Source organism: Pelophylax lessonae, assembly GCF_965119305.1.
Source record: "Pelophylax lessonae genome assembly, chromosome: 8".
Taxonomy (NCBI): domain Eukaryota; kingdom Metazoa; phylum Chordata; class Amphibia; order Anura; family Ranidae; genus Pelophylax; species Pelophylax lessonae.
In genome coordinates, this window is record NC_138775.1 from 60,783,820 (window position 1) to 60,986,932 (window position 203,113).

The 203,113-nt window shown below is 42.8% G+C and overlaps 6 protein-coding genes across 11 annotated transcripts in view; 2 read left to right on the forward strand and 4 right to left on the reverse strand.

Annotated features, from left to right (window-relative positions):
- Positions 1-9,105, reverse strand: part of PXK (PX domain containing serine/threonine kinase like) — a 174,724-nt gene extending 165,619 nt beyond the window's left edge. For both annotated transcript variants that reach the window (XM_082265566.1, XM_082265567.1), the window contains exon 1: positions 8,953-9,105. In XM_082265566.1, coding sequence (XP_082121692.1) covers positions 8,953-9,054 — 102 coding nt within the window. In that variant the 5' untranslated portion in view covers positions 9,055-9,105. The remainder of the gene's footprint in view (positions 1-8,952) is intronic.
- Positions 9,106-17,278: 8,173 nt separating this feature from the next.
- LOC309561954 (ribonuclease P protein subunit p14-like) lies at positions 17,279-28,254 on the reverse strand. 3 transcript variants are annotated; one of them, XM_082266044.1, is made up of 6 exons: positions 28,172-28,254; positions 25,425-25,537; positions 25,016-25,100; positions 23,174-23,250; positions 19,178-19,256; positions 17,901-18,099 (listed from the first exon to the last, which is right to left on the reverse strand). In XM_082266044.1, exons 2-6 carry the CDS (start codon positions 25,514-25,516, stop codon positions 18,043-18,045), a joined length of 390 nt encoding a protein of 129 aa, XP_082122170.1. In that variant the 5' UTR covers positions 25,517-25,537; positions 28,172-28,254; the 3' UTR covers positions 17,901-18,042. The 3 variants fall into 3 exon arrangements, with proteins under 3 accessions (XP_082122168.1, XP_082122170.1, XP_082122169.1); XM_082266043.1 differs by having other exon boundaries at positions 28,042-28,182; XM_082266042.1 differs by lacking the exons at positions 23,174-23,250; positions 25,016-25,100; positions 25,425-25,537; positions 28,172-28,254 and having other exon boundaries at positions 17,279-18,099; positions 19,178-19,255.
- A 10,572-nt stretch (positions 28,255-38,826) lies between these two features.
- On the reverse strand, positions 38,827-48,287 carry LOC309562268 (ribonuclease P protein subunit p14-like). Of its 2 annotated transcripts, XM_082266388.1 has the most exons (6): positions 48,147-48,287; positions 45,323-45,435; positions 44,931-45,015; positions 43,405-43,481; positions 41,746-41,824; positions 40,059-40,256 (listed from the first exon to the last, which is right to left on the reverse strand). In XM_082266388.1, exons 2-6 carry the CDS (start codon positions 45,412-45,414, stop codon positions 40,200-40,202), a joined length of 390 nt encoding a protein of 129 aa, XP_082122514.1. In that variant the 5' UTR covers positions 45,415-45,435; positions 48,147-48,287; the 3' UTR covers positions 40,059-40,199. The 2 variants fall into 2 exon arrangements, with proteins under 2 accessions (XP_082122513.1, XP_082122514.1); XM_082266387.1 differs by lacking the exons at positions 43,405-43,481; positions 44,931-45,015; positions 45,323-45,435; positions 48,147-48,287 and having other exon boundaries at positions 38,827-40,256.
- A 26,817-nt stretch (positions 48,288-75,104) lies between these two features.
- Positions 75,105-144,949, reverse strand: ABHD6 (abhydrolase domain containing 6, acylglycerol lipase). 2 transcript variants are annotated; one of them, XM_082265569.1, is made up of 9 exons: positions 144,822-144,949; positions 117,776-117,905; positions 114,705-114,861; positions 110,174-110,287; positions 101,564-101,696; positions 98,080-98,240; positions 83,009-83,063; positions 78,064-78,164; positions 75,105-76,126 (listed from the first exon to the last, which is right to left on the reverse strand). In XM_082265569.1, the coding sequence occupies exons 2-9, from the start codon at positions 117,892-117,894 to the stop codon at positions 75,950-75,952; spliced, it is 1,017 nt and encodes a 338-aa protein (XP_082121695.1). In that variant the 5' UTR covers positions 117,895-117,905; positions 144,822-144,949; the 3' UTR covers positions 75,105-75,949. The 2 variants fall into 2 exon arrangements, with proteins under 2 accessions (XP_082121695.1, XP_082121696.1); XM_082265570.1 differs by lacking the exon at positions 144,822-144,949 and adding an exon at positions 128,563-128,686.
- A 15,464-nt stretch (positions 144,950-160,413) lies between these two features.
- On the forward strand, positions 160,414-189,599 carry DNASE1L3 (deoxyribonuclease 1L3). Its single transcript, XM_082266046.1, has 8 exons — positions 160,414-160,691; positions 165,984-166,072; positions 177,923-178,009; positions 181,476-181,588; positions 185,059-185,171; positions 186,783-186,940; positions 189,120-189,216; positions 189,314-189,599. The coding sequence occupies exons 1-8, from the start codon at positions 160,560-160,562 to the stop codon at positions 189,410-189,412; spliced, it is 888 nt and encodes a 295-aa protein (XP_082122172.1). The 5' UTR covers positions 160,414-160,559; the 3' UTR covers positions 189,413-189,599.
- An 8,855-nt stretch (positions 189,600-198,454) lies between these two features.
- On the forward strand, positions 198,455-201,719 carry LOC309562018 (protein SPMIP1). The gene is made up of 2 exons (XM_082266116.1): positions 198,455-199,030; positions 201,465-201,719. The coding sequence occupies exons 1-2, from the start codon at positions 198,607-198,609 to the stop codon at positions 201,581-201,583; spliced, it is 543 nt and encodes a 180-aa protein (XP_082122242.1). The 5' UTR covers positions 198,455-198,606; the 3' UTR covers positions 201,584-201,719.
- Positions 201,720-203,113: the final 1,394 nt, after the last annotated feature.

Below are 203,113 nucleotides of genomic sequence, written 5' to 3' on the forward strand. Positions count from 1 at the left end.
GCTGCCTGGTTGTTGTGCTGACAATTTTTCAAATAAGTACTTCTTCTGACCTTTCAGACCTACCAGGAAACCACTTTTATTTATTTATTTTTTCATCAAGGAAATTAAAATTCAAAAAGGAAAAACAAGCAAAGAAATTCAGCTCAGCTACCACAGAACAAATGTACAATACGATGTGCTGTGATACAAATTGTACATCATAATCTCATATGGAAGGGATGGTAACCAACAGGACCCAGAAGAGAGGTGTGAGCGGGCCTAGGCAGAAATCACAACTACAGAGATATCATTCTGTATACCCATAGCTACAGCACCATTATCCTCTATACCTCACACAACCCTCACAGATACAGTACTATTATCCCATATACCTCACACAACCCTAACAGATATACCTCACACAACCCTCACAGATACAGCTCCATTATCCTCTATACCTCACACAACCCTCACAGATACAGTACTATTATCCTGTATACCTCACACAACCCCCCATAGCTACAATATTACTATCCCATATACCTCACACAACCCTCACAGATATACCTCACACAACCCTCACAGATACAATACTATTATCCCACATACCTCACACAACCCTCATAGCTACAATATTACTACCCCACATACCTCATACAACCCTCATAGCTAAAGCACTATAATACCATATACCTCACATAACCCTAACAGATACAGTACCATTATCCTGTATACCTCACAGATACAATACTAGTATCCCATATACCTCACACAACCCCAACAGATACAATACTATATTATCCCATATACCTCACAGATACAATACTAGTATCCCATATACCTCACACAACCCTCACAGCTACAATAATAGTATCCCATTATTCCCATATACCTCACACAACCCTCACAGATACAGTACTATTATCCCATATACCTCACACAACCCTCACAGATACAATACTAGTATCCCATATACCTCACACAACCCTCACAGCTACAATACTAGTATCCCATATACCTCACAGCTACAATACTAGTATCCCATATACCTCACAGCTACAATACTATTATCCCATATACCTCACACAACCCTCACAGCTACAATACTATTATCCCATATACCTCACAGATACAATACTAGTATCCCATATACCTCACACAACCCCCACAGATACAATACTATTATCCCATATACCTCACACAACCCTCACAGATACAATACTATTATCCCATATACCTCACACAACCCCCACAGATACAATACTATTATCCCATATACCTCACAGCTACAATACTAGTATCCCATATACCTCACACAACCCTCACAGCTACAATACTATTATCCCATATACCTCACACAACCCTCACAGCTACAATAACATTATCCCATATACCTCACATAATTATCCTTTACATGTCACGCAACCTTCATAACTATAGCACTGCATTGTATCCTATATACTTTGTAAACCCTCATAGTTACACTACTATTGTTCTGTATACCTCACAGCTCCAGCACCATCATGCTGTACACATCACACAACTCTCACTTTATTTAATGTACTTTCAGTTTCCATTCTGACAAATCCTATGTGGATATCAGCTTTACATGGCCCAGTATACAATATATAAATCTGGACTCTGCGTTCCTATACCCCTCCTGAAAATATGGGCCTATCTACATCACTGCGCTGTGATATACTGCACAATACAGAAGTGCACAGAATGCATGTTATACGTTTTGCTGCGCTGCATCTTAAATCTTAAACACATGTTAAAAATGCATGTGTGCTTCATGCACCACAGCACGCAGTATTTGCTCCCGTTGGAAGCATTTTGTAATATATGTTCAATGAGAACAAAAAATGCTTGTTGGTCCTGCCAGAAATTCAGAGCTGTCCTGTGCACATCTATGTGAAGGAACCTAAATAGCCCTCCTTGCTCTTATCTTAGGGCGACAAAACAATTTTCTGATGTGAAGAACAAAATAGAGGTTTGAGTAGTTCCACAAAAGACAGCTGGGCAGGGCTGACACCGGACAGGCTGTGAGTTTTCACCCCACAACAGGATTGAGAAGGGGGGGTACATTTCTGGCAGATCAACAGGTATTCTTCTGTACTTGAGGGGTCTTTAGAGGGATAAAATACAGGAAATGTGCTGTATATCTCTGCAATGTATGCAAATGTCTTCATTCTGCCCTGAAATATACAAACTAGAACCACCGCTGGACCATGAAATAACGGATGTACTAAGTGTTAGATTAAAGATATACACATTAGTAAACCCTGTGATTATATCTGTGAGATAAGACAAACTGTACTGTAATTATCTATCCCATACAGACAGACATTCTATGTGCTCCCCATGTATACATCTTATATACCTATATATTATCAGAAACTCTCAACTTCTTTATCATTTCTTACCATTACCACCAGATGTATTTCAAACACCCCCTGGTATATACAGTACATGTATGTGTACAGTACAGAGAGATTACATAAACAATTTATAAGAGATCATAATAAACCGCATTCTATGAATATCCTATAGAGACACACGGTGACAGATTTATTACTAGCAACATCATTACCATATATTGTATAATGTACTGTACATTTGTATATATAGTATACTGTATGTCATTTGTATGCAATATATTATGTACTCTACATTTCATAACTACACAACATATAAAGTACTGTGTGCCATACGTATATAATAAATGTACTGTACATCATATGTATATACTATATAGTATACTGTATGTATTATATACTGTACATCATATGTATATACTATATAGTATACTGTATGTATTATATACTGTACATCATACAAGCTCACATACTGTATAATACGATGTGCAAAACATGTATGTACTATAGAGACATACCCTGAGACAGATATGTTATGGGGAGCATTATATATATATATATATATATATATATATATATACACACACACCCCATAGAAACATTATCCCTAATTAATTTATTGTGAGGAAGATTAGATAAATATTTCATGCAGACAGGACTATAGTTCTGCTTCTGAATATCATGTGTCAGTGATGTATAGTGTACACCCTCCATGTGTCAGTGATGTATAGTGTACACCCTCCATGTGTCAGTGATGTATAGTATACACCCTCCATGTGTCAGTGATGTATAGTGTACACCCTCCATGTGTCAGTGATGTATAGTGTACACCCTCCATGTGTCAGTGATCTATAGTGTACACCCTCCATGTGTCAGTGATCTATAGTGTACACCCTCCATGTGTCAGTGATGTATAGTGTACACCCTCCATGTGTCAGTGATGTATAGTGTACACCCTCCATGTGTCAGTGATGTATAGTGTACACCCTCCATGTGTCAGTGATCTATAGTGTACACCCTCCATGTGTCAGTGATCTATAGTGTACACCCTCCATGTGTCAGTGATCTATAGTGTACACCCTCCATGTGTCAGTGATCTATAGTGTACACCCTCCATGTGTCAGTGATCTATAGTGTACACCCTCCATGTGTCAGTGATCTATAGTGTACACCCTCCATGTGTCAGTGATGTATAGTGTACACCCTCCATGTGTCAGTGATGTATAGTGTACACCCTCCATGTGTCAGTGATGTATAGTGTACACCCTCCATGTGTCAGTGATGTATAGTGTACACCCTCCATGTGTCAGTGATGTATAGTGTACACCCTCCATGTGTCAGTGATCTATAGTGTACACCCTCCATGTGTCAGTGATCTATAGTGTACACCCTCCATGTGTCAGTGATCTATAGTGTACACCCTCCATGTGTCAGTGATCTATAGTGTACACCCTCCATGTGTCAGTGATGTATAGTGTACACCCTCCATGTGTCAGTGATGTATAGTGTACACCCTCCATGTGTCAGTGATGTATAGTGTACACCCTCCATGTGTCAGTGATCTATAGTGTACACCCTCCATGTGTCAGTGATCTATAGTGTACACCCTCCATGTGTCAGTGATGTATAGTATACACCCTCCATGTGTCAGTGATCTATAGTGTACACCCTCCATGTGTCAGTGATGTATAGTGTACACCCTTCATGTGTCAGTGATGTATAGTGTACACCCTCCATGTGTCAGTGATGTATAGTGTACACCCTCCATGTGTCAGTGATCTATAGTGTACACCCTCCATGTGTCAGTGATCTATAGTGTACACCCTCCATGTGTCAGTGATCTATAGTGTACATACACCCTCCATGTGTCAGTGATGTATAGTGTACACCCTTCATGTGTCAGTGATGTATAGTGTACACCCTCCATGTGTCAGTGATGTATAGTGTACACCCTCCATGTGTCAGTGATCTATAGTGTACACCCTCCATGTGTCAGTGATCTATAGTGTACACCCTCCATGTGTCAGTGATGTATAGTGTACACCCTCCATGTGTCAGTGATGTATAGTATACACCCTCCATGTGTCAGTGATCTATAGTGTACACCCTCCATGTGTCAGTGATCTATAGTGTACACCCTCCATGTGTCAGTGATCTATAGTGTACACCCTCCATGTGTCAGTGATCTATAGTGTACACCCTCCATGTGTCAGTGATGTATAGTATACACCCTCCATGTGTCAGTGATGTATAGTGTACACCCTCCATGTGTCAGTGATGTATAGTGTACACCCTCCATGTGTCAGTGATGTATAGTGTACACCCTCCATGTGTCAGTGATCTATAGTATACACCCTCCATGTGTCAGTGATCTATAGTATACACCCTCCATGTGTCAGTGATCTATAGTATACACCCTCCATGTGTCAGTGATGTATAGTGTACACCCTCCATGTGTCAGTGATCTATAGTGTACACCCTCCATGTGTCAGTGATCTATAGTGTACACCCTCCATGTGTCAGTGATGTATAGTATACACCCTCCATGTGTCAGTGATGTATAGTATACACCCTCCATGTGTCAGTGATGTATAGTGTACACCCTCCATGTGTCGGTGATGTATAGTGTACATCCTCCATGTGTCAGTGATGCATAGTATACATCCTCCATGTGTCAGTGATGCATAGTATACACCCTCCATGTGTCAGTGATGTATAGTATACACCCTCCATGTGTCAGTGATGTATAGTATACACCCTCCATGTGTCAGTGATGTATAGTGTACACCCTCCATGTGTCAGTGATGTATAGTGTACACCCTCCATGTGTCAGTGATGTATAGTATACACCCTCCATGTGTCAGTGATGTATAGTGTACACCCTCCATGTGTCAGTGATCTATAGTGTACACCCTCCATGTGTCAGTGATGTATAGTGTACACCCTCCATGTGTCAGTGATGTATAGTATACACCCTCCATGTGTCAGTGATGTATAGTATACACCCTCCATGTGTCAGTGATGTATAGTATACACCCTCCATGTGTCAGTGATGTATAGTATACACCCTCCATGTGTCAGTGATGTATAGTGTACATCCTCCATGTGTCAGTGATGTATAGTGTACACCCTCCATGTGTCGGTGATGTATAGTGTACATCCTCCATGTGTCAGTGATCTATAGTGTACACCCTCCATGTGTCAGTGATCTATAGTGTACATACACCCTCCATGTGTCAGTGATCTATAGTGTACACCCTCCATGTGTCAGTGATGCATAGTATACACCCTCCATGTGTCAGTGATGTATAGTGTACACCCTCCATGTGTCAGTGATCTATAGTATACACCCTCCATGTGTCAGTGATGCATAGTATACACCCTCCATGTGTCAGTGATGTATAGTGTACACCCTCCATGTGTCAGTGATGTATAGTGTACACCCTCCATGTGTCAGTGATGTATAGTATACACCCTCCATGTGTCAGTGATCTATAGTGTACACCCTCCATGTGTCAGTGATCTATAGTATACACCCTCCATGTGTCAGTGATCTATAGTATACACCCTCCATGTGTCAGTGATGTATAGTGTACATCCTCCATGTGTCAGTGATGTATAGTGTACACCCTCCATGTGTCGGTGATGTATAGTGTACACCCTCCATGTGTCAGTGATGTATAGTGTACACCCTCCATGTGTCAGTGATCTATAGTATACACCCTCCATGTGTCAGTGATGTATAGTGTACACCCTCCATGTGTCAGTGATGTATAGTATACACCCTCCATGTGTCAGTGATGTATAGTATACACCCTCCATGTGTCAGTGATGTATAGTATACACCCTCCATGTGTCAGTGATGTATAGTGTACATCCTCCATGTGTCAGTGATGTATAGTGTACACCCTCCATGTGTCGGTGATGTATAGTGTACATCCTCCATGTGTCAGTGATGTATAGTATACACCCTCCATGTGTCAGTGATGTATAGTGTACACCCTCCATGTGTCGGTGATGTATAGTGTACACCCTCCATGTGTCGGTGATGTATAGTGTACACCCTCCATGTGTCAGTGATCTATAGTGTACACCCTCCATGTGTCAGTGATGCATAGTATACACCCTCCATGTGTCAGTGATGTATAGTGTACACCCTCCATGTGTCAGTGATCTATAGTATACACCCTCCATGTGTCAGTGATGCATAGTATACACCCTCCATGTGTCAGTGATGTATAGTGTACACCCTCCATGTGTCAGTGATGTATAGTGTACACCCTCCATGTGTCAGTGATGTATAGTATACACCCTCCATGTGTCAGTGATCTATAGTGTACACCCTCCATGTGTCAGTGATCTATAGTGTACACCCTCCATGTGTCAGTGATGTATAGTATACACCCTCCATGTGTCAGTGATCTATAGTATACACCCTCCATGTGTCAGTGATGTATAGTGTACATCCTCCATGTGTCAGTGATGTATAGTGTACACCCTCCATGTGTCGGTGATGTATAGTGTACACCCTCCATGTGTCAGTGATGTATAGTGTACACCCTCCATGTGTCAGTGATCTATAGTATACACCCTCCATGTGTCAGTGATGTATAGTGTACACCCTCCATGTGTCAGTGATGTATAGTATACACCCTCCATGTGTCAGTGATGTATAGTGTACACCCTCCATGTGTCAGTGATGTATAGTATACACCCTCCATGTGTCAGTGATGTATAGTGTACATCCTCCATGTGTCAGTGATGTATAGTGTACACCCTCCATGTGTCGGTGATGTATAGTGTACATCCTCCATGTGTCAGTGATGTATAGTATACACCCTCCATGTGTCAGTGATGTATAGTGTACACCCTCCATGTGTCGGTGATGTATAGTGTACACCCTCCATGTGTCGGTGATGTATAGTGTACACCCTCCATGTGTCAGTGATCTATAGTGTACACCCTCCATGTGTCAGTGATCTATAGTATACACCCTCCATGTGTCAGTGATGCATAGTATACACCCTCCATGTGTCAGTGATGTATAGTGTACACCCTCCATGTGTCAGTGATGTATAGTGTACACCCTCCATGTGTCAGTGATGTATAGTATACACCCTCCATGTGTCAGTGATCTATAGTGTACACCCTCCATGTGTCAGTGATCTATAGTGTACACCCTCCATGTGTCAGTGATGTATAGTATACACCCTCCATGTGTCAGTGATGTATAGTGTACATCCTCCATGTGTCAGTGATGTATAGTGTACACCCTCCATGTGTCGGTGATGTATAGTGTACACCCTCCATGTGTCAGTGATGTATAGTGTACACCCTCCATGTGTCAGTGATCTATAGTATACACCCTCCATGTGTCAGTGATGTATAGTGTACACCCTCCATGTGTCAGTGATGTATAGTATACACCCTCCATGTGTCAGTGATGTATAGTGTACACCCTCCATGTGTCAGTGATGTATAGTATACACCCTCCATGTGTCAGTGATCTATAGTATACACCCTCCATGTGTCAGTGATGTATAGTGTACACCCTCCATGTGTCAGTGATGTATAGTATACACCCTCCATGTGTCAGTGATGTATAGTGTACACCCTCCATGTGTCGGTGATGTATAGTGTACACCCTCCATGTGTCAGTGATGTATAGTGTACACCCTCCATGTGTCAGTGATGTATAGTATACACCCTCCATGTGTCAGTGATCTATAGTATACACCCTCCATGTGTCAGTGATGTATAGTGTACATCCTCCATGTGTCAGTGATGTATAGTGTACACCCTCCATGTGTCGGTGATGTATAGTGTACACCCTCCATGTGTCAGTGATGTATAGTGTACACCCTCCATGTGTCAGTGATCTATAGTATACACCCTCCATGTGTCAGTGATGTATAGTGTACACCCTCCATGTGTCAGTGATGTATAGTATACACCCTCCATGTGTCAGTGATGTATAGTGTACACCCTCCATGTGTCAGTGATGTATAGTATACACCCTCCATGTGTCAGTGATGTATAGTGTACATCCTCCATGTGTCAGTGATGTATAGTGTACACCCTCCATGTGTCGGTGATGTATAGTGTACATCCTCCATGTGTCAGTGATGTATAGTATACACCCTCCATGTGTCAGTGATGTATAGTGTACACCCTCCATGTGTCGGTGATGTATAGTGTACACCCTCCATGTGTCGGTGATGTATAGTGTACACCCTCCATGTGTCAGTGATCTATAGTGTACACCCTCCATGTGTCAGTGATCTATAGTATACACCCTCCATGTGTCAGTGATGCATAGTATACACCCTCCATGTGTCAGTGATGTATAGTGTACACCCTCCATGTGTCAGTGATGTATAGTGTACACCCTCCATGTGTCAGTGATGTATAGTATACACCCTCCATGTGTCAGTGATCTATAGTATACACCCTCCATGTGTCAGTGATCTATAGTATACACCCTCCATGTGTCAGTGATGTATAGTGTACACCCTCCATGTATAATGTAGAGGACAGGGTGCAGATCACACACACAGGGAGTACACTCCATACACAGATATACATACACACTCACAGTGTGGGACTGCAGGCTCTGGCTGGCCTCTATGACAGCGGTGAGCGGTACGGTGTCATCCAGAGACAGCTTATTGGACGGCGGCTTCTCCATGAACGCCATCCCGGCAACCCCGAGACAACCTACTGAGCGCAGGCCCGGCCACTAAGGGGGGCGTGCCCAGGGGCTGTGGGTGGGGCTGATGTGACATGATGGGCGTTCCAGGACACAGTGTCACGAGGAAGAGGGGTGTGACTTTGCAATTGGGGCGTGAACGGGAGGGAGGAGCTGACACCACACCTCTGGGTCCTAGAGAGAGTCACCAATACACAGAGCTGTCTATGGTCTGAGCTATGTACAAGGCTCTGTATGTAACATCTTCCCTGTGTACAAGGATTTCTATGTACTATCCTACCTCCCTGTGTACAAGGATTTCTATGTACTATCCTCCCTCCCTGTGTACAAGGATTTCTATGTTGAATCTTCCCTCCCTGTGTACAAGGATTTCTATGTTGAATCTTCCCTCCCTGTGTACAAGGATTTCTATGTACAAGGCTCTGTATGTAACATCTTCCCTGTGTACAAGGATTTCTATGTACTATCCTCCCTCCCTGTGTACAATGCTCTATATGTAGAATCCTCCCTCCCTGTGTACAAGGATCTCTATGTACAAGGCTCTATATGTACAATCTTCCCTCCCTGTGTACATGGATTTCTATGTACAAAGCTCTGTGTAGAAGGGTTTCTATGCACTATCCTCCCTCCCTGTGTACAAGGATTTCTATATACAAAGCCAAACTTAACATTAAAGTTGACCTCCAGGCATATATTAAAAAAAAACACATTTACATCATTAACCCCTTGCTGTCCAGGGCAATTTTGCCTTTTTTTTTTGTACACATGTAAAAAATGTACTTTTTTTTTTTTGCTAGAAAGTTATTAGAACCTCCAAACAGAAGACCTGGAGAATAAAATGGTGGTCGATGCAAATTTTTATGTAACGTGATATTTGCGCAACAGGTTATTAAATGCAAATTTTAAGAAAATAAAACGCACAATAATTAATTTTAGTGCCGAAAACACAATACTCAATTTTTTTTTGTACAACAAAAAAAAAAAAATGATCTTGCGCCGAGTAAATAGCTACCAAACATGTCAAAATTTAAGATTGTGCGAAAAACTAAGAAATCTAAAACTGTCTCTTGGTGGTGCTTTAAAAACTTTTACCCTGGGTTCAATTATGTGCATTTCTGTGGGCTGTGTTTGCATGGGCACTACAGCCTATTCATTTTTAATGGGCTGCAGTAGCTGCATTTCCGGCAGAAAAAGGTGCATGCCCCTTTCTTAAAACGCATTCTGCAGGGAAATCACATCATCATTGTGACCATGCAATTTCCCTGCAGTTCCCGCACCATGACTTTACATTGCATGGAGGTGCCATTCAGAAAGAATAGCAGCCCTGCGCGTTTTCACAGAGCAGCGCGTTTTTACTGCGGGTGGTTGCCGGTATGACTGCGATTCCTGCACCCACAGCCACACACAGAGGTGTGAAGGTAGCTTTATAGGTTTACCAGTGTAGAGTTTAAAGTGAGCCCTGGAACTAGAATTATCGCTCTCAGTCTGGCTTTCATGGTGATACCACACATGTGGTGTGATCACGTTTTACATATAATGTGCCAGACCCAAGTGCGCATTTGTATGAGCACATGAGCGAGCATAGGGGGTTGCTTGAAATTTTTTTTTTTTTTTATTTAGATTTATTTTTTTACACTTTTTAATTTATTTTTTCATTCAACTTTATTATTGTCACAAGGGGTGAACAAGACCCTTTGCGATAACAGTGACAGGTACTCTTTATGGAGACATCAGAGGTCTATTATATCTTCCCACCCCTGCAAAGCAGCTGAACGGATGTTTCTCCATCCACTCTGTGGGCAGCTGACCCAACCACTTACAGTGATACAGGAGAAATGTAAAGCCGCTTGGGTCACTTTTTCAGGAAAGTTGACTGCTGGCACTAAAAAACAATAGCAGGACCGCTGCTGCAGGTGTAGCCCTGATCCCAGTATGACCGCATCCTTTGCAGGACATTTATATACATGTGCTGGACAGGAAATTGGTTAAAGGAGTCCTCTGACCACAGCACACACTTTGACTTTTTAAGATCAGCATTGTAGGACTAATGACACATGGGTGATTTTGTCCCCCCATTTTGGTACAATCTGTCACTAAGAAAATCCTAATGATTTTCTAGGGGACCACTAACAGGCACATTTGTCATTCTAACACTCAGCGATTTAGTTTTATCAGTGTTTTGCCTCAGTGGCTAGCAACAAACGCTCTTATTGCTTTTCTAGCAATATTATATATGTTTAACCACAGCCCAATGCCATAGCAAATCCCCAGTGACCCGAGCAATGCCATAGCAAATCCCCAGTGACCCGAGCAATTAAATTGTTAACTACAAATTGATGTTAATCCATGGCCTTAGCAATCTGTAGAAGTGATTAAAGGAGTTGTAAAGTCAGAAAGTTTTTTTTTTATCTTATTACAATCTATGCATTACGATGACAAGCCTTGTGTGTGTAGCAGCTGCCCCAGCACTCCCTAATACTTACTTGTGCCCCCGACTCTATCCAGCGATGTCCACGAGTCCCTCAGCCATCCGGGACTCTCCCTCCTGATTGGCTGAGACACAGCAGTGGCACCATTGGCTCCCGCTGTGGCCAATCAAGAGAGGGGGTGGGGCCAAACAGCAGCCCTGCCTCTGAGTGGACACACGGAGCTGCAGCAAGCTGCTTGCTGTGGGGGGCACTCAACAGGAGGGAGGGGCCAGGAGCAGCAAAGAGGGACCCTAGAAGAGGAGGATTCAGGCTTCCCTGTGCAAAACCAACTGCACAGAGGAGGCAAGTATAACATGTTTGTTATTTGCAAAAAAAAACAGGAGATTTTACAATAACTCTATGAAAAAGAAAAAAAAAATTGTGTGTTATCCGCCGAATAGCAAAACAAAAATGATTTAACAATCCAATATAAGTTTACTTGAAAAATCTCCTTTCCTGCTGCCTGTCTGCTGGCCAGTTCTTTTCACAACTTTCTGGATTCCCTGCATGCTTTGCCTCAATCTCAAAGGACTACATATCCCATGGTACACTGCTGCCTGCAAACAGTGAATCCTGTATTAACTTCCCCTTCTGAAACTCTTCTCAGCACCTCTGTAGTTCAGAAGGCAGGCTCTGTGAAATGTGGGACACAGCAGTGCCTAATCACAGGGCATAGTGAAAACGTGTCCCAATTCAATGAAGGACATGCCTGGGGATCTTCACAAAGTAAGTTAAACTTCAAGATTGTTCAGATTAATACAGTAGGTAAAGAAAATAATCAACCCCCCCTTTAAAATAATCACATCTTGTTGTGAAGACGGACAGCGTTTTTGTTTTATCCAGCTGTATTTACAACTCATAGCATCCAAGTGAAAAGATAGAACACCAACAAGTCAGAAAATCACTGAGTTGGAAAAAGGATTACTCTCTTGCATCAGATTTATTAAATATTTATTAAACCACCTTTACGTCCATTAGTCTGTTGGGATTCGTCTCTATTACCTTCTCACATCCAGACTTTGCAATATTTGCCCACTCTTCTTTGCAGAACTGCTCAAGTTCAGTTAAATTTGATGGTGACAGTTTGTGGACTGCAGTCTTCAAGTCATTCCACAGATTTTCAATGGGGTTTAAGTCTTGGCTCTGACTAGTCCATGCAAGGACATTCACCTTTTTCTCCTTCAACCACTGTGTGGTCATTTTTGCTGTATACTTTGGGTCATTGTCACGTTGGAAGGTAAACCTTCTTCCCAATGACAACTTTCTAGCAGAGGGCAGCAGTTTTCCTTAAGAATGACAGTATTTTGCCCCATCCATTTTTCCTTCTATCCTGACAAGTGTTCCAGTCCCTGCTGCAGAGAAACACCCCCCCCCCCCCATAATCAGGATATTATTACCTTCTTGCTTTACTGTCGAGAATGGTGTTATTTGGATGGTGAGCTGTATTGATTTCCGCCAGACATATGGTTTGGTGTTGAGGCCAAACAATTAAATTTTGGTCTCATCTGACCATAACACCTTTTTCCATGTGGCCTCAGAATCTTCAATGTGCATTGTGGTAAAGGTCAGTCGTGAATGCATGTGGCTTTTCTTGAGGAGTGACATTTTTTCTTGCAACCCTCCCATACAAGCCACATTTGAGGAGAATTTGTGATATTGTTGTCACATGCACACAATGACCATTCTTTATCATAAATTCCTGCAACTGCTTCAGAGTTGCTGTAGGCCTCTTGGTAGACTCTCTGACCAGTTTCCTCCTGGCTAGTTTGGAGCAACGTCCTGATCCAGGGAGGGTCTGTCATGCCAAATACCTTCCGCTTTTTAATAATAGATTTCACTGTGCTTCTAGGCATTGATAAAGCCTTTGAAATTGTTTTCTATCCCATCTCCTGGCTTGTTCCTGTCCACAACTTTATCCTTGAGATATTTTGACAGTGCCTTACCAAACATAGTGGTTTGTTTGCTTCAAAAGGAGAAACACAGGCGCCACTCTAAGTGCAATAACTTGAGATTTATTCGGTAAGATCAATGGTAAAGGGGATACTCACAAAGGTAATAAAACATAAGGCTCATAGCAAACACTCCGGTGAGGATCAGGATGGCTGGAGAGGTAACGGTAGGCAGGCTGTGAATGGTGACTGGCCGCACTTCCTGGTCCGAGGGCACTCAGATGACGATCCGTCGTCACTTCCGGGAGCGTGCTTACGTCATGGCGCCGGCGACGCGTTCTCAGAGCATGCGCTCCTTCCTCAGGCCGATCATTTTGGTTGTTGGTTTTTTGTCCAGTGACACAGGTTCTAGTCCCAGGTGATACTAATCTTCCCCTTTGTGTGCCAGCGGTTTATTATTTTTGTTTGTTTCAGTTGCACTACCAGGGACTGGAATGCTCCAAGACAGCCCTTTTCATGCTGAGCTAATCACAATGACCACAGCTGATCACAATTGAAAGACAAAAGGCTTTGTGTGCCATTGAGAAGGTGATAAGCTACACCTGATTTGAGTTTACAAGTCATTTTTAGAAAGGGGGGGCGGGGGGGGGGTGATCCTTTTTCCAACTCAGTGATTCTGTTTTTTTAATTTTTATTTCCTGACACGTTGGTGTTATATCTTTCACTTGGAAGTTATAAGTTACATTGAGTAAATACAGCTGGATAAAACAAAAACTGTGTGGTTCTTCATTTCAGGCTGCAAAGCAACGTTTTAAATTTTTTTTAAGGGGGGTGATGGTTTTCTATATCCACTGTAGGAGAAGGCTAGAAATAATTGATGTACACGTTTAACCAGCACACTGCCCAACCCTCGAGCTTTGGAAGAGTGATTTTTTTTAAAGTTATTGTAATATGTAAGATGTGTGTTTCCTGCCTTTCAAGTTTTTACTGTAATCAAATTGTATGCAAAGGCAAATGCCATTTAGCCGTAGGTAGAACACTTAGATGCGTATCAATTGTGGTGACCAAATCAGGATCTGATCTGTATGCCGTCCCACATGTATGTTCTACGTTACACGTATAGTTGCAGGCTTCATTATTTTGTACAAATCAACAACCTTCCCTCCTTGAAATGATGATTAAGGTACTCATTTGTTTTAGTGACCACCTATAGGTAAAAAATGATGATGAAATTCTTCCTCCTTACTAAAAACTCCTTCCCCAGTCCGTGATCAGACATTAAGGAGAAGCAGCAAACTGATGAAGACACCTTTGCTCCCTCCTCTCTTCCCACTCAAAATGCTGCTCTGCAGATTACAGGAGACAGGTATCAATACAGATTACAGTGTTAGTTCACCTGTCCAGAAAAAATAAAAGTGAACACTCTACAACCTCCCTACCTCAGCCCCTGCTGCACTTAACTCAGGCGATGCGGAACTGTCAGAACAATTCTGATTGGTCAACACTTGAACAGTGAACTGCTCTGGTCCACTCCAAAAGTGCTGCACATAGAAGAGAGAGCAGAGCTGGGATTTAAAATTAATGGACCACTGGACCAGCTGTGTGAGATCTGATAGCGCAGCATCCCGGGAGGCAAATACAAAGGGGACCGGGTGGTGGGGTCCCCATTTTAGGTTTTCTGTAAAAGGTGAACACTTTAAGGCAGTGGTCCTCAACTCCGGTCCTCAGGGCCCACTAACAGGCCAGATTTTAAGTATTACCTTGGGGAGATGCAGACTAGAGTACTGCAATCACTGAGCAGCAAATGATATCACCTGGGATGTATTTCAGTTATCTTGCAAACCTGGCCTGTTAGTGGGCCCTGTAGGCCAGGGTTGAGGACCACTGCCTTAAGGTACTTCAACCAAAACAAACTTTCTAAATGGGGTCACTTGTGGTGACAACTGTGCAAGATTTGTAACTTTGCTGAAATCGCCCCAATGAGGCACTAACCCATCCTTACGCTACTTAAAAAGAAAAAGTATTGTCCATACATACGCTTTAAAGTCTACTGACACTTATACTGTCCACATGCTATATATTTCAACAAATTTCAGGCAGCTTTTAACTGTATACAGGGCCATACTGATCAATGCAGTCCACCGCCAACATTTTCTATTGACTCCGGGTTGTGCTGGTGGTAGGTTGCTAAGATTTATTTTGGTTGCTTCGGCATTCAAAAGCTGATTAAAAATATTTGGGATTGCTTTCAAATTGTCACATGTGGCAAGCATTATTATTAGAATAGTACTGACCCAAAAAACAGGGAAAGTTTAACTTGAACTGCAATGTAATTCTTTATTATATGTATATAAAAAAAATGAAATATTGTGCACAAAGGAAAAAAAAAAAAAAATTGCAAAGAGAATCACATGTTTTTATCTCTGATAAACACAATTTACAGAATTGGCCATCTGTCTACAGTTTTAATTAACAATAAAAGATTTTGAACATATGCCATTATTCAGCATGGATTTCCAAAGAAAACTCAGACTGCGCTAACTGACCGCCATGTACAAAGACCCGAAGGCGGCACCACTTCTACATGAGCATTGTCCCATTCCTGCCTGCAAGGCATGGAGGACTGCCAGACCACATACACAGATCCCTGTAATGCAACTCTGTATATAGTCAGCCAGTCCTCCTCACCTTGTAAACTGATGCTTGAAATGCACCTGTGTTAGCACAGAGCATTACTGTGCATTATGGTGAAATGCATTGGTGTTGCCCACTACTGTAAATAATGTGTGTGGCAATGCATGGTAAATGAATAGCATCAAGACACACGTTTGTTTATCACCCCGCATTATGTTTTACTGTTTATTACCGCAACACTCAGGGAAGATTTACAAAAACTGGAGCACACAGAATCTGGTGCAGCTGTGCATAGTAGCCAATCAGCTTCTAACTTCAGCTTGTTCAATTAAGCTTTGACAATAAGCCTAGGTTCACATTGAATGTGGGTTTCAAATAGTGAGAGTTCAGCTGAACAAACCTGCATTTCAGTCTGATTTCAGGTGCAATTTCACAGACACTTGTGTGGGTTCCTGCACAGATGTCTATTAAAATCGCCCCCGAAGTCGCCAAAAGTAGTACAGAAACTACTTTTGGGAATCGGTGCGAAGCCGCAAAGTTCAGACGTGCAATTGCCTCTGATTTGACATCTCAAATCACATGTCAAATGGGACCAATGTGAATGTGAGCGGAAACCTAGAAGTTGATTGTTTACTTTGCACAGCTGCACCAGATTCTGTTTGCACCAGTTTTTGTAAATCAACCCCACAGTGTGAACAAGGCCTCAAAGTATATGTAAATCCTAAATTAATTATATTTCCTCCTAAAAGCACTGTGTACCACAAGCCACTGCCATTCAAAAAACGAAACAAGAAAAAAAAAATCCTTGTTGCATCTCAGTGCTGTGTTTTCTACATTCATATACTCCAACCATGACTGTATGGCATTTCTCAGGGCAGGTTTCCTGACTGTCAACAGCAGAACATGTCTGCATCATGGGTGTTGAAATCATCCCTTGTATTTTCCATCGGAAACCTGTGTGATAAGAGTGACAACACAGGTACACAACTGTGAGACAAGAACATAGTGTTGTCACCATATAACAGGAAATGCCGGCAAAGGTCTTTCATGGCAGAATCATCATTTCAAGTAATATTAATACGAGATAACAGAGCAGTAGAAAAAAAAAATAATAAAGTATTATTTCCCCAGCAGCTGGATACAATGTGCTTCCCCTTGCAGAGAGAAATAAGAATTAGGATCACAACCAGTGCCCATGGGACTAATATTCTCTTATGAGTGCTGTGGATTTTAAAATATTGAAAAAGCCTTTGTAAATCACATTAACATGTTAAAGCTTATATAGGTGATTGGATTTACATATACTTTAATTCTAGATGGTCACATCACGCTGATTTCACTATTTAGGACAACAGATAAAGTCTGCTATCACAACTCTCTATGTTAGAAGACAGGCAAGGTATGGATTTGACCAGAAGCAATGGACAAATTTCAGCTTTGTCCTTGTTTTTCTGTTGAACTGCAGAACAGCCTCAGAATCAATCTCCAGGAACGAGAACTTTTACGGTCCCCTCCATTACAGTCCGTCTGCTTTGCACTGCAACACAAGATACACTAATGAAAGCCAGGGATTTCTTTAAAGATGTAATCTGGGCTCTCGCTACAACCTCCTCCCCAGCATGTAATGGAGCCGGAAAGCGAATGTTCTGGGAGAGAAGCACACAGCCTTCCCCAGGTAGTTTAGTGCCCAGGACTGCAGACACTAGGCCATTGAGGAGAACACCATGAACAACAGGTTTCCCAAATCTTGTGTTCTTAGCAAACTCCTCATCCAGGTGCAGTGGGTTTGTATCTCCAGTAAGTTCAGAGAACAGGGTGACATCCTTCTGAGTGAAGGTCCTGAAGAGCTCAGCGCTATTCCCAACCTGCAGGTGCAATGGCCGCCACAATGCTAAGTTGTTGTACCACTTGGATGATAATGGACTGCTGGAAATCCCAAGTATTGTTCCTCTGGTGACCAAGCTACAGAACATTTTTCAGAATAGCTAGTCAAGAACCAGTTCTCTACTGTTACCAGCCAGGGCCAACAAGAAGGGAGAGACCTATGTAAAGAAAAAAATATTAGTTTTCCTTGATCAAAAAAAATTATTAATATATTTGTTTATTTTATGAACACTGTAGTTTTATATGTAACTTTGCATTTGAGTCCAGACATGCCAGGATGCAATATATGCATACTGCAGGGGAGGACAAATGTATATGAATTCCAGTCTGTCTAACCCAGGAGCCAGATACACTGACAACAACTAGAGAAGAACTCAAAGGTTATTAGCCAGCTGTCATTTTAAGGAAAGCATTGGCTACCTGGCTCCTGGGATTTGTTTAGCCCTGGCATTCTATGGTGAATGCAAGATGTGTAAAGCAGAACCCTAGCAACCTCTAAGAAACTGAAATAATGTTTTTGATGGACTGATCTCTGATTCACCTTTTGTAACATGGGCCAGCCCCCGCACCCCCGCACCCCCCCCCCGATCCTTGGGGGGGGGGGGGATTTTTTACCCCCGCTTGCTGTCACAATTTTTAAAAAAAAGGCATCCGCATAGGCTCTGCCTGCCGCACAGCCGCATCATTCCTTCGAGTTCTGTGGATGTAAAAACTACAAGTACCAACAGCCTTTGCAGCTGTCAGCTTGAAGTTCCCAATGAACTACCAGGGCGCAGTTTTGCGCTCTAGGTAGTTCATTGAGTTCTCCTGGCAGTGTGTAACTGCCTGTTTGTACGAGGAGACACCTTACACAGAATGTTTGCAAGAGCCCTGCTGATTCCAGGCTCATAGAAAAAAAAAAAAAACATTTTAACTGCAAAAAGATGTGCATTTATTTTTTTTTACAAAGGTGAACTTATCTTATAATACCCATGTGTAGCTTCATAGCTGCACATACATACTAGGTACTCTTTATCTGCTTTCTTGCAAAAATGAACTTGAGCTGTAACAATACAGCAATTCTGTGGTGTGTTTTAGAAGTTTTTGTTTCCATTCCAGAAGTACGGAAGGATCACAGAACAGGTCTGTCCAGTCTTCACAGTTAGAAAGTTCACTGGCAGGAGCTCCTGATCTCAGACGTGAATGAAAGCCCAGTGTTATTGCTCCATGCAGTGTCAGCTTAGAATATAGGTTTACCTGTAAAACACGGATAGAGCACTCCTGGTTCTGATACTGTCCCAGAAGAGTCAGAGAAGTCCCCAGCTTCACAAATCCACTGTGAGAAAAGAATAGCATCAACTTAATCAGACATGCATGCAACCATAGACATTGCATATGGGGTTGTGTGTGTGCTGCTAGCAAGTATAGAACTTCAAACAAATCCCACAGTCCTCCTTAGATCAGATCTCATGCTTAGTGTAGCATGTAAGGACTTGTTTTCAACGAAAGATGAGACCCCCTTGGATTATGTGATTTAATGTTGGGAGAATGCTTTAATTCAAAGAGGTCGGATTAGAATCGGATTCTTATCTGCAATTAGAGGTTACATATTTTTGTTTACATATGCATTTCATTTTGCAAATGGAATAGCATAAGACCTTTGAATAAAGATATTAAAAACACATGATCCCATGTGATTGCTTTAACAAAGATCCATCATTAGAATTTTTATTTTACAGTTCTATCCCCTATGGCAGGGATTCTCAACTGTATTGTGACCAGGGCCCATTAAATTCTTTAAAATCCTTCCATGCCCAAACAATCCTAAAAAAAGTTTAAACTCACACAATAAAAGTATGAAAATGCAAAATATGTATTAAAATGCGGGAAGGCTCTGGATTGGGATATCACTGTGGGGAGAAAGGGGGTTCTAGAGGGGGCAAGATGATTCTACATCAGACCTGCATAGGAGATCTGCAGATTGTTGCAGACTTGAGAAGAGGGAGTTGATGACCAGGCCATGGCTCAGTGGTTGGAAAAAACTGCCCTATAGGAAAAAAGTACATAACATAGGACATAAGGACATAAATACAAGTAGTACTATATCCCATGTTTCCAAGTGCTTTCCAACCCTAGTTACGAGTAGTGACCTGCCGCCCTCCCCGCAGCTGATCCAACAACAGCTTTGAAGGAGACACTAGATTCATAGCTGCAGCTTGCCTCTGTTGTCATCACTTTCCCAAAACAATCACGTTTCTGGAGGAAGCAGGGATCTCCCCAGGAAGCTGGGGGCATTTCAGAGGCACTGTGGGAGGCTGGAGGGCACTGCAGGTGCTAGCAGGCAATGTGGGGCACTATTGGAGTTTTGGGCACTATGGAGGGCCTGGGGTACTGCCAGCAATTATGAAAGGTTGGGGGTACAATGGCAGCTGGGAGGCACTCTGGAAGTTTAGAAGATCTGCAGATATTTGCAGACTTGAGAAGAGGGAGTCCCAAAGCCCAGCACTAGGCCATGACCCAGTGGTTGGAAACTACTGCCCTACAGGACAAAGTACATAACATAGGACATAAGGGCACAAATACATGCTTTCTAATCTTAGTTACGAGTAGTGACCTGCCCCCTTCTCTGCAGCCGGATAGAACAACAGTAGAATCATAGCTGCAGCTTGCCTCGGTTGTCATCACTTTCCCGAGACAATCAATGGCAAGAGGAATGCAGACGGAGGGGGGACATGTCAGGCTCTGCATTACTTTTGCTATTTGCTTGTCAATGGAAAATGCTCACAGTTGAGACAAGCTGTAGATATTAAGACCCTAACGGGAGGATCCCTTAGCAAGAATCCAGCTGCGTACCTCTTGAATGACACTCCATTATCCATGAAGAAATCTAAAAATCTCTTACTCATACGTTTGCTCACAGCAGCTAAGGCCTGTATTCTGGCGTTACGGAAAAGTAAAAGCCCCCCAACCTCAAAGGCAAGCGTGGATTGAAGGTAAAAAAGGTAAAAAAAACCTTCAACCTTTACAGCCACTGTAACCCAATAAAACGCTCTTGTGTTAGCATCAGGACTGAAGCCAACTGGTCCCTGATCCCAAATGAAGCAAACCAAGTTCTCTGCGTGGAAAGTAAACAATTCATGTGAGACAACTAAGGCCTTTGCTTTTCATACTGTATATATGTATATACATTCATACTGCTTCACATATAAAGAAAAAAGAGAGGGGTATCTGTAAGTGTAATGGAGGCAGAGGGCTTCCAAAACCTATTCACAGACCCAAAAGTTGATCAAATATAGATCCCAATAATGGCACTAAAATTGCTGAGTAAAGTGGAAATTATAAAATATATATTTTATTGAAGCACTTATGCCTGGTGGATGAACAAAAAACACATATGGACACAATACATGATAAAACAATAAAACCAAGTACATACAGTGGATAGCATCACAAACAGACCATAATGACAATTGAATATGAATGCTGTCGGAAAAAATCAATCAAAAATATAGAGCCACATCCATGTGGTAGAAAAACCAGTGCCTACAATGTTCCTAAATAGGAATACCATAAATATGGGTATAGCTGTGACTTGATTAGGCACAATGAGCAGCAAACCCCCTACAATTGGATATGAACAGCAATTGAAGGCTGCAGAGAGAAAAAGAAAATCTCCTGAAATGAATGTGAGTCCAAAAATTGGGATGAAAGTGATATTCAAATTGCTGCTAAGGTAGGAAAAAGGTGCTGGCTGAGCGATGAGGACTCCAAATAATGATGATGTCCGTCAGGATATGAACAGACCCAAATAAAGGTTGTAGCAATCTTCTCCAATTAAGAATGAACATACACAAGACAATTCCCAAACGACCGTTTCAGTGATGAGGTTGCCTGTCTCGCATGTATGAGGGGGACAGGTGGGAGAGTCTTTAAGTGCTGGCAGATAGGAGAGATAGTAAACCTTGAGGTCGTGCAATAGATATGTAAGGTTTTTACCTCCGTGTGTGAATCGGCGGTGACTGGCAAGGCTGACGCGTTTCACCGATGAGCTCCGATGAAACCGACATAGTCGGTGAAACGCGTCAGCCTTGCCAGTGTGACTGCATCACTAAGACCAACCTCCTGGACGTGTGTCGGTGACCCCTCCAACTTTGTGTCGGCTACGGCTTCCCCGGATCAGCTGCTCGCCGCTACCGGATGTGACGCGAGACCGGCCGTCACGGACCTGTCCGTCACTGTCCAGAGACTCGGATGGAGCAAGCGCCGAATGGGACTACGCCGCTGTGAGATTGCAAAAGCCGCTGGGTCACCGCCGATTCACACACGGAGGTAAAAACCTTACATATCTATTGCACGACCTCAAGGTTTACTATCTCTCCTATCTGCCAGCACTTAAAGACTCTCCCACCTGTCCCCCTCATACATGCGAGACAGGCAACCTCATCACTGAAACGGTCGTTTGGGAATTGTCTTGTGTATGTTCATTCTTAATTGGAGAAGATTGCTACAACCTTTATTTGGGTCTGTTCATATCCTGACGGACATCATCATTATTTGGAGTCCTCATCGCTCAGCCAGCACCTTTTTCCTACCTTAGCAGCAATTTGAATATCACTTTCATCCCAATTTTTGGACTCACATTCATTTCAGGAGATTTTCTTTTTCTCTCTGCAGCCTTCAATTGCTGTTCATATCCAATTGTAGGGGGTTTGCTGCTCATTGTGCCTAATCAAGTCACAGCTATACCCATATTTATGGTATTCCTATTTAGGAACATTGTAGGCACTGGTTTTTCTACCACATGGATGTGGCTCTATATTTTTGATTGATTTTTTCCGACAGCATTCATATTCAATTGTCATTATGGTCTGTTTGTGATGCTATCCACTGTATGTACTTGGTTTTATTGTTTTATCATGTATTGTGTCCATATGTGTTTTTTGTTCATCCACCAGGCATAAGTGCTTCAATAAAATATATATTTTATAATTTCCACTTTACTCAGCAATTTTAGTGCCATTATTGGGATCTATATTTGATCAACTTTTGGGTCTGTGAATAGGTTTTGGAAGCCCTCTGCCTCCATTACACTTACAGATACCCCTCTCTTTTTTCTTTATATGCCTACCATTGATCAATAGGTACCTAACTAGACACGTTTTAGCTGTGTGGCCAATCCCTCCTCTCTAAATTGGATTCAGAGGCCTTCACATGAACCATTTTTGCTTTTTCTATTCATACTGCTTCACATACCTGCTGTTGATTCTCAATATCGCAGACAATGTCTTATCATCATATTTTAAAAGGTCCAAAGGACAAGAGGCTCCCACCTAGAAACCAAACGCAAAAAAAAGTGATTCAGTGGACTGAATAGCAGAAGGTTTTTCTTATGAAATTGTCATGAACTAAAGTGTAAATAAAGGCATTTTTGTAGTTTAACTAGTGTAGAGAAGAATTAGAACCTTTGCCATGTTTTTATTGAACTCCCTGACCCTGCTGGGAAGATTCACCCCTCTGTCACAGAAAATAAGGAGGAAACCAAAAATGTAAGAGTTGTCTCCAGTGAAAAAGGTGAGAAAAAGTCTTCCAATGGACACATCTGTTCCAGTGATAGCATTCTAGAATGGAAATTCTGTTCTTTGGGAGAGACTTTCTGTTGCTTTCTAAAAAAACAGGAAGTGAAGGAAAATCTCCCCATCAGGACAAAGGCAGCAAAAAATAACTGGATAGGAGTTTTAGCTTTCCTATTCTTTCCAATACAAAAAATGAGTTTTGGCCTTACATACACTATTATAGTATGGCCAGAGATGCAGGTTTAACATGTTAGTGTCTCTTCATTAGTTTCTCCTTACAATAGTTAACAACTGGACAAGCAATTATATCCAATTGCAAAAAAGAAGATAAAATCCCAGGAAACAATGGAAGTATTCTGCATGTCACAACTGGTTTAAAGGGAAACTGCAATGCACCCTCAGCCAGGTCTCAGTTTCAACTATTAATCTAAGGTCCATCGGAGGAATGAGTTCACATATTTTCATGTGTTGTGCCTTCTGTGCCACATTTGTATTATTTTATTTTACATACAGATGAGGTAACCCCTAGTAGTTTTCTGATTAGAATTCATAAGGAAAATTAGCCACAAACAAGTTCCATTGCTGTGAATCAATCTGAAATGTGATAGTCTTGCACAGAGTGGAACAGTAAGGCTAGGTTCACATTTGTGCAATTTAGGAATGAAAGCAAAACCGTATGCGTTCCTACAAAGTACAAAAAAAACAAAAAAAAAAAAAAAAACGCACCTCCTTTTAGAAGGTGCACAGCAGTGCCATTAATTAATGGCATCCCAACACACCTTGCTAAAGTGTGTGCAAATTTGCGCACCAAAATACATGGTTAGGTACCATGCACTTTCTTGTGGTGCATTTGAAAAAAGGTGCTTGCATTTATTTTGTGCGATTTTGCATGTTGAATTGAATGCTCTGCCCTAAATGTGAGGCACCAAAACACAAGCAGACAGTCGCTCCTGCATAGGTGTGAATGGAGCTTCACACACAGTCACAGTATTGACACTAACATTCTGAGAAGGAACTGAATAACATCCACAAATACCAAAATAATTATCCAATTGCTATGTATTGTCCTATTCTGTATTACTGTATATTTACTCATATCCATGGAAATGTGGCTGTTACATTGTATTCTGTATTCCAGACTAGCAGATTTCTGCAGAGATATCACAGGTGTCCCAATCAGAGGTGGAAGGACAGGAGGCCTATATCAACCAATAACCGGAGGACAATGTCCACAGCTGTCTGCATGTAATTGCACATGGAGCGGTTACCTGCTGTTAGGAATGGATGTGCGTCCAGCAGCGTATTTCCATCTCTGTAGGCATGTAACCCTCTATATATGATTACTTCCCAAATATAAGCCAAATCGGCTGTGTGCTTTTTTCACTGAAGAGCATAGATGTTCTGGTGATGGGGATGTAACAATTTTATCACGTAGGGATTAGAAGAATCTCCGCATTCTGTACTGGTATTGGAAGCCATAAAAGTGGACAGTCCATGAAGATCAGACACAACGGGTACTTACCTCTCCATGTAATTCCTTTACAGCAGACACAATCAGTGATTTGTACTGAGCTGCAGTCAACTTGACACCTTCACGCTGAAATACTCTGCAGACCAAACACAAGTATATCAGTAAGTACACAGAGCTCTTATAATTAGGGATGAGCTCGGGCGTGTTCGGATCCTCATCCAGACCCAGGTGAGTGAGCCCCCAGGAAGCTGTCATCTGTACTGGGCCAATCATCTGTGACCAAGGCATTCCCTGCCCCACAGCTGTGTGCATACACGCCCCTTGTGACAGTGCAGAATGCCTCTGACCAGTACAGGTGACAGCTTCCTGGCAGACCCACTTACCTGGGTCCGGACTAGGATGTGAAAATGTCCGAACTCATCCCTACTTCTAATTAGTGTGATGTGCCTGAGGAACTCACAGCTGAACCTTCAAGTAATGATGCTCGGAGGGGTTCTTCAGCACAATCCTTTCATAAGAAATTGGTTCCGATGGAACGGCTCGTCCTTTCATGTTTCCACAATCCTCTTACTTCTAGGAAAATAAAGCATAGGAAAATAGAAGGCTTTCATCCAGATGCATCGGCTCTCTAATAAAACAAACAGAAGTGAAATCCGTTCTAAAGGCAAAACTTTTTTTATTTTAAAGTGATTGAAAACACAATTTTGTTTATTTATTTTTTTTTATAACAAGCATGTTATACTTACCTGCTCTGTGCAGTGGGTTTGCACGAAGTAGCCCCGATCCTCCCCTTCTAGAGTTCCCCACTGATGTTCCTGGCTCCTCCCCCCAGCCAAGGCGCTTGCTATGGGGCCACTAGTGTGGGCTCACTTCTGAGCCGGCTCTTTATATCCATAGACACACAAAGTGCAGCTCAGGCTTATCCCTGCTCCTTCCTCACTGGCTGTGATTGACAGAAGTGGGATGGCTCTTGTTGCTGTCTCTGAGCCTATGAGAAGGGAGAGAACCAAGAGAGCCACTGATCCTGTGCACGTCGCTGGATCGTGATTGGCTCAGATAAGTATGGGGGGGGGGGGGGGCTGGGTTGAACTGCACACAGAAGGTTTTTAGTATTATTGTAGAGAATGCATTCAGGTAAAAAAAACCTTCATGTGTCTGAGCCTCTCCCCCAATCACCTACCTGACACCACTCTCTATCCAGCGCTGTCCCCATTAGCAGACCCACTCGGCTCTCTTCCTGCATTCTCGGACAGAGAGAGCCATTGGTCAGTCAAAGCCTGTGAGGAGGGAGTAGTGGGTGGGGCCGAGCCACATTGTATGTGTCTATGGATGCACACACCTGGCTCAGGATCGAGCCCGCAGGAGTGCCCTTAAAGTACAGCAGCTTGCTATAGGGGCACCCAGAGAAAAGGAGGAGCCAAAATCATCGCCAGGGGACCCAGAAGAGGAGGTCTGGGCTGCTCTGTGCAATACTACTGCATGGAGCAGGTAAGTATAGCATGTTTATTATTTATTAGAGAGCTCCCACCCTATGTGAAGGATCACAGGAGGCACATTTGGATAGCAGCATTGTCAGTCTGTTTGTAGGGGAATGTTAGATGGACTAGCAGATTTAGATACACTAAAATAATGGAAGCCAACTTCCAGCTCACACTTTTAGTTTGTTCTGTTGAAAAATAACAGTCCCTGGCCGGATCACCAAATGAAAATAAAAGAAAGAAAGCCTTAAAGAATAGGTAAACCCAGCATTTCATATTCCTGATATGTGGCTGCTGTACCATGTACTTGTATGAGAAGGTATCCTGTTCTCTTTTTATTGCTTCCTTTATATGAAATCCCTGCTGTTCCTGCCAATCCCTCTGCTCTCCTAACAAAATCTGACCTCACTAAGCAGGAGAGCACAGCATGGTCAGTTCTGTAGCTATGCTGGAAACTCAGTGTACACTCCTCCATTGATCAGACTTGTCCTAATGACACCCCCTCCCCCCAGGCCTCTCACTGGGAAGATCAGTGTGATGCTGTTTCTCTCCCCTAGATTTTATGCAGGTGAAAACAGAGGGAATGTAATCACTAAAAAAAAAAAAGTATATATAATATTTTTAATATCTCTACACAAATGTTCTGCCTTTCATTTCTATTTTAAATGGAATGAGTTCTTTTACAAGGTGGGGGTTTAAATATACTTTAAAAAGAAAACGAATGCAGCCATCCCATCTAAGAATGAGTAAACTGCGATATAATAAATGTTTGCATTTGGGTTTATTACCACTTTTTAATTAAAATATGGCTTTTGTAGTATTTCTATAACTTTTTTTGCTATATTATTTATTTTTTCCCACGAAAGTGGAGTTACCAGCTTTTGCTGCAATATTTATCTATTCAGTCCCCAGAGACTCTCAGTTCTGTCGTCCTCCGGGCGAAGATCTTCCAGGCTGACAGACAGCTGGCATTAATCACCCCACTTCCTGTGAGCCCAGGTTGTCATGGACACACCCCCCTTGGGGTGCATTATAATTGGCGGGCATATGCTCACTGTACACAGAATGGCACTCACATTATATTTATTTATTTCAGGTGCTTATATAGCGCTGTCAATTTACACAGCGCTTTACATATACATTGTACGTTCACATCAGTCCCTGCCCTCAAGGAGCTTACAATCTAAGATTCCCGGACTCACATTCTTACACAAACATAGTAGGGCCAATTTTAGACTGGAGCCAATTAACCTGCCAGCATGTCTTTGGAATGTGGGAGGAAACCCAGCGCAGAGAGAAGATGCAAACTCCAGTCTCCTCCAGGGACCTGGAATGGTTCTTCCACTAATCTGACCCACCTATGTAGAAGAGCGGAGCGCAGCATGATATCCTCATCCTCAGATCAGTGGAAGGGACTGAAGACAGACAGAGCCAGGGGATTAGTATTGTAGGAGGTCAGCAATGGCAGCACCTGGCTTCCCTCTATTCTATGTATACCAGCATGTATTTGTAGCTCCATAATACAGACAACCTGCTCTGTTATGACAATCACCTCTCACCACCATAACCCTCTATACACCCCGGAGCCACCACACTCACCATCCCTCCACCTGGACACTACAAGACAAATCTTCACATGTCTTCTCAAACATGTCTGCACTGCCGGAGCACAGAGTCCTCCAGGATCCCAGGCGACCGCCATGTTTCTGAAGATCAAAGAACCTCTCACATTGCCTGCAATGTCCTCCGCAAAATGGCTCCGCAATGGGGACAAAATAAAACTACACGCTACCTCTATGGAATGCATCCTGCAGGCGCAACTTTGTAAGCTGCCCCCTTAGAAACATGGCTGGATCAGCCTAGTTCCTACAGCAAATATATATTCACTGCAGTTCAATAATTGGTGTGTTACTGCCATCTAGTGGAGAAGTCAATATTTACAATAACGATATCATACATAAATTGGTTTAATAATGGTGTGCTACTGCCACCTGGGGCATAAATAGGAATAAACAATAAGGACATAATACATAAATTGGTTCAATTATGGTGTGCTCCTGCTACCTAGTGGAAAAATAAGAATTTACACAAAGGACATAATGTATAAATTGGTTCAATTATTGTGTGTTACTGCCACCTAGTGGAAAAATAAGAATTTACACTAAGGACATAATACATAAATTTGTTCAATTATGTTGTGCTACTTCCACCTAGTGGAAAAATAGGAATTTACACTAAGGACATAATACATAAATTGGTTCAATTATGGTGTGCTACTGCCACCTAGTGGAAAGATAGGAATTTACACGAAGGACATAATCCATAAATTGGTTCAATTATGGCGTGCTACTGCCACCTAGTAGAAAAATAGGAATTTACACTAAGGACATAATATATAGATTGATTGAATAATTGTGTGCTACTGCCACCTGGCGGAAAAAAGGAATTTACATTAAGGTTATAATATATAGTAAATTGGTTCGATAACCAATGTGTTACTGCCACTTCGTGGAGAAATAGGAATTTACACTAATACATACTATATAAATTGGTTCAATGATGGTGTGCTACTGCCACCTGGTGGAAGAATTTGAATTTACAATAAATTATAATACATAAATTGGTTAAATTACAGATGTGTTACTGCCACCTCGTGGAAAATGAGGGATTTACACTAAAGGAATGATCTATCACAATCATATTATGTATTTTCACTCCTTACATTTTAAGAGTTTCTCAACTAGGGTTCCTCCAGAGGTTGCTAGGGGTTCCTTGAGCAATGAGCAATTTCTGCCTCTCAAATAAGGTCCTACTGACACCTCTGATTTTTTTTAACTATGCGTACAGCAGCAATTCTTCCTAATGATGACAAATGTAAGGACTCGGAGCTTCTTCTCACTGACCATCACAGTAATGTATCATGAGTTGTAGATATAATCATTTTTTTGCATGGATTCCCTGACACAATAAAGTTATTTAAAGCGGAGTTCCACCCTAAAATACATTTTTTTAACTAAAAATACCCCTAGGACAGTCAGGGCTAGTGCATTTAGGCAACGATAGTCTCTGAACTGTCCCCTGTTTAGCTTACCTGTAAGAAGAAAAACTAACCTTGATAATTTCTTCTCCAGCGCTGCCATCTCAGGTGTGGGCAGCTGAAGCCGTAGCGTCCCTCTTCGTGTCCTCTTCTGTGATGTCTGAGACCCAGAATGCCCTGCTCGTCACTTCTGGGGCAAGCGCGTCATCCCGCAGCTGGTTCTGTGCATGCCCAGAAGCTGTTCTAATCCATCGGCAGGGAATGACGCGCCTGCACCGGAAGTGACAAGTGACACTGGTGCAGGCGCATTGACTCCTGGGGTTGATGACGCTCATCTCCCAGGAGTCAATGCAAAGGAGTAAATTACGTCAGGGGCTGCAGCCGCAAAGGGAGGAAGTGGAAGGAAGTTAAGTTCATTTTCAGAAAAAATAAGGTAAGTGAAACAAAAAAAAAATAACTATCCAATTCTTTTTCAGGTTGTTTTAAGCTAACAGAAACTGCAAAGTCATAATATAGGGTGGAACTCCGCTTTAAAGGGTTCTCTGCGCTAAAAAGATTTCAATAATTTAAATAAACTGGTTCAATAACTGGTGTGTTACTGCCACCTAGTGGCAAAATAGGAATTTACACTAAGATTATAATACATATATTGGTACAATAACCAATGTGTTACTGCCACCCAGTGGAGAAAAATGTATTTTCACAAAGGTTACAATATATCACAATCAGAAAAAAGAAAAAGGGTGCCCTTGGGGTGGGACTTTAAATTAGGTATATACATTTAGTGACCATAGTACAAAGATGGTAAGAAAATATGACAAATTTTAATGATGTAGTTGCATATGAATGATAACAACAATAAAATAACAACACAATGGGCATGCGGCATAATAGCATCAACAATACACATGAATAACAATATCGATAAAAATATGGGTTGCACTCATATATTGTAGTAACTCGACACGTTTCGTGAGTCTTCAGTAAGCTCACTCATCAGGAGTATATATGAGATAAATTGTCTAAAAATGAATGAGACAGTAAACAACATGTTACTATATATGACTGAGGAGTGTGATATTGTAACATCTGTACATGAACAGAAATGAAAAAGATCACACTCACACATGGCCCAAAGATAGATGGTGGATGCGTGCTCTCACGATGCGGGGGCTGCCATGGTCTAACCCGGGAGCTGACAGGACATGAACCAATGGCGAACACGTTGGGGAGACAGGTGAGGAATCAAGATTGTGGAGAATGAAGCTTCTGCTTGATGGCAAAGTATGGGCTGAAAATAAATGAATATGTATAATTACATTGTTTGTATCACTAAGTGATATCCAAGGGATCAGGATGAGTATAATTGTATAATAAAATAGTATAATAAACTGCATAATGAGTCAGTCCAAGCAAATATTGTATGAAGCAGGGACCAGTTGCCTCTAGAAATATAGAAGGATCAAGATAAGTATAATTGTATAATAAACTGCATAATGAGTCAGTCCAAGCAAATATTGTATGAAGCAGGGACCAGTTGCCTCTAGAAATATAGATTGTATTGTATGCAGTTCAAAATTAGATTTGAAGGGTAAGATACTATATCCACTTGGTGATACAAAAAAAGTGAATGGGGTGTGGTGAAAGAAGGGGGACCAGGGTGGAAAAAATAAAAGTGAGAAACCCAAAATAAATAGTGATGAGTGATGATTAAAACATATTTGGGCCATGTGTCAGTGTGATCTTTTTCATTTCTGTTCATGTACAGATGTTACAATATCACACTCCTCAATCATATATAGTAACATGTTGTTTACTGTCTCATTCATTTTTAGACAATTTATCTCATATATACTCCTGATGAGTGAGCTTACTGAAGACTCACGAAACGCGTCGAGTTACTACAATATATGAGTGCAACCCATATTTTTATCGATATTGTTATTCATGTGTATTGTTGATGCTATTATGCCGCATGCCCATTGTGTTGTTATTTTATTGTTGTTATCAATCATATGCAACTACATCATTAAAATTTGTCATATTTTCTATATTTCTAGAGGCAACTGGTCCCTGCTTCATACAATATTTGCTTGGACTGACTCATTATGCAGTTTATTATACTATTTTATTATACAATTATACTCATCCTGATCCCTTGGATATCACTTAGTGATACAAACAATGTAATTATATACTCCATTGAGATACATATTCATTTATTTTCAGCCCATACTTTGCCATCAAGCAGAAGCTTCATTCTCCACAATCTTGATTCCTCACCTGTCTCCCCAACGTGTTCGCCATTGGTTCATGTCCTGTCAGCTCCCGGGTTAGACCATGGCATCCCCCGCATCGTGAGAGCACGCATCCACCATCTATCTTTGGGCCATGTGTGAGTGTGATCTTTTTCATTTCTGTTCATGTACAGATGTTACAATATCACACTCCTCAATCATATATAGTAACATGTTGTTTACTGTCTCATTCATTTTTAGACAATTTATCTCATATATACTCCTGATGAGTGAGCTTACTAAAGACTCACGAAACGCGTCGAGTTACTACAATATATGAGTGCAACCCATATTTTTATCGATATTGTTATTCATGTGTTTTGTTGATGCTATTATGCCGTATGCCCATTGTGTTGTTATTTTATTGTTGTTATCATTCATATGCAACTACATCATTAAAATTTGTCATATTTTCTTACCATCTTTGTACTATGGTCACTAAATGTATATACCTCATTTAAAGTCCCACCCCAAGGGCACCCTTTTTCTTTTTTCAGTATGAACCAGGATGGAGGTATTTACATGGAACCATGTGAGACCATCTCTTTTGCTTACTTTCAATATATCACAATCATACGATTTTCACTCATTAAATTTTAAATCAGAGTTTCTCAGATATGTTCCTACTGACACATTTGATCTTTTTAGCTATCTGTAAGGCTGTATTTCTTCCCAATGACCACAAGTGTAAGAAACGTTTTTCTCACTGACCATCATACTAATGTATCATGAGTTGTAGATATAAGAATTTACACTAGAGTTACAATACATCACAATCATACGATTTTCACTCATTACATTTTAAATCAGAGTTTCTCAACCAGGGTTCCTCCAGAGGTTGCTAGGGGTTCTTTGAGAAATGAACAATTTCTGCCTGTCGGATTAGTTCCTGCTGACACCTTTGATCTTTTTAGCTATATGTTTAAGGAGCATTTTTCTCACAGACCACCATACTAACTGGTGTGTTCCTGCCACCTAGTGGAAAAATAGGAATTTACACTAAGGATATAATACATCACAATCATAATTTTTCACTGTTTTTATTATATTTATATTTATTAAATTCTAGGAGAAGATTCAAATAAATACAGCCATACACCAAATAAGATTATTATTTTTTTTTTTAGACTGGCATGGTACATAAAAAGGTATTTAGGACAGTCTAAGTTGAATAAACATTTGTATGAAATATTTGTAATACATAGAACCTTGTTTTCCCATTCCATTAGTACACCCTTTTCTGAAGTCATCAAACAACAGAGTATTCTTCTGGAACCGAATAGGGCTTAGGTAAGAAAAAAAAAAGGGGGGGGGGGTCTTGAGGGAGCTGCAGCACAGAAGATTTTTCCCTCTAAGGCTTTACAACCACTCTAATGCTTTTCTATCAAATGTCGCAGCAATGTTGCAGCAATCTCTATTTTTAGCTACAAAACGGAGAGCCCATACCAATGCCATAGCAAATTGCCAGTGACCCTAGCAAATAAATTATTAGCTACAAATTGATGTTAATCGCTGGTATTAGCATTCTGTAAAAGTAACTCAGCTCTTTGAAAAAGAAAATAAAATTGCGCGTCATCCGCCTAGTAGACAAAAAAATATTCGACAAACCAATAGAGGTTAACATGAAAAATATCCTTTTGTCTCATGAGGGCTGCCTGTCTGCTGGACAATTCTTTCCATAACTTTCTGGATTTCTTGCATGCTTTTCATCTGCTCCTCATTTTCTAAGGACTACATATCCCATGGTACCCTGCTGGCTGTAAGCAGTGAATCCTGCAATTGACTCTGCCCCCATGAAACCCTTACTCTAAGCACCTCTGTAGTTCAGAAGGCAGGCTCTGTGAAATGTGTTGACCAAACTCTCACAGTTGAAGTAAATGTGTGGGGATCTTCACAAAGTAAATTAACAAACTTCAAGACTGTTCAGATTAATACAGTGGATATAGAAAAAAAATCATCCCCTCCTCTTTAAAATAATCACATTTTTTGAAGACAGACATAGTTTTTGTTTTATCCAGCTGTATTTACTCAGTGAACTTTATAACATCCAAGTGAAAGATAGAACACAAAATGTCAGAAAAAAAAGAAATAGAAAAAACAGAATCACTAAGTTGGAAAAAGGATCACCCCCTTGTGTCAGTGTTTTGTTGGACCACCTTTTGCTTTTATTACAGCCTTTAGTCTGTTGGAATGTCTCTACTAACTTTGCAATATTTGCCCACTCTTCTTTGCAGAACTGCTCAAATTCAGTTAAAATTGGATAATTTACCATTTGTAGAGTGCAGTCTTCAAGTGATTCCACAGATTTTCAATGGGGTTTAAGTCTGAGCTCTGACTAGGCCATGAAAGGACATTCACCTTTTTCTTCTTCAACCACTGTGTGGTCATTTTTGTTGTGTGCTTTGGGTCATTGTCATGTTGGAAGGTAAACCTTCCTCCCATTGACAACTTTCTGGAAGAGGGCAGCAGATTTTCCTAAAGAATTTGATATTTTGCCCCATCCATTTTTCCTTCTATCCTGACAAGTGCTCCAGTCCCTGCTGCAGACAAACACCCCATAACTGGATATTATCACCTCCATGCTGTACTGTAGGAATGGTGTTTTTTTGGATAGTGAGCTGTATTGGATTTCCGCCAGACATATTGTTTGGTGTTGAAGCCAAATCCTTCAATTTTAGTCTAATCTGACCGTAACACCTTTTCCATGTGGCCTCAGAATCTTCAAGGTGCGTTTTGGCAAAGCTCAGCTGTGACTGCATGTGGCTTTTCTTGAGGAGTGGCTTTTTTTCATGCAACCCTCCCATATAAGACACATTTGAGTTGAATTTGTGATATTGTTGTCACATGCACACAATGACCACTCTTCGTCATAAATTCCTGCAACTGCTTCAGAGTTGCTGTAGACCTCTTGGTAGCCTCTCTGACCAGTTTCCTCCTGGCTCTTTCATCCAGTTTGGAGCGACGTTCTGATCCAGGGAGGGTCTGTGTTGTAGCAAACACCTTCCATTTCTTCATAATAGACTTCACTGTGCTTTAGTGATAAAGCCTTTGAATTATCTTGTATCCTTCTCCTGACTTGTGCCTGTCTACAACTTTACCCAGGAAATCTTTTGACAGTGCCTGACAGTACCGTAGTTGATTGTTTGCACTGCACTTAGAAGAGGGAACAGAGCTGGGATTTCAAATCCCTGGACCACTGGACCAGCTGTGCAAGATCTGCTTGCGCAGCATCCCTGGAGGCAAATACAGCAGGGACTGGTGGTGGTGGTGGGGGGGGGGGGGGGGTCCCCATTTCATGTTTTCTGTAAAAGGTGAACACTTTAAGGTACTTACACTACTTCAACCAAAACAAACTTTCTAAACGGCGACACTTGTGGCAACAACTGTATAAGATTTGTAACATTGGGGAAATCGCTTCAAAGAGGCACTGAGAAGGGGTTTAACCCTTCCCTGCGCTACCCAAAAAGAAAAAGTATTGTCTATATATACAGTAAAACACAGAATATATTCCAGATCTCCCCAGGAAAGAGAAAGGAGGGGGGGGGGGGAGAGAGAGGGAGGGGAGACACTCCATAAAAAATGTATCGGGTTGTACAAAGTTTCAGATCGACGCATTTCGCCAAAAGTGCAGGCTTCTTCAGAATCCGATTTCCAATATGCATAAACCTAATAGTAGATAAACAACATAAGCTAAGTATCAGTTTCCAATGTGTACAAACGTATATAACATATACAAATATTATTTTAAATACACCAAAGATAAGGAAAAGGAAAAGAGACAGGTAATTAAAAAAAAGGGGGGGGAGATTGAAAGGGGAGAAAGAGGAAGGAGAACCATCCTGAGTCAACATATTGGGGGGGAAAAAAAGCTAAAGGGAAAATAGGAGAATCAGGTGTCTAATCATAGAACTTACCTTTATAGCATCACCCACAAAAAGTGTGTACAAAAGTTTTTTTTAATAAAAAGCTTTTATTTATGCCCCTGCTCTGGTGATCATATGTATGATTGGACCGATGCATCTGTTTCGGATTGTTTTTGTGGTTGTATTTGGCTCGATCTTCTGCTTGTAGACTATTTTGGGCTGTTGAGTTATAATGTCTGTCTTCCGGTTTCCGACAGTCTCTGGAACTTGACATTACTTCTGGTTTGCACCGGAAGTGCGTCATAGTTTCCTGCAGCTCTTCAGGCGGGAGGCACTGGGGAGGGACCACTAATAAGCCAGTATATATAGAGGCTCATTTGTGCCCCCAGCTTGCAGCATTGCCCTTACTAAATCTGGGACAGGGGGATACCCTTTGTACTTTTGGAATATGATTAGTAAGTGGAGCTACTTCCATGAATATAGCGGACTTTCCTTTACTTTTTTTGATACAATTGCATACTCACTGGTCTATCCCTACCTTTTATTTAGATGTAGATCACTACGGAAAAAGATCTCTGACTTATATGTTTGACTCTGGATGTTCCCGTTTGGGCCGATTGTCAGATTTCATTCACCCCATTTTTATGGTGTACACACTTTTCTAATCTTGGTAAGTTTAGCCACTTAAGCCCCGGAAGATTTTACCCCCTTCCTGACCAGGGCCTATTTTGCAATTCGGCACTGCGTGAGTTTAACGGACAATTGCGAGGTCGTGCGACGCTGTACCTAAACAAATTTGACGTCCTTTTTTTCCCACAAACAGAGCTTTCTTTTGGTGGTATTTGATCACCTGTGCGATTTTTTTTGATCATGAGCTATAATTTTTGCAAAAACAACAATATTTTTCACATTTTTTTATATGAAATTCCCCCCAAAAAAATGTGAAAATCAAGATTTTTTAACATTTTTGGCCAATTTGTTTTCTGCTACATATGCTTGGTAAAAAAAAAATCACAATAAGCGTATTTTGATTGGTTTGCACAAAAGTTATTGCATTTACTAACTAAGGGAAAGATTTATGTCATTTTTGTTGTTTTTTTTTTTTAACGAGTAATGGCGGCGATCTGCAATTTTTTTTGCGGGGCTGCGACATTGCGGCGGACAGATCGGACCCTTGACTGACATTTTTGACACTTTTGGGGGTACCAGTGACATTACTACAGTAATCAGTGCTATAAATATGCACTGTTACTAAAAAAATGACACTGGCAGGGAAGGGATTAACTTTATTGGGGAAGGAGGGGTTAAGTATGTCCCTAGGGGCGTGTTTCTAACTGTGATTGGACATGGCTACTGGTGTAAGAACAGAGATCAACGGTCCTACATAGTAGAACCGTGTGATCTCCATTTTTACACAGGGGAGAATGACAGGCGGCTTTGTTTACATTAGCCGCCTGCCTTTCTCCCTTCACGGCGAACGATCGCGAGTGACCGGCGGACATCGGGTCCGCCGGTCACACGCACTGACTTGTTAGGGAACGAGCCGGGGCGGGCGCGCGCTCGCCCGCTATTGGCTCACAAGCTAGTGACAGGCTAGTGACGTACCGGTACGTCACTTTGCCTGGCCGGGGCTGACCGCTGCAGTATATGTACTTGCGGCGGTCGGCACCGGTTAATGTGATTAAAGGGTTGTTTAATTTGTTTTTGGATATATGGTTGTTTTTAGGTTTTATATCTTTTTTTGGCACATTTTTTTTGTGGATGCATTCATACACACTCACGTGTTCATTGGCATCTTGTGGCAGCAAATCTATAGTTGTATATTGTGGCTTCCACTTGCAATATTTACTTCACTTTTTAATTTTGGTCTATTTCTTACGTTTACTAGATACTCACTTTATTTATGGCGATCTTACCTATACTCTCAATACTCGGATACAACATTATAGACTAATGTCTGATCCCTTATCCTTTTAGGATAGATATTGACATTACATCCTTTTGTACACACTTTTTGTGGATGATGCTTTAAAGGTAAGTTCTATGATTGGACAGATAGTTCCTTCTATTTCCCTTTAGGTTTTTGTCCCCCCCCCAATATGCTGACTCAGGATAATCCCTCACATCCTCCCCCCCCCCCCCCCGCCAGAATTTAACATACGGGTATTCCCTCCCACCCAATACTCTTATTGTCTATTTATACACTTTAAAGTCTACTAATTGACACTTATACTGTCCACATTCTGTATATTTTATGGAATTTTAGCCAGCTTATAACTGTACACAGGGCCCTACCAATCAATGCAGCCCACCGCCAACATTTTCTATTGATTCTGGGTTGTGCTGGTGGTAGGTTGCTTAGATTTATTCGGTAGCTTTGGCATTCAAGAGCGGATTCAAAGTGTTTGGGATTGCAGACACTATTAATATTAGAATTACATTGACCTAAAAAAAAAACTGAAAGAGTTTAAATTGAACTGCAATGTAATTATTTATATGTATATAAAATAATGATATTGTGTACAAAGGCAAACAAACAATCCCAAAAATAATTACATGTTTTTATCTATGATAAACATAATTTACAGAATTGGCCATCTGTCTGCAGTTCTCATTACCAATAAAATATTTTGAAGATATGCAATTATTTAGCATGGATTTCCAAAAAAACTCAGACTGTGCTAACTGCCCGCCATGTACAAAGTGGCACCACTTCTATATGATTGTTGTCCCATTCCTGTTTGCAAGGTATGGAGGACTGCTCAACCATGTACACAGATCCCTGTAATGCAACTCTGTATATGATCAGGCAGTCCTCCTCACCTTGTAAACAGATGCTTGAAATGTACCGGAGTTAGCATAGAGCATTGCTGTGCATTGTGATGTAATGCATTGGTGTTGCCCACTACTGTAACAGTGTGTGTATATGTGTGTCAATGCATGGTAAATGAATAGCATCAAGATGCACCATGGTTTGTTCATAATCCCGCATTATGTTTTACTGTGTATTACAGTAACACTCCTGGAAGATTTACTAAAACTGGAGCATCCAAAATCTGGTGCAGCACTGTATAGTAACCAATCAGCTTCTAACTTCAGCTTTTTCAAATAAGCTTTGCCAATAAAACCTAGAAGCTGATTGGTTACTATGCACAGCTGCACCATATTCTGTTTGCAACAGTTTTAGTAAATCAAACCCTCGGTGTGAACAAGGCCTAAAAGTATATGAAAAGTCTAACTGAATTATATTTCCTCCAAAAAGCACTGTGTACCACAAGCCACTGCCATTCAAAAAACAACAAAAATAAAATATTTGTTGCATCTCAGTGCTGTTCTTCTTCTAAAGTCACTTTCTAGCTCCACACATATACTCCAGGCATGACTGTATGTCATTTCTCAGGGCAGTTTTTCTGACTGTGAACAGTGGAAAATGTGTGCATCATGGGTGCTGAAATGGCCCCTTGTAGTCTCCATTGGAAACCTGTGTGACAAGAGTGACAACACAGGTACACAACTGTGAGACAAGAACATAGTGTTGTCACCATATAACAGGAAATGCCTGCAAAGGTCTTTCATGGCAGAATCATCATTTCAATGAATATTAATATGAGATATCAGCACACTAGAAACAAAAAAAAACCCAAAACAAAGTTTTATTATCCGAGCAGCTGGATACAATCTGCTTCCCCTTGCACAGAAAAATAAGAATTAAGATCACAACCAGTGCTCATGGGACTAATATTCTCTTATGAGTGCTGGTTGTGGTCCTAATTATTATTTTAATGAGGAGTGCAGATTTTAAAATATTGAAAAAGCCTTTGTAAATCACAATAACATGTTAAAGCTTATATAGGTGATTGGATTTACATATATTTTAATTCTAGATGGTCACATCACGCTGTCTGATTTCACTATTTAGGACATCAGGTAAAGTCTGCTATCACAACTCTCTAGGTTTAGAAGACAAGGCAAGGTGTGGTTTTGACCAGAAACAATGGACAAATTTCAGCTTTTTTTCTTGTTTTGCTGTTGAACTGCAGAACAGCCTCAGCATCAATCTCCAGGAACGAGAACTTTTACGGTCCCCTCCATTACAGTCCGTCTGCTTTGCACTGCAACACAAGATACATTAATGAAAGCCAGGGATTTCTTTAAAGATGTAATCTGGGCTCTCGCTACAACCTCCTCCCCAGCATGTAATGGAGCTGGAAAGCGAATGTTCTGGGAGAGAAGCACACAGCCTTCCCCGGGTAGTTTAGTGCCCAGGACTGCAGACACTAGGCCATTGAGGAGAACACCATGAACAACAGGTTTCCCAAATCTTGTGTTCTTAGCAAACTCCTCATCCAGGTGCAGTGGGTTTGTATCTCCAGTAAGTTCAGAGAACAGGGCGACATCCTTCTGAGTGAAAGTCCTAAGAATCTCAGCGCTATCCCCAACCTGCAGGTGCAATGGCCGCCACAATGCTAAGATGTTGTACCACTTGGATGATAATGGACTAATGGAAATCCCAAGTATTGTTCCTCTGGTGACCAAGCTACAGAACATTTTTCAGAATAGCTAGTCAAGAACCAGTTCTCTACTGTTACCAGCCAGGGCCAACAAGAAGGGAGAGACCTATGTAAAAAGAAAAAAATAATAATTTTACTTGAACAAAAAAAAAAAAATCATGCCTATGTTTGTATATTTTAAGAATACTGTAGTTGTATATGTAACTTTGCATTTGAGTCCAGACATGCCAGGATGCAATATATGCATACTGCAGGGGAGGAAAAATGTATATGAATTCCAGTCTGTCTAACCAAGGAGCCAGATACACTGACAACTAGAGAAGAACTCAAAGGTTATTAGCCAGCTGTCATTTTAAGGAAAGCATTGGCTACCTGGCTCCTGGGATTTGTTTAGCCCTGGCATTCTATGGTGAATGCAAGTTGTGTAAAGCAGAAGCCTAGAAACCTGTAAGAGACTGAAATAATGTTTTTGATGGACTGATGCCTTAAAGAAGTAGTCCTCAACCCTGGCCTACAGGGCACACTAACAGGCCAGATTTGCAAGATAACTGAAATACATCCCAGGTGATATCATTTGCTGCTCAGTGATTGCAGTACTATAGTCTGCATCTCCCCAAGGTAATACTTAAAATCTGGCCTGTTAGTGGGCCCTGAGGACCGGAGTTGAGGACCACTGCCTTAAAGCACATGTGTCAAACACAAGAATCTGGCCCTCTGGGCCATTTCGTGTGGCCCTCGCACCTCTCCTGCAGCAGCAGTAGAGCTCCAGCCCTCCTCCAGACCCTGTGCTTTCTGCTTTCCAGCACTGCCTCTAGCTTCTTAACAGCAGCAGCACAAGGTAAGGATAGTGCACTGTAATTTAAGGGAGGGTGGGGGACTCAACTTCTGATGGTGGAGAGGCTCCTGACGTCTTTTGTAAGGCTGGGGAATGCTCTGGACATCTAGTCTTACATATACAACCGACCCTTTTGAAGGCAATCATATTGCTGCCACGGCCCTCGATTAAATTGAGTTTGACACCCGTGCCTTAAAGGATAAGTTCACCTTTTGTAATATGGGCCAGCCCCCGCACCCCCACATCCCCCCCTCTGATCCTCTGTTATGACAGTGAGTGGGGGATTTTCTACCCCCGCTTGCTGTCACAATTTTTAAAAAAAGGCATCCGCTCTGCCTGCCCCACAGCCGCATCATTCCTTCGAGTTCTGTGGATGTAAAAACTACAAGTACCAACAGCCTTTGCAGCTGTCAGCTTGTAGTTCCCAATGAACTACCAGGGCGCAGTTTCCCGCTCTAGGTAGTTCATTGAGTCTTCCTGGCAGTGTTTAACTGCCTGTTTGTACAAGGAGACAGCTTACACAGAATGTCTGCAAGAGCCCTGCTGATTCCAGGCTCATAGAAAAAAAATAAAAAATGTAACTGCAAAAAAATGTGCATTTATTTTTTTTATACAAAGGTGAACTTATCCTTTAATAACCATGTGTAGTTGTCTAGTCTTCACAGTCAGAAAGTTCACTGTCAGGAGCTCCTGATCTCAGACGTGAATGAAAGCCCAGTGTTATTGCTCCATGCAGTGACAGCTTAGAATATAGGTTTACCTGTAAAACACGGATAGAGCACTCCTGGTTCTGATACTGTCCCAGAAGAGTCAGAGAAGTCCACAGCTTCACAAATCCACTGTGAGGAAAGAATATCATCAACTTAATCAGACATGCATGCAACCATAGACATTGCATATGGGGTTGTGTGTGTGCTGCTAGCAAGTATAGAACTTCAAAAAAATCCCACAGTCCCCCTTAGATCAGATCTCATGCTTAGTGTAGCATGTAAGGATTTATTTTCAATGAAAGATGAGACCCCCTTGGATTATGTGATTTAATTTTGGGAGAATGCTTTAATTCAAAGAGGTCGGATTAGAATCGGATTCTTATCTGCAATTAGAGGTTTGTTTACATATGCATTTCGTTTTGCAAATGGAATAGCATAAGACCTTTGAATAACGATATTAAAAGCATATGATCCCATGTGATTGCTTTAACAAAGATCCATCATTAGAATTTTTACTTTACAGTTCTATCCCCTATGGCAGGGATTCTCAACTGTATTGTGACCAGGGCCCATTAAATTCTTTAAAATCCTTCCATGCCCAAACAGTATAAAAAAAAAATTTTATACTCACACAATAAAAGTATGAAAATGCTAAATATGTATTAAAATGCTGGAAGGCTCTGGATAGGAATGTCACTGTGGGAAGAAAGGGGGTTCTAGAGCGGGAAAGATGACTCTACAATCAGACCTGGCAGCCCTGCAGGGGATGAAGTTTCTAGAGGAAGCAGGGATCTCTCCAGAAAGCTGGGGGCTTTGCAGAGGCACTGTGGGAGGCTGGAGGGCACTGCAGATGCTAGCAGGCAATGTGGGTCACTATGGAGGGCCTGGGGTACTGCCGGCAATTATGGAAGGTTGGGGCACAATGGGAGCCGGGAGGCACTCTGGAAGCTTAGAAAATCTGCAGATAGTTGCAGACTTGAGAAGAGGGAGTCTGAGGCCCAGCACCAGGCCATCACCCAGTGGTGGTTGGAAACTACTGCCCTATAGGACAAAGTACATAACATAGGACATAAATACATGCTTTCTAACCTTAGTCACGAGTAGTGACCTGCTCACCTCTCGGCAGCCAAACAACAGTAGAATCATAGCTTCAGCTTGCCTCGGTTGTCATCACATTCCCGAGACAATCAATGGCAAGAGGAATGCAGACGGAGGGGGGGACATGTCAGGCTCTGGTTTACTCTTGCCATTTGCTTGTCTATGGAAAGAACTCACAGTTGAGACAAGCTGTAGCTATTAAGACCCTAACGGGAGTATCCCTTAGCAAGAATCCAGCTGTGTACCTCTTGAATGACACTCCATTATCCATGAAGAAATCTAAAAATCTCTTACTCATACGTTTGCTCGCAGCAGCTAAGGCCTGTATTCCGACGTTATGGAAAAGTAAAAGTCCCCAAACCACAGCTCAATGGCAAGCGTGGGTTGCTTGAAGAATGTAAGAAGGTAAAAAAAACCTTCAACCTTTACAACCACTTTAACCCAATAAAACGCTCTTGTGTTAGCATCAGGACTGAAGCCAACTGGTCCCTGATCCCAAAAGAAGCGGCACCAAGTTCTCTGCGTGGAAAGTAAACAATTCATGTGAGATAACTAAGGCCTTTGCTTTTCATACTGTATATATGTATATACATTCATACTGCTTCACATACCTGCTGTTGATTCTCAATATCGCAGACAATGTCTTATCATCATATTTTAAAAGGTCCAAAGGACAAGAGGCTCCCACCTAGAAACCAAACACAAAGAAAAGGTAATTCAGTGGACTGAATAGCAGAAGGGTTTTCTTATGAAATTGTCATGAACTAAAGTGTAAATAAAGGCATTTTTTTAGTTTAACTAGTGAAGAGAAGAATTAGAACCTTTGCCATGTTTTTATTGAAGTCCCTGACCCTGCTGGGAAGATTCATCCCTCTGTCACTGAGACAAAAAATAAGGAGGAAACCAAAAATGTAAGAGCTGTCTCCAGAGAAAAAGGGGGGCACGCAGAGCGTATTATCCTGCCGCAGTCATAGGACGTCCGGTCAGGATAAAACAACCACCTTCCCGCCGTCATTTGCCTATAGGGTGGGCGGGAAGTGGTCAATCTAAGGTCCATCGGAGGAATGAGTTCATATATTTACATGCGTTGTGCCTTCTGACCACATTTTTTATTATTTTATTTTACATACAGATGAGTTAACCCCTAGTAGTTTTCTGATTAGAATTCACGTTGAAGCACCAAAGCGATAAGTAAAATTAGCCACAAACAAGTTCCATTGCTGTGAATCAATCTGAAATGTGATAGTCTTGCACAGAGTGGAACAGTAAGGCTAGGTTCACATTTGTGCAATTTAGGAATGAAAGCAAAACCGTATGCGTTCCTATAAAGTACAAAAAAAAAAACACACCTCCTTTTAGAAGGTGCACAGCAGTGCCATTAATTATTGGCATCCCAACACACCTTGTTAAAGTGTGTGGAAATTTGCGCACCAAAAAACATGGTACCATGCACTTTTTTGTGGTGCATTTGAAAAAAAGGTGCTTGCATTTCTTGTGTGTGATTTTGCGTGTTGAATTAAATGCTCTGCCCTAAATGTGACACACCAAAACACACGCAGACAGTCGCTCCTGCATAGGTGTGAATGGAGCTTCACACACAGTCACAGCATTGACACTAACATTCTGAGAAGGAACTGAAAAACATCCATAAATACCAAAATAATTATCCAATTGCTATGTATTGTCCTATTCTCTATTACTGTATATTTACTCATATCCATGGAAATGTGGCTGTTACATTGTATTCTGTATTCCAGACCAGCAGAGATATCACAGGTGCTCCAATCAGAGGTGGAAGGACAGGAGGCCTATATCAACCAATAACCGGAGGACAATGTCCACAGCTGTCTGCATGTAATTGCACATGGAGCGGTTACCTGCTGTTAGGAATGGATGTGCGTCCAGCAGCGTTTTTTTTTCATCCCTGTAGGCATGTAACCCCTCTATATATGATTACATCCCAATAACATAAGCCGAGTCGGCTGTGTGCTTTTTTCACTGAAGAGCATAGATGTTCTGGTGATGGGGATGTAACAATTTTATCACGTAGGGATTAGAAGAATCTCCGTATTCTGTACTGGTATTGGAAGCCATAAAAGTGGACAGTCCATGAAGATCAGACACAACGGGTACTTACCTCTCCATGCAATTCCTTTACAGCAGACACAATCAGTGATTTGTACTGAGCTGCAGTCAACTTGACACCTTCACGCTGAAATACTCTGCAGACCAAACACAAGTATATCAGTAAGTACACAGAGCTCTTATAATTAGGGATGAGCTCGGGCGTGGTCGGATCCTCATCCAAACCCAGGTGAGTGAGCCCCCAGGAAGCTGTCACCTGTACTGGGCCAATCATCTGTGACCACAGCTGTGTGTATACACACCCCTTGTGACAGCGCAGAATGCCTCTGACCAGTACAGGTGACAGTTTCCTGGCAGGCCCACTTACCTGGGTCCGGACTAGGATGTGAAAATGTCCGAACTCATCCCTACTTCTAATTAGTGTGATGTGCTTGAGGAACTCACAGCTGAACCTTCAAGTAATGATGCTCGGAGGGGTTCTTCAGCACAATCCTTTCATAAGAAATTGGTTCCGATGGAACGGCTCGTCCTTTCATGTTTCCACAATCCTCTTACTTCTAGGAAAATAAAGCATAGGGAAATAGAAGGCTTTCATCCAGATGCATCGGCTCTCTAATAAAACAAACAGAAGTTAAATCCATTCTAAAGGCAAAACTTTTTATTTTATTTTAAAGTGATTGAAAACACAATTTTTACAATTTTTTTTTTTTTAATACCAAACATGTTATACTTACCTGCTCTGTGCAGTGGATTTTCACAAAGTAGCCCCGATCCTCCCTTTCTAGAGTTCCCCACCAATGTTCCTGGCTCCTCCCCCTCACTAATTGCTCACCATGGCAAGCCGCTTGCTATGGGGGCACTAGTGCGGGCTCACTTTGGATGGCAATGGCTCCTGCTGCTGTTTCTGAGCCGATGAGAAGAGAGAGAGCCAAGAGAGCCGCTGCTCTCCTGTGCACACCTCTGGATCGAGGTGGGGCTCAGATAGGGAGCTGGGGGAGGGAGCTGTACACAGAAGGTTTTTAGTATTAATGCAGAGAAAGCATTCAGGTAAAAAAAACCTTCATGTGTCTGAGCCTCTCCCCCAATCACCTACCTGACACCACTCTCAATCCAGCGCTGTCCCCATTAGCAGACCCACTTGGCTCTCTTTCTGCATTCTCAGACAGAGAGAGCCATTGGTCAGCCAAAGCCTGTGAGGAAGGAGTAGTGGGTGGAGCTGAGCCATATTGTGTGTGTCTATGGATGCACACACCTGGCTCAGGATGGAGCCCGCAGGAGTGCCCTCATAGTACAGCAGCTTGCTATGGGGGCACCGAGAGAAAAGGAGACAAGATCATCGTTAGGAGACACAGAAGAGGAGGTCTGGGCTGCTCTGTGCAATACAACTGCATGGAGCAGGTTATGTATAATGTGTTTATTATTTTAATTTAAAACATCTGAAGCTTTACAACCACTATAAAGACATATTAAATCCAAAAATATAATATACTGCAGCTTACCAATCGTTACACGTGGTGACTGCATTCATTTTCTTTTCCCCCTTTTTTCACCTGGTGATCTGGCCAGTAACACATCTCCTGTATAAGAGTGCCCCTACCCTGGATGAAGGAGCACAGGGGGCACATTGGGTCAGTCTGTTGGTAGGGGAATGTTATATGTACTAGCAGATTTAGATATATGAACAAATGAAAGCCAAACTCCAGCTCACATATTTTAATCAGTTACAGCAAACAGTTTTATTCTTTTTGGAATAAAGTTTTTACATAAATAAAAGCTAATCATCGTACGCACCCCTGTCAGTGGTAAATGGTTTGTCTCCACCCTCTAACTGCTACATCTGTAGGAGAGTTTGTTCTGTTAAAAATAACAGAGTTACTGGCCGGATCACCAGATGAAGATGAAAGAAAGAAAGCCTTAAAGAATATGTAAACCCAACATTTCATATTCCTGATATGCGTCTGCTGTACCATGTACTTGTATGAGAAAGTCTCCTGTTCTCTTCTTATTTCTTCCTTTCTGTAAACTCCCTGCTGTTCCTGCCAGTTCCTCTGCTTTCCTAACAAAAACTGACCTCACTAAGCAGGAGAACACAGCGTGGTCAGTTCTCTAGCTGTGCTGGAAACTTAATGTGCTCTCCTCCAATGATCAGACTTGTCCTGCCCCATCCCCCCCTTTTGCACACAGCCTTTCACTGGGAGGATCAGTGTGATGCTGTTTCTCCTCCTCTAGTTCTTATGCAGCTGAGAACAGAGGGAATGTAATCTCTAAAAAAAGGTATACATAATATAATTGTAATATATATATATATATATATATATATATATATATATATATATATATATATATTTTACAATGTTTTGCCTTTCATTTGTACTTTAATCTGAATGGGTTGTTTTACAAGGTGGGGGTTTAAATATACTGTAAAAAGAAAACAAATGCAGCCATCCCGTCTAAGAATGAGCAAGCTGCAATATAATAAATATTTGCATTTGGGTTTAATACTACTTTACATTAAAGTATGGCTTGTGTACTATTTCTATATGCTATTGTTTTTTTGCTATATTTTTCTCCCTGTTTACTGTGCATCATTTGAGAAAAAATACAGCTTTTGCTGCAATGTTCATCTATTCAGTCCCCAGACTCTCAGTTCTGTCCTTCTCCAGCCAAGGATCTTCCAGGCAGACAGACGGCATCAATCACCCCACTTCCTGTGAGCCCAGGTTGTCATGGACACACTACCCTTGGGGTGCATTATAATTTGCAGGCCTGGGCTCACTGTACACAGGATGGCACTCACATATATATATCCCATCCAGGGACCTGGAATCGTTCTTCCACTAACCTGACCCACTAGGGTTTCCACCTCATCCCTTTAAACCAGGACACGTAATAATTACACAGGTTCTGAGGCTGATATAATGCACAGAAGGCGCTGAGTGAGTTTAATTACCACCTTAATCAGCCACAGAAGCTGTGTAATTAATAATGTGTCCTGGTTTAAAGGGATGAAGTGGCAACCCCATGACCCACCTATGTAGAAGAGCGGAGCGCACTCTGATATCCTCATCCTCAGATCAGAAGGGACAGAAGACAGACAGAGCCAGGGGATTAGTATTGTAGGAGGTCAGCAATGTCAGCCCCTGGCTTCCCTCTATTCTATGTATTCCAGCATGTCTTTGTAGCTCCATAATACAGACAACCTGCTCTGCTATGACAATCACCTCTCACCACCATAACCCTCTATACACCCCGGAGCCACCACACTCACCATCCCTCCACCTGGACACTACAAGACAAATCTTCACATGTCTTCTCAAACATGTCTGCACTGCCGGAGCACAGAGTCCTCCAGGATCCCAGGCGACCGCCATGTTTATGAAGATCAAATAACCTCTAACATTGCCTGAAATGTCCTCCGCAAAATGGCTCCGTAATGGGGACAAAATAAAACTACACGCTACCTCTATGGACTACATCCTGCAGGCGCAACTTTGTAAACTACCCCCCTAGAAACATGGCTGGATCAGCCTAGTTCCTACAGCAAAAATATATTCACCACAGTTCAATAATTGGTGTGTTACTGCCATCTAGTGGAGAAATAAAAATTTACATTAACGACATCATATATAAATTGGTGGAATTTACCTTAAAGTGGATTTCCACCCTAAAATACAACTTTTTGCCATCTTCTTCCTCTCTGTCACCTGAAAAATAAATGGATAATCAAACATTTTTTTTTCTTTACTTACCTTGTTTTATAAGAAAATATACTCACCTTACTTCCTCTTCCTCTCTCTTCGGCCGTGGCCCGCGCCGTCACTTCCTGCTTGCATTGATTCCTGGGAGATGAGCGTCATCGCTCCCAAGAATCAATGCGCCTGTGTTCCGTGAGAATTACCTACCCGTGAGAAAAACCTACCCTCGTCACTTCCGGTTCACGGCAGTGTGTGTAACGTGACCAATTACATTAAAACAGCTGTGCTGCAATATGAGTCATCTCCACTCCTATCCCTGTCACTTCCCTGATCTCGGCTAGTAAATATAAAAGCGGCGGCGGGTGTATGAAAAGATAAATCACGGAGCCGAGAGCCACTTTTATATTTACTAGCCAAGATCAGGGTAGTGACAGGGACAGTAGCGGAGATGACTCATATTGTAGCACAGCTGTTTTAATGTAACCGCCGCGTGGGTAGGTTTTTTTCACGGACACCGTGATCATTTCATACTAGTGCGCATGCGCACTAGTCAGCTCCTCAACTCTTCCATTGCGTATCCGGGGCTGTGAGCATGCGCACTGCTGCGCTGCTCAGCTGTTCCTGGCAGGAAGTGACGAGGGTAGGTTTTTCTCACGGGGTAGGTAATTCTCACGTTACACCTGCACCAGCCCTGCACGTCACTTCCGGTGCGGGCCCGTCATTCACTGCTAAACAGCTTCTGGGCATGCCCAGAAGCTGTGGAGGAATGACGTGCCTGCACCGGACATGAAGAGCGGGGTCGGTGCAGTGCATTCTGGGACGAAGAGGACACCGAAGAGGATGCTTCGGCTTCAGCTGCCCACACCAGAGATGGCAGCGCTGGACAAGACATCTTCAAGGTAAGTATTTCTTCTTAAAGGTAAGTGCGACCCGGGACAGTTCAGAGGCTATCCATTGTGGAATGCACTAGCCCTGACTGTCCCGGGGGTATTTTTATTAAAAAAACTTTCGGAGGGTGGAACTCCGCTTTAAGGTTATAATATAATATATTGTAAATTGGTTCAATAACCGATGTGTTACTGCCACCTTGTGGAGAAATAGGAATTTACAGTAAGTTTATAATATATATTGTAAATTGGTTCAATAATGGTGTGCTACTGCCGCCATGTGGAGAAATAAGAATTTACATTAAAGTTTTAATATATATTGTAAATTGGTTTAATAACCGATGTGTTACTGCCACCTAGTGGAGAAATAGGAATTTACATTAAAGTTATATTATATTTTGTAAATTGGGTCAATAACCGATGTGTTACTGCCACCTAATGGAGAAATAGGAATTTACACTAAGGACATAATACATAAACTGGTTTAATAATGGTGTTCTACTGCCACCTAGTGGAGAAATAGGAATTGACAAAATCGGTTCACTAATCGATGTGTTACTGCCAGCTAGTGTAGAAATAAGAATTTGCACTAAGGTTACAATAATAACAACCATATACTTTATTTTTTACTCCTTACATTTTAGATCAAAAGTCTCTAAACTTTCTAAAAAAAAAAGAGCCAGTTTACAATTTTTCAGACTTGGGAAAGGGGGGGGGAGGGTCTATCACTGGAAGTAGAAAATTCCCTCGTGTCAATGGGGATAAACACTGCCCCATCATTAGTGTTAGTGAGAGGAGTAGTGCCCCATCATTGGTATCAGGGGAAGTTATTGTGCCCCATTGTTGGTGTCAGTAAGTGGAGTAATGCCCAGTCGGGGAGAGGAGTAGTGCCCCATTGTTGTTGTCAGTGGGAGGAATAGTGCCCCATCACTGGTGTCAGAAGGGGAAGCAGTACTCCATCATAGAATTCAGGAGAAATAATAATGCCCCATCATTGGTGTCAGTGGGAGGAATAATTATGGTATCAATCTGAGGAATAGTGCCCCATCATTGGTGTCAGTAGAAGAAATAGTGCCCTATCTTTGGTGTCAGTAAAAGGAATAGTTCCCTATCTTTGGTGTCAGTGGGAGGAATAGTGCTCCATCATTGGTGTTGGTGGGAGGAATAGTGCCCTTTTGTTGTTGTCAGTAGGAAGAATAGTGCCCCATCGCTCTTATCATGGGAAGTAATAATGCCCCATTATTGGCGTCAGTAGGAGGAATTGTGTCCCCTTGTTAGTGTAACTGGGAGTAATAGTGTCCCAGGGGCCAGATATAGGCAAAGGGCCACATCCAGTCCCCAGGCCGCAGTTTGGAGACCACTGTTTTAGATCACCGAAATACACTGGTTCAATAACTGGTGTGTTGCTGCCACCTAGTGGAAAAATGGGAACTCCCACTGAGGTTATAACCCATCACAAGCATAAATATTTCATTTTTTACATTTTAGGAAAACATTGAAATAAACACAGCCATACACCCAATAAAAATCTTATTTTATTTATTTATTTCTTTAGAATTGCATAGCACATAAAAATGTAAATTCAGGACAGTCTAAGTTGATTAGACATTTGTATGTATATTTGTAATACGTTAAATCTTGTTTTCCCATTCCATTCGTACATCCTTGTCTTAAGTGTTCAAATAATAAAGTACTCTCCTAGGTTCCATCAGTATCTGCAATGTAATGTGAAATTAAACATTTTTAATATTTTTATTATAATTATTTCTATATCATAAACAATTGCCATTAAATATATATTAAATAAAGTGCAATTTTCACCCTTTTGGCATTTTTTGTTGCATCTCAGTGTTGCTGATTCCCTGCTTCTTCTTTGCAGCCACTACCTGTCTACATGCACTCAAGCAATGCCTGTATGGCATTTCTCAGGATGAGCTTGCTGATGGTAACAGCATTGTACCATGCCTGTGCAATGTGCATTTGAACAGCCGCTTTAGTTTCAGTTGGAAGGGCAGGATGACAACGCAAGAGCCTGGAGACAGGGACAGGATATTGTCACCTTGTAACAGGAAGTGACTAAACAAGGACCACAATGGCAGAATCCCCAGATAATATTTTAATGGAAGCTGCAGATTTAAAATGTTTTTTTTTTTTAAATATTTTTTTTAGGCTGCTTTAACATGTTAAATTACATTTTAGTGATTGGTTACATACACCATAACAACAGGAATGTTTGTAAAAAAATTGGCATAATGCGTGAAACCGTCTAAAGAAAAAAGTATTGTTTTTGCATGTGAAAATTCCTAATTTTATTATCCTAGAATACACCTAAAAGGAGGATTTGATTGGTTACTTTCAAGAAAACAAAAAACTCCTTAGATGGTATGAAATGCCAGATGTTGTGAACATCCCAATGTTAAAGTAATACTCTAGCCAAAATGTTTATTTTATTTTTAGTTATGGAAAGAATGAGGGAGGGTTATGCTGTCTTTCTTTTTTGTTGTTGTCTCTGAACATTTTTGATTTTCCCTTTGTTGTGTCACTGAGACAGGAAATTCTTTTCAGTGGGGACAAAGAAATCAGATAAAATGTATGTAAACCCTAATGAACTTCTCTTATTTGCTAATTTTTGGTCTGTTAAGTATACCATTGAATTCATTTTGTTATACAGTGCATCCGGAAAGTATTCACAGCGCTTCACTTTTTCCACATTTTGTTAGGTTACAGTCTTTTTCCAAAATTTATTAAATTAGTTATTTTCCTCAACATTTTACAAAAAATACTCCATAATGACAATGTGAAAGAAGTTTGTTTGAAATCTTTGCAAATGTATTAAAAATGAAAAAATTGAAAAAATCCCATATTCATAAGTATTCACAGCTTTTGCTCAATACTTTGTTGTAGCACCTTTGGCACCAATTACAGCCTCAAGTCTTTTTGAGTATTATGCTACAAGCTTGGAACACCTTTTTTTGAGCAGTTTCTCCCATTCCTCATTTGCAGGACCTTTCAAGCTCCATCAGGTTGGATGGGGAGCGTCAGTGCACAGCCATTTCCAGATATTAACAGAGATGTTCAATGGGGTTCAAATCTAGGCTCTGACTGGGCCACTCAAGGACATTCAAAGAGTTATCCCGTAGCCACTCCTTTGTTATCTTGGCTGTGTGCTTAGGTTCGTTGTACTGTTGCAAGATTAACCTTTGTCCCAGTCTGAAGTCCAGAGAGCTCTGGAGCAGGTTTTCATCAAGGATGTCTCTGTACATTGCTGCATTCATCTTTCCCTCAATCCTGACTAGTTTCCCAGTTCCCGCTGCTGAAAAATATAACCACAGCATACTGCTGCCCCCACCATGCTTCACTGTAGGGATAGTATTGGCCAGGTGATGAGCAGTGCCTGGTTTCTCCAGACATGAGGCTTGCCATTCAGGCCAAAGAGTTCAATCTTTGTTTTATCAGACCACAGAATTTTGTTTCTCATGGTCTGAGAGTCCTTCAGGTGCCTTTTGGCAAACTCCAGGCAGGCTGTTATGTGCCTTTTACGGAGGAGTGGCTTCTGTCTGGCCACTCTACTATACAGGCCTGATTGGTGGAGTGCTGCAGAGATGGTTGTTCTTCTGGAAGGTTCTCATTTACGGATGATGAAGGCTACTGTGCTCATTGGGAACTTCAATGCAGAGATTCGTGCCTCGATACAATCTTGTCTCAGTCTACAGACAATTCCTTGGACTTCATGGCTTGGTTTGTGCTCTGACATGCACTGTTAACTGTCGGACCATATATTGACAGGTGTGTGTGTCTTTCCAAATCAAGTCCAATCAACTGAATTTACCACAGATGGACTCCAATAAAGTTGTAGAAAGATCTCAAGGATGATCAGTGGAAACAGGATGCACCTGAGCTCAATTTTGAGTGTCATGGCAAAGGCTGTGAATACTTATGTGCATGGGATTTTTTTTATTTTTAATACATTTTAGATTTCAAACAAACGTCTTTAACATTGTCATTATAGAGTATTGTTTGCAAAACCTTGAGGAAAATAATGAATTTAATCCATTTTGAAAAAAGGCTGTAACAAAATGTTGAAAAAGTGAAGCGCTGGGAATACATTCCCGGTGAACTGTAAAGAGGATAATTCTCCCTAATGGGGACACAGCAATAAAAACCAGACAGTGATTCCAATTCTTATCCACTTTATCCGAAACTAAAGAAACAAAGTTTTGCTTTTAGTTATACTTTGATCTAAATGCTTTTTCTCACCTTTGGACCTTTAGGCAGCATATGTAAAATACAAAATGGAAAGAATAATTAGAAAACTTAGATAAACGAAACTCTCCCCACCCTCAACTCTCACATGGTGCTCAGTGGCTCCATACATTCTACCTACCTATTCTCGCCTTCCTCCATGTTGTCGACTCCAGATTCTCCCGTTACTTGCGTAATCTGCGTTGGTGGTCTGTATTGGATTTAAGAGATTTGGAATAAAATGCATGTTTTTTCATATATTTTATTAATCTTTTCAGATGTACATTTGTCAGCTGACATTGTGCTGCCTGTAATTGCCTTAGGGTGGTCATACACACTACAGTCAGAAAGTACAGTGCAGGGATCCTCAGACTACGGCCCTGCAGCTGTTGCAGAACTACACATCCCATGAGGCATTGTAAAACTCTGACATTCACAGACATGACTAGGCATGATGGGATTTGTAGTTCCTGAACAACTGGAGGGCCATAGTTTGAAGACCCCTGGTATAGTGTATGACCAGCTCTGTCATGGGCCGGGGAAGTTGGGGGAGGGGGATGATGGCAATTTTCACAAGACACAATTACATTAAACTGATAATAAAGGCAGATTTTTAAATAACAAACATGTTATACTTACCTGCTCTGTGCAGTTGATTTTTGCACAGAGCAACCTCGATCCTTCTCTTCTCAGGTCCCCCCGCTGGCGTTCCTTGTCCCTCTTTCCTGCTGAGTGCCCCCTATAACAAGCAGCTTGCAATGGGGGCACCCAAGCAGGCTCACTCCCGAGCCTCATTGGCTTTCTGGCTGTCTGTCTGTCTTCAGGTGAAATTGCACAATTTAAAAGCTACGTTCAATTTAATGGGGACTAAATCAGCTAAATGTGTTTCAGGTGCATCAAAATAAAAGGTCTTTAAAATCTTACAGTTGATTTTCTTTAGAGGAAGCCACAGCTTGAGTAGAAAAGCCTGTCCATTGCCAGCATACTGTGGAAGAAGCACCGTTCTTCTCTCTGTGGAATCAGTGGTCTCTCTGCAGTGCAGAGGTCTAACACATCCTTGCTGGGTCAAACTTAGAGCTCTCAAATTATAAAATCTCATGTTCCCTGCTTACTGTAGAGATCTAGGTCTGACTAGACCACTACTTCTACACAGGGGGACATACTTTTCTACTAAGGCCATTGCTGCTTTGTAAAGAAAATGAACTGTAGGACTTTGCACACCATTTTTCTACACCTCCTGGACTGCATTAGCTGATTTAAAGTAAATGTGAACCCTCACCTTGTAAAAAAAACTTATTGAGTTTAAAATAGAAATGAAAGGCAAAACATTTGTGTATACATATAAAAAGCTATAAATACCTCTTTTACCCTTTTTTTTTTTAAGTAATCACATTCCCTATGTACTCAGCTGCATAGAGCTAGGGGAGGAGAAACCTCAGCACACTAATCTTCCCAGTAAATGGCTGTACAGGGGAGGGGGGCTTGTCAGCACAAGTCTGATCATCGGATTAGCTTCCAGCACAACCAGAAAACTGGACCACGCTGTGCTTTTCTGCCTAGTGCGGTCAGTTTTTTTCAGGAAAGCAGGGGGACTGGCGGGAACACCAGGGATTCGGGGATTTCACACAAAGGGAGCAATACAAAGTGGACAGGATATGCTTTAATGCAAGTATATGGTACAGCAGGTACAAATTGGGAATATGAGGTATATGAAATGTTGGGTTTACATAATCTTTTTTTTTTTCTCTTTTTTAATCAAAAGGAGTTTTATTGAAAGAATAAAACACATTACAAAGAAACAACACAAATAAAGTAACGCCAAGACAGTTCTACAGAGATGATAGGCAGTCATAGAAAGTTCAGTACATAACCATGAAAAAACACAGTGCTGAGAAGAGCGGTCTATCATGTCTGCATATATAACTAAACCATTACCACCTTAATCTGACTATACTGAGACACATCCTCCACCTTCATTTTCCAGTGGGAAGTTTATGCTTGTGTTCACCGGTTAAAGGAATTAGGCTCAACCTATGAGCAGTCTGTCCATCACTAATTCCAGTGGACTCAAGCCAGGGGTGTCCAACCAGGGACCCCATAAGGCATCAAATTTACGAGGACGACCCCTGTGTTGGTAGATATACAGTATTTCTGTACTCTGAGGGTTTCTCCGATACATTGTAAACATTCCTTGTAAGTGGGAGACTTGGTAGACTTCCAATTGCGAAATAGCACCCTCCAAGCTGGAAATAGGGCTCTAGCCACCGCCTCTCAAGTAGGGGCCGACAAATGTAGGTCATCTAATATCCCTAAGAGGCAGGGTTTTGGTTCCAGCGATACAGAGGTCTGAAACACCTTGTTAATGTTATTTAGCATTGCCACCCAATAGAGGTGTAGTTTGCGGCATCTCCAGGGTAAATGGATCAAGTCTCCATGGCCCGTTGAACACTTGCCACAGATGGGGGAGTCTAGAATGCCCATGGCGTGTAGTCTGACTGGGGTGAAATGCACCCTTAGAAGTAGATACAGCTGCATAAGTCTCTGTTTCTCATTCAGTGAACATTGGGGCACTGCCTGTAGTGCTTCTTCCCATTGTTCATCTATAAAGGGACCCAAGTCTCCTTTCCACCTTTTGCCTACCCTTAAGGGGAATGCAGTTAAAAAGTCAGTAAGCAACATGGCTTAACCACTTGCCGACCGCCGCACGACTATTTACTGCGGCGGTCAGCCCCTCACAGACAAAGCGACGTAGTACTACGTCGCTAGCCTGTGAGACTTCTAAGGAGCAGGCGCGCGGTCATGGACCCCCCCCCCGCGCGTGTGCCCGGCGGACCCAATGTCCGGCGGGCACTCGCGATCGTCCGTTACACCGGAAGAAAGGCAGGCGGCTGATGTAAACAAAGCCGCCTGTCATTCTTCCCTGTGTAAGAATGGAGATCAGATGGTTCTACTATGTAGGACCGTTGATCTCTGTTCTTACACCAGTAACCATGTCCAATCACAGTTAGAAGCACGCCCCTAGGACACACTTAACCCCTCCCTCTCCAATACAGTTCTCCTTCCCTGCCAGTGTCATTTTTACAGTAACAGTGCATATGTATAGCACTGATTACTGCAGTAATGTCACTGGTAACCCCAAAAGTGTCAAAATGTCAGTCAAGGGTCCGATCTGTCCGCCGCAATGTCGCAGTCCCGCAAAAAAAAAATCGCAGGTCGCCGCCATTACTCGTTAAAAAAAAAAACAACAAAAATGACAAAAATCTTTCCCTTTGTTAGTAAACGCGATAACTTTTGCGCAAACCGATCAAAATACGCTTTTTGCAATTTTTTTTACCAAACATATGTAGCATAAAACAAGTTGGCCGAAAATGTTAAAAAATTTAGATTTTTACATTTTTTTTTGCAAAATTGACACAATTTTTTTGTTTATAGCACATGATCAAAAAATCGCACAGGTGATCAAATACCACCAAAAGAAAGCTCTGTTTGTGGGAAAAAAAGGACGTCAATTTTGTTTAGGTACAGCGTCGCACGACCGCGCAATTGTCCATTAAAGTCACGCAGTGCCGAAACGCAAAATAGGCCCTGGTCAGGAAGGGGGTAAAATCTTCCGGGGCTTAAGTGGTTAACATCTAGATATGTATCCCTTTGTGGAGACAGTTTCAGCCATCATATTGAACACCGGTGTAGGAGACTGCAGCCATTCTACACTGGAACCTTGCCCCTCTACAGCATGCTTGAGCTGAACATAATAAAATAGCATGGAGCTAGGTAAGCAGAAATTCGTACTTAATACCTCAAATGAGCATAGGGCTCCATTCTTAAAAATATGATGGAGATGTGTTATACCCAATTTCTGCCATCGAGGGGCTTGTTGCATCTTGTCCAGCTGAGGAAATTGACTATTATGCCATTAAGGACTGTAGAGGGTGAAACCAGTGACCTGTTGGAGTTGTTTAGCCTTGTTCCACACTTTCTGTATGAGGGTATAAGTGGGCATAGGGCGGTTAGATATAGCGAAGGCCCCAGCCTCCAATCCAGTAGGTATATCATCTGCTTTAGTCATGTGCAACAAAATAAAGATGGAGGAATCTGAATCTAGCTGATGTTCCCTAGAAGTGGTGGGCATCAGATCACTGCACAGGTGCTGTAACTGCGCAGTCAAGTACTATAGCCAGGGATTGGGCATGGCCAGACCTCCTGCCTCCTTAGATTTTTGCAGATGTTCTAGTTTCACTGTAGGAGCCTTATTGTGCCACAATAGTTGTCTATAAAAATGGAATTCACCTCATGGAAGATACTAAGTGGAATCACTACAGGTGTATTGTGTAAAAAGTATAGGAACTGGCGCATAAAAATAATTTTCACTAGGTTCATCTTGCCTGCTAGTGACAACCAAAGTCTGTTCCAAACTTTAATTTTGTCTCTAAAGTGGCTACATAAAGGGGCTACATTTAGGCGGCAGAAATCACCTAGTTTTGGGGTGATCTGTATACCCAGGTATTTGAAGGAAGAAGTTATAGAGACCTGACAGGAGGGAGTGATAGATTGTAAAGGGTTATCATCTAAAAGTATTAAAGCTGATTTGTCCCAGTTAATAAGTAGACCTAAATAAATGCCAAACTGATAAATAGTGCCCATTGCTACTTCCAGAGAGTGAAGGGTATCACTCAATAGTAACATAGTATCATCCGCATATAGCATGACCTTTTCTTGTACCTCACCAAATTGAAAGCCCACTAAATCTGGGTTTTGTCGATTGGACGCAGCCAGTGGTTAAATCGCTATTGTGAAAAATAATGGCAACAATGGGCATCCCTGGCGGGTGCCCCTGCCGGGTGGAGCCTCAAGTGAAATCCGGCCCACCTCCCTAATGACTGCCAACGGGTGGCTGTGTAGCAGCCAAATCCAAGAAATAAAGATGGGGCCAAAGCCAAATCTAGCAAGGACAGCCCAAAGAGGGGGCCATTCCACACTGTCAAAGGCCTTGGCCATGTCAAGAGATAACAGTGCCCTGTTGCCCATGTCATCCGCTGTGGCCTGCATAATAAGGAACAACCTATGGAGATTGACTGCCATGGATCTTTAGGGCATAAAACCGGATTGATCCTGGTGTACAATGGTGGAAATGGCTTTATTAAGGCGCATCGCCAGTACCTTTGCCAGTAATTTAATGTCACTTTGCAGTAGGGATATTGGCCTATAAGAGCCAGGGTCCGTGGGATCTTTACCCTGTTTCAGCAACAGAATTATATTAGACATAGAATATGGAAATGTACCCCCCTTTATAGCAGCAATGAGCACTTTCAGCAAATATGGCAATATACTCTCCCCTTATACTCTGTAAACCTCAATCGGCAGGCCGTCATCACCTTGCATAGTCTTTAAACCTAAATTTCAATTGAGCATTAAAAATGGTGAACTGTTCCATTCAAACTTACTTTATTTAACAGAAAAGTTTCGAACTTGGACATGCTAATAGAAATACACAAAATACAAGTATCACCAAATCTTACCTGCCCTCGCTGTCATTCCTAGTAGTATTGAAGAAACAAAGAAAACATAAAAAAATAAATGAACAAGTGAAAAAAAGGATCCTGATCTCTATTCTCATCCTTCTTCTATAGAACATTCTAGCAAAATAAAGGAGTGACCATGAACACAGATATTGTACATGAAAAATACTATTGAGTCCAAGTCACGCAGTTTTAACACATTTTTTTTATGACATTTAATACAGATAATTCAAGGAAAACTCAATTCTGGTTAAAAAAAAAACTAATTGCAACATAAGTTTACATACATTAATGATAATCCCTTCATCCGATAAGCCCTCACCTGGGGGATAAGACCAACCAATGGTCTATATGCACTTTTGTTCCTCTCTGTTTTATGCTGTTTCACTCCTTTGGTGACAATCTTGAGTTTATAATCCTCCTTCTCTTAAACTTATCTCCATACGCCCAAATTATAAAGAGAGAAAGCTTGACATAGTGCTTTATCTTTTAAAAAAACTGCTTTGTTAGACACTTAATATAAAAACACTCACATTTTCCTGGTGCTTAGAGTGCACCAAACAGTAAAAAGCATTCAGTCCTCACAGTGCGGATAAAACAATCAGACACTAATACCGTGGTATGCTCACAATGCGCGCCTCAGTGTGACGACAGGGTCACGTGGCTTCCTCAGGGAGACAGGGGGATATCCCCCTGAGGAAGCCACAAGACCCTGTGGCGTAACATGTAGGGGAGGGGCCAATCTGTCATCACACTGAGGTGCACATTGTGAGCATATCATGGTAATACTGTCTGATTGCCTTCTACCCGCACCCAAGATTGCCACCAAAGGAGTGAAACAGCATAAAACAGATCCTCAGAGAGGGACAAAAGTGCATATTGACCAAGAGCACATCGGATGAAGAGATTATCCTTAATGTATGTGGATGATTCGAGAACATAGTGGTGAACACTAATTAAGGAAGCATTCATTTGGATATGTGAACACAAGCCTGTTTTTTATGAAAGATTAAGCATAAGCAAATTCATGCCAAAGAATACTTTGTGGACTGATGCATTGTTGGTTTTGTTTTGTTTTGGTAAAGTTATATAGGGTTTGATATGTAATGCTGATTCTGAAAATTACTATACAAACAGATTTAAAGGGATACTGGCACAATAGCATTTGGGAGCGCCGGACAACTTTTGAATGCAATTTTGCACGTTGATTCATGTTTAGAGAGTATGTAAAGGTGTGAGCAATTCGCTTTGTAAGTTTTGTAGTCAAATAGCACTTAATAGCACAACATAGCAGCGCGCTAGTACACCCATTTTTAATTTTCAGAAATTTATTTAGGGGGAAATAAAAGCTTAAAACAATAGTAGCCTAAGGACTTTCCACTGTAGTCATACCTCCCAACTTTCTGAGATTGGAACGAGCGACATCTATAAGCAAAACTATATAGGTATAGGACACACCCCTTGCCACACCCCTTAAAGGAAAATTATCCAAAAAAAAAAAAATGATTAGTTAAACCTACAAGTAACTTTTTTTTACCACTACCTGTTAGGATTGAGTTCCCCTGCTGGTGACACTGTGTTGCCCTGGGCTGAATGCTGCACTTCCATTGTCCACCAGCAGGTGTCTCCCAGAAGCCAGCAGGCTTCTGGGAGACACCTGCTGGTGGACAATGGAAGTGCAGCATTCAGCCCAGGGCAACACAGTGTAACCAGCAGGGGAACTCAATCCTAACGCTACCATTTCTTTTTACTGGCTTCTGAAATTTACAAATGCAGCAATTTAAAAATTGGATTAAAGATTTAGCACTCTGAAACACTTTTTGAAAGATAAAAAGTGCATTTTATATACAACTACTGTATATAGAACAGACCAAATTATGGACAAATGAGGAGGAAAGAGGGACAGAGGGACTTTGTTCCAAATCAGGGACAGTCCCTCGAAATCAAGGACAGTTGGGAGCTATGGTTTAAGTACATTTAACCAGAAGAAAAAAAATACCCTTTGACCATAGCCTAAGAAAATTCAACCAGAAGAGAAATTGCCTTAAGAACATTTGATAATGTCCCATTCACACAACAGCCATAGCTTTATACATTGCCGAGACAAGGTCATCTAGAGCCCAGGGCAAACGTGTCAACCCCCCCCCCCCAGGTGTATGAGCATAAAATGTCAACAAAAATTCCCAAAAAGAACACTGAGAACCAATCTGCATGCTCACCCCATAAGCATCAATTCCCCCTCCTCCCAGCACAAATCTGCCCACCTGCTGAAATACCCTCTCTCAGCACAAATCTTTGCCCCCCCCCCCATCCCCCATGACTCACAGTGCCCAGGGCAGCCGACCCTCCTGTCCACCCCTTGTCCCTGCCCTGGCTTTATACATTGTATAAAACTAGCCAATGCTGGTTTATTCATATATAACTAATATACATGTAGTTTCACTGCACCAATAGGTAATTCTTTTCATACACCCCTTCTATGTGATGTCTCATACCATAAAACCTGAGTATAATATAAAATAAAATTGCCTTACCAGTCTCCACACTCTCGTGCAGCTAAGGGAGAGAAGGAGTTGTCACATACGTTACAAGACGGCATGCAGAATAAAACAAACATTTTTTTACAGCTCATTTTCAGTACTGCCTGTGTCCCCGTTGGTGAAATTTTCCCTCACTTCCTGGCTATACCCAGCCCAATATTATAGTTTGCAGAAGCTTTCGTAAGAATTCAAACCTTAGGAAGCTCAAACTAGGCTAGAACAAAAAAAAAATAATACATTTGTAATTGTAATGATTGAAAGTCTACATTACCAGCATCCACGGAGGGCCCACAGCCCATGGCTGCAGAGAATAATGGCTACTCCTTGAGTCACCTCCCAGCCGTTGCTATTTTATTTCCAAGATTGGAAGATTATTTTCACAGAAGAATTAATCTTCAGGGATTAGGAATGGTTGGTATGATAAGAAGGCAGAGGCTGAAGGTTTCATTCTTAGGTCAGTCTGTCCAGAACTGATATTTCAGTTTAGTGTAGATGCCCCATACAAGATGTTTATACAAGGTGGAGCGACAACCAATTTGATCTTGGAAGCTTCTTATCCCCTCTGTATCACCAGGTATGATACGATTAGATTGCCCTGTGAAAGGCTATGCTGAAAACACTGCAAAAGTGTTCATTGGAGAAAGTCACTTCATCCAGATTCCAGAGAGACCCTCATATGTAGGGTGGGTGGGTCTGCTGGGTGAATCAATGCTGTGTAACTTCATGGCTCTCTACTCAATGACTGGTCTACAAAAAGAACTGAGAATTTTTGCACAACAAAATGAGTGAACATTCTCTTAAAAGATCCTGTTGTGTGAAAAGCAGATCCCTGTTCACCTACTGCACATCATTGGACCAGCTTTTCTCAACTTTTTTTCTGTCGGGGCACCCCTTAAAAGCATGCAAAATGTCGGAGCACCCAGTCCAAAATATACAAAAGTAATGTTACCAATCAATGGGTAACCTGAGCCTGGGAAGATGCACATAACCCCCTTGATGAAATTAACTTCACATCAGAAGCCCCATCCTCATATCAGATGTCCTCCCATTACATCAGAGGCCCCCCCATCAAATCAGAGGAACCCAATCACATTAGAGGCCCCCCATCAAATCAAGGGAACCCCATCAGATCAGATGCCCCCCATCAAATCAGAGAAACCCTTATCACCATAGAGGCCCCCCATCAAATCAGAGGGCCCTCATCACATCAGAGGAACCCCCATCACATCAGAGGTCCCACCATTACATCAGAGGCCCCCCCGTCACATCAGAGGGACCTCCATTACATCAGAGGTCCCACCATCACATCAGAGGTCCCCCGTCACATCAGAGGGACCTCCCTTACATCAGAGGTCCCACCATCATATCAGAGGCCCCCATCACATCAGAGGAACCCCTATTACATCAGAGGTCCTGCCATCACATCAGAGGCCCCCCATCACATAAGAGGAAACCAAATCACATGAGAGGTCCCACTATCACATCAGAGGAACCCCCATCACATCAGAGGAACCACTCATCACATCAGAGGAACCCTCATCACATCAGAGGCCCCCCCGTCACATCAGAGGGACCTCCATTACATCAGAGGTTCCACCATCATATCAGAGGCCCCCATCACATCAGAGGAACCCCTATTACATCAGAGGTCCCGCCATCACATCAGAGGCCCCCCATCACATTAGAGGAAACCAAATCACATCAGAGGTCCCACTATCACATCAGAGGAACCCCCATCACATCAGAGGGACCCCCCATCACATCAGAAGGACCCCAATCACATCAGAGGCCCCCCATCACATTAGAGGAAACCAAATCACATCAGAGGTCCCACTATGTCTTCAGAGGAACCCCCATCACATCAGAGGGACCCCCATCACATCAGAAGGACCCCAATCACATCAGAGGAACCCCATCACATTAGAGGAACCTGAATTCCATCAGAGGTTCCACAATCTTATCAGAGGAACCCCCATCACATCAGAGAGACCCCCATCACATCATAGGCCCCCCATCACATTAGAGGGCCCTCATCACATCAGAGGAACCCCCATCACATCAGAGGTCTCACCATAACATCAGAGGCCTTCCATCACATCAGAGGAACCCCCATCAAATCAGAATAAACCCATAAAATCAGTCCCACCATCACATTAGAGCCCATACTTATCATCAGAGGTCCTCCCATCATGTCAGAGTACCCCCATAACCTCAGAGGTCCCACCATTACATCAGAGTCCACAGTTATTATCAGAAGTCTTCCCATCATGTCACAGGTCCCCCCATCGCATGAGAATAGTAACCCCATAATGTCAGAGTCCTCTCATCTTATAAGAGTCTCCCCTAAACATCAGAATCCCCCCATCACACGGGAATCCTCCCATATAATCAGAGTTCTCCCTATGTATCAAAGTCACCCCATCACATGAGAGTACCCCTATAATGTTAAAATGATTACTGTGTGTTTTGTCTTTTATCAGATAAGTGAGTAAAAGGTTTCCCTAGATATGAAATATTTTTATTGCAACACAGAAAAACAGAATGCTAACGTAACCTTTAACCCACCAACAATTTGTGTGTAATAAACACTTGTCTTGGCTGCACACTCTGTAATGTCGGTAAAAGTGTCCCACAAAGCATTTGTTATAGTTATTGCAGCATTAGATCCCAATCTTCCGTAAGGGAATGTACAAAAATAAGAACAAACTCAATGGAGGTCTTCTCTGCTTCCTGGGATTCTGGCTGGAAGACCTCAACCCTGCAGTATGAAAAGTAGCGAAGGTGTGGAATACATGAGATATATGATACTGGACCTTGAGGTCAGCTTTGTTAAATTAACGATAACCGATAAGATAGCAGCACAGAGAACAGGGCACAGTGATGTAGACTATAGGTCAGGAATGTAGCCAGATTATAATAATCTCTCTACACTGGGATAAAGGTTATGAGATGTTTGCAGTCCTCCCAGTCTTGCTGGAAGAGAGCTCTAACTGGAATATACACCGATCAGCCATAACATTGCGACTAGAGATGGGCTCGGGTTCCCATGTGCCTGATCCCGCCAGGAAGCCGACACTCCACTCCGTTAATCTCAGGCACTGAGACATTTCCCGATCCACAGCTGCACAGATGGGGAAATGTCTCAGTGCATGTGATTAGCGGATCGCAGTGTCGGCTTCCTGGTGGAATCGGGCACTAGGGAACTCGAACACACCCGAGCCCATCTCTAAATATGACCACCAACCTAATATTGGTCAGTTCCCCACTTTTGACATCAAAAAAGCCCCAGCCTATCAAGGCATGGAGGCCACTAGACTTCCGAAGGTATGCTGTGGAATCTGTTCCAGTTCTGATGCTCACGTGCCCATTATAGATGTTTTTGGTTGTGGACATGGGTCAGCATGGGCAAACTGACTGGTCTGCGACTATGCAGCCCGAACAAACTGCGATGTGCTGTGTATTCTGACCAGGGCCGGCCCTAACATGGGTCCCACTGGGTCTATTGGACCCAGGCAGAACTTGGAGAGGGGCAGCAGATTGACTCCCAAGAATTTTTTTTTACAGCAGTTTTATGTGTCATCAGTTTGCGGTGTCTTACGGGTGGCATTTCCCTATCTCATACTGCTGGCCGTAGTGCAAACTGATGAGTATGTGGAGGCGGAGCGCCTCCTCCGGGGGAACGTCCCTCACGTGATCGTGGTGTGCGCAATGACCTCAGACATCAGCACACTCCATCTCACGCAGGGCAGGCTGGATCTTCTAGGGCGGTGGGAACTGCAAGACACTGGAGTGACAGGAGGACTGAGGACAGACAGTGGGTGTTTGGTGGACCGGTCCGGTGGTAAGTTATGGAAGAAGATAACAGTATGCATAATATTTTCTAAAGGTTAAATTTACATAAAATAATGGATGTGGGGGCCTTTTATTGGGCGTGATTTTTTTTTTTTGGGGGGGGGGGGGGCAGCATTTCATTCTTCGACCAAGGCAGCACGATGTCTTGGGCCAGCCCTGAGTCTGACACCTTTCTATCACAATCAGCATTCACTTTTTCAGCAATTCAAGCTACAGTAGCTCTTCTATTGGATCGGACTACACAGTCCAGCCTTTGCTCCCCACATGCATCAATGAGCCTTGGCCGTCCATGACCCTGTTACCGGTTCACCTATTTTCCTTCTTTGGACCACTTTTGGTCGGTCCTGACCATTGCAGCCCAGGAACATAGAACAAGAGCTTCAGTTCTGGAGATGCTCTGACCCAGTCATCTAGCCATTACAATTTGGCCCTTGTCAAATCTCTCAAATCCTTGTTTGCCATTTTTTTTTTTGCTGTCAACACATCAACTTCAGGCGCTGCCTAATATATCCCACTCGCTTTCAGGTGCCATTGTAACGGGATACTCAATTCTATTCACTTTACCTGTCAGTGGTCATAATGTTATAGCTGATCCGTGTTTTTCAAACTGCCTTTTCATCCAAAAAAAAAAAACTTCACGTGTCCTTGTATAAATAAATGCGGCATATGTGAAATATGAGAGTGTCATAAGCCAACACATTTAGGGGGCTTAAAATTCCCCCTTCATCTGCAAATAAGATCTTATTTCCTGGTCCTGATGAAGGGAGAGTTTTGAGCCCCAGAAACGCGTTGACTTGCTATTTTTTTATGTTGTGCCAAATACAATTTTCATCATCAAACGTTTTTGATGCTCCCATCTTTCACCTGCTCCACCGACTTCTCCAGAGAATCTTTGTTGGCTGCACATCCAATAATCCTTTTATTGAGGCTTCATATGACAGATGGAGGCGGGGACAAAGAGGTAGATGCATTTTGGATAGGAGGTCCTGAAGAAGCGGTGACCCCGTGAAACGCGTCAACCTCATTTTTCCTGTCTCGACTACACCACCATGGTTCATATCCAATCGGTGGATAATAACAGAGTATCAATGTACAAATATATGCAAGAAATATGTTTTATTGGATAAAATAAGGATTTGTATATTTTTAAAATAATGAATGTAATTTGCGCTCACCAGAGGGTATCTAATATCCTACTATACACACTACTATTTATTGAGTTCCGGCCTCAAATACCTTTTTTAACTAAAAATACCCCTATAATACTAATCCATCGCCCTTTACAGAACCGCTATTCTCATACTTACAAGGTGTACAGTATTGGATTTTAGTCAAAATCTTACTTTTAAAAACGCTGTCTGGGCGCGGCCATCTTGGATGTGGGCATCTGAAGCCGCAGTGTAATCTGCTGTGTCCTTCTTCCTGATTCCAGGGAGTGTTCTGGGAGTTCTTCCTGATTTCAGCCTCCTGGTAGTGATGACAAACAGCTCCCAGGATGCAATGCAAAGGCGGAAGTGATGTCGGTGGCTGCGGCCACAGAGGGGGGAGAAGGAGGAAGTACAATTAAAAATGGCCTGAAAATAAGGTAAGGGACCCCTGAAAAAAATTGAAAATGCCTAATTGTTGATCAGCATAGTGAGCACTCCAGGAATCACTAAAGTTGCAAAATAGGCCGGAACTCCACTTTAAGGGTGAGAACCCCCCCCACTGGCACGTCCATCTAGCAACAACAACCCCCCCCCCACCCCCCCCACACACACACACTTTATTTTGCTATAACAGAAAAGTGACAGTAGTCCATGCATTGAGGTATTTTGGCTTTTTATTATCTGCATATTATACTGTGCATATTTCCCGATGGAGCTCAATGCTGACAAATGAGCTGCATTCCCATTTCTCACATTAGGAGTGTGAAATATATTTCTTACATTGGCTTACATCACTAAAAAGGTTTCTATCTAATATTCCAGTCTGGGATAGATGCTGGGAGGTCCAATCATCCATCAGGGTATTGTATTGGCCAGTTACCTTCATCGGATCTCCCAGCTTAAACCTTCTAGTGCTACTAATAAATGAGAAGGGGAGGGGGGGGGGGGTGGTAAATGCTTGCTGCTAGATCTTAATTACTGAGAATACAGCGAGTGGACTGAGACTCTGCCATTGCAACCCCTTCCAGCAGATGATTTGACTCACCAGCAACCCTCCCATTATACAGATAGCCAATGAGGATTGCCTTAAAAGAGGACCTGTCCCTTCTGTAATATCTTTTATCAATCAGTTTGCTGGAAACTGTAATATTTTATTTGACCAAAAGGTTTTCTTTAATGATATAGAGCAGGGGTGTCAAACTAAATTTCATCGCGGGCCGAATCAGCATTATGGTTACCCTAAAAGGGACGGTTATATCTGTAATGCCTCGTACACACGCAACGATTGTTGGCCGTGAATTTTCGGCCAACGTCCAATTGGCCGATTATCGGCTTGTTAGTCTGATGCTTCCGACAACCGACTCCGACTTTTCGGCCAAATAAAATCTGGTGTGCATGCTATAAAATTTTTGTTGGCTGTCACCACAACGGCCGATTTTTCGTCAGTCAGTACAGATTTCGGCAGACAAAAATCTAATGAGCAAGACTGGGCATGCTCAGAGAAGAAAAAACACACTGAAAGTAAACCAACACATGACATCACTTCAGAATTCGTGTGCAGTCTAGAGCACATTTCAACCAACAAAACAGCACTGGACAAGAGTCGGCCGATAATCGTTGCGTGTGTACGAGGCATAAGAATAGATGTCCAGAGCATCCCACGCCCCCCTTGCACGAGATGTCAAGAGCCCCTCACCATCATAAGTCAAGAGTCACCCACCCTTCCTTACATCACAATGCACCTCTTACCTTCTGCTACTGTCAGGAAGAAGAGAGTGCAAGGTCTGGAGGAGGACCAGAGGAGGGCTGGAGTCAGCTTACAGAGTCTGCAGAATACTGAGACCATGAAATGGCCTGGGGGGGCCGCATTCGGCCCACGGGCCTTGTGTTTGACACCTGTTATATAGACTGTTCAGTCCTACTTCTAAGCTCTCTCATCAGTACTAGCAACACTATGTCTTCAAGCTTAAAGTGTATTTCCACTTTTGCAGCTAAATTAGGATAACACCCACTTTAGATCTGCTATATGTTCCCATTCACATACATTTAAAAAAAAAAAAGAAATGCTACTTAACATTTTAGATGCTTTTGTCTGTTAACTCCAGCACTGAAAAATCCTACATAGTTCTCTTTTTTATGAGGGGGCTGGGGAGCTGTACACACTGTGCTGGCAGATCTCACTATCAGTTGTAAGCTAGATTTGAACACTGTCTGGACAACAAAAAAGTGAAAGATTTAGAAGCTGTCCTGCTGCATTGTATGTTAATGAGAAGAAAATGAAAGCCCAGTTCCAGGCAAAGTCTTTTTCCTGCATGGGTAAACTGTTCGTTTTTTCTAGGGGTGAGCATAAAGTTCCTACTCACCCAATACACTGGAAAACTGTGCTTCTCCACAGTCCAGCAGTGGACTGTTCCTGTCTATGGAGCATGCTGACGTCAGGAACAGTGCATTTAAAGGCCACTGGAGCATGGGGGTGCCTGACCAGTCTTTTGGGGGGATCAGCAGGACAGGTAAGTAGATCTCCACTGTTCTTTCCCCTAGAGCAGTGATGGTGAACCTTGGCATTCCAGATGTTTTGGAACTACATTTGCCATGATGCTCCACTCAACACTGCAGAGTGCATGAGCATCATGGGAAATGTAGTTCCAAAACATCTGGGGAGCCAAGGTGCGCCATCACTGCTCTAGAGCAAAACAAGTATTTACCTGTGCAGTGCACTGCATTGGGCAAAAATAAATTTTACTTAGAGTTTGTTGGATGAGTGTCACACATTCTGTTGTAGATTTATTCATATTATCATCAGCTCCATGCAGTAGCCAACATGCTGTATAGTTTTCTGAAACCCCTTAGTGAGAAACAATGCTACATTTTGGCCACTAGGTGGAGATGACGATCATAGGAATCAATCTATTTAAGAAATTACAATCAAAATTCATGCTGCCTGCACAAAATGTGAGGACATTTGTCCAACAAATGTTTTATAAATAGACCCTTTGGGGCAGAATCACTCTGAAATTGTTCATAAATGCTTGCAGTCTACAATGAGTCTTCTCCCGAGGAACATCTAAGGCCCCTTTCACACGGGCGCACCGCCCGACAGAGTCCATTTTGCTCAGCCGATCCCCGCTGAGCAGGCGGATGACAGCTCCATCTCCGCTCTATGTGCAGAGACGGAGCTGTCAGATCCCCGCTGTCCTCTATGGGGAGATCGAATGAGAACGGACCGCCTGTGTGTTCTCATCCGATCCGATCCTCCAGACGGATGGAAAATAGGGTTTCCATGCGTCCGGATTTCATGGATAGGATCGGAATCGGATAACAGCGGGTGTCAGCGGAGATGTCTCCATGTGCCCCATAGGGATGCATGGAGCATCCGATCAGATCCGCCTGAAAAACTTACAGGTGGATCAGATCACATCGCCCATTTGAAAGGGGCCTAAAGCAGCCTTTCCCAACCTATTTGCCTGAAGAGGAACCCGTGAAATAATTGTCATGTCTCAAGGAACCCCTGCTAAGGTTAGTCCATTGGGGGTCATTCTAAAAACGCCTCTAATATTGGTGGTTCCTTACAGTGGTGGTTAGAAACCCACCCTTGCAGACAGCTTTAAAGATCATTGGGGTCATTCTACCTGGCTCTGTCAAGTGGTGATGGACCTGAATCTATGAAGGCACCATCAGATCGGACAAGGAACAAAAGGAGGGTGCAAACCCCTAGTGCATTACCTTCAACACCAATGAAATTTATTAAACACTGCCAAAGTAATACTCACAAACATGAGATGATAACAAAACTCCAGTGACAGCGATATTCCAACTCCACGGTTGGAAATCTGACGTGTTTCGGGAGACACGCTCCCTTCCTCAGACCATTAGATGGGAGGCCATCTAGCCATAACTCAGGGAACCCCTAACAATCTCTGGAGGAACCCTGGTTGAGAAAGGCTGATGTAAAGGGTAAAAATATATAATTTTTAGGTATGCTGTGTGAATGGGAACACATAACAAACCTACAATAGGGTTTTCTCAAATTCAACTGCAAAATGGAGAACTTCAAGTATCTCCCTTGATACTAAAAACAATCATTTCAGACAGAAGAGGACTTGAGGACGCTGCTTTGTTAGGAGGGATAAGAAAAGCTAGAAGGAAGATTGGAAGAAATTACTTGCCATATAAAATGCATTCCAAAAATGTATTTTCGATGTCAGTGCTAATTACTATGGCATGATTGATGTATTTATATCTTACTGTTCAATTTCTGATAGGAAGTGCCTTGTTACTAAGCAACCTCCTGTTTAACAAATTTGGGCAGACGTTGTAAGAGAGATCATAATCTCATATGGAGCGTCAATTGTGAGAAAACACACACAGTGCCAGGTCAAACATACCAGACAATTGGTTGGGTCTTGTATTCAGTCCCAACCATTCTAATAGGAATTACACTGTTCATAAATAAGATTGACAGGTAGCATTGTTCTGCTTTTCAGTGCAAAAGTTAGTTTATTGTTCCAGGATACATTCATTCATGTAGGGTTGCGGTCACCAGAAATTGTGACGCACTCATAAGTTATGCTGTTGTGCGGCTGGTAATAACTTGTTAGTGACTGTTAATGTATTGCAGTCCAAAGATGACTTCAAATTTTAAATATCAAAAGAATCTAACCCTGCTACCGAACAAGTAAAGCTCTCCTTCACCTACAGCCAGTGTTTTACTGCATTCAAATTGTCTTTATTTTCATCAAACTGATGGATGAATAACATATTAGAGAGTGGCAGGTCATCTTTATTGCTAGAGGCAGTAATATATACAGCCCCAACCTACATCATTGCCAACATTCCAAGTGATAAACCAGGTGGTTACAGCTCACATCAGAGGACCTGGGAATCGACCGTCGCCACTGGCTCTGATCTATCAAGTAGTTAAAGTGGAACTCTGGGTGACATAATACATGACATACAGTATATGATGAACATGTCACTAGCAACTAGGAGCAGTTTTTTTTATTCACGGTCCCCCCTGTAACAATTTTATTACTGGTTTATCCCGGCAGTAGATCTGTTATTTTTTCACTTCCTGTAATGGGACAACACTGTTTGAACTTCAGTTAAAGCGGAGTTCCGGTCACAGAATCGTTTTTATTTTGGAAATACCTCCCAAACAGTGACCCACCGACCTTTATATATCAGCTAATCCTGTTTTATACAGTTAAATAACAGTTAGGCAATCATAAAATCTTACTTTATATAATCTTTGCAGAGCGCCGCCATCTTTGTCTGGGTTACCCGAGTCCACAGTGTGGAAATATCTGCCCTGCTTCCTGCTTCTAGAGGGAGGAGGCCAGTGAATCCAGCGCGAAATCTCGCGCATGCCCAGTACTATGCGATCGGCATAATATAGGGATGCCTATCATCGAGTTATTTCCTGTTTGCAAATAACGCGATGAGAGGAGCGGCCGGCCGCCTACGTCGCTGCCCATTGCATCCTGGGAGCGACGAGTAAGAGCTCCCAGGACGCATTGCGGGACAGGAAGTGACGGCTCGGGCCGCGGCCGAGGAAGGAGGAAGTAAAGGTGAGTATATTATCTTCTGAAATAAGGTAAGAAAAAAAAAAAAAAAGCCGGGAATATCCAATTCTTTTACAGGTGACAATAAGGAAGCGGATGCCATAAAATCTAAAGTAAAGATTTTGTGGCCGGAACTCCGCTTTAAATCAAATACAGTGTTGTCAGCCTGCGGAGGGGGTAGTCTGAAACCATGAAATACTAAATTGACTTTAATGCAGAACCCCGATGAAAAAAACAAATGATCCCTCTAAGTGTGGTCGTGGCCACACTGCAGGGGTTACTTGCTTGTTTATGTCTAGGAGAATGAAAGAAAATATACCTACCCGATCTTCCGCTCCTTTCCGCAGCTGGACCGGTCATTGCAGCTTCTGCACCCCTGCGTTCTAGCGTCATAATGTTATGAAGAGCAGAGCAGGGTCCATAGCGCTGCTCTGGACGTGAGGACACTCCACCATGTCTGCCAGAGGATCAGAGGATCCACTAAGTAAAACTGTTTCTCCTTTCCCATAGACAAAATGAGCTATTTCCCTTTAAAGTGGTTCTAAAGGCAGAATCTTAAAAAAAACCTTCTGTGTGCAGCAGCCCGCCTCATACTTACTGGAGCCCCATGTTGATCCAGCGACGTTGCAGAAGAGTCTCGGCTGTCCGGGACTGTCCCTTCTACTTGGCTAAGACAGCGGCGAGCGCCATTGGCTCCTGATGCTGTCAATCAAAGTCAGTGAGCCAATAAAGAGAGAGGTGCGGGCCGCGACTCCATGTCTGAATAGAAACACAGAGTAGCAGCTTGGCTCGGGTGCCCCCATAGCAAGCCGTTTGCTTTGGTGGGCACTTGGCAGGAGGGAGGAGCCAGGAACGCCGGCAAGGGACCGGAGAAGAGGAGGATCTGGGCTGCTCTGCACAAAATCACTGCACATAGCAGGTAAGTATAACAGGTTTGTCATTTTTAAATTTAAAAAAACAAGACTAATATTATTTTAAGCGGTTACAACAGTTTTTTTTTCTTTTGGAAAAATGGTTTAGGCTGGGTTCATACTCTTGCACTGTGATAACACGTGTGTTAATGTGCATTACCGCAACATGCAATTGGTGTGCATTTTCTGCACTGTAGTGCTATTTATTCTTAATGGCACCTTGAAAACGAACATGCATTGCAGCGTGCCACAATAGAAGGTAACACATCGCTGTGCAGTGTGGTGCATTGTATGACAAAAAAATAGTACAAGCAACCTTTTTGGTGTTGTATGCAGGCTATTCAAATGAATAGGCTATCTCCACAGAACGCACGTAACATACAGGATCACACTAAAAAACTAAAATAAAAATGAAAGGCGCACGCACCTAGTGCATTACCATAAAGCCATATAATCAATAATGTAAACAATAAAAAATGGGTACTCACAAAAAGTGAAAGAGTCAAGACCTAAAACAAACATGGCTGGACAATGGGACACGCATGTGCTGCATGCACATAGCAGAGTAAATAGCTGACGCTTTTCGGGGGCGCGCCCCCTTCCTCAGAGCTGGGCTAACAAAATGCATCAGCTGCTTACTCTGCTATGTGAATGCGACCCATGCATGTCCCATTGTCCAGTGTAGTGTTTGTTGTATGGGTTGACTCTTTCACCTTTTATAAATACCCATTTTTTATTGTTCACATTATTTATTAAATGGTTTTATGGTAATGAACTAGGTGCGTGCGCCTTCCATTTTTATTTAGTTTTTTAGTACCATTCGGACCATGCCGTCTGAGGAGGGCAGCATCCACTTAGGTGGTTCAAGTTACCATTATCCCTGTTGTCTTGTATTACGGAGGACCTCTTAGCACTGGAAGCAACTGTTTACGTTTGTACATTATACAGGGTCATACCCATTAACGTACCTGCACTATGTCTAACAGTATGAACCCCTTCCTTAATCAAATGAATAAGCACCCCTGTCCTTTTTATATGGTTTGTTCAAACCTCTATAAGAGCTGAGCTGCGCTCAGGCCGCCTATAAAAGTGGATGTCGCAGCTGCATGGACACAGTCGCATTTCAAAATTTGACACGTGCGCATGCACGGATCTGCATTCAGACATTGTGCATTTGGAATCCGTGCACCGCCTCCTGCCTACATGTCAAAGGTGAATGCACATGCAGCAAAAAGTAGCAGTATGTAGGACAGATCTCAGCGTCTGTCTAAATTAGCCCTAATGGATACTTTTGCTGGTTAGCCTGGCATGTAAAAAAGTGAAAAAATACTGAGCTATTGGTAGGATAAACAGGTAATAAAACGATGTTACCGGGGGAGGGGAACTAAGAAAGACATAAAACTGCTGTGTTAATGCTAGTGACATACTACATCATAAATTAATATTTTTCATTTTGCCCATAGTTCTAAAAGACGTGCTAAAATCACCTTTCAGACACGTCATGGTATAACTTGAGAGGCCACTTTAGCTTCTTTTATGAGCCACTGCAGCTTGATGAATCAGACCTGATAGAGTGGGTTAACTAAAGGCCAAAAAACGGTTCACTTTGCAAGGTAAGCTGCACTCTGCAAGGGAATTTGTCTCAGAGCCTAGGGAATGAGATGAGGCTCTGCTGACTTCCATCATCCAATCATGTGCAAGAAAAATACTGTTTTTTTTTTTTTTTTTTCCTTGTACATGATTGGGTATTATTTGCAATGTGAAACATCCCTTGCAAAGTGAACAGCCTATTTGCCTTCAGTAAATCAACCCCAATATTCTTATCCTACATCATGGTAGAACATCTGATTTTAATAATTAATCTACATAAATAACATCCATATTATGAGACATCAACATGATCTCCAGTATTAGTTGCAAATAATAAAATACAACTCTGAAAAACTGTTCAGTCCTTTCGTGGCTGGTGTGAACATGAAAATTTGCATATCAGTTAAGAACGTTCATTTGTATTCCTCTGAGTGTGATATTTCATGGAAGCATATGTGTGGTACTAATCCTCTGATCATTTACATCATGCAGGCCTTAGATCACAGTGAGCATAGTGTCAAAGCTGATTGGTGCATTGTGCTGTCTGCACAATGCTGCTTTGAAGGCACAGTACCAAAATATTCATATAGTATATTGCACACATCCCAAGCAGTGTGCTCATACTTGTATACCTCAGCAGCTTGAAGGACTGGTACTTCCATTGCACAACGACTCACCAGCATCACAGTAAGGGAAATCGTCTACCCTTTAGGCCCTATCAACAAATATTTGTGCAACAGCAGTACATTGCATATAATAAACAGGTTTAAAAGATCATCTTGCATCTATAGTGGTTTTAAAGTGTTGGGTCAAGACCTTCCGTGCATCAGAATTGAGACTGGTTCCCGATTGAAGGCTTTACATTTTATAAGATCTTGTCGACTTTGGAAACCACCATCAGCATACCAAAGAGACCTTAATCATCCATATCCATCACATGCATTATCGCAAGCCACTGACACACTGAAACTGATCTGCATGTGGACTTTACACGCAGATATTGAAGTCCTGGTCTTGTGTTCACAAGGAACTAAACTACTTTCCTAAGAGTTCTACAAGATCCCCTGAGAAACTCAGAGTGGTATGGTATACAGAGAGGACCAGAGTTGTCCCAGGCCTTTCCTGATTGCTAATCATGTTTTTTATTGTTCTCTGTGGTTTTCAGGGAAGATAAAAAGTCCACTATGAGCTTGGCTGTTTTTCTTGGTCTCTCCATCACTACTGAATGGCCACAGTTCTCCAGGATCTCCACCTGGCTTCCAGGTATGGCACTGGACAAGACTTCTGCTCCAGAAACATCCAAGACCTGACAGAGAAATCAAAAGGTAAAAAGGTAGTGTTATATACATATGAGCTGAGAATAATGTATAAGGACTAACATGATGCAGAGAAATCCATAGATTGGAAACAGTGATTAGCTTATGCACCAGTTATAGAAATTAGACCAAGTCAGGGGTGCTTTAGAGCAGTGGTCCTCAACCCTGGCCTACAGGGCCCACTAACAGGCCAGGTTTGCAAGATAACTGAAATACATCACATGTGATAACATTTGCTGCTCAGTGATTGCAGTATTCTAGTCTGCATCTCCCCAAGGTAATACTTAAAACCTGGCCTGTTAGTGGGCCCTGTAGGCCAGGGTTGAGGACCACTGCTTTAGAGCAATGGTCTCCAAAATGTGGCTTGGGGCCAGATGTGACCCTTTGCTTGCCTTTATCCAGCCCTTGAAGCACTATTCCTGCCACTGATACAATGCATTATTCCCCCACTCACAATGCCCACAGTCCGGTCCCCTCAAAGCCTGAAGGACAGTAAACTGGCCCTTTGTTTGGAAAGTTTGGAGATCCCTGCTTTAGGGCCCATTCATACCTAAGGCAGTGGGATGCAGTTGGCTGCATTTTTCACTGCACTCCAACTGCATAGATAGTCCAAAATCAAGGTAATCCTATGGGCATACAGTAGCTTACACTATTTCAGTGCAGTGCAAAAAAAGTAGCACGTGCTGCATTTTTCTGCACCGCAAACGTGCAAAAATGCACGCAAACGCACTGCAATGCATCTCAGTGCACATAGAAGCCCAGGGAAAGAAAGAAGAAGGAAGTGACGTCACAGGACAAACGCAGGCAGAAAACCGCGCGACAACTGCGCATAAAACTGCACATCAAATCCATGCATATATAATGAACAAGAATAAATTGCGCTAGGACATAAATATATTAGGAATATTAAAGGAAATAAAAGAAGAGTCCATGAAGGGCAAATGAGCAGCAGACACAATGTCCTCTTGGTGAAGGATAATCAGGAATTCAAAATAAGTTAGCCGCGCTCAGAGGAGATACAAAGTTTCAAAACGATCCCCCAGTGAAGATAAAAACAAACACGTGCTGTCGATATATACACCACCAGGAAGGTATAAACATGCAGCCTCTTACCAGATGGACTAAAGGAAACAGCGTTCAATCAGGATAAACCAAATGAAGCGGGCATCTGTCACAGACCAACAGGCGAATCCAGCCAGGTAGCATAGATATATATCATACAAAAGTGTATGTCCAGGGGAATGGACCCAACATATAAAGTAATTCCTCGTGATAAAAATGAAATGACAATATCATTGCGCAGACATCCTTAAAAAGGCTTTATTAAACATATGATGAAACTCTGCACACAGGGTACTCACATTATATCCAAAGATAGAAAGCATATAGTAAAAACAGCGTGTGTCTGTTTCTCATCCAAAAACATGGCCAACCTCCAACAGCATACCAGCATCATGTGGTTAGGCTCCTCCCAACATGTTTCGTCACACTTGACATCATCAGGGGGCGTGATCAAGTGTGACGAAACATGTTGGGAGGGGCCTATCCTAATTGAACGCTGTTTCCTTTAGTCCATCTGGTAAGAGGCTGTATGTTTATACCTTCCTGGTGGTGGATATACCGACAGCACGTGTTTGTTTTTATCTTCACTGGGGGATCGTTTTGGAACTTTGTATCTCCTCTGAGCGCGGATAACTTATTTTGAAATCCATGCATATGTGCAAGGAAAAAAGCACAGTAGATGTGCAGTTTCTAGACATTCTAAAATTACAGCAAGTTTGGGACACTTTAAGTCATTGTTGGACATTCTACATATCAAATTTTAAATTGCATAAAGAACTAACAGGTTGCACACCAAGGAATGAAACAAAACTTACTGTGCTTAACTATGTTCCTACTATATACAAGTCATATAAAAAACACCCACCTGGTCCTGTCGGCCCCAGATAATCTGGGTGGGAGCTGTAATTTTGTTCATGTTTTCTTGAAGAATGTAACGTGATTTCTCAGCAACCAAATCTAAAAACACTGAACAGAATATTGCTTGTTAGATGTTACCATTATCAACCCAGCCACACTATGCTCACATTTAAAGCATATCTAAACCCAAAAACAAAAATGTAATATATTGCAGCTTACCACCAGGCCTTTACCAGAACCCAGATGTGGTGGCTGCATTTGTTTTTTTTTTTTTTTTAACGTATGCAGCCATACGTGGACTGCAATATATCACATTTTTGTTCTTGGGTTTAGCCATGACTGAACAGGGCGTAGAGTAAAGCTGGAAATACACTTTTAAAAAAAAGCTAACAGAGTCTTTAATAAACTCTGTACAGTGTGGGTGGAGATGTCTTCATCCTCTGATTTGATGCAGCTTCTGTTTTGCTGACAATGATCTGCCCAGGCCCTTCAATTTTTCAATTAGTATGTTATGCCCAACTGGGCCACTCACTGAGCGAATTTTAGGGAACAAGACAAATTATGTACAATACATGGCCAGCTTAAGAGTTTCCTAACCCTATCATAACCTGAGGTCAATGAAACCTAGAACATTAACAGATGATGATCTAGATGATAGATGATCTAAACATTTAGTACTGAGAAAGTCACACGCCCATCAGCACCTGACGATACGCGTCTAGGGGGCGGAGACACCACGGGCGAGATCCAGCTACAGGACACAACTTCTCCTGCGTCTCCTAAACCGATTCAATGCCTACCGAGCCCGCACAGCTTATGTGCCTACAAATGTGAGTTTTAATATTTGGATTATTTAATAAATACCTTATATACAGAGAGCACTAGATTTGTTTTCCATTTATTCCCATTTTATGACAGAGACTGGGGAAATACAGTGAGGACAGAGCCACCCTAATTATCTGTGCAGCAACCAGGGAGCATTCAGGACCTAATGAGAGGATCGAGTCTACCCATTTGTCTGGGGATACTATAAAGCTATTTTTGACCTAGTGGTGAAACACTGGTCAAATTATAAGGTGAGAGGCCATCCATCACTGCTGGTGGTGGGATCGTGAGCACCTGAATGATCCATTGCAGCAGCTGCACTTATTTTGGCACTTTAGAGACTGTTTATTCACTTGAAATCACTTTAATGGACTAGCACCTTGCACTTTTGATTTATCTTTTCAATTGATGTGATTAAGCGGATTTTGACTTGTTATTTTAGTGTTCATGCTAAGGAGTCATATGGACACATATGTTTTATGTTGATTGATTTGTTGATATATTCAGTAATTTCTTTAACCCTTTTAATTATTGCACCTTTGCACAGCAACTTTTGTTATTTGCACTGCACTGCAAGTTAATGCTTATAGAGAGGGCTGCATATTTTACCCCACCCATGTGTAAACGGGGTATTAAATTCCCATTCAACCCCATACTGAGCTGATATTCCCTACTCGAAAAGTATGCTATAATTTTAGGTGGTCTCTTAAGAAACCTCAGAATCTCTTCAAGTAATGTATTAATTACTTGTTAGTAAAAATAAATAAATAAATAATAAAAAAATATAAAACCAATAAAAATTGTGAATTAAATAAATTAAAATAAAGCTGACTCATGACCATTATAGCTTTCCTTTTAAAAATGCACCGCATGTTGATTGGAATGACATGGCACATAGAATTCTTACATAAAGCATGTCTACAGTATCTGACATGAATGGTCATTTATTGTTGAGTTGTGTAATTTTATTAAACTTCTGTGTTAAAAAAAATGCGTTCAGATAATAAATAATAAACCTTTACTCAGGACTCCTAAAGTGCAGGTGTTTGTATGTCTTCTAATATCTTTGATACTGAATTGAGCCACAATTAAAGTGCATGTAAACCAAAACCTTTTTTCTGTTTCTGATCGAGCAGGGAAAGGTTACGACCTGTCAAATTTTTTTTCCTGTTCTGTCAGGGAGATTTTCCCTTAAAGCACCAAAAAAAAAAAAGTTTAAAACAAGTAAATATGATATACTTTCCTATCCATTCACTAATGCTAGCAGCATAAGTATTAAAAATAATAAAAGTTGATTCAGAGAGTGAAGTTCCACTTAAACTTCCTGGCCCAGAGACACAGCAGAAAAAAAAAAAAGGAGATCTCTGGAAAGTATGGCGATATTCCCTATAAGACAGCTGTCATCAGAACGGGTTTACCCAGAGGAAGTTTTACCATTAACTCCTATTCATGGATTTGCCATCAGTTTCCTTCTTGGTGACAACAATAATATGAACCAATGACAGGGTAAAATCCCCCATTGGGGACACATTCAGCATTAAAAAAACAGACAGATGTTCTAGCACTTCTGAATTATATTGCAAACCAAAATCCGAAACTAAAATATATTAATTTCACTGCAGTTTCTTAACCCACACTTTATAAACACGCAAATTAAATCAGATGCTAACTCAATTCGTTGTCAAACTCTGTTATCAATTATTCATCACACTTCAGAATGTAATAAAATATTCATTAATTCTTACTGTAGTAATAAAAAATATTGGTTTAGATGGGTCAGAAGAGATGAGAAAGATGCGATAAAGATTTAACTCTTTAGGGCCTATTTATTAAAGCATATGCATAACCAAAACATTAATTTTCTTTCTAGTTTTATATAGAGTAGGGATGGATCAAACTCCTGTCAGTTTATTTTCTGCTCTCTGCCTTGTTATGTTCTCTTTTAAAGCCAGCAATGTCCTTAGGCCTTCTTCAAACAGGCAGTTAATATGGGCATTTCTGATGCATTTTTATGCTACCCTCAAACTAATAAGGCAGCCAGAGGGGATTGTATACACTATTTAACTCGGCTTGTCTAGTTAATAGGTGGCACGCCTGTTAAAGTCAATAGGTTTGCTTCTCGGAAAGGCCTGATATCGCATGTGAACTCTGTACTATTATCTTTCATGTAAGATAATGCTTCACTGAAGTGCAGGTCTCATTGGGTCACGGATATTGGAGATATTGATGGTGACCAATGGGATATGACCCTAGAACCGATTCCTACGTATCTATATCAGCCTCCCACAAGCTCTCACAACTCTTTATCCTAAATAAAGCTTATTGGACACCTGATAGACTGTACACATGGTGCCGGAGAGATTCCCCCCAATGCCCGAAGTGTAAGGGTCCATTCACACTAGCGCGACTTGTCAGGCAACTTGGTCGCCTGACAAGTCGCGGTCGGTCGCTCGCCATTGAATAGTACAGGACCCGTTCTAATAGCAACGACACAAGTCGCTCCGACTTAGAAAAAAGGTCCTGTACTACTTTGGGGCGACCTGGAGGCGACTTGCATTGACTTCAATTATATGAAGTCCCTGCAAGTCGCGCCGAGGTCGCGGTGCACGACTTCACAGGTCGCCCCAGCAAGTCGTGTTGCGGCAGTGTGAATGGACTCTAAAATGCATCAGAGTGATTTTAAACACATGATATGGTGCTGCCCAAAACGTAAACATTACTGGCCGAAGTTTTGCAACTTATTTCTGATCTAGCTGAAGTACCTATACCTTCAACTCCACTGGTGTGCCTGCTAGGTGCGATTGATGTTGAAATGTATTCAAAGAGTATCTATATTATGATAAGTAAGCTATTGCACTTAGCCGGAAAGCTCAATGCCCGACACTAGATAGCATCCACCGTGCCCATCAAAAAACAATGGATCGCTTAGGTCAACTCCCTCCTACTCAGGGAACAACTGGCTTATCGCCACAGAAATTCTACGCCAAAGTTTACCTCATTTGGCAGAATTGGTTAGACAATCCTAGTCTTGCCCCACCGCAGTAAGTGATAGATAGGATTCTACGACTCCAATCCAGCAAGAGTCACAGGGTTTTGTTCTGTGCTCGTTTTCCTTGCATTCAATAGTAAAAAATGTATATATAATTTTCCTGGCATAAAATGTTTTACAACGAACGCTGGTTACACTATTTCCATGTTATATATTTCTGTTTACGAACAAAAACGTAATTTTCTTTATATCTGTTATGTATGATGTGACTGTCTACTATCTGACTCTTGTGTACGATATGTGCTTTGTATCTTTTTATGCTGGCCATACACTAGCTGAAATATCAGGCAAACGAATTTTCTAAAAATGAAAAATCGGCCGTGAGAGCAGACGATCGTGACATAATGACCGAATTTCGAACGATAAATCAATCAATGGACATAAATGAATCAGTTTTTCGTTCAGTTTATCACATATGCCTAGTGCAAACAGGTTGCCCGAGAAACACATTGACCTTTCAATTTATCATTTGGCCGGCAGATTTTGAAAACTGTTCTTTCGATTTTTCGCCTCCGAAAAGTTAAAAATGATTTTCTATTTGTGCCAATTCACTAGATGAAAAATGAAAGATCGGACCAGCTGGCCATACATTACACAATTTTCTTACAATTTTCTGTACAATTTTCTTTAGATTTACCTTCAACTATGTAGTACAAAAGCCTGCCTAATTGGATACAATTAAAAGTGTTGTTTAGTGTTGACCTCATATTATATGGTTTATGGTAAATCTAACAGAAAACTGTACAAGAAAATTGAACATGTATGGCCAGCCTTAAATGCGTTTTTGGATGTACAGACACTTTGTGAAATTAATAAAAAGTTTGGATCAAAAAAAAAACAAAAAAACAGGAGTCAAATGCTTGGCTCCCTGGTGCACCGTGTTAGTTCCATGCAGAATTGCCGTTTGGAAAAAAAAAACAGACAATCAGGAGGCTGCAGTATTGCCTCCTGAATGCCTGGAAGCCACTTTTTTACTGCCCTCTGAAACACGATCCAATGTCCAGAGACTGCTGCCAACTGTGAACTTAGTGAATCTAGAAATGTTCTAATCATTTACAGCAGACAGACTGTCACTTACATGTTCTGTAAAATTCATTATGAGGAATGCGAACATCGACAAGTCCCTGCAGCACCTAGGAATAAAAATGTTTAAAATGGATTAAATATTAAAGACATGTTACTATTTAAATATAGAAATAATTAAGTACAGACTGGTTTCATAGCTTTTCTCTGCAGTGTCTTCTCATTCAACACTGGGGCTATAAATATATCAGACAGACACCCCCATAGCACGTCCTTGTGGTTGAGCTATGGCCTCCCATTAAAATATGCACAACAGCACAGTATGTGTATCTGCACTTACAGTTTTCTCTCAGTCCCCTGGAAGGACCCACAAATACCTGTTGTGACTACCCGTGAAGTCACCAAATGCAGCTTTCTGTGACAGTGTGGCAACAATGCTGCACTCCTCCTGAAATCAGAGCAGAGTTGCCACTCTCATGTTGGCTATGCTGGCTTGGACTACAGAGGGATGAAATATTTTTTGTAGGGGCATGAATATAGTTTTCCATAGCATTTTTTACTACTGAATCATGAGTCTGCAGCTTGTCAATCAGCATCTTCCAGCACCTAGTCCTGCTTATTACTTTGTGATTTGACAGTGCTGCCTAGGTAGCTGAACCCTCCCACTGTGAGCTGCAGTGTCTGGGAGGGGAAGCATGTGAGACACAAATGAATGAGGATTTGGCTTAGTTAGGAAAGGTAAAGGAAGCTTTATGTTTAAGTGGAAGCTTGCGAATCACATAGTTACTGGATTTGGTGTTTCCTGAATCCTACAGGAGCCTTAAATTGTACTTTAAAGTGATTGTAAAGGAAAAAACTGTATTAAAAAAAAAAAAAAAAAACATGTTATAGTTACCTGCTCTGTGCAAAACCACAGCCCCGACCCTCCTCTTCTTGAGTCCCCTACCTTCCCTCTGTCTTATTATTCTAAATAGGAAACCTTCATTTGGTTTGCAAATATTAAAGATTCTAACTAGCAGCAAGAATAAGTCCTTACATTTACTTCCATTTAAAGAGCACCTGTCATTTCAGATCAATCATGGCAGCGCCTGTTAGCAGGCATGCACTCACCTGCTGCCGCCACGTCCCTCACCTTGTTGTGTCACTCCTGCATCACCAGCTGTCCAATTAAAGGGAATGGGACTGTCAGTGACGCGAGTCAACAGAGGGTCAGAGGAGTAGCTGCTGCGGAACAGAGATGACAGTTGCCCTTTAAAGATTATGATTTATATTGAGTTGATTTAAATCAAGCCCTTTTACTAGTGATCTCATGATTTAAATAGACTTGATAAAAATGAAACCCTCCCTGCCTTCATGCATAGAATGCATAAAGGTAAAAAATCTTCAGCCTTTACAATCACTTTAAGTATGTGGAATTTCCTGTTTCCAGTCTTCAAAGCAAAAATAGGCAACAATCTGTAATGAAGTTCACTAAATCATTGCAATAATTACAGTAGATTTATTTATTGTTTCTCAAAAGGGTTTCACTTTAAAGTGGGTCTGCAGTCAAAAATGTAAGATTTGCAATTTTATAGCAAAAGCACAGAAATCTGAAATCTCTACCTTTTCCTTTAATCCCTACTGCAAAATAATGCTCTGCCTAGGCACTGCTAGATGTACAGCCTCATTGTTGTAGATACTGTATGTGAGAGTATATAAAGAATATCCTAACACTAACATTTACAACAAAATGTTGTTTTTGATGTGGAGGTTGTTTTGGGCAGCGCAACACTAACATTTACAATTCACCTGCCTCTAATGACTGATCTTGTAATGATACTTGAATTCCGATTGGTGATGTCACTACTGCTCCCTCATTGTTTATTTGATGGCCTGCTGGAGAGGAAGCTGTACCTGAGGATCTGCAGAGCAAGGATCTCCCGGCTTCCTTTATTCTGCTGATCTGTGCTTTCTCCACCTTTCCTGCTGTTTCTTGATCATTCCCCTATCCCTACCAGTCATCAGATCAAAGTCATCAAGACAGCAGGAAACAAAGCCCTGTTCCACTGCCAACGGCCACCTCCACAAGAAACAAAGAAAGGTAAGTCAGCCCTAGGAAAAAGATGATCTTTTTCATGCATACTTTCCACAGTATAAACCCTCTCACAGATTAGGATTTGTGGCAAAATTGGATTAAGGATTAGGTAAAGGTTTAAAACTTTGACAATAAGTGAGGCTAGGTTGATGATTGGAGATTATAGGTCACAATGCAGTTTGGGGTGAAATCACTTGCACCATAAGCATCAGTTCTATATATATATATATATATATATATATATATATATATATATATATATATATTTGTGCAAAGATTTAACATGACTGAAATGTTTGTGTGGATTGCCAATGCTTCCCTGCCAAAACAACCGTATCTATAATCAAAGTACCACATACGATAACTACCAACCCCTTCATTAATTTATTTTCGATGTACTTCCCATGTACTGTCTAACCCAGTGATTCTAAACCACCAGGCCATAGGGGTGCCCCACTGCTGAGCCAAGACCTTCTTTCTCTCAGGCCTCCAGCCAGCTTCAGATCCCTTAACCTCCCACAGTGCTTCTAAGCTTCCATAGTGTCCCCTAACCTCCCATAGTTGCCCACAGTGCCCCCAGGCCCACTGAGAGCCCTCCGCCTTCACAGTGCCCACCCAACCTCCCACAGTGCCACCCAGTCTCCCACAGTGCTCCCCAGCCTGCTGTAGAGCCTCCAGCCCTCCATAGTGCCCCAAAGCTCTAACAGTTTCCCACAGTGCTCCCCAGCTTCCTCTAAAAACCTCATACCCATCAGGTCACCATATCTGCAGAAGAGTCCCCTAACCCACTCCAGGACCCCCATCCCCTCCACAGTAACTCCCAGCTTCAACCCAAGCCTTCTAGAATTTCAACATGTTTATTATTCTGGTACATTTTTGTGTGAGTATAAACTTCATTTTTTACTGTTGGGCTTTGGACAGTATGTGATGAATTTACTGGGTCCTGGACCCAAAAAGGTTAAAGTGGCATTTCAGTCAAACTCTAAATATCTACCCTGTAATTGGAAAGATGTCTATGCTTACCTATTCTGAAGCCGCCCTGGTCCAGTCACATGACTGGCTTACAGCGCCAACTTCAGTGTAGAGGCAGCAACAATGGCTGCAGAGCCTGGAACATGACGTCATCTATAGGGTTTCTACGGGGCAGCTGTTTCGGGTGTCCCTCCTCTACACTAAAGCCAGAAGCAGGTCATGCAACCGGACCGGAGCATATTCAGAATAAGTAAGCATCTCTTTTTTTTTTTTTTTTTTTTTTTTTTTTTTTACAGGGTATATAAAATAATCTTTGAATGGGAGTGGGAGTAGATTTAGGCTCAGTTAGTGTATGATTGGAATTCCACTTTAGGACCACTGGTCTAATCTAACTGGTTTAACCTTCTATAATGAAACTCCTGGCGTCTGTTGCAGGGGATGTAGTTTATAACATTTTATGTTTGCCAGGAAGGTCTTCTTTAGGGGTGAAATACCTAAGTGGTGTTATCTGAAAGTCTGTCTCTTCTAAATATTTGATACAAGGCATTTCATAGGTAGCGTTGGAGTAAAAACAGTGAAATAACTCTGTAATTGCTGGAACGCTAGTCTTCAAACAAAATCCTTCCCCTTTATTTCACTCTCTGTACATCTGATATCATCTTCCTATAATTGGTGGATAGATCTAACACACTTGGCACAGCAATACATCTTATTATCCTGTGATCTTTACAATTTCTCAGCTGGATTTATTTAATGGAAATATTCTTTTTATCTCACAACAATTAAGGTTATTTTCTGAGGGCTACAGATAATGTAATTGGGGTTTCATGCTTTAAAAAATGTACATATTTGGTACTAAATGCCAATTAGGACCAGGTTCTATTGCTAATTAAAAGGGAACTTTTTTTTTTGCTATTGGTATAAAATCTTTATTTTGCAAACACTAACTATGGTATCAAGACCAAGCAGATAATTCACAGAGCATAATGGGGCTTCTAAAGTGAGAGCACAGCCTGCAAACAGCTTCTCTGATGGAAACTCCATAAGGCCCCATTTAAGCAGAGCAGGAGGGAGGGAGCTGTAGAAGGGGTTTGTGTGTATAAATTGGAAGCTGAGCAATTCAGCTCTGTAACAGGCTTTTTGCAGCAGAGCAGCTAAGAACAGACAGATAGATGTGAAAATAAAGTGATGAGTGATGTAACATCATATGAATATACAGTATATACATATTTATATGCAATCATTTTATACTTACTTGAATAAAAAAAGATATATACACACGTTAATTTTAATATAATGACAGGAGTATCCGTTTGTGTTCATTAACCACCTCCTTCCCAAGCCTACGTATGCTGACACTTCCCTCCTACATGTAAAAACCTACTTTTTTTTTTGCTAGAAAATTACTTAGATCCCCCAAACATTATATATATATTTTTAGCAGATATATATATATTAGTAATATAAATGGAATTAAAAAAAGTAAATACATAAATGTATATATATATATATATATATATATATATATATATATATATATATATAGTTTATTTATTTAATTCCATTTATATTACTAATATACAGTGCCTTGCGAAAGTATTCGGCCCCCTTGAACTTTGCGACGTTTTGCCACATTTCAGGCTTCAAACATAAAGATATAAAACTGTAATTTTTTGTGAAGAATCAACAACAAGTGGGACACAATCATGAAGTGGAACGAAATTTATTGGATATTTCAAACTTTTTTAACAAATAAAAAACTGAAAAATTGGGCGTGCAAAATTATTCAGCCCCTTTACTTTCAGTGCAGCAAACTCTCTCCAGAAGTTCAGTGAGGATCTCTGAATGATCCAATGTTGACCTAAATGACTAATGATGATAAATAGAATCCACCTGTGTGTAATCAAGTCTCCGTATAAATGCACCTGCACTGTGATAGTCTCAGAGGTCCGTTTAAAGTGCAGAAAGCATCATGAAGAACAAGGAACACGCCAGGCAGGTCCGAGATACTGTTGTGGAGAAGTTTAAAGCCGGATTTGGATACAAAAAGATATCCCAAGCTTTAAACATCCCAAGGAGCACTGTGCAAGCGATAATATTGAAATGAAAGGAGTATCAGACCACTGCAAATCTACGAAGACCTGGCCGTCCCTCTAAACTTTCAGCTCATACAAGGAGAAGACTGATCAGAGATGCAGCCAAGAGTCCCATGATCACTCTGGATGAACTGCAGAGATCTACAGCTGAGGTGGGAGACTCTGTCCATAGGACAACAATCAGTCGTATACTGCACAAATCTGGCCTTTATTTTAATATTTTATTTTAATATTTATTATTATTTATTATTATATTATTTATTATTTATTTATTTATTTTATTTTAATATTTTATTTTAATTTTAATCTATATTTTAAATACAAACCCTGACCAAAGATCTTCAAACTCTTTATAAAAATTACAATACACTGCATGACATGAACACCAGAACCTGTATTGATCAAAAAAGGAAAGAACTGAATGACATACTCTCTGAAAATGCCGAGAAATCCCTTAAATACACTAGATCCAAATTCCTTTTGTATGGAAATTCTTCTTCCACAATGCTTGCCAGAAAATTAAATCAATCTGTCAGACCACCACATGTATATAAGCTAAACACGTCTTCAGGCTTGACTACCTCCCATCCCAAGGAAGTCATGGATATTTTTGAAAAGTTTTATTCAAACCTTTTATCCCCTCCATCTTCATTAGCCCCACTAGACTCCCAGAAATGGCTAGATGAAATTCCAATACCCTCTATATCGGAATCGGACTATGAACGATTAAATGCCCCGATCACGGACACTGAAGTTGAACTGGTCATTAAATCTCTCCGCAATTCCTCAGCCCCGGGACCAGATGGATTTTCTGCCATCTACTTTAAAACTTTCTCTCAAACTCTTGCCCCTAAACTTTCTCAGTTATTCAATCACATATTAAAAGGCCACGAGTTCCCTGAAGAGATGTCTTTTGCTAATATGGTATTACTTCCAAAACCCAATAAAGATCTTTCCAGTCCCCAGAATTTCAGGCCAATCTCAATTATTAACAACGATCTAAAACTATTTAGTAAAATTCTTGCAGCCAGACTATCAACTATAATCCACAAGCTCATCTCCACCTTCCAATCAGGCTTTATTCCAAATCGCCAAATTACGGATAATATTAGATTGGCCTGTAACGTCATACAAGATGCTAACCTACACAAAAAACAATTATTACTATTGGGTCTTGACATTCACAAGGCCTTTGACAGTGTTTCCTGGGATTACCTTAAACATCTCCTCCCCAGATTTGGACTCACAGGCGAGTTTCTAAATGGTTTCATGGCCCTTTATAAAAACCCCAAAACCAGGATTAGAATGACAGGTTGTAATTCCAACTTCTTCCCGCTAGGCAGGGGCACTAGACAGGGATGTCCCCTATCCCCCCTGCTATTTGCCCTGGCCATTGAACCTCTCTCTATAGCTATCAGAAGACATGATGGGGTGAGGGGATATGAGAAGGGCGGAGAATCATATAAATTAAGCCTTTATGCAGACGATGCTATACTTTTTATTCCGGATCCTTTGCGCTCGCTACCAAATTTGTTGACAATTTTGGAGAAGTTCGCAGGAGTATCGGGTCTAACTATTAATATGTCAAAATCTATTGCGTTACCAATTAACTTTCCTCCACAAGACATCCTAAACCTAAAAGATGTATTTCCCTTTGTGTGGGCTTCCGAATCCATCCCCTATCTTGGGATACAGTTATGCAAAGAATATAAATCATTATTCCAATCCAACTTCCCTCCCTTAATGACCAAGATTCGTAGTCTACTACAAATATGGTCCTCTTATCATCTGTCCTTTTTGGGGAAGATAACAGCAGTTAAGATGACCATCCTTCCTAAAATGTTATATCTTTTTCGAGCTCTACCTATAAGTCTCACCAAACGGTTCATCTCCAAACTTCAATCACTTGTCAATAAATTTATTTGGGGTAACAAAAAATCCAGATATGCCGCTAACATTCTTTATCGACACCAACGATCGGGGGGTTTGGGTCTCCCTCAGATTTGGCCATATTACATAAGTTGTAGGCTCTCCCAGCTTGGATACTGGCACACTCAACCTACGATCTCTCCATGGGTTTCGTTTGAGGCACAATCTATTGCTCCATTTCATCTAGCCGGTCTGCTATGGGACCCAACAATCCCTATACGTGGAATTTCTACCCGTAATTCCGTGGTTTCAGACTCCCTTAAAGTTTGGAGATCTGCAAATAAGCATAGTTCTTTAACATCCACTCCTCAATTGGGTGCTTCATTCTTGGGGGACCCCAGATTCAAGGAAGCATTTCATTCTCCTCACCAATTTACGTGGTGGTCTAAAAACAAACTGACCACGTTATTTGACCTTTTTGATGGAGGAATCATGTACTCATTTGAGCATTTGACAGAACACAAGAATGTTCCTTCATCTGAAAAATTAAACTACGATTTAATCAAGAGTTACTTCACCTCCTATCATGCTCAGCCATCTGGAACTCCCCTCAGTTCCTTTGAGCGAATATGCCTGGAAAACCCCCTGGGGGGAGGCCACATCTCTACCTTATACTCCACCCTAAATCCGCATGATACTGAGACTAAACTGAAATACATGACGGATTGGGAATTGGAGTTGTGGGAAACCATTACGGCTAGGGATTGGCAAAACATGTGGTCGAACCTACGCGGCTCGACAAGATCACTGGGAGTTAGGGAGACAGCCGTGAAACTCTTTACTAGATGGTATTATACACCTGAAAAACTGAATAGAATTTATCCAGAGATCTCCTCGAACTGTTTTAGAGGATGCAATGATACAGGTTCGTTTAAACACATATTCTGGGACTGTCCTAAAATACAAGACACATGGTCGGAAATATTCCACGCATGCGCGAAAATTACAGGTAAAAACCTTACACTCACTCCATCACAATGTCTATTGTTTCAGGGCATCCCAGACGTATCCAAACCATTAACCCGTCTGATACATACGCTATGTGTCGCAATGTTATGGTCTATAACTAAACAATGGAAAGAACCCAATGTACCATATGCTCTGGTTAATCACAGAATAGAAGATATTAAATCTATGGAAGCATACCATCATTCTATTACAAATTCCAAAAACACATGGGATCAAAAATGGAACCCCTGGTTCATTTATAAATGCTCCATACTCATTTAATATGGGATACGCTCCTGGCTTCCCTATGTGCTGGAAGGATGGTCTCTTTTGCCACACTAATGGTTGACCGGACAGGGCGTCCCCTCTTGAGGCAGACGGGAGGCCCACCATAAGTCCTACTGATCCTGTATATATCTACACTATCCCAGATATAAAGTCGTTTTCTGTTACTTTTTTTAGAAGTATTAGCTCTATCACACATGTTTTCACATGGCTTAACAGGTAAAATCCTACCTTATCTCTACCTGTCAGACTTGAAATGCCTTCTTTATGATGATGTTAACATATTCTTAACTTTACACTCTTAAGTTGGTTACTGTTTATATCTCTCATTATTATAGACATGAGATGTTCATACGGCTCTTGTAATACTGATATTTTATCATTGACAATGCATATATATTTTTGTATTCATTTACATTCAATAAACGTTTATAATCAAAAAAATCTGGCCTTTATGGAAGAGTGGCAAGAAGAAAGCCATTTCTTAAAGATATCCATAAAAAGTGTCCTTTAAAGTTTGCCACAAGCCACCTGGGAGACACACCAAACATGTGGAAGAAGGTGCTCTGGTCAGATGAAACCAAAATCAAACTTTTTGGCAACAATGCAAAACGTTATGTTTGGCGTAAAAGCAACACAGCTCATTACCCTGAACACACCATCCCCACTGTCAAACATGGTGGTGGCAGCATCATGGTTTGGGCCTGCTTTTATTCAGCAGGGACAGGGAAGATGGTTAAAATTGATGGGAAGATGGATGGAGCCAAATACAGGACCATTCTGGAAGAAAACCTGATGGAGTCTGCAAAAGACCTGAGACTGGGACGGAGATTTGTCTTCCAACAAGACAATGATCCAAAACATAAAGCAAAATCTACAATGGAATGGTTCACAAATAAACATATCCAGGTGTTAGAATGGCCAAGTCAAAGTCCAGACCTGAATCCAATCGAGAATATGTGGAAAGAACTGAAAACTGCTGTTCACAAACGCTCTCCATCCAACCTCACTGAGCTCGAGCTGTTTTGCAAGGAGGAATGGGCAAATATTTCAGTCTCTCGATGTGCAAAACTGATAGAGACATACCCCAAGCGACTTAAAGCTGTAATCGCAGCAAAAGGTGGTGCTACAAAGTATTAACTTAAGGGGGCTTTTTATTTGTTAAAAAAGTGTGACATATCCAATAAATTTCGTTCCACTTCATGATTGTGTCATACTTGTTGTTGATTCTTCACAAAAAATGACAGTTTTATATCTTTATGTTTGAAGCCTGAAATGTGGCAAAAGGTAAAAAAGTTCAAGGGGGCCGAATACTTTCGCAAGGCACTGTATGTATATATATATATATATATATATATATAGTTCTCCTGATTATATATTTATATATATATATATATATATATATATTTGTCAATTCCCAGGAGATTTCAGGCTTGGATGTCAAAGGCAGTCCAACACCATATTAGATAATAATTTCATTCTTTTACCTGGTTTTTCCATATTTTTGTCCAACATTGTACTTTGGGGACAGGGGGTAAGGAGGGTGTACGGTGATAGTTCACCTCATTTTTTTTTTCCATAAGGGTGAACTAACACTTTAAATAAGGCATTATGGCAGAGAGGTTTCACTGACATATTAGAAAAGCGTGGCAAAAAAAATATCACTTTTCAGTGGAATGGTCCTTTATATGTACAGGTGTATTGTCTATCTTTCCTATAGGATTTTGCATACAAGAAAGTTCCAAATAAGGAAATGACCAGATTTCCTAGTTACAGTGGGCCTCCTTTCTATTTAGATAGACCAAAGGTCGTTATTACGGCTGAGGCACTAGCTGAAACCCCCCAGCCGTACACATGGTTTTCACTGTCAGTCCCCGCTACCCACCGCCATCTGTGCAGACAAGGCTGAAAATAGCTCAGATTATGCTGTATTATGAAATGCACATTAGCTTGGGATACCCATAATAAGAGAGAGATTTTATCAGCAGCAGATCTGAGATAAATGTCATGTGGACAAATCTACCAAACAACAGAGTTTCCTGGGCTGCCAGGATAAAAAGAATTATGCTTAAAAAACTCTATCCACAGGGCGTCCTGATGGGTCTCATTTATCAAAGTGCCTGTAATGTTTGCAGAGCAACTAATCAGATTCAAACCAGGAAAAGGGCATTTGTAGAGTGAATGGTTCAATCCAATTACTGTCTCTGGGGCAATAGATAAAGTTCTTGTTGCAGAATCTATAGGGGGGAATTCAAAAAGAGAGACATCCTTTTGAATTCTGATGTGCTTCCACTCAACAAATGTTGGAGCAGACGACAAATTGATGTACTTGTTGTAAACAACTTTTCCTGTCCAGGGGCAGACTGACAACTCATGGGGCCCCCAGGTTTAAACATGGCCGCCACGCGAAAGCCATCTTTATGATGCAACTTTAATGTGGCAGGGCTGCGTGGTGGGGCACCAAGCTTAGTGACATGCAAAGTGGCAGGAGACTTAAAGCTTTTGAGCCAATAAAATGTACCAGGAGCCTCTCATGGGAAGTACCCCCTAACAGCATCAGGGGCCCTGGGCAACGTAATGCACTGGGGCCCCTACCAAGGAGATGCTGGCCTACGGTGTGCACAGCGCGCTGCGGCACACAGTGGGTGTGAGTAAATTATGCTGCCTATTGAGTGTGGCTTTTTAATCTAATTAGCAATGTTAGTTTAATTTTTTTAAAACCTTTTTTTAAATGTATTTTTTCTTTTAATGTTCAATTAGTTTTATTATAATATTATTTTACATTATTTTCACAATGTTGTTTTTTTTTTTGGGGGGTGGGGGTCGGGGCTTTGGTGAGGTATCAGGGGTCAAATTAGGCCCCTGAAGTCTAATTTTTGATACATCCCCAGTACCTTTCTCTGTCGCCTTAGCTGCACTGCAGATGAATGCATAGGAGACAGAGGCTCCTGCCCATTCATTAACTGAAGCATAGTAAACACAAATATACCTGCAGCTGCTGCTGGCGGTAGAGGAAAGGAAGGAGTACTCTGGAGGTTATTACCTACAGAATCCTCCTTACATCCTCCAGAGTGCCCTTAGTGATTCCAGAGTGCCCCCTTACATCCTCCAAGGTGTCCCCTTAGTAATACTAAGGGGGGTACTCTGGAGTAAATAAGGGGGCACTCTAGAAGCACTAAGGGGCACTCTGGAAGTACTAAGTTAGTACCTCTAGCGTGTCCCCTTACAGCCTCCTGTAGAGTACCCCTTTGTTTTCATAGTTTGTTAGAACATTTTGCAAGCAGGTAATTTTTCTCCTTCACTGATGTGCGGGAATGAAGCTGCACTGATGGGCACTGGTAGGTGGCATGGATTAGCAGCACTAGTGGACACTGTTGGGACTGATTATCAGTGTAGATGTCTCTTTTACTTAAGCCGGTTATCAACTCTCCTCTCCTCTTCTGATGCTGTCAGTGTGAGGAAAGAAATTCCAATAACTGCCTTCTGATTACATCGTGATTGGACACAGCTGATCACGTTGTAATGAGCCGCTGATTACTAGCCGGCTCTTTACCTCAATCTGTGATCAGCAATGTCTGGAGGACACTGAGGTCACAGAGCGTGGCGGGCGCGATCATGGGAGAATGTCATATGACACCCTCCCAGAACTGTCCTTTTGTGCTGTAGCTGTCATTCGGCTATAGTGCGGTCAGCAAGTGGTTAAATACCTCCCGGTCTGGTCACAACTCATTTGTGGCTGGTCATAAAACACTTAAGAATAAAAATCTTTGTCTGTGATTCTAAACTGTGCATGCGCAGTCTGGAGCCAGCCAATCAGTGGACTGCCAAGCTTGGTCTCTACTTGTGTGGTGGGGGTGTGTGAATTGAAGCCACATCCCACTGTCTGATCTGAGGCTGAGCCCAGCAGTTCTCCAATCAGCTGGCTTCAGACTGCGCATGCACAGTTCAGAATCACAGAGTATTTTTTTTTTTCCAAAGTGTTTTTACCGCTAGCCATTTGTGAGTTGTGGTCAACCAGGCCGGTAAGGGAGCTGCTCGCTTCCCCTTTGTCTTGCCCACAGAAATCGCAGTTGCAGCAGGGCCAGAAATTGTGATGACAGGACAGGCTACTACTGAGCAAGACAGGTGCTCCTAATGTACCCCCTCTTCTATTGTGGTGTTTGAGGGAGCTCAGGGAGATTCACAGCACCAGGCACAGAACGCAGGGACAGGAGGTGTGCTGCCTGTAAGGCTAAAAAGCAGCCAGTGCAGTGACCTCTGTTATCAAGACCGAGAAGAGGAGGGGGAGAGCACGGGAAGGGGAAGAGGAGGGGGAGAGCACGGGAAGGGGAAGAGGAGGGGGAGAGCACATGAAGGGAAAGAGGAGGGGGAGAGCACGGGAAGGGGAAGAGGAGGGGGGAGAGCACGGGAAGGGGAAGAGGAGGGGGGAGAGCACAGGAAGGGAAAGAGGAGGGGGAGAGCACGGGAAGGGGAAGAGGAGGGGGAGAGCACGGAAGGGGAAGAGGAGGGGGAGAGCACGGGAAGGGGAAAGGGAGGGGGAGAGCACGGGAAGGGGAAAGGGAGGGGGAGAGCACGGGAAGGGGAAAGGGAGGGGGAGAGCACGGGAAGGGGAAAGGGAGGGGGAGAGCACGGGAAGGGGAAGAGGAGGGGGAGAGCACGGGAAGGGGAAGAGGAGGGGGAGAGCACGGGAAGGATCAGAGGTGCACCGTGCAGTGGCTGAAAGACCAGCAGAGAAGGTAGCTGTCTAGAGCGGACTTCACCTCCATCATCAATCACATGGAGAGGAGGGGGAGAGCGGGAAGGGTCACAGAGGCATCTGTGCTGTGGCTGCAGGGCTAGAAGAGACAGTGACAAGCTGGATCAGTGTCGGAGCTGTGTGTGTACTCGCAGCTCTCCAACTTGTGGTCCCAAAACAGTGCGGGACGGAGAGCAGAGTCAGCAGTGTGCAGCTGCCTGGGAAACCTGCAGATCAGGCAAGCAGAGCTCTTTCTCCAAGTGTGCGAACCAGATGTTTGGCAACACCGTCAGGGGCGGGCCCCCTACTGGACCTGGGCCCTTGAACAGCGCCCGATATGCTCCTGTCCTAAAATTACATACCCATTTCACTGCACACTGCGAGCTTCTGACATGTGCACTAGAAGGTAAAGCAAGTCAGATAAAGACCGCTTCATTTCCTGGCTGGAGGACATCCAGCATCATCTAGCCTTTTCTCCTCCAGCCTGCCTGTCATTGGCCCACCCCTTACATTCGTTGAATTTCAAGTTTTTCAATCAAGTAGAATCAGTATTACATGTGGGCATGAGCACAGCTTTCTGTTTTCAGGAAGCTATGTCTGCATCCTGCCAGCCACTCCCACTAGCCATGATCTGCCTGCATTGCACAGAGATACACAGAGACCATAATGGGTTTAAAATGATGTAATGAAAATATAAATGTTTTTATTTAGCATGTTGATTGGGGAAAAAGAGGTTTATAAAAAGGAAAAAACAATCAGATTAAACTTCAGCTTTAAATATTTTATTTAATAGCCACAAAATATAAATGCACTCTGTGTGCCCCAAATGCTTTTGAAAACCCAGGTATTACCTTTTAAAGTAGTAGTGTCATCACCACTGTACTGTACATGTGCAGAGAGAAGAACTGTGAAAGGGACCCAGTAGGTTAGATCATTTGTATTTAGACAATATTTGCTTATCAGAGTTGGGACTGTTTAGAGTGAAAATCTGTCTCGTCTACAATAACTATGAATTTGCAAATCTGTCTCAGATGGTTTCCTTGGGGGGGGGGGTCTGCAAATACACAATAAAATTATTGCACAGATTTTGCTAAACGAGAGGCAGCCTGATCTGTATCTAAAGCTGGATACACACTATACAATTTTCATTACATTTTTTCCTTAGATTAAAGCCCCGTACACACGATAAGAAATTTGGCTGGGAAAATTCGTCCGACGACCGATCTGCCGATTTTCGGATTGTTAGTATGGTGCTTTCGACAGCCGACTCTGACAAAATCCTGGTGTGCAGGCATTGAAATTTTTGTCCTCCATCAAAACAACGTCCGATTTTCGTCTCATTAGTACAGATTTCGATGGGGAAAAATCTTATGAGCAAGACTAGGCATGCTCAGAGAGAAAGAACACATACAAAGCAATCCAACACATGACATCACTTCTGAAGTAGAATTCTGTCGTACGGGAAAATTAGTGTGCAGTCTAGAGCACATTCCAACCAACAGACACCACTCTGGAAAAAAGACGGACGACCGGTCGGCGGAAATTCATTGCGTGTGTACAAGGCTTTAGGCTTGGCTGCGTGTGGCTGCAGGTGCGGGAATTGCTGTGATTCCTGCACCCGCAACCATCCGCAGTGAAAACACACTGCTCTGAGAAAATGCGAGGGGCTGCCATTCATGCACTCCCACACATGTGAAATCGCAGTGCGTGTCCAGGAACCACAGGGAAATCTAAGGGTCAAAGGGACCATGCGATTTCCCTGCAGGCCGCGTTTTCAAAAAGGTGCATGCATCTTTTTCAGCTGGAAATGCAGACATAGCAGCCCGTTTAAAAATGAATGGGCTGTCGTGCCCGCAGAAATGCACAGATGTGTACTTAGGGTTAATGTGTCGCTAATGACTAAACGCTAACATCTGCGCGAAATCCTTCTACCTCTTTGTTCCTTGCTCTATCTGTCAACCACTTGTCATATGAGGCTTCAATAAAAGGATTTTTGGAAGTGCAGCCGTCAGTAATCATTTCCTTATGTTAAGGTTTCACTAATTTGCTCAATAAATGTCCCCCAGTTCTGTGTAGTCACCACTTACCTGCTGTGGAATCTTAAAGCGGACATACGAGCAGAGTTTCATCATCTGCTCCATTTCTTCTGCAGTGGATGGAACAAGGGGGATTCTTGGATTTTCTTCTCCAGATTCTTTTATGTCATGTAGCTGTTTCACAAATATGCTGTCAGTCGGATACTGTAAACCTAAACGTTGAGGAGGAAAAGACAAATAAAAGAAGGCTTGTGAATGGAAAAAAAAAAAAAAAAAGACAACGGTGAATACGTTTTTCTAACGTTCACAGTTAATGTTTCAAGACATGTTTATAAAGTTGACAATACACATTACAATCTAATGCCAGCTTAAGCTGGCTAAACAGGGATCAAGATTGGGCTGGTTCAGCAGGAACCAAATAAATTTTGATACATGTATGGCAGTTCTCGTTCATGAGAATTTGTTCTATTAATCGATTTTTCATGAAAAATCTCAGATAAAGGGCTGCAGCACTAATCAGTGTATTCAAAGGCACAGTGGGGAGAATTATTCCATCCACCTTGAGTGTGTGGATGGAGAAATCAGGTCAGCTTTTTTAGTTCAGCAAGCTGGCTGAACAAAATAAAACTGATTTTTGTTTGGCCAGCTTAAGATAGCCATCTATTTCATCAGGTTTGATCAGCACCAACTCCCAGAGATTTAGTACAAAAGAAAAGTATATACAATGATAGAAAAATAGCCTAGGCTATATACAGTGCTTGCCGCAAAAAAACAATTATCTTAATGTATGTGAACAATGTTGAAAACGTATCTTTACAGTATAAGGGAAAATACAAATCAATTGAACATATGAAAATTAATAAAAAGTTCCAAGAAATTGATAAATAGATAAATAAGTCTTTTCCGGTGGTGAACAATATATGTGAATAAAATAAATGTAAAATTCAATAAATAAAGTCTTATCAAGTGGTGATCCGGTGCAAAGTGCTTTGTGCTCTATAAATAAAAGTTTGTGACTTTCGTGACGTGGATTCCTCTTTTCCTGTGGCTTGTGGTAGAAATAAATGACTTACCAGAATTATTGGGTCCTATGTGCTATATAGCACTAGGACCTACAGCGCTTGGAGGCCGTTCAGGCCAGATTGGGGATCCCCTTTGTGGATGATCCTGGTGGGATGCAGGTTAGGCTCCTCCTTACCCGATCTCGATCCTCAGAATATGGGGTTAAAAGAAAGGCTCCAGATAATGTATTATCATTTTAAAAGTTTATTCATCAAATATTTATAAAAATCGGACCGAAGAAAGACTCAAACTCCAAGTTTGCAGGCAAAGAAACCACTTACAAACACCTCCTAGCAGAGTGGCGAGTGGAGTGTTCCGGTTTGTGTTCCACGTGGTGCGTAGTGTGCTGACGTGCGTTCCATAACCTTGACGCGTTTCGTCACTTCCTGTGATGTTTTCAAAAGGTAGCATAGTAGCTTTCTACATGAGTCTTTCTTCGCTCCGATTTTTATGAATATTTGATGAATAAACTTTTAAAACGATAATACATTTATTTTATTCACATATATTGATCACCACCGGAAAATACTTATTTATCCATTTATCAATTTCTTGGAACTTTTTATTAATTTTCATATGTTCAATTGATTTGTATTTTCACTTATACTGCAAAGATAATTTTTCAACATTGTTCACATACATTAAGATAATTGTTTTTTTGCGGCAAGCGCTGTATATAACCTAGGCTATTTTTCTATCATCCATTTTAAATCTACAGCTGCTGCCACACAATATATAGTTTATATTTATATCTCACTAATTACACACATATTTTTATACTTTTATCTTATATTTAATCAAAACCTTTTCCGAGGCGCGAGGAGATACACTAGTATAGTGTTATCTTTTTTTCTATATTCAAAGTATATACAATACTGAATTTTTTTTTGTTAAAAGTGCATTATTATGACTAATATTGGCTCAGTTGGGGGTTAAGGAAGAAGTAGGGCCAAAGCTCTTCTGGCCAAATTTTTTTTCTAGGTTACAGGAGTGCACTTTGTTCTGCACTCTGGTGACCTGTATTTAGCCGACAGGTGGCTAAAGTTTTCTGTTGGCTGATATCATCAGCCAATCCAGACTCTGGAGAGATCCCGACTTTAATGTTGGGATCCACCCAGATGCCCGAATCGGCAGCTGGCTCAGTTGCCCAGCGAGACGCTGCGAGTCCGAGCCAGCCGCTTCCGCTCCCTCCACAGCTCAGCTCTCCAGTGAGCGCTGGAGGGGCAGAGCAGAGAGCCGGTGACTGACTGTCATCGGCTCTCTGCTCATTAAAGACCGAGACCCGAGCAATCAGTCCTTGATTGCTTGGTTCTCAGTCTTAGAGGCGGTGGGAAACAGATGCAGCATCAGACCGATACATGCTTCCACCTGAGTATGTATGTTTATTTTTTTAATACCCATACTTCTCTTATAAGACGATAAGAGACAGAGTCACTTAAAGAGTCACTTAAAGTACAGAATTACATACCTACTTTAAGAAATCACTGTACTTTGGGATGGCCCCTTTTGTTTAAACTTAGCCTCTATGGTATTCACTGCCACTGCAGGTATTCGACATTGGGTTGAATACCTGTTTCTCCGCAAGCTGTGATTCTTCCTGCCAACTCCTATATCCAGTAGTGACATATAAACCAGCAGAAAATCCACATCATGTAGTTGGGGAGCAGGTCTTTCACACACCTGGAACAGGCAGCGTTTTAACAAATGGGCCACCAGAAAGGTAGGTATTGTGACCCTTGTTTTAGCAGGTATATAATTCTATACAAGTAGTCCTGTGCTGAAGAGTCACTTTAAAGCCTTTAATCATTTATTATCTTTAAACCAAATTTACAGGTAGATATAAAATCAAATTTTGCATTCATTAAAAAATTGCTAAAGCTGAACTTAAGCCAGCTTACAAAAACTCAATATTTCCTCTTCTCAGTCCACCCCTCACGCTCATAAGCATTCTGTAGCTCATTTTTAAATATAAAGGTTCTAACACACATCAAGGTCTTGTTCACATGGGCGTATTTAAGCATACACCCATGTGAGGGTCATGTTTGCCCACACGGGATGCACAGGTGTCCTGTGCAACTGTGTGCAGGCATTCCTATTAACGTCTATTGGTACACAGCATGTGCACGGACAAGGCTACTGCTACCAATTTGACATCAGTGCCGGTGCGTGTCCCTGAAATCACACTGTCTGCATTCGGGGACATGCACCTGTACCCACATGGATGTCGATTTGGGAGCAGCAATGTCTGTGCAGCCTCTTACACCGAGTAAACTTTTTCTGTTATTGTTGTTAACATGTGCCTATAAAAGCATAGGGAGACTACCACTGAGACAATAGCCTCTAGGTCATAAATCTAAAATTCCAACTGATACCTTACATAATGAAAACATGATTAAGGGTAACACTAACACATCAATGAAAAGAAAAATTGCTTCAACCCAGAGGAGGTAAAGATGTAATTATTGTAACTTACCTGCAGGACAAATTAGAGTCAAACTGCAGATGTCTTTTGGATACTGAGCAGCGTATACCCCGGCCACAGACCCACCCATCGATGTACCAACAAGATGGAAAGGCCTCTTGTTCAGGTTTATGCTCTCAACAAACTGTCAAGGAAAAAAAATGCGTTCTCTTAAATCTGGCACATTAGCTATATGCAAAGCAGCTTTGCTGGAAGCTTTCTGGGGGAGACTCCTACACCACAAAGCAACGTAATTGTAAGTAGCAGCAGTTGAACAACATGGATGATGCTCTGCTTATTATAAAAGCCAGACAAGTGGTAGGGATAAAAACAGGGAGAAGCCAACCACAGAACAGAGCGGGAAGAGATAGAAGGTAAAATAAGAACTGATCACTAGCCAGGAGGAAGAAACAAGAGCTTATTATAGACTGAAGGCTAAAGAGAGGAGGCAGAACAGAAGCGGACATTGGCCTAGGAGGAAAAGAGAGTCTGAGTGGGAGCTTATTGTGGATCCAAGGAAAGAGAGAGAAGGTAGAGTGGGAGCTTGGCATGGACTGGGTAAAAGAGAGAAGAGGCAAAGTATTAATATTATACAGGAGTTGTATAGTGCCAACAGTTTGCGCAGCACTTTACAACATGAGGGCAGACAGTGCAGTTACAATACAATTTAATACAGGGGGAAATCAGAGGGCCCTGCTCATTAGAGCTTACAATCTAGGAGTAGGAGCTTATTATAGACTGAGAGAGAGGAGGTAGAGAAGGAACCTATCATGGATTAGGTAAAAACAGAGGAGGCGGAGTGAGAGCTAAGCATGGATTGCAAGGAAAGAGAGGAGGCAGCAAGGGGGTTACCCATAGATCAACGAAGAGAGAAGGTAGAGCAATAGTTGATAATGGACTGGGATTTAAAAGAAGAGGAAGAACTGCAGTTGATCTCTGAGCTAGGAAAAAGATGGAATACAGAGTGGGAGCTGATCATAGACCAGGAAAGGGGGGCAGGAGGTAAAGTGGGAGCTGAGAAAGGACTAGGGGGAAAAAGAGAGAGGTTGTAAAGTGGAAGCTGATAATGAATTTTCTGATAAAATCAGAGTTGTGGCTGATCGGGGCTTAAGGGAGGAAGGAGGTGGAAGAACTGGAGCCAAACTTGGACTGGGGAAAACAAAGGAGGCAGACTGGGAGCTGATCATGGACTGGCAGGAACAGAAAGAAGGCAAAGTGAAAGCTGATCATGAATTTTCTGAGAAAATCAGAGGAATCAGAGTTGCGGCTGATCATGGCTTTAGGGAGGAAGAAGGAGGAGGTGGAAGAACTGGAGTCAAACTTGGACTGGAGGAAAACAAAGGAGACGGACTGCAAGCTGATCATGGACTGGCAGGAACAGAAAGAAGGCAAAGTGGGAGCTGATCATGAATTTTCTGAGAAAATCAGTGGAATCAGAGTTGCGCCTGATCATGGCTTTAGGGAGGAAGAAGGAGGAGGTGCAAGAACTGGAGCCAAACTTGGACTGGGGGAAAACAAAGGAGGCAAACTTTGAGCTGATCATTGACTGGCAGAAAGAAGGCAAAGTGGGAGCTGATCAATGAATCAATGAAAGGAAAATAGACAGAATGGGAGCTGATCATGGACCAAGGGGAAGAGAGACAGAGAAGGCAGATTGGGAGTTGAATATGGATCAGAGAAGAGAGAAGATAGAGTAGCAACTGATCATTATTCAGGGGAAAGAGAGAGGAAGCAGTGTAGGAGTTCATAATGAACAAAGGAGGAAGGCAGAATGGCTACTGATCATGGACCAGGGGATGAGAGAGAAGGCAGAGTGTTTGTTTGTCATTGATTAGGAGATAAAGAGAGAAGGCAGAGCAGGAGCTGATCAAAGCTCTTAAATGTATGTTATGTACACATAAAAGGTGCATTAAAAACAATCCGGCAAAGCGGAATAACCCATGAAGATTTTGGAAGCATTCCCAGGGGTACACATCCTATCGACCAACAAAAACTAATTTAAAGTGCACCTGTCAGCTTTACCAAAGTTGACCATAGCCATTATAGTGTGGTCAGCTGTATGAGCACCACCTAAAAGCCAAAGTTTTTATTTTATTTTTGAAAATCAAGGTGCATGACATTCATCCTTAAAATCTTTTTCTACGAACTACAGAGGGTGGTGCTCCGAACCAGAAAACGATTGGCCTGCTGTTCTGAGTGATCAGATTATGGGTTTTTAACAAAATATGAATCCTGGAAATTAAATGGATTTCGTAAGCATGGTAACCAGATGGGCAAAATGATTGCCAAAAAATAAAATTAAAAAATAATAGATTCATGAGGATGTGTTTTGGTAAACTCGTCACAACTTTGCCTGAGCTTTTTGATTCCTTCTATTAAGTGAAAGATGAAGCAGATGGAATGTAATCATCTTAGACGCAGCATGACAGGGAAGATTTTAATCTGGAAAGAATTAGGGAACAGTGGCAGATCTGTAGAAGAGAATGTGACATGTGTTTATCAGCAAGAGCAATTTATCAGAGTGCTGTTAATGTGATTTTGCTGTGCGTCCTCACATCAGATTTATGGAACAGTTACGTAGTTGTGTTGAAGCAGGCTTCAAGGTTGAGCAGAGCTTAGGGGCTCGCTGGTCCTCATTTTTTAAATATTATCTCAGATGCTAATATTTTAGAAAACCACAAACTAATTCAAGGCTGTGAGCAATTCTATCTCTAAAGGGGAGAATTCTGGCCTATAAATAAGAGCCAAGCAATGGGCGTGATGATCTTCACATGAATCCTTCATAGTGAATCTTACATAAACTGAAGTATATTTTTGGGTATGTTGCACATTTTAAGCCTAAATTTGCATGTCTTAAAGAGGAGCCCATGCCTTACATTTTAGTTTTGGACAGACTGGAAAAGGACTACAATCTTTGCCAGGCTTTTACCGCTATCACTGTCTTCTTTCAAGTTAAAGTGGTTGTAAACCCCTACATATGAGGTGTGTCTAAGAAGTTCGGTGAATGGTCCGATATCTCAATTGCAACATGGGCCAGGGCATCCGAATGCACATGGCTATCCAAAAACATGTCGAGAAGAGCCACCCAGTGTGGAATACACGTGGCCATCAGGGTAAAGCCGCTGCGGGTAGTCGAACATAGTCAGTGTGAGAGGTAGGGTCACAGTGCAATGGAACAGCAAGTTCTGCTACAAATTTGGGAAAACGGCGATGGAGACTCATGAAATATTGGTGCAAGTGTACAGGGTGAGCAGAAAATGTGTTTAGGACTGGTTTAAATGCTTCAAGACGAGAAGGAAATGACAGAGGACGAGCTACATTTAGGTTGGCCGTCAACAAGCAGAACCCCAGACACGATCGAGCGAGTGTGACAAATGCTGGCACGAGATCAGTGACTGACTTTTGATTGATGACGGAGGAATTGGGGGTTAGCAAGGACACAGTGTGCACCATCGTCCACGAAGATTTGGGTAAGTGGAAGATCTATTCTCGAATTGTGCCACACAAGCTGACAGACGAACAGAAAGCAAAATGGACGGAAACCTCTGGAGATTTCATTATCATATGTGACCAGGATCCAGACTATCGCCACAGGGGTTGAGATCTGCTGCTAACAGTTCGATCCGGAATCCAAGTGGCAATCAATGGAATGGCGTTCATTGTCTTCCCCGCAACCCTCCTAAATTCTATGTTTTCCCACCTGAAGAGCATCATGAAAGGCGCACGTTTTGTGGATGTGGCAGCAATCCAAGAATGTGTAACAGTGGTTCTTTGATCAATTCCTAAAGAGATCTTTGCTGACATAGAAACATAGAAACATAGAATGTGTCGGCAGATAAGAACCATTTGGCCCATCTAGTCTGCCCAATATATCTGAATCCTATGAATAGTCCCTGGCCCTATCTTATATGAAGGATAGCCTTATGCCTATCCCATGCATGCTTAAACTCCTTCACTGTATTTGCAGCTACCACTTCTGCAGGAAGGTTATTCCATGCATCCACTACTCTCTCAGTAAAGTAATACTTCCTCATATTACTTTTAAACCTTTGCCCCTCTAATTTAAAACTGTGTCCTCTTGTGGTAGTTTTTCTTCTTTTAAATATGCTCTCCTCCTTTACCGAGTTGATTCCCTTTATGTATTTAAAAGTTTCTATCATATCCCCTCTGTCTCTTCTTTCTTCCAAGCTATACATGTTAAGGTCCTTTAACCTTTCCTGGTAAGTTTTTTCCTGCAATCCATGTACTAGTTTAGTAGCTCTTCTCTGAACTCTCTCTAGAGTATCTATATCCTTCTGGAGATATGGCCTCCAGTACTGCGCACAATACTCCAAGTGAGGTCTCACCAGTGTTCTGTACAGCGGCATAAGCACTTCTCTCTTTCTACTGCTTATACCTCTCCCTATACATCCAAGCATTCTGCTGGCATTTCGTGCTGCTCTATTACATTGTCTTCCCACCTTTAAGTCTTCTGAAATAATTACTCCTAAATCCCTTTCCTCAGATACTGAGGTCAGGACTGTGACAAATATTCTATATTCTGCCCTTGGGTTTTTACGCCCCAGGTGCATTATCTTGCACTTATCCACATTAAATTTCAGTTGCTAGAGTTCTGACCATTCTTCTAGTTTTCCTAAATCCTTTTCCATTTGGCGTTTCCCTCCAGGAACATCAACCCTGTTACATATCTTTGTGTCATCAGCAAAAAGACAAACCTTACCATCGAGGCCTTTTGCAATATCACTTATGAAGATATTAAACAAAATTGGTCCCAGTACAGATCCCTGAGGTACCCCACTGGTAACATGACCTTGTTCTGAATGTTCTCCATTGAATACAACCCTCTGTTGTCTGTCACTCAGCCACTGCCTAATCCACTCAACAATATGGGAGTCCATGCTCAATGACTGCAGTTTATTGATAAGTCTTCTATGTGGGACAGTGTCAAAAGCCTTACTAAAATCTAGATATGCAATGTCTACTGCACCTCCACCGTCTATTATTTTAGTCACCCAGTCAAAAAAATCTATAAAATTTGTTTGACATGATCTCCCTGAAGTAAACCCATGTTGTTTTTCATCTTGCAATCCATGGGATTTAAGATGTTCCACAATCCTATCCTTTAATAGGGTTTCCATTAATTTGCCTACTATTGATGTCAGACTCACTGGTCTATAGTTGCTCGATTCCTCCCTACTACCTTTCTTGTGAATGGGCACGACATTTGCCAATTTCCAATCTTCCGGGACGACTCCTGTTACTAATGATTGGTTAAATAAATCTGTTAATGGTTTTGCCAGCTCACCACTAAGCTCTTTTAATAATTTTGGGTGTATCTCATCAGGACCCTGTGACTTATTTGTCTTCACTTTAGACAGCAATCTTAGAACGTCTTCCTCTGTAAAGACACATGCATCAAACGATTCATTAGTCATCCTTTCAAGTGGAGGTCCTTCTCCTTTTTCTTCTGTAAAAACTGAACAGAAGTATTCATTAAGGCAGTCGGCTAGCCCTTTATTCTCTTCTACATACCTTCTGTCCTTAATAATTTTTAATTTAGTTATTCCTTGTTTTAATTTCCTTTTTTCATTTATATATCTGAAGAATGTCTTATCCCCCTTTTTCATAGACTGAGCTGACAGTTTCCAGGAGCTTTATGAATGCTGCCAAAAGTGTAATGTGAAGGATGGCGATTATTTTTAAGGCCAATAAATGTAATTTGTTTGTATCTTCTGTTTTGTTTAATTTTCTGATACCATTCACCAAACTTTTTAGACACATCTCGTATACCCAGTGAAGAGACTAGCCTCAGATAAAACACAAAATCCTTGTGTTATTGTACCTTGTTCGTGTATAGCCTTCTAAAGCACACATTTACACAGCATATATTAGGAATAGACACAAGCCCCTATACACATATGGAAACATGCACAGCTGAGGCTGTCAATCACGGGCTGTGTGCTGGAGCTTCTCTCCTGTCTCCCTGAATCCCCTGGAGTCTACATTACCTTTCAAAAGTTCCTCATGCAGATAGCAGAGGAAGGAGAGAGGAGACAGAAAGTACACTAAGTGCTTTGGATTGAAGCAACTACACACTATAAAAGGATATGATTTTTAATTATTATTATTTTTTTTTTATTTCAGCAGTGTACAACCACTTGAAGAAGATTTCTCATCATTCCTTGTCCCTGGGATGGGGGTGATTTGAGCAGGAGGACAAGTCTTCAATAAAGAAACACAAAAACCTAAAAGAGGTATTAACCCTTCCCATTCTATCCTAGCCTAGGCATTTAGTCACATGATTATTTTTGAAGGAGAAAATCACCTCATTTAAATGTTATACTTTTAGCAGAAATCACATTACTAAACAATTAGGTAATTGGCCCCAGAGTTGACAGAAGATGAAACCCAGAGCAGCATTTTGTCTAGGCAAAAACCTTATGTCAGCCCATCCGCTTAAAGGAGAAGTATGGCCAAAGCTGACCAACCACAGTGAGCATGTGAACAGTAGTAAATAATGCTGTCATTGTTTACTACTGTGTGAGCTCTGTGATTGGTCACTGGTATCAGAGCCAATCACAGCATGTATAAAAAAGAGATTCTGATCACCCCCTCCCCAAAAATAGTACAGTGTCATGAATAGACTGTAGACCATAACTTTCACAAACACGAAATAATATACAGTGATTTGGGTTATTTTTTTTACCAAAGAAATGTAGCAGAATACATTTTGGCCTAAATTTATGAAGATTTATTTGTATTATATTTTTGGCATTTTTCATTTATATAGCAAAAAATAAAAAACCCAGTTGTGATTAAATACCACTAAAAGAAAGCTCTAGCTGTCTCAAAAAATATAAAAAAAATGTATTTGGGTACAGTGGTGAACAATTGTCATTTAAAATGTGACAGCTATGAGAGCTGAAAATTGGTCTAGACTGGCAGGGGGGGGGGGGGGGTGAATGTGTACTGACTTGAAGTGGTTAACATCTATAAAAGGAGTAACATATTAACAGAATGCATAGATATTTCACATTTATGTCGCTTTTTTGTGCAGTCTGCTGTCTTGTGGAAGCTGCATTTGGAGTCAAAGGCAAAAAAAAAGAGGCAAAGGCAAGAAAAGGGCAAACAACTTACAGACGTTCGCTTTCTTTTATCACTAAAAAGGAAGTGAGATGCACATTGGGTAGCACTAGGGTTGATTTACTAAAACTGTAAAGTTTAAAATCTGGGGCAGCTGTGCATGGTAGCCAATCAGCTTCTAACCCGGAAGCTGATTTTTTTTTATGAAGAGCTGCAACAGATTTTGCACTCTCCAAATCAACCCCATTGTTCCTCACTTTGGCACCCTGGTTCTATTATGACAATTTCCTCCAACTTTTACATGTTCATACATAAATGTTTTTAAAGGGTAAGTCTATTTTTGTGGGGGAAAAAATAGTGCATAAAAAAATTACTAGAGCATATACAATTGCTAGACAAGTCATATTGTATTTGAATGTTATTTAAAATTACCTTTCCTTTTCAATCTGCAGCGCAGTAATTTTTTTCTAAAATGCAATGCAATATGGCAACCTGGAGGCATTCTGTACACAGATGGTGTACAAAACGCACCCCCAGAAATGTAATTTCCTGCTTGTGTGATTGGCTCCCTGATTTTCCCAGAATTCTGCACTTAAGCCCCGTACACACGTACTGATCGTCGGCCGAACGATCGGCCGTCTTTTGTCCAGGGCTGTCGTGTCTGTTGAAAACTGCAAAAGACTGCACACGAATTTTGTCGGCCAACAACAGCCGACTGCAGAAGTGATGTCATGTGATGGTTAACTTTCCTTGTCTTTTTTCTTTTCGGAGCATGCCCAGTCTTGCTAATCTGCTGTCTGTCTGTCGGCCGAAATCTGTACTGACTGGCGAACACTCGGCCGTTCTGGTGTTGGCCAACAAAAATTTTAATGCCTGCACAACAGATTCTGTTCGGCCGAAAATGCGCTGTCGGCTGTCGGAAGCATCATACTAACAAGCCTACAATCGGCCGATCGGTCGTCGGCCGAATATTTACGGCTGACAATCGCTACGTGTGTACGGGGCTTAAGATCTAAATCAGATTTTGGACATCATCGCATCCTCTGCAACAAACATTTTAGATTTGATGAGATACTCCCAAAGGGTTAATTCACATCTAAAGGGATTCAGATCCTGACACTTTCCTCATTAGAACTCTGCAAGTACAGCAGCTGATCACTAATAAAAAAATCAATCCAATTCATTACGCACATGACCACAGACAAACAAACAGCCATTTCATCAGAATAACAAAAGGTAGGAATCTGCAACAAAGTTTGTAAAGGTTCTTGCAAAGTACATAGATCTGCCAGAGGGGATTTCTTTTGCAGAGTTTTGCTTTAAATATTCAATATAAGACAATTAGAAGTATGTATTTTGGGTACAATGGACTTTTCATTTTCAAGGCGGACAGCAGACAGTAAAATATAATCTCTGAGTTTTAGATTTTCTTAGGAACAATCTTATACTTGAAATAACATGAAACATCCCCGCCATAGGAGACTTTGTTAATTATTCACCCCATTACATTCACAGATATAACATAGTATAAGCAAGTACCTGGTGTATCCGTTTCACCTGTCCACTGATTGAGTAGTCATCTAAAGGTGAGCGTGTGGTTCCCTCATGACCCGGTAGATCCACGCAGATCAGATGTAAGTTCTTAGGAAGGAACTGTAAATCAACAACAGTTATAAACTGACAGCAGCATTATATAAACTGGCAGGAGCAATATACAGTATATTTATATATATATATATATATATGCCACTGTATGAAGTAATATATATAATAATACTAATCATAATAATATATATATATATATATATATATATATATATATATATATATATATATATATATATATATATATATATATATATATATATATATACACACACACACTATATTACCAAAAGTATTGGGATCGCCTGCCTTTACACGCACATGAACTTTAATGGCATCCCAGTCTTAGTCTGTAGGGTTCAATATTGAGTTGGCCCACCCTTTGCAGCTATAACAGTTTCAACTCTTCCAGGAAGGCTGTCCACAAGGTTTAGGAGTGTGTCTATGGGGATGTTTGACCATTCTTTCAGATGCGCATTTGTGAGGTCAGGCACTCATGTTGGACAAGAAGGCATGCTTCACAGTCTGTTCTATAGGGTTGATGTCATGTCTCTGTGCAGGTCAGTCAAGTTGCTCCACCCCAAACTCGCTCATCTATGTCTTTATGGACCTATCTTTGTGCACTGGTCCAAATCATTTGGTGGAGGGGGGATTATGGTGTGGGGTTGTTTTTTATGGGTTGGGCTTGGCCCCTTAGTTCCAGTGAAGGGAACTCTAAAGGCGTCAGCATACCAAGACATTTTTAACAATTTAATGCTCCCAACCTTGTGGGAACAGTTTTGGGATGGCCCCATCCTGTTCCAACATGACTGTACACCAGTGCACAAACAAGGTCCATAAAGAAATTGATGAGCGAGTTTGGGGTGGAGGAACTTGATTGGCCTGCACCTGTCCTGACCTCAATACGATAGACCACCTTTGGGATAAATTTGAGCAGCGACTGAGAACTTTTGGTAATATACACAGTTTAAAAAGATTAAAGGAACACTTTGAAAACACATGAGATCTCTATGGGTAAAAATATCATGCTGGATATCTATATTGATATTAGTTGGGTAATGTGTTAGGAACGAAAGGATTCCACATTGTTTGATGGAAATGGAAATTATCAACCTACATGGGGCTGAATTCAAAGACACAGAAGGCTTGTGCATTTTGCCGAAATTTCACTGCAGCAACTCAAAATGTTACTTAGTAGTTTGTATAACCCCCACTTGCTTGTATGCATGTCTGACAATGTTGGGGCATGCTCCTAATAAGACAGCAGATGTGTTCTGGGGTATTTCCTCGCAGATCTGGACCAGGGCATCACTGAACTCCTGAACAGACTGAAGTGCAACCTGGTAGAGTTGGATGGACCAAAACATAATGTCCCAGAGGTGTTCTATTGGATTTAGGTCAGGCGGGCGTGGGGGCCATTCAATGGTATCAATTTCTTCATCCTCCAGAAACTTGCTGCATACTCTCGCCACATGAGGCCGAGCATTGTTGTGCACCAGGAGGAACCCAGGACCAGCTGCACCAGTGAAGGGTCTGACAATGGGTCGAAGGATTTCATCATGATACCCAATGGCAGTCAGGGTGCCATTGTCTAGCCTGTAGAGGTCTGTGCGTCCCTCCATGGATATGCCTCCCCAAGCCATCACTGACCCACCACCACACTGGCCATGCTAAACGATGTTACAGGCAGTATGACATTCTTCCCAGCTTCTCCAGACCCTTTCATGTCTGTCACATGTGCTCAGGGTAAACCTGCTGTTATCTGTGAAAAGCATAGGGCGCCAGTGGCGGACCTGCCAATTCTGATGTTCAATGGCAAATGCCAATCAAGCTCCACAGTGCCGGGGAGTGAGCACTAGAGGACGCCAGGCCCTCAGGCCATCCTCATGAAGTCTGTTTCTGAATTTTTGGTCAGAGACATTCACACCAGTGGCCTGCTGGAGGTCATTTTGTAGGGCTCTGGCAGTGCTCATCCTGTTCCTCCTTGCACAGAGGAGCAGATACCCATCCTGCTGATGGGTTAGGGACCTTCTACGGCCCTGTCCATCACTCCTAGAGTAACTGCCTGTCTCCTAGAATCTCCTCCATGCTCTTGAGACTATGCTGGGAGATACAGCAAACCTTCTGGCAATGGCATGTATTGATATGCCATCCTGGAGAAGTTGGACTGCCTGTGCAACCACTATAGGGTCCAGGTATCGCCTCATGCTACCAGTAGTGACACTGACCCTAGCCAAATGCAAAACTAGTGAAAGACAGTCAGTAAAGATGAGTAGGGAAAACAAATTTATTTGGCATCCAACTGTAAAACCATTCCTGTTTTGGGGGTCATCGAATTGTTGCCCATCTAGTGCACCTGGTAATTTCATGAACAACCCCCACTGCTACTTAACTGACCAATCAATATCCCAGGAGTTTAATTGACTTGATGTTATACTCTGACTAAAAAGTGTTCCTTAATTTTTTTTTAGAAAAGTGTCATTTCTTCAGTGTGGTCACATGAAAAGATATATTTACAAAAATGTGAGGAGTGTACTCACTTTTGTGAGATAGTATCTCACAAAAGTGAGTACCCCCCCCTCACATTTTTGTAAATATTTATTATATCTTTTCATGTGACAACACTGAAGAAATTACACTTTGCTACAATGTAAAGTACAGTGTACAGCTTGTATAACAGTGTAAAATTGCTGTCCCCTCAAAATAACTCAACGGAGCCATTAATGTCTAAACCGCTGGCAACAAAAGGGAGTACAGCCCTAAGTGAAAATGTCCAAATTGGGGTGAGATTTTGAGATACTTAAATATATATATATATATATATATATATATATAATGTTGTTTCTTTTTTACTTGTATTTTAACCACTTGCCGACCGCCGCACGACTATCTACGTGGGCGGTCAGCCCCTCACAGGCAAAGTGACGTAGGTCTACGTCGCTCGCCTGTGAGGGTTTAGGGAGCGAGCGCGCGCCGCCGGAGGCGCGCTCCCGCTCCCGCGTGGTCACGGACCCCCCCGCGCGCGTGACCGGCGGACCCGATCGCCGCCGGCCACTCTGCGATCGGCGGGGGAGAGGGAGATAGTCAGGCAGCTTGTGTAAACAAGCTGCCTGTCATTCTCCTCTCTGTATGAGAGCTGATCACATGGATCTACTATGTAGATCCATTGATCACTCCTCATACAGTTGAAGCCACAGCCAATCACAGTTAGAATCACGCCCCTAGGGACACACACAGCCCCTCCCTCTCAAATAAAGTTAACCCCTTCACTACCAGTGCATTTTTACAGTAACAGTGCATATGTATAGCACTGATTACTGTAGAAATGTCACTGGTAACCCCAAAAGTGTCAAAAATGTCAGTCAAGGGTCCGATCTGTCCGCCGCAATGTCGCAGTACCGCAAAAAAAATCGCAGATCGCCGCCATTACGCGTTAAAAAAAAAAACAACAAAAATGACAAAAATCTTTCCCTTTGTTAGTAAACGCAATAACTTTTGCGCAAACCAATCAAAATACGCTTTTTGCGATTTTTTTTACCAAACATAGGTAGCATAAAACAAATTGGCCGAAAATATTAAAAAATTTTGATTTTTACATTTTTTTTTGGGGGAATTTCATATAAAAAAAAGGGAAAAATATTGCTATTTTTGCAAAATTTACGCTCTTTTTTTGTTTATAGCGCGTGATCAAAAAATCGCACAGGTGATCAAATACCACCAAAAGAAAGCTCTGTTTGTGGGAAAAAAAGGACGCCAAATTCGTTTCGGTACAGCGTCGCACGACCGCGCAATTGTCCGTTAAAGTCACGCAGTGCCGAATCGCAAAATGCCCTCTGGTCGTTTAGCAGCCAAATCCTCCGGGGCTTAAGTGGTTAAAGAAGTCACATGTCACATACTAAGGTGCAAAGAAACTCTAGAGGTACTGGAGTATACCGGATGCAGCTTTCATTTACCCATCTACACCTGAACCAGTACCTTCTAAATGGGAAGACCTACAACACCTCTAGGTAGTGTCAGAGTTTGGACCCTCCCTCATACAACCCCCTTACACCCAATCCTATTGGCCTGCCACTATAGTTAACTGCCTCACTAGTCAATAGAAATGTGGTAGAGGGAGGAATGCGCTGGCAATCTCCTTCACTATTAAGTAGTGATGGAGCTTTGCACAGTCACCAGAATTTTACAATTGCTAGGCATCAAACAGTAGAAGGAAAAATGTTTCCTGAACCATAATGATCCTTAGGACTCCTCTCCCAGCTTTGAGAATTGCTGTTGCATCCCTTACCATGCTGTTCTAGGCACTAGCCTGCAGGTACTATTATGGTGAATACAGCCCTGGCCATAAAAAACAGGTCCACCTGTGCTCCATGTATTTTATACCAGTTTGGGTAAATCATCTCACTTCTAATATATAGCAATCGGCTAAAATATTCCAATGAACAAGCCTAATGTTGTCCTCTCTCACCTTGGCTATAGCCAGCCACATGTCCTTATGGGCGGAGAATCCATGTAACATAAGGATGGAAGGTTTGGGCCCCGGTCTACCTCGATATGTGTAGCAGAATCTGTAGTTTCCATAGTTGACAAATTTTACCTGCATCCCCAAGGCCCTGCGCCAGTACCTGAAACACAGACCCTATGTCAGTGCTGGAAATCAAAATGACACAAATTAAGGCAATCAAATCATTTTAAGGCTGCGCTATAATGATGCCTATGACTTTATACTGGACTTGTCAAACCACCTGTTAAAATAAACACTAGTTTTTAGGTTAAGACTTCATTCACATGGGGTATATGAATCTGTGGCAAATAATAATAAAGCCCTGGGGATGGGTGTGATCCTCAGACACAGCGAAGTCAATGGGTCTGATTGTAAGTTCAAACCTAATCGGTTAATGTAACCGGGAACCACAGGCAACCGAAGATAAGTATCTGTGCAAAAGGGATGGAAGGTGAGAGAGTAGAGACCCTCTCTGAATGGTTGAAAAGGCCAGGCTCACAAGGTTAACGGTGCATCAAGAAACATTTTATTAGGTGCTGGAGAAAAACATGTACATAGATAGTAGACAAAAATTAGGATGAGATTGCTGGTAAGCCCAGCATGGGTCATCCAAGTAAAAACAAAAATATATGAAAATATATATGAATCTGTGCCCTGTGTAAGAGTCATGTTTACCTGCACGGGGATACACAGATGTTCCGTGCATCCCCATGTAGGCAGTCTCATTGCTGTCAATTGGGATGCAGAAACTGCACGGACACAGCTGCTGCTCCCAATGTGACATCCATGGAGGTGTGTGTGCGCGAGGGGGCCTTCGGGGCTGTGCGCCCACCCAGATCTAACATTTGGAGCAGCGACTGTGTCCGTGCAGCCACTGCCCTCACTGGGATGCACGGAACACCTGTGCATCCCCATGTGGGTATATATGGCTCTTCACTGGGTTTGCGTATGTACGCCCCATGTGAACAAGACCCAAATATGGGGGAGATTCTTGTTGGCCCTTGGAGGTTTGTCCCAGAGCAATAGGCTTAAAAATGCTCAAGGATTCACAGACAGAAATAAGAACAGTAAACAGAGCCATCAGTGTTTGGAGGTGCTATTTGGCCACAGGTGCTTCTTCATGCATGGCTGCTAAGCTTGGGGTTATCATAAGTATCGAGGTGATACTTTAGGTAAAATAAACATTTTCTAGATTAACCTTGCCTTAAAGTGGACCATTAAGTGAAGATCTGCTATATTATAAAACATTTAGACGTGTTAATTGTACCTAAGCAGTATAATCTTTTATCTTTGATTGCTCTTGAAAAATAACTGTGCATTTCCTAGTATGTGAGGGTGCCTAGGCACTCCTGTGTCTACAACCTGATAGCTGTTTGTCTACAACCCGATAGCTGTTTATCTACAGTGTGAGATCTAAGGCTGTACTGTCGAGATTTGGTGTTAGATTTGGTAATGTCAGTTCTTTGCTGCTCATATGCATGTAGAAAGAAAATGGCACTTCCAGTCTCAGGAAAGTAGAAACTTGAGTTTTATTTCTTCAAATCAAAAAGTCCAACATCGACATGTGCAAGACAAACAGGATAGCAGCAAACACGTTTCACACCATGTGCAGTTCTTTGCTGCTCACTGTTCTCCATACTGGACGCAAAAGTGTTAGGTGTCACCCTGACACCTAACACTTTCCCTACAGAAACTAGATTATTGAATCTAACTATAGTGGTATATAGTACCCTAACTACAGTGCATATCCCTTTCCTCACACTAATAATTGCTAAATTACACTTTTGCAGCAGGAGTAACAGAACTGTTTCCACTCGCTTCCACAGCCCCTGTATTACAGTGCTAGAGATTTGGCAGGGCTATGTTATATACTGGGGGGCGTATTCACTACTGATTGGCCTCTGGACCCCCTAGTCACTCCAATCACATTCCTAGCATCCTCCTGCTGCCTCTACCACAATGGCTATTTCCGCACAGAGACACAGTGCAGTTGAAAGCATGATGAATCAGGAACAGGGAGACCATATGCTAAGGTGGTCATCAGTACTTTGCCCTCTGCCTGCCTTTTTTTGGGCACAGCTTCCAGAATTCAACTTTTTTTAAAGTATACTGTATTTGTTAGGAGTTTCTACATCATTACACATATACAAAACAACTTGGTTCATAAATCATTATTAGTATCACAAATTTTTACAACATTTTTTGGTACAAAAAAACATTACAGTCATACAGTACATAGTAGACATTACATTTCAAGAGTGTACGGGCTATGGGTGACCTGGGAGTAGTTGGGAGAAGGAAAGAAGGGGGTGAGAAGGAGGAGGATAAGGGGGGAAGGGGGACAAGAAGGAGGAGGAGGCAGGGAATGGGAGCCACAAAGTCCTAGATAAAGGCAAGGTGAGGCAAAAGGTGAATACCCAAATAATATATCTAAAAAACATATCCTGAGACATCTGTCACAGGAGACCAATACTAATGTTCAAAGGTATATGGTAATTCCCTGTGCATCAATCTGATTTGCCCAACTTTTGGGGGACAGTTTGTATAGCAGTAAGACTCTGTTAATCGCTGCTCTCCACATTTCTGTTGTAGGTGGGGTAGATAATTTCCATTTTTGGAGGATCTCACATCTGGCATTGAAGGCAGTGTAAACAGTTTTAGGTAGCGATTAAGCTAATTTTCGGTTATTACAAGTAGCTAAATATCCCCGAGGTCATCCCTTCAATCATGTTTATCCCAGAGACTTTTCCTTAGAATGCAGGGAAGAAGAGGCTGTGGTGACCAGTCTAAAATACAGGAGCAGAGGATTTGGAAAGTCCCCTAGACCTAAACAAGCAGGTAACCCATGCAGTGCACTCGCAGCTCCATTGTAAGGGACAATTTAGGGGTTTCTGAAGTTCTGCTTTTAAAAGAACCAGTCACCAATGGGCATTTGTAACAATCCAAAGCACTACTCTTGGATACCAGGCACCATAAACTATGTCCTGTATTACAGTGTGTACATTTCCATGTCACATTTAAAAACGCAGCCTTACCAATAGTAAATCTTGATGAGAGCAGCGGGCCACAGAAAGAAGGAAGTCACAAAAGCCAAAATCGGAATCAGCAAAGTACCCCCAGCTATTAGAAACATATTCAGTACATCCAGGTCCATGGTCCTTAGACCTTGTGAGAAAAGATAGGAAACAGAGTTTAGTGTGAAGCACAACAGGAACAGTACAGTACTTCTTCCCACATTCAACATCTGTATGTAAAGCTTCACCACAAGTATTCATAATCCTGTAATGCCACAGACATGGTATAAATGGCTAGACATATGGTGTATATGGCAGAAGAATCAGCTAATTTCTCAGAGCAATCATCCAGCGTTAAAAAACTACAATTACTATTAATCCACAGTAGAAGATATTTTTATGTGGTTTACTTTGACAGATTCATTTTCAATCGTTATGTATTTTTTTATTACACAACATTAAATTGTGAATCATTATCGTTTCTAAATAGGATTTACAGAAATTTCTGCTGGTAAATTTACCAAATATCAGTGATTCCAACAATTTAAATTAAGTTCTATATAAATTTTTTGGACTTAAAACATGAGCATTGGCCATACAAATCTGAGCTGGCAAAGCCAACAGTTCTAAGCAATTAGGAAACGACATATTCCAAAGTCATCTTCATGCTGAGCCTTCTTTTCTTAGCCACTGTAAAATCTGTACATGGTCAGCTCCTCTTTAGCACAGCCTAATGCCACTACCAGGCCACCCAAAAGTGATAATGAAGCTAAAGATGGAGCTTGTTGTATTCAGGAGATTCTCCAACATGCACTGGTTAGTAAAAAGATATGACGAAGATCATCGTATACATTTCCGTTTGTCTCAAGCCTCTAATTGCTACTTTGTCTGGACAGCTTAGTCTGTTAAAGTTTTAGTAAACCGCGGCTGTTGTAAAAAAAATAAATAAAAAAAAAAACACCTGCAAGGCAATGGCATAAGGTGCTAGTATGCATTGCATACTAGCACATTATGAAACATTAACCTTGGAACTAAGCCCTCCAGCACTGTGCAGAGGCAGCTGACATCTTCCCCTGGTCTTTATTCCAGGTTCGCACACTCCAGCTATGTGATTGGCCGGAGCCGTGATCATGTCGCTCCCGTGCATGTGCGTGGGAGCGCTCCATTCCGCCATGAAGCTCTGGAGGTCCGGCATACCTTGTGCCGGTGACGTAACTGGCTGCATCCAGACTAAATATTTCCTAAACGGTGTACGTGTATTAAGTTGGGCTTACATGTTGGTAAAAAATGACCAGGCAGGGTTTACTACCACTTTAAAGGAAGTTGAGGAATACCAGACTTACTGGTCGTATCACCAGATGAAAATAAAGTGAAAAAGCCTAAATTCTACTACCTAGTTTGTGTATCAAAGTATAGATATTATCTGATGTAGTCTTACTGGATTAGCTTTAAGCCCCGTACACACGTAGCGATTGTCGGCCGTAAATATTCGGCCGCCGAACAATCGGCCAATTGTCGGCTTGTTAGTATGATGCTTCCGACAACCGACTGCGACTTTTCGGCCGAACAGAATCGGGTGTGCAGGCTATAAAATTTTTGTTGGCCGTCACCAGAACGGCCGATTGTTCGCCAGTCAGTACAGAATTCGGCCGACTAACAGCAGATGAGCAAGACTGGGCAGGCTCAGAGAAGAAAAAACACACGGAAAGTTAACCATCACATGACATCACTTCTGCAGTCGGCTGTTGTTGGCCGACGAAATTTGTGTGCAGTCTTTAGCACTCTTCAACCGACAGGACAGCACCGGACAAAAGACGGCCGATCGTTCGGTACGTGTGTACGGGGCTTTAGAGCTCATGTAGCCTTGTGTTTAACCTGCACACTGAACTGTTTTTGTCTTATATGATGTCCAATGTCTAGTATTTGTTATCTTTCCTTCCTTGTTTTGAAAATAAAAATAAAAATTTTCAATTATAAAAAAAAAAAGCCTAAAGAAGAAAAGGAATACAGCAACCACAACTAAGAACTGGTATGCTGCAATATCATACATTTTTTGTTTTTGGCTTTTCTACCATTTTACTTCACCATGACAATCACCTGGGAGTTTTGGTATTGTTGCCCACTTTTGTTTCCCAGCTCCTCCTACTGTATTCTCCATAATATGAAATCCAACAGAATAGGAACCCCTCATAATGGTCAAGGCCCATGAACTCAGAAATCTTACCAAGAGAGTCCATAAAAGATATGCAAAAGCTGGCAGGTGGTTTAATTCCCCAACTTTCCTAATCACTATATTTTAAATTAAGAGCAAACCTAGTGCAGCTGAAGTAAGATTACATGTGATAGAGCGCATACGTCAAACACAAGGCCCGCGGGCCGAATCCGGCCCTCCAGGCCTTGTCATGTGGCCCTCGCACAGTTTTACAGATGGAATGTGGCAGAACTCCATTCCACCACCTCCAGCTCTCACCCTCAGCTCCTGCTCCCTGCAAGGTGAGGAAGAGCCACTTACATAGGGAGGTACTAGAGTTAAAGAGGTTGTAAACCGAGAAAAAAATTTTTTTTCTTTACATCCTGAAAGAGAAAGACATAATGAGCTAGTATGCATCGTATACTAGCTCATTATGAAATACTTACCTTAGAACGAGCCCCCGCCGCGCCGCTCGCTTACCTCTATGACGGGCAACATGTCCAGTCGCCCGTCTTCCGGGATCGCGGCATCCGCCCATCTGATTGGCCGGAGCCGCGGTGACGTCACTCCCGTGCACGCGCGCTGGAGCCTGACGGTCACGGCACGGGCTCTGAAGCAACAGCACGATAGGCCGTTCCTTCAGAACGCATGCGCCAGTGACGTCACTGGCTGCATGAAAGGTAAATATCTCCTAAACCGTACATGTTTAGAAGATATTTACAGTACCTATAGGTAAGCCTTATCGTAGGCTTACCTATAGGTGGAAGTGTCAGAGGAGGGTTTACTTCCTCTTTAAGCAAGGTAGGAGAGAGAGGTGCGAGGAAGCATCAGGGAGGAGGGTTGGGGTTGCACACTGTGCATAGCTCCCCTAAACCCTGCATTCTGTACACAGCACACCCCTGAACTCTGTGCAAAGCGCACTCCTGAGCCTTGCACTCTGTACATAGCATAACCATGAGCTCTGCACTCTGTACATAATGCACTCCTGAACCCAGTAGTACTCTTTACGTAGCGCACACCAGATACAACCAGCCCTTTGAGGGCAACCTAACTGCTGATGCAGCCCACAATTAAATTGAGTTTGACACCCCTGTGATAGAGCAAACTGAAACAATGCAGAAATAGCCTTTGTTAACTCATACTGCTGCTACTGTAGAGTAATCACCTGAAGAAAATTCACCAATTTCTGTGTTTTCTATTTAAACCTCCAAAAACCTCAACAGAGAGCTGTACAGAACTTCTGACACTGCTATGCAACTCTTTAAAAGATATGAATAGTAAAGTATAGTATTGCAGGTATAGTATTATGCTGTATCATTATTCCATGCACTGAGAGACTTGGAACAAGCATTGCCTGATGAAATCGCTGAACCACTGCATGTTGTATTGCTCTTGATGACATTCCCGTGTCGTGGGTAAACTACAGGGTAGGACTTTAATCCCTTGACCCTGAGAGATGTAACCATTTGTTGGCAGTCAACTTCTTAGGTCAGAGCTACTTAGAAGATCTTTTGTAGCTCAGTCTAGATACTAAAATCTTTAGCAATCAATCACTGGGCGTAGCAACACATTGCTAAGCAAGTGGAACAGATGGCTCCCTATGGAGTAGGTTACACAGATATCATAACAAAGGGATCAGTTTCACTTGATCACACCACCGTCATCTTGTGTATATTGATCATTACAAGATGCATGGATGAGCTGTCAAATACACCTAATAATAGTGGAACCAGAAGCTGGCTGTCTCCTAGAGGGATCTTCACAAATGACAGAGAGACAGACTGATGAATAGGAGCTGTAGCTAAGGCAGCCCATAGATGATGTGAATTTCTTTTCTTCTGCCACGGGAGGAATAAAAGAAAATTGCTTCATTCCACCATCAACACAGTCAGTGTTAATGGGGGAATCTCTACCACAGTGCTATTGTATTCTGCTGGCGGGAGGCACAGGAGCCAGCCAAACACAATGATTACTGCTAGCGGCTATAGCCCTGGCAGTGATCACAAAAATCTGACAGGCTGGTTGTACCCAAGTCGATCGATGGGTCGACTTGGGTACAGTCAGGCTGCCCACACATGGATCGAAATTCCGAATTTCGATCCATGTGTGGCTGGCTTAAGAGAAACTCGACAGCTCAAAAAATACATCCAAAGGAGGGAAACTTTGTAAGGATAAATAGGAGCATGGCAGAGAAATAGTAGAACAATGTCCTGATGAAGGAGAAAAGAGGAAACAACTTCACTTGTGTAGTACAAGGAATTTTTCCCTACAGGTTAAAGCATCCAACTTGGAAACCCGCCTCACAGAAGTGATGGTGAAGAATAAGGCAACCATGTGAGTAAGGCTAGACAGAAGGATTTCTCTGGTAGGTTCAAAGGATAACCTTTATAAAAATTGTAAGAACCAGCTTAAGATCTCAGAAAATGATAGCAGTACATGCGGGGGGTACAGTACAACACCCTGTGCAAAGGGCTTCTCTAGAAAGTAAGAGAGGAGTGATCTCTGAAAGAAAATGCCAAGGCTGAGATCTGACCCTTGTTGGTACTCAAAGCCAAATGTTGCAACACACCAGACTAAAAAAAGACTGGATATGTCCCACAGAGTACTTTCTGAGCTGGAAATGTACTGCCTTGCACCAAGAGAAATACACTTTCCAAATGAAATTGCAGACTTTGAGAAAAGTCGATTTCCCTAGCTTTCAAGAGCATAGGGATGACTCAATCTAAGAAGCACCTGTCTCTCAGAACTTGGGCTTTAACAGCCAAGGTGTTAAAAACAGTGACCATGAAGCAGGGTGGCAAACTGGCCCTTGGGACAGAAGATCCAGACCAACTGTGAGAGCCCATGGACTGCCAGGAGCCTAACAAGTTTTGTGTACCATGTTCTCCTGGGCAGTACGCTGCAATGAGAATTGTCGTGACGCCCTCCATTTTCATCCTGTGGGGTATGGAAGGAAGAAGCTTGAGAGGGGGAAAAGCATAGAGCAGGTAGAACTGATCACAGTGTCATCAGAGCATGTACTGGGAAGGCAAGAGTATGCGTAAATGTGGATAAAAACCTGCTTGGTTTGTTGCTGAACCGGGACGCCAGGATGTCCATGCATTCCCACCAACAGATGTCAAGTAACACCTTTGGATGGAAACCATTTGACTCCAAGCAGTCACTTCAGACATTGACAGCCAGGGAGGTCCGCCTGTCAATTTTCTCACCCAGGACAGCTATCAGGGCAATACTGACAATACTGGACTAAACTAAATAAGGGTTAACCCTCTAAGGGGTTAATGGGGACTCTGAAGAGTGATGCGACTCAGTCAGGGGACAGTGGTCCACACTATCTATGTCAGGGCCCTTGGGGGTCATGCTGGTAGCCCCCCCCCCCCCGAACTGCTAGCCAGTCCCCTGCCCTTGGGCCCGTGATCCACTATGTGCATATTTGAGTAAACCCCACTAGATTTATTCATTGACCAGCCTGATGTGGAAGGAAGGATAACGGTCAAATGTGATTGTCACTGGAGGCAACAGAGAGCCCAAGTCCAGATAGTGGTAGTAGTGTGGAGAAGTGGTTAGGAGCAAGCGACCCAGTTCTTTGCTTGCTCGAGAAAGGCATGAACGGTAGACTCAACTAAATGAAAGATTTACAGGTTCTGTGTGGCGCCTGGGCCAGGAGCCTGACGAAGGGAGCCAAATTTAAAAAAATGGTTTATACCACTGGAGAGTTACAAAAACAGTTGCAGCTGGTGCTACTGAGGCGACTTCTCGTAAATTCAGGCTCGCATAAGGGCCCAAGGCCCTGACTAAGGTTGATGTCTTCTCCTGCGACTCCCAATAGGCAGAAGGGTGGGGAGGAAAAGACACACCCCCCTCTCAGGATCCTAGCCCTCCCCTAAAGGGTCTTCAGGGACATCTTCCTCATGGTGGGGCCTGGGTACAGTTTCCAAGCAGTGTTAATTTTGATGTCAAATTTCGATTTAGTTTTAGTCATGGTCTCTTGAATAAAATGCCATTTTAGTTTTAGTCATCTGAATTGTTTTCATTTTAGTCGTATTTCAGTCAACTAAAATCTAATGGGTTTAGTTAAATTGTAATGCACTATTTAAGCATTTCTCTAGAATTTACAATTTATTATATGCTCCTGGAGTAAAAATCTAATACCATGGTATTGTTTATGGTATTAACGTTTGAACATGCTCTACAAGCACAGATTTAGCCATTGTGATATATAACCGGGTTGCATTTTCACATCAAATTACAATTTAGCTTTAGTCATAGTCATTTTAGTTTTACACGTGTTTTAGTAGACTAAAATAGTGTTAATTTTGTCAAAGAAAATATTTTGAAATTAACACTGCCTCCAAGGCTAAGCTCCATTCAACCCTATAGGGGAGCAGGTGTCAGCGGAGACATGTCCACTGAAACCCGCAGCTATCCGATCCGATCCTGTCTGTGAAATCCAGATGGACGGTAACCCTATTTTTCATCCGTCTGGAGGATCGGATACGATCAGATGATCGGAGCTCTCACAGGTCCGTCTCAGCACAGAGAGCGGAGACGGACCTATCATCCGCCTGCTCAGCGGGGATCAGCGGATTGATCCCCAGCTGATCAAAGCGTCCACCGGGAAAGCCCACCGGTGAAAGGACCTGAACCTCCCAGGGACTCTGCATCTAGTACTGAGAAAATAATCTTGATAAAAAGAAAAGTATATAATTTCTCTCAAAACAGAGAGAAGAAGACATCCTCTCTTTCCTAGGACACTAGCAAAAAAAAAAAAAAAAAACATTAGGCATATTGGGCTGTCCATACAGCTTTCTATGCCAGTATCCAATCTCCTGAAGATAGCAACAGAACCCATAGGTTCCACAATAATGTGTTCTGTAAGCTACAATTAAGACCCCGTTCTCACCTGAGCGATTTTCAGCTTGTAAAACGCTCAGCTCTAAAGCTCTAAAATGCCCAACAAGCAAACTTCCATTCATTTTAATGGCCTCTGTTTACATCTGAGTGGTCTGTCACCTGAAGAAAAACGCCTCGAGCTCAAAAAAGTACATGAGCTTCTTTTTGGCATATTACAAGCATTTTTGGTCCCACAGACTTCAATAGAAAGGCCTGACTTGAGCAGAAAAACGTAAAACGCTCGAATAGGAAGCTCTCCCCCCTAATTTCCTCTCCCTCACCTCCCCATAGTGTTTTCTATTGGCTAAACAAAAATGCCTGTAGCTGTAAAACACCTGTAATACACTTCTAAAATGCTTTGAAAAAAGCTTGCAAAAAGCTGCAAAAAAGCTAAAAAAAAACACCCGAAAAAGTCAGTAAATCGATACGCTCAGATGTGAAGGGAAATCTCCCCAATGGGGATACAGATAAATAAAAGCTGACACTGGTGCTAACCCCTTCAAAACTAACAAGAAATAATATAGGTTTTAGGTATACTTTAAAATTAGCCATATGTCTTAGTGCCTAATAGGAGACATTTTCTTTAATTTTAAGTGACTATAAATATTTAGGCCTCATGCACACGGGGTGTTTGAAAAAATGAGCGGCAAAACCAGTTCTGACGCCAGGAAAAAGCAGCTTTAAAAACGTGCTTTTAAAAGCGTTTTTTTTTTTCTTGGCATTATTGCACATTTTAGCCACATTTAGTATCGTTAGCGTTTGTCAGCCTTTCTCTGCCCTCTTCTATTTTCCAACCTCAAATCCAACTACTACAGCTTAAAAACGTCTGACGTGGTCTAATACTGTATGCGGCCTTTAGCAGTGCAGGCGTTTTTACAGCTTAATGCTGCTGCTGCAGAACGCACAGGCCCTGGGTTTTTTTTTTTTTACAGCTATGCCATTTACAGCTTCTAAAAGCCTGTGTGTGCAAGAGGCCATAGAATAACATGGAGGGGCGTTTTTCTAACCACTTCCCAACCACCTGCTGCCTTTTTACTGCGGCAGGGTGGCTCTCTTGCACAAACCAATGTAGATCGGTCGCGCGTGGGAAGCTAGGGGGTGGCGCGCTCCCACCCCCACTCAGCAGCAGGGAAGCCAATGCACGGGTCAGGCGGCTCCGATTGCCGCCTGACACCCGCGATCGCTCCCCGCAGAGAGAGAAGGATGATCGGCTGTAGTAAACACAGCCGACTGTCCTTCTTCCTGGGAAACTACCACAAGAGGACACAGTTTTAAATTAGAGGGGCAAAGGTTTAAAAGTAATATGAGGAAGTATTACTTTACTGAGAGAGTAGTGGATGCATGGAATAACCTTCCTGCAGAAGTGGTAGCTGCAAATACAGTGAAGGAGTTTAAGCATGCATGGGATAGGCATAAGGCTATCCTTCATACAAGATAGGGCCAGGGACTATTCATAGGATTCAGATATATTGGGCAGACTAGATGGGCCAAATGGTTCTTATCTGCCGACACATTCTATGTTTCTATGTTTCTATGTTTCTATGATCATAGAGATCATGTGATCCTGCTATATAGGATCACATGTCTCTGTGGTCATCTAAGAAGCCATGCCCCCCCCCCCCCCCACAGTTAGACTCACTCCCCTAGGGCAGTGATGGCGAACCTTGGCACCCCAGATGTTTCAGAACTACATTTCCCATGATGCTCAACTACACTGCAGAGTGTATGAGCATCATGGGAAATGTAGTTCCAAAACATCTGGGGTGCCAAGGTTTCGCCATCACTGCCCTAGGGTCACATTTAACCCCTTGATCACCTATAATGTTAACACCTTCCCTGCTAGTGTCATTAATACAGTAACAGTGCATATTTTTAGCACTGATTACTGTAGTAATGTCACTGGTCCCCCCAAAAGTGTCAAAAATGTCAGTAAGGGGTCCAATCTGTCCACTGCAGTCCCGCAAAAAAAAAAAAAAAAACGCAGATCGCCGCCATTACCAGTAAAAAAAAAGAATAAACATGACATACATCTTTCCCGTAGTTAGTAGATGCGATATAACTTTTTCGCAAACCAATCAAAATACGCTTATTGCGATTCTTTTTTTTTTTTTACCAAAAATATGTAGCAGAAAACAAATTGGCCTAAAATGTTAAAAAAATTTAGATTTTATAATTTTTTTTTTTTTAGAATGTCATATAGCAGAATGTGAAAAATATAGTTTTTCTTTCAAAATTGTCGCTCTTTTTTCTGTTTAAAGGGCAAAAAATAAAAACCACACAGGTGATCAAATACCACCAAAAGAAAGTTCTATTTGTGGGAAAAAAAGGATGTCAATTTTATTTGGGTACAGCGTCGCACGACCGCGCAATTGTCCGTTAAAGTAACGCAGTGCCGAATCGCAAAAAATGGCCTGGTCGTTAAGGGGGAAAATCTTCCGGTCCAGAAGTGGTTAAGCTGCAAAAAAAAAACAAAAACACCTGCCGCTCCTAAAAGCAGCTGTAAAATGGCCCTGTGTGCATAAGGCTGCATTCACGTGTCAGCGTATAATCACGGGCAGAACCGCCGCGGTTCCGCCCGCGATTCGGAGAATTATTGCAAATCGCGGGACGCCTAGCGTTGCCCGTTGATTTGCAATAGCCCCCCAACGCCGAGCGATGTTGCCGCGATTTACGCCCGCCGAATCGCGGCAACATCACGCAAACAAAATCGCGGGACGCAATACGCTCCAAAAAAGTACAAGAGCTTCTTTGGAGCGTATTGCGTCCCGCGATTTTGTTTGCGCGATGTTGCCGCGATTCGGCGGACATAAATCGCGGCAACATCGCTCGGCGTTTGGGGGGCTATTGCAAATCAACGGGCAACGCTAGGCGTCCCGCGATTTGCAATAAATCTCCGAATCGCGGGCGGAACCGCGGCGGTTCTGCCCGCGATTATACGCTGACATGTGAATGCAGCCTAAAAAGTAAGAGATTTCTACATTGTTTCAAAGTACTCTGTCATTTGTACCGAAAGAGAATCGCTACAACAGTGTTTCTCAACTCCGTTCCTCAGGGCACACTAACAGGCCAGATTTTAAGTATTACCTTGGGAAGATGCATACTTGAATACTGCAATCACTGAGCAGCAAATGATATCAGCTGTGACGTATTTCAGTTTTCTTGCAAACCTGGCCTGTTAGTGTGCCCTAAAGGACTGGAATTGAGAAACACTGCCCTACAACAGTGGTCCTCAACTCTGGTCCTCAGGGCCCACTAACAGGCCAGATTTTCAGTATTACCTTGGGAAGATGCATACTTGAATACTGCAATCCCTGAGCAGCAAATTATATCACCTGTGATGTATTTCAGTCATCTTGCATACCTGGCCTGTAGTGTGCCCTGAGGACCGGAGTTGAGGACCACTGCCCTACAACATACCCATATACATACACAAACTGCTATACAGGTGAAAACGATATTCCATAATGCCCCAAGTATTCAACACTGCACCAAAAACAATATTCGATTAATGCTATAGTGAATAATTAATAAGCCATGAGAATTTAACAAGGCTAATTAGTAAGTAACAAGGTAACTGTCTAGCCAATAACATTGTATATGACCCCTCTGCTATAGCTGTACTGTGTGCATAGAGCTTGCCGCAGTCAGTCCCATTCTGTCAGCAGTTTTCTCCTTATAATCAGCAATATCCATGTTAGCAGAGCTGCAGATCTCACAGGCTTACAATGTAACTCAAGCAAACAGCAATCGTCTGCTCTTCCAGGATATACCCTCCAGGTTTCCGTATCCCTCCACACTGGGAGCGCTCATAGGAGGACAATGCAGTGCTGGAGAATGCAGGGACAACCACACCGTGACACCCAGCTCAGTCTATAAAACCTGCCCTGTCACACACTGATCCACCTTTGCTCACTGAATAACTGATAATGAATAATGCGATCAAGATAAACTTATAATGGCCGCAGAGTTTGCTGTAACACTGTTAAGTCTGGTTTCACCATTACTTGCCACTCATGTATTTAAAGTAGGGATCGACCGATTATCGGAAAAGCCGATATATCGAGGGCCGATCTGCACTTTCCCCGATATATCTGAATTGGCCCCGGGGGTTGCGATATTTCGGGAAAGTGCTTGTACCGGAGTGATACCTGCAGCTAGAGGCATCACCCCAGTACCGGCGTCCATAGCTGACGGTCGGCTGTCTAGTGATGACAACCGATGCGGCTGAGAAGCCGCTCAGCTGTCATTACAAGGAGCGGGAGGGGACATCCCCCCCTTCCCGCCGCCTTCCGCGGCTCACCAGGGTCTCCCTTCCCACTGGGCCACCAGCCTGCACGGCCGCCGAAGACCCGATCAAAGCCGCATTTGGCTCTGATTGGGTCTCCATGCAATCACTTCCGGGTTCTGGCGCCAGGTTCAAAAAAATGACAGCATTCAAAACAGCCAAACTTGGCGTTTTGAATGCTTTTAAGTGCAGAGGAGCGGTTTGGGGTCTTTTAGACCCCCAGATCCCTCCACAAGAGTACCTGTCAAGTAAAAAAAATTAAAAAAACATTTTTTTTAAATGTACGAAAATATCGGCCCATACCGATACGCGATGACCAAAATCTCGGTATCGGCAATGAAAAAACAATATTGGTCGATCACTAATTTAAAGTACACCTGTCATGAGGGAAATGGTGACTTCTTCTAAGGCTGAGCTCACACCTTTGTGTTTTGTTTGCTGCATTTTCCTTTGAAGTCAACAAAAATGCATCTCTACACAAGCGTTGAGATGCGTGTCACTGCGCTTTAAAGACTCACTTCGATGTGTCATTGCACACATAAGTGCATCAAGAATAAGAGCATATGTCACCAGAACACCATCCGGATGTTTATTGAAGCAATTACAGTGTCAGTGTGACATTTCAAAGCCACGTAGGACCCCTTCATCAAGCATACAATCTTCACATCCCTGATGAAGGGGTTCTGCATGAACTTGAAATGTTGCGCTGACACTGGGGTTGATTCACTAAAACTGGAGTGAAAATCCAGTGCAGCTTTGCATAGATACTAATTAGATTCCAGTTTTTTTGTCAAAGCTTAAAGCAGAGTTCCACCCAAAGGTGGAACTTCCGCTTATATGCTTCCTTCCCCCTCTGATGCCACATTTGGCACTTTTCAGGGGGGAGGGGGTACCTGTTTTTGACAGGTACCCTTCCCCACTTCCAGGAGACAGAACCGCGGCGCTGTCCCTCGGAAGTTCGGTCCCCTCCTTCTTCCTCCGCCGCCGGGCTAATTCGAAATCACAGCATGCTTCGCGCATATGCAGTAGAAAACCAGCTGTGAAGCCAAAAGGCTCCACTGGCGGGTTCTCGTACCCTGAATGGCGGCGGCAGCACCCGAGAGCCGATATGAAAATCGGCTATGGGTGCCGACATTGCGGGAACCCTGGACAGGTAAGTTCTAATATTTAAAAGTCAGCAGCTACAAATACTGTAGCTGCTGACTTTTAATTTTTTTCCTGGGGGGGCGGAACTCCTCTTTAACTGAACAAGCTGAAGTTAGGAGCTGATTGGCTACCAGGCACACCAGATTTTGCACTTTTTAGTAAATCAGCCCTACTGTTTGTGATGTGATCACTGCAATAAACATCTGGACAATATTCTAGGGATCCATGGTGTGCTAGCAACATATGTTCTTGTCTATGCTCATAACAGTTAACCAGATGGCAGTGGCTACAGCACCTCCTTACCCCAGGGCTCTTCCAAGGAACATGTGCAATGGGAATAAGTTGCGTAAATGCATCATGGTGCACATCCACGTACATTAAAGAGCATTATGATGTGTGATGACATTCAATACAATGTGACATTAAAGTTACATGGTGCAAAAGGTGCATAATAGTTCAACCATAAAAATTAAGCAAACCAAAAAGCGTTGCAATGTGCAAAAATTAACATCAAAAGGTGAATAGAATACCATGAACAGTAAACCAATGGTAAAAAATAATATAATATTTTCTGGAAAAATGTGTGACAACACACGTCAACGCACATTGTCTTGCATTTTGATGCATTCCCATTGACTCAGTAGGAAAAATTCATGTGAAGTGGACCTTTCAGTTACTATGCATATCTGCATAAATAATTTCCTGACATTTCACCTTATATATTGTATGATTAAAAAGTCCAGTCCAGGGACCTTGCCTAGGCTGAGATGTCATCAGCATACATAGGGCTTATGCACATTGCAGCTCAAAAAAAGCTGCTTTTACAGGGATTTGAGCTTTTATTTCAGCTTGAAGAAGCTTGTGCTTTTTTGTGCTCTTGTGCACGTTTTTATTGAGCTTCTTCAAGCTCCTTTGAGCTTTTTTGAGCATAAGCGTTTTTTTTATTCACAAACCCTCCTAGATAGTATTTTCTTAACCACCGTGTAAACAAATCAAAAAGCTGGAACAAATGTATTTGTGCATTTTCGAACTTGTTTGAGCTTTTTTAAGCTCTTTTGAGTTCTTTGGGGCACTAGCTCCTCTCGAAAAAAACATTTCTGCCTGTAGGAGGATATGCCTGAAAAAGCCATACAGTGCATGGACACATTGGCTAACATGGAGGGGAGTTTTCAGGCCGAAAAAATATGAGCTCAAAAGAGTTTAAAAGCCTATAGGAGTCGCTTCTTTGAGCTGCAGTGTGCATGAGCCCTAAGTCCCGGTTCACACATATGCAATGTCAGACATCGCATGTGATTCGCAGCGTACTGCTCTGAAAATCACATGCCATATCTGTGCGTTGCAAATTCAGTCATACAGATTGCATGGCTGAATTCACATCGCATTCGGACCAAAGTCGCACAGGACCCTTTTTTTGGTCTGCACCAGAATCGGATCGTATGGGTGTTCACACCTATGCGATCCGATTCATGTCCTAACTGAAAATTCGCATTGCAATATGCGAACTGATCTGGGGTGTCGTTAACTTTGTATTGCACCCCTAGCGATTTGCATATGGCAGTGTGAACTCCAGTGGGAACCCGCAGTGGATTCGCAGGGTTCCCGCATCGCATATGTGTGAACTGGCCCTAAAGGCAAGAGAAGCATTTCCTCCGTTTCCTCCCCTCCGGTGATCGGACTGCAATGTTGTAATTTTGCCACAAGTCACAAGGTGAGGAGGCCGCAGTAGGGGGCTGATCTGTGTTAGATAATTGAGAACAGCCAAGAACATCACAGGATTCAAAATTTACAAGACTGTCATCTCTGGGTTACCATCTCAGTATGGTGAATGGATGGAGCCTGGGTTACCATCTCAGTATGGTGAATGGATGGAGCCTGGGTTACCATCTCAGTATGGTGAATGGATGGAGCCTGGATTACCATCTCAGTATGGTGAATGGATGGAGCCTGGGTTACCATCTCAGTATGGTGAATGGATGGATCCTGGGTTACCATCTCAGTATGGTGAATGGATGGAGCCTGGGTTACCATCTCAGTATGGTGAATGGATGGATCCTGGGTTACCATCTCAGTATGGTGAATGGATGGAGCCTGGGTTACCATCTCAATATAGTGAATGGATGGAGCCTGGGTTACCATCTCAGTATGGTGAATGGATGGAGCCTGGGTTACCATCTCAGTATGGTGAATGGATGGAGCCTGGGTTACCATCTCAGTATGGTGAATGGATGGATCCTGGGTTACCATCTCAGTATGGTGAATGGATGGAGCCTGGGTTACCATCTCAATATAGTGAATGGATGGAGCCTGGGTTACCATCTCAGTATGGTGAATGGATGGAACCTGGGTTACCATCTCAGTATAGTGAATGGATGGAGCCTGGGTTACCATCTCAGTATAGTGAATGGATGGAGCCTGGGTTACCATCTCAGTATGGTGAATGGATGGATCCTGGGTTACCATCTCAGTATGGTGAATGGATGGAGCCCAAGGATGATGCCTGACCAAAGATGGTGCCAGTCTTCTAGAGAACGTAGATGAAGGCATTGTCAGGGGGTTTACTGTAACCCCTGTAAGGTAATAAAGACCTGTCAGTGTTGCAATTTCTGTGCCCTTAAAGTGGAATTTTACCCAAAAGGGAAAGATTTTCTTTTCTGCCTCCACCCCCCTAACTTTTTGCACATAATATTTTATTGAGGGGGGGCAGGTAAATGGTTTTGACAGATACCCGCTCCCACATCCACACAGATCACCCAGGCAATCAGAGAGGAAGTTTCCCCCACCTTCCTCCCTGCCCACAGCCTCCTGGGACACTTAACAGGTCCTAGAAAGCTGCTAGACCATGAAGCCGCAAGGAGTCGCAGCCGGCTTCCCACACTAAAGATGACCGAAGACTGGTGAAGAACTGGGTGAGACATCTCTAGATTCCTGGACAGGAAAGTGTCCGTTTATTAAAAGTTAGCAGCTACAGTATGTGTAGCTGCCGCCTTTTAATTTTTTTGTGGTTATCCTCTTTAACCGCTCGGTCGGCTCTGTCCCGCAAAACAACGTACATCGACGTCGCTTCGCGGGACAGCTAACGCACCCATTGGCCACAGGGGGAGCCAATCAGTGGGTCCAGTTGGCCGCAATTGCCACCGGGCACCTGCGATCGCTCCCCATGGAGACAGAACGGTGGTCTGTTGTTGTAAACACAGCAGACCGTTGTTCTGTCAGCAATCAACACAGGGCTCCTGTGTTCCAACTATTTAGGAACACAGGTCGCTGTGTTCATTCCATATGTCCATCCCCCACACAGTTAGAAAGCACTCCCTAAGGACACATTTAACCCTTTGATCGCCCCTGGTGTTAACCCCTTCCCTACCAGTGTCATTAGTACGGTAACAGTGCATATTTTAGCACTGATTACTGTAGTAATGTCACTGGTACCCCCAAAAGTGTCAAAAATGTCAGTCAGGGGTCCGATCTGTCCGCTAAAAATCACTGATCGCCACCATTACTAGTAAAAAAATAAATAAAGTCGACATAAACCTTTGCCCTAGTTTGTAGACGCGATAACTTTGACGCAAACCAATCAAAATACGCTTATTCCGGGAGTTTTTTTTACCAAAAATATGTAACAGAATACATATTGGCCTAAAATGATGAAAATTTTAGATTTTTACATTTTTTTTTATTGGGAATGTTATATAGCAGAAAGTAAAATATATATATATCTATATATATAGATATATATATATATATATTTTTTTAAGAATTGTTATTCTTTTTTTGTTTGTAGCGCAAAAAATAAAAAACGCAGAGGTGATCAAATACCACCAAAAGAAAAAAAAAGGACATCAATATTGTTTGGGTACAGCATCGCACGACCGCGCAATTGTCAGTTAAAGTAACGCAGTGCCGTATCGCAAAAAAATGGCCTGGTCATTAATGCGGTAAATCCTTCCAGTCCAGAAGTGGTTAAAGACCTTCATTATCTCTATCCCTATTCACTGTCCCTAATATTACTTTTCACCCCCTCCTGTGACAGCATTTCATTTTTTTCCCATCCCTGTCCTTACTGTTTTCTCCCGTAGGTGAGGAGATGACCCTCGGGTGACACCAGCCCCATGAGATACTCCTGTCACACATCCCATGAGGCTTAGCGGCAATCTACAACATAATCAAGGGGCCGGTTACAATCAAGAAAAGACAGCCGATTCCTGATTAAGAAAGGAAGAGCGGGGTGAAGCAATGGAGCTGCGGACTACTACAAAACATTTCAGGACTTGCTGGGTGCGTTAGTGTGTTTATTTATGGAGGATAACCTAACCAATAAGGTAAGGGGGAATTGAAAAAAAAAAAAAAAATTCAAAGGGTAAAGTTCCTCTTTAACATAAAAACATATATTAACCACTTAAGGACCAAGCCAATTTCTGACACGTGTTGCTTTTAAGTTCAAATCAGTATTTTTTGCTAGAAAATTACATAGAACCCCCAAACATTAGATATTTTGTAGCACAGACTCTGGAGAATAAAATGGTGGTCTTTCAAATGCAATTTTTTTGGAAAAAAATACACTTCACTGAATTAAAAAAAAACGAAATATTAAAGTTAGCCCACTTTTTTTGTATATTGTAAAGGATGATGTTACGTCGGGTAAATAGATACCTAATAGGGATCAACCGATTATCGGCAAAGCCGCTATATCGAGGGATGATATGCACTTTCCCCGATATATCGGAAACAGCCACCAAGGTGTCCGATATTACCGATATTTCGGAAAGTGCATGTACCGGAGTGATGCCTGCAGCTAGAGGCATCACCCCGGTACCGGCGTCCATAGCCGACGGTTGGCTGTCTTGTAATGACAACCGACGCGGCTGAGAAGCTGCTCGGCTGTCATTACAAGGAGTGGGAGGGGACGTCCCCCCCTCCCAGCCCCTTTCGCGGCCTGTCCATGTCTCCCGTCCCACCGGGAGACCTGGGCAACCAGCCTGCATGGCCGCTGAAGACCCGATCAAAGCTGCATTCAGCTCTGATCGGGTCTCCATGCAAGAACCCGGAAGTGATGTCATGACATCACTTCAAGGTACTGGCGCCAGATTCAAAAGAATGACAGCATTCAAAACAGCCAAATTTGGCATTTTGAATACTTTAAAGTGCAGAGGAGGGGTATGGGGTCTTTTAGACCCCCAGATCCCTCCACAATAGTACCTGTCAAGTAAAAAAAAAAAAATTTTTTTTTCAAATGTACGAAAATATCGGCCAATACCGATACGCGATGACCAAAATATCGGTATTGGTAATGAAAAAATGATATCGGTTGATCCCTAATACCTAACATGTTATGGTTTAAAATTGCGCACACTCATGAAATGGTGACAAACTATGGTACTTAAAAATCTTTAAAAAATGTTAACAGTTACCAGTTTAGAGTTACAGAAAAGGTCTTTTGCTAGAATTATTGCTCTTGCTCTGACGATTGCGGCAATACCTCCCATGTGTGATTTGAACACTGTTTACATTTGCATGCGTGACTTTATTTTTCTTATTTATTTTATTTTTTACACTGCCCCTTTTAGAAAAAATAAAAATAAAAAAAATCTGATCATTTTTATTGCTGTCAAAAGCAATGTAAACATCCCTTGTGACAGTAATAAGCAGTGACAGGTACTTTTTATTCAGGGATCTGGGTTCTAAAAGAACCCAAACCCCACCTCTGCACTTCAAAGTACTAAAACGCCAAAATCTGCGTTTTTGAATACTTTGGATTTTTCAAAATCGGCGCCGTTGGCAGCTGTGTAAACAGGAAGTGACGTTGTGACGTCGCTTCTAGGTTACTACATCGGAGACCCGATCTAAGGCGATTCCGGCTTTGTTCAGGACACCGACCAGCCAGGGGACGTTCCGGTTGGTCGCTTGGGTCTCCCAGTGGGACAGAAGACCCAGGCGGAGCAACGGAAGGTGGCGGGGGGGGGGGGGCATCCTTTCCCGCTCCTTGTGATAATGGCCGAGCGGCTTCTTAGTCGCATCGGTTGTTATCACCTGAAAGCCGACTGTCCGCTCTAAAAAAACTGTACTGGGGTAAAGCCTGCAGCTGTAGGCATCACCCCGTTACAACAACTTCAACAAAGTGACGTACAGGTATGTCCTTTTACAGGAAGTGGTTAATATGCATTTACAGTGCCTTGAAAAAGTATTCATACCCATTGAAATTTTCCACATTTTGTCATGTTACAAAAAACGTAAATGTATTTTATTGGAATTTTATGTGATAGACCAACACAAAGATGGCACATAACTGAGAAGTGGAAGGAAAATGATAAATTGTTTTACCGATATCTGAAAAGTGTGGCATGCGTTTGTATTCAGCACCCTTTACTCTGATACCCTCAACTAAAATCTAGTGGAACCAACTTCCTTCAGAAGTCACCTAATTAGTAAATAGAGTCCACCTGTGTGTAATGTAATCTCAGTATAAATACAGCTGTTCTGTGAAGCCCTCAGGGGTTTGTTAGAGAACCTTAGGGTCCTTTCACACGAGCGGTGCGCCCGGCAGACTCCATTTTTCTCAGCAGGCATTGATCCCCGCTAAGCAGGCGGATGACAGGTCCATCTCCGCTTACTTTGCAGAGATGAAGCTGTCAGATCCCCGCTCTCCTCTATGGGAGATCGGATAAAAACAGACCGCCTGTCCATTTTCATCTGGTCCTCCAGACTGATGGAAAATAGGGTTTCCATCTGTCTGGATTTCAGGATCGGATCGGATAGCAGCGGGTGTCAGCGGAGGTGTCACCGCTGACATCCGCTGCTCCATAGAGGTGCATGGAGAATCCGATCAGGTCCACCTGAAAAACTGAGAGGCGGACCTGATCAGAAAGCCCTTGTGAAAGAGGCATTGGTGAAAAAAAAACGCATTGTGAAAGCCAAGGAACACCCCAGACAGGTCAGGAATAAAGTTGTGGAGAAGTTTAAAGCAGGGTTAGGTTATAAAAAAAGATCCCATGCTTTGAACATCTCAAGGAGTTCAATCCATCATCCAAAAATGGATAGTATGGCACAACTGCAAACCTACCAAGACATGGCTGTCCACCTAAACTGTCAGGCCGGGCAAGGAGAGCATTAAAAAGAAAGTAAACCATTGTTATTGTTTTTGTTCTGACCTGCAAAGTAAAGGCATAATTTGCTAGTATGCCTCGCATACTAGCATGTTATGTGAAACTTACCTGCAAACTAAGCCCTCCATCAAAGCGTTGTCAGCGCTGGAGGACGCATCCATTTTCTCCCGTCTTCTCTCCGGGTCTGCAGACTCTGGCTGTTTAAATGGCCAAAGCCATGTGACGTCGCTCCCGCGCATGCGCACGAGAGCTGCCGGTCAAGGCACAGGGCTCTGAAGAAATGGCACAGGTGGCCGTTACTTCAGAGCGTGTGCGCCGTGGCCTAATCGGCTGCATATACACTAAATATCTCCTAAACGGTACAAGTTCAGGAGATATTTAGAGTACCTCAGGACAACTGTTTGTGGTGCACTCCACAAATCTGGTCTTTATGAAAGAGTGGCAAGAAGAAAGCCATTGTTGAAAGAAAGCCATAAGAAGTCCTGTTTGTAGTTTGTGAGAAGCCATGTGTAGGACACAGCAAACATGTGGAAGAAGGTGCTCTGATCAGATGAGACCAAAATGTAACTTTTTGGCCTAAAAGCAAAACGCCAAGAGTGGGGGGGGAAACTAACACTGTACTTTACCCTGAACACACCATCCCCACCGTGAAACATGGTGGTGGCAGCATCATGTTGTGGGGATGCTTTTCTTCAGCAGATACAGGGAAGCTGGTCAGAGTTGATGGAAAGAAGGATGGAGCCAAATACAGGAAAATGTAGAAAACCTGTTAGGGTCCTTTCACACGAGCGCTCTGATAAGATTCGCCTGTCAGTTTTTTAGGCGGATCTGATCGGATGCTCCATGCATCCTTATGGGGCAGCGGATGTCAGCGGTGACATGTCCGCTAACACCCGCTGCCATCCGCATCCGATCCTGTCCATGAAATCCGGACGGATGGAAACCCTATTTTCCATCCTTCCAGGGGATCGGATGGGATGGGATCGGATGAGAGCGGACAGGCGGTCCGCTCTCATCCGATTCCCCCATAGAGATGCATGGGGCTCCGACACCTCCCTCTCCGCACACAGAGTGGAGAAGGAGATGTCACCTTCCTGCTCAGCGGAGATCTGGGTTTACGATCCCCTGAGGGCAGCACGGATCCGCCTACGGAGTCAGACCATGTGAAAGAGCCCTTCGAGTCTGCAAAAGGTGGAGGTTCACCTTCCAGCAGGACAACGACCCTAAACATACTGCCACCTATAATGGAAAGGTTTAGATCAAAGCATATTCATGTGTTAGAATCAAAGTTCAAACCTAAATCCAAATAAGAATCTGTGGCAAGCCTTGAAAATTGCTGTTCACAGACGCTCTCCATCCAATCTGACAGAGCTTGAGATATTTTGCAAAGAAGAATGGGAAAAAATGTCACTCTCTAGATTTGCAAAGCTGGTAGAGACATCCCCAAAAAGACTTGCAGCTGTAATTGCAGGGAAAGGTGGTTCTACAAACTATTGACTCAGGGGGGTGAATACTAATGCATTCCACACTTTTCACATATTTATTTGTAAAAAATTTGGAAAACCATTTAGCATTTCCCTTCCACTTCACAATTATGTGCCACTTTGTGTTGGTCTATCACATAAAATCCCAATAAAATGCATTTACATTTTTGGTTGAAACATGACAAAATGTGGAAAATTTCAAGGGGTATGAATACATTTTCAACTCCACCAACAACCAATGTAAGGGGGTCCTTCTCTACTAACCACCAATGTAAGGGGGTCCTTCTCTACTAACCACCAATGTAAGGGGGTCCTTCTCTACTAACCACCAATGTAAGGGGGTCCTTCTCTACTAACCACCAATGTAAGGGGGTCCTTCTCTACTAACCACCAATGTAAGGGGGTCCTTCTCTACTAACCACCAATGTAAGGGGGCCCTTCTCTACTAACCACCAATGTAAGGGGGTCCTTCTCTACTAACCACCAATGTAAGGGGGTCCTTCTCTACTAACCACCAATGTAAGGGGGTTCTTCTCTACTAACCACCAATGTAAAGGGGCCCTTCTCTACTAACCACCAATGTAAGGGGGCCCTTTTATACTAACCACCAATGTAAGGGGGTCCTTCTCTACTAACCACCAATGTAAGGGGGTCCTTCTCTACTAACCACCAATGTAAGGGGGCCCTTCTCTACTAACCACCAATGTAAAGGGGCCCTTCTCTACTAACCACCAATGTAAGGGGGCCCTTTTATACTAACCACCAATGTAAGGGGGTCCTTCTCTACTAACCACCAATGTAAGGGGGCCCTTCTCTACTAACCACCAATGTAAGGGGGCCCTTCTCTACTAACCACCAATGTAAGGGGGCCCTTCTCTACTAACCACCAATGTAAGGGGGCCCTTCTCTACTAACCACCAATGTAAGGGGGCCCTTCTCTACTAACCACCAATGTAAGGGGGCCCTTCTCTACTAACCACCAATGTAAGGGGGCCCTTCTCTACTAACCACCAATGTAAGGGGTCCTTCTCAACTAACCACCAATGTACGGGGGTCCTTCTCTACAAACCACCAATGTAAGGGGGTCCTTCTCTACTAACCACCAATGTAAAGGGGTCCTTCTCTACTAACCACCAATGTAAGGAGGTCCTTCTCTACTAACCACCAATGTAAAGGGGCCCTTCTCTACTAACCACCAATGTAAGGAGGCCCTTCTCTACTAACCACCAATGTAAGGGGGTCCTTCTCTACTAACCACCAATGTAAGGGGGCCCTTCTCTACTAACCACCAATGTAAGGAGGCCCTTCTCTACTAACCACCAATGTAAGGGGGCCCTTCTCTACTAACCACCAATGTAAGGGGGTCCTTCTCTACTAACCACCAATGTAAGGGGGTCCTTCTCTACTAATCACCAATGTAAGGGGGCCCTTCTCTACTAACCACCAATGTAAGGAGGTCCTTCTCTACTAATCACCAATGTAAGGGGGCCCTTCTCTACTAACCACCAATGTAAGGAGGCCCTTCTCTACTAACCACCAATGTAAGGGGGCCCTTCTCTACTAACCACCAATGTAAGGGGGCCCTTCTCTACTAACCACCAATGTAAGGAGGCCCTTCTCTACTAACCACCAATGTAAGGGGGTCCTTCTCTACTAACCACCAAAGTAAGGAGGTCCTTCTCTACTAACCACCAAAGTAAGGAGGTCCTTCTCTACTAACCACCAATGTAAGGAGGTCCTTCTCTACTAACCACCAATGTAAGAGGCCCTTCTTCACTGACCATCAATGTGAGGAACATTTCTTTACTAACCATCAATGTAAGAGGCCCTTCTTTATTGACCATCAATGTAGGGGACATTTCTTCATTGACCTTCAGTGTAAGAGGGTCTTCTTCACTGTGCTGTATGGACTGCCAGTAATGTTAATTTCCAAAGCAAAAAGCTCACCACACACAATGCAGTCTGACTTTACAATCTCATTGAGATCTGCCAACAAATATGTAACACAAGGGCCTGCCTGAGTGGATTCATGTTAAATGGGTAGATCCTTAATTTACATAGTTTTGGTAGATCTAAAATTGATTGTACAGTCAGATTGTAATGTGTATGGTGAGCCATAAGGTATTTAGTTGGTGGTAGATCACAAAGTAGCCAAACACGATACAATTTATGACAGTACAATCTCCTTTAAATTTACCAAAACAATGTAATATGAGGACAAATCTAAATGAACCAATCTATAGTATTTATCCAATAGTGCAAGGCCGTACATTACATAGTTGTTGATAGATTTGAAGATGATTGTACGAATCAATTGTACAGTCATCTAAACTAAACTCATCTAAATCAATCTGTATACAACCAGATAGGCCCCCATACTACTGTTCTTGGTAGATCTAAAGGAGATTGTACAATCAGATTGCGTAGCACATTATTGGTAGATCTAAAAGGAGATTATAGCGTGTTTTGGTGAGTTTTAGCTGGCCACATGCTACACAATCTGACTGTACAATCTCTTTTAAATTGAGTAAACACTATACAATCTAATAGTCAATCTTCTTCAGATCTAACAACAATCAGGTAGTGCAAGGGCTTGTCTGATAGGAGAGTGTAGGAAGGCCCTCAGTTTGGGTAAATCTTGATTGTACAGTCAGATTGTAATGTGTATGGTGATCCTTAAGCCTTGTACACCTTTTTATTTTTTTTCTGTTCAACCCCGCGGGCTGAAAAAAAAAAAAAACTGTCAAATCAGGTCGGAGCCGCTGTACTAACTATGCAAAGTTAGTATAGTGATCTCCCCCACTGAAGTGTTGTGTTCTGACAGGGGGGTGCCCCCCCCCCTCGCCTGAACACGTTGATCAACACTATCTGCCATTGGCTGAGAGCACTGATCGGGAGTCGGTTGGCTGCTGGTTTTTCAGCATTCAAGTCTGACAGAAGCCGGCCGAACAACCGGCTTCTGTTGGACAGACCGACATACACACAGGCCGAACGTCGCCCATTTTTTTTTTTTGAACCAGCAAATGTCTCCTGACATTCGTCCTGTGTGTACCCGACTTTAATCTACCAGCTTTTCCTTGCTGAAGCAAGAGCAAGGAGAACATGCAAACTCCGCACAAAGGGTGTCCTAGCCAGGATTTGAACCAGGGATTGGGTACAAGGCAGAAGTGCTAACTACGAAGTCGTTGTGCAACCCTATTATTTTTACAGAACTGTCCTATTCTTCTTATTGACTGTGAGTGCCGGATCACGTGTATGCTATATCAGACATTGCATGTGATTCAGAGTATGCGATGTCTGTGCGTTGCGAATTCAGTCATACAGATTGTATGGCTGAATTTGCATTGCATTTGGACCAAAGTCACACAGGACCCTTTTTTTCGTCCGCACCAGAATCGGATCGCATGGGTGTTCACACCTATGCAATCTGATTCATGTCCAAATTAACTGATCTGGGGGTGTCATCAGCTCTGCTGTTAGAAATCACAGGGCCCCATACAGCCTACCTGATAGGGCCCCCCCGGCTGGAAGTGACTAATAACATAGATCAGATATGCAGCCTTAGATGCATAGATGAATGAATTGAAGTCTGCTTGCTCATTCACAAACTGAAGCAAAGTTTACTATGCTTCAGTGATGAATGGACACAGGAGTGATTGTTACCAATCACTCATTGTGTTCATTCATGAAAGAAAGGGGACAATAAATTATATATTTACTGGCCCCTTCCCCCTGCTCTCCATCCTGAAACATTTCCCTGTGTGCCCGCAACAGCTGTCAGCAGGAGAGGGGAGGGGGGAAGCCGGCAGTGCTGCGGGGGAAAGGGGCACACAGGGGGGCCCAGACAGCAGATGGAAGGGGTGCATATGCTAGAACCAATCCTCCTGCAGTAAAGTTAGAGGGAGAAGGAGGAGGAGAGTCCCCCAGTGCTACAGGGGTGGCAGAAGAGGATTGGTGTCTGCAATAAGACAGTACAGCCGGCCCTCCTGCTCAGTAGGTGCCTGGGCCCCCCATTTGAACTGATGGGGCCTGGGCTCAGTACAGGAAGGCTGGCTGTACTGCCTTATCAGCGGCCCTGAGTGTCATTAACTTTGCATTGACACTCCCAGCGATTCCCATATGGCAGTGTGAGCTGCCTGTGAGTTTAGTGCGATGCGGGAACTCGCAGTAGATTCGCAAGGTTCCCACATTGCACATAGGTGAACCGGTGTCCTGTCGAATAATGCCTTGCATCGAAAAAAGCATCCGATGCACTGTGCATGCGCAGTACGTGACGTCACTGCAGGTGATTTTTCGATCAGCTGTGGTTGACGTAATCAGTGCGCATGTGCAGTCTGTCGGATGCATTTTTCGACAGGAGACCTTAATGTCAGATTCTGCCTCGCTCTCTGCGCTCTGCACATGCGCGCAACGTCATAGCCAGGAATGAATTGCTATTGGGCGGATTGTGGCTCAATCTTTTTGGCGCAAATTCTGGCTGAGAACGGTGGACGGTTTTTGTATTGCAGAACGGTGGCAGTTGCAGGAATATTTGTGTGAGGTCCTCGGCCAAAGTTCGCCCCATAAAGATCGAACCACAATCCACGGTTTCGTCCTCTGCCAAAATTTGCGCCAAAAAGATCGAGCCACAATCCACCGTCCACTGTTTTCCGTCCTCGGCCAAAATTTGCGCCAAAAAGTTTGAGCCACAAACCACTGTTTCGTCTTCTGCCAAAATTTGCGCCAAAAAGATCAATCCACAATCAACCGTCCACTGTTCTCCGTCCTCGGCCAAAATTTGTGCCAAAAAGTTTGAGCCACAATCCGCCCAATAGCAATTAATTCCTGGCTATGACGTTGCGCGCATGCGCAGAGAGCGAGGCAGAATCTGACATCAAGACTCTACACGCTTTGTCTCCCGTCGAAAAATGCATCCTACGGACTGCGCATGTGCACTGATTACGTCATCCCCAGCTGATCGAAAAATCAGCTGGAGTGACGTCACGTACTGCGCATGCGCAGTGTGTCAGATGCATTTTTGGACGGGAGGCATTATTCTACAGGACACCGACACTGAGCTCCGGTTCACACTTGTGCGGCGTTCGCATGTAATGTCGGAGCGCACTGCTCCTTCATTACATGCGATCGGCTGTGCAGTGCGAGTTTAGCCATACACTTTGTATGGCTAAATTCGCACCCGCACCCGCAGCAAACTCGCACAGGACCCTTTTTGGCAGCCGCATCAGGATCGGATCGCACAGCGGTTCACACTTGTGCGATCCGATCCTGTGCGAACTGCACGATCGCACTGCGATATGCGATCAAACTGGGGGTGTCGTTAAGATTACATTGACACCCCCAGCGTATCGCATATGGCAGTGTGAACGATGCGGGAACAGGCTGCGGACTCGCAGACTTCCCGCATCGCATAAGTGTGAACCGGACCTGAATGAAATCCAACAATAAATCTCAGCTATCCGAACATAAGCAACAATTCAGACAACTGGAAGTCAATGTAACATTATTATCATTATATTATACAGTATTTATTATTACTATTATTATCATCATAGTAATAATGACTCTGCCTCTGGGTATACTATTGTGTTGGAATAATAAATGTGTGGACTGATCGTGGTCACGTTGTCACCCTGTGTGTAGGGTCAGGTGACAGATCACACTGTACTGGTGACACTGATGATGGGGGGACAATGATGATCTATGGGGGGAGGAGGACAGTGACACCATCCTGTACAATGTGACACCAATCATCACAATGACATTTAGGAAGAAGACACAAGTGAGTCCCCAGCTCCTCCATCTGATGACAGGGACACGATGACACAACACGCTGACTGTCATACAAAGTGACACAACAATGATGAGGATACAATGTAACCGATGGAGTCAGTGATGGAGGGGATCCGGCTGCAGCAGCCGGCGCTGATCTCACATCCACACGGGGGGGAGAAGAAGAGTGAGGAGAGCTCACCTATCCCGGCCCCTGGCTCCGGGGGGATCCTCCGCTCGGTCCCGGGATCTCACTGCGGGATCTCACCCGGAACTGCCGCACTCTCCTTTAAAGGCAATGGAGAAAAGTGCAGCAGTGTGCCGACGGAAATTACCGCACGTCGCCGCTAGATGGCAGTGACGAGGCGGCAACAGCTAAGCAGGCAGAGTCTGCGTGTGGCGCTGTGTAGGCAGTCACGGTGTACGATATATACAGTCTGAGCCTGACTGGGTCTGAATAATTCACTGGGGGTTATTCTAAACATAATTCAGGGATGACTTTAAAAAAAGAGAAAAAATGTGTGTTTATTTATATATATATATATATATATATATATACCCAATATGTACAGTATATAGTATATATATATTTATACAATATGTACAGTCTATAGTATATATATTTATACAATATGTACAGTATATAATATATATATTTATACAATATGTACAGTATATAATATATATATTTATAATATATAAGAAAATATCAAATAAATATGAAAAATGGTTTGTGGTGATCTATGACAAAAGAAACCACACAGCAATGAAGGGTTAACACTAGATTTTTTTTTTTTTTATTGTTGTCTATGTCCCCAATTCCTCAGTTCTGTATTGGTGACACCCTTATGAATGTCACATGGACAGGAAATGGGGGTGAATTCCCTCATACATATATGGTTCACATGTGTGAATGCGCATTTGCTTGCGCATGTCAAAGGTAGAGCAGACCATTTATTTCAATGAGCTGCACTATCAGCAAGAAATACGGTGAAAAAATGCCCCTTTTTTTTATTATAGCACCCAATTAACCACTTCTGGACCAGAAGGTTTTGCCCCCTTAATGGCCAGGCCATATTTTGCGATTCGGCACTGCGTTATTTTAACGGACAATTGCACGGTCATGCAACGCTGTACCTGAATAAAATTGATGTCCTTTTTTTTCCTCACAAATAGAACTTTCTTTTGGTGGTAATTGATCACCTGTGCGATTTTTATTTTTTACACTATAAACAAAAAAGAGAGCGACAATTCTGAAAAAAAAACAATATTTTTCACATTCTGCTATATAACATTCCCCAAAAAAATGTAAAAATCTAACTTTTTTAACATTTTAGGCCAATTTGTTTTCTGCTACATATTTTTGGTAAAATAAAAGTGCAATAAGCGTATTTTGATTGGTTTGCGCAGATTAATGTAATTTTTTTTTTTTTTTTTTTACTAGTAATGGCGGCGATCTGCTATATTTTTTTTTTTTTTGCGGGACTGCGACATTGCGGCTGACACATCGGACCCCTAACTGACATTTTTGACACTTTTGGGGGGCCAGTGACATTACTACAGTAATCAATGCTAAAAATATCCACTGTTACTGTAATAATGACACTGGCAGAGAAGGGGTTAACACTGTGGGTGATCAAGGGGTTAAATGTGTACCTAGGGGCGTGTTTCTAACTGGGGGGGGGGCATGGCTTGTGAAATCACCATAGAGACCTGTGATCCTATATAGAAGGATCACATGGGCTCTATGATCATCCCAGGGAGAAGAACGGTCAGCTGTGTTTACAACAGCTGACCGCCCTTCTCTCTCAGCGGGAAACGATCGCGGGTGTCAGGCGGCAATCGAAGCTGCCTGCCCGCTGCATCGGCTTCCCTGCACACTAGCGGTGGCGGGAGCGCGCCGCTGGCGGCGCAATCGCTCCTTAGCTGCCTGCGCGCGACCGACGTATAGCTACGTTGGTTTGCCCGGGAGTGGCTGGCTGCTGCAGTATAACCGCAGCGGGTGGTCGTAAAGTGGTTAATGACCAGGCCATTTTTTACGAATCGGCATTGCGTTATTTTACCGGACAATTGTGCGGTTGTGCAACGCTGTACCCAATTAAGATTGATGGCCTTTTTTCCCCACAAATAAAGCTTTTTTTGGTGGCATTTGATCACCTCTGCGTTTTTTTTATTTTTGCGTTATAAACAAAAAAATGGCGACAATTCGTAAAAAATAATATTTTTCACATTCTGCTATATAACATTCCCAATAAAAAAAAAAAAAAATGTAAAAATCTAATTTTTTCATCATTTTAGGCCCAATTTGTATTCTGCTACATATTTTTGGTAAAAAAAATTCCAATAAGTGTATTTTGATTTGTTTGCGCAAAAGTTATAACATTTACAAACTATGGGAAAGATTTATGTCATTTTTATTTATTTGTTTTTTTTTTACTAGTAATGGCGGCGATCTGCGATTTTTAGCTGGGCTGTGACATTGCGGCAGACAGACCAGACCCCTAACTGACATTTTTGGGGGGACCAGTGACATTATTAAAGTCATCAGTGCTAAAAATATGAAAAATATGCACTGTTACTGTAATAATGACACTGGCAGGGAAGGGGTTAACTCGGACAAAAAAAAAGGGGGGTTAAGTGTGAGCCTAGGGGGTGCTTTCTAACTGTGTGTTTGGGGGGGGTGGGGGGTCGGGTTGGGCTTGTAGAATCAACACAGAGACCTGTGATCCTAAATAGGAGGATCACAGGTGTTCTGTGCTGATTCCTGAGAGTACAATGGTCTGCTGTTTTTACAACAGCAGACCGCTGTTCTCTCTCCACGGGGAGTGATTGTGGGTGCCCGGCGACAATCGCTGCCCCATGATTTAGCTCCCTTGTTGGCTAATGGGGGCGTGTCCCCAGGATCGCTTCCGCGGATCACCGTACCAGTATGGCGATTCGCCGAGCCAGCCTGCCGCTGCAGTATATCTGCGGCGGGCAGTCGGCAAGTGGTTAATGGCAAGCCTGCCAAAGCTGTCCATACATTGTACAATTTTGTTTGTATTCACCTTCAACTATGTAGTGCAAGGGCCTGCCTAGTTGCATACTAGGGATCGACCGATTATCAGCAAAGCCGATATATCGAGGACCGATCTGCACTTTCCCCGATATATCGGAATCGGCCCCCGGAGGTTACCGATATTTCGGGAAAGTGCTTGTACCGGAGTGATGCCTGCAGCTAGATGCATCACCCCGGTACCGGCGTCCATAGTCAACGGTCGGTTGTCTTGTAATGACAACCGATGCGGCTGAGAAGCCGCTCGGCTGTCATTACAAGGAGCGGGAGGGGACGTTTACACCCCCCCCCCTTCTGCCGCCTTCCGTGGCTCGCCCGGGCCTCCCGTCCCACCGGGAGGCCCGGGCAACCAGCCTGCACAGCTGCCGAAGACCTGATCAAAGCTGCATTCGGCTCTGATCAGTTCTCCATGTAACAACCCGGAAGTGATGTCATGACATCACTTCTGGGTACTCGGTGCCAGATTCAAAAAATGACATCATTCAAAACAGCCAAACTTGGCGTTTTGAATGCTTTGAAGTGCAGAGGAGCAGTTTGGGGTCTTTTAGACCCCAGATCCCTCCACAAGAGTACCTGTCAAGAAAAAAATAATTTAAATGTACGAAAATATAAGCCGATACCGATACGCAATGACCAAAATATCAGTATCTGTATCAGCAATGAAAAAACTATATCGGTCGATCACTATTGCATACATGGAAGTGTTTAGGTTTGACCTCCTATTATATGGTTTTGGGAATCTAAAGAAAAATTGTACAAGAAAATTGTATAATGTATGGCCAATTTTAAGCACAGCACATTTCTTTGCAGGTTGGGAACGTGTGCAAAACCGAATGCGTTCGTCAGTCGCAGAGATATGAACTTAGACTAAGGGCATGTTCACACCATTTGCGGTGTGGAAACGCACTTGAGATCATGCATTTTCCCGCACTGCACAAAAAATGTGCTGCCTCCTGTAGACGTACATGGGTGATATTAATTTAATAGTGCCACCCCCATGCATCTGGTAAACACGTGTGCATTTGCAGCTGCCAAAACACATGGTACTGCAGTACTATGCAGGTTGGTGCGGCGTGAAAATTAAAAATTGCACCTTTTTGTACATTTCCTGCGCAATTGGCAGTCTACTGAAATGAATGGAAAAACCTAAACAGGCCACTCACTAACATGTGGGTAGGCATAAAAGATTCATGCGCGCAGACTCACCTTTGAATGCGCCCTATGTGTGAGAAACGTGATAAAGAAGTCCCTGACACTTTTCCAAAATGTCACTGCACTGTGCTGTGGCACCATGCATTTTGCTGCGTGTGAAAACATTCACTATATTGTCAAAAGTATTGGGACGCCGGCCTTTACACACACATGAATGTTAATGGCATCGCAGTCTTAGTCCGTAGGGTTCAATATTGAGTTGGCCCACCCTTTGCAGCTTTAACAACTTCAACTCTTCTGGGTAGGCTGTTCACAAGGTTTAGGAGTGTCTATGGGAATGTTTGACCATTCTTCCAGAAGCACATTTGTGAGGTCAGGCACTGATGTTGGAGAGAAGGCCTGGCTTGCAGTCACCATTCTAATTCATCCCAAAGGTGTTCTATCGGGTTGAGGTCAGGACTCTGTGCAGGCCAGTCAAGTTCCTCCACCCCAAACTCACTCATCCATGTCTTTATGGACCTTGCAGTTCCAGGACAAAGCCTTCTAGTGCCCAGGGCGAAGATGCCACACAGCACCCCCCTCAAAATGTATACGTTTTATGGGTCAGCAAAAATCCCCTCCAAAACAATTAGAGCACTAATCTTCACACTTACCCCCTAGGCATCAATTTATTTTGCAAGCCAAAATTCTCCACAAAAAAAAAAATCTCCCTCCTCCTGTACAAATCTCCTCCCCAGCTCAAATACTCTCCCTCCCCCAAATCCCCTCTCCTAGAACTAATCGCCCCCCCCCCCCCCCCATTTTCTCTATTCCTAACACATATCCTCCAATCATCCCTACTAGCACAAATCTGCCCCCGCCCATTTCCTCCTCCTAACACAAATCACCCAATCCACCTTCCTAGTACAAATCCCCCTCTCCAAATTACCCCTTCTAGCAAAATCCTCCAAAATCTCCACTGTGCCCAGGGCAGCTGTCCCTCCTGCCCACCCCTTGTCCCGGCCCTGTGCACAAGTGTGAGCCTAGCCTGAGTGTTCCTGTGCACCATCCCAATGTGTGTCTCCCGAAATTGACGTAACCATAGAGATTATGCCAGAGATATAATTAAGTCTTAGGTGAAATGCATTAGGAGGGTGGAGTCCTGGCTAGGGGCATGTTGCACACCTGAATGCAAAGCGTATCTGTGCTCGAGATGTCTCAGCGTGCGGCCCCTTTTTTTCTATATAAAGGGCTCATTTACACCATATACAGTCAAATCACGTGTTTAAAGCAGTTGTATACTCATTCTGATCACTTTTCTCTAAATTAATAATAGCAGGCTATGTTATTTATTGTAAATTTTTATTCTCCTCTTACCGGCTTCCTTTCTGAGTAATCGTTGTTTTTCTTTTAAATTTCGTCACCCACGCATGCGCCGTTAGCCCTAATTTTCCGGCAAGCTCCTGCAAAAAAACTGGGTCTATGCCGGCGCTGCATCATTTCCTACTGTCGTCGTCAGCCCCGAGATCTCGCGAGACATGTACGGCGCTCGCTCTCGTTCTTTCCCCTAGTTTGTAGACATGATAACTTTTGCGCAAACAAATCAAAATACACTTATTGGGATTTTTTTTACCAAAAATATGTAGCAGAATACAAATTGGGCCAAAAATGATGAAAAAATTCGATTTTTACATTTTTTTTATTGAGAATGTTATATAGCAGAACGTGAAAAATATTGTTTTTTTTTTCTGAATTGCCGCCTGACACCCCCGATCGCTCCCCGCTAAGAGAGAAGAAGAGTCAGCTGTTGTAAACACAGCTGACTGTTCTTCTCCCTGGAATGATCACAGAGCGCCTGTGATCCTTCTATATAGGAACACAGGTCTTTATGGTCATTTCAGAAGCCACGCCCCCCCCACAGTTGGAATCACTCCCCTAGGCTCACATTTAACCCCTTGATCACCCATAATGTTAACCCTTTCTCTGCCAGTGTCATTATTACAGTAACAGTCCACCCAAAAGTGTCAAAAATGTCAGTCAGAGGTCCGATCCGTCCAACGCAATGTCGCAGTCACACAAAAAATCGCAGTGCCGCCATTACTAGCAAAAAAAAACAATAAAAACTACATAAATCTCTCCCGTAGTTAGTAGACGCGATAACCTTTGTGCAAACCAATCAAAACACGCTTATTGCGATTTTTTTTTTTTTTTTTTTTTTTTTTTTACCAAAAATATGTAGCAGAAAACAAATCGGCCTAAAATGTTAAAAAATTTTGATTTTTAATTTTTTTTTTGAGAATTTCATATAGCAGAATGTGAAAAATATTATTATTTTTTTTTTTCAAAATTGTCGCTCTTTTTTTTGTTTATAGCGCAAAAATTAAAATCGCACAGGTGATCAAATACAATTTTATTTGGGTACAGCATCGCACAACCGTGCAATAAAAGTAACGCAGTGCCGAATCGCAAAATAGGGCCTGGTCAGGAAGGGGGCAAATCCTTCCGGTCTTAAAGTGGTTAAATGTGGTATCAATGTCAGAGTTTACTACCGCTTTAAATTCAGTATGGAGGCATATGCAAGAAAGATTGATGTATTTCAATGAGCCTAGTTTACACTATTTCTGTGCTTTCGTGTGCGTTTAAAAAAAAAGTACAGCGTGCTGCATTTCTTTTTTCCAAGGAAAAGTATGTAAATGCAACACAGATGCTTGTAAATGCAACACAAACGCATATAAATCAGTAACAATCATACACCACAAACATACTGCAAATGCAACAAAAACGCACCACAAATGCTCCGCAAAAGCACGACAAATACATGTAAATGCACATGCAGAACTATACAATATTTCCTGTCCAAGTTATACCCTGACGCAAAGGACATCACTGGTCAGGAAGAACAGGCAAACCTCCAGAATAATGACAAGACAACAATGGAATTAAAAACAGGTTTAAATCCCTCCGCTACCCTGTGACAAAAAGGTGTTTTTACTGATTTTTAGGTCTCCACTAGAGACATAAATTATGTGAAGTATCAACCAAATGATCAGATAAACAGCAGCAATGTGCAACTACTGAGTGGATGCTGGTCAGTACTGAACAGAGAATAACAATTAAAAGAAAAAAAAAACAGTATGCCAACTGGGATACTAGGAGTAACTTTCACAACTGACCACTAGGTGGCAGCACAGTATAACACATTCCTAGAGAACAGGGATTAGTGATGGCTAACCTTGGAACCCTCAGATGTTTTGGAACTACATTTCCCATAATGCTCACATACACTGCAGGGTGCATGAGCATAGTCACTAAGTAAAGTTCCCTTGCAAAATTAACAGTGCAATAATATACTGAAACATAAGTGCAGTTACTTGCAGTTCCCTGAGAAGGGAGGCTGGCTGGAGCCAGTTAGTTCAGGTAGCTCGTTGCAGGGATACTCAAACAGAATCTGGGAAGGGATGGAGGAGTCTGTTCTATAACCACAAAAATAGTGTAACGCAACAATATTAACCACTTCGGGACCGGAAGATTTCCCCCCCTAATGACCAGGCCACTTTTTGCGATTCGGCACTGCGTTACTTTAACTGACAATTGTAACACTGTACCCAAAAAATATTGATGTCCTATTTTTCCCCACAAATAGAGCTTTCTTTTGGTGGTATTTGATCACCTGTGCGATTTTGTTTTTTGTTTTTTTGCGTTATAAACAAAAAAGAGCGACATTCTAAAATAAAAACAACAATATTTTTCACATTCTGCTATATAACTTTCCCAATAAAAAAAATGAAAAATCCAATTTTTCATAATTTTAGGCCAATTTGTATTCTGCTACATTTGTTATGGTAAAAAAAAAAAAAAAAAAAATCCCAATAAGTGTATTTTTAATTGGTTCGCGGCAAATGTCACGTCTACAAACTAGAGCAAAGATTTATGTCATTTTTTTTTTAATTTATTTTTTTACTAGTAATGGCGGCAATCAGCAAATTTTAGCGGTACTGCGACATTGCGGTGGACAGATTGGACACCTAACTGACATTTTTGACACTTTTGGGTGGACCAGTGACATTACTACAATAATCAGTGCTAAAAATATGCACTGTTACTGTAATAATGAAACCTGCAGAGAAGGGGTTAACACTAGGGGCGATCAAAGGGTTAAATGTATGCCTAGTGGGTGTTTTCTAACTGTGGGGAGGATGGGCTTATGGAATCAACACAAGGACCTGTGTTCCTAAATAGGGGGATCACAGAAGCCCTGTGTTGATTGCTGACAGAACAGCGGTCTGTGTTTACAACAGCAGACCACTGTTCTGTCTCCACAGGGAGCGATCGTGGCAGCCCGGCGGCAATCGTGGCTGCCGGCTCCGCAGATCAGCTTCCCCCACTAGCGATTGGGCGGGTACGTTGTTTCGCAGGAACCTGCCGACCTGCCGCAGTATATCTGCAGCGGCTGGTCGGCAAGTGGTTAACATATACAGTGGGTATAGAAAAGAATCACTACCTCCTTTACAATAATCACATTTTGTTTCTTTGCAGCCTGAAATGAAGACATGCACAGTTTTTGGTTTACCCAGTTGTAATTACTGTGCAACTTATAACATCCAAGTGAAAGATATTACACCAGCATTTTAGAAAATTCAAAAACAGAATCACCAATGTTGGTAAAAGGATCAACCCCTCCCCCTTCCCCTTCCCTTAAAAATGACTTCAAAATTCAATCAGGTGTAGCTAATCACCTTCTCAATTACACACAAAGCCATTTGACTTTCAACTGTGGTCATTTTGATTAGCTCAGCATGAAAAGAGCTTTCCTGGGGCATTCCAGTTCCTGGTAGTGCAACTGAAGCAAACAATCAACTATGGGTGGCAAGACACTTCCAAAAGATCTCCTGGATAAAGTTGTTGACAGGCACAAGTCAGGAGATGGATACAAAAATAAATTCAAAGGCTTTATTAATGCCTATAAGCACAGTAAAGTCTATTATTAAGAAGTTACAACACAGACCCTCCCTGGATCAGGACGTCTCTCCAAACTGGAAGAAAAAGCCAAGAGGAAACTGGTCAGAGAGGCTACCAAGAGGCCTACAGCAACTCTGAAGCAGTTGCAGGAATTTATGACAGAGTGGTCATTGTGTGCATGTGACAACAATATCACAGATTCTCCACAAATGTGTCTTGTATGAGAGGGTTGTATGAAATAAGTCACTCCTAAAGAAAAGCCACATGCAGTCACGACTGAGCTTTGCCAGAACACACCTTGAAGATTCTGAGGCCACATGGAAAAAAGGTGTTCTGGTCAGATTAGACTAACATTTAAATATATGGCCTCAACACCAAACTATATATCTGGTGGAAATCCAATACAGCTCACCATCCAAATAACACCATTCCTACAGTACAGCATGGAGGTGGTAATATCCTGTTATGGGGGTGTTTCTCTGCAGCAGGGACTGGAGCACTTGTCAGGATTGAAGGAAAAATGGATCTGGCAAAATACCATCAAATTCTTGAGGATAATCTGCTGCCCTCCTCCAGAAAGTAGTCAATGAGAAGAAGGTTTACCTTCCAACATGACAATGACCCAAAGCACACAGCAAAAATGGCGGTCGATGGTGAAAAAAGTGAATGTCCTTGTATGGCCTAGTCAGAGCCAAGCCCAAGACCAAGAAACCCCATTGAAAACCTGTGCAATGACTTGAGGACTGCAGTACACAGATAGTAACTGTCAAATTTTTTTTTTAGTAAAAAGTAAAATTTTTTACTATTACTATTTACTATTACTATTTTAGTAAAATAGTAAAGCATCAAATTTAACTGAACTTGAGCAGTTCTGCAAAGAAGAGTGGGCAAATACTGCAAAGTCTAGATGTGCAAAGTTAACAGAGACATATCCCAACAGACTAAAGACTGTAATTAAAGCAAAAGGTGGTTCAACAAAATACGGACACAAAATACTGACATAAGGGGGTAATCCTTTTTCCAACTCAGTGATTCGGTTTCTGAATTTTTTTTTTTTTTTACAGCTCTGCAAAGAAACCAATAAGTTTTTTGAGAAAGCTTGAATGAACAAGCTGAAGTTAGAAGCTGATTGTCTACCATGCACATCTGCACCAGAGGTGCTTAGTGCAGGAAAAGGTTCCTGGTGAGTAGAGCTACTGTAGGAGACAGTGGGGTTGATTTACTCCATAGGAAGCAACTCTGATTGACAACAGCAGGAGCCAATGGCTACCTCCATGGCCAGTGAGGAGAGAGAGTGGAAAGAGCCGCTACTCTCAGGCAGAGCACTGGATCAAAATCAGGCTCAGGTAAGTATAAAGGGGGGGGGATCCTGCACACAAAAGGTTTTTTACGTTAATTCAGAGAATGCATTAAGGCAAAAAAATTAAGGCTTTAGAGTCACTTCAACCTGCATACTGGTGTGTTTTTTTTTTTTCCAGTGGCCCACCAGAGTTGTATAAAGTACTCGAAACCCATACTTGAGTAAAAGTACAAGTGCTCGATCAAAAAGTGACTTGAGTAGAAGTGAAAGTGCTCGATCAAAAAGTGACTTGAGTAGAAGTACTAAAGTATTCAACATTTTTTGTACTTAAGTATTGCAAGTAGTTTTTTAAAAAATTTTGCTACTCAAGTACTGAAAGTAAAAGTACAAGTACTGTGTTATGTAGTTATTAAAGAAAGAAGTCAAAAGTTTGAACATCATATTGTTTTTTATTATTTCAAATGCAGCTTTTATTTATATATACAGTAGCTTTTATTTTCGTATGCGCTGATAATACACATGTTTTGAGCTTCATGAAACCTGCCATCTACTGTTCTGGCAGTGGTAATTTTTATAATAGTAACTAGTAACTATGCAGCACAAAAAAAAAATATCGGAGTAGAAGTATTGAAATCATTGAACAAATGTAGTGAAGTAAAAGTGGAAGTAGGAGAAAAAAATTCTACTCTAGGAAAGTACAGATACCGCCTTTCGGTACTTAAGTACCGTAGTGAAGTAGTTCTACTTAGTTACTATACATCTCTGTGGCCCACACAAAGCAATTAAAAGATTTGGTCACTGCCACTGCAGTCCCATCTGTCAGTGCTTCTCTGAGCACTGAATGGGGGGAGAAGATGGAATTGATATCTCTAAGGTTGCCCAGGTTATAGTGGGAGCCTAGGGGGATTGCGTAGAATGAAGTTATATGGGTCCACGCCTGTCACTTAGGAGGTGAGTAAAGGGGCACTCTGCTTCATTATTATATACAAAGCCAGGTAAGGACCAGTAACATAGGAAAAAACATTCCATGTAGAAGAGATGACCATAGCAGAGAGGTGTCACCTGTGGCTGACTTGGTCTCCGTTGTTGCAAGCATTAAAAATAATGTTCCTGCATATTGAGTAAATATTCACCCAGGTTAATACTTTGTTGTATTGTTGGGACTGGGACTGTACTTTCTAAATTCTGCAGAGTTATCAGAGTTGTTCTTGAACATACAAACCTCAAAGATCTCTAATATGCAAAGTTCACATTTTGTTGCGGCAGTCAAGGGCTAGCATGTTCTTTACTGGGCTGTACAGGGTTTACAGGTCCATGGTCCCCAACTGTGGCAGAGTTGAAAATGGGCAGCCACCAGGTTCAGCAGTATCCCCTTGTGAGCTAACTTTTGCAGCTTAAGGGGGGGGGATATTGTTTGAGAAAGCTGGTAAAATTACAGTTCAGCCATGTATTTACTGCCCCTAACCAAACAAGTGTAAACAAGGCCTACCAGTCCTAAAATGTGGTGGTTGCATTATTTTTTTTCTTTTCTGTTTTTTATCTCCTGTATCTTTGCCTGGTGAAACAGCCAGTAACACACACCGTGTCATAGAGTGATAAAGGTCGCTCACCCTATTGCCCTTTTACCTGATCTGTGGCCCAGGGGGCCACATGCTACCTTTGGAACTCTAGCAGATAGTAGTCTGTGTGTTGGTGATTACCTGAGACAGTGAATGACAAGCAGGAAAAATATCTTTTATAATTAATCTTGAAGAAAGGCATATCAAATGTGGCACAAGCACATATATTGAATTATTGATTTGTAAGGTGGTTGTAATAGCAGTGATTATTTGCACTTTCATGTACCGTGTCTCCAGCCTTTGGCTTTTTCTCAAAGCATGTCCTCATTCTCCAACAATCTCCCATACTATGTTTCCAGTCTCTGACAATCTCCCGTTGCAAGTCTGGCCTCTCTGTCAGCTATCTGTAGTATTAAGCAGGCCATACACGGATTGACATTCAGCCGGTTTAGCAGGGAGTGGCCGAGATTCGATCTATGTATGGGCAGGCTAATTGTACCCAAGTACAATCGCATAGTTGCCAACATTTAAAAAAAATTTCCAGGGACACTTTGCAGCACAGCTATCAATTACCACGCCCACTTTCCGGAAGCTCCGCCCACTCTACATAATTAATCTCGCCTACTTATCAGATTATAGAGTCTACTCAATATAGAGAGAATTACAGGAAATTAAAAAGGGAATTTCAAATTTAAGGCCACAGTAGCAGAGTTGGAATAATTCCCCCATTCAGCTGCACTACTTCTGCGTAACATTTACGGGCAGCCCGATTAACAGGCGCTTCCAGGGACAATATAAATTACCTGGGACAGGCTCCTATTTACAGGGACTGTCCCAGGAAAAAAGGGGCAGTTGGCAAGTATGCAATCGACTTGGGTACAACCAGCCTGTCAGATGTTTTACATACGATTATTGCCAGCAGCTATAGCTGATCATTATGCTCTGTCCATTGGGAAGGCTCCCCGTGCCCCCCCCCCCCCCCATCAGAACACAATAGCACTGCAGGAGGCATTCCCTCATCAACACTGATTGTGTTGATGGGGGAATCAAACAATCTTTTTTCCTTCCACCCGTGGTGGAAAAAAAAAATCAAATCATCTATAGGCTTTCACAATCACTGAATATCATGTATGGTCCTTTTGATGAAGTCAAGGACCTCATTTGATGCCCTCTGGTAGGTATGTCGACCGCCATTAGACTATTGTATCAGGACTTCTGAAATTCTCTCCTCTCCTGCTCTTCATAACAGATGTAGCACCCTGCAAGGTAGGTGCTAGGCAAAAGTATAGTGGGTCTTTTCAGCTGGCTGTCATGTCTCCCAGGTGTTGCTATTGAGAATGGGTAGTCTCCCCACTGGCTCCATGAGAGGGTTCTCATTGGGCAGTGGAGGAAACCCAAATCAGTGGCACATTTAGGCTTGTATCTACCCCAGAAAGGCAGATTCTGCCACACAGGGTTCTGGGAGGGGGTATAAGTTTGAAGGGAGCGCATGACTCAGCGTCTTTGGCTGGAAGCAGAGTCCCAGGAGGGAGAGTGCGGCTGTCTCTCCTCCTGTCAGAAGGATCGGGTGTCCCGGGCGGCTTGCCTGAGGGGACTGAGAGGTGGGCTGAGCTGAGCTGCAGAGAGGATCCAGTGTCCCGAGGACCAGCAGACTAGAGCGGGTCCAGTCTCAGGAAAGTTCGTGAGTATTGCAAACTGCCCCTGGGGGGTCTGCCTAGCAAGAGGGGACTGCTCCGGTGAAGGTCCAAGGGATCCAGGAGCTAGCTAGCGGTAAAAAAGGGGGTGCCAAGTGAGTGGACCCTGAAGTGTCAAAGGGGGCACCAGCGGTTAGGCCCTGAAGAGTTAATGTGTACAGTGTGCAGTGAACAGAGTTAAGAGTTGCAGCACCATCAGCAGTTACAAGGAGCTACCTCAGTCAGTGAAGGGCTGGGGGAAGTTGTTCATAGGACTTTTGAGCTAAACAGAGTGTCAAGAGTCAAGTCTTACTACAGTCCAGGATCTTTTGAGTTAACCAGCGTGTTAAAAGCCAAGTTCTAGCACAGTTCAGCAAGACAGCAGTTTTCAAGCATCAGTAAGTGTTGGTCGGCATCCAGCTGGCGTCAAGACAGCGCTAACAGGCATTTTTTTACATTTTTTTTACTGTCCCAGATTTACCTAGTTGAGCCAGAGGAGTATCTCACTCATTCCCTTCTCCCATCCCCATTATCAAATAAACAAAACAAAGCAAAGATGCCGGAATGGTCATTGTCTCCAATCTCACACTTGGGTATTCAGCTTAACCACTTAAGCCCCGGAGGATTTGGCTGCTAAAGGACCAGGGGTTTTTTTGCGATTTTTTACTGCGTGACTTTAACGGACAATTGCGCGGTCGTGCGACGCTGTACCTAAACGAATTTGACGTCCTTTTTTTCCCACAAACAGAGCTTTCTTTTGGTGGTATTTGATCACCTGTGCGATTTTTTGATCACGCGCTATAAACAAAAAAAGAGCGTAAATTTTGCAAAAATAACAATATTTTTCACATTTTTTTATATGAAATTCCCCAAAAAAAAAAGTAAAAATCAAAATTTTTTAACATTTTTCGGCCAATTTGTTTTATGCTACCTATGTTTGGTAAAAAAAATCGCAAAAAGCGTATTTTGATTGGTTTGCGCAAAAGTTATCGCGTTTACTAACAAAGAGAAAGATTTTTGTCATTTTTGGTGTTTTTTTTTTTAACGCGTAATGGCGGCGATCTGCGATTTTTTTTTTTCGGTACTGCGACATTGCGGCGGACAGATCGGACCCTTGACTGACATTTTTGACACTTTTGGGGTTACCAGTGACATTACTGCAGTAATCAGTGCTATACATATGCACTGTTACTGCAAAAATGACACTGGCAGGGAAGGGGTTAACTTTATTGGACAGGGAGGGGTTAAGTGTGTCCTAGGGGCGTGCTTTCTACTGTGTAGGGACATTGCTATTGGTGTAAAAGCAAAGATCAACCGTTCTACATAGTAGAACGGTCAGATCTTTACTTTCACACAGGGAGAACTGACAGGCAGCTTGTTTACACAAGCTGCTCTGTCTTTCTCCCTTCACAGGAGCGATCGCAGTGTGACTGGCGGACATCGAGTCCGCCGGTCACACGCACTGACTTGCCTGTGAACGAGCCGCGGCGGGCGCGCGCCTCGGCGGGCGCGCGCCCGCTCGCTATAGGCTCGCAAGTCAGTGACAGGCGAGTGACGTACCGATACGTCACTCTGCCTGGCCGGGGCTGACCGCCGCAGTATATAGTCGTGCGGCGGTCGGCAACCGGTTAAATGGGCTGAAGGTGTAACCAGTAACAATGGCAGACTCATCTCAGGCCCAATGCCTGGAAAACCTGCTACATATAGATGGGAGGGTTCCATAGTCCCAAGAACAATGTTACTGATAACAATTCAGCACAGGCAGAGAATACAAGAAGTTATCAGTTTACATTATTTTTAGCAGGATCAACAGGTATTTTTGGCATTTATCAAAGAGACCTAATAAAACACTTTCAATGCTATATTTAATAGATTAAAAGAAAGAGAAATTCATTGTTAGGGTTTACATACCTTTTATTCTTATCAGTTCTCCTATTTGAATACATAGGGAAGCTTTTGTTTAGACCTAGCTACTATGTAATCGTCACTGCTATATTTAGTATTCGGCCTTGTCTGCTAATAAAATGTTATCCTTCCTAGGCAGAGAATGTGTATTCTTTGCTCATTTGTCAATAAATGACCGTGTACATACTGTAGCTGGCAGCTGCCAAAAAAAAGGCAGAAATGTGCAGATGTCCATAAACCGGGGAACGCTAAGTTCCTGTTTGATTACACAGGGGCTTTCACAGGCAAAGTTTAGCAGAATTTTCATTTTGGGAGAGCGACAAAGCGCTGGAAAAGTCCGTCCTCCATAGAGAAAGCCATGAAGCCAGTCGCTTTGCTGCTTGCCTTGTGTTTCTCTGGGGCCACGAGCCTCCGAATTTGCTCCTTTAATGTACAAATTTTTGGAGAGGCCAAGTGCTCCAAGAGGGAAGTGATGACCGTGCTACACAAGGTAGGTTTCATTTAATCTACATCTTAGGTTCTGCATGGACTGCTTGATTTCCATTGACAATCTGACCACCCCTAGGTACTAACAGATACAGACAGCTTGCAGGATGTATGGATAAGATTGTTTAGCATTGTGCAAAATCGTTGTTTTTTTTACATCTTCTAATTATGTTTTTTCCACCCTACAAAGAATAGAAAATGAGATTTGCGCCAGACAGGTGGCGCTACACCTACAGAGTAGGCACACATACCAAGCAGGGTCAGACTGGCAACTTTCCACCCAGGGGGCAAGTACAAACTAGAGGCCCATGGTGCAGCGACAATGCCCCCCTCCCACTCTCCATTTTCCCATCCTCCTCCTGACCCCCATTCCAGGATGAAGCCCTGCTCCAGGTACTCTCTACTCACTGGCTGAATCCGGGTTACCAACCTGGCCAGCAGGGGGTGGTTGGGGGGAGCTGGGACAGTTCGGTTGGGGCTGGCCAGGGGAGGAGAGTATCCAGTGGGGCATGGAACTGGCCTCTGCTCAGACAGTTTACACCATCTATGCTGGGGGAGAGGCCTGCGCTCTGTCCTTGTCTTCAACCTGCACTCAGTAGGTCAGTGGTGGGGACTTTTTACTTCTCTTCACCAGGAATCCTTTAGGCATGTCTGTGGCAGAAGCGGAGCAGCCTTTTTACAGGACATCAGAGCGGCCCAGGGGGCAATTGCCCCCCTGCCCCCTGGCCCAGTCCTCCCCTGATAACAAGGGCCTACATAGGCTTCCATATAACAAAAAAGATAAGTAAATTCAATACAAAAACAAAGAAACAGCATAAGCTATGTCCTCAGGACTGGTCAAGGATACCAGAAAAAATATTTGACTTCTGAGCTGGCGGGTGACAATGGGACACTCGCCCTTTCAGATTTCATATGTAACACAGAAACCTGAACCAGAAATAGCAATAGGGTTTCTGACACAGAGTCTGTCAGTCACTTCTATAGACTGTGTGAGACAGTCTATTCTATTCATAAGAAGAAAAAAGTGCATAAAAAGGGGGAGGAGAAAAAAATGGAGGTAGGGGGCTTGAGGGATAATCATACCTCCAGGCTCACATTACAGCAGGCCCTCCGGATGGCCCATGCACATGGACAAACTAGGGCGAGGTCCATCTTTTACCATCATGTTGTAAAATGATGTGATCATCAAAGTAGAACTAAGGGCAAAGTGATCTAAGGGTTTTTTTTTTAATAATAGTAATAATAACAATAAGTAAATTACACAAAGAAAGCTGCACTCAGATTAGTTAAAGCAAAAAAGGCATTAATGAGAAATTTTCTATTTGCAAAAGGTCAGCTGTTGCACATATATAGGATAAAACATAACATGAGATAATAAAAGGAGGTGCAGCGCTATAGGTAAGTCCAATCAGTCCAGAAATCCTTAGGCAGAGATCAGCTGATCGGGCAAGTGAGTGACACCACCAACCACACTGCCTCTTACCATCAAGCCCATGTCCTCAGAGCATTTTCACATATCTCACATCAGGCTCATCCGGTCTCCTTAACCACTTTACCACTGGAGGATTTTGCTGTCTTACGTCCAGGCCACTTTTTGCGATTCGGCACTGTGCGACTTTAACTGAAAATTGCACGGTCGTGCGAGGCCATACCCAAACGAAATTTACGTCCTTTTTTTCCCACAAACAGAGCTTTCTTTTGGTGGTATTTGATCACCTGTGTGATTTTTACTTTTTCCGCTATAAACAAAAAAAGAGTGTAAATTTTGAAAAAATAACAATATCTTTCACATTTTTTATATGAAATTCCCCCCCAAAAAAATGTAAAAATCAAAATTTTTTTAAATCTTTGGCCAATTTGTTTTCTGCTACCCATGTTTGGTAAAAAAAATCACAATAAGCATATTTTGATTGGTTTGCGCAAAAGTTATTGCGTTTACTAACTAAGGGAAAGATTTCTGTAATTTTTGGTGTTTTTTTTTTTAACGAGTAATGGTGGCGATCTGCGATTTTTTTTTTTTTTTTCTGCGGGACTACGACATTGCAGTGGACAGATCGGACCCTTGACTGACATTTTTGACACTTTTGGGGGTACCAGTGACATTTCTACAGTAATCAGTGCTATAAATATGCACTGTTACTGTAAAAATGACACTAGCAGGGAAGGGGTTAATTTTATTGGAGAGGGAGGGGTTAATGTATGCCTGGTGCTTACTAACGTGTGTGGGGGGAGTGACACAGGGACAGATCGCATGTTCAGCTATGCTGAACCCTGCAATCTGTCACTGTTTGTCACTTAGGAGATCCGCCCGCTTTGTTTACACAAGCGGGCGGATCTCCAAACTCGATTCCCCGACGATCCTCCCCTGGCCCGACTCCCGCTGTGACTGAATACAGCGGGAGAGAGCCTCCAGCGGCGCGCAAGGGGAGGAGTCCAGCGACGTAGGTCTACGTCGTTGGACGGAATCGAGCCACTTTGCCGCAGTACAGTCCCAGTGACTGGTTGGCAAGTGGTTAATCCCAGATCACCCTCCTGGATTAGATGGTAACTCCAAATTTACAGATCCCCAAAGGAGGACATTCAGATTCCCAGAGGAGAACAACCAGAAGGAGCCCCAGAGATAGAAAAATCTGTCATAGAGTAGTATTTTAGAACTCAAGTGAAATTTTATTAATAACAGGCTGACGTGTGACGTCATCACACTCGGGATGCAGCGGCCATCTTTTTGGTTAGAAACAGGAGATTTTACATGCACTGATGGTGCTCTGCAAATATGTGAGTTTATCAGCCTGTTAATAAAATTTCACTTGAGTTCTAAAATACTACTCTATGAGCGATTGCAGTCATGCTGCTTTGTCATGAAAATCAGTGTCATTTTGTCTATTGAACCTTCTACCACGGGAGTTGTTTCATTTAGCCCAGTAAAAGCTGGTCTGAAAAGCATCCAACTCAGCAAGTATTTACAATGTTCTTAACAAGGTTCGTCAGCTTTCCTGAAGCAGTTACCTTCAGGCTGGGAGTGCTGAATGCGGGTCTAAATTCTGGCCCTAAAGTAGAGCTAAATGCAATTGTTTTTCATTTTAGATAAGCAAGAGTTATAACTCCTGTCAGTTTATTTTTGCCATCTGTTCCCCATTGGGGAGATTTCCCTTCACTTCCTGTCCAATAGCCTAAACAGGAAGTGACAGACAGTCTCGGCAGGGTCCCAGAATTAGTATCCCCTCTAAAAGATTTCCCCTCTATTCCTGTTCTGTTAACAACCCAAATTTGGGATTTTCTTTCACTTTCAGTGATAACAGTAAACAGGACGAATAGAGAGGGTGAATTTCCCAAACGGGAGCATAAACAGCAATAAATACTGACAGGTGTTGTAATCTGTCTCCACTCTTTAAAACTAATAAAAAGGATTTGCCTTTAGTTATACTTTAATTGTATTCAGTCCTCAACTGCCACTGTATGAAGTAATATATATAATAATATAATAATAATATATATATATATATACTATATTACCAAAAGTATTGGGATACCTGCCTTTACACACACATGAACTTTAATGGCATCCCAGTCTTAGCATGTAGGGTTCAATATTGAGTTGGCCCACCCTTTGCAGCTATAACAGCTTCCTCTCTTCTGGGAAGGCTTTCTGCAAGGCCTAGGAGTGTGTCTACGGGAATGTTTGATCATTCTTCCGAAAGTGCATTTGTGAGATCAGACACTGATGTTGGACGAGAAGGCCTAGCTTGCAGTCTTCGCTCTAAATCATCCCAAAAATGTTCTATCGGGTTTAGGTGCAGGCCAGTCATGTTCCTCCACCCCAAACTCGCTTATCCATGTCTTTATGGACCTTGCTTTGTGCACTGGTGTGCAATCATGTTGGAACAGGAAGGGGACATCCCCAAACTGTTCCCACAAAGAAGGGAGCATGAAATTGTCCAAAATGTGTTGGTATGTTGACGATTTGGGAGTTCCCTTCACTGGCACTAAAGGCCCGTACACACGTACCGATCGTCGGCATACAAACGTCGGCGGACGAAAGATCTGCCGATTGTACGCGTGTTAGTATGGTGCCTCCGACAGATGTCTGCGCACAATCCGCGGACAAAAGTCTTTCGTGCAAACATGAAAATTTTTGTCTGCGGACACCAGAACGGACGATTGTTCGCCTGTCAGTACAGAATTCGGCCGACAGACCGCAGATTTGCAAGACTGGGCATGCTCAGAAAATTAAAAACACAGGGAAAGTTAACCATTACATGACATCACTTCTGCAGTCGGCGGACAAAATTCTTGTGCTGTCCTTGTGCTGTCTTTGCACTTTTCAACAGACACCGACATCCCGGGGAGAAAAGACGAACATTTGTATGCCGACGATCGGTACGTGTGTACGGGCCTTAAGGAGCTAAGCCCAACCCCTAAAAACAACCCCACACAATAATCCCCCCTCCACTAAGTGATTTGGACCAGTGTACAAAGCAAGGTCCATAAAGACATGGATGAGCAAATTTGGGGTGGAGGAACTTGACTAACTGAGGAGAAAGCAAGCAAGCCAATGTATCGACCGTTCATGGCTTTTTGGCTCATTAGCACTTTCATCCTTGCACCAATTCTCCCTCCCTTATGGAGGAACTTGACTATCCTGCACAGAGTCCGGACCTCAACCTGATAGAACACCTTTTGGGATAAATTAGAGCAGAGACTGCAACCCAGGCTTTCTCGTCCAACATCAGTGCCTGATCTCATAAATGCTCTTCTGGAAGAATGTTTAAACATTCCCATAGACACACTCCTAAACCTTGTGGACAGCCTCCCAGAAGAGTTAAAGCTGTTATAGCTGCAAAGGGTGGACCAACTCAATATTTAACCCTATGGACTAAGACCATTAAAGTTCATGTGCGTGTAAAGGTAGCTGTCCCAGTCATTTTGACAATAAATCAATGTATATAATAAACAACGTATATAAAAAAATAGAGAGGGAGGGCAGGAGAACGAGAGAGAGATACACAATCATTGTCCTTGTGAGACAGGATTTGAAATGCAAAGAAGAATGAAAAAATGTAAAAACAAATTTTATTTAAAAAAAAAAAAAAAAAAAAGAAATTATTTATGATACACTGAATTTCTTATAACTCCTATACTTGTATATACACTTCATCGGAAAGTTCAGAGCATGCAGTCCCACATTGAAAGCAGGAGGTGCTGAGATCCAGAAGAAATAAGATAAATATACTCTATCTGTCTGATAACTATTAAAAGTAGATGTTGAGGATTAATTAAAGATTCTTTTATCACATAGATTGTCTCTCGCTGTGACATAATGCTGCTGATGGAGATCAGAGACAGCAAGGACGTAGCTATACATGCTCTAATGGCAAAACTCAACAGGTAACACCAGCGTTCTATGTGCTTTGGGTAGGAAAATAGTAATTCAAGCACAATACCTGGCAAGTGATATAAATCAATAAAATTTTTACATTGCAACTGTGTAAGTAAGGTAAAACAAAAGTCCACTGTAGACAGAATTCAGTGAGCAAATCACATGTGTGTGGGTGAGGCAACTCTGTGGTGACAATTTAAAGTGACCAGGTGAGATGTGTTTAAAAAATATTCTCATTTATGGAATGAGTCATAACAGTACAGTAAGTGTTAATTCACACTACCGCGACTTGTCGGGCGACTGGTCAGCCTGACAAGTCGCGGTCCATGCAGTGCTACGGGAACCGATCTAAAAGGAGCGACTCAAGTTGCTCCGACTTAGAAAATAGTTCCTGTACTACTTCAGGGTGACATCGGAGCGACTTGCATTGACATTCATTATATGAAGGCCGTGCAAGTCGCGCCGAAGACTCGGTGCACGCGACTTCACAGGTCGCCCCCGAAGTTGTGCCGTGGACTGTGTAGTGTGAACCGGCACTTATATGGTTGTTATCCCAAAGTATAAATATAGACCGTAAGGCTTGCTTCACACTTATGCGATGCGGGAAGGCTGCGAATTCGCAGCCTGTTCCCGCATCGCAAACGCACCCCCGGCAGTTCACACTGCCATATGCGATACGCTGGGGGGTGTCAATGTAATCTTAACGACACCCCCAGTTTGATCGCATATCGCAGTGCGATCTTGCAGTTCGCACAGGATCGGATTGCACAAGTGTGAACCGCTGTGCGATCCGATCCTGATTCAGCTGCAAAAAAGGGTCCTGTGTGTCTTTGCTGCGGGTGCGGTGCGAATTTAGCCATACAAAGTGTATGGCTAAACTCGCACCGCACAGCCGATCGCATGTAATGAAGGAGCAGTGCGCTCCGATATTACATGCGATCGCCGCAGCCGCACATGTGTGAACCGGCACTAATACACTGGTAAAGTTTGGTAGCAAGGCAGGTAAATCAAAAACACAACATAGAACACAAGAGTGCTAAAAGACAGGCTTATAGGTGAAATGGAGCCCTGTCTTTTACCACTCTTGTGTTCTATGTTGTGTTTTTGATTATTGACTCTCCTTCCCATGGAGATGCTTTTGAGCAGCTAAGACACAATAGGCTATGTCATTCCACCACTATCCTTTCAGCAGGCGCCAGATCTTTTTTTTCTGTGGATTTAGGCAGGTAAATTAAACAATCCTAAACCTTTTATGTGACAGCATGCTCATGGAGTCATCCTTTAAACAGGTCCCCTTTGGCTTATTCAGTGGAAGTGCCAGATAAGGTGCTGTCCTGAGTCTGACATATGTAGGGAGCAAGAATTCACTAATCCAGGCACTGGCTGGGCAATGGGATAATTGCTTAAACTCAAAGTGGCACTCCAGGGGAATTTCGGACGATCCCTATCCTGCCCCTGCTCTTTATTTCATTGCAGTAGGCCTATCTCTTACTAGCCAGGGTGTATCTTACAGTATCTGTACACTCCCCACACCACAGGATGCCCAAAATGGCCCAGCAGGGGCTAGGGTCCAAGGAGGCTGCCCAAATCTTGGGAGAGTTCTGTGTCCAATCATACACAGGCTCCCCCAAGATGGCCCCTAGAAGCCAAGTGCAGGGGACCAATCAGTCATTTGAAGTTTTCCTCTTGCACCAGAGGTAAGCAGTGATCATGTAAACACAGAGTTTACTTCTGGCAGCTGATGCGAAAGTGAATGGACAATCTGCAGATGAACAAATCACTGCCTGCTCTGCCACCCACTGACGTTAAGAAACAAAATATGGTTGGTAGTACCCTGCGTAGCAGTGATCATCTCAGCTGTGAGTATCATGTGAAGGAGTATTGAGTATACAGAGGAGCTGACTAGCCTGTGTTCATACGAGCCACAATACACAAGCGAAACGGCCAGCAAACAGCAACGAAGAGGCATATCCATCCATCCACGGAGAGGGATATCCATCCATCCACGGAGAGGGATATCCATCCATCCATCCACGCGGAGGGATATCCATTCATCCACGGAGAGGGATATCCATCCATCCATTCAGAGGTCTGGTATCTCAACGCTGCTTACCCACAGCCAGCTGATAACAGGCTATTGCCTTAGTCCGTCCTCACTTTGGATGTCATCTGTTTGTCTCCACAAAGTTGTAGGGTCTTTTAAACAAGGAGGAGGGGGGGAGGGCCCCGTGGTAGAGTCAGTCAGGAGGGAACTAAGGCCAGAGAGTATTTTTGGGGGCAGCAGCAACAGCAGGTACGTAGCGTCTGAAAATAGGGGGGCTGTTCAGACAAAACACAGACCATACAGAAATAAGATTAAGCACTATGCAGTATTGACTTCAACTAAACTAAGAGGGATATATGAAAAATGCCAGGAGCCTAGCTAATAAAATGGAAGAGCTGGAAATGTTAGTACATGAGGAGGACATAGACCTTGTGGGAATAACAGAAACTTGGTTTGACTCCTCACACGACTGGCTGGCCAATATCCAAGGGTATACTGTGTATTGGAAGGACAGGGAAGGAAAGAGGGGGAGGAGTATGTCAAGAATAATGTAAGGTTGGTGGAGAGGAGTGATATTATGGAAGGGTTAAGTACAGAGTTAGAATCCGTGTGGGTAGAACTCCATAGGGAAGAAGTAAAGGGGAAAGTAATTGTGGGGGTTTGCTACAAGTCACCCAACCAAAGGGAGGAGGTAGAGTTGGAATTTATGGCACTGTTGGGTAAAGTGGCAAAGCTGGGATCAGTCATCATATTAGGGGACTTCAATTATCCTGGCATTAACTGGGAAGAGGGGATTGCACACTCACAAAAGGCACGTCTCTTCATGGAAACCTCACAGGACAACTACATGTCTCAGATGGTAGATTCTCCTACTAGAATGAATGCAGTGTTGGATCTTTTAATTACTAATAACCCAGATCTAATCTCAGATGTAGGAGTCCGGGACAACTTGGGTTCTAGCGATCACAGGTCGATCACATTCAACGTAAATCACTACGTAGCAAGGCAGGAGGGCAACATAAGAACACTAACCTTCAGAAGGGCAAACTTTCCCAAACTGTGCTCAACGATGGAGGAAATAAACTGGGACAAAACCCTAGGATCACTGAACACGGAGGAAAAAAGGGATTGTTTTAGGAATATATTAAACAATTACATATCGCAATGCATTCCTATGGGAAATAAATTTAAAAGAGCCAAAGCCAAACCTGTCTGGCTTTGCCGTAATGTAAAGAAACTTATTCGAGGAAAATGATGGCCTTCAAGAAATATAAATCAGAGGGGACGTTATCGGCTTTCAAACAATATAAGGAATTAAATAAGAAATGTAAATACGAAATCAAAATGGCAAAAATTATTTTTTAAGAGACAAATAGCGGAGGATAGTAAAAAAGAACCCTAAGAAATTCTTTAAATATATCAACAGCAAAAAAACGAGGTCAGAGCATGTTGCACACATAATTAACAATGATGGGAGGATGGTCACAGAGGACAAAGAAAAGGCAACTTTGCTTAATGCTTTCTTCTCCTCAGTCTTTACACAGAAAAAGGAGGGGTACACTGACCATGACTGTATGGTTAACAGTAATTCACAGGACTTGCCGCTATGGCTAACAGAGGGGGAAATCAGGGAAAGGCTGGATAAAAGTAGCACAAATAAATCGCCAGGCCCGGATGGCGTACATCCGAGAGTACTCAATGAACTCAGTAAGGTTATATCTAGACCACTGTTCCTGATCTTTGCTGGATTTTGCTAAGGCGTTTGATACAGTTCCCCACAAACGGCAGATTTATAAATTAAGGTCCACAGGCATCGACCACAAGGTTTGCTCTTGGATACGGAATTGGTTAAAGGGGCGTGTCCAAAGGGTGGTAGTAAATAATGCATACTCGGACTGGTCTAAGGTGGTAAGTGGGGTCCCCCAAGGCTCAGTTCTGGGTCCAATTTTGTTCAATTTATTCATAAACAGCATTGAGGATGGGATCATTAGCTCAATCTCAGTGTTTGCAGATGACACAAAATTGAGCAGGACAATAACTTCACATCAGGAGGCAGAAATCTTGCAGAATGACCTGAACAAAATAACAGAGTGGGCAACTTCATGGCAAATGAGGTTTAATGTGGATAAGTGCAAGGTATTGCACTTGGGGACTAATAACGCATTGGCAAAATACACACTAGGGGGGGGGAACCCCTGGGGGTATCAAAAATGGAGAAAGATCGGGGAGTCTTAGTAGCAGATAGACTTAGCAGAATCTTAGCATGCATAAGGAAGGGGATGTATTCCAGAGATAAAACTATAATCCTTCCACTTTACAAATCACTGGTCCGACCACATCTGAAGTACTCTGTCCTGTTCTGGTCACCAGTCCTCAGAAGGGATGTGTTGGAGCTGGAGAGAGTACAGAGAAGGGCAACAAAACTTATTAGCGGATTAGAGGACCTTAATTACGAAGAATGTTTAGAAGTGCTTGATTTATTCTCCCTGGAGAAGAGACGCCTGAGAGGGGACATGATAGCAATTTACAAATACCTCAACGGTGATCAGAGCATAGAAAATAAACTATTCAGTCGCAAGGAATGTATGAGTACACGAGGCCATACAATGGGATTGGAGGAGAAGCGTTTTAACCTCAGGCTATGCAGGGAGTTCTTTACAGTAAGGGCTACAAGACTTTGGAATTCTCTACCACAAATGGTAGTAACTGCTGGGAGTATGGCTACATTTAAAAGACTCTTGGACATACATCTCAAGGATAAAAACATTCAGGGGTATGGGAAATGATCACACCTACACAGGTTGAACTAGATGGACTATTGTCTTTATTCAACCTCAACTACTATGTAATCTGATATTGCATCTTTATTGCGGAATCTGTTAAAGACTGTTACACTGTTTCATAAAACCAGAGACTGTCATTTTATACAATCCATGTTATTTGTAGTAGTTTTTATTGACTTTAATGATTTTATCACTTTTTACACCTTTGGGAATTCATTAATTGGTCCATGTTTATAGCTCTTTCAGGCCACTGTGGACTTTTTTTATATATGCAGTGATTTTTGATCACATACAGAGAAGATAGTGCACTTTATTATATTATCTCCATTTAATTGTTCCCATATTCAGGAATTCTAAGTGCAGCAATCTACATACTTGATCAGCGCATCTATACCTTATATAATAAGTACCCTACGTAGCGCCTCCACAACCAGTAATAAAAACATAGTACAAGTTTATTGAGTATATGCCAGCAATACTGGGAAAAGGTTTCATAACGCCAAACAGTTGGCCGAAGTATACAAATCCATTACATTGGTACATACAGTAATCAAATAGTACATAATAAATGTGTCATGGCATCTGTGGTGATCTGACGCATTTCGTGAGTTGAGTCTCACTCTTCAGAGGTTGATGCATAGAGTAAACTATAAAGTAAAATGCTTAAAAAAATACAACATAGTAATGCACATGGAAACATATCAGGTAGATTGGAATGTGGGGATCAGACTAAGGGATCCATACTCACAAAAATGCAGGATGCTGCATGTCAATATCGCACCGGCAGCCACTGGAGACGTCTGTCCCGGTAGATGTGGGTAAAGGTTCCAAAATGGGCCGGCAGCCGGATTTATGACTCTGCCTACCGCATGCTGCTGCAGCTACACACACAGCACCTGTTACAAGTGTCCCAAACCCATGCTGTGCTATTCTTCTTTTCTCTCTATCTCTCTGCCTTTCTCTTTTCTGTCTGCAGTGGGAAAGAATATAGGAGCACAGAGAGGGTGTGTCTGGGAATCTAAACTGTATTACAAACAGGTGCTTAGTAGAGGTTCCCAGCTCACCAGCACCTTTTTTTTCTTTTAGCTTTGAAAAAAAAAGTTCTGGAGGAGGTTAGAACCCCTCTCAGAACTTTATTATCATCTTTGTGCCCGCTAGGGAAATTCACGCTCTCTATTTGTCCTGGTGATCATTGTGCCCTGGAAGATCAAATCAACAATTCTAAATTGTCACCAGACTAGGAATAGAAGGGAAATTGTTCAACAGGTACTTCTTTCACAACTGTCGAAGAGGGGATTTCACCCACTTTTGAGAGATTTTTCTATCACTTCCTGTTGTGTCTAGTGGACAGGAAAGGAAGGGAATATTCCCTAATGGGACACAGATGGAAAAGAAATGACAGATGTTTAATTAATTTTCTTCTAAATCTAAAACACCATCTTAGGTTTACATACACTTTAATGAAAAAAAATAAAAATAAAAAGGAATTGGGCTAGATTTACACCATCAGTGTCTGGATAGAAAGCAGAGGCCCCAATCAGATGGGCAATGTTCCCTCTATGTATTGCAAACATTCATTTTAAGAATGACTCATACAAATAAAGTATAACTAAAGGCAAAACTTTTTAATTTTTAAGTTCTGGGTAAAGTGGTGGGGACTTAGAAGTCATGGCAGGTTTCTATTGCCATCTGTGGGTCTTTGTCCCCAATAGGGTGATTCACTCTCTCTAAATCCTCGTACACACGCAACGATTGTTGGCCGTGAATTTTCGGCCAACGTCCGAACGGCCGATTGTCGGCTTGTTAGTATGATGCTTCCGACAACCGACTCCGACTTTTCGGCCGAACAAAATCTGGTGTGCATGCTATAAAATTTTTGTTGGCCGTCAACAGAACGGCCGATTTTCCGTCAGTCACAGGCCCGGACTGGGACGAAAAATGGTTGATGACAGGATTTAATGTTCCAGGATGTGTGGATTCGATTACGGTACCTTTATTAGTTTAATCTTCAATTTAGATCAGAGCTGCCATATGATGCTGTTTTTTTTGTCTTACTTTAAATCCTGTTTTGATGGTTGAGTCCTAAAAATAGTATGAAGCAGATCAGTCCCAATTCCTGCACTATCACACATCAGATCACCCCAATTCCTGCACCTTCACACATCAGATCACCCCAATTCCTGCACTATCATACCTTAGATCACCCCAATTCCTGCACCTTCACACCTCAGATCACCCCAATTCCTGCACCTTCACACCTCAGATCAGCCCCTGGTAGGCTGGCACTGGCAGCAACAATTTTATTCAAATCAGGATTTCTTCTGCAAATAGGCTGACCTAGCACTGGCAGGCATAGTACTAGACTAGTACTATGACTGGCTGCCAGTGCCAGGCCAGCCTATTTGCAGAAGAAATCCTGATTTGAATTAAATTGTTGCTGCCAGTGCCAGCCTATTTGCAGAAGAAATCCTTATTTCTTTGAATAAAATTGTTGCTGCCAGTGCCAGTCCAGCCTATCTGAAAAAGAAATCCCTAAGTAGAAGTCACTCCTCTCTCCAGTCCTCTACTTACCTTGGGTGTTCCCGCTGGACATAGTACAGGAGATGGTCAGAGACTGCAAACATGATACAAGAGATGGTCAGAGACTGAGGACCTGATACAGGAGATGGTCAGAGACTGAGGACATGATACAGGAGATGGTCAGAGACTGAGGACATGATACAGGAGATGGTCAGAGACTGAGGACATGATACAGGAGATGGTCAGAGACTGCGGACATGATACAGGAGATGGTCATAGACTGCGGACATGATACAGGAGATGGTCGGAGACTGCGGACATGATACAGGAGATGGTCAGAGACTGCGGACATGATACAGGAGATGGTCAGAGACTGCAGACCTGATACAAGAGATGGTCAGAGACTGCGGACATGATACAGGAGATGGTCAGAGACTGCGGACATGATACAGGAGATGGTCAGAGACTGCGGACATGATACAAGAGATGGTCAGAGACTGAAGACATGATACAAGAGATGGTCAGAGACTGCAGACATGATACAGGAGATGGTCAGAGACTGCAGACATGATACAGGAGATGGTCAGAGACTGAGGACATGATACAGGAGAGACTGCAGATGTGATACAAGAGAAGGTCAGAGACTGCAGACATGATAGAAGATAGGACACTAGGGGGGCTGGAGAGCACAGGGAAAGCAGATAGCACTGGAGGAGCTGAAGGGCAAGGGGGGGGGACTGGAGAGAATTAAGGAAGGCGCAGGGTGTGGATAGCACTGGGGTGGGGGGGCGGGCAGGGAAAACCAGGGGGATGGAGAGCACGGGGGGAACTGGAAATCACTTAGCCAGGGAGCACAGGGGGGTGGAGAGCACTGGGGGAGCCAGAGAGCATAGGGGGGGACTTGAAGAGCAGGGGGGGCTAAAGAGCACAGGGGGGGGTGAGGAGCACTGGGGGAGGGTTAAGATCACTGGGGGAGGGGGGGGTTAAGAGCACTGGGGGGCAGTAAAAGAAGTTGAATAGGAGGGGGATGGGACAGCTCAGCTACATATAGAGAAATTGATATTTCTCCTGCAGCTGCAGAATGCCTGCAGAAGGGAGGAGGAGAATCAGGCATCCATCCAGCGGCAGCAGGATCCGGAATAGGGAAACATCAAATCCTCTATATGAAGCCGCCCCATCCCCCTCCTATTCAGTAGCAGTACACACGGCCGGTGACACCGGGGCTGCACAGCACTGCAGACACTGGCGTGAGGAGCCGCACTTACCTTCTCTCCCCGACCCGCCGCCGCCCCCGCCCCCCGCGAGCAGCCCGGAGTCAGAGTGAAGGAGCTGCCATCTGCAGCTGCTTGCTTCGATGGCCGATGCTGCGAGTGCGGGCTGTGCTGCTGGCCGCGCCGGGCAGGACACCGGCACGGCGGGAAGAAACACACAGACACTGACAAACTTCAGGAACATACTTCTCTTCACTTCCGGCTCCCTGGCCAATCAGCCTTCTGCTCAGGGGGGTGTGACTCACACCCCCCCCCCCCTGAGCAGAAGGCTGATTGGCCGTGGAGCCGGTGTAGCTGGCAAGTACACCGGTCGCGGCCGCCGCAATCAGGGAAGTGAATGTCTGACTTCTACATTCTACTGTGAGGAGTCGAACTGAGTGAGAGCCGGCGCCGCGGCCCACCTGGAATATGCCCCGTCTGCCCGATGGTCAGTCCGGCCCTGGTCAGTCAGTACAGATTTCGGCAGACAAAATTCAGATGAGCAAGATTGGGCATGCTCAGAGAAGAAAAAACACACATAAAGTTAACCAGCACATGACATCACTTCTGAAGTTGGTTTTTGTTGGCTGACAAAATTCGTGTGCAGTCTAGAGCACATTTCAACCAACACAACAACACTGGACAAAAGACGGCCGATCAGTCGGCCGATAATCGTTGCGTGTGTACGAGGCTTTAGGCAGGCAATAGTTGATACAATTTTCTTCGTTGCAGGAAAGAAATTTGCTTGATTACCCCATCAACACTGACTGTGTCAATGGGAGAATCCCTCCTGTGGAGCTATTATGTTTTCCTTTCGGGACAGGGGGGACAAGGAGCCATTCCTGCCGGGAGAACACATCGATTATTGCTAGCTGCAATAGCTGCTGCCAATAATTGCATCCTAAAAATCTGAAATGCTGGTTGTGCCCAAGACGATTGATGGACAGACTTGGGTACAACCATCCTGCCCATACATGGTTTAAACCTCAGCTGATAACAAAAATTTGATGATTAGCGCTCTCCAAGGCAAAAAGACAACTAGGCTGAGAAATAAAGGATAAAATATCTCAGTTTACTGGGATTCTTGACATAGAGCTCCGGTGATTGGTTGGTAAGGAGACATACACAAATCATCATGGGGATATGAGTTGTTGTGCAGTATCTGAAGTGGGAGCCAATGCTGTGAGGAGAGAATGTCACACCAATGCGAGATGGTAAGAAGGGCTGTACTTGCTGGAGATGGAAGTCACCCGGGGGGATACCTCACAGAGGGGGAGAGCCCGCAGTGTCCGCAATGCAGGGAGAGTCCGCGCCGCCGGAATCACATGCACTCCAGTCACGTAGTACTACGTGACTGGACGCAGGGGAGCCGCTCTGCCGCAGTAATATTACTGTGGACAATCGGCAAGTGGTTAAAAGTAGTCCAAGAGTCTTTTAAAAGTAGCCATACTCCCAGCAGTTATTACCACTTGTGGTAGAGAATTCCACAGTCTTGTAGCCCTTACTGTAATGAACCCCCTGCGTTGCCTGAGGTTAAAACATTTCTCCTCTAATTGCATTGTATGGCCTCGTGTCCTCATGCATTCCTTGTGACTGAATAGCTTTTTTTTCTAACATCAGGGGCTTTTATTTTCTATGAATTGCATATAGATTTAAAGGTGGTCTTCTTTTTGTTTTTAAAATGTTCTGTTTGTAAAAGAAAATTGTGGGGCCTGGAGAAAGAAATAAATTCTCCCTTTAATGTAATGCTGCTCCAGTGTAGCTATGATACCAACTAGCTTTTTCACATAATGCAATGTAATTCACATCACTAGTGTAGCAGGTTTTCCAGGCCTGTGGCCTGATGTGGGTCTGCCATCGGTACCGGTTACCTCTCCAGCCCATGTGAGCTGCGACCCTGGGTGTGAGCACTGAGACATCGACAACTCCGGCATCTTTCTTTGTGGTTTTTATTGTATTTTAAGGGGATGGGAGAAGGGAATGAGTGGGATACTCCTTTAGGCTTCAACTATATACACTTGGGACTTTGTTTCTGAAAGATGCCCGTTGGCGCTTCCTTGACGCCAGCCAACGCTCACTAACGCTGAGAACACTCTGTAACTCAATAGTAGTGCTGAATCCTCGAATTGAAGTCCAGAAGATCCAGGACTGTGAACTGTAGAACCACCGACACTGCTATACTGCAAAGAAGTCACTGAACACTTCCCTCCGCCTTGTACTGGCTGGAGATAGTATAATGTAGAACTCTGTAAAGCTGTAACTTCCAACTGGCACACTCTGTACAATTCAGGGCCCAACTGCAGCGCCCCCTTTAACCTTGACTCTTCAGGGTCCACTGACTATGTACCCCCTCTGTCACTTCAGGGTCCTCAACTTAGGTACCCCCTTTCATCACTAGCTGGCACTGGATCCTCGAACCTCCATCGGAGTGGCCCCCTCTAACTTCAGGCAGACCTCCAGGGGCAATCCTCAGTACTCACAACCTGTGTAGGCTTTCCTGGGACTGGACCCCTCTGACTCTCCGCAGGTTCTCGGCACACCGGATCCCCTCAGCTTAGTTCAGTACTCTCTCTGAATCTGCAGGCTACACCCCAAGATCCTCTTCCTCAGACAGGAGGAGGGACAGCCGTTCTCTCCCTCCTGGCACTCTGCTCCCGCCAAAGACCTCGTGTCATGCGCCACCCCCAAACTTATACCCACTCCCAGAATCCTTTGCAGCATAATCTGCCTTCTGGGGTAGTTACAAGCTTGGATGTGTCCCCTGATTGGGCTTCCTCCACTGCCCTATGAGAAGCCTCTCACAGGAGCCAGTGGGGAGACTCCCCCTTCAGCAGGCACACCTGGAAACCATGACAAGGCACACTATACGTTTACCTAGCACCTACCTGTAGGGTGCTACACTAGTTTATGCCGGGAGCAGAACAATGAAAGGGGCTTTACAAATCCACCAACCACAGGTCGCTTGGAGAAAACTACAGGTGGGGGAGACGAGATCAGTCACCCTGCACAAGGAGTGGGAGCAGCAGTGACCAATCTTTTTTGACAGGAAACCCTACATAGAGGTAAAGTGCAAGAGTTATTTAATGCTGAATTACTGCGCACATCTGGAGGAGATACACTAAGGAAACCAAGATTCAAGTCAGAGTATACATGCCTCTTGTATTTTGTACTGTATATTTGTTTAGCCTATAAGTTAGTCTTAACATAGGGCACCATGTGTGGCTACTATTAATACTTTTCCTTTTTTAATTGGAATTTTAGCTTCAAAAAAGCGAACGAATTCAACTTAATCATTAGCGAGAGACTTGGTCGCAGTATGTCCAAGGAGCAATACGCCTTTATATATAGGTAAGTGGATTGTTGGTGGTCAAGCAGCTAACTTGCAGCAAATCAAGCAGATAGTAAAATTCTGCAGGATCATATTTATGACAATAAAGAAAAAACACTGACTGTGTTGACTATAATAAGTAATAACTGAATGTTGCCATACAATTTCCTACCTGTACTGGGAACAAACTCAGCTACTAAGAACAACTTAAATAGTTCTTCTTTAAAATCCATGTTATCTGCCTAATTATTTAGCACCAACTATTACTGTTAAATCCTTAAAGTTCACCTAAAGCCAGACTTTTTTTAATTTTGGATAGAGTACAGAATGGATTAAAGCCCTGGTTTGTGATTTTATTCTGTCTTATTAGAACATAGGTGAATAATAAATCAGCAGAAATATCCTCCTAGACAACGGTCGCCAAACAGGTGTCCTCATTTTTCCCTCACTTCCTGCTTACCATAAATATTTAGATTTTCCATCCCTTTCTGTTGGGGACAGATACAAAGGGTGAATCTCCCCAACAGGGACACAGACAGCAATAAAACCTGACATAGGTTTTAACCCTTCCATGCTCTATTAAAAACTAAGAGAAGCTTTGACTATAAATTGACTTTAAAGTGTAATTACATTTACATTGCTGGTTGATCTGTCCCCAGGACCTCTGCCAATCTACCCAAAAAGCCCCTGGGCTGCTTTCCTGAGTCAACCCTTGTATATGCATTGTTCATTCTCTATTCCATGGAGATTTCAAACTCCACTGGGGCATGGAGTAGGCACTCTACTTAGGATTTTAATAGAGAGGTGTGACTCAGAAGATTTTGACAAGCAGCTCTGTGGTTAATGGGTGGATCGCAGGGGCGTAACTACAGGGGTTGCAATTGCAACCGGGCCCCATGGGGCTCCCCTGTACACCTGGATAGGAAGGGCGGTGGGGGCAGCATGTAGAGAAATTACTGTTCTCCTTTTTCCTCCTGTAGCTGCAGGAGGAAAATGGAGGAGATTGGTTCTTCTGTATGCTGTCCCCGCCACTCCTCCTATCCAGTTCACTTGTGTTCTGCTGTCTCTGGGCCCCTGTGTGCTCCCCTGGTCCTCTCTCTACCGTGCTGCTGAGGTATGGCTAAATGCAGTGTTGGGGTAGTTACTCAAAAAATGAAACTAGTTACTAGTTACTTCTGTAAATTGTAACGAGATTACTTTACTAGTTATTGCATTTGAAAAGTAACTTCACTACCTATTACTTTACTTTCCTCTTTCTTAATTGACCGTGTAGAAGAATATACATGACACTCTTTCTGCATAGAGTTTATTGCATAAACACAGGCTTTGGGAAACATGAGAACAAAACCTGAAAAAACTGAATTAAAACATAAAGTGCAACAAAAAGTCATAAACACAAAGATATGTAACAGGGTTGATGTTCCTGGAGGGAAACGCCAAATGGAAAAGGATTTAGGAAAACTAGAAGAATGGTCAGAACTCTGGCAACTGAAATTTAATGTGGATAAGTGCAAGATAATGCACCTGGGGCGTAAAAACCCAAGGGCAGAATATAGAATATTTGACACAGTCCTGACCTCAGTATCTGAGGAAAGGGATTTAGGAGTAATTATTTCAGAAAACTTAAAGGTGGGAAGACAATGTAATAGAGCAGCACGAAATGCCAGCAGAATGCTTGGATGTATAGGGAGAGGTATAAGCAGTAGAAAGAGAGAAGTGCTTATGCCGCTGTACAGAACACTGGTGAGACCTCACTTGGAGTATTGTGCGCAGTACTGGAGGCCATATCTCCAGAAGGATATAGATACTCTAGAGAGAGTCCAGAGAAGAGCTACTAAACTAGTACATGGATTGCAGGAAAAAACTTACCAGGAAAGGTTAAAGGACCTTAACATGTATAGCTTGGAAGAAAGAAGAGACAGAGGGGATATGATAGAAACTTTTAAATACATAAAGGGAATCAACTCGGTAAAGGAGGAGAGCATATTTAAAAGAAGAAAAACTACCACAAGAGGACACAGTTTTAAATTAGAGGGGCAAAGGTTTAAAAGTAATATGAGGAAGTATTACTTTACTGAGAGAGTAGTGGATGCATGGAATAACCTTCCTGCAGAAGTGGTAGCTGCAAATACAGTGAAGGAGTTTAAGCATGCATGGGATAGGCATAAGGCTATCCTTCATATAAGATAGGGCCAGGGACTATTCATAGGATTCAGATATATTGGGCAGACTAGATGGGCCAAATGGTTCTTATCTGCCGACACATTCTATGTTTCTATGTTTCTAACTTCATCCCTCTCTATTCTTCAAAATAACGATTGTATCGCACGGCTTGGGTAACGCAGGAAAGCGCGTTCCTATAGCCTAGTAAAGTAGTGTAGTTACCAATATTAGTATTGTAACTAGTTACATTACTTAGTTACCAAAAAAAGTAATGTAGTTACTGTAATCAGTTACTTTGTAACTAGTTACCCCCAACACTGGCTAAATGTAATCCATTCAAGTGAATGGCGCCCCGCTGCAACACATGGTTGCAGTGTGGTTTTTGAGTATTTAGGGGTTAAAACCGGTGTTAAGGAGGTGATACAACACCTCCTCACCACCTGTCTATTGCTCTCTGAAGAGTAATTTAAATGTGATTTGTTTTAAACAGCAAAGCAGGTGCGAACAAGCCTTTAGGCCCATGTCGATGGATTTGGACTAGGGATGCACCGATCCGATATTAGGATCGGATATCGGCGCTGATATTGTCAAAATAGCTGGATCGGGGGATCGGTAAAATGAACCGATCCACGGGCTGATCCGGTTTTGCTGAGTCCTGACTCAGCCGTCCCTTACTTGCACGGAGCCGTTACTTCCTGTATAGGTCCGGCTCACAGACAGAGTGATATCAGATGCACTCCACCTGTGAATGGAGGAGCCATACACAGGAAGCAGCGGCTTTGCTCTGTACTGCAGCCGCATGCATATTGTGTAGAGTGTAGTTTCGGATCGGCATTGGTATCGGTATCGGTATCGGCAGATACACAATGCCAGGTATCGGTATCTGGACTAGAAAAGTCAGATCGGTGCACCCCTAGTTTGGACTTGTGCCATTGGGCCCTGACCTGTATCACTGGGCTTTGGACTTGTGTTGATGTACATTGGACACTTGTCGATGGGCTTTGGACTTGTGTTTATGGCATCAGTTTGACATGCTTCTGAGATTATTCAGAATTGTGAAAAGAAAAACAAAGCACTTATGCAAACACATGAAGAGCATGCAACGTCTATATTGTTTGTGTGAACCCAGGAACCCAACTCTGCCAGGGTAAAATGGTAACCATTTGGCAACGCAGACAGTACTTCTTTCAGATACTTGGATGAAGGCACATAGTATTGTTAGGCATATTTGCCAAAGCTGCAGATGTCAGAGAAGGCTGCATTTTATTGAACAGCAGGGCACTCCACTCTGATGTAAATGTATATATATTGTTGTCATTGCAGGAAGAATTTAGTGACAGTCATAGACTTTTATCAGTATAAAGACCAGCAGGAAGGAGATGTGGACGTCTTTTCAAGGGAGCCCTTTATTGTTTGGTTTAAATCCTTAAATACAGGTAATATCTGATGGACAAATATCATTTGCTTTCCCTTTTTTATTCACAAATGGTTATTAAAATTACTGTCATGAGTCACTACGTATTAAGACCTCATTTACATTCCTCTTTACTTTTAAACGGAACCTAACATGTACGTATAGCAGGTGTGTAACTACAGGGGTTGCAATTGCAACTAGGCCCCATGCTCCAGGGGGCCTGTGCGGCTCCTCTATACACCTAGATAGGAGGGGCGGCGGGGGCAGCATGTAGAGAAATCACTGTCCTCCTTTTTCCTCCTGTAGCTGCAGGAGGAAAATGGAGGAGATTGGTTCTTCTGTATGCTGTCCCCGCCACTCCTCCTATCCAGTTTACTTGTGTTCTGCTGTCTCTGGGCCCCTGTGTGCTCCTCCGGTCCCCCCGCCTCCACTGTGCTGCCCCCCCACTGTTCTCCCTCCCCTCTCCTGCCGGCTGCTGCAGGGGACGTGCCACAATAGAGAACCAAGAAGGGGTCGGTAAATATGTAATTTACCAGCGCCTTCCTTTTCTGAATGGACAGTCATAGTCAGTGACAATGTAAAAAAATAAACTACAATGATAAAAAATAATACAATTAAAATACCAAAAAATAAAAATTACTGACACCAGTGGGTGAACTTCCAGGATCACAAAAGTCACACTTGTGACCGGGCCCTGGCCTTCCACCACCGTGGGGAGGCCCCAAGATGGCAGGAAGGTGGCCCACTGCAGAACTTGTAAAAGGGTCCCACTGCGGGACCGTAATAAAGGGCCCTGCAACTAGAGTAAAGGGCTCCAGGATCAGTGGGAAGATCCCCAGGCTTGAAGGGAAGGGCCCCGGGCAGGGGTCGGGGGGCCCTTCATGGTTTCTTGCACTGGGCCCTGAAGGTTCTAGTTATATCTCTGACGTATAGCCTATTTTTTTTTTTTCCCCCATAAACAAAGGATTGTCAGGTTTTTATTGTTGTCTGCATTTCTACTGGGGAGGTTTACACTCTTTTTTTCCTAGTGATCATTGTCATTGGGGCAGAAAGTCAGGGAAAACTACAAAAGTGATATATTCTTTAGGGAATTAGGAAATGTTTAAAAGATTTTCACCACCATCATTAACCCTTAAAAATGTAGAATATAAAAATATATCCAAAATGTATTATTAAACCTGCTACCTTGTACTTAACATGTATAATTGATAACCGGTCATATAGTTGTGCCATCTTCCTGCACAGTAAGGACAACTGGCCAACACCCTTCCCCCTTGGCTGTGTGCTCAGCCGAAACTTTGCAATGAGGTCCAATTCTTACTTTTTCCTGGGGCCCCTATAGGCAGGCCACTGCATAGTTGTCAGCAGTCTCCAATTTCCAGGGACAGTCCCCGGTTCTGGGGATTTGGCTGTGCATACTTGTAGGCAAGGCCTAAGTTGGGTACCTTACTTAGGAGTAAGAATATAGTGGCGCTAGAAGGCTGTACTACAAACGTAAAGTCTCATGCATCAGAAAACATCATAATATAATATATGTCCATTATTAGAGTCCATAGGTTAATCAAATAACCAACAGCACCTGACGGCAGCACCCTTATAGCGAAGCAAGCAACTCTGCATAATGGAAGAGAAAAACAGGCCCAGGGACTGACTGCCACCATCATATGTGCCTTTATCATTCATCCATTTGTGAGTTCCCATTTGTCTTACCCTCAACTAAACTGTTGATTTTAATGTGGCACTTAGTCTGGAGCCCCTCTGTTCTTCTCTTCCACCTTACTTGGGAGCAACTACTCTCACACTGTGTATAATGCACTAGTATCCTTCATGTGATTCTTTGGGAGATTTTTTGCCTAAACAGATAAGCCAGCCTTTGGCTCATACAGACCACATACTACAGTATGTCTACAGTGATGCAGAGTAGTGCAGTCTCAGTATTCACCAAATGAGTTACTAGAGGAAGGCTTCAGTTAACATGGGTAGCGTTCCTTCTTAGAATGTAGCCAGGATAATTCGACAGTTTGCACCGGCTCCACGTCTCTGTTCCAATCACTGCAGTATAGGCAATGACCAAGGAGCCTGTCATTAGCCATTCCTCCTCCACAGGAACCGCTTCCTATGCTTGGTACTGTCCCTTATAACTGAGTTCATATCCTTGACCATGCACTTCCCAGGAGCACACCAAAATGAGGCGGGTTCCCTTATTTAAAAATTTCGCTCGGGGCATGGCCTGGCACGACATGCGGTAAGACGTGAGTAGCTGGAGCTCCATCGGATATCTATCCTATTTACCTCATCCTGAGTCCCGCGGCATACTTTTGCCCCTACCTGTCTCCTGGGAAACCACAGGCTCAGTCCCACCATGTCGCCGCCGAAAAAGCCATAGAAAACAGCAGCAAAACTGGATAAATTCCGCCGACAAGATAAGGAGGCCTTCTCCCAAGATGGCGCCGCTCCAGGCCTGACATGGCGGCGGTGCTGGATGCTATATCCACTTGCCAAGCCACGCTGACATCCAAAATTGATGAGGTCAAGGTTGACATCTCCCTAATTCGCCAGGACATAAAAGTTTCGCTCATCGAAGATGGCCACTGAAGTCTCTCAAGAGTTCAGTGTCCAATCTGGCACTTCCCTTTTCGAGGCACTGTACACAGCAACTAAGGGTTCAGCTCCCTTATAAGACTCTCCTTCCCATGAAATAATGGCGCTGAGCCACCTACAGGCGGGAAGGCTAACTGCACATGCCTACAGATTTTGGCATGAGCGCTTAAAGAGGAACTCCAGCTGTTTCTAGGAAAATACAATTCAGCTGCTACAAATACTGTAGCTACTGACTTCTTTAATATACAGGTACTTCCTATTTTAGGGATCCAGCACTGTTATCACCCGAGCTGGTTCTTCGCCAGTCTTCAGATTCCCAGCACCGCTATTATGAGTGTAGGAAGCCAACTATGACTTCTTACTGACTCTTTATGGCGCATGCACAAATCATGCTGCGTTTTGTGAATAGACTTGCAGCCTCCTGGGACCTGTGGTGTGTCCCAGGAGCCTGCGGGCAGTAGGAGGCGAACTCTAGGCAATCCAAACAGTAGTGGGTACCTGTCAAAACTAAGTACCCGCTCACTAAAAAGAAAAAAAAAACATCCAAATATAGCAGATGAGGGGGCGGAGGAGGAAAAGTGGAACTTCCAATTTTATATGAAGTTCTTTAAGTACCACCATCATTCACCAAGAAATGCACTGCTATTTATCAAAAGGAATTCAAGACACATTATATTTGTTTAGGTTACTACATAGGCTCAAATACCATTTCTAATGTTCCTTACATCATAGCAAAGCTGCCCTTTTTTATTGGAAAGTCTAATGAGGTACAAGCATATACTGTATATATGAAAGCATGAATAATACCACTGGACACATCAGTGCCCCACAGCCACAATATATCTGCAATGTCTTAGTCTGTGTTTTTCCCTCTTCTCTTCCATACACAAGAAGTGAAAGACTTTGTCATCATCCCCCAGCACACAGTGCCCGAGGATGCCGTCCGCGAGATCGATGAACTCTATGATGTTTATCTGGAAGTCCGACAGAAATGGAACACAGAGGTTAGTTGGGACCATTTTTGCTTTACTAATGAACAACATATTACTTCAGCTTTTCTTGGTAATTCACAGGAGCATAAACTTGTATATACAACATTTGTATGGTTTTCCATCTACCCTTATGTGTAGAAGCATGGCATTCAGGACCGTGTACCCACACCTGCACAGATGGCACATTGGGAGCAGTGGCTGTGTTCTAATTGACAGATATGGAACTGCCAGCACAGGGATGCATACAACACATGTGTCAGTAAACATGGCTCTGAATGGGACACGGATTAAAACGCCCCATGCGAACAAGGTCCTGCCTAAAATTTTTTTAAGTGTGTACTGGGTCTCTTTAAGACACACCTGTAAATTAATAAATGCCACATTTTCTGTTCTGAAAATGGATTGGTAGTCATGGAAAGCACAGGTACTTACATCGGAACTAAACCCTCCTATCCTTTAAAGCCAAGGAAGCTGCCATCTTAACCTATGTTTGATCTGCAGTTGCCATGGTGCTGCACATTTGATCAGTTATGACACCAGCCATTTGATGGCTTGACAGTACCATAGTCAGCAAAAGCAACTGTGACAGATTTCACAGCATGCCTTAAATGTAACTTTTTTGGGAAATTGTCATTAAGGCTTCATTGACATATAGGCGATTCTGCCCACGATCCCAAACCATTGCAAGTTGTGGGACACCCATGCGATTCCCGTGACTTGCAATGGCACACTAAACACGGCTCGATTTTGCATCGATTGTCATCCGACGAATCGCAGTAAAATCGTGCAAACAGAATCGCGGGATGCCTGTCCCCCAAAAAAGTACAAGAACTTCTTTTGGGCGATAGGCGTCCCGCGATTCTGTTTGCACGACTTTACTGCGATTCGTCGGGCAACATTCGCGGCGAAATTACACCACGTTTGAGGTGTCATTGCAAGTCACAGAAATTGCCAGGTGTCATTGCAAGTCACAATGGTTCGGGATTACAGGCAGAATCACGGCAATTCTGCACACGATCAGAGACGCCTATATGTGAATAGAGCCTTAAAATAATTGTAAAGTCTTGTGGTTTTTTTTTGTTTTTTTTTTAATATGTTATTCTTACCTCCTCTGTGTAGTGGTTTTGCACAGAGCAGCCTGGATCCTCCTCTTCTCGGGTCCCTCTTCGGTGCTTCTGTCCCCTCCCTCCTATTAAGTGCCCACACAGCAAGCAGCTTGCTATGGGGGCACCCAAGCCGAATCACAGCTCCCTGTGTTCATTCAGACACAGAGCCACGACCCAGCCCCGCCCCTTCTCTCTCCTGATTGGCTGACTTTGACAGCAGCAGGAGCCAATAGCACCACGCTGCTGTCTCAGTCAATGAGGAGGGGAGACACTTCTACAACATTGCTGGATAGAGATGGACTCAGGTAAGTATTAGGGGGCTGAGGGAGGCTGCCTTATAAAGGTTTTTTTATCTTAACGCATAGAATGTGTTAAGATAAAAAAAAAAAACCTTCTGCCTTTACAATCCCTTTAAATCAATCGGTTTAGTTCTGCTTTAATGACACATTTATTTCTACAACCAACAATCTCCCCTTTGTACACATAAGTGTATGTTACAGTCTTATCCATTCTGCAGAACATTATCTTCATTGGAGATTTTAATGCTGGCTGCAGTTATGTTCCCAAGAAGTCTTGGAAAAACATCCGCCTGAGGACCAATCCTGAGTTTGTCTGGTTACTTGGAGATAAAACAGATACAACAGTCAGAAGCAAGACTAGATGTGCCTATGACAGGTAACTCAAAGCAAGAGATTCAAGGTACTCTTTTAGCAAGCAAAACACCAGTGTGATTTGTCTCCGGGGAAGCAGCTATTCTCAGACTCATGTGTTAAATACTTTTTTTGGGGTGGTGAAGATAATCCTAATTATACAGGTGTTTTTTCTTCATGATAGAGTCTTTAAAGTGAGTCACGTGTCTGCTGCTCGCCCTGATCCTTAACATTTTAACCTCTGCACCTCGAGCAGGGTGAACCTGAAGGTCATGACCTAGTATCAGCACAAAATAAAATCCATCTCCACCATCAGGAGCTCTTGTGAAAACCAGCTGGTGCTTAGACTCCAAGCCCAGGGAATTCCACACCACTTGCTCACCCATAGGCTCATGTGGCTTCATGACAGTAGTAGTCAAAGTAACCAATGTGGGGTAGGGATTAGACCCAGGGCTCTGACAGATGAATGGGGGAATGGAGCATGGTGAAGGAAACCATCATAATATGGGGGGCTAATGGCCTGTCAAGAGAACCTGTGACTTTGCCCTGAGTAACCAAAGCGACAGATTCTTTTTAAAATATTTACCTTTTTGGGGAAACCGCTACCCTGGGATCCAATGGTAGCTGGTCACGTGAAGTTTGGTCACAAGATCTAATGAAGATGAGTTCAGTGATTAATATTTAATGATCGGCCCACTATAATTAGGAATTTTTAAGCTTATATCCAAACATTGTAGGTGACTTCTTAGGGTCCTTTCACACGGACAGTCTTACAGGTCCGTTTGTTATTTTTCTGGCAGGCCTAATTGGGCCCTCAATTCAACCCCTATTGAGCGGCGAATGTCAGCGGTGGCATGTCTACTGACACCTGTGGCTATCCGATCTGATCCTGTCTGCCAAATCCAGATGGATGGTGACCCTATTTTCCATCCATCTAGAGGATCGGATAAAATTGAACAAGGCGGCCTATTTTCACCCGATTTCCCCATAGGGGAGAGCAGGTATCTGTATGTCTCCACTCAGCAATCCCCCACTGAGCAAAGCGAAGTCCGTTGAGTGCACCCCTCATGTGAAAGAACCCTTAAGCACATGCAAAGCACGAAAACCTTTTCTAGAAGTAAATATCAATTTGTATATTATATTATTTTTCAAAGTTTGGTCATTGGAAAGTCTTTTCCCCTGAGTCATTGTTTTATATGACTATTTTTAATGTGTATGTTAACTCCAAGGATGGCCATAAATGGATCATTTTTCTTGATCAGTCAGCAGGCTGATGGAAAAGAAAAAATTACCAGTTTCTCTCATCCACAAAAGTGAAGTGGATAGAGGAAAACTCTCGCGGTGCCATTGCATTCTGACAGCGGGAATTCTTCCACTGTCAGAATACACTGATAAGCCCTGCAGCCAATTGACTGCAGATGCTGATTAAGTGAATATTTGCAACAGTCCTTTTTGACAGAAGTTGACTTCTGTTGAGTGGGTAAGGGCAAGGGCAGACTGGCAACTTTTGGCCCAGGGGGCAAGTACAAACAGGAGGCCCATGGTGCAGCGACTCTCCCTCTTCCTGGCCTCCTCCTGACCCCCAGGCTGAAGCTCCGCTCCAGGTACTCTCTACTCACCGGCTTTATCCGTGTTCCCCACCTGGCCAAGAGGAGGGAGCTGGGACAGCTCGGTCGGGGCTGGCCATGGGAGGAGAGTCTCCAGTGGGGCATGGAACTGGCCTCTGCTCAGACACAGTTTACACCATCCATGCTGGGGAGGGTGCTGGCGCTCTGTCTTTGTCTTCATCCCGCACTCAAAAGGGTCAGCAGTGGGGACTTTTTACTTTTCTTCACCAGGAATCCTTTAGGCATGTCTGTGGCAGAAGCGGTGCAGCCTTTTTTACAGGGCATCAAAGCGGCCTGGGGGGCAATTTCCCCCCTGCCCCCTGGACCAGTCCTCCCCTAGGTAAGGGCCATAAGTGCATTGAAATTTGGCCAGTTCCTACTGAACCGGCTAAATTTTGATCCATTTATAGGCAGCTAAACATTTGTCTCTTATTTGGTACTTTGGTCTGCTAAATTTAATTGTTATAAACTGATAAAAGTATTTATTATATTTCTTCTTTAAATGCAAAATATGCGTTGAGAAATTCAGATTGGTCCTGCATCCTGTGTTATCTCAAGGAGTCTATTTAGCCTTCCCCTTGTGATTCTTTTTTTCAGGATTGTTCTACATGGCATGGATCTGATCAGTTCTGTGGTACCAGACTCCGCAACTGTGTTTGATTTCATGCAGGAGTACAAGTTAACTGAGGAACAGGTAGGCCGCTGATGGGCTGCAGACTAATATCCACACTTACTGTAGTCTCACACTGCTGAAAAGCTGACTCATACTTGTCCTCGTGTCCTTTCTGCAGGCCCTGGAGGTCAGCGATCACTATCCCGTGGAGTTCCAGCTGAACGAGCCTAATAATTTTGCCCGTAAAACATCTAGAAGACGAGATGGAAGAAGATGATGTATTTTACGCTTGGAGGAAGACGTTTATATATTTTACACCAAGTGCTTGATGTTAGGCCAGATTTGTATCCATATTTAGCGCAGACATATAATAATTAACAATATACACCGTTTTTAATAGTTCACCTAAGGGGAAGTTTCAGCTTGATCACAATGGGGCTTCAGAGTTTTGATTTTATCCTCAAACATTATGAGTGTGTGAATAGTAGGACTGGGACCATAAGAATGGATAAACTGGGTTCTCTTCGACTCATGAATAGTTGATGACAAGGAAAAAAAAAAAAGTCCATGAAGACTATTCAAATCTTTCATACAAAGAGTTTATCATGGTGAAAAAAGGGAGGTACTTGGGTAACTAATGAGTGACCTGATTCTTTCCACATCACAAATTTCCCTCAACTTAAAAATATAGCTTTGCGTGTGCGCTTGGATGGGAGCCGTGCATAGCTTCCCATTCTCCTCTTTCCTTGCCCCTTTTAAGTTTCTGTATTTTTATTTGGGGGGGTTCTCTTTTTCTTTCCCCGACATTTTCCCAATTTCCTCTTTAGTCCTTATGCCCACTTATTTTTTGTTTACTTGGACACCTATAATATTTCCTTCAGTCATGCTCATGTGGACATAGAGAGCCTTTTCAATAATTATATCAGAGGGGACTGGAATATTTACCAATACTAATGCGACATATTCAGTGAGATATCGTCTTATGTCTTCTATTTTAGCTATGCGAACATGATGTTACGCATATCAGGATATACCACACATTCTTGTTTGACTCCCTACTATATGTACTTTTCTTGGGATATATGTCCCACTACTGCTGTATGACTACAAATAAAGAATTTAAAAAAATATGGCTCAGCCTATAAGACAGTTGCTCCAAGGCTATACATGTGTATGTAATTCATAACGCCAATGAGTAAAGGAACTATAAAATGTAATTTTTAATGATTTAAGTTTACTAATCAGGCCACATGGACAAAGGTGCTTTTGGATGTCCAATAGAAAATTAGGACATGTTTTCCCACCCAGGAGCCCCAGGTGCTGCGCACCGCTGCCCAAAGAAGTGAATGGCTGTATGCCACTGTAAATCAGTATATGTCAGTACTTGCATAAACACACACGTGTACAGACATAACACCCTGGACGTAGACTGTCTGAATTGCCTGCGTCCAGGGTTGTGCATGCATATGCATGCACATTTATCCAAGTACTGGTGTATACCCGCAGAGGCTTAACTAGAACCTTCAGGGCCCCGGTGCAAGAAACCATGAAGGGCCCCCCGGACACATGGCCGGAGCCCTTCCCTTCAAGCCTGGGGCTCTTCCCACTGATCCTGGGGCCCTTTATTACGGTCCCGCAGCGGGACCCTTTCACAAGTTCTGCAGTGGGCCCTCTTTCTGCCATCTTAGGGCCTCCCCACGGTGGTGGAATGCCAGGGCCCGGTTGCAAGTGTGACCTTTGTGATCCTGGAAGTTCACCCACTGGTGTCAGTAGTTTTTATTTTTTGGTATTTTAATTGTATTATTTTTTATCATTTTATTTTTTTACAATGTCACTGACTATGACTCTTTCCATTCAGAAAAGGAGCTGGTAAATTAGGACCTGTGGGGGGGGGGGGGGACCAGGGGAGCACACAGGGGCCAAGAGACAGCAGAACACAAGTGAACTGGATAGGAGGAGTGGCGGGGGCAGCATACAGAGGAACCAATCTCCTCCATTTTCCTCCTGCAGCAATAGGAGGAAAAAGGAGGACAGTGATTTCTCTACATGCTGCCCCCGCTGCCCCTCCTATCCAGGTGCATAGGCCCCCTGGAGCATGGGGCCCAGTTGGAACTGCAACCCTTGTAGTTACGGCCCTGTATACCCGCATACAGCTATTGATTTCTTTGGGCGGCTTTATGTAGCACTTATGGCTCTCATGGTGGTAATGTGCCCAAATTCTACATTTTGCAGCCCCAGGCACAGGTGGACATAAGGCCATAAAAAGGCAAAACTTTTTATTTTTTTACGTATAGAGTAAGGAATGGATAAAGCTCTTGTGTAAACTTTTTTTTTGTGTCCTCTATCTCCAATCAAGGAGATTCTCTTTAAAGCTCAACTCCAGGCACAAGAATAAAATTATCCTTGCAGTGGGTTCCCAAACCTTAACAAGAAGTTAACCCTTGCAGGGTAAAAGGTGTAATGTCTAGGGGTACAGGGATAGGAAGTAATACTTACCTTAGTTCTCATGTCCCCTCCATTTATGCGACCACCCTAGTGACGCCTCCTTTATCTCCATTATAAGACGCTCCCGGCTGCGGTTGCAATCCTGCCTCCTCCCATTTGCAAGGTTACTAACTCTACTAGTACATGATGATATTGAGGGACAGCATCGGGAAGAGGAGGAGAGCATCAGAACCTGCCTGACTGGGGGTTAAAGGGTAACTCCACTTTTGAGAGGAAAAAAAAATCAAATAAATTAAAAATAGCATTTACAATAACAATACAAGTCATATTGTAATGTCATGTTATTAAACATAACCTTTCATTTCCAATATGCAGTGCTGTCACATTCTGTATAATGTAATATGGCAACCTGGAGGTGTTCTGTACACAGATAGTGTTCGCCCCTCTCCCGTTTCCTGCTTGTCTGATTGGCTTACTGATTTTCCCAGAAGCCTGCACTAAGATACAAGTCAGATTTTAAAGTTCCCCTGCAACAAAAATGTCATATTGGGTTAGATCAGGGTTTCTCGACCAAGGTACCATGGAACCCTAGGGTTCCTCCTGAGGTTGCTAGGGGTTCTTTGAGCAATGGGCAATTTCTGACCCTCAGATAAGTTCCCAATGACACCATTGTTCCTTTTAGCTATCCAATTAGTCCCAATGATGACAAGAGTAAGGAGCATTCTTCCCACTGACTGTCACACTAATGTGTCATGAGTTGTAGATTTTTAATTTTTAACAGGGGTTCCCGAGACCAGAAATTTATTTCAAGGCTTCTGTGCTGAAATGGTTAAGAAAGGCTGGGTTAGATACTCACAGAGAGAAGTCATGTCTAAAGGGATGCAGACTCTGAAAATTCCTCATTGGAGCCCTGCAAGTGCAACAACTAATTGATAATTCCAAAATCACTTCCATTAGATTCACTTACCACATGGACACAGAGAAACAAACAGCTCTTTCTCTTTCTTGTTCTCTTTCTAACAAAAGGTAGGACTTTGCAGCAAAATGTTTTTTAACATCACCACAATGCACATAGATCACCCCTAGGGAATGATTTTCTTTTTCTCAACAACTATTTATGGTAAGTAATATTGCCCTGAACATTTTTGAAACTGGAAAGCTATGTACTGCAGGCTGGAACAAAGCGTTCTGCCAATCTTAGAATGCCGGCTACTAAAGCACCGGGCTGCTAAGGCACTTTTGGTACCCCCTTGATGACTCTTCACCGGGTGCCCCTGCAGACGATCTGTCCAATGAATTAGGCAAAGCCTTATTACCCAAATTTCCAGGATATTGATCGGCAGACTGGACTCCTCCCGAGTCCAAACCCCCTGAGCCGGATCCGTACCCAAGACACCTCCCCATCTGGAGAGGCTGGCATCCGTTGTGACCATCGTCCAGTACAGGGGGAGAAAGGATTTTCCCTGTCGAAATGCCAGAGAGCTGAGCCACCAGATCAGGGATCTCCTCGTACTACGGCTCAACAGGATCAGATTGTATAGACCTGGTATGGAATTGAGCAAATGGAACCACCTCAAAGGTGGAGACCATCAGGCCCAGCACTTGCATGCAAGTCCTGAGGGATGATCCCGGTTGGACAACAGGAGCCATGTCGCATTCCTGCAACATCTTGAGTTTCACCTCCGGAAGAAACACCCGGGCTAAGATCGTGTCCAGGGTCAGTCCCAGATAGTCCAGTTTTGTGGACAGAACGAGAACAGATTTTTGGAAATTCAGTTTCCATCCGAACTCTTGCAAAGTTTGCACCGAAATGTCCAAATTGTCTTTCAGGGCATTCAGAGACTCTGCTCGCAGAAGGAGATCTTCCAGGTACCCCAGCAATCCCCTTCTGCCTCAATAAAGCCAACACCGGGGTCAGCAATTTTGTAAACACCCAACAAGCCGGGGTGCGACCAAAGGGTAATGTTCTGATTCCAAAACTGGTACAATGACCCCCTATGAGAGCAGATCCTGTACCGCCCCAAGAAGACTGTGTTGAGGATCGTCTAGGGACAAACACAGATTAGAAGGAAAGAACCTTGCCTGAGGCAAGGACCGAAACTCGATCTTGTACCCAGACCGAATCAACTTGTGAACCCATTTGTCTTGAATCCAGGAGATCCACGGATCTGGAAAGAAGCGAAGATGTCCCCCCACCCCAAGTACAGGTGAGGACGCCCCTTCAGGCAGAAGTGAGCTTGTCTGCAGTCCTGAAGGGGCCCGCTCTTGATTTACCCAGCCAGGGCCTCTTGGAACCTGCTGCGGGGTTACAGGTGTTTTTTAATCCCTGGTCCTTGGATCCTGAAGGACCGCTTATGAGCCGAGAAGAAAGGACCATGCTTGTGATGAGTCTCTTTACTCCTGGCAGAGTACTCTTACCTCATGTAAGACCCTTAATGATCTCCTCCGTGGAAGCACCGAACAAATGGTCTCCTACAAAGAAGAGATCAGTCAATACCTTCTTGGAAGCCTGGCCAGCAGATCAGTGAATCACAGTTGAGAGGAATCACAAGTCACAGCAATAGTAGAATGTCCACTGAATGGCACCCGTGATCAAGGGAGATGTAAAATAGGCTGCTTACCAGACTCTTATGGTCATCTAATTTGATAGATAGACCATCGGTATGGGCCAGTCACAAGGATCCCACAGGACACTCCTCGGAGTAGCAGATCCAGGGAGAGCTGGAGCAGGTATCATAAAGCCAATCCTCACATAGAAATGGGTAAGGCCCATAAGGAATAATCCAGAAAGGAGAAAATGCACATAGCGTGATACCGTAATAAAAAACTAATTTATTTAAAAATTGCACATACTCAAACATGTAGGCAAGCGAGCAGAAACAATGAATCCAATACACATAGATCAAAGCTGTGGCGTCCCGCCTGTATCAGGAAAGTGTCTGGCCGGCGTGTTGGGGGCTTGGCTATGTCATGTCTGTACTTGTGTAGAAGTGAGAGTCACAAGGTGCTGAATCCTTGACTGATCCAATGGTTTGGTTACCTACTCACAGACCAGTCCACCAAGTGCTTTGAAACCCAGCTGAGCCATTCACATGTCTGTCCTCTCATATCATCACAGATATACTGCAACCCCTGGACCAACTGGTCTGCCAGCTCCGCCAGGTGAGGAGGAGGCTGTACACCTTCCAAATCCTGGCATAGGAACTTAACCTATTCCGTTAATGTCTGTGAAACCAAGGTTATGGCAAACCCTGGCCACAGCATTAAACTAGCCAGGATGAAAAGGTAATGTACCAGATATTCAGCTCTCTTGTCAAAGGCATCCTTAAAGGAAGGAGAGTCCTCCACCGGAAGGAGGGTGGCAATATTTAACCTGGAAACCTGAGAGTTCACCACGGGTGGTACTGTCCGTTTCTTTAGCAGGGACGCTTCAAATGGATACCTTCTAGCAAAGCACTTAGGCACCCTGACAGTGTGTTTGGAGGAATCCCACTGACTTGCGACAATGTTGTTGAAATAGGCCAGAAGTGGGAATACCTTTGTCGCCTTGGAAGTTCTGCGGGTACCAAACTGCAACGTCGCAGCCGACGCAGTAGTAGCTGCGTACTCCAATTTTAACATTTTCCGCACTGATTCAATCATGTAGCCTTTTCATGCGCGACTGTAGAGGAAGAGGAATCATCCTCACTATCAGAACATTCAGGGTGCGTAGACGCAGACCTAGTAGGGTGACTCACGTCTGCAGTGGTCAAATCCACCTCAGAATCTGAGGAGGCAGAGGATGCCAGGGACACTTTTTACTCATCCTATTTTGGGGGGCCAAGTCTACTTTAGACACCAGTGACTGCAGGACCACCATCATAGCAGACAAGGCGGACTGGGACCCCGCAGAACCCCAATATTAAGGGGAGCGTAAAGTGGGAAGAAAGGGCACTCGGTGTCTGACCAACCCAGGGAGGGGCCCACGTCCACCCCGAGGGGCCACTAAGAGGGGTGGGGGAACACTTCTTACCACACCATGGGACCAGGCAGGCACCACTCCAGACAGACCACCCACCATCTTGGCATGGGGTTGCTGCGGGCCAGAGGTACGCTGCGACTCAGGTCATGACTAGCATCGTGACCAGGGCTAGTCATAACGTTTAAGTCGCCGGCCACAATGGGGCTGTGTCGCTGCTAACCCAGCGTGGAGCTAAGGTCAGGTCGCATTCGCTGGCCAGACTGGGAAGACTGTAAAGCCCCGTAAACACGTACCGATTGTCGGCCGCAAATATTCGGCCGCCGAACGATCGGCCGATTGTCGGCTTGTTGGTATGATGCTTCCGACAGCCGACAGCGCATTTTCGGCCGAACAGAATCTGTCCTGCAGGCATTCAAATTTTTGTACGCCGACAACAGAACGGCCGATTGTGCGTCAGTCAGTACAGATTTCGGCCGACAATCAGCAGATTTGCAAGACTGGGCATGCTCAGAGAAGAAAAAAGACACAGAAAGTTAACCATGACATGACATCACTTCTGCAGTCGGCTGTTGTTGGCCGACAAAATTCGTGTGCAGTCTTTTGCACTTTTCAGCGGACAGGACAGCCCTGGACAAAAGACGGCCGATCGTTCGGCCGACGATCGGTACATGTGTACGGGGCTTAAGGATCTAGGATATCCAGTCTGTCTCCCAGTCCATCAGTTGATTGTAGTTCTCTCAGAAACAGAACTGATTGTACTTCTCACAGGAACAGAAAATAATGAAAAGAAAAACATTTTGTTTAAAAAGGAAAAAATGCTAGGACCAGAGATCCCAGCAAGGAACTAGGTCCTTACTCCTGACTAGGCAGAAAAAAACTGAAGTCCTGTAGCAGGAAGTGGGAGTATACCCCCTTGACTGCCCATTAGGCATGGTCAATTTTTTTTCCGCCTAGTGTCCTACTCCTATGGAGAGCAGTATAAACCCGTCGGTCAAGAAGATATGGAGCTTGGTCCGTCAATGAACGACAGAGAAAACTAAATTTGTGCCGTTGTCCAAAGATATATGGACCTAACTGTATATATTGCTAAAGATGCTAAAAACACTGAATAAACCCTCTGCACACTGCTATACACTCTTCTAGCAAATTTTACATAAAAACTGGGATTTTTAGTTCACATGCATTGCAATACATGTTTAGGCTGGCCAACTGCGTCAAAGTAATCTACTCTGCCATAATCCGCTCCACCTTGCCCTAATCCACTCCACCCAGCTTTAATTCGCTCCACTCTGTCCTAATCCACTCCAACTATGCCCTAATCCACTCCACCCTGCTTTAATTTACTCCTCTCTGCCCTAATCTTCTCCACCCATCTTTAATCCGCTCCACTCTGCCCTAATCCAACCATCCTGCTTTAATTCGCTCCACTCTACCCTCAGAGCAGAGAGACCCAAGTGATTGGTGATGTTTGATAGCTTGGTTCTCAGTACTAGAGCCGACGGGGGACAGAGGCAGCATCGGATCGATGCTGCATCCACCTGGTTAAGTATAATTTTGGGGGGAGAAAAAAGGCTGTACTTCTCTTTCAAGGAGCATTTATGAGTGAAAACGCAGGCTTTCTTCCATTGATCATGGGACAGGAAGTGAATGTAAATCTCTACAATGGGACATAGATGGCAGAAAATCCTGACAGGGTCACTAATGTTTAGACTAGCTCCTAAACGGCTGCGTCTCTTAAAAAACAATCTGATAAACAATCAGATCACTTTTCAAAGGCATTTGACAGGTGGTGAGGAGGTGATATGTTATCAAGCCACAAGCCCCATAGCTTTTAAACAACACCGGTCTTGATAAATACAGCCTTCCAGAAGAAGAGCATTACCAACATTAGTCACCCATGACCTATGTGTGGGAGGGTCAGAGGATCTCCAGAATTGTAGAATCAGTATACTGGCATAGAAAAGAGCCCGATCCACCTCTAGTCTAGTAAACTCATCTTGTTCTCTCTCTCTCCCAGAATTCCCAAATGACAAAATTTAGGTTCTAAGGCAGTGATGGGGAACCTTGGCACCCCAGATGTTTTGGAACTACATTTCCCATGATGCTCAACTACACTGCAGTGTGACTAATAATGACATTGCTCTGGTTAATCAGAGCTCCCACCGTGGCGGGAAATGGAGAGGGCTTAAAGGACCAAATGGGACTTTAAGGGTACCGAATAAAGATCAATGATTGTCAAATATATATAAAATCATTAAATTGTATTAAATATACATGTAAAATCAGCAAAAAGACAGAAAAAGAAAAAAGGAGACATACAAATATACTGAATAAGGATATTCATAAGTGTACATAGACCATATTTTGTCACAGGTAATTTTAAATGACTTGGCCAAAACATCTGGGGTGCCAAGGTTCGCCATCACTGTTCTAAGCGAATAGTAACTTGCAATACTTTATTCATTATATCGAACACCTTCTGCCAGTACAACTGTATTTTTGAGCAACACCAAAATAAAGTCCCCATGATCTCTTCCACATTGTATAGAATATTTAGATATTATTGAACAATTGCTTGGTGCATACTGAACAAAAATAGTGCCCTAGTTTTCTTATGTATTACTTAATACCCCTGGAGCGTTCTAATTAGGTGTTAGAAATCCTTTTTATATTATTAGCTGTTTCCATTCAGTTCTTGAGGTGAGCATAAGGTACAATGATCTTAGTGGGGAGCTGAATGTATTAAAATGTAGAAGTGCAAATAAATTGTATGTGCAAATACGGTCTTTGAGTCCCACAGTTGTTTCCCTTTACAATGATCTGACAGCTCTGTGCCTTGTAATTAATTCATGACACGTTTTGTAGAGTTGCCGTGTCAATGTTTGTCTATCCAGCTCCTACTTGCCCAGTCTGTTCACACCACAGTCTCCCAGGAGATGTCAATAAACTCAGAACAGGAGCTACTGATCACATTTCACGTCCCTGACTGCAGGCATTCTCCTTCTTTTGGATCTTCTCCCTTGCCCCCAGTTAGAACCTGATTGCATAACCCCCATCCATTCACCATGAGAGACCTGCTGACAACCAGAAACCAGAACTGCTGGAAAGAGCTAATTGAGAAGGAAACTCACACTAGAATGACTTGGAAGCTTAAATACAACAAAGAACATCCTAATGAACCCAAAATGCAGACTACCAAAAAAAGGAGAGAAATTTTCATCCCCCAGCCTGTGACCACCTTGCCACCTCTTATCAATACTCCTCAACCTCTAGTGTGCAGGATGGAGGAACCAGATCATGACCAGCTGGACATCCTGAACCTGGCTGAGATGAGACCTGTCAATCCTCACTCCTCCAAAGTCTTATATGATGGCTTTACCAAAGAGGGCAAGGGAAGGTACTTGTATCTGAAGAACAGAAAGCAGTATGGCCCAGAGGAAAAGTATCCACACCCCATCTTGTCATCCTGGGATTACGGCTGGAGGTTAGGTAGGTTCTGAATATTTGTTTGTAGAAAAATAAGTTGACCGTCTCAATTGTCAAATTATTCCAAATCATCTGAGACCTATAAACAGAGATGTATAGTAACGAAGTAGAACTACTTAAGTACTGTACTTAAGTACCGAAATGCGGTATCTGTACTTTCCTAGAGTAGAATTTTTTTCTCCTACTTCTACTTTTACTTCACTACATTTTTTCGATGATTTCGATACTTCTACTCAAGTATTTTTTTTTTGTGCTGCATAGTTACTCGTTACTTTTAAAAAAACTACCACTGCCAGAACAGTAGATGGCAGGTTGCATAAAGCTCAAAAAAATGTGTATAATGTCATTTGTAAATCAGCGCATACGAAAATAAAGGCTGTGTATAATAAAAGCTGCTATACCAAATCTTTCCAATAAAAAGAAAATATGAAACAAACAAATAAATGGTGCTACAGCGCTTAAAGTGCATCAAGAAACTACTAACAAACACAGGTTAATCATTTGAATAAATCATTTGAAATAATAAAAACAATATGATGTTCATACTTTTGACTTCTTTCTTTAATAACTACATAACACAGTACTTGTACTTCTACTTTCAGTACTTGAGTAGAAATTTTTTTTCAAAACTACTGGTACTTTTTACTTTTAGTACTTAAGTAGCAATTTTTTTGAAAAAACTACTTGCAATACTTAAGTAAAAAAAATGTTGAATACTTTAGTACTTCTACTTAAGTAACTTTTTCTGCGAGCACTTCTACTTCTACTCAAGTAATTTTTTGATCGAGCACTTGTACTTTTACTCAAGTAGAAATTTCGAGTACTTTATACAAGTCTGCCTATAAATTAATTTGTTTTGCTATTATAAACATAAAGGTATAGCCATTGCCAATCTCCAACCTTTAATCCTTTTTTTTTTTTGCCAATTTAGAACAATTGTGTAAATTAGTCAGTGCTTCTGATCTGCATTCTGGTTCTGAATCTGTGCTTAGAAATTATAGAGGTCTTTGGACAGTCATGCCAGCCAGGCAAATTTCTAAATTGTTCAACATCAGAAGGACAGGGTCAGCAATGGCAGCCTCCATATTATCATAGTACCGATTTTCTGTAAGCTCTTTTAAATCCCATCACCAGCAGCCCAGTGTCACATTGATAAATGTAAAGCAACACTAAAATATCCTTACTCTTCAAAAATAATCCACAGACATGAACTACTTATTGGTCCTGTGATCTATTTTTTATGAAATTGTTTCTTACTGTGTTTTTCTGCCTCCCTGTAACATTCTTTGTGAGCTCAGAAATCTCTCCTTTTCTTTCTTCTCTTCCATTTGTTTGGAATGAAAGTGCACAATAGGTGTGGTCGTGTGCACTGCTCTATGCATTCTATAAATCCAAAGGTTCATAGTCCTAATCCATTTTGGGAGCAAAAGAAAGAGGGTGGCTAAGTTCCAACATACAGTTGAACCATGAAAAACAAATGTATTCACCCACTAACAGGAAGTCAGATAACAGCATAGTGTTTAATATCTTTTTTGGCTAGACCATTCAAGGATTTTTAAACATTGACATGCCAAAGCAAAAATAACTGTCTACACTTGTTTTAGTGTATCCCAAATGCTTGCATTGAAATCTGGTCACTCTTTCCCGAATTTGTAATACACAGGGATTTTAGATTGGGGGGTAGCCTGTGATTCAACTCAGAGATGGAAACTCAGTGGGTCGATTGGGGCAAATGCTGCCTTTTGCATTCAAGTACATTAATTTAAATGCAAAGCACAGTAAAAGGCAGAGCTAGAGCTGGACCTGCTTTGGTAATGCCAGTGCATCTTAATAGACCTATAGTCTTCCACACTACACCGTAAAAGTGAATTAGAATCTGCAGACTCACATTTAATTTTGTGCTTCTAACCTGCATCAAAGCGTGAAAACAAACACCCATTTACACAACCCCATATGCAGTTTGATTTCAACGGTCTAGGTCAAGGGTCTACAAACTTTATAAACAAAAGGCCAATTTACTGTCCTTCAAACTTTAGGGGGGCAGACTGTGGCCAGTGGGAGAAGAAAATATCCTCCTGTCTGTGGAATTGAACAATAGCCTATCAATGGTTTTAGGGGGAGTGTGTCCCATCATTGATGTCAGTGGGAATAATAGTGCCTCATCAGTAACAGTAACTATACCCCAGTGTTGCTCACAGTAGGGGGGGGGGGGGATATGCCCTGAGGGCCATATAAAAGTAAGCGTAAAGAGCCACAGTTTGGGGACCACTAGTCTAGGTAATTGTTACTATATGAGGCTATGCGGCTTCTACAGGGTCTTGGATCACAAAACTTCGACCATCTCTGGTCCAGTCAGCAGCATGTTTGATATTGGAATTATTGAGTTAAACATGTACATTGCTATTCAGTAACACTGCATTCTAATTTCTCATTCCAGATGATGTAGTGAAAGAATTCAAGACTCCGATCCATGGAAGATCCCGCATAGTGAAAGACACGTTTTATAGCAGGAACGGTGTCCTTTCTATACCAGAAGACACTGACAAGATGCTGTGACAGTCTCCATCACCCCAATGATTTTCTGATTTACATTTTTTTAATTAATTTTTGCTTGAGTATTCTTAATATAACAAATTTTGTGTTTAACCACATCAGGCTGTTCTGTATTAAATGTTTCTTTATAGACTGGTAATTTGTGTGCTATTTCCAAGTATAGAGCTCTGTGCACATTATGGGATCAAACGTGGCTGCTCTGTTTACTGGCTATTGTATGGTGACAACACAATGTACATTGCACCTTTCTAAACCGGTTCTTCCAGACCAAGCAGAGCACAGCAAAGGTCTCAATTCAACAATGTAGTAGAGGTACTTGTTTGAGTATGTGTGACAGCTATTTGGGGGTTTGGGCCCAGTCCATCAGAGAGGCCAGGGGAACCGAGGGTCCGACCATTCCAGGGAGGGGGTCCACCCCAAGACCACCAGAGGCTTTGGAGGGACCATACTACTCACCATACCATGGTACCAGGTGGGCGCCACTCCAAACAGATCACCTCCCACCCGGGATGGGGGTGCTGCCAGCCAGGGAGAACGCAGCGACTCAGGGCGTTCCAGTGAGACAGTCCACTCCCAGGCTCATCCCCATCCATCGTGGCGAGGTCTAGTTCTGGACTCTAACCTGCTCAGGCTGGGAGACCTTAAGGATCTAGAATATCCAGTCCGAAACCACAGCCGGCTGTTGCTTGTAGTTCTCCAGAAATGAACTAATGAAAATAAAAAAATCATAAGTAACAAACATTCCCTGTAACAGCGAAGACCAAAATCCCAGCAGGGAGCTAGGTCCTATTCCTAAACTAGGCAGAGACAAAACTGACTGCTTTAGCAGAGTGTGTGGGGTTACGCCTGCCCACATGGACGTGGTAAAGCATTTTTCCTGCCTAGTGCCTATTCCTGATTGGAGGAGCATAACCCAATGATCTAAAGAAGATGGAGCTGCGTCTGTCGATGAACGACAAAGAAATGCCACTGGTTTTTTAAACATTGATGTGAGGCATACATGGTGGTAAGGTGTCCCCCTGATTTTCTGTGTCAGTCCTAAGTTTAAAGGCTCTTTCACATAAAAGTTGTATTGTAAAACAGCATTGCCACACACATAGTGCTGAACAAACATGCCAATTCCTTAATGCGCGTGACACACGTTAAGAAACGCTCCCCAAATACCCTAGGAGCATTTGACGAGTGTTAAAAGTGCACCCCAGATGCCTTTTTTTGTTGTTGTGAACAATGCCTAAGCTGCCACAAACACATGCCAGCAAATTTATGGCGATTTAACATAGACTTGAATGGAAGGAGTTTAGATGTTTCAACTTCCTTCAAACTTGATGTGTAGCTTCATTTTTGAAGCACTGTGATGCAACGCAAATGCTTCATGTTTTGATAATGTTAACAGCTCTATGCCCTGTCCATATTATCACTATAGCTGCAGACTGCTTTATTAGGCGTTTGAGAAGCATTAACAACCCACCTCAAATGCCTGCTTTTAATGCAGGCCTAAATAAGCTATAAACGCTATAGTCGCATTTACAGTAC

What these genes read in the sequence shown, in the direction of transcription:
- LOC309561954 (XM_082266042.1), bottom strand. Translation starts at nt 18,030, where the DNA reads ATGTTCTGTAGCTTGGTCACCAGAGGAACAATACTTGGGATTTCCAGC.
- LOC309562268 (XM_082266387.1), bottom strand. Translation starts at nt 40,187, where the DNA reads ATGTTCTGTAGCTTGGTCACCAGAGGAACAATACTTGGGATTTCCATT.
- ABHD6 (XM_082265569.1), bottom strand. Translation starts at nt 117,894, where the DNA reads ATGGACCTGGATGTACTGAATATGTTTCTAATAGCTGGGGGTACTTTG. An exon ending in AGGTGAAACGGATACACCAG is followed by an intron (nt 101,697 to 110,173) that starts GTACTTGCTTAT and finishes TTTCCTTGACAG; the next exon opens with TTTGTTGAGAGCATAAACCT. An exon ending in TAATGAATTTTACAGAACAT is followed by an intron (nt 78,165 to 83,008) that starts GTAAGTGACAGT and finishes TATTCTGTTCAG; the next exon opens with TGTTTTTAGATTTGGTTGCT.
- DNASE1L3 (XM_082266046.1), top strand. Translation starts at nt 160,560, where the DNA reads ATGAAGCCAGTCGCTTTGCTGCTTGCCTTGTGTTTCTCTGGGGCCACG. An exon ending in GACAGAAATGGAACACAGAG is followed by an intron (nt 185,172 to 186,782) that starts GTTAGTTGGGAC and finishes TCCATTCTGCAG; the next exon opens with AACATTATCTTCATTGGAGA. An exon ending in ACTAGATGTGCCTATGACAG is followed by an intron (nt 186,941 to 189,119) that starts GTAACTCAAAGC and finishes TCTTTTTTTCAG; the next exon opens with GATTGTTCTACATGGCATGG.
- LOC309562018 (XM_082266116.1), top strand. Translation starts at nt 198,607, where the DNA reads ATGAGAGACCTGCTGACAACCAGAAACCAGAACTGCTGGAAAGAGCTA. An exon ending in GGATTACGGCTGGAGGTTAG is followed by an intron (nt 199,031 to 201,464) that starts GTAGGTTCTGAA and finishes TTCTCATTCCAG; the next exon opens with ATGATGTAGTGAAAGAATTC.